At 47.5% G+C, this 243,793-nt stretch overlaps 2 protein-coding genes and 3 long non-coding RNA genes across 14 annotated transcripts; 2 read left to right on the top strand and 3 right to left on the bottom strand.

The window, feature by feature from the left end:
• Positions 1 to 3,723: 3,723 nt before the first annotated feature.
• Positions 3,724 to 6,776, bottom strand: LOC139060736 (uncharacterized). 2 transcript variants are annotated; one of them, XR_011514993.1, is made up of 4 exons: positions 6,068 to 6,776; positions 5,193 to 5,227; positions 4,169 to 4,243; positions 3,724 to 4,104 (listed from the first exon to the last, which is right to left on the bottom strand). It is a non-coding gene; the product is annotated as an uncharacterized lncRNA (long non-coding RNA). The 2 variants fall into 2 exon arrangements; XR_011514992.1 differs by having other exon boundaries at positions 5,193 to 6,766.
• A 334-nt stretch (positions 6,777 to 7,110) lies between these two features.
• Positions 7,111 to 161,535, top strand: LOC139060734 (leukotriene A-4 hydrolase). Of its 9 annotated transcripts, XR_011514990.1 has the most exons (18): positions 9,156 to 9,425; positions 9,482 to 9,633; positions 11,048 to 11,153; positions 11,217 to 11,285; positions 11,374 to 11,475; positions 11,574 to 11,626; positions 11,694 to 11,766; positions 34,741 to 34,881; positions 36,040 to 36,134; positions 70,193 to 70,304; positions 89,929 to 90,073; positions 109,823 to 109,926; positions 110,048 to 110,118; positions 118,469 to 118,616; positions 148,544 to 148,626; positions 155,506 to 155,610; positions 158,293 to 158,398; positions 158,543 to 160,164. XR_011514990.1 is itself a non-coding variant. In XM_070539776.1 (17 exons), the coding sequence occupies exons 2-17, from the start codon at positions 9,530 to 9,532 to the stop codon at positions 160,330 to 160,332; spliced, it is 1,629 nt and encodes a 542-aa protein (XP_070395877.1). In that variant the 5' UTR covers positions 7,111 to 7,299; positions 9,482 to 9,529; the 3' UTR covers positions 160,333 to 161,535. The 9 variants fall into 9 exon arrangements, 8 of the variants coding, with proteins under 8 accessions (XP_070395877.1, XP_070395881.1, XP_070395876.1 ...); XM_070539776.1 differs by lacking the exons at positions 9,156 to 9,425; positions 158,293 to 158,398; positions 158,543 to 160,164 and adding exons at positions 7,111 to 7,299; positions 160,215 to 161,535; XM_070539780.1 differs by lacking the exons at positions 9,156 to 9,425; positions 158,293 to 158,398; positions 158,543 to 160,164 and adding exons at positions 8,904 to 9,089; positions 160,215 to 161,535.
• LOC139060735 (uncharacterized) lies at positions 64,599 to 65,330 on the bottom strand. Its single transcript, XR_011514991.1, has 3 exons — positions 65,191 to 65,330; positions 64,890 to 65,060; positions 64,599 to 64,790 (listed from the first exon to the last, which is right to left on the bottom strand). It is a non-coding gene; the product is annotated as an uncharacterized lncRNA (long non-coding RNA).
• LOC139047143 (uncharacterized) lies at positions 91,096 to 101,721 on the bottom strand. The gene is made up of 3 exons (XM_070521106.1): positions 101,637 to 101,721; positions 93,761 to 94,499; positions 91,096 to 91,201 (listed from the first exon to the last, which is right to left on the bottom strand). The coding sequence occupies exons 1-3, from the start codon at positions 101,719 to 101,721 to the stop codon at positions 91,096 to 91,098; spliced, it is 930 nt and encodes a 309-aa protein (XP_070377207.1).
• Positions 161,536 to 207,607: 46,072 nt separating the features above from the next.
• LOC139060733 (uncharacterized) lies at positions 207,608 to 210,253 on the top strand. Its single transcript, XR_011514989.1, has 2 exons — positions 207,608 to 207,892; positions 210,081 to 210,253. It is a non-coding gene; the product is annotated as an uncharacterized lncRNA (long non-coding RNA).
• The last annotated feature ends 33,540 nt before the right edge of the window (positions 210,254 to 243,793 follow it).

Genomic DNA, 243,793 nt, shown 5'->3' with positions numbered 1-243,793 from the left:
TTGGCGTATCTTCTGGCGATGGCAGTGCGACGTCGAAGTCGCACACGGTCGCGATGTCGTCGGCCATTGGCTTCGTACGTCAACTGTGCTCGCTTGCGCGCATCCCAAAGGTTTAGCATATGTATGTCCGGCGCCGGAGCATCAGCTCTCACCTCAGTCTCAGTAGTGGCCTTGCGCAGGGCGCGTGACGCCCGCTCCCGTACGGATGAAGTCTTGGGTTGCTCCGCAAATGCTCTTCTGTAGGCATCCCATCTGATCGTGCGCACAGTGCGCCCGGCCGCACGCTTTCGTCCCACGTTCAAAGTAATCCACAGTGGATAGTAGTCGCTGCCCCAGGCGTCCGGATCGCATCGCCAGTCTTTCACGTAGGCTGGTGTGGATAACGTCAGGTCTGGGGTCGTGTTACGTTGTCCACTATGCAGGGCGGCGCGGGTGGGGTAGTCGGTGTCATTTGCGAGCACTAAGTCAGCTGACTCCGTGGCATCTGCGAGTGCCATTCCGCGGGGCGTGTGATAGTCATAGCCCCACTGCGGATGCTTGGCGTTGAAATCGCCGCCTATCAGGAAGTCGTCTGGGTAACGTCTCCGCAAAGCGTGAATCCACGTGAATGAACCGCGTGTACGGGAGCTAACTTCAGGGCGCATGTATACCGAAACCAGCACTGCATTTCGCTTTGCAATCTTGCAACGGACAGCCACCACCTCCTGTACGGCAGTCGAGTACTGAGAAGTGTCAATCTGCGTTTGCGGAATGTCTGTGCGGACAAAGACAGCCGCTTGTCCCCGTATTACAAATTCTTCGGCTGCACTGGCGATACCATTGTGCTGCGGGCTTCGGTGTCGTTTCCTGTTTCTATGCTCTATTGACGGTTGGTAATAACCATTGAACTGTCGTAGTGTCTGATCTGTGCCATTAGTTTCTTGAAGTAACAGCGCAAGGGGGCGTCCGACACAGTCAAACAAGAGGTTCAGTTCTGTCGCACAGGTGCCGAGCCCTCGGCAGTTCCACTGTAAAACGTGTGGAGTGGGACTGTCGAGGGCTGTACGCAGAGCCGGGTGGCTATTGACGCGAGGTGGGCGACCAGATAAAGTCACAATTGTTGCATGCGCCGACGCTACCCTATGCAGTGCGTCGTAGAAGCAGCAGCGGAAAAAAAAAAAAAAAAAGCAGCGCCCGGCGCTCACTCCGGCGGCACCCGCTCAAAGCAGACTACAAGCAGACGACACGGGTGTTTGCTTCAGCGGGCACGCCGTAACCGAACTGCGTAGGTGCGCGCACTCAAGAAAACTGCTTTGTTGTGTGCCCATCAAAAAAAGCAACACGTCTGGCAAACTTCCGCTAATCTTCCTCTTATCGCCAAGCAGCTAGGGCAACTAGTTTTCGCGAGTCTTATAAAAAAAAAAAGAAAAGGAACGGAAACACATGCACGGCGGCATCCTTCCTGCGTCATGGCAGCCCATGACGCAGAAGTAATGACGGTGACGCCTTTTCGAGGCTGGACTAGGTCTCTCCGGATCGGCGTCACCGATTCCTTCTGCTCCTGGCATTACGTCCCACGGCACACGGAGAGTTTGTTTTAGTTAAACTATAGGCTGCGGCGAGCTCGCAGCGTGGTCGGCGTGGTGTGTGAGAAGTGACGAGCCTTTTCGCACTCGCAACAGGGCAGAAAAAAGTGCGAATCGACGCAAAACTCGGCCTAGAAACGTGCTTCACCACAGCCAGGGTTCAATACGACCCAAGCTGGTACAACCCAGATGTCGTTTCCCGCGCCGCCACCAGGCGCCGCTACTATACCTCAAACTCCAGCGCAAGACGCCCATAGTTCCACTTCGTACGCGACCCGCTTCACTTGCGATTGACACCGTGCTAAAACTTCGCCGCCTAATTCTTGAACGGCGTACACATATTTGGCACTGCATAATTTCTTGCCTTTACGCGGCGTGCCACCCCTGAAAAATCTTAGCAGGCCGTGCTACAACACAACCGAAAGTGGCGGGTCCATATTGTAAACGTGCTTTCCGAAGCAGACGACCGAGCTTGGTACGACCCATTTTAGGACAGAGGGCGCTTTTTAGCACCTTTCTCGCAGCGCCCCTGGGCAATGCAAGCGCCCCATGGCGGAAGGCATAGAGTTACTATACTGACTCCAGAGGACAAGCTACCCATAGGGCCCATGCATAGAGTTTCTCACTACATTACCTAGAGGGAAATCTGGCGCTGCTGCGCTGTGGTATGCATGGGAACATAGAGTTACTATACTGACTCTAGAGGACAAGCTACCCATAGGGCCCATGCATTAAAATCGGGAACCTCAAGTGCGCCGCCATGTTGCTACGCGCCGAGGTTGCCAGCTCCTGAGACGCTTGCTAGACTTGGTGACAGTAGTCAGTTTTAATCCGGCAACAGTAGCAGCGTAGCAGCATGGCGTCTCGCTTGAAGTGTTGTGATGTGTGCGTGCAGCCGTGTGTTTGGGCTTCATAAGTCGGTTCTTTATTCTATGTTGCGGGATGGTGTGGGTGTGGTCCATGTTGGCCGTAGAGCTGGCAGTTATGCAACCGAGGGATGATCCTGTTCAAGCTTCTGGCGGTATGCGGTTTTCAGCGGTCACGCCTGTTGCAGGAGTGTCACTCGACGACGTTACGAGCTCGAAGCTGTGGTCAGATTCCTCGTTGGCGTTCCGTAATTATCTTCGCACGGGCGCGGTATGTTGCAAAAGCCGCTTTCGCGATCTATCGTCGTGACGATAGATCGGGTTTTTTATTATTATAAGTAATGATCCAGCTGTAGGGCACATGTAACCGACAAACGGAAGTCTCAGGAGAGCACCTGAGATGGTAGTAGAGCAGGCGGCGCAGGAACTCCAGGGCACCCGAGGGACAGTGGGGGGATCAAAGCTCGAAGCAGAACGGTACGTAGGTTGGGGCCGCCGAGGCAGGTGTGTGCCAGGGAGTGTTCGCACGGACAGCTCCCCTGGCACGCGCAGCTGTGCCTCGCAAGGTCGAGATACTTTAAAGGCACCTGCGCCCATGGTCTTTCTTTTGCCTCGGCGCAGTGAGCACGATTAACGAGAATAATGTGGAGGGCATCCGGTGCAGTCGCGAATGCATCATGACAAATGTAGCTCGCGTCGCCTGGCGTCTGTAGTAATATCAGAGTTGGTTGTATGAACTTTATGCATAATACGTTTTGTTACGGTACCTCAACGGAATGGGTCTAGAGGACGGTGTTTGTACATTTTTTCGTACCGCCCTAATCCTATACCCCCACTACAAACACACACATACCCCTTTTTTTTATGTATACATACAATTCCTTGCCATGACGGATCATAGGCTCCTTTATTTTTGAAAAATAGAGGCGGCTATGGACCGATTGACCAGTTCAAGTTGTCAACTTGTCAGTAACTGTCGTAGGAATCACTGTAATAAACATAATTCCACGATCGGATTGTTTACTTTCATTTTTTGTTGTAACACTGAGGACTACATATAACTTTATTTTGTATATGTGAGAGAAGTATGTGGATATCACGAGCTTAAGCCAATGTGCGATACACAGACAAAGCAGCTGCTACAACATGAACTGCATTGAGGGCCACACAACACATACGTAATTAAAGGTGCAAAATATAGGGGGAAGCTTCAAAATACGCTCTGTAGCACTGCAAAGTATAACATATATTGTATGTGTACAATAAATGTTCAAAAATACAATGCATCAATGTACCATTTGCCTTCAAGTTTATTATGAAGTTCAAGTTTACTGAAGTTTATTATGAGCATATGTACAACAGGGATCAACTAACACACCCGCAGTCGAGGTGGCTGTTCGAGGTGTGCTGGCTGCCTCAGTGTAAGAAAAAGAAATTGGGTAAATGTCGACACCAGTGCCACTGCTTCTTGCCTCTGACCTGCACGTGCCTCTGCGGCATCTTTGTGCACAAGTGTGCTGGCGTGGTGAGGCGTAGGAGTCATCCGAGAGAAAGAGTATTGTTTACATGGAGGAGTGGCTGTTCACATTGCCTGTCACTTTCCCTCAAAGTTTCCTTGGCGACTAGGGTGACACACCCGCAGTCAAGGTGGCTGTTCGAGGTGTGCTGGCTGCCTAAACGAAATAAAAAGAAATTAGATGAATGTCGATACCAGTGCTATTGCTTATTGCCTCTTACCTGCATTTGCCTCCACGGCCTCTTGGTTTGCGGAGTCTGTATGAGGGAGCTGCTGTGGCTAGGCGTAGGCATTGTCTAAGCAAAAAGAAAAGGCCATTTAAATGGGGAGTTATGGAAATAAATGCAGTTATGTCTGCTTCTTGCACTCTTCTTGCCTAAAAGTTTTCAAACATAGTGTCCAGAACACACCAGCACTTTGACTGCTTCTGCTTTTTACCTGCAGGTGTTGTTGCGAGATCCTTAGTATGGCTGCGTGCAGCATTGTAACACTTGGTGGAGGCATTTGAAGTGGTAGCCAAAAATATAAAGAATCATCCTTGTCTGCACGAATGCTTTCAATTTCTAAATGCAGTGGTAACTATCACTATTGGTGGAAGGCCCCCCCACATCTATGCAGCAAGTGCCATAGCTCAAAACTGAATTGTTCCTTTATGTTTCACAAGGCATCTGATATGTCCACATTAGATGTGATGTGTTTGTTTTTATTTATCCCAGTGTGGAGAGAGCATCATTAAATGGCTGAAGTACTATAGCGCCAAACAGACGACACAAGAAGAGACACGGACGAGCGCTTATGTCCGTGTCTCTTCTTCTTGTGTCGTCTGTTTGGCGCTATAGTACTTCAGTAATATGCACCAACTAGCCCAACAAAAAGTTCTGCTGAAATATCATTAAATGTTTTGTTTATTTTTGCGTGTCTTGTTTTTTGGTTTATTTCTGAATTTATCATGATGCTAAAGTGACTTATGTAATGGCAATCAGCTTTTGTTTTGCAGAAAAACAATGCATTTCCTGACCCATTGTTTGACATCCCCTCACTCGCATAATTTTGCAGAGTATTCTACCTATATTGACTTGCTTGACTTCCACTAAAGGGTCTTGCATTTTTAAATACGACTCTTTCCTTAAAATCATTCGACACTTCTCATAATTTCTGTACCTTGGGCTTCTGATACTCTGCATTCACTATTTTTGCTTGTTTCTGACTAGAAATGTCTTCTTTAATTTAGAGCTTAAATTTTACCTTTGGAACACACGGAAGGGCTTGCCATTGCATATCTGCATAAAAGGGAAACATGTTTCATTAAACATTTGCAAAATCCCATTGAAGATTGATGAATGCAGCTTGCAGTGTGATATGACTGAATGAGCCATAAAAGTAACTCATCTCACTTGGTAAATGAAAGCACATATTAGTGTGATGCACAAGATACGTTACACTAACGTGGTGGGTTCTCTTGCTTATAAAGCAAAATAATCGGTGCGCGAGAAAAAAATTATTTTTGCATAACCCTTGTACACACTGACTTAAGGAAAATGAGCTGGAGCTGTCCACATGATGTACTTATTTTACCTGCGAGTATGGTCAACAAAAATGTGTCCCAGCTGCTTAGTGGTATTCCGGATTATGTCAGTATTGCATATGTGCCTGTTGTCGAAAATAATTGAATTTTGAAAGTGCTCGCAGGGATCTGATGTGCATATCTGCAATTTATGGGTACATGTAAAAGACTCAGCATCAAGTGCAAGTGAACGGTCCCACAGGCCCGGAGTCGATCATGCAAATAGATTCGCTGCACAAATTTGTGACCAGAAAAGATATGCCACATGAAATGGCATGCAAGGAAGTGTTGAAAATATTGCACAGTTAATAAAACGCCTAAGCTATTAATATGTGGCTTGATGCACTCGTTATGCAAAACGGAGGTGAGGCGTGCAGACAGGAAACAAGAGTAGAGTATTTACAAGCAAACAACACGCGCGCCGCCCACTTCTCTACTCTTGTGTCCTGTCTGCACGCCTCACCTCTGTTTTGCATAATGAATCCTTACGAACTAGCTCAGCTTTCTGTCGTTCTAAGTCTCGATGCACTCTATTTCGTCCGCATTAGGCACTCGCCTCTTGATTACTTCGTGGCACAGAAATACTCGGTCATCAGGCTGTTTTTCTGCTGTGGCCTTTGTAGAAGCATGATTGTTCGAAGTGCAACAATTAAACAGATTCCTTGAGTTGCTTGTGGCTTCGCCAGTACAATTCCGGTGCGCTGGTCCGCCTGTCCAGCAATTTCCTACTGAAGGGAAACCTGCAAATAAAAACACCGCTCCACATGCAGAAAAATGCTCTACTGTGACGCTTCTCGAACGATTGTGATGTACCACAAGAGCTGCCTACTCGCGTGATATTCTCAACAAGGAGATAAATTCATTTACTTACATGTGAAGGTATATGCCAGACCACTTCGGGGCTTCGGTGGCACATAAGGCACGAGTGTGTCATAGCGTCCGATGTCGACGCGCGATCGCATGTCAAACGAAGCTACTACGCATCCAAAAAACAGATTCGAAACCAAAATTCGCGTCATCCTTTATTGCATGAATGCGTACATCGTGATTTACATAAGTCACGGACTTAGCGATCGCTTTCTGTAAACTTAATATTAACGTACCACCTTCATAAAGCCATCAGGTATGCGTTTTTAGGTGACAAAGCATAAGGTGACCTGTACTTGTTCTCAGCTCTTTCAATAGTAATTGCGCTGGCCACATTGACCAGTAGCAACAGGGCGGCGCCCTAGAGGTTCCCACTTTTCCGGCCCAGCTTTTCCTCTAGAGTTGTTCTACTAACTCTATGGCGGAAGGTACAGTTTCCCTTCTCTAAAAGTTGCTCTAGTGTTGACTCGGTGGTCGTGGCAACGCCTCCTATAATATACTAGGTAGTGACTACAGTGACGGGGCCCGGCACTTTAACATCTGCACTACAGTGACGGGGCCCGGTACTTTAACATCCACACTACGGTGACGGGGCCCGTCGCTTTAACAACAACACTACACCGACGGGGCCAAATGTCGGTATTGGGGGCGAGGTCGACTTACGGAGTCGCCATCTGTCGGAAGCGCCTCATATGCGTCGGCGTTAAATAAAGGTTAAACAAACATACTACGCGGCAGCCCTCCTGAACAATTTTGCAAGTACTCTCGAAATGGCAGTATTTTACCTTTAAAATAATCATGTTGGACAAACAGAAAGCACATAATGGTTTACAAACGCTATCTCTTTGCCTACTACGTACAGTAAGCTGGGACTGCGAGCGGTCGCCGCAATCGATTCCACCGAACCGGTTGGCGTGAAACGTAAGCAATCGCTGAGAAAACTATGTGAAATATGTTCTTATAGTGGGATGGCTGTCTGTGTAAATAAATGTAGCATAACAGAATGAAGCTGCAATGCAGCGATCGTACGGGTTCGCGGTGACAGACTTCGCGTCTGCATGCATGTCCTCGCGCAATGTTTCGCTTTCGCTCCGAGCACGTTTTCGCACCGTGCCGTGAGCTTTATGCCGCAGCATATGAGCATTTGACAGTACGCAAGCTACCATTGTTGCATGGACACTATCGGAGCTGTTCAAAATTAATTTCGTTATAGCTAGGGTCTTCGACGCCTACAGCGACTTGTGATGATTCAGTCTTAATTTTCTTTTTCTTTTCTTCTAAAGTCTTGGAAGCTTCAATATCATTATTTCTCAAATTTCATCGAACTACATGTTTATCGGTCTTCTAAGCGAGCAATTACCCGCTGCTTCTTTTTCTTAATTCAGTAGAATATTGATTGTCAGGTGCTCACAAGCAGGAACATGGGCCGTGACTTTTTAAATGTGTTTTTACCGTTCCCCTTCCATTAGAGTGAACTTTCTTTCTTTATTATAATCATCATACGTGTTACAGTGCATACGCAAAAGATTGTACATTCGTGGACAAGTACCCATTGCGGTCGTTCGATCCGTATGTGTGCAATCAATGTATTCGATTACTGCACGGAAGTTGATGACATCGTGAAGTTCACGTGGTGTTGTGGACAGTACTGGAATAAAATACCGCGGTCCGTAAAGTGCTTGGCATCCCCATAGGCGCCAGCACCGAGAAGCTCATGCAGCTGGGGGTCCACAACACTTTCGATGAGGTTGGGTCACAGAAGTTAGTCCGCTGGACTTTAACCCGTCAGGGAAAGGCGGTGCGTGCTCGACGCGTGGTCGCGGGAGGCCGTCACGGTCTCGCCGTTCCCGCGCAACGTGCACCCGCAACGCAATGTAGGCGCACGCCGGGCCCGGGCCGCACTTCTCGGATCCGTCGCCGACGAACCACGATCGGTCGCGTTCGTCGACGTCGCCCAATACGGTTCGTCCGACCGGTTCGCGGCGGCCGTGGTGGATCACAGGGGCAACCTAATGCCGCGTCCGTGCGGGGCAGGTGTCCGGATTGCGGAGATCCATTCTGCACTTTAGAACACATGCTCTGGCGGTGTCCCTCGTTACGGGACCACGGTCATCTCACCACGGAAGAAGAGTGGGAGGAGGCGGTCAGGCACGGCCTGCCCGTCCCAACGTCGGAACGGCTCGCGGCGGCCCCCTCCCTCATAAGGGGGTTTCGGAGTCGCTCCTCAGGACCTTAATAAAGTTCACTGCCTGCCGTGAAGTGCTCGAAGTTGTTTGCATAGAATGTTTGAAAGAAGTGCGGCCATTGACGTCGCTACAGTGCCGACGTAAAGTGCCGGTCCCGTCTGTGGTTAAGGAGACGGGCCCCGTCACTGTAGTGTGTATGTTAAAGTGCCGGGCCCCGTCACTGTAGTGCACGATTATGTTAAAGTACCGGGCCCCGTCACTGTAGTACAGATCTTAAAGTGCCGGGCCCCGTCACTGTAGTCACTACCAATATACTATGCCTGAAACGTGAGCCGCAAACGCGCTGCCCTTCCCTCGCCTGTACTCTCCTCCTTTTGGTACGGTGGCGAGCGCCTCTTGCGGCCAGCCCTTGTAAACACGCCGGTGGCGCGGCTACCGGGAGCCAGCCGGGAGCGACGTCGGCAGCCAAGTGGCTGGCGCGTCGTGAGCTTTCGGCGGCGGCGGCAGTGGTTGCCATGGGGACCGGTACGGTGGCGCGCGCCGTCCTGCGGCGCATGTTCGCAACACTCGGCAGAGAGCTGCCTATGGAAAAAAGAGCGACGTTCCAGGCATATAGCTATAGGAGGCGTTGGTCGTGGGCGCATCTATGGGCGCATGGGCGCATCGTGAGGGTCGCAAGCTCCGAAACTCAACATGGCCAACTTCGGAAAGACAACTAATGACCCACACTCGTATGCGAGGCCAGACCAGTGCTTAGTCACCCACATTCACCTAGAGATTGAGATAGATTTCCGGCGTAAAGTAATTGCCGGTTTTGTTGACATAACGTGTGAGAAACGATCGGATGAGTGCAGCGTTCTGGTGAGTGGATTAGCATACGGGTCGTACCTCAAGCATATAAACACGCTGTCACGCAGGTTTTGGACACACAAGACCTAATAGTGAAACGTGTGCAACAACGTCAAATGAGTAAGGAGCTCAATTTCACCCTGGCTGAAGCTGACCCCATCTTGGGCTCCAAACTAGAAATTCAACTGGGGCCAGATTTTGCTCGCGACAACAGTGCCAAGTGAGTAGCCAAGCAATGCTGCTGCTAGAATCTGATGTCAAGCATCAGTATTAGCAGCAATTGGTTATTTGACTTTTAAGCGAAGGAAAGTAGTAAAGTTGCTACTGACCGCATTGTGACTGTCCACATCAGCTGAGATTTGAACGGTAGTGAGAGATGTCAAGCCTAAATTTAAGAAAACTCGCGACGTTGCTTCATTTTCTCCGGAAGGAAGAGGACAGCGTAAGAAACGTGAGCAAATATAGCAAAGAAAGACGCAACGCCAACGCTTGTTTCCTTTTTTTCTTAATTTCTTTCATAACCTCAAATTTGCACTGACTATTGATACACAAGTTGATCTTTGAAATTGTCTGTGTAGAAGCCTTAATTTCTTGAACTGCAAATGTGTACCTGCTAATTGACTTGTCTGTGCCAATCGTCGGTGCCAAACGTCTTTGCGCACTGTGGGGGTATAAAATAAGGGAATGGGCTACTGATGCGTGAACACGAAGGACTGAGAATCTGCGAATCATTCGAGGAGTTCGACGGCATTAAGAAGGTCTGTATAATTGATGAACTTGCGAATACGTCAAACAAAACCTGTCATACTGAGGAATAAAATTTGCATGCAGTGTGATAAAAGGTGTTAAAATCAATAGATTTTGGTTTCGCTAGTACACGAATTTATCTAGATTTTGGCAGTGAATGGAAGAGCTTCGGGAAGGTGCTCTGGTTTCTGCAAGTTTTTTTTAGCTTACTTAGCATAAGTAAGCTTCCAAGGTTTATCCTGTTGTCTCAACTAGAAGTGTGTGAACAATGATTTTTGACACCAAATCCAATACAAATTGAATAGTGAGACTATAGTCCTTTTTCAAAGGTATAGCTCAGCTGCAACGCACACAGTGTGCCGCCAAATTTATTAGTGATCAGGCCAGTCATGTCATACATATGTGCTTTCTTAACCTGATGATGCACCATGAACTCTGCCTCACTTATGATTTCCTGCACATGAAGGGGATACTATACACAATGTTAGCTGTGCTTTCTCTACTCCTATTGATGTGCCTCATTCTGCAAATATTCGCTGGTTCTTCTGTGGGGCAATTCACTTTGTTACATGTGCATTTCATAGGTAAAGGATCTAAAAAAAAATGCTTGTACCATGCTATTTCCCGATCTTAAGGCCACGATAATTTTGTGTGTGTAAGGAATCACAGTGGTGTTCTGTTCCTTCTGCTGTTCTTTTTCTTTTTTTACCCAAGTCTTTTAGAAGTTTTTCAGCAACAGATTTCATTAAGATTTTATCAGGAGAGCAGAGTATCTACTGTCTTTTGGTAGGTAATGGTGCTTTATTTTGTTTTGCAAGCTTTCTTTTGACTGCTTTACCATATTGTTGGTGTGCTTTTACTCTTCTCAACTTGGGACAAATATGCAGAATTTGTGTGGAGTATGAAACCTCATCATCTTCAAGTGCCCTGCAGTGGCTGACGGCTCAACAGACTGCAGGGAAACTGTATCCATACCTGTACAGTCACTGTGAGGCATGTTAACACAGTGAAAGGAGACTTTCCAGAATGGCCCTCATATTATGTTCTTTATTGCAGCCTATTCACGCTAGATCAATGTTGCCTTGCCAGGATACACCAACTGTAAAGATGCCTTACAGTGCTTTGGTGAGTTTGCTGAAGTAGCTTAGAAGCATTTGTCGAAAGCTGACATTTGGTTTTCGTCATATTGTGTAACATTTTTGTTTTTTTAAAGGTTCGAGCACCAAAAGAACTGACAGTCCTGATGAGTGCAATTCGTCAGGGTTGTGATGAGTGTGGTGATGGTGCAACAAGGGTGACAAAGTTCGCACAAGAGGCATGTTTACAATCTTGCCCTGAATTGATTCTGGTCCATTACAGATGATTTCCAGCCCTTGAATGTACTTTGAAATCTTTGACCTTGCTTGTACACAGGTTCCAGTGCCATCCTATCTTATAGCCATCGCTGTTGGTGCTATTGAAAGCAGGTGAATGAAAGCCGTGTGCTTAAAAAAAAAAGGACAATCACCGAAAATTATTTCATTGCCTTTACAGAAAAATAGGCCCGAGGTGTGCTGTCTTGGCTGAGAAGGAGCAGCTAAACTTGGCCGTCATTGACTTCGCAGATGTGAGAATACAATATATCCTTGAACCCTTTTCGGTAATTTTCTCCGTGTTGCCCAAAAGAGGAACCAGGTGTGAAAGCTCTTCATGTAGCCTAATTGAATGAACTTCACTGTTGAAATGAAAATTAGTATTAAAAATGATGTTAATAGTGCGACCCATGGGTCGCATCAGATATTCATTCAAGTTGAGGCCAAGAGTGTGATTTAATCTCTAAACACTTTTTGGAGTGCCATTTGTCTTGCTTTACATACCTGATTTGTGCAATAACTTCTTCATTTTCAGGACCGTATTTTAATCCATCACTGCGTACAACCCACATACCCAGTTATAGTAGTTCGGGAAGAAAGAAAAACATCCGTGCATATGCGCTCGTGCAACTGCTTGGCTGGGCCGGCGGATCGCTCTCCTAGATTTTCCTCAAAAATCAGGTATTTTCGATTCGGTCATTCTAAATTTTAGCTGGGGGTTGTTTTTAAAGGTGTAGGGCATCCATTAGATGCGAAAACCTGGCGGAAAAGGGCTTTATTTTCATTTCTTGAGCGATTTACTTGAGACCAGCCGGCGGGCCCAATATGGCCATGGCTCATACCTCCTGAGCCGGCCATGCCCAACGCGCGAAGGGACCATAGGGTCTCGCCGTCCCCGACCGAGACTGCCAGCGCGGGTGCGTCGCCGAAATCGGATTTTTCCGAGGACGGTGACGACATCCTTGCGGCAGTGGCGTTACAGGTAGAGGCCACGGAGAAGACCGAGCCGGCGGCAGAGGGAGAAGACGAAGACCGGATGTCCTCGGTCTCGCAGGTGACCGCGGTGATGGCCCCCGAGCTCGCCGGGGACCTCGGCGGGCGGGCCCAGGCGCGGCTCTGCGAGATCGAGAACGAAATATACCTGTTCTGTTCCAACACGGCCAACAAGGTGCCTGTCGCCGCGAGGAACTTCATAACGACTCGGGTCTATATAATTGGTGATCCATAAAGGTGGTGATTCATAAAGGTGGTGAAAATGGTGAAACATAAAGAATGGGTGACCATGGAGAGGAGAGGGGAGCTTCAACACGCAAGGGTGGGGTTCCCTAGGAGATAACGTAACCAAATAGCAGAAAACCTGGCACACAGGTGTGGCTTCGCGGCAGCACGGTGCGCACTGTCGTGAAGCCGCACTCGGCGAAATTTGCATAGTACCTCGCAAACCCACTTACTGTTATTTTTCTTTTTCATTTTTGTTGTAGCTTATATGCACAGAAATACGGTATCATAAATGGTTCACACTAGAAACATGCCTCAAAATCAGAATTATTAATCACTACAAGATTTCAAATTTGTACATTTTAAGAAAATTCCGATTGAACGTATGCTGCAATATTTATTAATATGCATGAAGAGTGTTAGAGAGAACTGTTGCAACATAGATGCCTGGACATCTGCTCATGGTGCCAGCAAATAGTAATGTAACAGGTAGTAACATATTTATAGCAGGCCAGTTTCTCAAGTGGCCGGATATTTTCGCAATTAAATGTTATGTAGAGGATGGCGCTTCTGCAGTTGGAAGTATTTTTGAGAGTGGAGGTGTGAAGAACACATTTGTGTGTGCAATGAAACTCGCAGAAGAATTCATATTATTTATCTCTTGCTGCTACATCATATGGTTTAAGACGAACAATCGGCATCCTGGTGTAGCCTACTGGACTTGTACACCACTGTGTAGGTGAATTCTTTAAGACATAGTGCCCAGCGACCTAGATGACTTGTTGGATCCTTGAATGTCGAGAGCCAGCAGAGCGCGTGATGGTCGGTGGTAACAGTGAAAGGTCGACCGTATAAGTACGGGCGAAATTTGCTCACTGCCCATACGAGTGCGAGGCACTTGCGCTCTGTAATGGAGTAATTGTGTTCAGCGTGTGAAGGCAGGCGATATGTGTACGCAATAACTTTGTCATGCCCACGTTGACACTGAGCTAAAACGGGGCCATTTCCATAACCACTAGCATCTGTACGGACCTCTGTTGGGCCAGATGGGTCGAAGTGAGCAAGAATTGGTAGAGTTGTGAGCCGGTTGATAAGGCGTTGGAAGGCAGCAGCTTGGTCAGGACTGCATAAAAAGGGGGCGCTTTTCTTTAGAAGTTCAGTCAAAGGCTGAGCAATGTACGCAAAATTTCTGACAAATCAACGGAAATGAGAACATAAGCCTGCAAAGCTGCAGGCGTCTTTGGCACAGGTCGACACAGGAAAATCAAGAACAGCACGAACTTTTGCGGAATCGGGGTGGATGCCAGATGAGTTGACGAGATGACCGAGAATAGTAGTTTGGCGGCGACCAAAGTGGCACTTCGAAGAATTTAATTATAGCCCAGCAGCACGGAAGATGGAAAGAATAGATTAAAGGCGTTCCAGGTGTGTCGCGAAGGTCGGCGAGTGTTATGTACAGGGAATTACTTTATTCCGCACATAGAACACACACAAGAACGTAGCCTTGTCGGAGAGATGGCGACCACACTACAGCACTTGGCGCGAACACACTGTCCACGTCATTGTCCCACACCAGGCCTTGCCAGGGATGTGGCTCCACCCATCGGCACAGTGGGGAACGTTCACATGTAGTTCCGGACACTGCCACTGTGTGGCTGCACCCGTCCGCATCCGAGGACCGAAACCAGAACTAATCATGGACACAACAGCGAGAACACGATAACGTCATCGAGGTAACAAAGCCATATAGACCACTTAAAGCTGTGTAAGAGCGTGTCCATCAATATGCTCGAAGGTAGCTGGAGCGTTGCACAAGCTGAGTGGCATGACTCAAAACTGGTAAAGGCCATGTGGTATAACAAACACGGTCTTCTCACAGTCCAGGTCACCGATGGCAATCTGCCAGTAACCAGAGCGTAGGTCTATCGATGAAAAATATATCGCACCGTGTAGGCAATCCAATGCGTCGTCTATGCGTGGCACTGGATAGACATCCTTTTTTGTTATTTTCTTTAAATGGTGGTAATCTATGCAGAATCACCAGGTGTTGTCCTTCTTCTTTACCAATACAACAGGAGAAGCCCATGGGTTTGATGATGGTTGTATAATGCCCTTCGTAAGCATCTTATCAACCTTCTGTTGTAGCACTCGGGGTGTGACACACGATAGCGCCGTCTGTGAATAGTTTGTGCATCGCGGGTATATATGCGATGCGGAACTAGGGAGGTTTGTGCCAAAGGCCAACCGTCAAGGTAAAGAATGTCGGAATAATGTATGAGCAGATGACAAAGATCGTAGGCTTGTGTAGGGGTAAGGTCCAGGGCTACCATCTTGGTAATGTTGTTGTGCGCTAGGGGCGACATGGCAGAATGAGAATTGCAGGCGGCGGAAGAGTTGGAGGAAGACGGAAGAGGCGAGAGGGAAGAAAGGTCGCACTCGTGCGATGGCGACAGTGTGGTGAGAGAGATCCCTTTGGGGAATACCTGAGGTCAGAAGCTAAAATTTAGGAGCAGAAGATAAGTTTTGTTAGCCGATACGCCCACTACAGTGTGAAAAAACGATACACTGTGCGAAAGTAAGACACTGACACTGGGAGGGACAACATAGTCACCATCCGGTACACAGGTGTTGAGCACAGCAGTCATGCAGGTCAGCACCTGCGGAGATAGACGAACAAAGTCAGCACAACAGAGCTAGATCGGTACGGTGTTGATAAGGTCGGTAATATCAGGGAAATCAAGTTTGACTACACCAGCCGAGCAGTCAATTAAAGCTGAATGGGCCGATAAAAGAATCAAGGCCAAGGATCACGTCGTGGGGGCAGTGGTCAAGTACACGGAACAATACAGATTTGTGGCGACTGGCGACGCTGACATGAACAGCACACATTTCCAGCACAACAAGAGTTCCCCCATCAGCGACTCCTATGGCGTGGGACTTGGCAGGAGTGAGCACTTTCTTGAGCCACTTCGGGAGATCAGTGCTCATGACTGAGATATGTGTGCCAGTGTGGAGCAGGGCAGTGACAGGTAGGGCATCAACTTCCACAGCAATTAGGTTCTGATCTGTGGGCAAGGTAAGGAGAGGATTTGCAGGTCAAGAGTCCAATGCAGCGTCACCTCAGGGAGCTACATCCGTTAGTTTTCCGGGTATAAGTGTGCAGAAGGGTGAGGCGATGAAAAAGAAGGTGGCAGAGACAAGCGGGACCGACAATCGTATGGTGACTGCGGATGGCTCGAGTGTCTGAGGAATGCAGAGGGGCCGCAGTCATGGAATGTTGGGTCATTTGGAGCATGAAATGGCTGGCGCTGGTTGTCATTGTGGCGGTAGGAGAACGTGAAGCATCAAAATGAAGGCTTACGATAATGGCAATGGCAAGAAATGTGCCCCACGCCGCTGCAACGGAAGCATATGGGCTTGTCGTCTGGTGTTTGCCATTGGGCCGGATCTCGGTAGCGTCAAAACGTCGGGGGAGGTAATGAAGAGGGGCAGGGCTAACCGGCGGGCATGTGATGGAACACAAGGGCTGAATTCCTGCGTTGGCCAGTTCTTCACGGACAACTGTGTGGATGAGGGAGATCGTCACTTGCTTATCATTAGAAGGGTGCATGGAAGAAGATGGTGACGCAGCCTCGATTTCGCGCGGCACAATTCGGACAACACTATCTGTAAAGAACGATTGAAAAGCCAAATGAGCATCTTCGCACGACGATGTAGCGGCGGTGTTGCGAAGCTGCACGAACTGTCCGGCAATGTGGTGGCTCTTTGCGTCTTCGAAACGTTTGCACTCACAGATAATTTTGTCTACCATCGAGCAGTCTTTAAAAATGAGCAAGTTAAACGCATCATTGGCGATGCCTTTCAGAATGTGCCTCACTTTGTCAGCCTCTGGCATACTGGCATCGACGCGGCGACAAAGAGCTAGGACATCAAGGATGTACGCAACGTACGACTCGGTAGCTGTCTGAGCCCGACAGGATAGGTCTATCACAGTGATGCACTTGTGAGCTTGCCGAAGAGATCGCGAAGTTTTTGTTTGCATACGTCCCAGCTGGTCAATTCTTCGTGTGTGTCATACCAAGTGCGTGCTGGTCCCTGGAGTTAGAAGATTTGCAAGCATCACTGTAGGGCCCCATCGGTTGTGTGCAGCGACGCGTTCGTATATGCCAAGCCATTCTTCGATGTCAACTTTGTCGGTGTCATTACTAGAGAAGGTGCCAGGATCGCACAGATGGGTCAAGATGACTGACGGTTGTGGTGCAGTGGATGCTGACGGCCTGGGCACGCCAAGTGCTGACGCTGGGTTTAACCCAGTGGCCGGGTCGTCTGTCAGCATGGTTGGACGGCCGAGGACAAGTCCACTGCGGAGTTCCGTCTTGTGCAACACCCCACACCCCCACTAGAAATGAAACGGGCAGAGATATAAGCTTAAATGGGACCGTGTTCACTCTGCAGAAGATATGGTCGGTACAACCAGTATGGCCGAACATTACGTTAGCCCCCACTACGTCGTCTCTTTCGTCTTGTTGGTGATCGTCATCTTTGTCCCTCTCGTGGCTCTGTGACAATATGTTTTGGCGAAGAGACTGATTGACTTATAGGATGTAACATCCCAAAGCGACATTGATGATATGTGGAGTACTCTGAGTTAATTTTGACTACCTATAGTTCTTTAATAGACAGTTTTAGTTTAATGTTAGTGTAATAGAGGGGTTAAGAAAAATAGCATTACTGTTCTACAAATGAGCTTTGCGACAAGCGAGTGTCAGTATAGGGTGATAGCGTGGTTTATGTGCAGGTGCTATTCCATTGTGCTTTGAATTTTGCATACATAGTGCACCTAAGTGATTTTATCTATCTGCCAAGCTTTGTGTGTGAATCCGAAAAGTGTGTGAGGCAGCACAATGAAAGCCAGAAACACGTAGTATTTGTACTTACCATGTCTTTTGATCCGCGGTGAAATCAGACCAACCAGTACAAACTATCAACCATATGAGGCCTTCCGAACTCGGAGCCTACAGGCCGTCATGTCAATCTCCAGACTTCACGAACAGGTGACACTGCCATCTTGGAGGTTTCTCTCGTTAGGCCTAGACGCGTTCAAAATGAGTAGTAATCTTGAAAATTCCACAAGGTTATCCATAATACTCCATCATCGAAGCGGCCTGAGACTAAGCGAAAGCCATTTAGACAATCATTTGATACGAAGGAAGTGAATTTTGCAGAAGCCATGCCAAATTCAGTTTATAGGGGGCAGCTCGGACCGCTGACATTTTTTACGTAAACTACGTAAACCACACACGGACAGTAACATTAAATCTTCAAAATAGCGTGTTGTAGGATTCTACCAGGGCGTCACGTGGAGGCTAAGCAGACCTACACTGTTGTCCGAGCCTTCGCAAGAATTGCTTCTTTAGAGGATAGGGAAATGGAACAGGGGGTTAATGAAATAGGAGAGACAGACTTGCTTACATAACAAATGATACTCATACAGGCTGGAGCAAGCAGTGCAGTACATCGTTCTCGTAGTATGAGCTACATGTCAGAGCAGACTACATCTTTCAGGAAGAGCACCTCAGGACATGCCAGGACAGTTCACGGCACTAAAAGTGTCTGGTTGCAAAACAGTTGTCTTCCCTAGGTGACTAGGCTAGGGAATCTGATGGCTGTGTCTCAGCTGATTGTAATTGTCAAAGCGTTCACAAAATCCCACCTGTGACGTTGCACCGCTCTGCCGGACTTCACCTCCAATGTTGCGCAATCACCCCGCATACGAGGCAATCACGTGGCAATTTGAGAACCTGAAGCTGACGCACTTCCCACGGAAGTCCTCGACATTGGTCCTTTGCATAAGTTAGTGGGCTCCCCGTGACAGTCAGCTTGTCAGGGTCATGAGACTGACCTTTGCGGTGGTTACCTCTTCCATGGAGGGTGGCGGTTGTCGCAAAAAAAGTTCCTCTGTTTGCGTGTCACAGTCTATGTCAGGCATTGTCGCCGTCTGGGTGATGCTGGTTGGAAGTATTGTTAACTTCACAAAGCTGAAGCAATTCGTCTTGGGAAAGCAGGAGAGGTTCAAAGGTCGCTGCCCCCACTGGCCAATCATAACAACGTACGCTAAATGCGATGGGTTGTTTAGCGTTCTGTGCATGCGCATTTCGAACCCGCTGTTCCGCTAAGCCCGCTATTATGCTAAGCTATAACTGTCTAATGTGCACCTAAATCTAAGTACACAAACGCTATTGAGTTTTGTCCCAACAAAATGCAGCTGCCATGGCGACCTCATTCTCAGCAGCAGATTGTCTTAGCTCTTGAGCCACCATCATCATCATCAGCCTGGTTACGCCCACTGCAGGGCAAAGGCCTCTCCCATACTTTTCCAACTACCCCGGTCGTGTACTAATTGTGGCCATGTTGTCCCTGCAAATTTCTTAATCTCATCCGCCCACCTAACTTTCTGCCGCCCTCTGCTACGCTTCCCTTCCCTTGGAATCCATTCCGTAACTCTTAATGACCATCGGTTATCTTCCCGCCTCATTACATGTCCTGCCCATGCCCATTTATTTTTCTTGATTTCAACTAAGATATCATTAATTCGCGTTTGTTCCCTCACCTAATCAGCTCTTTTCTTATCCCTTAACGTTACACCTATCATTCTTCTTTCCATAGCTCGTTGCGTCGTTCTCAATTTAAGTAGAACCCTTTTCGTAAGCCTCCAGGTTTCTGCCCCATACGTGAGTACTGGTAAGACACAGCTATTATATACTTTTCTCTTGAGGGATAATGGCAACCTGCTGTTCATGATCTGAGAATGCCTGCCAAACGCACCCCAGCCCATTCTAATTCTTCTGATTATTTCAGTCTCATGATCTGGATCCGCAGTCACTTACCTGTCCTAAGTAGATGTATTCCCTTACTACTTCCAGTGCCCCACTACCTATCGTAAACTGCTGTTCTCTTCCGAGACTGTTATACATTACTTTAGTTTTCTGCAAATTAATTGTTAGACCTACCCTTCGGCTTTGCCTCTCCAGGTCAGTGAGCATGCATTGCAGCTGGTCCACTGAGTTACTAAGCAAGGCAATATCATCAGCGAATCGCAAGTTACTAAGGTATTCTCCATTAACTCTTCTGCCCAATTCTTCCCAATCCAAGTCTCTGAATACCTCCTGTAAATACGCTGTGAATAACATTGGAGAGATCGTATCTCCCTGCCTGACGCCTTTCTTTATTGGGATTTTGTTGGTTTCTTTATGGAGGACTACGGTGGCTGTGGAGCCGCTATAGATATCTTTCAGTATTTTTACATACGACTCGTCTACACCCTGATTCCGCAATGCCTCCATGACTGCTGAGGTTTCGACTGAATCAAATCCTTTCTCGTAATCAATGAAAGCTATATATAAAGGTTGGTTATATTCTGCACATTTTTGTATCACCTGATTGATAGTGTGAATATGGTCTATTGTTGAGTAGCCTTTACGGAATCCTGCCTGGTCCTTTGGTTGACGGAAGTCTAAGCTGTTCCTGATTCTATTTGCAATTACCTTAGTAAATACTTTGTAGGCAACAGACAGTAAGTTGATCGGTCTATAATTTTTCAAGTCTTTGTCTTCCCCTTTCTTATGGATTAGGATTATGTTAGCGTTTTTCCAAGATTCCGGTACGCTCGAAGTCATGAGGCATCGCGTACACAGGGTGGCCAGTTTCTCTAGAACAATCTGCCCACCATCCTTCAACAACTCTGCTGTGACCTGATCCTCCCCAGCTGCCCTCCCTCTTTGCATAGCTCCTAAGGCTTTCTTTACTTCTACCGGCGTTACCTGTGGGAGTTCGAATTCCTCTAGACTATTCTCTCTCACATTATCGTCGTGGGTGCTACTGGTACTGTACAAATCTCTATAGAACTGCACAGCCACTTGAACTATCTCATCCATATTAGTAATGATATTGCCGGCTTTGTCTCTCTTAACGCACACATCTGATTCTTGCCAATTCCTAGTTTCTTCTTCACTGTTTTTAGGCTTCCTCCGTTCCTGAGAGCATATTCAATTCTATCCATATTATACTTCCTTATGTCAGCTGTCTTACGCTTGTTGATTAACTTCAAAAGTTCTGCCAGTTCTATTCTAGCTGTAGGGTTAGAGGCTTTCATACATTGGCGTTGCTTGATCAGATCTTTCGTCTCCTGCGATAGTTTACTGGTATCCTGCCTAACGGAGTTACCACCAACTTCCATTGCACAGTCCTTGATGATGCCCACAAGATTGTCGTTCATTGCTTCAACACTAAGGTCCTCTTCCTGAGTTAAAGCGGAATACCTGTTCTGTAGCTTGATCTGGAATTCCTCTATTTTCCCTCTTACCGCTAACTCATTGATCGGCTTCTTACGTACCAGTTTCTTCCGTTCCCTCCTCAGGTCTAGGCTAATTCGTGTTCTTACCATCCTATGGTCACTGCAGCACACCTTGCCGAGCACGTCCACATCTTGTATGATGGCAGGGTTAGCGCAGAGTATGAAGTCTATTTCATTTCTAGTCTCGCCGTTCGGGCTCCTCCACGTCCACTTCGGCTATCCCGCTTGCGGAAGAAGGTATTCATTATCCGCATATTATTTTGTTCTGCAAACTTTACTAATAACTCTCCCCTGCTATTCCTAGTGCCTATGCCATATTCCCCCACTGCCTTGTCTCCAGCCCGCTTCTTGCCTACCTTGGCATTGAAGTCGCCCATCAGTATACTGTATTTTGTTTTGACTTTACCCATCGCCGATTCCACGTCTTCATAGAAGCTTTCGACTTCCTGGTCATCATGACTGGATGTAGAGGCATAGACCTGTACAATCTTCATTTCGTACCTCTTATTAAGTTTCACAACAAGACCTGCCACCCTCTCGTTAGTGCTATAGAATTCCTGTATGTTACCAGCTATATTCTTCTTAATCAGGAATCTGACTCCTAGTTCTCGCCTCTCCGCTAAACCCCGGTAGCACAGGACGTGCCCGCTTTTTAGCACTGTATATGCTTCTTTCGGCCTCCTAACTTCACTGAGCCCTATTATATCCTATTTACTGCCCTCTAATTTCTCCAATAGCACTGCTAGACTCGCCTCACTAGATAACGTTCTAGCTTTAAACGTTACCAGGTTCATGTTCCAATGGCGGCCTGTCCAGAGCCAGGGATTCTTAGCACCCTCTGCTGCGTCGCAGGTCCGACCGCCGCCGTGGTCAGTTACTTTGCAGCTGCTGGTGACATAGGGCCAGGGTTTGATTGTTGTGTTCATATAGGAGGCTGTGGCCAAGTACTGCACCAGGGTGGCCAATCCTGCTCTGGTGAGGGAGTGCGTTACCGGTTCCGGTCACCGGGATCAGGACCCACTCCAGGCCTGTTTATGCAATTTTATCAACATGCGGATTTTTATCAACACAAGGATTAGGCACCTGAATGGGCTAAATGTTCTTCCTGCACCATTTATGCAAAATAAAATTCAAATTTAATAGAAATTTTCTGCTGCTACAGGCCTAAATGTTCTTAACGTTGCAATCCCAGTCACTTGTGGTTATTTTATATGTCAGTTTCTTCCAAGATGTTACCAATATAGGCACCTGCAAGAAAAAATAATTTGTTTTCAACTTTCAGATAGAAATATTGATATATTTTTATTAAACATTAGTTTTAACATTCCACTATGTGGTCTTCTAACTTTTGTTTTGCCAAATCATTATGCAGATGCTAAGGTGCTAGATTTTCATATGGGTTTTCTTTTGGCTAAGTAGCCATCAAGCTAATTAGTGCTTCTTTTTTGCAGTGAAAGCTCTTATGGGTTATTTCAAAGCTCAATGTGCCTATGCAATCTAGCTGTGTCATGATATCGAAATGCATCTACCGCTGTTTGGTCATCTTATACCAGGGGACTTTCATTTTACTTCGAACAATTTAAAACAAAGCTCATTTGAGTCTGTTGAGGTTAATTACCTGAATTACCTGATCTATCATTACTGCATCTGTACATAAGGAAGCTCCAGAAACATTTCGGTGAATTTGTTGTCCTTGCTGCAACACTACACCACACGTTTCACTTCATTGCTTTATCAGAAACTTGGTTATCTGAAAACACATGTCAAACATATCCATTCTCGGCTATCACCTCCATGGAGCTCGCTTGTAGGTGAAGCTTATTGTAAGGTACTATAAGTAACGAAACTGTACATGGGGGTGTAACGCTTTACTTAAGAAACAATGTAATATACAGTTAGAAAAAACATAGTGTTTTGGTGCAAAGTGCTCGTTATTGAAATGCCACCAGATAAAGCAGCCAGACACTTCGTACCTCATAAAAATAAAATGCCCATTAGTAGGCCTCATCTACAGGTCACCACAAAACAACAAAAATGAGTTTCTATCCGAATTGATATCACATTCACACCATTGCCAGTTGACAACATTGACATCAATCGAACCAACAAATATAACTACAGAGGCCTACTAAGGAACTGTAGATTACAACAATTAATCAGATTATCAACACACATTACTAACTCAAGACAGACCACATTGGATCACATGATCACAAGCATATCAGACACCAAACTTTCAAGTGGAACATTAGCATCTGACATTACTGATAACCATCCTGTTTTTGCAGCCATCACATCCAGTAGCCAGTTATGTACTCAGCAGAAGCATATAACATACAAAGATGACATCATTTTTGATGCCCTAATGAAAGAAAATTGGCACTCATTATATTTGGCATATACAACTGACAATAAATATGAGCAGTTCATGTAACTATTAGATGTAAAAGACTAGGTGAATGTGTTTCGACGGTATTCAGGAGAAATGTAAAGCGAGAACCGTGTCTAACAACCGGCATTCTAAAGTCAATACATCACAAAGGTTACATGTATAGGAAACTAACGCGAAAACCATATGTCACTTTAGAAAACAAGTATAGGACGTACAAGGAAAAGCTTGAAAGCCTAATCACAGTTTCTAAGCGAAATTATTTTCATGCTAAAATTAAACAAGCGCATGGTCACTCAAAAGCTATATGGAAAGTGATGAGTACCGCCTTAAACATGTGCAACAGAAACAGTATATGTGGAATCTTGGTAGATGACGCGGTAGTAAGCGATCCTTCTGTTATTGCTGAAAGCTTCAACAGTTATTTCAGTACAATGACCAATAATTCAATTATTTATAAATAACTTGCATACATCATTATCAGACACAGTCACAACAACTAACCCTTCCAGTTCTCTCTTCCTTAAGTCTACTGACCTTTATTAGGTCAACAAAATATTCAACAAATAACAGGCGAACGGTCAACAAGTAAAAGGCGAAACTGTGTTAGTGATAGCGAAGTATAAGACAGTTACATGAAGGAAGGAATATTCTTACCATTTAAATCTGTGTAACAGCCGCACCTGTGTAGGGGCTGCACCCCCAACTTGACAGCCAATATTACGAAAAAAATGAATCCAACCGAGAAGCAATCACTTTCAGTGCAACGAAAACATTTCTTGATGGTACCTTTATGTATTATAATTTTAACAAGGTGTTATGTAGCTTTTTCAGTGATGTGTATTTCTGCGACTTTTACATGCAGAAAACACATATATCCCCCTATCGTGTTTTATTGAAACCACTTGTCGCATGGCTCATCAGAGAGATGCCAGTCTCATGGTGGTGCAGAGGGACTTAAGCTGTGAAAGTGAACTGTCTCCTACTATGAGGTCTTGTAAATACTCATATAGTAAAGCCGTCACTTCTGGCAACAATTCTTCAAGGTCACACGAAGTTTCTTGATGTGCAACTGTTATTAAAGCTTATATATACAGTAGAACCTCATTGGTACGTTCCCGTTATGTACGTTTTCCCGGCGCCTACATTCGCAATCGAGAACACAAAAAATTACCCAATAGAGTTAGGCTCAATTTTTACTGGTTCATACATTACTGGAAAACACGATTTTTGTGTACCAACGTTCAGTACATCGCCAAACTGAAATCGTATGATACGTTTTCTGGCCGCTAGATCCCATGTAAACAAGAAAATGCGCAAGGCGCGCACGATCGAGAACAGTATATAGCTGCTCGTCGTGGCAGCTTCACCGCAATACTCGCCCGCCCGTCTCACGTGAAAGTGCCGGCGCGCTCAATTTCTGATTACGGTACTAGCAAATCTCCTCCAGGGTCGTCGAAAGCGGTATTCACAGCTATCACTGCCAATCCTATTGCGATAAGCGTCTTCGCCTATCTGTTTCACAGCATGTGGTGCTATCGGAAGTGTAGCGCCCACTTTTAATAGGTGATAACCGAAACACGCCGCCGTTCCCTGCTGCACACTGCGATTGTGTAGGTTTTTTGGCCGCAAGATCCCATGAGAACAAGAAAAGGCGCGAGGCGAGCGCGATCGAGAACAGTATATAGCCGCCCGTCTTGTGAAAACGACGGCGTGCACAGTTTCTTATTCCAGTACAAGCAAGTCTCCGCCCGGGTCATCGCACGCCGCATTCGCTGCTACCGCCGCCAAACCTATTGCAACAGGCATCTTCACCTATCGTTACTATAGCGCATGGTGCATTGTGCCTGTAGTGGATCCGATTCCGCCGCCGCCGCCGTGAGCGTCTCCACAACGAGCGGATGTTTATGTTCGCGGCGCCGGCCTCCCCGGCGTGGAAGTCACGTACAATAAAGCTTCAGTTTCACCGGCGCTCGGCTGCTCGCCGGTCGCTCTCAAAGTTCGTTCTCTTCTCTCTGCGCGCGTCTGTCTATAGCGGATGCATTTCGCGCCCCTATAGCATGGTGACCCGGACGTAGCAAGCTCACGCAATGGAAGACGAAATGAACACTACAATACTCAGCAACGACGCCCCGGCTCTTCAGCCCCAGTCAACAGTGCCAGGCGACATCCCTGCCCCCAGCGCTGCCATGGACGCCATTTCCAATGCCCAGCTGCAGCTGCCGCCATTTTGGCCGAAGAATCCCGCCGTGTGGTTCACGCAAATAGAAGCCCTCTTCGATCTGCGGCGCATCACATCGCAACGTGTGATGTACCTGCATGTCGTCTCAGCACTTTCCTCCGAGGTAGCTGATGAGTTCGACGACGTCATGAGAGCCCCACATCCGGCCACGCCCTACGACCATTTCAAGGCCATAGTGCTCACACGCAAAACCGTGTCCGAGAGAAGCCGCTTGCAGCAACTCCTCAACGCGGAAGAACTCGGCGATCGCCGACCATCGCAGCTATTGCATCGGATGCGACAGCTACTCGGCGACCGTACTCAAGACTCCGAGAGTCCATTATTGCGCGAGCTGTTTCTGCAACGCTTGCCTCAGACACTTGTCGTGGTTTTGGCAGCTGCGGATGATATGCCTCTTGACAAACTGGCAGAACTCGCGGACCGCGTGAACGACTACTCCGGCAAAAGCTCCGCGGTGTCCTCGACAACTGTCACATCAGACCTCGAGGCCCGGCAATCTCGCCTCGAGGAGAAAATTGACAGGCTGATGGACACCATGGCAGCAATGCAGATGGACACGCCTTGTCGCTCTCCACTGGCTAGGGGTGGCTCACGTTCGCGTTCCCGTTCCCGCCCAAGACACGCTTCTGGCGGTTTCTGCTGGTACCACACCAGGTTCGGCGCCAGCGCTGCAAAATGCCGACAGCCTTGTCGCTGGCAGGGAAACATGGAAACGAGTCACTAATGGCGGCGCGTGACTCAACCGCTACGGGAAGCCGCCTATTCTACATCACAGACAGGATCGCAGGCCATCGCTTTCTTGTGGACACTGGTGCAGAGGTAAGCGTCATTCCTGCCTCTCGCCAGGACCGACACCGTTGTCCGAGGACTGCGCCTTTGCAAGCTGTAAATACATCCACAATCGCAACATATGGCCAACGCTCCCTCACCATTGACCTGGGCCTGCGTCGCATATTTCGGTGGATTTTCATCCTCGCCGATGTGCGCTTCGCCATACTAGGTGCGGACTTTCTTACCCATTTCGGTTTGAACGTGAATCTCCGCTCCCGTCAACTTGTGGACTGTACGACCAGCCTCTCCGTGCAAGGCATCCTCGCACCACTGTCCGCCTCTACGCAACCAGCTCCGCATTCGCCATCATCAGAATTTGCGTCTATCCTAAGTGAATTTCCTGAACTTACCAAACCTATCAATTTGGAACTTCCAGTGCGGCACACTGTGACGCACCACATCGTCACCACGGGTCCTCCAACGTCCTGCAAGCCACGACGTCTTGCTGGAGACCGCCTCGCCACTGCTCGCAGAGAATTTGATCACATGCTGCAGTTAGGCATAATCCGCCCATCGTCAAGCAGCTGGTCATCTGCGCTGCACATGGTGCCCAAGCGTGACCCCGGAGATTGGCGCCCTTGTGGAGACTATCGTGCATTGAATGCCCGCACCGCTCCCGACCGGTACCCACTCCCGCACATTCACGACTTTGCTACCACTCTTGCTGGAACAACCATATTTAGCAAGATTGACCTAGTCAAGGCATATCATCAAATTCCTGTGGAACCAGCGGACATACCGAAGACTGCCATCACAACACCTTTTGGCCTATTCGAGTATGTCCGCATGCCATTCGGGTTACGGAACGCAGGCCAAACTTTCCAACGCTTCATCAATGAAGTCATACGCGGTCTGCACTTCGTCATCGCCTATCTTGATGATCTGCTGGTGGCAAGTTCTTCACCAGAGCAGCACGCTGACCATCTGCGGTTGCTGTTTTCGCGACTGCAGGAACATGGCTTAACTATCAACACAGCCAAATGTGTCTTTGGTGTTGACAACGTCGAATTTCTTGGACACCTTGTCACACCTGAAGGAATCAAGCCATTGGACAGGAAGGTTCAAGCTCTGCGGGATTTTCCACGTCCCACGTCGCTTCGCAAGCTCCGCGAATTTCTCGGGCTTCTGAACTTCCATCGACGGTTCCTGCCGAATATAGCGCGCATCATTCTACCTCTGACCGACATGCTGAAGGCTCCAAAGGCACCATCTGCGATCTTGGAGTGGACATCCGAAGCAGACGCCGCCTTCCAAGAAGCGAAGAATGCCCTGGCACAAGCCACCCTCCTAGTGCATCCCCTAACTGACGCGCCCATGCGGCTCATCACCGACACCTCCTCCAGTGCCGTTGGTGCAGTTTTACAACAATTCCAGCAGAATCTGTGGTGTCCACTCGGTTTCTTTTCGCAGAAGATGAAGCTGGCTGAAACTCGATACAGCACTTTCCACCGCGAACTCCTGGCTGTTTACCTTGGCATTCGCCACTTTCGCCACCTTCTCGAAGGTAGCGTGTTCCACATACTGATGGATCATAAGCCACTGACATTCGCTTTCCGTGGAAACCACAGCACACACACGTCCCGGCAAATTCGGCACCTGCATTTTATTTCCGAATTCATGACCGACCTACGGTACATCGAAGGACCCGTTAATGCGGCTGCCGATGCCCTGTCACGTGTCGACGGGCTTTCCACTGCTGCTGTGGATTTCGACATCATCGCAGAGGCACAACATTCTGACAACGAGCTGCGTGACCTGCGTGCAGGGTCCACATCTCTCTCGTTTGCTGAGGTGCCACTGCCGTTCTCCTCCGGTACCATCGTCTGCGACATGTCAACAGGCCGTGCCCGTCTATTTGTGCCTTCTTCGCACCGTCGTCAAGTTTTTGGCAAGCTACACGACTCGAGCCATCCTGGTGTTCGCGCCACTCAGCGCCTCATCACCTCCCGTTATGTGTGGCCCGGCATCAACGCAGATGTCCGCCGCTGGGCTCGAGAATGTCAACACTGCCAGCGTGCAAAAACGACCCGCCACACCAAGTCACCACTTCAACCCTTCCGTCCGCCCGACTCGCGCTTTGACCACGTTCACATCGACATTGTCGGTCCGCTGCCTTCATCGCGTGGTAAACGATACATCCTCACCTGCGTTGACCGCTACACACGCTGGCCTGAAGCGTTTCCCGTACAAGATATTACGGTGCCAACCGTGGCGTCCGTTTTCGTGGCCGGTTGGATATCTCGTTTCGGCTGCCCCAGCGTAGTAACAACCGACCGCGGACGACAGTTTGAAAGTGAGCTCTTCGGAACGTTAACAAGCATTCTCGGTATCCGCCACATCCACACAACTGCATACCATCCGTCAGCAAATGGAATGGTGGAAAGGTTTCACCGCCAGTTGAAAGCCGCCCTCATCGCCCGCGACGCTCGAACTTCATGGGTCGACGACCTGCCGCTAGTTCTACTAGGTATTTGGTCGGCCATAAAAGAGGACCTCGGGTGTACTGCTGCCGAAATGGTCTACGGGACGACACTACGTCTACCCGGCGAATTCTTCGCACCACCTGCAGTCCCCAACCTCTCGCCTCCTGCCTACGTTGAGCAACTTCGGTCGCTCTTTGAGCGCTTGCAACCTACATCACCTCGACAGCGCTCCACTTACGACGTTTTCGTAAGCAAAGACCTAGCTGCCTCAACTCACGTTTTCGTGCGCCGCGAAGGCATCCGACCCGCCCTCACTGCACCGTACGACGGCCCGTTCGAAGTGCTGCAGCGCGGAGAAAAGACTTTTACTGTTTCTGTGAACGGCCGTGAAAACGTGATTTTAATTGACCGTGTGAAGCCCGCGTACATGGTAAACTTGTGCGTTTCTCTTGCACTCCCCACTCGTTCCCCGCCCTATTCTCCCCCATCCGTACCCTGCCCCGTGAGCAAGCACGTGTCCTGGCATGGCCTCCTTTATTTTCTCTGTGCCTGCCGGATCAAGGAGCGAACAAAGGGGGCGCGCCGTCAATACAGTTGCGCGGGGCCGCCACTCATCGCGGTGGGGGCGCCACTCACGTTGGGTTGCTGCGCATGCAGTTTCAGCGGCGGAGCGGTGGTCGCGCGCCGCTCGTGAGGCAGGTTGCGCATTTTTCTGTGCATTTCCTGAGCAATTTATCAGCGTTCGCGAATAATTCATGTTTCAAGCTGGCTGCTTCTTGTCAGGAACGTGTGCTCATCTTGTCAGGATCGTGAGCATCATTTTTGGTACCTAAGCACTGCAAGCACGTCAGACAGAAAAACCAAACTTTTTATTTCTAAGCAAAACAAGAAATAAAATTATTCCCAGCATGGAAAGGAAACAGAGTGAAGCATCAGCAGTTCACAACTTGACATATTTTCTCGACACTGGCTTCTGGGAGAAAGTTTTGTAGATGTCACTCTTGTCAGTGGCAGCAAAGGCATAGTTCACTAGTAGCGGCTTTATAAATCTTGAGCACACCAACTTAGCTACATCATGGTGGTGCTGGGTGTTGGGGCAATGAAGAAATCCAGACTTAGAAACAGCTGGTACAGCTGCATCTAAGAGCGTTTGCAGAGGTTTGTGAAGCATTGGGCATTTTTGAAGTGCTGTCTGGACAAATATCCGCAGGGTCTCTAGGACGTGGAGCAGGTTGTCTGAAGGGTATAACAATCCACCTCTGTCCTGGTGAAAAGTAAACATCTGAAGTGGCTGTTTAGTCAAAGGCTTGGTGACGATTGCACTGCAGCTGTCACATTCAATATGCTCTTTAACTACACGGGCAATATATCCGCCAACATAAACCGTTGCTGACACTTGCAGTGTTGCAAACTTTGCCACATTTGGCCGCCTGAGATCTTCCAGTACATTTACAGCTTGCTTTGGAAGCTCAGCTGAGCTCTTCGACACCTGTGGAGTTTCAAGTAAAACCCCCTTAGATGGTCCAGGCTCTTCAGCGCAAAGAACGTTACTGTCCTGCGACACAGTTGCGATGCCCGTCTTCAAAACTTTTTCTAGCCCCGAGATTGCAGAACGGACATCCAACTGGTCATTGCAACCGACCGACCGCCTGAGTGTCCCAAACAATGACTCGATGGGGTCACTGCTAAACTTCCTTGTTAACACAAAACCGAAATTTTCTCTCGTGAGAAGGAAGCGGACACAATGAACAGTGGAGTATGTCGTGAGCAGCAGCGCTTCATATGTTTCAGTCGTAAGGAATCCACGAGGAGATGATGTATTTCTCTTCAATTCCTCCATGTACAAGGGAAACGTAACTTCTAGCCACTCAAGGCGATCATCATCTGGGCTGTCGTAGTGCCGCACATCCGGAAAGCATTGCTGGACATGTTGCATGGTGTTACTTGTGTCATGCAAAATGAACCATCGATATATATTTCTCATAAAGGTTATTGTCGGTCCTGCACCAGCAAAAGCAGGATGGCAGCTATGGCCAGCTTGCTTCACGAGAACTTCGAGTGCTGAAGTAACATCTGAAGAGAATACTTCCACTGCCCTCTTAACATTCATTTTCTCAATATTGTTTGGATAGACATGTTTCCTGCTCAAATTCCTCACTGGCTTGACAATCCATGCTTTCTGCATTTCATACAGTTTCTTTAGGTGGGATGAAGACACCTCGCCAGCTTTGCCGAGGTCTCGTGACAGAAACTGGGACCGCACATTTTTCATTATGTGACAGTAGTCAAAGCTTAGGAAAAGTTCTCGGTCGGGATTGCATGGGTGGGGAATTCTGTAGGTCAAAAACCCACCGCACAGCTCTTTCATTGCACTTACGTTGACTTTATGGTTATCTGTCACCAAGCGTACTATACGGAACCCTATTTCTTCTACTTCTTTCATTACATAGAGAAGCAACTTTGACAGCTGACAGCCACTTAGCCCTTTCGTAAAAAAGTATGAAACGGGAATCTTATAAGTAGTGCTGAGCCCATTTATGATAAAGCATAGCAAGGAGTTTGCCAAAACAAGCTCACTGTCAGGTGCACTTGCTATGCCCATGTCGACTTGACCGACAAAGCAATCTCGCTGCTTATTATACTGAAGCTTCGGCTTTATCCGCATCTCATCTACTATTAGTGAGCAGGTTCTAGATTGGGGTGCATCCAGCTTTTCTAATTCAGCCTTCAGTCTTGCTTGCACTAGGTGGTTGAAACCTGTCTCGCCCGAGCTGCTCCCAAGGTAATTCAGAAGGGTGCTTCTGCTAGGTAGCTTGAATAGCATTTCCCTCCTTGTGTGCTCATAAGCTTTTGTTGACAGGTGGCGTAGTACGATGCAGTGGCGCACTACGTCTTCAGTCCAAGTTGGCTTTTTTCGGCGAAAGTTAACAATTTGATCCAATAAAAACACAGCTGAAATATGCTTCTCTTCAGCCTGCTGGCGAATGTACTGCAGATCACCAAAATTGCAATCATTTTTCATTTTTTCAAGCTCTGTTTTGTACTGGTCAACTGTATGTCGAAGCTTTTCAACCTGCTTTTTCAGATCCCTTTCTCTGCGTTTCCATCTTGTTCTTTCAGTTGCAAGTAGGCTAGATACTCCAACGTTTACTTGCGTTGCTTGATGTGAAAACTTTGCATCTGTGCTATTTGAAGCCTCCTGTAATTCCTTTTCGTTTTCAGGTCTTGCCTGTTCATCTCTTTCTGGATAAGCCGACGGGCTGGCCTCTTGACAGTTGTGCTCCGACATTTCTGCATCTGTGCCATCCTGCAACTTCTGCCGTTTTGTAGCCGGTTCAGGTTCCTTTTCTTTGGTTTTCGGAAACGCCCTCTTCTTGATGCTTTCTGTATCCCTTTCTTGAAACTGCCTTGGCTTCATGTATGAAGGGTATTCCGGAAACAAGGAGGGCACTACACCTTTCTTGAGACGGCGCCGCTTGCCCTCCGCAAAGTCGGTTTCCTTGAAGTGCCGGCTACATACTCTTGAATAATTCGAAGTAGTGTTCGGCACCCAGTTGTCCCTCCGTATGGCTCTCAACCACTGTTCCCGTAGCGCCATGTCTGCCGGAATCTCGTGGAAAGAGATGCCTGGAATCTTGCTTTTCCCATCTGAGCGGCAAAGCGGCACACAGCAGTATGCCATTAAATCCTGCAAGGCAATGGTCAGCGGTTTAACAAAGCGTTCGATATTACAGTCGCATGCTTAAAATTTTCAATGCAAACACACAAATTCGCCGAGCGTGCTCAGCGCAATAACAAAACTAAGATCTGTCAGTCTGAGAAAATGTGCCCACAAATATTCGAATTGTACACACAGTACGCCACAGACAGATATAGGACTTTATGCAGGCTACAAATAACACTATTGCTATCACAAAATTCTTGGCTCACCGGTGGAACGGGACAGGTGGATCAGCATGCGTTGAGCGTCGCCGATTTTCGGTCCCTAAAGCACGAAGCAGTGCCTAAGCAGTGCTGTCATAACAACGCAAACCAGGAAGCTTTAGTTTTTTGCACGTGCGAGCCAAAGAGATTGAATTGCCACTGTACAATGATCAAAATACTCGCATGCGACTGGCCGACAACGTGGTGCAGCCGCGGAAGACGAACGCACACGACCCCAACGTGACTAGCGCCACCACTCGGCATTCAGTAGCGTAACAAACCGAAGTGCGCCGACTGCCGCGGAGGGTGCGTTCGGCAGGCACAAAAAAAATAGAGGAGGCCATGGTCCTGGGCATCAACGCGACAGCAGCGACCATTGTATCTACGGGGGGGGGGGGGGGGGGGGAGCCCTGTAGTGGATCCGATTCCGCTGCCGCCGCCGTGAGCGTCTCCACAACGAGCGGATGTTTATGTTCGCGGCGCTGGCCTCCCCGGCGTGGAAGTCACGTACAATAAAGCTTCAGTTTCACCGGCGCTCGGCTGCTCGCCGGTCGCTCTCAAAGTTCGTTCTCTTCTCTCTGCGCGCGTCTGTCTATAGCGGACGCATTTCGCGCCCCTATAGTGCCGTTGGTTGCCTACTGCACACTTTTAGTAGGCGATAACCCAAACGCGCCGCCGTTTCCTGCTGTAGGCGGTGCGATGTGGGCATCACGTTTCGCTTCGGTGACAACTGGCATCGCCCACCAACTCGATTTCGTTTTGGTTCCCAATTGCCTTTCTATAACAACCTGCAATAAGTAAACAAAATGCGTCTTGGGCCTCTGAATCACTATTAGCTCGACACGCGTCGGCATCTCGTGCAGAAACGCTCTGCGCTACGCTTCGCATACGTAGATGTCAATAATAGTTGGGATGGATGGATGGATGAAAAACTTTATTAGGGTCCTTTAGGGCGCGCACTAGCGCGCAGCGGGCCGCTCCCACGTCGGGACAGAGAGGCCGAGTCTCTCCGCCGCGTCGCGGGCCCGTTGGACAGCCCATAACTGTTCTTCGAGGTTGGGGCTGTGTAGGACCGCATCCTAACGTGAAGAAGTGTTGTTTTTATCGCTGTGTAACGCGGGACATCGCCAGAGCATGTGAGGTAAACTCGCTAAATCATTGCAAAGTGCACATGCATTTGTTGTTTGAATTTCGGGGTACACCTTGTGAAGAAGTAGGGGGTTTGGGTAAACCCCCGTCTGTAGAAGCCTGAGTGTCAAAGCTTGAGGTCTATTGAGTTTGCAATGTGGGAGGGGGTAGATCCTCCGAGCCAAATAAAAATGCTTAGTAATTTCGGTGTAGGATGAAGGAGAGTCCCGATTGTCAGTACCCCCAGCGTCAGGCTGCCCGGTAGCTACGCGGTTGATGATCCCTCGCGCAGCTCCGTGTGCCGACTCGACTCGTTGAGGTTGGGCGGGGCACCCTCGATCTGTCCCATGTGGGCTGGAAACCATAATAATAGTTGGGGTTGAAATTTTTTTACTTCAGATCGTACGTTTTCCCGTAGTACATAATGAGGTTCAACTCTATATATATGTGTGTGTGTGTGTGTGTATATATATATATATATATATATATATATATGGGGGGGGGAAGCTAGTCGGGCCCCAGCTCCCCCCCTCAACTTGGATAAATGAAAAGTTACTACCTCTGACTGCCATCAAAGTCTGTGAAGTGCTTTGTAATAGCTTGTGGCAATCTGAAAACAGTATTAGTTACTAATTCTAAATTTGCCAATTACTGCCTAACAACCTTCAGGAACCTCTGCAGTTTCATGATATGCAGTAATACATTTTGTGTACATTGCAGACAGAACGGATGCTGTGCTCTGCCGAGTCATTGGTGGGTCCATACCTTTGGGGCGTCTATGACCTGCTGGTGCTGCCACCATCCTTTCCCTATGGTGGCATGGAGAACCCCTGCCTTACATTTGCTACACCTTCCCTTCTGGTCAGGATGAGTGCATTGCTACTTTTACCATCATCAGAATTGGCATATCTTTATTTGTCCTTGTGCAGCTGGTTTCTAAATGTAGCATAGTCCCTGATGTCCTTAAAAAAAGCCATCAACACAGGGCCTGTATATATAGAAAAACATTCTAGTCAGTTTTGAATTTTGAGCGTCTTAGCTCATAGTGCAAAATAAAGACAAAACACAATGCGCTACATCCGTTTTTTTTTTTTGAACGATGAACTACCTTTAGCACTTTCTTGTCCATGCCTATTCCAATCAATATCCCACTATCGATGGTTGCAAATTTACATTTTTCAGCTTCCTGAGTGCTCTCACACAGATAGCGCCATTTATTCGATTATTTATGAACTATTTAGGCAGCTTCGTTTTTCTGTCCATGGGCAAAAACTCAACCAATCACAGCAGGAGGCACGTGCAGCTGGTTTTCTTGCAGCCTCACTAGAGTGCGCTTGCCCCCACAGCAATGACGGTGCCAGCTGTGCGGGGCAAAGAAAAAAAAAACCATAAAGCTTGCCTTTGCACATAGTTTTCGCTGCAAGCATTTCCTGGTAAAGGTTACAATTGCATAAGCTGCAGTTGCCTCAAAGCAGCAACTTTAGCATACAAAGCAGGGAGTGACGTAACTACACTTTCATATGTAGAAGACGAACCTGCCTAGCAATTGATTTCATATAGCCACCGTTCTGATAACGCTATGGGAAGGCCATTCATGGTTGGGACTCCCAAAGAGCAGCATGAACATGGTGAGCAGCAACGGGAACAGCAACGTCAATATGCGCAATGGCGTTGTGCTCAGGCTAGGTAGGACACACCGGTTTCTGCCCAATGCAAGCCATGCACAGTTAGGATACCTGAAGAGCAGCACCAACACAATGAGTGACGAAAGGAACAGCAACATCATTATGCACAATGGCATCGTGCTCAGGCTCGGCAGCGCTCAGTTCAAGGCTACGTCATATTGGGTCACGTGATGCAGGTGATACCATAGTTTTGCTGGCTAGCCACTTTCACAACGCGTATTGGAGTCCCTTTCTTTCATTTTTTTTAATGCAAGCACGCAATTTGTATACAATTATGCCTAATGAAGCAGTAGTTCATGTGTTTGCATGAACACCTTATGGTTGTGTATTGCAGGCTGGAGACAAGTCCCTTGCTAATGTGGTTGCCCATGAAATAGCCCACAGTTGGACAGGCAATTTGGTCACTAACAAGACCTTCGAGCATTTCTGGTTAGTTACCGTATTATTTCAGCCTATATATTTTGTTTTCGGTGTATTACTTTTGATGCTTCTTATGAAAACCACGCAATTGTTTGATGAATACTGAAGTGCACATTATAGTAGATTTAGTTATGGTAAAACTGCATTTTTTCTTGCCTGAACTGCTACTGCATTTCCTTACACTCTTCAGAAAAAATTTATCTGAAGAGAAAAGGAGCCACTTACTTAAACATTATCATGGTTTACTGTGCCCGCCTAATGCTGGTTGCTCTGCACAATGTGTCCCCTCCTCATCATGCTTGACTTTACATCATATATTTCCTGTGCCGAGATTTATCTCCTAAATCTATGGTTCAAGCACATAACATACGCCAAGAAAAGACCAACATAGCATTAGCTATTGTGTTTTACATGCTTGAGCAAAAGTATACGAACCACAGGGTTGCCAAAGGAAGTGAGTATCTTCATATTGTCGTGACGTCAAAAACTCAGGACGAGGATGCGAGAAACAATACCAGCTCTGTATTCAGAGACTACAAGAGCTAACCCGCCAACTTAATCTTTTTTTCAAAAAAGAAGCGTGGCTGCTGCTCGTGTCCCTCAGATCGTCTTCTTCTGTTTCTTTGCTATCCTTTAGTCACGACATTAGCCTCTCTTCCTAGAAAGCATCATCCCGATGTATTATTGTCAAGACAACAGGATTGGGACACGCTTGCATTGCGGTGAATTCACTCGGACAAATAGGGCTTCATCCAGACCACATGCACAACCTCCGGTAGGTGCCGTCGATGCCTTGAGCAATGCGGACTATCTGGAGCAACCTCATAACTGACACCAGTGAGCTGCCGAAGAACATTATATGGCTCAAATTAGCGCTTTAACAGTTTCTCCAAAAGGCTGCGATGGCGAATTGGAGTCCAAAACCAAACTCCCTCTCCGGGCTCATAGGACACTGATCAGTCAGTGACTAAGGTTATAGCGTCTCCAGTCGTAATCCTGCTGCATATAAATACGTATCCCAGCAAGTTGTCGTGCTTCTTCAGCACGCTGAGTGAAGTCTTCAGCATCCGTTTCGATGTCACCGCGTTCTTGTGGCAGCATCGCATCTAACATAGGTTAACGATCATGTAGGAGACGGAAAGGTGTTGTTCGTGTTCTCTCTTGGTGAGCTGTGTGGTATGCGAAGGTGACGTATGGCAAGATTTCATCCCAGTTCTTGTGCTCCATCTACATGGAGAGCATATCCGCGAGCGTCTTATTCAGGCGTTCTGTCAGTCCATTGATTTGCAGATTGTACACCGTTGTTCGCCGGTGAGCTGTTCCACTAAGACTTAATACTGTGTCTGCTAGCTCGGCTGTAAATGCACTTCCCTTGTCAGTTGAGAGCTGCTGGAGAACTGCTGGAGCGCCGTGCCTGGGTACAACATTCTCTATAAAAAATCGGGCTGCTTCACTTGCCGTGCTATGCTCCATAGCCTTGGTTTCGACGTAGCGAATAAGGTAGTCTGTGGTTACGATAATCCATCTGTGACCCGCAGCTGAAGTTGTGAATGTGCCTAGAAGATCCATTCTGACTTGAGCAAATGGAGTTTCGGGCACTTCAACAGGCTGGAGGAAGCCTGCTGGTAAACTGCTGGCACTTTTGGCTGCTGGCATTCAAGGCACGTTCGAATGTATTGTTGAACAGTTGCCATGAGTCTTGACCATTAATATTTTTTTCTCACTCTACAGAGAGTTTGTGTGTAGCCCAGATGACCGGATGTTGCTTCATCATGGCATGCCTGTAATACTTCACTCCTGAGAGGTGTTGGGATGACGACTAAATAGGTGTTTCCATTCAGAGAGAAGTTTGCCTTATACATGACGTCGTTATGCAACCAAAATGATGGTAGTCCTCCTGCAAAAAGCCTTAGAACAACGGAAAGATGGCCCTCCAAGAAACTTATAATGGGTTGCAATTCTGGGTTGTCGCATTGCTGCTGTGTGATTATAGCTGTGTTGACAACTCCAACAAAGGCTGCATTGTCGTCATTTTCCACATTGTCATGTCACATTGTCATGGCAGATTCAAATGGGGCGCTAGAAAGGCAGTTGGCATCTGCATGCCGCTTTCCCGATTTATAGACAATAGCCATGTCGAATTTTTGAAGCTTAAGGCCCCAGCGTGCCAATCGTCCTGATGGATCCTATAAGTTAATCAGCCAACAAAGGCAGTGGTGGTCCCTGACAATATTAAAGGAGCGGCCGTACAAATATGGGCGAAATTTCATAATGGCCCACACCACCGTAAGGCACTCTTTTTCTGTGGTGGAATAATTGGCGTCCGTATGGGAAAGGGTTCTGCCTGCATAAGCTATTACTCGTTCAGTGCCATCTTGCCACTGCACGAGTACTGCTCCTAAGCCGACATTGCTGGCGACGGTGTGAACCGCTGTCGGGGTGCCTTCATCAAAATGTCCGAGGACTGGGGGCTTTTGGAGGCGTTGCTACAGCTCGTTGAACACTCATGGTCTGGCAGGTCACAGTGAAAAAAGGTTCGCTTGGCATTGCGAATTCCAATTAAGTAGGCAGCTTCAGCAGCGTAATGTTTCTCCCACGTAACTGAGCTTGCCTTAACTTTAGCATGTGTGATAAAAGCACTTCTTATTTTCTAGTCGTTTTAAGGATCTCAAACCATGGCTTTTGTCGATTAGATCGAATGGTTATCCTGGGAATAAATTGTTTCTTTAGTTCACGTAGCTTGTTTTTAAACAACAGCCAGTTATCATAAATCAAATGGTTATTAAATTCATCTGCAAAGGTAAAAAAGAATGCATTTAATTCAGTATTTGTACCCTCGTAGTTACCGTATTTACAGGATTGTAAGTCGACTCGAATGTAAGTCGACCCCCCCATATCGCTTGACCGGAAAAAAAAAATAATAAGAGAGCATACCCGAGGGCGCATTCGATAACGAAAATTTATTAGTAGCTGACATGGTCACTCGACTACTCGTCTTCACCAGTGCTGCCATCGTCATCGTTGCTGCGGTCCCACAGCGCGTCGTGGTCCAGCGAAATTTCAAATTTGGCAAACGACCGCACCAGGACATCTTGCAGAACAGCAGCCCACGCCAAATGCACCCAACCACACGCAGCCATCACGGAGGCTCTTTGGACAGGTCCGGTTGGTGTAATTTCGCAGTCTTCTGCCGCCAGCCACTCGTTGTACTCACGGCGGAGCAGAACCTTAAAATTAAGGCGAAGGTCCGGGCTTGTTTCATGACCATGTCGAACTTCAGTGGCAGGGACCGATCACACATTTCAGCGACGTACGCCGCAAGCTTAGCCTACAGCTCCGGAAAGCGTCCAGACTTCGGCACGTGGGAAATTTGTCACTTGCCGTCACAGGGTGAAAATTTCGCTTCGCTGCAGTCGCCGCTCTCGCACCACCCATTTAGAAACATCGAAATTGCGGCCCGCTGCGCAGTGATTTGTTTCTTCGGCGTAAAGGATGGCAGCCCCTTTGAATGCTGCTGTGAACGAGTGCCGAACGATTAGTGGGCCTGCAGCACTCATGACGACTGGGGAAGCATAGAAGTAGCACGTAGCCGGCAGTCAAGTGGAACGTGTCAAAAAGTTGGTCAAGCCAATTCCAATGCCTTTAAACAGAGAACGAGAAACCCGCGAGCGGCGTCTGCTCTTCCATGAACTACCGATACCCCCCGCAAGCGCCGCCGTTCTGAGGGTGCCGCCGTAAATGGGAACAGCGGCGCTTCCATCAACTATCGACACCCCCCCCCCCCCCCCCATGAGTGTTGCATGCACTGTAAGACTCTCAAAAATGTTGAAAAACCCTTCCGGAAAGCGAACAAACACGCGGGATAGAAAAAAGATATGGGTAGGGCCATAGAGCAAACATAAAATTGTAACTACGTTGTAGCTCTTGTTGTATCGCTTTTTTTTTTGGCGGGGCCATGTTTTGGTTTCGATCGTTAGTCGACCCCCCAACTGCAGACTTTCAAATTTTAAAAAAGGGGTCGACTTACAATCGTGTAAATACGGTACCTTTGTCATATAAACAAATTGTCTTCTCGTGCATGTTGCATGGTGGGGGAGCGAAAGTGAAGGCAGCATGAATAACGTTGTGATCACTAATCTCACGAAAATATGTAAGGGATGTTAAGCTTTCAGGACGACTGGTTAACGTAAGATCTAAAATATTGGCAGATGTCCCCGACACACGAGTTGGCTCCAATACTAGCTGTGTTAAATTGTATTTTAAACACACTTCTATAAAGTCGCTTGCTTCAGTTTGATTTGTTACAATTCATTCTACAATTCTTTGTAATACAGTCGCCGACCGTTTATTCGGACCTCACGGGGACTGTGGAAATGTCCGAATAAACAGGTGTCCGAAAAAGGAGATTAAGAAAAAAAAATGAAATCCTTTATTTCCACGCACTTATTCGGGCTCGGCAGTAGGCTTGAAGAAATGGTGAATGCGCCGTTGCACGCTGTTCCGTTTACGCGCAATCAGATAAGCCTGAATCTCGGAGAGGGTCGTATGGTCACTATAGGCGGCTGAAGGCATAGTCACTGCTTCTACACGATCCGCATGCGACGGCAGCTTAGCACATGGTGCGTCAACTTCCGACTTGGTCATCGTCCGGCGGTGCAGCAGAAACCTGACGAATGATCTCACCGTCGTCGAGTTCTGCGCATGTCAGTACAGCAGTGTCACCACCTGTGAAACTGTCAATGAGACGGTGTCCAGAATCGCAATGCAACCACTGCGCAAGTCTCGGCAGAACATTTTCCGCATCGGTAGGGAGCACATCGGAAGGCGACAAATCTTAGGCCTCCCGGCAGCCGCTTGCCAGCATTCCGCAGCACAGTCTGCGTGGGCACTGTCGGCGCCATTAAAGACTTGACGCGATGTTTCCGTATGCCGCGTTGAATCACCGAAACCTCGACACAGCACACAAAGCAAACACCGCCGTGCCGACACCAGTCACACAAACGAAAAAACGCGGCCTGCTGGCTTGCTGAGCTGAAACCGGAACTGCTGCAGAGCCACTCTATCGAACCAGGCAGAAACAATGATGATGAGCGGAGATTTCCAGTAGCGCCACTTCGTGGGGCAGCAAGGAAGCTCCGTTCAAAATAGAAAAATGGCGTTCAGCAAGTCGAACCGTGCACTGGTCAGAGTCGGTGCACGGTGCTCTCGATTGAGTTGGCTCAAGAAGAGTCCGAAAAATCAGACGAGAGGTTGCAAGGTGTCCGAACTTTCGGCAGTTGTTATACATTATGGTCAATGGGGAGAATGGCGGTGCCTCGAAGCTGACTGAATAATCGGGCATGTCCGAATTTTTGGAGTCTGAAAAATCGGTCGGCGACTGTAGACCCTCTATGACACTACCTTTTTCACTGCATGTGAGAGAATTTGGCGAAGAAATGGATGTCCCAATTCTGAAACATCGCCTAATGCCTCCAGCTAAGCTATTACTGCCCTGGGAATGGCAGATGATAGAATGTGACGTATCCTTTGTAGAGGGCACAAAGCACGCTTCTGAGCTCAAATAGCTATGCATTTCCACGAACTTCAATTGAAGTAAGTACTCTTGCTCCGAATTCTACACTGATGCATCATGCCAGCGTGTCTTACGCGGCTGTTGGTCCCTCTTTCTCTGAATCAGGTGTATTGAACCCCCATACAAGTATCTTTACTGCAGAAGCCTATGCAGTACTGTCTGCTGTTAAATACATAAATTAAAATTAAAGAAAGCAATAATATTCATGGACTCATTAAGGGGGGAGGAGGGGATCAGAACTAACTTTTTTGTTTCTTGACAGAAAGGGCTGAAATTTGGCACACACGCTGCACATTGCAATAAAGAGACAAATCTAAAATTTCATTAGGATATCTTAATTAGTTTTTGTTTTATAAGAATTTATAAGTTCCTTGCTTGTGGAAAGCCTGGCACAGTAACGAAACATGATAGGGAGCTGGGAATACTTTGCATGTTTGCCCAGATGTCTAATCTACATCAAGACAGTGTTAGATTTTTTTTTTAGTGCGCTAATAATTTTTTGCTCAACATAACATGCACATGACTGTGCTTCACTGCATGAAGCCATGTAGTAATTGTGAAATAATTAAATAATGGAAAGATAAAGAAACATTTCAAGACTGTCTTTAAGTAAAGCACAGCTTGTGGATCACAGCAAAACAAACTGGGCCAAAATCGGTCCAGCCATTGTTGTGCTACGCTTTCCACGAGCGAGGTGATTGACAAAAAAAATGCAATTGAGAAAACAGGCTGCAAAGTTTTAAAAGCACTGCAAATTTATTAAAAAGCACCAGGGCTGTAATATTTTGAATCATTGCTGTCAGGCATCTTCTTACACCTTTGCCTCATTGTTTGTTGGGCTTTGGATGCCTTCTTCAGGCGTTATTTATCCTTTTCTTGCGCCGTCTGGAGTAGTGCATGACCACCATTTTCATTGCCAGACCGAGCCTGGTATCGCAGTGTACACCCACAGAACGCTGTTGGCATCTTGGGCACAGAGTTTTAACGATCAAAGAGTTCATCCCGGAAACAGGCATAATAATGAACTCACAGTCACAAGGGGCCGAAATTTGTTCTTGGCATTGCTGCTTCCGCTCAGTCGCGGACACTGCGCGAAGGGAGTCGCGAATGCTGCATGCCTGCGCTTCTGCAGTCACCGCTGACACAAAACGCGGCTCGAGGCGCGTCTGAATCGTGCGACGATTCGTCTGGTGAGCCTTGAGTCACCTTACAGTATGTAGCAACGTTCTTAGACATACTTCAGTTTCACAGCTCCGCTCGGGAGATGGCCGAAGTGGTGGTCACGCGAACTAGCGGCGCTGCGATCGCGTCTTTCGTCAGTTTTTTGTTTCGTTTCTGATAGAAGTTGCTCCATTTCTGGTAGATTTCCGGTTTCTATTTTGAGAAGTTGTTATTTCACAGTTCTTAATTTTGAACCTCTTTGTGAAAATTTGTCATATCTGAGCTAGGTATTGTAAATACGTTTCTGGTAATGAACTTGAAACATGACTTCTGCTTTCACTTCTGGTTTCATGTTAGTTGCGCTGCGTCGTCTGCCGTTATCCTTCTCCGTTTTGTAGGTGTTGTATGATGTGTCGTGATTTGCTCTCTTGAAAAGCTTCTTGAAGAAGCGTTTCCGCATCTCATGACAGTAAGAAGTTCCCTATGCCGTGCTGTTTTGCCCCCGGCTGCACCAGCGGCCTAAGACATGATGCGGCTGGTCACCATTTTTTCGCACCGCCGCGAGACGCTGGAGAGTTTAAAAGTTGGGAACGCATGCTACACCGAAAAGACAAATGCCTCACAAACAAATCAAAAGTGTGTGAACTCCACTTTGAGGACGACGACATTTTGAAACACTACAAGCATGTTGTCGGTAACAAAGAAATATTGATTGCTCGCGGGAAATGGATGCTTGTTCCTGGCCCTCTTCTTCGGCTCTTTTCTGGGCTGCCTGAGCACATCTCAAAGCCAAAAATGTGAAGCGAAAGCGACGTCCACGAAAAGAACGAGCGCAAGTGCCGGCAAGTACATCGGGCGAAGCTTGTAGTGACAGCGCTTCAACTAACCTACTGTTTGGCTTGGAAGAAGGAACTTGAGAAATATGCGCTACACACTTGGTGCTCAACGAGCTCACGAACGTGACACTGCCTTCTGCGCTCTGGAAGTTCGAAATCGTTGAGGACGACGCAACACAGAAGCGATGCAGAATATTTTATATAGAGGCAACTGGTAGCCAGGCATCTGCGAGTAATGAAAACTGTTGAGCTTGAACAGGATGGTACTTGCTGCATAAACGGCTACAGCAAAATTCACAGGAAGCTATTTCGAGCTGCGACTAGCATTGCAAGTGTGGAAAGAATCCTGAGAGAAGCAGAGAGCTTGAACATGTGTGCGGGCGTGAAAGCAGGCCAGCGTGACACGGTGACATCAGATAATATGCACCACAAGCAGTGCAATGTACTTACAAAGCAACTAGTCTGCGCGCCTTGTCTCCGTCTACAGAGGAAACTTCGACTGAGCATTAAGGCTCCGAGCGCAACGCTCAAGCAATATATCAGAAGCTACGCATTGCGAAGAAGAGGCTGCCTAGGCCAGCTGCTGCGCATCAAAAGCAAAAGAATGAAATCTTGGCTCTGAAGAAGGCTTTCTGAAATGTCCGATAACAGAATCGAGGAAGCGTTGGCCGAACTTCCTTGCATTTATGACATTGTTTAAACAGTTGAAAGCAAAGTCTCCGTGTGGCGTGCGGTACAATGCGGACTGGCTTCTTAATTGTTTAATGCTGAGGATATTAGCGAGCCCTTGAGCATATAAGCTTCTATCTGACATAAATATGCTGCCCTTGCCCTCCATGAGCCGTGTCACGCAAATAATGAAAGGAATACCATGCAAGTATGGTTTCAATCCTCTCTGTATGGAAGCTATTAGAAAAAATTAAATTATGGGGTTTTACGTGCCAAAACCACTTTCTGATTATGAGGCACGCCGTAGTGGAGGACTCCGGAAATTTCCACCACCTGGGGTTCTTTAACGTGCACCTAAATCTCAGCACGCGGGCGAAGCTATTGGAAAACAGCTGGCAACAGAGCAGATGGGAAGAAATTCGGCACACTGATTTTGGATGAAATTAAGTTACACCAGGCGTACAATTTCAACAAGTCAACCTCCAAACTTGATGGTTTTGTGGACTACGATGGTATTTCAAATGAAGGAACTGACCAACTTGCAGATCATGCGCTCGTGCTGATGTTCGTACCACTTCTGGAGAGCTGGGTGCAACCGCGTGCCACCTATAGCTTTGCCACGAAAGGTGCTGCGCCTGGCAGGATTTTAGCAGAGCTGCATGGTGTTGCAAGAAATAATACAATTGCATAAACGTGGTGCTGTGGTACGTGATCGCCGTAGTCAGTGACGGAGCTGCGAACAATCGCTCGATGTGGCAGCAGATGGGAATCAGCGGCAGCGCGTAACCTCACCTTCTCACAAGATTCCACATAGTACATGCCTGCCTGAGCGCGCGTACCTTTATTTCCAGTGTGATGTGCCACATGCCCTGAAGTGTGTACGCAACCATTTGCTGAAGCACAAATATGGACAGGTGAGCTAGTAGGTTATTTCATATATAACCTGTGCTGATTGGCGTCGATAACTCGCTGACATAGCAGGTGCAAGCAGCCAGAAAGAGGGCAAAATTGCTTTGAGCAAAAGTAGCTCAAAATTACTTTGTTGTGCACAAAGGAAATAAAAAGTGTCACTGTGTTTGTTGTTTGTTTTGTTCGCCAAAAAGAAAATGAATTAAACCTTGGCATAAATATGTTCACAGTATTTAACTTCGTCCAATTGTCACTGCTTACAGATCACTTCCAACTCATTTGCACGTCCCATAATATCCGCGGACAACTATAAAAAATACATGTGTCAATTAAATTTATTAGGCGAAGAAGCGTTGATGGGGGTGGATCAATTCACCACAGCGTTATCTCAAGCGACTGCTGGGCGTGATGCGTTAATGTCCCTACGTCTGCACCGGCGCTCGCCGTCTTTAATGAATACACATATTAAGAATAAGCAGCCAAAAACAAAGCCCCCGCTGAAGGGAGCACCGTGGCGCTTTAATAGGGGAAAAAAATTGGTGTAAAAGCGGAATCGAAGTGCACGACCTCTCATTTGCGGTGTAGTTGCAGCTTCTAAAGACTAGCTAGACATGTCATTCAAAGGTCCTTGGCATAAAATACTGTTCAGGCAGCCAAAACACAGTCGTCGAAGAGCGAACGGCACAGGCCAGTTGGGGAAAACGACCCACCGCAGAGATGACATCGTAGGAGTAGACGATGCGCGCTGCGTGAGAGATATGTCACTGCAGCGCCGATAGTGCACAGACACCGTGAAGTCCCCGTTGCTTACGCCCGGCAGGTTTGTCACAAAACTTATACTGCGTATCTAAACTACATTTACCGACGGATAAGCACCTACAGGCCTGTTGGTGCAAACGACGCATCGCAGCAGGAGCAGACGACGCGCGGCGCATGACGAAAGACGCGACTGCAGCGCCGGTAGTTTCAGTGACACCCGTTTCGGCCACGTCGGTCAATGGGCTCGCATAGGGAGCTGCGAAACTGAAGTATGTCTAAGAATGTTGGTATGGAGCTCGTTGACGGTTGGGGCTCACTCGCAGGCTGCGTGTCCCTGTCGCACGATGCATCGGAAACGCACACCGGCTCTGCCGGCGATGGAGACCTTCGACCCGCGTCGCCTCCAACAACGCGGGCTCGCTTGCCGACTCGCGCGGCCGTACGCACAGGTGCGAGAGCCTCCGTTGGCACGTCTTCCGGTGGCTTGGTTATCAATGTCGATCTCACAGTGCGATTGTCGGCTTCGCTGCTGGAATCGCACGGTGCAAGATAACGCGGCACGTTATCCGCGTGTTCAGTCGGGTTCTCCGCTTCCCCCGCTGGCCGCCGTCTTGCTCTCACCGTAGGAGGCTTGCGCTTCTGTTTTCCGAAGGCATGCTTCATATGAAAGTTATTTTCGAACGAGCGACGATCCATCGCTGACCTGGGAGCTTTCATAAATCCGAATTCTGCGAGTGTCAAACGAAGAAAGACGCCGGCGTGGTTTTCAAAGCAGACAACTGCGGTCCGCCATGGTTGCCAGCTTCCCCGCTGCTGCAGCAGCAACCAATGGCGAGGCGCCTTTCAGTACGGCAACCAATCGGAGGCCCGCTTTCATCGCAGGGCCCGTGTGACCGCCTCTAGCAGACCCGCGCTTCTTTTGTGTTTGTGTGTTTGTTACAAGATGGCGACGACCGAAGAATTCAGAAACGGAATGGCGAAACTTCGAGCTTTCGAACGATACCAAGATGGCCGCGTTCAGTGGCGGGAAAGACGAGTTAGGGCTCCGCGAACTGCGATGATTTTACGCGATTTTAAGCCGTTTTCTCGCCCTACGCACTGATAAATTAATTTTTTTCAGCCACTTTTAGCGCGTTTTCAGTCAAACCATTTTGATACAATGTAGATTAGGCATTGCAGATACCGAAACGCGTCGTTGCCAAAAATCGATCTTTTTGGAGATTTTCGCGATCTGATCCCCGCGCCCCCCCTTAAGTGTTGTAAAAACACTGTCATTTTAAGAAAACATAAAAATCCTGTTTTCATTGAGCTTTACTCTTACTTGTGCAATAATTATTCATCTCGTAGACATGTGACAATATGCTGGGTTCCTGACCATAGATGCACCCAGGGTAATGTACTTGCAGACCAAATGGCCACATCAATCACATCGCAAGCTATCAATCCTACTGCTGCTATTCTTGCTGCAAATCTCAAGCCTTTTTTACGAACGAAACTGTGAAGCCACAGGTAACGCTTGCGGGACATTGAAGCTGTAATGAAGAAGAAGAACACAAGCACAAGGCCAGCCAGATCGTCTGTTCCGTGCCTGCAGTGCAACCAGTGGGCCAGCCGGATCACCAGTGCTTAGCACGAGCGTGAACCCTTCAGGCAACCAGCTGTTCCTGCTCTGCGTGACCTGCCTTCTCGATTACGAACAGACGCTACCAGCTGAACTGTTCAATACACCCCATTACAATTGGTGGAGGTGCTGGGTATTCAAGAACATCTACACCCTGGAACTCCGGTCTCGGACTCTGCCTTCCGTCATGCCTGACTCTCCCCAGCCGACGTCGCCACCACCCGCCGTAGCCTGCTCTGACGCTGTCCCGCAGCGCCATCCAGCGGTTTTCAGCGGTATGGATGAGCAGGACGTCAATGACTGATTGTCTACATACGAACAGGTGAGCTTGCACAATCGATGGGACGATACCGCCAAGTTAAATGCCGTCATCTTCTACCTTACCGGAGTGGCCCACCTGTGGTTTAAAAATCACGAAGCCGACTTTCAGTCCTGGTCCACGTTCAAGGCCAGTTTGGCTGAAGTTTTCTGTCGCCCCGCCGTCCACAAGTTGCACGCCGAGCAGCGGTTACGAGAGCGAGTGCAACAACCCGCTGAAACATTCACCTGTTATATCGAAGAGGTTCTCGACCTATGCAAACGTGTGGATGCTTCTATGCCCAAAAATGAGAAACTGAAGCACATTTTGAAGGGCATCGCCTATGACATTTTCCAAACGTTGATCGCCAAGAGTCCGCGCACCAAAGCAGAGCTCACAAACTTGTGCCAAAGCTACGACGAGTTGAGGAGGCAGCGCAATTTGACTAGGCGCCCCTCAGTGGCTGATGAGGCCCTCTTTTCCATGACAGCCTTCTCTGATCGCTCCCCCTTACTCACACAAATCCAAGCTTTCATGCGGGAGAAAGTTGCACGTCAGCTTTCTCTGCTGCCCTTTGCTGAGCTACCCCAACAGCAGCTGCTGCTGCAACAGTCTCCTACACAGCTCGCTCCTACACTCCGGTGGGGTATTGAAGATCAAGTTGCTGAGGCTCTATCAATGCAGCATCAGCGGTACCCTGTCGCCGCGCAGCCTCCTTGTCAACCACTCGTTGCGCTACATCTTCGGCCGCTACCACCCGTTCATCATCCCGTTCATCGACATGCTCCTGCTTTTACTAATCCTTGGCGCACGCAAGACAACAGGCCCATATGTTATGCCTGCAGTATTCTTGGCCATGTTGCACGACTCTGCCGCCGCCGCATGCTGCATTCTGGTGGGTTGGTGCAGTCGCCTCCCTACGCCGACGTGCAACCTTTTCACGACACTTATTTTAGTCGGCAGTCGAACAGTCCACCAGCCGAGCGCCCACTCCTTACAGGTCGTTCACCTTCCCTGCGTCGCCGCTCGTTGTCTCCCGTGCGTCGGCGCCCTTCACCCATGCAAGAGGAAAACTAAGCACCGCAGTTCAGGGGGCAGAAACTGCGTCGCCATTGATCTGTACAAATCCTCCATTGTCGTCTTCGAACGTTGTCGACCTTACTGTTGACGGCATCCCTACCATTGCGCTAATTGATACTGGAGCAGCCGTGCTTGTCCTAAACGAACGCCTCTCTCGCGCCTTGCGAAAAGTTACGACGCCACTTTCTGGATTTTCTGTTCGCACAGCAAGCGCCCAGCCAGTTGAGCCTTCAGCAGCATGCACAGCTAGAGTTGTTATTCAGGGTATTCTCTATATCGTAGAGTTTATGGTTCTGCAGCTCTGCTCTCACGACGTGATACTTGGGTGGCACTTTCTTTTGTGAAATAACGCCGTCATCAATTGTGCACGTGCTGAAGTAGAATTATCGCCTCTGTGTGACGTGCCCCACGTCGGCGCCCCTTCTCTTCCCGCTAAGCTAGTCCTTCGGGAAGACATCGCCATACCGCCGTACTCGTGTACCGTTGTTCCCGTCTTCTTTGGCGCTGTCTCTGAAGGCACTGTCCTCTTCACTCCTTCGGAACTCTTCATAACCTGCAAAGATGTCCCCCTCCCTTTCGCCACACTTGATATTTCAGCCGGTCTCAGCGCCATCGTTGTCTGCAATCCGCTTCCTACAGCCCTGACGGCTCTTTCCGGCGAAGCACTTGGCCATGTTCAGCCTCTTGATGACATGTTTATAACCGACGTGCCGGATGCTTCGTACTCAGAGCTCACTGACATCTGCGCACTTTGCAATTCTGCTCCGCCATCACCTGACTTATTCACACCTTTCATTGCCGATGACCTTACTTCTGAGCAGCGCTCCCAGCTTCTTCATCTGCTTGCCAAGTTCCGTTCTTCTTTTGATGTCGCTCAGCCTACTCTGGGTTGCATGTCAACCGTCAGCCACCACATCGACACTGGCTCTAACGCGCCATTGCGGCAGCGCCTGTACCGCGTATCCACCAAGGAGCGTCAGGTGATCAGTGAGCACGTAGACGACATGCTCAGCGCGGGGTCATTCGACCTTCCAATATCCCGTGGGCATCACCGGTGGTTCTCGTCACAAAAAGAGATGGTTCTATTCGATTCTGCGTTGATTATCGCCGTCTTAATAAGATAACGCGAAAAGACATTTACCCTCTACTGCACATTGACGACGCTCTGGACAACTTGCAAGGTGCTGAATTCTTCTCTTCGTTAAATTTACGCTCGGGCTACTGGCAGGTCCCGATTTTAGCAGTTGATTGCCCTAAAACTGCATTCATTACTCCAGATGGTTTATACGAATTTAATGTGATGCCATTTGGCCTATGCAATGCACCTGCTATGTTTGAACAAATGATGGACAATATCTTGCACGGTCTAAAGTGGACCACATGTTTATGCTACCTCGACGACATTGTTGTGTTCGCCCCTGATTTCACCACGCATCTTCTTCGCCTTTGGCAAGTGTTGACATGCTTGACCAACGCAGTCCTGCAACTGAACCTGAAAAAGTGCCAGTTCGCCACGTGCAAGCTCATGATACTAGGTCACGTCGTATCACAAGACGGCATTTGCCCAGACCCATCAAAACTTCGCGCTGTGGCAGAGTTTCCTAAGCCTAAGACACTTAAAGAACTCCGCGCCTTCATCAGCCTCTGTTCTTACTTCAGGCACTTTGTTCGTAATTTTGCCTCGATAATATCACCTCTGACACAACTCTTAAGTGGCGCCAACGACCTATCCTCCTGGTCTCCTGCATGCGACACCACGTTCGTGACCTTACGCCGTCTCCTGACGTCTCCGCTTATACTGCGACACTACGACCCCACCGCCCCAACTGAAGTGCATACCGATGCCAGTGGTATTGGCCTTGGCGCTGTCCTTGCGCAGCGCAAGCCTGGCTACTCTGAGTATGTCGTTGCTTACGCCAGTCGTGCACTCACCAAAGTGCAATGCAATTACAGCGTCACAGAAAAAGAATGCTTGGCCATCATTTGGGCACTCGAGAAGTTTCGCCCTATTTATATGGCAGGCCTTTCCATGTCATTACTGACCATCACGCCCTTTGTTGGTTATCCTCTTTAGAAGACCTGTGTATATGCCTTGCCTGCTGGGCTCTGCGCATTCAAGAATACGACATACACATCATCTACCGCTCCGCTGCCAGCCGACACGGCCTCCCTCTCCACCATTGAGGCGGTATCTTCGGTCGACATCGACAGCTGCGTATCAGAACAGCGCAAAGATCCTTGGGTGGCCTCTCTTCTGGATCTCCTTTCTGGTTCGCCTGCATCTCCCATCTCTCGCACCCTGTATCGCCAGGCTGCCCATTTTGCTGTCCGGGATAACATCTTGTATCGACGCAACTACCAGCCCGATGGTCGCAAGTGGCTCCTGGTTATCCCTAAGGCTGCGTTCCAACATCTGCGCGTCCTTCCATACTGACCCACAATGTGCACACGCAGGCGTTTTGAAGACGTATGAGCGGCAGCGTTACTACTGGCGAGGAATGTTTACTTTTGTCCAAACGTTTGTCCTCTTGTGCCCGTAATGCCAACGGCGCAAATCTCCACCTCATCCGGCCCACGGTTTATTACAGCTTCTTCCGTGCCCTACTCGTGCCTTCGACTGTGTGGGAATCGACCTGTACGAGCCGCTACCGCTGACATCCGCTGGCAAACGATGGATTATTGTCGCAGTTGATCACTTTACACGCTATGCTGAAACCGCTGCTCTACCTGCAGCAACCGCCAGTGACGTTGCATCCTTTCTGCTCCATCGTTTCATTCTTCGTCATGGCCCACCTCAGGAGCTGCTGAGTGATAGAGGCTGTGTGTTTTTGTCGCAGGTGGTTGAAGCTCAATGTCGCATAGTTCACCGGACCACCACGGCGTACCATCCTCAAACTAACTGGCTTACGGAGCGTTTCAATCGCACCCTAGGTGATATGCTCGCCATGTACGTTTCATCGGAGCATACAAACTGGGACCTCATCCTCCCATTTATCACGTACGCATATAATACGGCTACACAAAGTACTACAGGATTGTCTCCATACATTCTCCTCTACGGTCGCGATCCTTCCCATACCATCGATACGGTTTTGCCTTATACACCAGACACGTCAGTGTATGCTCCCATTTTAGCCGTCGCCCGATACACCAAGGAGTGCTGTCAATTAGCCCGAAAGTTCACCTCCGTCGATTAACAACGACAAAAAGCCAATCGTGATGGCGACGCTACGAATCCGAACTTCGCTCCCAGCACACTTGTCTTGTTGTCCGTGCCTTCTACCATGCCTGGACTTTTGACAAAACTTATCTCGCAGTATGATGGACCATACTGCATCGTCAAACGCACCTCTCCGGTCAACTATGTCATAGAGCCGCTTACACCGACATCCGACAAGCGCCGCCGTGGATGGGATGTTCACATTCACCGCCTGAAACAATTCTATGACCCGCTCGTCTCCGCGTCGTAAGTCGCCAGGATGGCTCCGCTTTTGCACCGGGTGTAATTGTAATGAAAAAGAAGAGCACAGGCCAGCCAAGGCCAGCCAGATCATCTGTTCCGTGCCTGCAGTGCAACCAGTGGGCCAGCCGGATCGCCAGTGCTTAGCATGAGCGTGAGCCATTCGGGCAACCAGCTGTTACTACTCTGCGTGACCTGCCTTCTCGATTACAAACAGGCGCTACCAACGGAACTGTGCAATACACCCCATTAGAAAACAAATAATAAGCCCCACTTGATTGAGCCAAATTTAGGTTTCTGGCCCTCCATAACAAAAATTTAAAGAACTGATGTATTTTGTTGACTCAGAATAGAACAGATATGGTATTCAGAATTTTCTATAGACTGGAAACGAACCTCCAACCTGTGGTCCATGTGTTGAGAGGCTCACCATCCTGCATGTCCTCGTGGAGTGTCGGAAAGCCGAAAGAGAGAGAGAGGTTAACATTTTGCTCTAGCATACCGCTATTGTGTCCCTCTCCATCCCACTATGTTTCGTGGTAAAGAACCCCTTTTTACCACCAAAGCCGTTCTAGGTTTCTTGAATGATGTGGTCTTGCAAGTTAATAGCCCAACATTTTCATAGTGCATCCTCTCTCCAGATGATGCAGCTGTGAAGTAGTCCTTGTATAGCGCACGCCTTCATGTCCTTGCGCTTCAAGGGCTCTGTTAAGGCAGTAGTGCTTTTTGTAATTTTTAGCCCGTGACCAATGTTAGTACATCATAATTCTTTTACACTGTATCTTTTGTGTCCTTGGCACGCTTCATAGTCATTGCCATAGTTTTATTACATGTAGCTCTTACGCACTTTACGGCGACCGTCTTTTAGGCCCCTTTGCAGCCCTGTCACATCCCTTGTTCGTAATTTATCGTTTCACTTTGAACTCATTGCCATTGGCCTGGCGCTGGTCATGCTTGGCCCTTGCGCCACAAAACACTATATTCATCATCATATCATTAAGCACGTGCTGGTGGGCAAGTTGGTTATACATGATTACAACAAAGGCGCCAAATGAAACAACGGACGAAGGAAGGAGACACTAGACAACCACGTAGATGCTATGTGGTTGTCTAGGGTCTTCTTCCTTCGTCTGTTGCTTTATTTGGTGCCTTCGTTGTAATCATATCATGCCATCCCTGGTCCGTATATTCTTGCTCATGGGTGGAAATAAAATCTTTAGTTCAATACAGTGAAATCTTGATATAATGTATATCATGGGACCACCAAAAATTATTCATTATTTTATAATATTGCTCTTTCGAAAGCACGCAACTAGGCGAGAAAAATGAATTCAACAAGAGGCATCAACTACATTTGCAAGCAGCACGTCCACAAATGCATGTACACCGGTGACTGACTCCACACGAAAGGAGTTGAGATATGCGTTTATGTGAAGATGTCATCTCTGCCTGGTGCATGCATAGCTCGTACAGACCTCAAGTATGTTAGTTCTACGCAAATGTGTGCCTGCCATAAGTCTGCGCACTGTACCAACAATCACCAACAGGGATATTGTGTGGCACAGTTTTGAGCCTGTTCAATCCACAGTAAGGTAAAATGCAATGCTGCAGGGTGACAGAAATCATGAGGCTGTGATTCTTGAGTGCATGCTCGTTGTCGCACATTATTCATGAACCATGCAACAGTGTTTCTTGTGGGGATGCGCGGCTCTCACGTGTCCCCTTATATGTTGTTTTCCCGCATCGCTCCTGTCTCCTGTAAACCGGCTTCACCGCATGGCTTTACGGCTGCGGTTGGTATGCTTGCAGGGTAGTACGAGAGGTGGCACGAGTGTGGCTCTGCTAATGCCACGTAATGGAGGGGTTACTTGGGCGCAAAAAGAAGGTTCTTCCTCTTTGGCTCCCGGTCGGCAAGGGGCGTGTACATTCTGCAGGTGCGCCGATCCATGCTTCTGCGAGACTGTTTCACGGTGCCTACACCAGAATGACGAACTCGATCTTTCGGACATGCCATCGTTCGCGTGACCGTACACGCAAACGACTAGGCATTGGTGTCCAGCATGGGGCGAACATATTCGCTCGCTATCTGGTCGCGGTGAGTCGGGCTTCCTCTATTTGTCGCGTGCCCATTGGCACGTTTTGCAGATAGCAATTCCGCTAGCAAGCATTAGTGTGCAAAAGGTGCAATAACTGCCCTTGGGATTGTTTGCACTACTTTGTTGTTGTTCCTTTGTCCCAAGAGCACGAGCGAGAACTTCACATTCTTCAGAGCGCAGCTAACATGCCTCGAGTCTTCGTGCCCACTACTCATATAAGCTTGCTGATGATGCTGGTCGCTGTCAATAAAGCATGCAATAGGCAGTAGACATGTACAGTCTCCGTATTTCAGATCTATGCGCATTGTGAACCATTGCCAATCGTACGGACGGTAGTGAAGGGATGTTGCCTGGTAATGAATTCCAGTCTTCAATTGTTGATGGAAGAAAACTGTGTTTAAACGAATCAGTGTGGCCAAAAAAGGTTCAGATATTTAGAGCATGGTGACTCCTCGTACATGAGAGTTTGGAAAAAGTCAAGTAGTTATTTAGAGAGAAGAGATGAGGAGAGTTTATTAACGTGTGGAGGAATTTTAGGCATTCATGTTTGTGACCATCTGCTGGAGGGTTGAGACCAACTAGGGGAAGAGAGTTAGACAGTGAAAATTTCTTGTCATATCTCCTACAAACAAAATGCACTGCCTTCTTTTTTTTTTGCACCGATTCTAGTTTTTTGTTGCCACCGTGTTTGTATGGGTTCCATACCGTGCAGCCATATTCGAGGATGGGGCGAATGAGGGTTTTGTATGTAAGAAGGTTTTTGAAGAGTAAGACGCAGCGTACGATGTAATTAACCTAGTTTTTCAAGGGCCTTGTTACAGGGCAAATCAATGTGTTTTGACCATGACAAATCATGTGTTAGTAGGGTACTTCAATATTTGAATTCGAAGACCCTATTTAAAGTAATATTGTTAAAGGTGTAAGCAAAGAAGGAAGGGGATGAGCATCGTGTAAAGAACATGGAGGCCGTTTTGGAAAAGTTGATATTAATTTGCTATGCTTTGGACCAGTTATAGAAGTCGGCAAAATAATTGTTAAGGACAATATGATCAGTAGGAGATTTAATTGTATGATATAAAACGCAATCATCTGCCAAAAGGCATATTTTAACTGAGGTGTGTAGGGGGAGATAAATAATATAAAGCAGGAATAAAAGCGGACCCAGTACTGAGCTTTGGGGAACCCCTGATGAAACAGGCATCAAGGGTGAGTTAGTAGAACGCTGGCACATACATTGGCATGAACTGCATTCCATCATCATCATCATGGCACGAACATGCATTCCCATCACTAGCCCGTTATTGGTGGTTACAAATTCGTATATTGGCGCTCTCTGAGCACTTCTGGACAGCTAGCGCCATTTAATAAATTAAAGAGGAACTATTTTATTAGCTTTGCTTTTGTTTCTTTTTTCCACCATGCAGGGATTTTTAAAGCACCTTCGTAGTCAAGGTGATGAGCCCTCATAGTTTCATAGATGGCATCAACGTCTTGTGCCCCTGCTCCATGGAAATGGCATATTTTGATGGATTCTGATACACCTGGGCTCAAATTTCCGGGTAATAGTAGCGGAACAGAGTTGGTAGGTGACTTTGATTCATCAGAGTTCAGTGCAAACTGTGAAAATGCGTCAAGCCACCCCGTAATGTTAACAGGCATCCGCCTGCAAGTTTCACTTTCTTCTCGGACCATTTCATTGCTGCCGCACATTGATCTAACGATATCCTCCATGTCCTAAAAGCTAATATTTGCATGGTGTCAATGTCATTTGGGTGGGATCATTTGCCGGCAGCCGCACAGAGAGTTTAGTTTTGTGCAGAATGACAGCAGGCAATGGACCTTGGCATTGCACGCCAGGGTGCCACGCAGCGTTTCATTAGAGCCATCGGTTTCTTCCTGTTCTTCACTGCTGAAATCTTCAGAGAGAGACACGCAACAGCACAAATAAATATGCGTGGATGCATATTTTCAAGAAATCTTCATACAGCGAGAGAGATGGGTTGTGGAGAGAAGCCACACAGGAAAAGATGCACAAGCTTATCAGACTTCTTGTATACATGGTAATCGTGCAAGTTCCACACTTGCATTGTTACTGGAACAAATGGAAGTTTCAGGGCTTCTGCCTACAGGAATGCCAAGAAATTGGTTCCAAGTGTTGCTTGCCTTCTCGAGTGTGTCTGATGCAGAGCAGACGACTGCCGCATCTCATGGCAAGCTGCATCGCATATCTTCCCTGCTTCAGCATATCGATTCATCCATGCTATTTTTTCAACTACATCGGAACCTCTCCGTCGATGAGAGAACGGCCTAATGGAAAAGTCGGTTCGAAATTCAACGTTACATGTGGAACAAAGTGATCAAATGGGGTTACAAATTATGTGTTTTGGTAGATTCAGGAACTAGGTACACTGTTCAGTCCAGCACATAAACGGGAAGACACGAAGCGCCTAGTGTGCGGGGTTTGGCACTCGATATTGTGACACGGCTGTGCGAAAACTGTGTTGATCAGGACTACATCATTTCTTTGGTCAATTTCTACACATCCACATCTTTGTTTGTGCATTTATTGGAGCGCAAGATGCTTCTGGCACAACACGGACAAATCGGTGTGGCCTTTTGAGTGAACTCAGACACCCAGTGGGAAAAGCATGCAAAAAGAGGTGATGTTTGCTGGCTGCGGGAGCAGGATGTTTTATACCTGCAGTGGAAAGACAGGCGGGTTGTGGACATGATGTCAACAGTGCACACAGCAAACAAATTCATGCTTGTAAAGCGAAGAAAGAAAGTAGGCAATAAGTGGACAGAAGTATCCGTGAGGAAGCCGGTGTGAACGAATGAATGCAGTGTGGGAATGCTAGGAATAGATAAATCTGATCAACTCATCGGATCCTACAATGTTCTATGAAGTCTGTGCGCTGGTGGAAGACCTTGTTTTTCCACAGTATAGATATAGCTTTAGAGAAGAGCTTTCTCTTTGACGAGCATAATCACCTTCATCCGAAAGTACCAGAATTGTCAAGAAGTTTATGCTTTGACCAGTTTGCATTCACACTGGAACTAATTGAGCAGCTGCTGGCATTTGATGAGTGACATCTTGCGGACCCCGAAGTTGCTCTTGTTGTTCTCTCTAGAAATGCACATCAGGGTCAACAGCACAAACAACAAAAAATTGTGATACAGAAACTGCAAACTGTTAAAAGGCGAGCAGAAAACAACGGTTTTCTGCAACACATGTGCAGAAAACCTCTGTCTCACTTGATCGATGAACTGCTTTGCAGGGTGGCATGATAGGCACTAGGACTAATGTTTTTCTATGTCTCTGAAGACATTTTGTACATACAGAGCTTATTATTTCAAATTTCTTAGAGCACAGCTCTTAAGTGGCCGTTCCTGCGGTGAGCGTCGGTGAGCGTCGGTGAGTGTCAGTCTTGGCATAACTGAGGGAGCAAGCACAACAGCGAAGGATGAAGGAGCAAATACTGAGTGACAGCTGAAAAAAGATGCGAGCCGTGAACGACTGACACGAGTGAGAGCAGCCTCTGCAGTGACGTGCACGTGGAAAACTGGTTTTATGCGGACCCATTGTGTGGAGCACACGCGCCCGTCTTCCCCCGGTCGTCACGGTCGCGTCGAGAGCCGGCATAGGCATGGGAGAGGTGCACTACGCCCTCTCCCGCCTCTCCCTCGCTTTCGTTGGGTGCCAGATGTGGGGTTCTCATCTGTGCTCTTGGGGCAAAGGAACGACAACACAGGGCAAACAACCACAAGGGCATTTATTGCACTTTTCATAGACTAATGCTAGACTATGGATAGCAGACTATTGTCTGCTATCCATAAAAACATGCCGATGGGCACGCGACAAATCGCAGAAGTCCGACTCATTGCGACCGAATAACGAGTGAATATGTTCGCTGCATACTGGACACCAACGCCTGGTCGTTCGTGCGTACGGTCACGCGAACAATGGCACATCTGAACGAGGCCTCGCGCTGATTGTCCGCGCCGCTTATTATTATGAGCGATGGCAATAAAGCTGGCATAATTTGTAGTCACAGCCTGTGAGTCGGTCTTTGGTGACTTGATGGCAAGTATGGTGCCGTCAATGACTACAGGTTATGAAGCTCGTAATATTTTTAATGCTGATGAGGCTGGTCTCTTTTACAATCTGCAGCCCCCAAAAGAAGCCTTTGCTTTAAGGGCAAATCTCGCCGAGGTGGCCAGAAAAGCAAGCAGCGAGTAACAGTTTTATTTTGCTGCAGTGCCGACTGCTTGGAAAAAATAAAGCTGACTGTGATCGGTGCCTGCATCAGAATCACTACTCCTTCAATTGGTCGGTCATATGCCTTTTACGTACAAGGCTAACAAGAAAGCCTCAATGATGTCAGCAACGTTCCTCGAGTTTTTGACATACAGTCGAAACCACTTATAACAATATTCAAGTGCCAGAAAAATTATATTGTTGTAACCAACAGATGTTATAACCGGGTTGCATGAAAAAAAAAAATCAATATGGCAGATGGTGTAGCAGTTCCAAGAAAACTATAAAATGGTGGGGATGCCAGCTCTCTCCCCCACCACCTTCCTCCATCTGGCTTCTGATTGTCTCAGCTTAACTGTTTAACAGGTAATCGCAAATAGAATCAGGAGCACCTTAGATTTCTGTCAAGCAAAGGACCAGGCAGGATTCCGTAAAGGCTACTCAACCATAGACCATATTCACACTATCAATCAGGTGATAGAGAAATGTGCAGAATATAACGAACCCTTATATATAGCTTTCATTGATTACGAGAAAGCGTTTGATTCTGTGGAAACCTCAGCAGTCATGGAGGCATTACGGAATCAGGGTGTAGACGAGCCGTATGTAAAAATACTGAAAGATATCTATAGCGGCTCCACAGCCACTGTAGTCCTCCATAAAGCAAGCAACAAAATCCCAATGAAGAAAGGCGTCAGGCAGGGAGATACGATTTCTCCAATGCTATTCACAGCATGTTTACAGGAGGTATTCAGAGACCTGGATTGGGAAGAATTGGGGCTAAAAGTTAATGGAGAATACCTTAGTAACTTGCGATTCGCTGATGATATTGCCTTGCTTAGTAACTCAGGGGACCAATTGCAATGCATGCTCACTGACCTGGAGAGGCAAAGCAGAAGAGCTGGTCTAAAAATTAATCTGCAGAAAATTAAAGTAATGTTTAACAGCCTCGGAAGAGAACAGCAATTTACAATAGGCAGCGAGGCACTGGAAGTCGTAAGGAAATACATCTACTTAGGGCAGGTAGTGACAGCGGATCCGGATCATGAGACGGAAATAATCAGAAGAATAAGAATGGGCGGCTGGGGTGCGTTTGGCAGGCATTCTCAGATCATGAACAGCAGGTTGCCATTATCCCTCAAGAGAAAAGTATATAATAGCTGTGTCTTACCAGTACTCGCCTACGGGGCAGAAACCTGGAGGCTTACGAAAAGGGTTCTATTCAAATTGAGGACGACGCAACGAGCCATGGAAAGAAGAATGATAGGTGTAACATTAAGGGATAAGAAAAGAGCAGATTGGGTGAGGGAACAAATGCGAGTTAATGACATCTAAGTTGAAATCAAGAAAAAGAAATGGGCATGGGCAGGACATGTAATGAGGAGGGAAGATAACCGATGGTCATTAAGGGTTACGGACTGGATCCCAAGGGAAGGGAAGCGTAGCAGGGGGCGGCAGAAAGTTAGGTGGGCGGATGAGATTAAGAAGTTTGCAGGGACGGCATGGCCACAATTAGTACATGACCGGGGTTGTTGGAGAAGTATGGGAGAGGCCTTTGTCCTGCAGTGGGCGTAACCAGGCTGATGATGATGATGATGAACTGTTTAACTTTGTTTCCTGCATGCTCCGATCGCATGTTAACAAATTGCGGCTGTCAGCATTCAAGAATGGCACTGCTATAACTGCAAAGAGGGGTCATAGAAGGCAAGTGACATACGAGCTCTGCCTAGGCATCGCCTTGGTAGAGCCAACAGGCACCTTTTAAAATATGCGGGACAGTTGCCGCGGCAGCAACTCGGCTTAAGAAATGCTGGGACGTGATCGCCACAAGCATCTTGCCACGTACTTCCCACTGGCTTGCACGAGAAAACCACTTGTCCGTCATCCTTGCTTGCTTTACACGAAGCTTGCCGACATCCTCCTCTAAAGGATCCAGGTGCTCCACGTAGTGAAGCGCAAGGTCCCTCGCGGAAACAAACCTATGAGGGACTGAATCACCTACTTCTTGCGGGGATAATGTTGAGGCAGCCTGCCCTACAGCATAAGCACTGCCGTCATGGCTGTCATTATCACTATTCGAAGCAAGCACGCTCGTGACGATCACCTCATCGGTTAGAAGCACTTCATTTCCAAATCTATAGCAGTGCACTTTCTTTTCACCGGCAATGTCGTCCATTGCCGATGATCAGCAGATGGATCAGCCATCTTCCGTTTAGGTGGCAAGTTGAATGAGGCTGAGAAACAATGTGGCCAGGAACGACTTCAATGCAACAAAGACAAGCACGAATAAAGAACCAACTCTGAGGGTGTAGCCATAGGGATGGCCCAGTGAGCGATCTGGAAGCAGCGCCAGCAGTGCAGTTGGTGCAGTCCATTTGTGTTTCAAAGGGTGGTGCAGCACAGAGCTATGGGTGCAGCCCATTTGTGTTCGGAGGGGTGGAAGGGCAACGGGAGAAATGCGCATGAGGCTGACGTGCATCTCTCATGGAGAGAAATGTGCAGCGGCAGTTGCAGTGGCGGGCGATTATGCAGCGACTCGCATTTCGCTTTTTCTTTTCAAGGATTTCGCATTCCATTACCTTTCGGCGGCACAAACACCCAGAAACCAGACTTCATTGTTATAACCGATAATACAGCAGGAGAACATTATAGTAAGCAGGTTATTTCGCCATAAAGAACGTACAAAAGTTGGTGCTGCAGCAGCTTTTCACTGTTATAACCGATATTATTATGCGAACGAAGGATTAAAAACTGGAGACTATTTACAAGGTATATTTACAAAGGATTACTGCAGCGCTGGCCAGTTCAGCCGACAGTTCGAGAGCCAGAGAGCATTCGTCGTCTTCGTCGGGGCGCTCGCTTGCATCGTCCACAAGAAACACGCAATATGCATGTATCATTATCCCCAGTTGCAGAAGCACTGCCCCGGTGCGTCTAAATATCGGTGATAACACAGGAGTAATGTGGTTTAAAGCGTGCGACATGCACAACGTCAGTGGAATTTGGGGCAGATGAGGCGCTGGTACTGACTGGGGCGATTTCGTACACAGCTAGAGTCGTGGCATGCAGCACTCGATATGGGCCTGTGTACCGAGACAGGAGATTTTCTGACAGGCCAACGTGATGAGTTGGGGACCACAGGAGTGCCAGAAATCCAGGCGAAAAGTGGACGTCTCTGTTTGGTGGTCGTACAAACGCCGTTGCTTCTCTAGGGAGGTCAGGAGGCGAGTGCGGGCAATTTCGCGTGCTTGGGCTGCCCTGGTGATAGTGTCAAGTGCATACTCAATGGTCTCTGCTGAGGCAGATGGAAGGGATGCGTCCAGTGGCAATGGGGGTTCTCGGCTGAACAGCAGAAAGAACGGGAAATAACCAGCAGTGTCGTGACGATGAATTATATGCAGAAGGGACATAGGCAGGGCAAGGTCCCAATCAGTATGGTCGGACGAGACATACTTTGCAAGCATGTCTGGTAGGGTGCGATTCAGACACTCAGTGAGACCATTAGTCTGTGGATGGTAAGACATTGTCAGCTTGTGCTTGGTGGAACAGGACTGCAGGATCTCGGCGATGACTTGAGAAAGAAATGTCCGACCACGGTCTGTGAGCAGTTGGTGTGGAGCACCATGCTGCAGGATCACATCCTGTAAAAGAAAATTGGTGACATCTCTGGTGCAGCTTGTTGGAAGCGCTCTGGTGATGACGTAACGCGTGACCTAATCTGTCGCCACAGCCACCGTTACTAGATAGGGTCAGTTTTAAAACTCCCCTATGTCCCCATGCATCGGTGGCGTCTCCATTCCTGCGCCTGTCGCCAGGTGGCGGAACCGTCTCATCCGGCTCCAGCTGACTGCCGCAACTGCTGTTCGCAGCCATGCGCAGCGGTTCGTTGGTATCGGGCTACTGACGCGCGCTTACCTTTTAGAGTCACAGAATTAAGCATTTTATTTCGCAGGCTGCAAGTCCTGGTTGTGCCGCTTGCCATAAATAGCATATTTATAATTCTGCATGCCATTGCAGCCTGGAAGACAAAAAAATAGGCAGAGATCCTTCCATACGCATAGCACGCGCCGCCCGATGCAGCTATACACTCATCATTTGTGCCTTGTTGAAGAAATATGTGGCTGGAATGCATTCATTGTTACTCAATGTCATGCTAGAAAAACACACGATGCTTTTTTTCGTATTCAAATTTTATTGATCTCAACTATCTTCCATTTAAGCGAGAATGCCTCTAAAGCAACTTTGTCTTCTTCCTTGCTGCCTTTACTTGCACACTCAGAAACTTTGCATAAAAATGCATGCGTGTAACTAGATAAAATTTTATAATTCGGGCGCAAAGCTCTTCTGAGTGCGTGGAGCAGCCTACTGTCGGAGTTGGAGGTTGTAGGGAGGAACTAGGCGTACAGGATTTATTTACATATTTTTACATTAAAACAAGATATACATTCGACAGTCTAGCATGACTCCCAAATGGAGCACGCATGACGAAACATACAGCATACGAGCACAAAGCTCCAAACACTCCGTCCTCCCTAGATCCCTAGGTGAGGGAAAATGGCAGTTCACCGCCAATTCGTAGCATCCAACGTCATCGAAGTTGACCTGCCTTTTTGGTGGAGGAGGGCTCACACACACATGGCTTCACTGCCCCCATCGAGGTGAGACGGTCTTTGCAGAACTGTGTCTTGCCCAAAGGAGGTGCCTTTTATTCCCTGAGCTGACCCCCGCAGCATGGCCGCCGTGGTTCTCCATTGTCTTGCGTCTTGAAAGACGCATGGGAGGGTGCCGCCAAATACATTCCCTCATTAACTCCCCCGCTCCCGAAAGACCAGGTCGGCGGTGGCGAGTTCAGTAACAAAGCCTGGTTCGTCGACCTCAAGTCGGCATTCCTGCGACGGAGAGTCGCTGACACGGCATATTGTCCTCCTTACACAGCAGACATTGTGACGCCAAGAGGCTGGAGAAGGACGGTCGGTTCCTAGAAAACGCCAACCCTGCTGCTGCAGCTGGCTGAGAAACTTTGCATGTCGGCACCTCGGCAGGCCATTCCTAACAGCGCACGGACAAGAGGTTTTTTCGAAAGTTCCTGCACCATACTCCAAAACAAGTCGCCAAACACTTTGTTGTCCTGTGTTTTCATTTCAATGACAGATTGAATGGCATTAAGCATATGTAAAAGGGCGCCAGATGGGTGCTTTAAAGCGCCAGGTACGAAAGACCTCATCTCTGTGAGGACAGCTGCTGGTGGGACGACTGGCAGCACTGATGGTTTCGAGGCAGTTCTCCCAGCTGGAAAACCTGCTGGCTTTCTTTACAACATAGCCTCCAAGATAGTAAAGAACCGCTTCAAATGGAGTGGCACGATTGTAGTCATGCTGGCTAGGATCCAACATTGAGGTCTCCTTGAAGTGAATTTTGTCAAGCATCTGTCCGAGTTTTTCCTCTCTGGCTTGTTTTCTTGAAAGAGCAGCTAGCTTCTTGCCGCTGAGCCTCTCTTCAACTCTCACCAACACCAGATCTGCATCACCAGAGCAGTTTCCTTTTGTTGCTATTTTTAAAGGAGTGTAGAGGCAAAGCAGCCTGAATATCTGGCTGAAGTGCGTAACCGTTGGGTGGTCCTCGTCTCTGCCAAAGCTCCGTACCACACCAAGAAAGCGCTATGGGTAAAAAGATAAAAAAAATGTTTACGTGTGCGGCGAAGGAAGTGACCTATAAGAATAAAAGCAACATATATGGATACTTACTTCCAAGGGATCCTGATTAAGGTTTGCAGTCAGGACGTATAGGACATCTTGTCATGCAGCAGGGAAATTATATCCAGAACAGACATGAGGGTCACGTGGAGAGACTCTGTTGTCATCCGAGAGGCAAAAAGCCTTGTGTTTTGCTGGAGGCCTTTTTTTTTTTTTCGTTTGCATTCAGCAATTCAAGGAAATCTTGAATGACCTACAACACCGCACAAAAGAGTTGCACACAATTGTGTAATATTCTTGCTGCCTTCAGTAAACAGCAATTGCTTGAATACACAAAAAAAGTTCATTTTACCTTGATCTGGCAAGAGTTCTTTATTCCCTCAACTGGAAATTTGGCATTCAGCACATCGAAGAGATCATTCATGCGCAAGGTGAATCTTTCTGTGGCCTCTGTGTTTTCAAAGCCTGGTGTACGTTGCTCCCTATAAAACTTTAATCCTATTCCAACACTTCTGCTGAACAGCTGAAAAAAAATATGCATGTTAAATACAGAAAGAAATGCAAAGAAGATGCACGTTCAAACTTGATTAACAGTTGCAAATGCTTAAAATATGCAAAGACAGCCAGAATGAACAAAAAGCACTGGAGCTTACGAATGCGCCTGCATTGCCAGCCGGACGTTCATTTATTCCAGCTTTCCAGGGTTCACATGTGAAGCTGTAAGTTTTGGGACGACTTTTAGGTGTGCTTTCTTCTCTGTGTCGAAGAGATGCTGAAAATCCTTGAAATTAATGCAGTCAGAGCCAGCCTGCAATAAAGAACGAGGTAACAGTTATATCATATTGAATCGGAAAGAAATTAAGATGCTTATTACCTTTGCATATGTGTGAGTGAAAAGATGATTTCGCACACATTTTATGATATGTGGTACATCACACATGAAGTGCAGGAAGCATCCATCTTCAAGTGAAGGATGTGGAACGTTGTTTGCTTGTTCACAGAGCTTCCCTGATATTCCTACATGTGTCCACATAGAATGATTGTTCCCCACACCATCACTGATCACAGCCAGAACCAATGCCCCACGACACTCGAGTTCAAGCACAGCTTCCAGAACGAGCTTGGCAAGCACGCTCCCAGGCGCAGTGCCCTTTGTGGCAAAATTTGCGATTGGCTGTACCCACTTTTGACACATCGGCACAAACATAATCACAAGAGCGTGGTCAGCTGGTACTATGTTCTCTTGGCCTGTTGAACTGCCGAAGTCCACAAATCCATCAAACTTGTAGGTGGATTTGTTGAAATCTAGTGATGGTCTCAGCTTAATTTCATCAGTTAAGAGTGTGCCATATTTTTCAACAGTAGGCTACCCTTTAAAGAATGTTTGTACTGTTTCCAGGGCTATTTGATTGTAGCCATACCCACATGGCACACCTGAAATAATCTGGTTTAAGCGGCTACTCATTGGAAGTGCAAGTAGCTTCATGCTGCGCAACAAATTGTATGCCTTAGGACTGGCAATGCGTAGCAAAAGGCAGTTCATGATCCACGCTCGTGTGCATCTTATCCCCTGCGGTCGTTTTGCTTCAACTTGCCTTAAAGAATTTTCAAAGGCCACTTGCTGCAGTGCAGGTAACGAGTTCAATGCTTTCGTTATCGCCTCTGAACACTCATTCTTCACCTGCTCCTTTAAGGTATTTATGTTCTTCACAAAGGAAGCTCTGGCCGCTGCTGCTCTCAGGGCTTTCTTATGAAGGTTCTTTATTTTCTTCCTGAACGCCAGGCGCTCTTTCTTCTGGAATGTTTCCTTAACTTTCCTCTTCTTTTGCATGTGGCATCTAGCACATATTGGCTGCACTGAAAGAGTCACGCTTTTGTGAAACACTCGCAACGACAGTACAGCCCTGGCAGACGCGCAGCTTGTTTACTGAATTCACCAGGGAGAATATGTCATTGACGTTGCGAATGCGCACGTTTTTAAACGCCTTCGCAGCGCACCTGTAAGCACTTGCCGTGGCCACATTATCTTCACCCAGAGCAACACACTTCTCAATCCACAGTAGCCTGTCTTCGGATTTGAGTGTGTAGAATGCGATGAATTTGTCGCCTCCGTCTTCAACGATCATTTTTTTCCACGACCCCGGAATTTGAACACGTTCCATGTCGTATAGGCTGCATTGTGTATCTTCAAAGCTTGAAAAACTGGCGTCCTGATCACCGCTGCACTGCAAGTCGCTGCACTGTTCAATTCTTCTGCTTGTGCTGCATCATACTTAGCACTTGTTAGCTGTAGGCTTTGTCATGTATGCAGGAAGATTAGGAAAAACTTTCGGAATAGCCTCCGTAACGAGGGTCCACTTACCACAAGGCATTTCCACTGTTTTCCCATCAATTACGTGCACGTCATTCTTGAGGACATCCTGGTTGTGGAAGTGGAGGTCGCATACTTTCGACTTTGCTGATAACTCCCTGGCAGCATGTGGGATGGCTCAATTCCATGCTTGCGCGGAAGGCGTCGTCGCTGGGTGCAGAAAAGTAATGTGGTGACCAGCTGCTTGTATCGTTCCGGTAGCCGCTCGTGCAGCCCGGCACGCAACACGTGGGCATAGTGACCGCTTGCTAATCGCAAACATCAAGCGACCAAGACCTGCCCACACGCATTCACCGCAGAAGTCGGAAAGGCCAGGACGATTCGCAACGTGCAGTTCCGTTGCAGTCGCGCCTGTCACGCCGGCGTGGCAGGTGGAGCCTGATTCGACGGCAGTGCCACTAAAGCGCTGGTGATGGAACCGGTGGTGGTTCCGAGCCACAGAGCGGAACACCTTGTTGAAGGCACCCGGCAGGGGGCTTCGATAGTGTTTTTCAGTGCTGTCATTTTTCACACGCCGCAACATACTTCCGGAGGGTGCGGGCAAGGCCTGGCCAAAAGAAGCGACAGCGACTCAGGTCGTAGGTGTGGGAGATGCCAAGGTGACCTGCCGTTGGTAAATAGTGAAGTTCTTGGAGAACAGCTGACCGGAGGTGTTTAGGAATGACGAGGAGTAGGGCAGGATCGTCGGGATGTACTTGTGGCTGTATAATACACCATCCCGAAGAACAAACAGGTGAAGGGACGAATCAGAAGGCGAAGATTTCAAGCCATCAATGATGGCATGCAAAATGGCATCACGGTGTTGCACGTCGGCAACATGTAGCCGCTGAGAGATGGAGAAAACGCAAGCGTCGGCATCGGTATCAGGGTCAGCGGGTGGTTCGTCCACTGGATAGCGTGATAAACAGTCTGCGTCTTGATGTAATCGGCCCGACTTGTACACTACTGCATAGGACTATTCTTGCAGCCACAGAGCCCAGTGACCAAGCCGGCTGGTAGGATGCTTGAGTGAGGAAAGCCAGCAGAGCGTGTGGCTGGTACGATGCTTGAGTGAGGAAAGCCAGCAGAGCGTGTAGTGGTCCGTGATTACAGAGAAGTGCATGCCGGATAACTACGGGCGGAATTTGGAAATTGCCGAGACGAGAACCAGGCATTCACAATCTGTAATCGAATAGTTGCGCTCTGCTGCTGTGAGGAGGCGGCTAGTGTAGGTGGTAACGCTATCTTGACCCTGTTGGCGCTGGGCTAAGACGGCTCCAGTAGCGTGACCACTGGCATTGGTATGCACCTCTGTAGTAGAGCACAGGTCAAAATGGGCCAGTATAGGTGGCGTGGGGAGAATGTAGCTGAGGTTGGCAAATGTGGCAGTTTGAGCGGGGCCCCACGTTAACGGCACGTCCTTCAAAAGATCGGTAAGTGTTTGGGCAATCGCTGCGAAGTTTTTAACGAAGCGTCAGAAGTAGGACCAGAGTCCTACAAAACTTCGGACGTCTTTGACAGACCGAGGTACAGGAAACGACATGACAGCATGAATATTCTTTGGGTCTGGTTGAATACCGGCCGGGTTGAATACTGGTTGAATACATGACCGGGGTAGTTGGAGAAGTATGGGAGAGGCCTTTGCCCTGCAGTGGGCGGAACTAGGCTGCTGCTGCTGCTGCTGATGATGATGATGACGATGATGAATACCGGAAGCGTCGACGAGGTGGCCTAGCACTGTAATCTGCCGATGACCGAAGTGACACTTTGATAATTTTAGTTGGAGCCCAGCCTTGCGGAAGACTTGAAGAACAGCTGATAAACGCTCAAGTTGTGTCTCAAATCTAGGCGAAAATACAACGTCGTCTAGGTAGCAGAGGCGTGTTGACCATTTGAACCCTTGGAGCAAAGAGTTCATCATACATTCGAACATTGCTGGGGCGTTGCATAGACCGAATGGCATGACTTTGAATTGGTATAGACCGTCAGCGGTGCCGACCTGTGCTGTTACTCACCTTGCCATGTGCCTCCTACCTCTGACATATCCGTCAATGACAGTTGTCCTGCTCGCTTGCCCTCACCTCAGCGCCATTGGGCCCTGTCGCCCCAGCCACGCTGCTATTCGTCGCCGACCAATTATGGACCCTCCTGGACAGAAAACTAGACCATGCAGCAATATATTGTTAAAATCAGTTTCCTAAGTGGGTTTGACTGTACTTGGACCGCAAGTACAGTCGACCAGGCATCTATGCAAGTCATCTATGCAAGACCGGGCATCTATACGCAAGTATGACCAGGCACCTCACGTGACATGCCCGATGACACTGACAGCAGTTGTGATTCCCGTGTGCTGCCTGCGAAAGAAAGGCTTCCCCCCGAACTTGTGGCCACTTGCTCAAACTTGTGGCCACATTTGCCGCGCATGCAAACTTCATGGGACATCAGAATTCCTGCAGGGTGAATTCGGGATCTCTCAGAGTGCTTTCTTTTGCTTAGGTCTTGTCTTCGCCAGCTTAGTATGAGCTATTCTCCAAACTGATAAGCCATAAATACATAAGAATGAAAGAGTGAAAAAACTGGCATTTATCAAGTGCAGGTAACACATTTTATTTATTTAATGATAAGCCCTACCAAGCCTGCACTGTGCTGTGACCAGAGCAGGGGCCATATTTTATGATGGCACATTTCACTTTGTGTCCTTTTGCTCCAATTTATTGGCTTGGTTGCTGGTGAATTGCCGTTGTCAACAGTATCGGTCAATCAATGTGATGACTAAAAAAAAAGCAAAGTGAGATTATTTGTATTTTGCAAAAACAGTCTCTGGTTATATTTTTGGAAGAAATTTAAAATGTAGTATTTTATGCAGTAATGATCTTCTTTAATTAACTACTCATTACGGTGCCTCCCTGGTTATGGCGTTCAGCTGCTGACCATGAGGTTTGATTACTGGCTGAGGTGGCTGCATACAGTTGAAACATGCTCATGTGCTGTGCTTTGGGTGCATGTTAAAGAACACCAGTCAGTCAAGATTAATCCGTAGCAGCCATCTATGTCATCATTTATAACCTGCAAATTGATTTGGAGCATTAAACCTCATAAGTTCATTTTTTCACGTGCATGCAGCTAATTGCCAAAAGTGCTGTATATTTTATGGTTTCTGCTCGTGAAGATCTAGCTGGTTGTAGCAATTTTTCCATTTTCTTTTATCCTAGTTACAGTTTGCATACTTCGCCACTTGTCTCTTTGCGATTGAACTCTTACATCCTATGTTTTAATCATCTGGCATTGACTGTTTGATTGCTTAGGTTGAATGAAGGCTTCACCGTATTCTTGGAACGAAAGATCATTGGCCGCCTGTTTGGAAATGAGATGAGAGAGTTTCAAGCTTTGGACGGCATTGAAGATCTACGCTACACTGTAAGCAACTGCATATTGCATAATATTAATTTTGCTATCCCAAAGATTGTACCTTAATTATGTGACTGTCAGCACTCTAAAGAATTAGATCAAGGTGCTAATTGGACCTAGTTAGTTAGACATTTTGAGGAAGGCAGCTCTGAAAAATAGGATGAAGAAAGGGCACAATCAAGATGACTGCTCATGTTGTCTGTGTCTTTTCCTGGGGACATTGTGCAGCACTGCCTTCCTTGAGCTACAGAGGAAATTTTTTCCTACAACTCGCACCTACAACATGGGTTTTAATGTTCGAGGAGGGACATGCACTGCGTGACTTTAAATATTAAAGCAAAATTTCTCTATGCCTAACTGTGTATGGCCCAATGTGTTTATGTGCACACACTGTTAGACGTTAATAAAGGAATTCTGGGTATATTGAATAATTGACTACACTGGAACGTCATTATTAAAATAACTACACTGAACAGCATTAGCTAAAATTACTTCATTGTATCAATTGTTGCCATCTACTGCACTATATGCCCAATTGTGTGCACAACTTTAAACATGCAAAGAAGGCTACAGCTACGCAGCCGCGCATTCAATGAAACTTTAATGAAGCATCAACAGAATCTCCGGCGCCTCCAGCACTAAACTTTTTCACACCTGATGTGACAGCCTTCACGATAGCCTCCGGTTCCGATTCCAGTGTGATGGTTTTTTGCTTTTGCTTTCCACTTAGCTTGTGGGAGGAAACGTGGTCAAAGGGAACATCTAGCACACTGCGATGCAAAAGTCCGCCGTGTTCAAGCAGCACGTGGCATACAAAGCTGTAGGCCGACTGTGCAGCTCAGGTGAATTGCTCGAGCTACTTCCGTGACTTCCGGATATAGTTTCACTTTTGCGAGATTTTGTGAAGCCGTTAAAGTATACAGTTGACAGAGCTTACACTGCTGGGCATAAACGCAGACACGTTGGGCATGTGAAAGTGAAACTATCTGATCCACCAATCTCTTGTGGCCCTACAGGATCTCCAGCTCCGCTGTGTGACAGTGCCGGCTTGGCTTGGCCGGCTCATGGCCTTCGAGGTTACCCCGATGCAATCTTGCAGGTCATGCCTAGTTGTGCCAGCCGGCACGGTGCACCGCAGAGAGAGAGAGAAACGAAGTCACTGGTTTATCGCATTCCACACGCAAGCAGCATCGTCGATATGTAACGCAGCACAGCTAGGCTAGCAAGGCGTAGCGTCTGAGATTGCGATCTTGGAGGGCACACCTGCGTGCCTTGCTTCACCAGCTGCATGCCGGGATGAGAGAAAGATGCGATAAGAAAGAAGATAAGACCAGTGTTGCTCAACGGTGTATCTGATGCAGGAAGTGCCACTCGGAACAAGTGCCAATCTCAGTGGGAAGCAATATGCTCGTGGCACGATGGTCGGTATTTTTATGGCACAGCTCTTAAGTGCTTGTGCCTGCTGCGAGCATTGGCTTTGACATTGTCCCTCATAACCGAGCGTACAAGCACAGCGAAGGATGAAAGCGAATGCGGAGCGCAGCAGGAGATGAAAGACAGCAATAGGAAAGAGAGCGTGAGGAGGAAAGTGCAAGAGGGGGGTGCAGCAGGACCATGAGGCGGAAAGTGGAGGAGAGTATGGCGAAAGTGCAAGGAAAAGATTGTAGCGCCACACAAGACGGCCTTTGCGGTGACGACCACTACGAGATGTCGCCAGAGTAGTGCGCCGCCGTCTGTTCACCAACGGCATATTGCGAGTGCGTTTAATGATAATGGAAACAAAGCGTTGCACGAGCAGAGGTTTGCCTGCGACAGCTGCTGTGAATCGCACCCACGTGTCACCCACGCACTACCTCTTGCGATCTCCCTATTAACGAAGCAGTCGTGCCACACTTTGCTCCACTTGCAACGTGCCGCACGAGACAGATTGTTCGTGTCGGCCAATATATCGCGAAATGAAAACACATATACAGCTGTGCTCAAATTTTGCATTAGGGAGTACCATAAAAACCCACATATAATGCGAACCCGCATATACAGTGCAGTCCACTTATAACGGTATCGAGAAAGACGAAAAATATGATCGTTATAACTGATAATCTCTATATCTGGACTGCAGTTATAAAAAAATTTAAATAAAAAACGCAGAACATACCTTTGCAGCTCTGAACTCGAATTCGCTACTTGCTCTAAAGAATAGATGATGTAGAAAGTAGGCTGTGAAAAACAAACTTTATTTTTAGCCCGAATGACCGTGTGAAGGGTTAGGCGCGCCGAAATAGTCAGAAATCTGCACTTGCTTTTGCGGCAGCTTCAGCTTCAGAACCGCGGTGTGCATGGATTCCAGCTGCTGCGCGAACACTGGCGGCAATCCTTCAGCATGCATAAAATCAATTAAGGAGCCGATCGACGACAGTGCACTTTACGTGGACATCGAGGTCGGGGTCAAGGAGCCGCTGTCAATCTCGTTGTCACTGACGCTCCTGCCGTCGCCACCGTTGCACAACTTTGCCGTCTGTCAAGACAGCACATCTTCGGTGATCGCCTCGTTGGTGACCTCATCGCAGAACGAGGCAGCACTGTCTGCAGTCACAAACTCCTCCATCGACGCACCACCTGTGTCACCAGTAGGAACGAGCTCCCAGAGCTCGGTTATGTCAGCGGCTTCCGCCGTGTTGGTCTCAGTGGGTTGGGACAGTTCGTCCTGACGCACAAAGCCCGCCTTTTTGAAGCTATTGTATATGGTTGACTGCTTTACTTCATACCACGCACCATAAACGAAGCGCATGGCTTTGAAAAGACTGATCTTCAGGTCGTGGGGGGGGGGAAGCGGGCCGTCTGCATGATCCGACGTGCCAGGAGCTGCGTGGTCAATGGCTAAAATTAGCCACTCCAGCATGCACCGCCGATACAAGACTTTAAAGTTGGCGATCACGCCGGCGTCCAACGGCTGTGGGACTGCCGTAGTATTCGGAGGCAGAAACATCAATTCGACATATGTTAGCTTCGACTGGATGCTGTGTGCGCTACAGTTGTCAAGTAGCAACACTACTTTTCTTTCTTGGCCTTCAATTATACTGTTGAACTCGAGCAGTCATACTTCGAACAGGTCGCAGGTCATCCACGCCTTCTTATTGCTGCGATAACTGACCGGGATGTGCTGATTCTTAAAGCACATTGGCTCTGTAGCCAATTTGCAGTGATCGAACGATCAAGAAAGGCTTGAGACGATGGCTCCCATCCATGCTAACGCACAGCAACACAGTCACCCTGAGTTTCGAGCGCTTCCCGCCGGGGCATTGATCTCCTTTAAGAGTGTGAGTCTTCGACGGCAGCATTAGAAAAAACAGAGCAGTTTTGTCGCAGTTATATATGTCCTTCTCCGCGTAGCGCTCCAGCATGCCGGGCAGCTTTGTCTGCAGCCACTGCTGCTTTGCCTGTGTGTCCAAAGACGCTGCTTCCCCTACCACGTTTTTGTAAATGATTCCATGCCGCTCTTTATTATTTATTAATTAATTTATTTATTTATTATTTATTTACATATACTGCCATCTTGCATAGTGTTGTGCCATTACCACCAGCCCGGATTCCGAATCTGCAAGATGCAGAATTTATCCTGCGAGCGCCCAAATTCTCCCTTGAGAAGTCAAGATGCTGAACCGTCAGGCAGCGGTATCCTGCGGAGAAGCATCGGCGGGCAACATGTTCAAACGTGTCACTGTGTGCCAGACAGCCCGGCGCCGCACCTCCTTTTGCCTGGAGGTCACCGCGCGCGCGAACTTTGAACCGGGTGACCAGCGCGGTCGCTGGTTGGACCTCTCGGACAACCGTCGAGTGCTGACTTTGTATTGGGCCGTTTGAGTGACAGTGGTTCTCGGGGAGTATAAAGCTGCGAGGCGGCCGCCTCGAAAACCGGATCCGCCAACCCACCGGGAGCAGAGTGCCGCTCTCGACTGGAGAGAGATGTCACGCGTTGCAGTCTCGCCGGACGTCGCCGTGCGGGGACAGTCGCGTTTGTTGTGAGCTCTCGGCCCCAGTGCCGACCTGTTCATGTCCTGTATAATGACCTGTATATAATGTATAAAGTCCCTTTTGTTATTCTCATCGACGCCTGGCTTGGAGTCTTCGCTACCAACGCTCTGTCACGAAACGGGTGACGAGCGCTACGGGACCACAAAGTCGTAATAGTGGTGCAGCGGTGCAAAGTCGTAACAGTGGTGGCAGCGGTGGGATTGACCGGCATCAGCTACCTCGGCGCGGTGAGTGCTTGAAGTTTACCTCAAACACCAGACTTTCTCTGACACAGGTTATAGTAGCTTAGGGAAGGATTTGGTGTTGCATTGTGTTAACCTTGTGTGTTTCAAGCCTAGTGAGTGTTTTGAAAACCAGGGGATGCTGAGGGGGTAAACAGGGCAGTGTGTGAAATACTTGCATATGTCTTACTAGTAGCATTATAGTAGCGTACGGCAGGTATATTCAAAAAGGGTAAACAGCAGGAGGACGGTGTCAACGATGGAGAAGTACAAGGTCAAGGAACTTCTCCAAATTTGTGAGGAGTTGGGCATTGAGTTGGGCTCAAGCAAAAGAAAGAATGCGATCCTTGAGGTCATGAGGACTGGGGACGTAACGGCTGAGGAAGCCGAAGAGGCTTGGGCGGATATCAATGAACGTCGGGAAAGGGAGGAAAGGAAAGAAAAGGAACGTCGCGAGGAGGAAAAGGAGGAGAGGAGAGAAAAGGAACGTCGCGAGGAGGAAAAAGGGGATAGGAGAGAGAGGGAACGTCGCGAGCACGAGCTTAAAATGATAGAGTTGGAGACCCGAAATAACTCGCCGGCGCCTAGTCTCTCTTCTAATGCTCCAAGAATACGCGATCAACTTCGACCCTTTGTCGTCGGAGAGGATATGGCCAAATACCTCGTGAAATTTGAGCACGTGTGCGAACGGAATAGCATTGAGCGATCCCTCTGGGCACAGAATCTGTTAGCCTTGCTTCCTGGGGAGGCATCAGACGTAATAACTTGCTTATCGAAAGAGGCGTTTGAGAGCTACAGTGATGTGAAGGAAGCGCTACTGCGGAAGTACAAATTGTCGCCCGAAGCTTTCCGGCAGAGGTTCCGGTATGCAAAAAAGGGCAAGGAGTCGAATGTTGACTTCGCGTTTCGTCTAAAAGCCGACCTGGTGGAATGGCTTACGAAGGGCGAAGGGCAAAGAGGTTTACGACGACCGCGACAAAATCGTCAAATGCATCGCGTTGGAGCAGTTCTACCATTGCATTGATGAGGATGTCAGGCTCTGGCTGCAAGATAGGCTAAAGGAGGTTAAGCTAAACAAGGCAGCAGAGTTAGCGGAAGAGTATTACACCCGCCGCAGCTTGCACAGCAAGGCAGTGCGCGTAGAAAAAGCAGATAGGAGAGATGGGTTTTCCGGGAAGTCCGACGAACGGAAGCAAATCACGCGTCGCGAGTTTCGGAAAGATGAGTCCCTTACCAAAGAAACTGTAAGGGAAGGACAGAATGCATCTCAGAATGCTAACGATGGTCCCAAGCAGCGAAACGATACGACGCATTCTTTTGAAAAACGGAAGCCGTTAACTTGCTACAATTGCAAAAAGCAAGGGCACATCGCAGCGAGCTGCCCAGAGAACATTGCTTTTGCAAGAATATGGGAAACTAACAAAAACATACGACTATTGGAGCCATATACGCGGGAAATTAAGGTAAACGGCAAGAAATGCCGAGCACTTCGGGACTCTGCAGCAACTATGGACGTTGTCCACCTGTCTTTCGTCTCCTCGAATGATTTTACGGGAGAGTGCGCTTGGATACGGCAAGTGGCCGAAAAGGAGAGTGTCTGTTTACCGATCGCAACGGTTATCATTGAAGGAGAGTTTGGGAAACTTAACACAGAGGCCGCTGTGTCTGCTGCCCTCCTGGAGCACTTTCCCTACCTCTTCTCAAATAGCTCGGAGCAGCTGCTGAAGGATCAGGGCAAATCATTCTTTGCCGACGTGGCATACATGGCCCTCACGCGATCCAAAGCGCGCCCGCTGTCGAGGGAACTTGACTTTGCGTCGGTGAGCGAACAGCGGTGCGGCACACGGACCGATCAAGATAACTTAAGTGGCGAGCAGGCACGGGAGAGGCAGAGCTCGGAGGCTGGCCTGGGCGAGCGTGTTCTGGAAGTGAGTGGGAGTGACGCGTGCAGTGCTAGCCGCGATATGGACGCGACGCCGCAATTACGAGACGTGGGCTCCACACTCGCTTCGGTTTCCGCCAGCTGGCAGGAGCAGGCTGCAGTTGAAAGAGAAACTCGGATTCGCGAGCAACAGGAAGATTGTTCACTAGCCGATCTGAGGAAGAGCGTCAAACGGGGAGTGAAAAAAAAGAGGGTTTCATTTGGCAAGGAATCTGGCTTATTGTACCGCCGCTACACGGATAAGCAGGGTCGCAAATATAAGCAGCTTCGGATTCCGCGAAAATATCGCCGGGAAAAATGAATGACCTCATTTGCTTCCTCAGTAGTATGTTTTCGGTCCAAGTGATTTCAAGGGGACCATTCCATTTGTAATTATTATTGCTGATTATTAATTGTTTCTGATATTTTGGTGTGTTCTTAATTTGAAAACTGGTTGTTTGAGCCTTGTGTACCAGATCGTACACCTGCCTCCTTGTTGCAGCGGGAGCAAAAAGGGGGATAGCAATTTAGTTAGGTTGATTTGGATTATGGCCTTGTCTGGTGTTTGACGGGAGACAGAGGGCACTCGTTCGTGTTAGGTGTTGCCTTTTGCCAGTCGGTTTTGCAAGCTGCAGAACGACCAACCGGGACCAGTGGCGAGAAGCAAGGGCTTTGGAACGACCCGAGCGGAGCTGGTCGAGGTGCCTTGGCGACAACGCGGTGAGCAGAGCTCCTGTCCTGGAGAGTCGGACCTGGGCACGTGAAGGTACCTGGCGTCCCGACACTGGACGTGAACTTGGACGAGCCTGACGAATGTGCGCGCCTGGCATCCGAGCCACGTGGAGGCAGCTCGTCTTCCCGGCGCCTTATCTGAGGGCGGGGATGCTGTTGTGCCATTACCACCAGCCCGGATTCCGAATCTGCACGATGCAGAATTTATCCTGCGAGCGCCCAAATTCTCCCTTGACAAGTCAAGATGCTGAACCGTCAGGCAGCGGTGTCCTGCGGAGAAGCATCGGCGGGCAACATGTTCAAACGTGTCACCGTGTGCCAGACAGCCCGGCGCCGCACCTCCTTTTGCCTGGAGGTCACCGCACGCGCGAACTTTGAACCGGGTGGCCAGCGCGGTCGCTGGTTGGACCTCTCGGACGACCGTCGAGTGCTGACTTTGTATTGGGCCGTTTGAGTGACAATGGTTCTCGGGGAGTATAAAGCTGCGAGGCGGCTGCCTCGAAAACCGGATCCGCAGACCCACCGGGAGCAGAGTGCCGCTCTCGACTGGAGAGAGATGTGTCACGCGTTGCAGTCTCGCCGGACGTCGCCGTGTGGGGACAGTCGCGTTTGTTATGAGCTCTCGGCCCCAGTGCCGACCCGTTCATGTCCTGTATAATGACCTGTATATAGTATATAAAGTCCCTTTTGTTATTCTCATCGACGCCTGGCTCGGAGTCTTCGCTACCAACGCTCTGTCACGAAACGGGTGACGAGCGCTACGGGACCACAAAGTCGTAATAGTGGTGCAGCGGTGCAAAGTCGTAACAATAGCAAGATACTGCAGGAGTGAGTGCATACATATGTCAATCAATTGAAGAACACATTTGAGTGGCAAAAAGAAAACAAAAAATAGAAAAAACAATATCAGCAATAGCTAGTTGATTAATGAACATGATTAGGTAATAGGTTGGCAAGTACATCACTTGGTAACTCGCGCAAGGACCCCTTAAGACCATTCCAAATCACAATTGTATGCGGAAAAAAGGAAAACCTAAAACAATCAATCGTTGCATTCAAAGGAACAATGTTAAGATGATTACTTCTTCTGGTGGGCTGAGAGGAAGGGTTAGTGAAAACAATAGGTGCATTGACATAAGTTTTCCCATGAGCAATTTTATGTAGCAGAACAACACGGTCACAAGTACGTCTATGGGCCAGAGGCTTTAGTAGTAGCTTACTCACATGTGATGTCGGTGAGGAATGGCGGTCATAACGATTATATATAAACCTTATGGCCTTTTTCTGAATAGACTCAAGCATGTCTATGTCTTTGGAATGATGTGGCGACCACACTACCGACGCATATTCAAGTAGAGGCCTTATTAGTGATTTGTATGCCGTTAATTTACATTCTTTAGTTGCATCTCGTAAGTTTCTTTTAAGAAAACCCAGTTTTCTCAACGCCTAGTTGGTTATACAGTTAATGTGAGCATGCCATTTTAGATCAAGGGAGAAAGTAACACCAAGGTATTTGAATGTGTGGACGCTTGCAAGCTTGTGCGCTTCATTAAAATATGTAAATTGTAATGGTTGTTTTTTATTTGAAAAAGTCATTGATACGGTTTTCTTAAAATTAAGTGACATTTCCCATGTTCTGCTCCATTCGCAAAAACAGGTGAAGACTTCATTCAGCTCCAACTGATCATGATTAGTACTTATAGTAGAATAAAGGACGCAGTCATCAGCATATAGTCTTATTTTGACAGAAGCGCCCACGGTTACTTCAACATAGACTCATCATTTACATAGACTACAAACAGCAAAGGACATGACAGACCCTGTGACAGACCCCTGTGGTACACCGGATGTAACATTGACACGAGATGAGTGAACATGGTTAAATGCAACAAACTGGGTTCTTGTACTTGGGTAGTCCTGTATCCAACCTAGTAATTTATAATCATGAATGATTGCCCTGAGTTTAATGAGAAGTTTTTTATGGCACACTGTGTCAAAAGTTTTACTGTAATCAATAAAAATGGCATCAAGTTGTCCTCTAAGGTTAAGTGTGGATGCAATATCATGGGAGAATTCTAGAAGTTGTGTTACCGTCGAGAATCTGGAACGGAAGCCATGTTGAGCATGCGAAAGAACATTATGTTCAGATAAGTACTCAATGATATATTTATGAATAATGTGTTCCAATAGTTTGCAAGATGTTGATATTAAAGAAAGAGGTCTGTAGTTAGGTATTTCCTGCTTATTACCGTCTTTCTGAATGGGAACAACCTTAGCACATTCCCAGAGTATTGGAACAGTGGATGATTCTACAGATTTCGAAAAAATTAGGGATAAGTACCGAGAGCTCCATTCAGAATATCGCCGTAAAAACATATCTGGTATATTATCTGGCCCAGTACTTTTCATAGTATCGATCTTGAGTATAAGATTTGTGGGGATGCGCAACTCTCGCGCGTCCACAGATATCTTGTTTTCCCCCATCTCCTGCAATCCTGCTTTGCCGTGTGGCCTGCGTGACGCCCGCGGCGGTCGATGTGGTTGAAGCGCAGCGCGAGAGATGGCGTGAGTGTTACGCTGCTAACACCGCCGACAGGCGGGGTTACTCGGGCGCCGAGAGACAAGGCGCTTCTCTCTTGTGTTCGAGATCGTCAAGCGGTGCGGACGTGCCGTGCCGCGCGTGCGCCGACCCATGCTTCTGCGAGACCGTCTCGCGTGGCCGCCTTGGAATGCGCCACCGTTCACGTGACAGTACGCGCGAACGACCAGGCGTTGGGATCCAGCATGGGGCGAACATATTCGCTCGCTATCCGGTCGCGGTGAGTCGAACTTCTAGATTTGGCGCGCGCCCATCGGCATGTTTTGTGAATAGCAACTCGGCTAGCAGCCATTGATCTATGAAAGGTGCAATAAATGTCTTTGTGACTGTTTGCACTACTGTGTTGTCGTTCCTTTGTCCCAAGAGTACGGGAGGAGGACCCCACAGATTATGCACACCAGCTGAAGCGATTACCCGACTAGGAAAAGGTGACGACGAAAGAGTAGTGCAAAACGTGGGGGTGCGTCCATCATCACAGGTGAACACCGATTTAAAGTAATTATTAAAGGCTTCAGTAATGCTAAGATTATCTAAGCATGGTTGATTAGCAATTATGAATGAAGGAGAGCTCTGACTTGGTGGACTGATGGTTCGCCAGAACTTTGATGGTTTGTTTTTAATGAAGTATGACAAGGTGCTATTAAAATAGAAACTTTTCGCATTTGACATAGCAGATCTTAAGTTGTTTTTAAGTGTGGTCAATACTGAAGCTTTCATTGGATTGTTTGCATAGGGTTGTTTGCACAGACGGCTGATGCGACGAATTAGGTGTATAATTTCACGTGTGTACCAAGGGTGCTTGGGATTGCGCTTTATACACTTAGTTGGAATGTAATCAGTTATACATTGATTGACAATTGAGCAAAAACGGTTCACTAACACGTTAACAGAGGAATGGTTCACGCAACTCGAGAACTCGTCAAAAGAGGATGCGAGTAACTCAGTTATGGAGTTGTCTGATGTGAAGGAAGCTTAGGCATAGTTGCTAAATTCAAATAAACAATGACCCTCTTATAGTCCGACAGGCCTTCAACGATATTACAGTCGTAACCATTTTGTCCAAGTTGCTCATTTATGAGAACAAGATCTAAAATTGAGCTTTCCCAAGTTGCGGAATTCACAATTTGCGTCAGATCGAAAGAAACAGACATGTTAATCAAGTAATCACAAATGGCTTTGTGACGGCCACTAGCAGATAGCGTTGGCCAATCTATGCCAGGGGTGTTGAAATCACCAGCAAGTAACATTTTACAACAGTTAAGTTTATGTTTGGTTATATAATTGGTAAGATCGGAAAGGACACTGAGATGCGTGTCAGGGGGTTGATAAACAGCTCCTACAGCCAAAGTGAATCCACAAAGCCTTATTTTGCACCATACTGATTCGCAGTTAGGAACGTCAGGCAATGCTGTAAACTCAATGTCTTGGTGTACAAAGAGTGCCACACCGCCACCACGCCAGTCACTTCTATCTTTCCTGAGGACACTGTAACCTGGTGGTAAAATTTCAGAATCTAAGATGTGTTCACCAAGCCACGTTTCAGTCACGCAAATCACAGAAGGATGATAAAATGCAACGAGGTGATGAAAGTCTTGAATTCTGTTAAGAAGACTGCGGGCATTAACGTTTACCAGCGAGAAATCAGCATCGGAATGCAGTCAAGTTTCGTGTACTGCAGAGGTTTGCTTTTTGGTTTTAATCATTGAATCACCTGATTCATTCAGCACGTAGCGTACATTGTCTATCAGCAAGGAATCGTATTGCAGACGAACCGTAGATGCATTTTTCCTTTGATTTACAGAAAGTCTCCAAAGAGCTTTGCGTATCTTTCGAACCCGTTCGGAGAAGTCCTCATTTATATATATATCTGTACCTTTAATCTTTCGGGCATTCTTTAATATTGCAATCTTTGATCTGTAGTCCAAAAATTTGAAGATAGCAGGACGTGGTTTATCACCTCTACGCACCCCATGCCTGTGCCAACGTTCAATGTCTGCACACTGAACACCAAGTTTATCAGATATCAAGTTTGTGAACGCATCAAGTAGTTCCCCGGAGGGCTCTGAATGGGGTTCAGGTAATCCATAGACAAGGTTATTTCTGCGGGACCTGTTTTCAAGATCGTCAGACCGACTTTCCAGCATCAGTACCACGTTTGTAAGATAGGTGACAGTTTTTTCAAGTTCCTGAACTCGCAGAATCACTTCCGTGACTGGCAGTACTGACGTCTCAAGCCTATTTAGCCTTTCTTCAATAGAAGCAAACTTGGCTGTCCAAGAAGATATTTCGAAACGAATTTTTTCCTGCCCTGCGAGCAATTGCAATAGCGTTTCTTGTAACTTATCGGGACCAGGATTGGTCTCGACGTCACCAGATAACATCAACAACATTCTACGGACAGAAAAAACAGAAAACGCTGTCATCAGTGGGCCAGGCAGCAGCACTACGCATCGATCACCGCTTCTATAACAAGGAAAATTGTACTTCGGGCATACCTGAAAGACAGTGCAGACAAGTTTGAACCATGTGCTCATCGTGCCGCTGCAAGACCCACCGAAGAGCATAGCGTCCGTCCTCAACTTTATAGCGCTGTATAAACGACCAGGTGACGCTGTGGTAGTACTCCATGCGCAGAAGGGCTCGCCAAAGGTCAAGCCACGCAGGTCCGGTGCTTCAGTCCAACGATGATGCGATGGTTGTATCACATCCTCCGATATGGTGGCCCCGAGTAACGTTTCGAAGGATGGGCCAAAGGGATCATGCGCAGAAGTAACACATTCCTGAAGACATCTGGATTTGGTGCAAGCGGCAATCTGAAAGACAGTGCAGACAAGTTTGAACCATGTGCTCATTGTGCCGCTGCAAGACCCACTCGCTGAAGCGCTGAATGCAGCCTCCCCCAGGCTTAAAATATGGGTGTCCCAGAAGAAAAGCGAAGTTTTTCGCTTTGGTGGCAAGTATTGGCCCACTAATAGGCACATTATGCGTGCAGGTTGTGATGAACCACTGGTAAAGCGCCTCTTCAACATCGGCGTGCAAAGGGTCTCTAACCCTTTTCCACTGATCGGCATGGCCGCTGATAGCTCCTGCCTTCACAATTGCAGTGCTCCTGGTTTTCAAGATGGTTGATATCGTCGACTGGGCGAGCTCATACTTCACGAGGGTGCTCACCTTGAAGCCACGTCGAGAGTCCTGAAAAATATCCATCTTCGTGCCAAGCGACACAGCTTTACGCTTTGTCGGCACCATCTTCGAACTGGTCCACCGGGTTAGTTTCACGCGGCTTTGGTGGTGTCAGCCTGCTATCGCTAGAGAGAGAGACTGAGTGCGGGATGGGCGCCACCGCACCGCTTTGCTTGTCGCTTTTTTTTTCTTTCTCTCTCTTTTGGAGCGACTGTGGCCGACGCGCATGAAGCAGCTAGCGCCATCTTGTGGCGCCCTGCGCCTACTCAGGTACTCCCCGGTGCACGGGCGGGGCAGGACACACTGTGCGGTAATGGCGGCAGATACGAACTTACGGAGGTAAACATCGCCTCGTCTCGACATTGTTCGCTTCAGGGAACTAAGCAACGCAAATGTTACGACTATTTGGCATGGAAAACGCCGTCCATACGGCAAAATTTTGATCGTTATATCCGATATGCGGTGGATAACCTATTGTTATAAATGATTTTTTTTCTTTATAGACCTAATGCATAAAATGACGCTCTCATGTCGACCCATCGTTATAACTGATATATCGTTATATGTGGTATCGTTATAAGTGGACTGCACTCTAGTATGAGGTGAAATTTTTGGTACACGAAGTGGAAAAAGTTTTATCCGCGTGTAGTACGAGTTAGGAAAACTCGAGGAAAACATTTATTTAAATTGCACTCCGCACTTCAATCACTGTCTTCCTCAGCTGCGCTCTCTTGGATAGTTCTTTGTCGGACATATTTTCCCAGAGGTACTCATCCTCTGTGCCATCGAGCGCGTTCGAGATGCCATACTTTTTGGATGCGCGACGCACAAGGTCCTCTGCTATGCTGGCCCATGCGTCCACAATCCACTTGCATAGCACGGCTGGCAAAGCCCGCTTCAGCCGCCTGTTCGGCGTCACTGCAGGCTCCCTGAGCACGTCCAATCTGCGTAACACCGCTTGACCACATCCTTGAACGGTTTGTTCATGCAAACATCTGAAGGCTGCACCTGAGATGTCATCCCACTCGGGATAACGACAAGTTCAATGCCAGATTCACGCAACAGCCTCTTCACTGAGTCGGCCAAACGGCAACGAAAAGCGTCCAGCACGAGGATGATTGGGAACAGTGCGCTGGGCCGCCTACACCAGATGCACTTTATCCAGTCAAGCACAAGATTCTCGTTCATCCAGCCTTTCTCATGGCATCTCACGGCCACATTTTTTGGCAGCTCCCTACCTTTAGGCACTGTCTTGCATTCGAAGAGGACATGGGGCGGAAGCTTGCGTCCGTCAGCTGTTCACGACAACATTATGGTAACCCGTCCAGATCAACCTGCCTTTGGTCAGCATTAGCTAGATGCACGGCTCGCTGTTGGCGTACAAACTATGTCAGGGCGAGTTTGATTTCCGGGAATGTCCTACTCTTCAGGCCGCGAAAGCTTTTTCGTGTTCTGCTGCAGACGAAAAGGGCTTCCTTCTGTCGACGCCATCCACGAACGCTTCCCTCGTTGATGCCAAACTGCCTCCTGGCCGCGCTGTTTCCGATGTCCTGTGTGGCTAAAATAACTTTTATCTTGAAAGCAGCCAAGTACTGTTTTCATGGTCCGGACATCTTGGTCCTTCAATGCGGAATAAAAAAGATGTTCTTCACGAAGCGTGGTTTGCACGGGTACTGCCAAGGTTAGCACTCAACAATAAAGAAACGATGCTGTAGTCACGAAGCTATAACGAAACCAAGCCATAGCCACACAGCACTAACGAAACCAAAACATCTAGCCCAAATTTCTGACTGAAGTTTTTGTTCGGATCCGCATATAGTAAGAGGTGAAAATTTGGGACGCTAATAGTAATAGGAAAAAAACGTCGTGTTATACGTGGGTTTTTACGCTATTGTAATTGTTAGCGCATTTTTTGTTTCGGAGACGAATCTAGTTCCTTATATCTATTGGCAGGACAATCTTACTTAGTTCAAATTATACTTAGTTGAACTTTTATATGTGTGGATTTCTATGGGGATTTGAAGGAGAATTGTATTTGGTTTGTTATATCCTGTTCTGTTACAACATGGTTCAAGTGAATTTGGAGTGGCAGAAATAGCCCCCTGAAAACCCAACGTAAGTCTACAGGTGATTGCATATGTATACATAACGAGTGCGTTTTCTTGGCATTTTTGATGCTTTAGTGCTGCATACCTGCCAAGTCTCCTGGATTTGCACCATTTCTTTCAGTTGTATAGTTGACAAAATCTCCCAGAGGTCTCTTTCTGTGCACATCCAGTGCTTTGTTAGGCGAACTTGGCAAAAGAAATCCAATTCAATCCAGTGCAGAAATTCATTGCACATAGCATTTTTAAGAAAGTACAGTCAAACCTCGATATATTGAACACAGATATATCGAATTATTGCGTATATCGAACACTTTCTATATCATGTGGAAAATCGCATGCATTTTTAATTTCTTATTTCGAACGGGGCCGGATGTAAAATGGATATATCTAACTCCGCCGCCCCACACCAAGTGCGCTCTGTTGACAGGAGGCGAGCTTTCCCGCAACACTCTTGAAGATGGCGGCGCGATGGGCGTTCCAGACAGCTGCGTACGACAGCTCCCACATCGGTTGCGCCGAGGGCGCCATTTGAACGTAGCGGCGTACACACGCGGCGGCTTGGAGCCAGCCACGGCCGGTCTCGAGGGGAGCGCGCGCTTCGCGCGCTCCCCAAGAGACTGGCTGTGAGCCAGCCTGGCCGCCTCAATCACGCACGCCCGTGCCCCCGCCGTGCGCGCGTGATCGAGGCGGCCGTGGAGCCAGTTGGAGCGCTTTGTCGGTGCTGAGCCACACAGCATGTGCATTGAGGACTTCGTTGGCGGTGACAACAGCACCGGAACGGTGGCGGAGTTAACAGACGTGAGATCGCGGCAGAAGTGACTGCTGAGCGGCCAAACGAAGACGCTGCCGAGGCTGATCCAGCAAGTGCTGATGTTGCCCCGCTCCCGACTGCAACTGAGGCTGTAGCTGCTTTGGCCGTTGTACGCCGCTACTGTGGCGCAATAGAAGGCACTGGACTGTCTCTTGTGGACCGTTTGGACTATTGGTTCATTGATTGATTTGTGCTAGATTTTGACGCGTTTTCTACGTGATTTTATATATCGAATTCTGGCTATATCGAACTATTTTGCGATCACCGCGCTGTTCGATATATCGAGGTTCGACTGTAGTAGGGAAACCCTGTACATGCCTATTTTGTGAACTGCAGTGCCGCTCCTTATGCTGACGGGGTTGTTGGGTGCCCTAGTGGGCACAGTCTGATTAAGCTAGCGAGTGAATGCCATGTTCTGCACCTAGCAACACTCGACTTTCCATCGTTCTCCTTGGCGTCAGCCTGCTCTGGCGTTGTATAGGCCTACTGTTAGCACATAATGGCTTTAAGCAAGGAGCACGAGTGCAAAAAGTATCTTCAAGTATTTTTAATGTAGTGCACAGCCGAAGTCACCCTGGGTATGCAGAGTGCGAGCGGCAATTTAACATAATGAAAAAGACGAGTACGACTACACAGTTCTGTTCATCCATGTATGATAAAATTCTGGGAAACATCCTGTTCACAAAATGTGAAAGAAATTGAACATGTTACAAAACAATCAAACATTACCTGAAGAATTTTGGACACACACCATGGTTGCTTAGTGGCTTTGGTGTTGCTAAGAACAAAAGTGCTCCCCTTGTTCCTTCCCGTCCTTCCTTTCTTGCGCCAAGCGATCAAAATGTTACGGGGTTAAAAACAGTCAGACATATATTTACAGGATATTTACAGTGATTGTAGCAGCTGACAAGGGGGTAGACAGCGCACGAAGCCCAGAGCGTCGTGTTCTTCCGACCAAGCTGAAAACATCTTCTTCGTCAGCGTGTCACAATATATATGGTCTACTCAGCAATATGAACCGACTAGACCAGCAACATGTACTTCTAGCTAAGCACAAGTTCGCAAGATCAAATCTCGGCCGAAGCGGCCGCATTTTGACGTGGGCAAAATGCAAAAATGCCTGTGTGCTGTCCATTGGGTGTACATTAAAGAACACCAGGTGGCAGAAATTAATGCGGACTTCCCCACTATAACATGCCTCACAATCACATGGCGGTGGTGAAACGTAAAACTTGAGAATTTAAATAAATGTTAAAGAATTTTTTAAGGCGCAATCAGCAACAATGAAATGCTTGCAAAAGTGAGACTTTAATGCTCACGTGGTCATTTGTAAATTTATAAGTAAAAAATGTAATGAAGTTGTCCTGTCAGTACTTTAAAATATATACATCGGGGGGGGGGAGGGGGCTGTAAATAACTGACCCCCCAAGGGTTAGAAGATCTCCCGGATTTAGTTTCTCCAAACCTGGCAGACGTGATGCTGCTTTGAATGACTATGACCATTTCTTGCACATGGAGGCTTTCTACAGAGGTACCATTACAGTTTAGATCTTAGAGGTGACCTTCAACTTTGCTGTGAATGCCTCCTTTATACATAAACAAGGTACATCAGGGGAGTGGAAGGAATAGGGTCTTGAATCTAGGATTCTGTGAATCTGTGATTGTGCAACATGGTTATTTGCCCTATTTGACGCATTATATACAGGGACTTTTTCTTAGATACGTAGATTTATTGGAGATTGATACGTATATATAGATATCTTGCTGTGAGGATTTGTGTATATGTGCAGCGAACTTTGTTCCAATGACACTTTTTTGCCCTTTATCAAGCTGTATCTTCGCATTTCTATATTCCATTGTATCTTCGCATTTCTAATGTACGAAGGTGAGTCAAATGAAAGTGAACCAACCCAACATGCACAATAATGGCTCGGTTCATTACCTGAGAGGCATGCACGTGGCACAGAGGCATGTCTCGTTTACAAAAATGACACGCAGGTGCGAGGATCAAGGTTCTTTATTGCTTTCATACACTGGGTTGAACATGGTTGCGTGACACAATGGACAGTCCAAAAGTTGAACAGTGGGATGTCGTGAGGTTTCTTACAGATGATGTTTCCCAAAAAGAAAAAGTCGCCGTATGGCTGCCATGTGCGTTGAACATTGCATTTCATTGTCCACTGTGAAGCGTTGGAGCAAACGGTTCAAAGAAGAACATGAAAGTTGCAAGGACGATCCACGACCGGGTCAAAGCCATCATGCAATCACTTCCAACCCAATTGCATATGCTGATTAGACAAGAACGGAAGATAGACATTGGTGAATTGACAGGGTATGTGAACATTAATCATGGTTCAGGTCACACCATAATTCATGAACATCTCAGTTATCAGCTATTGTGTGCTCAATGGATGCCCAAGATTTTGAACCATCGCCAAAAGACGGCAAGGTTCAACGCTGCCTTGATTCATCTAATCCGGTATCACGTATGTTGTGACTTGTGCGTTAGTGGACAGGCATTAATTCTGTTGGCTCCAACCTTCAAGGGTCCAGGCTACTTTCCATGACTTGTATGGGGCTTGGAATCATACCCCGCACCTCCACCAGAAATGTGACCAACAGTTACATCAGCCATTTCTAAGAAAAACTTATTTATTCTGGTTGAACCTGTGCCCATCAACTCAAGAGACTCAAACTCAACACTCAACAAAAAACAAAAATGGCCCTCAAGCTTCAATTCTTCAAACGTCGCCTTCTTCTTCGTCATCTGTCACGTGCCACCCATCCGATTCTCAAGCACGAGTCGCCGGTCTGTGAGCACGTGGTGTGGGCACATGTGGCGCAGCATTGCCTTGCAGTACCTTGCTTGACACTTGTAGTGTGGTGGTTCTTAGGACACATCTAAGATGTGGCAGGCGTCTTTTCATTCTCATTATGCTTTCAGCAATATTAAAGACATTAGAGATCTCTCAAAGAAAATCTAATTTGCTTTCTTTGAACTTGGCAGCTATGGTACTGCACTGGAAAGCCATCCACTAATACTAGAGCTACTCTAGTGCTACAGCACCTGTTCTTGTTCATTTAGTCATGTCAAGAAGCTTACAATGCACAAATTTTTCAAAATAAAATTTAAGATGACTATTACTCTGTGCAGAGAAAAGAGCGTGCGTAACTACATAAATGAAATTTTGTATCTGGTGGTGTTGTGGTTCAAGAAGCAGTAGTTTTTAATCATATAGTTTCGTTCTTGCTTACTACATTACAAAATAACATCTGGCTGCGGTATTTTGTTGTTAGTGTGCATTTGTCCTTGTCGGCTCAATTACTGTACTGAGAGGCAGTGTCTCATTATTTATTGTAGATTCTTTCGATAACTTGTTCTCCTGCGGAGATGAGTATTTGTGTTCGTGTTACGCAAAAGAGATTCAGCAATAATGAGTTACATTATGAGTCAAGTTTCAACCTTAATTGAGTACAGGTGCCTGGCCTGTCAATAAAAATCAGCGCTCACTTAAATTGTAGCTTTATTATAGAGAAGTAGAAATGTAAATGGCACGCATATTAAGATATACAGTAGAAGCAAATGATTAGTTATATTGCAACGGTTAGAGAAATTGAAAGTTCTAGGGGCACATAGGCAACATGCAGTAATTCTTGTGCTCATGGAACACCTTAGAGCTATCCACTGAAACCTTTAGTTCCATGGAAATCCCTGATATTTATGGAAAACATATTGGTGCTGTGCCATCAAGCTGCACAGCATTGCAGTGTATAATGCATTTCACTGTCAAGCTTGAGAGTAATGACTCGGTGAGAAGCGCACAAGATTATTTGAAATTTGTGTGCATTGAAATAACTTTGCTGATCACATATTTGGAGCCACTTCCTACTACTTATACATCACTCTGTTATGATAGTCATCACGTCAGAGTTGCCTCTGTAGTAGCCTAATCTGTGCAATGAATTATTTGTGCGAAGCCTTTCTTCCAGGACACTATATTTGTACTCTTTTGTTTCTTTGGACAGATTGAAACCCTCGGCGTAGACAATCCACTAACATGCCTGGTTCCCCGTCTTTCTGGTGTCCACCCTGATGAGGCTTTCTCCAGTGTTCCTTATGAAAAAGGGCATACTTTCTTGTACTACCTGGAGACACTGCTTGGAGGACCAGGTAGGAAAATGTTAATCTGAGACATTTTTACAGTGAAGCTTTATACCTCTATCCCCCAATGCATGTGTCATGACCGTGGGCAAAAACTCAACCAATCACTGCCAGAGGCGCGCAGTGCGTGCACTATTTCACTGCAGCATCACCAGATGGCGCTCACCTTTGTGCGCGGGAAAGAAAAAAAAACGAACCAGAAAGTTTGCCTTTGCACATAGCATTCGCCGCAAGCATTTCCCAGCAAAGATTACGCTTGCAAGCTATGCGCAGTTAGGACATTTGAAGAGCACCGTGAATACGATAACTGATGAAATGAACAGCAACGTCAATATTGACACGTGTACTTGTTTATCGTTCTCGGATGACCACTGTTTCACCAGCTAACAAAGGTTAAACCTTATTGCTCACTGTAGGACGCGCCTGCATGTATCGGAAGTTTCTCGAATGTTATTGATGGTTTCAGCTGTTTGTTGTCACTGAACGTTGTGTAATCTGATTGTATGTGCAGCACAAATTCTGTAGTACTTTATGGAAGACACGCGGCCACCAGCGATTATTCTGGAACCATTGATGACTCGTGTATAAAAGCTGACGCGCTTTCCCCGCAGGTCAGATTTCGACGATCACCGACTGTGTTCGCCACTATCGTTGTGCTTTGAGTGTAACCTTGGGCACAGGTTTGCCCAATAAAAAGTTACTTTCGTCATTCACTGTTTTGCAACTGTTTTCATAATCATCACAACAACATGACATCTGGTGGAGGTGATTTTGCGTTTATGTACCGAATGCCCCCATCAGCCTCACACACCAAAAACAACACCAGCGTCACCCCGGACCATCAAGCAAGCCACAGGCTATAAAATCTTCCCCCTGACCATGGGCTTCTAGAACACAACCTCAATTAAAAGCCATGCATGTGCATTATATGGGCACAGTTCTTCACTAATAAACCTTTGAATATTTCTTGAAGGGTGCGCCTTGTCTGGCAACATTCAAAAGATGTCGGCTATCCGACAGAACAACAACGCTCACCTGAGACCACCGGAAAGATGTGGCCGAAGCAACAACCACAATGGCAGCCCCAAGGAGCGACTGACCTTCGGCACATCATCGTTTGAAGACCCAGAAAACTGGCTGGAAATGTAGAAAGGGTCGCTACATTTAACAACTGAAACGACAACTAGCTGCGCCATGTTTTCTTCTCATTGGAAGATGTCGCCAGGACATGGTTCAAGAATCGAAAAACCACCTTAACAGCATGGGACCTATTTTTCCGTAACATCCTGCAGACCTTCACTAGCATTGTGTGCAAAGAGCAAGCGCAAGCCCTGCTGGAAACTCGAGGCCAACTGGCCAATGAGACGAGACCATCGCTATCTTCACGGAAGAGATGACCCATCTTTTCCAACACACTGGCCCGAAATGTGTGAGGAGAAAAAAATCTGCTTCCTGATGCAGCGTGTAAAACAAAAACTTTTCACTGGACTGATCTGCAACCCTCTGAAGACAGTAGCCGAGTTTTTGACAGAGGCAACAACAGTTGAGAAGACACTGGAAATGAGCACCCGCCTATACAACCGCCAAGTGCCTTCACCAAAGTGCGAAAGTCGAGCACTAGGCTCTGACAAGCTCTTACAGACCATTACAACCGTCGTACGTGAAGAACTGTGCAGGATGTCCCCTTCGACGCAGCCTAAAGTAGCATCCATTGCCGACATCGTCTGAGAGGAGATTCAGCAGTCACTTAGAGTCCTCGAATCGCCGAGTCCTCAGCCGGAAACGATGACCTACATCGCCGCAGCCGCCAGCTCGCCCAGCCCAGATTGCCCACCCAGCTATCCAAGGAGGACAGATGTATTGCTTGCTCCAGATCACCGCCCGCTCTGCTGCCACGGCGGAGAACATAATAAAATATAAAGACGCCAAATAAACGGACACACACAAGAGAAGAGAACGGGACAGGGCGTCATCCCGTTCTCGCCCTGTCCCGATCTCTTCTCTTGTGTGTGTCCGTTTATTTGGCATCTTCATATTTTATAATGAACAGCTACCAACTAGCCCAACGAGAAGTGCACTGCGGAGAAGCAGGCCGTGTCTATTGACGGTGCCCATACCACAATTGGGAATGCAAGGCTTTGCCATCAACGCGCCACGTCCACAGCTTGGCGAGCAGCCTTGTGATATCGCCAATTACCGTATTTACACAATTGTAAGTCGACTCGAATGTAAGTCGACCCCCCCATATCGCGTGACCGAAAAAAAAAAAAATAAGAGTGCATACCCGAGGGCGCATTTGATAACGAAAATGTATTAGTAGCTGACATGGTCACTGGACTACTCCTCTTCACTAGTGCTGCCATCGTCATCGTTGCTGCGGTCCCACAGCGCGTCGTGGTCCAGTGAAATTTCAAATTTGGCAAACATCTTGCAGAACAGCAGCCCACGCCAAATGCACCTAACCACACGCAGCCGTCAGGGAGGCTATCAAGGCAGAAAGCTGGGCTAGTTGGTGTATCATCATTATTCAAAAGACTAGCGCAAAATAGCAGGGACAAAGACAGAGAAGACGACAGGACGAGCGCTAAACATAAACTGGTTTTTTACTGCGAGAGAAGGTACATATATACATTTTCTTGGTGCATGCGCACACAGTGTTAAAATAGTACAATCTCATTCTAATCAAAATGTGGCAGACTGTTCTGTAAGTACATTTTTTTCTTTTTTGGACAAGGCAAGTGATGCCGTGCTGACACAGTTATCACCTTCCCTGTCTATGTGATATGCCTCACAAATCTCGCGCCCCCACCTTGTACCTCCCCTACCAAGCACACACGTGGCGTCAAACGCAGGCACGCACCCGCATCGCTTACATTGCATGGCCAAATGGCCGCCCCCCGCTAATGAATCTACTAGCGTTCGGTGCTCTCGTAGCCGTTCATTTAGGCAGCGTCCAGTCTGCCCCACGTAGCATCTACCGCACGAGAGAGGTATGCGGTATACGACCCCAACAATGCAGGGTACAACTTGCATTCATGTTTTTTGGCGCAGACCAGTTTATGCTTCTCGTTTACGGCTTTGCACATGCGCACCAGCTTTTTGGGGGCAGTGAACATCACGTCCACGCCGCACTTTTCACCAACTTTTCTCAGCCGGTGCGATAGCTGGTGCACGTACGGAATAGCTGTACGTTTCAGCTTCTTGCAGCTTTTTTCGGCTGCTACGATAGGACATCCACCTGCTCTGATTTCTTTCAGGAGGCATTCCGCCACAGCCGTCACGATCTCTTTCGGAAAACCGGCGTTCTGTAACCGGAGCACTTGCATCTGCAAACTAACCTCAATCTTATGGTGGCAGGACTTTTCGAGAGCACCACGCAGGCAATTTTTTGCAATGCCCCTCTTAACCAATTTTGAGTGAGCCGAATTATATGCTAGAATTTCCTTTTTTGTGCGAGGCTGATACGACCAGCAGATGTGCCCTGTGCCAAAGTGCAAACACAGCTCGAGGAATTGGAGACATCCGTTCATCGGCACTTCATGCGTGAACCTTAATTTGTCAGAACAATCACCGAAAATTTCTAAAACACTTTTTACAACCTGTGGTTTGTCGCTGTCATTTTCAACATTCACAAACACAATAAAATCATCAACATATCTAAAACACCTCACAACACGTTTATCCTGTTTTATGCACGCTGCCACGCGCTTGTCAAATTGGCCTAAAAAAATTTCACTAAGTATAGGAGCTATGCAGGAGCCTATGCAAATACCATCTTTTTGCACGAACAACTTGTCGTTGAAACAAATGTAGGTGGAAGAGAGGTAGCACTCAACTAATGCTACAAAGTCGTTTACGGAAACCCCGCTACTATTTTGGAACTGGACAGCCCCCCAGTTTTCAATCCGCTCTTTTACTGCGTCTAACAACTCTGGCTGGGGAATAGAATAAAAGAGCTCCTCAATATCAACTGAAAAGGCAAAATTGGCTTGTGAAGCACCATCTTGTTCACCCAAAAATTCAGTCACATCCTTTGAGTTGCTCACACGAAAAGGATCTTCTATGTCTATTTGGCTAAGATGCTTTTGTAGGTATTTTGATACCAGACCTTGCCAGGCTTCTTTCTCGGATACAGTTGCTCTGAGAGGAATGCCTTCCTTGTGGGTTTTTGCAGAAAAAAATACGTTCAGCCCCGGCATATTCGCAGCTTTTACAGACTTGTGTAGTCCTGTCAAATTTATCTGTTCACACAGTTTGAGTGCCTCTGCCTTTACTTTCCTGCCAGTTCTTTCCAAGGGAACAAAATTCTTTTCAATAGCCTGCTTAGCCTTTTCAAGATACATCGTTTTGGGCAACACGACGAAACCACCCTCCTTATCAGCAGTCAGCAAAGAGAGATTATTCTTCCTGAGGAAATGAATAGTTTTGCCCACCGCTAGCGTTGCCCCAAGTGAGCATGGTTTCCTACTTGTCAGGCAGTCGACACCTTCAGAAATACATCTAGCTTTCTCTTCTGCATCTGCACATTGCCCAACTTTCCTAACCATAGTAAGGAGCCCAAGCGGTGTCTCGTTAACCTCACTGCAAAATTTAGGCCCGCAGCTCAAAACCCTTTCAACATTATCTGGGAGACCACATTCCGCTAAACACAACACTTTTTTCTTATGAACATCTTGGGAATCCTCTTTTGCTTTTTTCCAAGCACACAAAGATGGTAGGCCAGAAGACCACAGAAACTCAGTAACATTTGCTGCCTCCCTAGCCCAAGTCCTCATCAAGGCGTCACAGGTTACCTGGCAACTTGTCCTAGTCGCGGCATGCACACGTAGGCACGATTGGAAATACCGGATGTGTCTCCAGAGTTCGGCACGGAAGATCTCTCGTACTTACAGAACAGTCTGCCACATTTTGATTAGAATGAGATTAAATATGAACATAGATCTTATCTATGGCACCAGAAAAATAGAAATAGTAAGCAGTATTAAAATTCTCGGGGTAACGTTTTCGCAAAATATGCTATGGGATATTCATGTAGATTCTGTTTGCACTAAACTGTCAAGTGTCGTTGGCATTTTATCCAGATGTAGGTCGATATTACCTTTCAGCGTAAAAAAGCTGATATATAATTCTCTTTTTTACTCACACCTGTCTTACTGCTTCTTAGTATGGGGATCTACCACAGTAACTAACTTAACAAAGGTGTACGTCCTACAAAAAAAGATAATTAGGCTTCTTTTTGATGTCCCCTACAATTCTCATACACAAGCTCTGTTCATTAAAGCAGATATAATGCCCGTCTGGAAATTGTTTAGCTATAGACTAATTGTTGCCTTTAAGTGCGAATTAAAAGAAAATCGAAATTTTTTTCAGAACCTAGCCAAGCTAGAAATAAAGCCTACATCCTATAATATACGTCAGTCTCAATACTGGAAGGTGGTCACTCCCCATGTTAACTATTCTATGGGTACACTATCGTATATTTTGCCTAAACTTCTTAATGATCTGAATAAATGTGGAATTGATTTAGGTCGCACTACAGTTCGCGAACTGCGCCACGTGATATCTCATGTTTTTGAACAAATGTAATATTTGATTTCCTTGTGATATATTAAACCGAGTCAATTTTGCGTTTGTCTTTTGTTAGATTCCTGTATGTTTCAGTATGCCCCTGTACTGCCTTGTAGAGGGGACCGTGGGCTCTAGTCAAGCTGTTCAGCAGCTTTTACCCACGGCCCCTCCATCGTTGTGATGGAAATAAAGCTTATTATTATTATTATTATTGTACTATTTTAACACTGTGTGCGCATGCACCAAGAAAATGTATATATGTACCTTCTCTCGCAGTAAAAAACCAGTTGATGTTTAGCGCTCATCCTGTCGTCTTCTCTGTCTTTGTCCCTGCTATTTTGCGCTAGTCTTTTGAATAATGACAGGGAGGCTCTTTTGACAGGTCTGGTTGGCGTAATTTCGCAGTCTTCTGCCGCCAGCCACTCGTTGTACTCACGGCGAAGCAGAACCTTAAAATTAAGGCGAAGGTCCGGGCTTGTTTCATGACCACGTCGCACTTCACTGGCAGGGACCGATCACGCATTTCAGCGGCGTACACGGCGAGCTTAGCATACAGCTCCGGAAAGCGTCCAGACTTCGGCACGTGGGAAATTTCTCACTTGCCGTCACAGGTGAAAATTTCACCTTCGCTGCAGTCGTCACTCTCGCACCACCCGTTTACAAACATCGAAATTGCGGCCCGCTGCGCAGTGATTTGTTTCTTCGGCGTAAAGGATGGCAGCCCTCTTGAACGCTGCTGTGAACGAGTCCCGAACGATTAGTGGGCCTGGAGCACTCATGACTACTGGGGAAGCATAGAAGTAGCACGCAGCCGGCAGTCAAGTGGAACGCGTCTTGCCTTTACACAGAAAAGAGAAACCCGCAAGCACTGTCTGCTCTTCCATGAACTACCGATGCTCCCCGCAAGCGCCGCCGTTCTGAGGGTGCCGCCGCAAATGGGAACAGCAGCACTTCCATCAACTATCAACACCCCCTCACCCATCATTGTTGCATGCACTGTAAAACTCTCAAAAATGTTGAAAAACCCATCCGAAAAGCGAACAAACACGCGGGATAGCGAAAAGATACGGGTAGGGCCATAGAGGAAACATAAAATTGTAACTACATTGTAGCTCCCGTTGGTATCATTTTTATTGGCGGCGCCATGTTTTGGTTTCGATTGTAAGTCGACCCCCCAACTTCAGACTTCCAAATTTAAAAAAAGGGGTCGACTTACAATCGTGTAAATACGGTACATTGCTGCAACATAGTGGAAACCCCCAAGTTCTTCGCTTTCGCCATCACAAGGACGCCACTGGTCGCCCCAGCACCTTCCGTAAGTAGGACCAGCCCTTGGACGGTCCATAAACTCGTATCCGGAAAACTAAAAGTAGCAACCGATGGAAGTGCGGCTGCTTGTATGCCAAAATATGGAAGATCGTCTGCCAACAATGTCGCTTCAAGAAACCTATATCGCAGCAATGTAGGAACGCTAGGCCAACATCCCAATGAAGCCTCAAAGGCAATGATACGCCAAGAAAAGAAGACTTGACAACGAGCTGTATCAGCTAGAGCACAATGCAAGACAAAAAACCACCGACCTCAGTGTGCTTCTCAATGACCACACCGTCACCCCTCTAGTAGACACAGGGGCCATCAGTGGACCTTTTGCCGCCAAGCTAAAGGAAGTCAAGATTACATGGGACAGCCCTCATATCCAGACAGCTGGAGGACACCTTATAAAGCCGTCTGGAAGCTGCACAGCAAAAGTTACAGTGCATGGCGAGACTTGCACTGCGACCTTCTTAATCCTTCAAGATTGCTCACACTATGTAATTCTTGGCATAGACTTTCTGAATAAACACAGCGCAGTCATTGACCTAAAGTCGAAGTCAATAACGCTGTCCGAAGACCAAGTGATACTGCCGGAGATGACTTCCAGTCAGCATGCCTTAAGAGTACTTGAAAACCAAGCCAGCATCCCGCCTTGCTCCAGCATTGTCATTTCCGTCGGCACCAAAACACTCGCAGACGTTGGAGGCATCATTGAGGGCGACCAACATCTACTACTCGGCCGTGAAATTAGCATCGCAAGAGGGTCACTCGTCTGCATAGAGGAAATGCGAAAGTGATGCTGACAAATTTCAGCCAGCAGTTCAAGCACATCAGCAAAGGCACAATGATCACATGCATTGAGGATATTGTGGAAACCAGCTATGCATTTATCCTCTCCGATTCTGTCAGATCTACCTTGGTTATCAAAGTTCAGGAACCACTCTTTGGCATAAATCCAAGCCTTCCCGTGAGTAAGCTACAACTGCTCGAAAGTCTTCGTCGACAATACAAAGACTGCTTTTCTACGTCATCGTGTATTCAACATACACCACTTGCAAGACAATGCATGATCACCGAAGAACCCGCTTGACCACTCTGCCAGAGCCCTTACATAGTTTCAACGGGAGAATGTGAAGCTATAAGGCAACAAGTCAATGAAGTGCTGCGCGACGACATCATCCAGTCGTTGAAAACTACATGGGCAGCTCCTGTAGTCTTGGTGAAGAAAAAGGACGGAACCCTGCGTTTTGGTGTCGATTATTGTCAGTTGAACAAGATCGCAAAGAAGGGTGTAAACCCCCTCCCACGCATAGACGGTGCATTGGTTTGGCTCTGTAGCGCTAAATGCTTGTTGTCGTCGATGGATCTCAGAACTTGCTACTGGCAAATATAAGTCGACAAGAGGGATCGTCAGAAGACCGCCTTCATCACGCCAGACAGCCTCTACGAGTTCAAGCTCAACCCATTTGGACTGTGCTCGGCACCTGCAGCATTCCAGCGCGTGACGGACACGGTATTAGCAGGGTTGAAGTAACAGACCTGTCTCGTCTACTGGGAGGATGTCGTCGTTTTCGCCAAGGATTTTGACAATCACCTAAGGCGGTTTGGAACAGTACTAGAAACCATCAAGTCATCAGGGCTCACTCTGAAGCTGGAAAAGCGCTGCATCGCTTATGATGAGCCTCTGTGCTTGGGCCACGTCATCAGCAAATTTGGAGTCCACCCTGATCAGCAGAAGATGTTTGCCATTGCTATATTTCCACTACCCACCAACAAGAAAGGAGTACGCAGGAGTGCCTATTACATGTCCTTCGTCAAGAACTTTCCCTGTATTGCCAAGCCATTAACCTTTCTCACGAAATCACATGAAACCAGACGTCAAGTTTAAGTAGGAAACGCTGTAAATTGAAGCATTCGAAGAGCTTAAATGACGCCTGCAGTCATCACTAGTACTCGCCCATTTGGATGAAAACACTGAAACTGAAATCTACACCAACGTAAGTAGCCTAGGCCTTGGCACTGTCCTAGTCCAGGGGGAAGACGAATGTCAAAGGGTCATTGCTTATGCAAGTCAGTTGCTGTCAAAACTGGAAATGAATTAATCTACGTTGGAAAAAGAATCCCTTGCCACCATTTGAGCTAACACGAAATTCTGTCCTTACCTTTACGGCAGGTCCTTCAAAGTCGTAAGCAGCCACCATGCCTTGTGTTGGCTGGCAAATTTAAAGGACCCTTCAAGAAGCCTTACAGCTTGGAGTCTCAGACTCCAGGAATTTGACATCTGGATGCAAGCACTGATGCCGACTGATTATCACATGCCCCCGTTGACCCACCACCGCAACACGAAGATGATGACGCCTTCTTAGGAACAATAAGCACAAAAGACTTCGCTGACAAAAAAAAAGAAATGAGGAAGAATGAGAAGGAGAACAGACCCAGGAGGGCACACGGAATGCTTTTCCCTCCATCGAGTTCAGTCATTCAGAAGCAAGGAAGCCCTGCTCACTCGCTGGCAGATCCTCGCTGTGCGAAACTGCAGACCATTTCACTTGAGAGGCCCCTTCCTGGTGTCTTGGGTTACCTTCTCAGGAGACAGCTGGATATCGGTTGGTGATTGATCTAGACACACTAGACTTGTGTCTGTTTCTTCTCCCTGCCAGGCAAACACTCCCTGGTCGGCTTCTCTTGCATCTAATGATTATCCAGTCGAAGTTCTCTTGCGCAGCAGACTGACCAACGTTACTGTGGCCCTGGTACCGTCCAATGAAGACTCAATATAAATGAAAAACCCAAAATTAATTTAGGAAGAGCTTCAAAAGGCAACACCTCGCTACCAACTGATAACAGAAGTACGGCAGTTTGGTCATGGTGGCATTCTCTGCTGTTTACCAGACCAGGCTTGTATCACTGGCCTTTTCTGACTGACTTTTCTAAATATATATGCATCACCACAGAGGAGGTCACAATATGTTTTCATTAATGAATCAGCCTCATATTTTAACTATCATTGTTATGCTCACGTTGCCCTCAAGTTGTTTTCTTACAAAAACTATTGGGCCCATTACATGTTCACCTATGTGTGGTGGTCTAACTAAATTCCTCTGGGTTCAATCCCTAAAATTGAATTTGATGATATTTTTCCAAACAATGCCAAACATTTGCCCTATCAATATCTGAATATTATTTTCGAAGACCACCTTGCACACGTGGATACAAAGACCGTTATAGCAACTGATGCTTCTGTCGGTGAAGAAAAGCCAGGTGTGGGAATTGTATCACCACATCTAAATTGGTCTTTTTTTATTCGGCTACCTCACTTCATGCCTATCTTTCAGGCTTTACGCAAATTACCATCATCTCTGTCATCAGCTGTAATGTTAACCGAATTCCTTTCTATCTGTTCTTCATTAACCACATCCAAATTGTCAGATTCATTTGAAACTGTCCATTCTGTTCCCCCAAGACACTTGCGTCTCATCTCGTTCGCTTAGTGTGGGTGCCAGGTCAAAAAGGTCTAGCCTGAAATGAATGTGCAGATGCCCTCGCAGTAGCATCCCACAATGGTCCTATAATGCCCATTTTACCTATGTCAGCTTTCATCACTGTGGCATAATTAAGATAATATATTACTACAGATAACTTCACGCAATCATCGTTGTTAACATCCGATTTCCAGCATCTCAATTTTCCTTGGTGCAACAAATGTTGCTCCACTAGAAAAAGTGAACTAATGATTACAAGAGTACGGTGCCGAGTCCCCCCACTGAACTTTTACCTCCACAGGTCTTGTCTGGCTGTATTACCTTTGTGTCCTCTATGCAATGAGAGTGAATCTCTGCAACACTTCCTTTTGATATGCTGCCGATTCATTATTAAACTGAAAATATTTTTAGAAGAACCCTCCCAAAAGCCTGGCTCAAATCTGACTCTTCCTGTTGTTCTTTCCTTTGGGGGTACCATACTACGTTACAGCCACAGGAACGTTTATGAAGCCCTCTGCATCTTTCGCAGTGAGACGAGAATAATTGCATGCTGGAACTATTCATAATACTTATTATGCTCATATAATTCTTTGTGTAATACTTAGATACTTGATTATTCATATCTGTAACAGTAGACACATTAAATCCCATTTGCGAGATACTTATTTCATTTCACCTTAATTTATTTTTGAAAAGATTGATAGCAGTTTTTTCACCGCCCAATTCATGGTCGATCCCCCAGAGTGGGTTGCGTGATTTCACCAGGGAACAAGAGCAAGGACTTTGCTGAACAACAACGAGCAGAGCCAGAGCTAAAAAGCCTTGTAGAGTATTTGGAAGGCAACACTAACGTTTTCCCTAGAGCATTTATGTGAGGGTTGTCTTTGTTGTCCCTGCAAAATGACGTCCTCGTAAAGAACTTCTCCCCAGTCCGCGCAAATTGCCTTCTCTTTGTGCCCGTAACATTGTGGCCAGAAATCCTGCATGCCCTGCATGATGATCAGACAGCTGGGCACCTCAAATTTTCCCGTACGCTGGCAAGGATACAAGAAAAGTACTACTGGCTGCATCTGACCGCCGACAAGGATTACTACAGCCAATCGAGCCTCCTTTCCGACCATTTCAGCAGATCGGGATGGATTTTTGGGGCCCTTTCCGATGTCAATATCTGGAAACAAGTGGATCATTGTGGGCATTGACTACCTTACCCGCTACTCCTAAATGAAAGCTCTGCTTGAAAGTAGTGCAGCTGAAGCCACCAAATTCTTCGTCGAGAACATCCTGCTGCGACATGGTGCCCCCCCACAAGTCTTCATCACCGACAGAGAAACGGCCTTCACTGTAGAACTCGACCAAACCATTTTGCAGTAGAGCCAGACAAGCCACAATTCACAAATTTAAATATGCAATGCAAAACATCCTATTTTCTGATCACGACATGTCTAACTAATGTATGGGGATGCGCGACTCTCCTGCGTCCCCTGCTATCTCGTTTTCCCGCATAGCTTCCGTCTCCTGTAATCCGGCTTCGCCGCGTGGCCTGGGGCCCGCGGCGGTCGGTGCGGTTGAAGCGCAGTACAAGAGGTGGCGCGAGTGTTGCGCTGCTAACGCCGCCTACCGGCGGGGTTACTTGGGCATGGAAAAGCAAGGTGCTTCCTCTTTGCCTGTGGGTCGGTGAACGCCGCGGACGTCCCGCGCATGCACCGATACATGCTTCTGCAAGATCGTCTCACGTGGCCTCCTTTGTATGCGCCACTGTTCGAGTGACTGTATGCATGAACAGCCAGGCGTTGGGATCCAGCATGGCGCGAACATATTCGCTCGCTATCCGGTCGCGGTGATTCAGACTTCCTACATTTGTTGCGCGCCCATCGGCATGTTTTGTGGATAGCAGCTCGGCTAGCAGGCATTGATCTATGAAAGGTGCAATAAATGCCTTGTGATTGTGTGCACTACTGTGTTGTCGTTCCTTTGCCCCAAGAGCACGGGGGTGAGAACCCCACATCGTGTAAGTACAGTATGCCTTACCTTACAGGCAAACCTTGTATTTGTTTTGCCCAAATAAAGAACTTGCACTTAAAGTGCCTACCACCCGCAGACGAATGGTCTTAGGAGCTGCTAAACAAGACCCTCACCAACATATTGGCAGTGTACATCGACGTCAAGCACAAGACAAGCATTCCCTCCTGTCGTATGTAACCTTCGCTTTCAACATGGCGGTGAAATAAACAATGTAGATCACGCTGTTCAAGCTGGTTTACGGCAGCAACCCTATGATGGATCTAAACGCCTTGTTGCCACACGTCACCAATGAAGAGAATCTCGACGTTGCCGCCTGTCTCCAGTGCATGGAAAAAGCATGACGGCTTGCCCGCCTGCGCATCAAGACATCATCAATCAGCAGAGGACCGACAGCCGGCACTGCAATCTCTGACGACGATACGTGGAGTACAAGCCCAGCTACCGTGTTTGGGTTTGGACCCCAATACACAGCGCTAAAGAGACGAAGATGAAAAAAAGAATTTATGCGACGCTACTTCGGACCCTACAAGATCATCCGACAAATTGGTGCACTGGACTATGAGGTCGTGCCAGACGGCATCACAGCAGCGCTGCTCACAACTTGAAATAGTCCATGTTGTGCGGCTTGAGCTGTTGTACCCCAGCGCTGACTATCTTTGGGACTCTGTTTCTTTGTAACGTCATTTTTTTTTCTAAGCATGCTTTTGTTTTTTCACTCTCCTGTTATGTTTGTAGCATCGGGATGGTGCTTCCTCTAAGAGGGGGGCATTGACATGTGTACTTGTCTATCTTTCTCGGGTGACCGCTTTTTCATCAGCTAACAAAGGTAAAACATTATCGCTCAGCACAGGGTGCACCTGCATCAATCGGATGTTTCTTGAATGTTTATTATTGATGGTTTTATTCGTTGTCTGTTGTCACCGAACATTGTGTAATCTGATTGTATGTGCAACGCGAATTGAGTAGCACTTTCTAGAAGACACGGCCGACCCAGTGATTATTCTGGAACCTTCGATGACTTATTTAAAAAAGCCGATAGCGGTTGCCCTGCAGATCAGATTTCGACAATCGCCGACTGTTTTCTGCTATCATGCTGCGAGTGTAACTTGCTTTTGTGGGCACAGGTTCACCCAATAAAATGTTACTTTCATCATTCACAGTTTTGTGACTGCTTTATTCATCGTCACTACTGCATGACAATATGCACAACAGTGTTGTGCTCAGGCTCAGCAGGACCCAGTTCAAGGCTACGTCACATTGGTCCATCGGATTAGCTTTGCTGGCCAACCACCTTCACAGTGTGGATTGGAACTCATTTTTCTAGAGATTTCAAAGCTGGAGCTAGTATTACATCCATAAAAGAAGCAATTATGTTGTCATCGTAATTGTGGAAACATAGTACTATTTTCTACTTCAACTAGATCAACATTTTTTACACTGCTATTTACTATTTACTATTTTTGTGCCCATTCTTATAGGTGTCACAGCATGATATTGCTACAGAACAATATGTGCGATCACAAAAAGGCGAGCAGTGTGAAGACGACGACGACGATTAGAAGCTAGCGCGGGCTGTTGCCTCTTGGCCAAGCGCAGCATATTTTCTTGTAAATATACTTGTACATAGCTTTTCGTCTGCGTCTTCCTACGTAACATATCTGGTGGAGGTGGATGTTCCCTGTACCTCGTCACGGAGCTTCGCAGTGGACGGTACGTCAAGCCTTCCTTCATGGCTCTCGGCGACGACAACCCGACTCCGCCGGCTCCGGAACCTGCGGCCACCTCGATGACCTACATCACTCTCCCCGCTCCCCGTGATCCTGGCGTATTCTCGGGCAACGATGGGGAAGACGTCGATGACTGGATCAGCCTGTATGAACACGTCAGCCGCAATAACCGGTGGGACCCTACTATTATGCTCGCCAACGTAGTCTTTTACCTCGGTGGCACACCTAGAGTTTGGTATCGCACACACGAAGATGAGCTCACCAGTTGGGATTCACTTAAGACAAAGCTTCGAGACTTGTTCGGCAACCCCTACGGTCACCAACTTGCCGCACAGAAGGCGCTTTCCGGCCGTGTGCAGACGTCAACAGAGCCCTATGTCACGTATATTCAGGACGCCTCGGCTCTGTGCCACGAAGTTGACACCCACATGACTTAGTCAGACAAGGTTGCCCACATCCTCAAAGGCATTGCCGATGACGCCTTCAACTTGCTCGTTTGCAACAATGTAGCGACGGTGGATGCTGTTATAAAAGAGTGCCGCCGCCTGGAACTCGCTAAAAGCCGACGTATTGACCAGCAGTTTGCCCGTCTGCCCAACACCTCAGTGACATCTTCCTGTGCCGACACTCCTCGTCACAACAACACTGCCGATGTTACCAGGATTGTCCGACGTGAGATCGAGGCCGCCTATCCGGCTGCCTTCGACTCCAGTCCCACCAACACATCTGCAGTCACGGTCTCACTGATCCAGGCAGTTGTCCGCCAAGAGTTCGAAAACATGGGTCTTCACACCATCTGCTCGGCCGATCGTCCTGATACCCACCCGGCTTCTTCGATTCCGCCCCGTCCTGCATCTTCTTACCCACTACGTTACCGCAACCCATCTGAATGGCGCACTGCTGACGACAAGCCCATTTGTTTCCACTGTCATCGAATTGGGCACATTTCTCGGCACTGTCGCAGTCGCTGGAGTTCCCCGACCCGGTCTACTTATACTGCCTACTGTCCCCCCCCCAGGTGGCCCTTCTCTTTCCTATGCCGCACGCTCCGATAACGCCGCCGCTGATTCTCCTGCACCGAACCGCTCCTATTCCCGTTTGCCTTCGCCCCAACGACGACAATCTCGCTCTCCCCAGCCCCGTCGTTCCTATTCGCTGACTCCCTTCAGACGCCGCTCCCAGCCGGAAAACTAGACGATGCAGCGCCTCGAGGTGACGCTGCATTGCTCCCTACGCCGCCAAATCCTCTACTGACGTTGCCCACTCATCTGAACCTTCTTGACGTACAAGTCGACGGTGTTTCTGTGTCTTCACTCATAGACATTACGGACATTTGTCCGTAATGAGCGCTGACCTTCGTAACCAGCTCAAGAAAATTATCACGCCCACCACGACGCCTGTTGTCCGTGTCGCCGATGGTGGAACAGCCCCCGTAATTGGTACGTGTACCACCCGCGCCTCCTTCGCCGATCGCTCAACAATTGTGCTATTCACAGTCATCGCCCACTGTCCCCACGACATCATCCTCGGCTTAGACTTCCTCTCCGCACATTCTGCTCTCATCGATTGTTCCGCCAGTACTCTCCGCCTTGACCTGCCTGTTCTGGATCCTGCTGAACCACACCCCAGTCGCCTCAGTTCCGTCGACTTCATTCGCTTGCCACCTTCGGCACTGACCTACGTTGACCTAGTGTCATCCCCACCAGTCCCCGACGGTCACTACATCGCGGCTCCCATGCAAAACGTCCTCCTTACACACGGGATCACAGTACCTCATACAGTTTTATCTATTACGGCGAATTGCGTCTGCCTGCCAGTGGTCAACTTTTGCTTGACGACACAAGTGCTGCCACGCGGGATGTCTCTGGCCCAGCTTTGCTGATTTGAGGATCACTCAGTAGCATCCATTGCAGTAGACGACACTTCATCCGATACTCCTCTACCATCGCAGTCGGCAAATTGTACCATCGCTGACTTACAGAAAATGACTGCGCCCGACTTGCAGTCCGAGCACGCTCGTGAACTCTACCGCGTTCTGTTTTCTTACCACGATATTTTTTACTTTAACGATCGTCCTTTGGCCCAAACTACAGATGTCAAACATCGCATTAATACCGGCGATGCCCCTCCTATTCATCGTCGCCCATATCGAGTGTCACCAGCTGAGCGTCAAGTTATTCACGCAGAAGTTCGCAAAATGCTTGCCAAGAACATTATTGAACCATCATATAGACCATGGGCGTCACCTGTTGTACTGGTCAAAAAGAAGGATGGCTTATGGCGCTTTTGCGTGGACTATCTGCACCTTAACAGGGTTACCAAAAAGGACGTGTATCCCCTACCTCGGATTGATGACGCCCTTGATTGCCTCCACGGTGCTCGCTATTTCTCCTCTATTGACCTTCGCTCTGGCTACTGGCAGATTGTCGTGGACAATCTCGACCGCTAGAAGACTGCTTTTGTTACACCCGACAGTCTTTATCAATTCAAAGTGATGCCGTTCGGTCTATGTAACGCCCCCTGCCACTTTTGAACGCATGATGGACTCCCTTCTTCACGGTTTCAAATGGTCCACGTGCCTGTGCTACTTGGACAACGTTATTGTATTCTCCCCAGCGTTCGCTACGCACCTCAAGCGCCTCACAGCAGTCCTGGACGTTTTTCGTCGAGCCGGTCTGCAACTCAACGCATCAAAGTGTCAATTCGGCCGTCGCCAGATTACCGTCCTTGGACATCTTGTGATGCGAGCGGAGTGCAACCGGACCCAGGCAAGATCCATGCTGTTGCGCACTTCCCTGTTCCGAAGTGTGTCAAGGATGTGCGCAGCTTCATCGGCCTTTGTTTGTACTTCCGCCGTTTCGTGAGAAATTTCGCCGCCATAGCACGACCACTAACCGAGCTTTTGAAGAAAGATGCCCTTTCCAGTGGGGGCGATAACGAGGCCTCTGCATTCTCACATCTAGTCGACATTTTCACAACGCCTCCCGTGCTGGCCCATTTCGATCCTTCTGCGCCTACCGAAGTCCGTACTGATGCCAGCGGTCACGGAATTGGCACAGTACTGGCACAATGCCAGCGTGGCCACGACCGTGTTATCGCTTATGCCAGCAGGCTCCTCTCACCCACGGAGCGCAACTATTCCATCACTGAGCATGAGTGTCTGGCCCTAGTTCGGGCGGTTGCGAAATTCCGCCCATACTTATATGGCCGACCCTTTTCCATTGTCACAGACCATCACGCGCTTTGCTGGTTATGCTCACTGAAAGATCCTACAGGAAGACTTGGTCGCTGGGCCTTACGCCTCCAAGAATATTCGTATACTGTCGCCTATAAATCTGGCCGACTACACAAGGACGCTGACTGCCTGTCTCGCTACCCGGTCGACGAGCCTGACAACGCCGACAGTAGTAGCGCCAACGACATTTTCTCTGTGTCTGCCTTCGCTAACATCGCCGATGAGCAGTACCGAGACCTATCGCTGCGAGCACTTATCGAGCGTCTGCGCTCTACACCTACCGACGCATCCGTTTGCCGATATGTACTCCAGGGCGGCTTCTGTACCAAAGGAACTTCCTCCCTGACGGATCTGATCTTCTTCTTGTCATGCCAAAACATCTATGACAGACTGTGCTCTTTGAGATGCACCACGCACTCACTGCAGGACATCTTGGGGTAACCCGCACGTACGACCGCATCCGCCGCCGCTTCTATTGGCCTGGTCTCGCGCGCTCCGTTCGACACGATGTTGCTGCCTGTGATCCCTGCCAGCGTCGGAAAACACCTCAGGTGCTACCTGCCGGTCATCTCCATCCGATCACCGTCCCTGTGGAACTGTTCTTTCGTGTTGGATTAGACCTGCTCGGTCCCTTTCCCACATCATCCTCTGGGAACAAATGGGTAGCCGTCGCGACTGATTACACCACCCGATACGCTATCACTCGGGCTCTCCCTACCAGTTGCACCACTGACGTCGCGGACTTTCTCTTGCGTGACATTATCTTGCTTCATGGCGCCCCGCGACAACTGCTCACTGACCGTGGTCGAAACTTCCTCTCGAAAGTTATCGCTGACATTGTGCGTTCCTGCTCCATTTGACACAAACTGACTGCCTCATACCATCCGCAAACCAGTGGCCTGACAGACCGGTTAAACCGTACTCTTACTGATACGCTGTCCAAGTACATTTCGAAAGACCACCACGACTGGGACATTGCCCTTCCTTACGTAACATTTGCGTACAATTCTTCCCGGCACGACACCGCCGGATTTTCTCCATTTTATCTACTGTATGGTCGCAAACCTACCTTGCCCCTAGACACGGCACTTCCTCCTGCTGCAATCTCAACGAGCGAGTATGCGAGCGACGCCATCGCCCTCGCCGACCATGCACACCAGCTTGCCCGTGCTCGACTGACGGCCTCACAAACCACTCAGCAGTGTGAGTACAACGCCCGCCATCGTGACGTACACTTTTCGCCTGGTGCGCTCGTGCTCCTGTGGTCGCCCTCTCGTCACGTCGGACTTTCAGAGAAGCTCCTTTCGCGATACACAGGGCCCTACCGCGTGCTGCGCCAGGTGACGCTTGTGACTTACGAAATTGCTCCTGTGCGTTCAACCTCGTTCTCTCCTCTGGCATCTAGTGATGTCGTGCATCTCAGTAGGCTCAAGGCCTACTACACTGCTTCCGAGTCCGATCTTTAGTCGCTCCGGGACGGCGCTTTTGCAGCCGGGGGTAGTGCTACGGAACAATATGTGCGATCACGAAAAGGCGAGCAGTGTGAAGACGACGACGACGATTAGAAGCTAGTGCGGGCTTTTGCCTCTTGGCCAAGCGCAGCGTATTTTCTTGTAAATATACTTGTGCATAGCTTTTCGTCTGCGTCTTCCTACGTAACAATATTTTCACAATCACAGTTTTGCCTCGTGAACAAAACTGAAACTGATTATTCAAGCCCTCTGTCTAGGCTTCCTACCGAAAAGTGCTGTATGTCTGAAAAACAACTTCAATGTGACGAAATTGGCAATCAAAATCATCAACCTCTGGTGACCGACTTAACAGGCATGTTGACAAGAGATTCCAGTTCTTGCTATTAATTTGACTAATAACATCTGTAAGCAAACCCATGCATGCTTACTAGCACCAGTTGCTCCATTCATCCTTCACTTGCTGAACCACGGACTCTTGATCCAGTAGTCTCACATCTCTAGCAAACCATTTGGCCGATGTGGTGTGCTGTCCTACTACTGTCTAAGTCTTTGGTATCACGTTAAAGTTGCCTTTTGCAGAGAGCAGGTGGTGCTGTTTTTTGCTCTCCCAAATGTGTGAGGTACCTTTACGTGGGCAACTCTCGGGATGAGCAAGAGTACGCTTATTCTTTCAATTCACTGTGTGTGACTGGTTGATTGCCGCATGTTTGCGGCCACTATTAGGCTGTCTTATTGACACTAATGTGATACTCTGGTTATTTATCTAAATTTATCTAATTTATCTAATTTATCTAATTTATCTAAAGTGTTCTTTATTTTCTAGCAAATGCGGTATTTTGGACTCCTGATTATTCAGACTTTTTGGTGGTGCCCATTAAGTACAATGTATTGGTTGGCAACTGTGAAGTTACGCTGCATTCTGGTTTCCTGCATTACAGAAGTGTTTGACAAGTTCCTGCTGGCCTACATTGAAAAATACAAATACCAATCTGTGGATACGTGGCAGTGGAAGGCTTACCTGTACGACTACTTCAAGGACAAGGTGCTTTGTCTCTCTGCCTGTGGTCTCCGATATAGTGAAGAAATGTTCTAGAAATTGAAAAGTTATAATGCTCATTAACTCTTGAATGGCAGTCTCGGGCATCATTTTATTTACTTTGCAGGCAGATATTCTCAACAGAGTAGAGTGGGAGGCCTGGTTGCACTCTCCAGGGATGCCACCTGTGATACCAAGGTGAGGATTGTCCTACTTTGACACGCATTGCAGGGTTGCTAGAATGAAGCCAAGGATAACTGCAAATTGTCTGTCCTGTTAGTTGAAATGAGTCTACAGTGTGGGATATCACACGCACTCTTGGGACAACATAGTAGTGCAAACAATCACAAGGGCATTTGTTGCACCTTTCATACACTAATGCCTGCTAGCCGAATTACTATCCAACATGCTGATGGGTACGCAGCAAATTGGGGAAGTCCGACTCAGTGCGACTGGATAGCGAGCAAACAGGTTCGCCCCATGCTGGACACCTAATGCATAATCATTCATGTGTACGGTCACACAAATGGTGGCACGTTCAAATGATCACGTTCCTCCATTCCGGTATCCCGCTCCTAAGCCTTTTCCGGGACAGTCGCATGCGCATGTGACTGTCACAGTACACATGCGAAACGACCACACTGCTTGCCGACCCCAAGCCCAAGAGGATGAGCCTATTCCATTTCGCGCCCAAGTGACCTTGCCGTTAGGTGGCTTTAGCAGCACAACACTTGGGCCATTTCTCATGCTAATCTGCAACGACACTGCCCGCTGCGCCTTACAATCGAATGTGAAACCAAACCACATTTGTGGCGTTGGCAACAACATGCTGTAAGACACAGCGTCATCGCTATCAGACATTAGCGACAGAGCATGCTTTTGTGAAGGTTGATTTTGTGCTCTGCTAGGATCTAGAGCGGTATTCTTTGCCAATAGCTTTCAGAGATACTATCACTTTCGCAAGATTTCACGCAACTTGGCACTAAATATGACAGCGTAATTGGCCGCCAGCAATTCTGGTGTTGTGCCAAGCTTGCTATCTGCACATAGTGCCTGCACACTGTGAGCTGCACAGTGCGACAAGTCCGATGCAGTCTCTCGCAAAAGTAATAGCAGTATCTAAAGTGATCACTCGGGAATGCCGCCCCCATGTGCTTGATATCTGTGGCCAATAAAGCACAAATGACGATGACGTGCCGCTTTCATTTGGTGGCATGTTACATTCAGGTACACTTTCATTAAGCCCGTGATAATTGGGTACATCTTAGAATAAAGTGTAAGTACAGTACATAGTGTCCTGATGATTGAAGCTTTTTGGAGAGAGAGGAAGAGTAAATCTTTTTATTGGGGCCCTCAGTCCAGGGCTAACAGGGAGCGATTACTTTTTGAAATGCACTGTTTAACACAACTTCATGATGTGAGCTTTACACTTCATACAGCTGCTTCGTACTATGGGACTTTACGTGAGTTTATTTACATATATGTATGTTTAGCTTTATGTATATAATTTGCGAGTCTGTCTGTTCCTCGCCTGCATAATTCTGTATAATTCTGTATTTTGCTGTCTTACTGAGTCCCTGTACAGGGACCCCCTCCCCCTGTATTTCCGTAGGCAGTGCTTGAGATGTTTACTAATAAAAGGTTTGTTTTAAGCAAAAAATATGCAATATTTCTTACGTGTTATTTAAAAGCACTCTTTTTCTCAAAATTTTGGCAGGAGACATGAAACAGCTTTCTGTCAGAAGACCCATGGGCTACTTCGGTATTGTGTAGCCTTAGATATGCAAACCACAAATTTCCAAGACTGAGCAACTTTGAAAACTACACTTGAGTTGGTTCCGACTACCGCAAGCTGCGAAGCATCTTTTTATGATATGAAGCACAGCTTGTAAATACACTACACCTGGGTGCATGCTTGCATGTGCCATGGCAGTAGACACAGGGAGTGCTGTCCCCACTGTGACATCAAGAGGACACCACGTCTTACCAACTGTTACTAACACCAATATCCCGGCGGTCCAAAGTTCCGCATCTACCAGTGTGGTCCGAAGTCCACACTGTCAGGTGTGAGTAAAAATGAAACATCATGCAGTTATTGCCTTATCTGCTGTGCAAACATGCAGAAATTATGCCGTATTTACTCGAATCTATGCCGACCCCAATTCTAAGCCAACCCCCTAAAGTCCGAAGCCAACAAAAAAAAATATATTACCTCGAACGTAGGCCGAATAAAAAAAGCGAGGACAGCGTTCACAAAATGCAAACAGCATTTATTGAATCTGAACGTGCAGAGCTCATTCAAAGTCATCATCGCTGCTAGACTCATCGCTGTGTTCCTTGTCACTGTCACCTTCAAACAATGCACCATCTTCGGTACCATCAAGCGCATTAGATATGCTGCACTTTTCAAAGGCGGGCACGATCAAAGTACCTGGGATGTCGTCCCCATGCTGCAGCTACCCAGCCCGCCGATGCACATTTGATGCGGCCCGTTGCCGTTAGCATGTTGTCTTCGTCAGTCAACCAGTCCGTGTAATATTTCCGCAGACGATCGTTGAAAGGTTTGTTGATGCAGACATCAAGTGGCTGCAACTGGCCCGTCATGCCGCCCGGTATGACAGCGAGGTCCGTGTTCGCTTGGGCGAGTGCAGCCTTCACATTGTCAGTCAAGCGCCCATGGTAAGAGTTGACAACAAGGAGCGAGTTCTTTGTCAAAAGGGCTCCTGGACGCCATCGCCACATAATCTTAACCCACTCTTCCACCATCGCACCCATCATCCACCTGTTCTCATTTGCCCGCACAATGACATTTCTTGGGAAGGTTTCTCGATAAGGCAGTGTCTTCCTTTTAAATATCATATAAGGAGGGAGTTTATGTCCATCAGCTGTGCAGCACAGCATCACAGTTGCGCGCTGCTTCTCATAGCCCACAGAGCGCACCTTCACCTCCTTGGCACCCTTTTCATTCACGGTGTACGTCACTGGCATATCAAAATACACAGTTGTCTGGTCAGTGTTGCCGATTTTCCCAAGGTTTTAGCCTGCCGCTTCTCTCTCACAGCACGTAGCCCTGAAAAGCTATCAGCTTTTCTTCGAAATCGCTTGGCAGCTTCTGGGTAATTGAAGTGCGGCGTCGGAGGCTGAAGCCGAAGCGCTTCATGAATTTCTGAAGCCAGCCCCGGCTGGCTTTGAAATCCTTTGGCATTAGGCTTCGCTCCCTCAAAAGTTCCCTAGCTTTCGCTTGGAGCACTTCTGTTGTCACTGGAAGGGCAGCAGTTCTCTGCAAATAAACAAAGGCAGCCAAAACTGTCTCCACGTCGTGGTGACGGCCTTTCTTTGGTCCGCTAAATGCCATCCTCATTGCGGCGCAAGCATAAAGCTGCTGTCGTTGTCCCCTCCAACGACAGACGTTTTTCTCGTCGATGCCGAAGTCCCGCCCGGCTTGAAGGTACAACGATGCCTCTGCGGCTATCAGAACTTTTCGCTTGAAAGCGGCACTGTAGTGGCATCTCCTACTTGGTGCCATCGCGACAACACCACGCCGCGCACTGATACAGCCGACATGACACAGGTCAAAATGGCAACCTCGCTTGTGTACGGTTGGCTACTGGCACGGCTAGTAGCAGCTGCAATACTGACTTTTCTAAATGGCGCTAGCTATGCACCATATTTAGCATTCTCAATGAAAAACTGGCGCATTTTTTAAAATCCTCAAATCTAAGCCGACCTGAGAGTTTGGAATATGATTATTTGAAAAAAACTATTGGCCTAGATTCGAATATGTACGGTAGTACAGCCGAACTCATTTTAATGATGCTAGACATAATAATCAATCAGTTATAACCACCGCATTTCACAGCATTTACCATTTCCTTACCCAGCCTGTAGAACTCACGCCATCCACGATACGCTGTCCACGTCGGGACGTGGTTGAGACGTGGCGATGTCACAAAAACAAAAGACATGAGCTGTTATTCCCAAAATTCCAAGGAATAACTTTGTAAAGAATGTAAGCCATGATATGTGTCACGTGGCAGGCCTGTGCGGTTGTGGTTCAGAATGATTATTCACCAAGCGACGCCCGTGGCGGTGACACCGGATTTTCTGCGACACGGGCCCTTTAACGCTATCATGTTAGTACATGACAGGTGTGTGACACAAAGGAAAGACCCGAGTGTCAACATTTACACCATGTCGCATGTGCACAATGCCCTCTGGGCACTGTAACTAGACATGACCCCCCCCCCACAAATGCAGCAGTGCAGGAGCTGCCGTGCTTGTCTCCGTGCTCACCTGCAACAGCAATGACAGTAGTGGGAGGAGGTGGAGAAAATGTTAGCAAGGGATGTGGGGTTCTCCTCCTGTGCTCTTGGGACAAAGGAATGACAACACAGTAGTGCAAACAATCACAAGGGCATTTATTGCACCTTTCATAGATCAATGCCTGCTAGCCGAGTTGCTATCCACAAAACATGCCGATGGGCGCGCGACAAATTTAGAAGTCCGATTCACCGCGACCGGAAGCGAGCGAATATGTTCGCCCCATGCTGGATCCCAACGCCTGGTCGTTCGCGTGTATAGTCACGCGAATCATGGCGCGTTCGAAGGCGGCCACGCGAGACGGTCTCGCCGAAGCATCGGTCGGCGCACGGCACGGCACGTCCGTCCCGCTTGCTTCCCGAACCCCAAAAGAGCAAGCGCCTTCCTTTCGGCGCCCAAGTAACCTCGCCTTTCGGCGGCGTTAGCAGCACAACACTCGCGCCATCTCTCGGACTGCGCTTCAACCACATCGACCGCAGGGGACGTCACGCAGGCCACGCGGCGAAGGGGGATTACAGGAGACGCGCTATGCGGGAAAAACATCAGGGGAGGCGCGAAAGTCGCGCATTCCCACAGGGAATAGAGATAGACAGAGGAAGCAGTTTTGTGAGCTACAATGCTACAACCCAGAATGCCACTGAAGTGTGCACTTAATGCCGAGGAGACAAAGGATTGCATAAAGCGTCAAGCAAGGTAACATTTCGCATCATGTCACGACTGTTGTACGCCATCAAAATGTCACCGACAAATAACGTCAATAAATGCAAACCACAGTTTTTCTTTTTCTTTTCTTTTTCTTTCCCTGGCTTGCACAGCGCCATAAGACAGGCCACAAGGCTCTCTGGCTCTGGCACGGCGGCAAAAGATGTTGATGTTGATATGGCTTCACCCTTCCAAGCGCCCTCTGCGTTTGCACTTGGAGGCTATTCCAGTCTCTGAGGCTCATTGTTCTGCCAGGCCAACGTACCGCCGTGATTTTACAACGAAAAGTGGAAACACTAGGTGTTAACCAATACAAACGCAGTAAGCTGGTACGTTTTAGATAGATAAAAAATGCATTATGTTCAAATGCTGTTGAGTCGAGGATTTGACTTTACAAGTTTTTAAACGAAACTACTCCTTAGGCGGGTACAATTTAACAAGGTTTCACTGTACAAAAGAAGGGTGCATGCGAAGTTCTGAAGCATGGAAGTGAGATTTAACTTTGTGGATAGATCAGTGCGCATCATCCCTTCCTCTAGCTGCAGTCCGATTGCGCCGAAGATTCGACCACTGCAATGGACTATTGCCGCTTGATTTCAGAAGCCACATGAAAAATTGCTCACTTTCAACCATGCTAGGGTAACCATGCTATCAAGTCACATCTCCAGCATGCTTCAGGGTGAAACCTTACTGTGTATAGTGGCTGTAGCCTCTAATCTCAAAGGCCACGACGGCAGCACACTTGTGCAGAGTTCTCTGTGTGCCACGTTGGTGGCTACACATGTAATCTCGGAAACTGCGGTGATGGAATTCTCATTTTAGCACAGCTTTTCGTGTGGCACCACATGCACTACATTATGTACACTGTTTGGATGATTTGGACCAATTTGAACCAACAGCTGCTCAAGCATTGCTGATGATACTCAAGCGGCCCGAGTCGGCTTGAACACGACGCGACGCACCACCGCCACGCAAAATTAGAGAGTCAGCGGTTATAGTTCATCGACACTTCATTTATGTTGTTGCTGATAACGGTTCACAAAGGTGTTCTGCTTTTCAAACGTCGCACTTTTTCAGTCAAAGTGACATAAAAAAATTAACTTCGCAGCTCCTGATGTGCATCTGGCCGATGCTGCAGCCATAATGGCAAGACTTAGCAAATTGCCAGCATGCTGCAGTAGTTTCCACTCCCTGCGAATAGAAAGCTTACACTATCGTATGCAGAATCCAATTGTATCCCACTGATAATAAAATAATAAAATAGACCACAAGCTCTTGAACAAAAAATAGCAGCAAATGCACATATACCTTCAAAATGGGAGGTGATTGGAACCAGGGGGTGCCGTTTCAAAGGGGCTAAGATGCTGCATTTCATTCTTTCGAGGATGTCTTTAATGGAAACTTGCTGTTAGATGCGGAAAAGTGCCGGAAGCAAAAGTCAAGGTTGTGGTCTCTATATCGCTGTGCTTCACTGGGAGTCGCCAAAACTACTGTGTGGATCCGAGGATCCAAGCCCTCAACGAGACCATCGGCTCAGTCGCAGTGCTCGATGTGGACTCTCATTCAGTCTCCACTAGGAGCTAGGCAGACTGCCGCAAGGAGAAAGCCCAGAGTGCAAGCAAGGGATTTATTATACGACTACCGTGGCATTGTCTAGCTGCTGCATCCTGTCCTTACCGTGCGCATGAGCCAGAGCTCCCGCAATTCGAGGGTGGCACAACAGTACAAAAGAATGCTGTAACATGGCACTATACAGGACATGGATGGCTCCCAACGACCGTGCTACCAGAGCACGCTCCTTCAGCTCGATATAGCCAAAGCTAGGCAAACCGGCGCAGTACAACCACTGACATGAAGTGAGCCATGTCTCTGACGTAGCCTCCAGAACCAGAGCAGTGAATAAATGTGCACCCACGTCTGGTCAAGAACCCTCAGTGTGGCTGGCAAGCAGAATGGCTGACTGGGTGAATCAGTGTTCAGATAGTTTCCTACAATAATTACTAAAGGAAACTTTGGCGTTGCAATCATTCAGCCATCATGGGAATGATGGGAAGTGCATGGATTTGTCTGATCTTCGTGCTTCTGGCTTCAGACATTTTTGTGACTTTATTGCGCTTTACCTGCCTTCATTATCCTAAATTTCATAGCAATCAATACTTTTCTAAGTGCACAAGACTGCAAACACACACAATCACTACTAATTGCAGTGGTTCAGCCTGTCTAGGTGACCAAATCAAAACGCACCAAGTGTTTCTATACGCCGACTTGTCCGCGAGAGATTAATGCGGACATTCTATGGTTCTTGTCGGTGCATGCATCTGTGGTGCAATGTTTTCGATGTCGGGCCTCCATGCCAAAGGTCCTGTGTTCGAATCCTGCCATCGGACAATTTTAATAATGTTTACTGAATTATCTGTCACACAGTACCTTGTTGAAAATGACGAATTTTACAAAGTCGCGGAGCCATTTAAAGCCAGAAGGATGAAGTTTAGGCAAATGCATGTACTTCCAATAATTCCCATGTTGGCTGAACTGCCTCAGTTGCAGCTCCCGTAGACACTAGCGCCAGAGTTCCCTCTAGTAGTTCTTGTGTGAAGCTATGGGAGTTCAATACGCACCATTCATGTCGCTGTCTGAGAGCTTCTCCTCACATCCCCACCACCGCTGTTGGCTTAAGCCACCAGGAGAGAGGAGATGAGTTACTGCCCAAACAGACCAACCGGGTGAGCCCCTGGTCTGCTTTGGTGCAGTTAACAGCAAATGTTTCATGGTCCTGCTGCTGTACAGTGCCCTCATAGAAAAGAGAGAGCGAAAGTGGCGGCCTACGTGCACAAAGTTCAAAAGTGACTTTGCCGCAATACGGCCTCTATGCCCAAAATGTGCTGTGCTATCGCATCGCAATGAAATAGATGAACGCAATTCCTGTAAGGCACTGAAAATCTTAGTTTCAGTCTAAAGTGCTGTCAAATCATAACTGCAGGCGGCAGTTACAATGTCGTTAATTTTTTCGCATTTTGAAGGGCAAATCCACATATAGCGAACTACCAATACAGTGACCCCATTTTGTGGAACTATTGAATTTGTTATAAACAGGTTCGACTGTATTGCACAAAACAAACAAGTCATTGTTACATTATTAAGGCCAGCTATCGACACTGACCTAGAATGTCCTGCTTAAAACAATGAACAGCACCTTATACTGCACTAGTGCTGTTGGAAAAAAGTAAGGTGTCTAACATGCTCATGGGGACTTTTGGGGAAGTGCCTTGTGCATATGTCGAGCAGCCCTGCTTAGTTGCCAGGGAATTCTCTGGTGTCGCTAGCCTACTTTATGATAAGGGTGCATGTAAGCTTGAGTTCAGCTTGTCTCTGGCTTGAAAATTGAATGAACAAGCTACTGCAGGGACTCATCCATCCTGGTGTGCTTGTCTTGTGTATTTGTTTACACTTGTGTCCTTATTTATTTCAGCTAATTGTTAAACAAACATTGGAGCAGCATGAACCATGAGTTTTTCTTTCCACACAGTTACAGCCGAGCACTAGTCATACCGTGCGAGCAACTGTGTGCCAAATGGGCCAATCCAGGAACCGACTCCAAAAGCTTCTCACCTGAAGATATTTCCTCCCTTCAGCCTGGCCAAAGGAGCTTGTTTCTGTCACTCCTGCTGAAGGAAGTAAGCAATACAACTATAAGAGCTACTGTTAATGATGCCTGCTACCTTAATGTTTTAGCAAACTGTAGTACCTTTTCTGGTGCAGGAAAGAGTGGGAGTAGAAAGACCATCTGTATGAAGAGTTAAGAAAAAAGGTGCTAGTTTGTTTTAATTATAGAGAGGGCACCACAAAAACAACACAGACTAAGAGGGAACACGTAAGAACTGATGATGTGTTCCTTCTTTGTCGAGTTTTTTAACACTGCCCTCCCTATACTTTAAAAATGAACCAACTAACCCAAAGTTTTATTGCAACACAGTGCTAATTTGCCTCAAGTTTACTTCTTTTGTATGCACTCTGAACAAAAATTTGTGAGAGCAAGCGAAATAAATATAGTGAAATGAAAGGTCATTTTATCTTTTGCATTCCATCCAGATGTGCGGACTTACAACAGCCATCACAATACCTCTGCTGGTAGAGTAGCAGTGGGAATACTGCCACTAAACGGTGATGCAAATGGGGTTTCTTTAGTGGAAATTGCTACATCAGTATCTGCAAATCTCAACATGAATTTTTACTATTCATAGTCCTATGTTTGTGCTCTATAAAACAGTTCTTTTTTATCCTCAAATTCATAAAAACTGTTACATCTGCCACGAAGTATTATAGCCGCTCTTACCAGTTTTTGCCTGTTGAGGCATCATTACTAGGGGTGTGTAAACCATAATTTCCGAAGCCGAATCGAAACTGAATCAAAGAGTGCCAGAAGTAAATCAAATGAAATACTTCTAGAATATTTCTCAAAAATTAAAGAGCCGTTCTCACAATTAATATAGAAGGATCTTCACATCCTAGTTCACTAGTTTGCAATAAGTGTATCTTGGGGATCAAATGGAAGTAGTATTTGCAACATGAAATGGACACTGTTTATTAATTGCACAAACAATACATTGTGTACAATACTGCAGCAAATAACATGAGTACGGTTAAACCCACTTATAATGTTACCTTTCTTGCAAATTCTGCATCTCTGCCAAAGCAGACTTAAACCACATCATGTGGGGGTGTCCTAAGCACCCCCTTTCCCCTTTCCTCAAGCAATTAATATCTAGTGAGGAGCAATGGGAGGCTGTCTTGCACAGCTCGAGGCCCGACCTTGAGGAGGCCATCCTGGAGTGGGCTGAGAGGATAGAGGAGGCCTACTTTAAGTAGTTCCTCTCCCACCCTCTATTCTGTTGCCCCCTTCTTTTTAATGAGAGATAAATAAAGTTTTTTATCCAACAATATATCTGATATAACAATGAGCAGCCAATGCACTGTCTCACCCATCACCTTGGCTTAGCCGCTATGGTGTTGCACTGCTAAGCACGAAGTTCTAGGATCAAATCCCGGCCATGGAGACCACATTTCGATGGGGGCTAAATGCAAAAATGCCTGTTTCCCGTGCATTGGGGGCGCGTTAAAGATTCCAAAATAATAAAAAATAATCAAGGGGTCAAGAATAATTTGGAGTCCCAATGACATCACCAAACACATTCACTGGGGACGACGTCTCTTTCTGCGCTGCGCCCGCACCCCAAACTAAAGAGGCCGCAGGCGCTAACGCTATGCCTGTTACAGACACATACCTACCCGAACCCCGCCACCTTACACATCTACCCGGACCTCTACGCCGACGATGCGTGCCCCTCTTGAGGGGTTACGGCAACACTCGCACACATGCTCTGGGAGTGCACAAACGCTCTGCCCAACTCTACCTCCAGAAAGTGGGAGAAAACCATACGAAGCCCACTCCTACAAGACCAGCAATGGGCCGTCCAGCAGGCTCTCGCAGCGGCTGCCAGGTACTCCCTGTCAGTCCCTGCATGGGAGTTGCCCACTGCGCGCTGATGTGCATCTTGTTAGACTTTTATTAACGTTTGTCCAATCAAATCCCTCATTATAGCATGCCTCATAATCATATTGTGCTTTTGGCATGTAATACTCCAGAATTCAATTCACTTCGATGCACTGCCAACTTTTGTATGTGTATTATGGCGAAATCACTTACTACAGTGCTCTTATGCTGCATTATCGGTTATGACAATATAATCTGGCTACTGGGTCCTATAACCTCCTATATGAACACGACAATCAAACCCCGGCCCTCAGTCCCCAGCAGCTGCGAAGCAACTGACCATAGCGGCGGTCAGAACTGCGATGCAGCAGAGGGTGCTAAGAATCACTGGCTCCGGACAGGCCGCCATTGGAATATGAACCTGGCATCGTTTAACGCTAGAACGTTATCTAGTGAGGCGAGTCTAGCAGTGCTATTGGAGGAATTAGAGGGCAGTAAATGGGATATAAAATTAGGCTCGGTGAAGTTAGGAGGCCAAAAGAAGCATATACAGTGTTAAAAAACGGGCACGTGCTGTGCTACCAGGGCTTAGCGGAGAGAAAAGAACTAGGAGTCGGATTCCTGATTAATAAGAATATAGCTGGTAACATACAGGAATTCTATAGCATTAACGAGAGGGTGGCAGGTCTTGTTGTGAAACTTAATAAGAGGTACAAAATGAAGATTGTACAGGTCTACGCCCCTACATCCAGTCATGATGACCATAAGTCGAAAGCTTCTATGAAGACGTGGAATCGGCGATGGGTAGAGTGAAAACTAAATACACTATACTAATGGGCGACTTTAATGCCAATGTAGGCAAGAAGCAGGCTGGAGACAAGGCAGTGGGGGAATATGGCATAGGCACTAGGAATAGCAGGGGAGAGTTATTAGTAAAGTTTGCGGAACAGAATAATATGAGGATAATGAATACCTTCTTCCGCAAGCGGGATAGCCAAAAGTGGACGTGGAGGAGCCCTGATGGCGAGACTAGAAATGAAATAGACTTCATACTCTGCGCTAACCCTGCCATCATACAAGATGTGGACGTGCTCGGCAAGGTGTGCTGCAGTGACCATAGGATGGTAAGAACACGAATTAGCCTAGACCTGAGGAGGGAACGGAAGAAACTGGTACGTAAGAAGCCGATCAATGAGTTAGCGGTAAGAGGGAAAATAGAGGAATTCCAGATCAAGCTACAGAACAGGTATTCCGCTTTAACTCAGGAAGAGGACCTTAGTGTTGAATCAATGAACGACAATCCTGTGGGCATCATTAAGGAGTGTGCAATGGAAGTCGGTGGTAACTCCATTAGGCAGGATTTGAGCAAACTATCGCAGGAGACGAAAAATCTGATCAAGAAACGCCAATGTGTGAAAGCCTCTAACCCTACAGCTAGAATAGAACTGGCAGAACTTTCCAAGTTAATCAACAAGCGTAAGACAGCAGACATAAGGAAGTATAATATGGATAGAATTGAACATGCTCTCAGGAATGGAGGAAGTTGAAAAGGAGTGAAGAAGAAGCTAGGAATTGGCAAGAATCAGATGTATGCGTTAAGGGGGGACGCGGGTCTTGAAATCGCGAAAAATGGTCAAAAATGGCAATTTTCAAAAATTGCGTTTTTGAAGTCTTTAATGTCCCAACTATGCCTCTACAAAATATTATGGCTCAATTCATACTCGAAGTATAAAAAAAACGGCAATTTATAAACGTCGGTGAGCCGAAATTGAACGCCAAGCGCGAAGATTTGCCTCATTTTCAAGCTGCCGTAGCTCCGCGCGACGCGAACCGATCGGCGCCATCTTGGTCTCGTTTGAAAGCTGGTTTCCCGCTCTCCATTCTGGCGCCCCTCGGCACGCTGTAGACCCTCGTGCAGCGGAGCGATCGGCACCCCAAGCACCCGTTCTCAAGAGCGAAATCGTCGCGAGACAGCCGCTGATTGGGTGAAGCGGGCGCCTCCCCGAGGCGCAGCCCTCTGATTGGCCGCGACGCATGCTTCGCCTGCCGCGGCCCCGCGGCCGCGTTGTTCGACTCCTTCGCGTCGTCTGCTTTCGCCGGCGCGCACGTCATTTTTTTCGCATTCCTCTTGTATTTTTCGTTCTGCCTTTTTCTTTATCGTTCTTGTAGATATATTGGCTATTGAGTCGCCTCTTTTAACCACGAATTTCTTGCTTTTGCGTGCCTGGTGTCTTTGTTCCGCGTGTCACGATGGCGCGAGACGCGCGCTTGAAAGCAAGCACGCGAAAAGCAGTCAGCAAAACGAGGCGCGCATGGAATAAGAGCGCTACATCGTCGAGAACTACAGCTTCGGTGATGCCGCAAGCTGCTGTGGCATAGAGATATGGCTGTGGCCTTGGTGGATGCGGCTGGAGTGAGCTCGCCAACAACAGCTTCGCCGGTGGACGCGGCTGGACAGTCCCGATCGGTGTCAACTTCGGTGTTACCGCAAGTCTCTGCAGTGCCGGTGGATGCGCCTGGACTAAGCCCGTCGAAAATGCTAACTTTTGAAACGCTGCAAGTCGCTTCGGATTCCGTGTCGACGGAAGCGGCCGAGCCGGCTTACCTAAGCCTAACGTCGACTTCGGCGTTTCCGAACGCCGCTTCGGTGCCGACGGACGCGGCTGAACCGAGCTCGCGTGCTCAACGCTTCGACGCGGTGTTTTGCGCGGAGTGCGCGGGGCGTGAAAAGTACGCAGACAACATTAAAACTTCATTGGCGAAGAAGTCCGCGACTTCCCGCAAGTTCGAGCTAATGAACGTCGGCGCAGCAAGTAAAGACGACTTTCTGAGCTTTTTTTTTTTTTTGCCAAGTACCAATGAAATACAGAGGTTTTCACAATCTTTACATGAACAGATTTCTTTGAGTTTGGTGTTATTGTGTTCAGTAATGACTGGGCTGCATGCTAAAGCATTAAATTTTTCCATGTGATAGGTAAACAAAAGTGGCAGAGTAAGCAAAACTTTGAATGCAATTTTCTCAGCTTTGCTTTTTCGATCAAATGCCTTTGCCTTACAGAACTTTTCATAATGTTTGCATCAACTGATTTTATTGAATTAGGTATCATTTTTTTCAGTAAAACCTCAACTACATCCTAAAGCTTTCCATTTTTCATTAAACCCATTAGACTAGCAATTAGGTCAAATGTAAGCTAATTACTCCCGCATTGTTTTTTTCTTCCTACTTTGTTATTCATTCATGACCTATATGATCACTTTTTAAAAATTTCTTTAGCTTTAGGATGTGCAGTGGGCCCTTGGAAATGACAGCCATTCTTTGAAACTAGTTTTTTTAATTAAGAAATTATCATAATGGCCCGTAAGAAAAGACCTATGTGGGATGAATTATTTTGCAATATCTTCATTTATAGATGAGATATATAAAATCTGAATATATATTTGGGATCAGCATTCAAAGATATATCTGCATGCCAATTTTCAGGAAGATATGCTACGAAATAAAAAAAAAGTTTTCAAGACCCTCATCCCCCCTTAAGAGACAAAGCCGGCAATATCATTACAAATATGGATGAGATAGTTAAGTCGCTGAGGAGTTCTATAGAGAACGCCGGAAGAAGTAAAGAAAGCCTTGGGAGATATGCAAAGGGGGAATGCAGCTGGGGAGGATCAGGTAACAGCAGATTTGTTGAAGGATGGTGGACAGATTGTTCTAGAGAAACTGGCCACCCCGTATACGCAATGCCTCAAGACCTCGAGCGTACCGGAATCTTGGAAGAACGCTAACATAATCCTAATCCATAAGAAAGGGGACGCCAAAGACTTGAAAAATTATAGACCGATCAGCTTACTGTCCGTTGCCTACAAACTATTTACTAAGGTAATCGCAAATAGAATGGGGAACGCCTTAGACTTCTGTCAACCAAAGGACCAGGCAGGATTTTGTAAAGGCTACTCAACAATAGACCATATTCACACTCTCAATCAAGTGATAGAGAAATGTGCAGAATATAACCAACCCTTATATATAGCTTTCATTGATTACGAGAAAGCGTTTAATTCAGTCGAAACCTCAGCAGTCGTGGAGGCATTACGGAATCAGGGTGTAGATGAGCCATGTGTAAAAAGACTGGAAGATATCTATTGCGGCTCCACAGCCACCGTAGTCCTCCATAAAGAAGGCAACAAAATCCCAATAAAGAAAGGCGTCAGGCAGGGAGATACGATCTCTCCAATGCTATTCACAGCGTGTTTACAGGAGGTATTCAGAGGCCTGCATTGGGAAGAATTGGGGATAAAAGTGAATGGAGAATACCTTAGTAACTTGCGATTTGTAGTATAGTGTCGCCCCCTGTCAGATCTATGTGTCATTGCACATGTATGTTTTGTAGTTGTTTAGCTAGATGGCGCACCCCCCTTCTGTCATGTGACGAACATTGGGCCAATCGGGAGGTGTCATCTGGCGTGTGAAGTCTTTTTAAGAATAAACGGCCGTGGCTCGGCCGAGTCTTCGTTCCGGTTTTCATCGGGAGCAGTTCGCTCCGAGTCCCCTTCACTGCGCCGGCGCTAGCCGCGTGTTTGCTGGTCGGGGCCTCCCGCTTGCCTGCCGCTGCCGACACAACATCTTTTGGCGACGAGGATGGGATTCCCGCTGCGGTTCCGACCGAAGCCCCGGGAAACGAACGAGCTTCGTAAGTGAAGCGTCCCTTCCGTGTCTGCACGGCCGGCAAACGCCGCCGACGCACTTGGCGTCGAGAGGCTTCCGAGCCTAGGCCTACTCGCCCCCTTGTTCTCCCGTGCCCCATTCCTGCTGCGAGCTCCGGCTTGTTTTCTGCGCTGTCTCCTGCACGCTACCAGGCATGGCTTTTACGGCGAACCTTCCCGTTTTTCTTGAAGTGCCCGGCCCACCGTCAATTCCCTGGTATCCCTGGAAACAAATTTTTCAGGCCCACCTCGAAGCGGCCGGCGGTGGCGACTGGACGGACGCACGACGAGCGTCCGCGCTCGTCAGCGCTCTCGGGCGTGAGGGACAACGGAAGTACTTTGCAGACGAGGAGCAGGAAGCAGCAAGGCCGTTAACCAGCGCAGCGTCAGCTTCAAGCAAAGCAGCAAGGCAGTCGACCGGCGCAGCGTCAACGTCAAGTGATGCGGTCCCGCCAGCGTCAGAGTTTCCGAGACTCTTGCAGCGGCTTGACCGGCTGTTCGCCGCGTCAACAAATGTCCTGGCGGAACGGCACGAATTCACCAGCCGAAAGCAGTTCGAGGGAGAAGGATTCCTGGAATTCGTGACCGCATTGAAGGAGAAGGCGGTACAGTGCAACTTCGGCACAAGCTATGACGAGCGCGTCCGAGACCAAATCATACATGGGGTAGCGAACGCCAGCGTTCGCGAAAAGTTATTGGCTCATGGCGAAACCCTGTCCCTGGACAAGGCAGAAGAAATTGGACGCTCGTTAGAAGCCTTGCATCGAGCGAACCGCGCGTTCGGCTCCGAAAATGTAAGAATCGAGGCAGCTCAATTTGGCGCTCCGTCGACGAGCCAAGATGGCCGACGTAGTCCGGGAGGCCATGAAGATGGCCGACTTCTTCCGAAAAGCCGCCAAGATGTCCGACTTCTTTCGAAAAGCCGCCAAGACGACGGACTTCTTCCGAGAAGCCGCCAAGACGACGGACTTCTTCCGAGAGGCCGCCAAGACGACGGACTTCTTCCGAGAGGCCGCCAAGACGATGGACTTCTTCCGAGAGGCCGCCAAGACGACGGACTTCTTCCGAGAGGCCGCCAAGAGGGCCGACATTTCGCACATGGCTCCTCCGGGAACCGTGGTGCATGCGATCGGTGTGGCAGCACGAAACATATTGCCACATACAGGAATTGTCCCGCAAGGAACCGGCGGTGCAACGCCTGCCACACGTTGGGCCATTTTGCATCAGTATGCCGAAAAACCCGTACTCTTCAGCACGTCTCTTCCGCAGAGACGCTGTCTTCAACTTCCGCAGGACAGCCGTCCGCGTCTGTCTTGACGGTGAGCACTTTGGAAGCTAAAAGGGATTTACAAGTTCCGGTCGTAGTTAACGGCGTCTCCATGCGACTGCCGGTGGATACGGGAGCGTCTGTCTCATTGATGACGGCCGAAGATTTTGGAAAGCACTTTGGTCGACAGCCCAGACTGTCACAAACAACAGTGGACTTGAAAAATTTTTCCAAGCAACGCATCGACATTCAAGGCCTGTTTCAAGCCACTGTCCAGTTTTTCCAAAGGTCATGCTCCGTCACGTTCCACGTAACGACTACAGGAACATCACTGCTGGGTTTAGACGCCATCCAACGCTTGGGCATACAGATCGACGGTACGTCGCTGACATGTCGTCTACCATCACTTCCTTCAGTACAGAGCCCCACAGGTGTGCCTCCGGGTTTTGATCACCTCTCCAGTGACGAGTTCGGTCTCGTCAACAACTTTGTGCACCGAATTCATCGGCAGCAAGATGCGAAACCAGTATCTTCAAAGTTGCGCCGACTACCCCTGGCTCTCCGTGACCAGGTCACAAATGAATTGCGATGTCTCGAGGACTGCGACGTCATCGAGCGCGTCGACGCTTCTGAGTGGGTGTCTTTACTCGTGGTGGTGCACAATAAGGATGGAACCATGCGGCTCTGTGTAGATTCACGGAAACAGGACAGTCTTGTGTCTCAAGCTCAAGAAAGGATCTTGCAGAAACAGTGGCAGACTAAACAGTACGTAGACAAACGTAGAGGTGCTCAGGCAACTCGTGTCAAGGTGGGAGACACCGTCAGAATTAGATTTAACAGGAAAGGAATTTTTAAGTACAGTAAACCTCGTAAAGTCAAGGCCCAGATAGGACCATCTACTTTTCTACTCAGTGATGGGAAGACGTGGCATGTGTCTAAGTTAACCCCAGTGATGAAGGATCCAACAGGTAGCACATTGTGTACAAGTGACAAAGATTTTTTGTACTCATATTCAAACTTGGATAGTCATTCCGATGACTCGTCTGTCGTGACAGCGTCTTCTCATAGTTATAAGCATCAGCTAAGTAGTTCGTCTGACTCTATCACTTCCGGGTCTGCACAGTCAGCAGTCGTCTCTGATTCCGTGGGGGAATCGGTAGCATCCCAGGACTTGTTGGAACGTCGAGAGGAGCTTCCTGGGCAACCCTCTCCAGCTTTGAGTGACAACCACATTCAGTTTTCCAACTAGGGGGAGGGAAATAATAGTGGGACGACTGGGTCTTTAAAGTCGACCGATACGCGTCGCAACCCCCAAAGTTCTTCTGAGGTACGCACGCGTCCTCATCGTGACAGAAAACGGCCTCCGTGGCTCGATGATTTTGTTTATGTAGTGTAGAGCACATTGCCGTCTTCGAAATGCCACGGCTAGGTGCCTCGCTGTGACATTTAGGACAGTCCACGTGTTTCATTAACACAGGTATAAAGTGCTCCTTGTTGCGGTGCAGTGAGTATTGTGCCGTGTTCCTTGTCAGACTTTGTTTGAGTCACTGCCTGTGTTTTGGTGCCCAAGACTGGTGCGCGTGTATGTGAACATGGGCGGGGACGGATTGAATTTGTTGTGGACTTAAGTGCGTGCTTTGTGTGCAACTGGTGCGCGTGTGTGAACGTGGGAGGGAATGAACTGAAATCGCCTTTGGATTTAAGTGCGCGTCTTGTGTGCGCGTTTCACTATGTTTACTTTGTTTCCAGGGGGGGGATGATGTAGTATACTGTCGCCCCCTGTCAGATCTATGTGTCATCGCACATGTATGTTTTGTAGTTGTTTAGCTAGATGGCGCACCCCCCTTCTGTCATGTGACGAACATTGGACCAATCGGGAGGTGTCATCTGGCGTGTGAAGTCTTTTTAAGAATAAACGGCCGTGGCTCGGCCGAGTCTTCGTTCCGGTTTTCATCGGGAGCAGTTTACTCCGAGTCTCCTTCACTGCGCCGGCGCTAGCCGCGCGTTCGCTGGTCGGGGCCCCCCGCTTGCCTGCCGCTGCCGACACAACACGATTCACTGATGATATTGCCTTGCTTAGTAACTCAGGGGACCAATTGCAATGCATGCTCACTGACCTGGAGAGGCAAAGCAGAAGAGTGGGTCTAAAAATTAATCTACAGAAAACTTAAGTAATGTTTAACAGTCTTGGAAGAAAACAGCAATTTACAATAGGCAGTAAGGCACTGGAAGTCATAAGGGAATACATCTACTTAGGGCAGGTAGTGACGGCGGATCCGGATCATGAGACGGAAATAATCAGAAGAATAAGAATGGGCTGGGGTGCGTTTGGCAGGCTTTCTCAGGTCATGAACAGCAGGTTCCCATTATCCCTCAAGAGAAAAGTACATAATAGCTTTGTCTTACCAGTACTCACCTACGGGGCAGAAACCTGGAGGCTTACGAAAAGGGTTCTACTCAAATTGAGGACGACGCAACGAGCTATGGAAAGAAGAATGATAGGTGTAACGTTAAGGGATAAGAAAAGAGCAGATCGGGTGAGGGAACAAACGCGAGTTAATGACATCTTAGTTGAAATCAAGAAAAAGAAATGGGCATGGGCAGGACATGTAATGAGGAGGGAAGATAACCGATGGTCATTAAGCATCATAAGCATCATTATGCTTATGGTGCTTAGCTGATGCTTGGACTGGATCCCAAGGGAAGGGAAGCGTAGCAGGGGGCGGCAGAAAGTTAGGTGGGCAAATGAGATTAAGAAGTTTGCAGAGACGGCATGGCCACTATTAGTACATGACCGGGGTTGTTGGAGAAGTATGGGAGAGGCCTTTGCCCTGCAGTGGGCGTAACCAAGTTGATGATGATGATGATGACTGGGTTGAGCTGAAAGGAACAGGACGCAAAATTCTTACAAAACAAGGACATGTGCAGCCACAGTTGTTGTCAATCTCACACCTTCATCACATCTGCCTTTGCACCACACACTCCAGATGGCAGGCCTTTGTCTCTTTCACATCGCCTTACACAGTGGTGGCCTCACACGCCCCTCACTCGTCTCTCTTCCACCCCTTAAATGTCGGCGCAGTTGGCTTGTGTATCAGAGGGGTGAAAGGCAGCCAGGAGAGGGGCATAAGGGTGCGTGGCTCAATGGCAGTGTGGCTAAGGTGAGGGGCACGCAAGTGAATGCCATGGTTCGTGTTTATTTTTCTCTAATGTGAAGCATTCTTTGTCTCAATCTTTGCGCTTTCTCTTAAATAGGTAGGTTCCTGTCTCACCTCGCTTTCATAGAAAGAAAATTGTGCATGACCGATAGTGGGATTGTACCTCTCCCGTCAAGCACAGCAGCCCGGTGCTGTAACTACTAAGTCACAATCGCACGTACACCTCTCTCGTTCCAAAGGCAGCCAGCTCTTTGAAACACTCAGCACCTGTGCCACGTGCCACTTTTTGATATTCTTTCGTTGGTACCATGTTAGACTGCACTATCTCCGGGGGCGGCTCACTTTCCCCCATTCTTTTCTCGTAATATACATGTAAACTGTGTGACATACTAAATTCATAATCGCCTATGTTAATCTCTTAACATTTCTTCGCTGGAGTACAGATGCCATTGTCGTTCTAACATACACTACATGACATAGTGGGTACATATGATTGTATAATGCGAAGCAGTGGCCAATGACATCACAATCCGTGTTTCTCTTGCTTACACTCGTCCACTACCCATGTAGAACCCAACAATCGTCATGTCATAAGCTCCCGTTGAACTAGCGATCAAATAATGCCAATATAGAAATAATGCCTTTGCTGCTATACAATTGTCTTCGATGTGGTCGTCATCGTGCTGCTGTCGTCACATACACGTACACTCCTGACCCCACGCACACAATTACTCAATTTACACAAACATCTATTCCCACAGTGTATAGTATCTGCACGGTTTTATTATTTTCCTGGATTTCATGTTCCTTTTTTTTTCAGCACACACACCCGATAGCCAGATTTATTGTTATAGCCAATAATGCGGCGCGGGAACATTGTAGTAAACGGTTTATTTTACAATAGAACACACACAAAAGTTGACCGTGGGGCATCTTCTCATTGTTAAATCCAAGTACAGTTGGCTTTCGTTTTTCGGCCCTAACGGGAATGACGGAAATGATCGCATTACACTGCAGTCAAATTAAACAAGATAAAGAAGAAGCGCACCGTCAATCCATTTAGCAGTATTTGCCTGATTTTCGCACGTCCCCAAATCACATGCACGCCCACTTTATATGTGTCCAAAGTAGAAAACTAACGTAGAAGTGACATTATCTTGCAGCCTTTTCATAGAACAGGGGAAGCGTTTCAGCTCTCCTCAACCAAAATGTCTGAGGCCCATGGTGATGAATTTGCCTTCACTGCAGCATTTGCTAGAAGTTGTATCAGCTCATTTTTAGCATCAACGCTTTCATGAGTGACGCAGGTTAATCTGCCGGCAAAGGGGCCACAAGCCGTATGTCTAGAACAGAGTCTGGGAAGTAGCACATTAGGTGGCACTGTAGTGTGCTCAAATCTGCCACTATTGTTTCTTTGTCGGCTCTGGGTATTGTCCCAGACGTTGCAGTGTCACTCAGAAACTTGAAGGGAGAATAATCATCTCTTCCCACTAAACTTAGCCAAATTTGAAGTTTCCTACGGAAGCCCCCTCACTTTGTAATCAAACGATACAATATTACTCCCAGCCCCTTGCATGCTATGCTGGAGTTTAAGAGATTGCTCTTCCATTCTTGGGCAGCGAACATAAAAATGAAACATGAGAAAGACTACAGGACAGACACTGGTCTAACAACTGAAAGTTTTTATTGGAAAATAAAGATTATATATATATAGACAGTGATTATGAAACTCATGTGGATGACGTGTAGAAAATCACATATTCACAAGCAATCAATAGCTGTCATCTCTTTGTTTGATAGGGAAAGTGATGGCTGATTTACACACGTGTTCTTGACAATGCTATATGCCTCAACAGCCTCACATTGATTGAGGTATCCTCAAAAGAAGGTGCACAGCCACAACCACAAATATGTGGCAAGATGCGATGACACCACTTACTTTAAGGAATTGGCATGTTTGCATAGCCTGATATTTACACATCGCCCAGTCTCTCTGATGTAGACGCTACCACACGTGCAAGGAATCCTGTACACCACTCCAGAGGAACAATCAGTGTACTTAATAACGTGCCTAACAGAGCAAGCATTATCACTTGCTTCTGCGCCATTCCTTGCATGTCTATCAATTGCAGTGCATAGGCCACTAACTTCTCGCCACCGAATAAGACAATGTCAACGCCTCAGTGCCCAGCAGCTTTCTTTAAGTAGTGCGAAATTGAGTGCACATGAGGAATTACAGCATCTCTTCTGCGCTCACTCTTTAACGCAACAGGCTGATGGCTTCATACACAGTTATAGCTTACTGAGGTAAGAAAAAATACAAATCACTATAATTCAAATTACAATTCAAAATACAATGCAATTCAAAAATACAATTCACTCGCCAGGTGGGAATAACATCTATACATATTGCAGCATCCAATATGCGGCGCGTAGAGGAAGACGAAGATCTCGCGCATTGCGGAAGAGAAGACGAGGTCCCTGCGTGATTGTTTTTCAGTTTGCCTGCAATTAAATTGTCCTGCCCTGTTTTATCAGTTCCTGCTGCTTGTGATTTGTGACACTGGAGGAGCTGCTGGGTAAATGTTTGGGACGCCTGTCAACAGCCCCACATCAAGCCCAGGACGCTTTCCACATGTCAAAACACCCGTTCACTGCGCCAGCCATCACCTACTAGGCCTAAGCCCAGAATTTGGTCCCCTACCAAGAAGTCTGCGTGCTACCACGAGTGCCCAAGCCATAGCAGACCGAGGCCTGGCACAGGTGACTGTTTTGGCTCCTCGATCTCCCATGAGCTTTCACGACAACGCCAATTAGGATGCAGAAGACTGGCTCGAGGAGTACGAGCACATAGCCAAGTGTAATGAGTGGCATACTGGACAGAAGCTATCCCTTGTGTATTTCTCTCTTGAAGACGGAGCCCGCACGTGGTTTGTAAATTGTGAGGGAATCTGGCCAAGCTGGGATGAGTTCCGATGCCAGTTCCTCCATACGTTTGGGAGCACAAAAAGGTGAGGCCATGCGCAGCGTCTCCTCGAATCACAGATTCAAAAGCCAAATGAAACTGTTGCCATGCTTGCTGAGGACATGGCTCGTCTTTGTCGTCGTGCAGACACCGATATGCTCGAGGCAAAAAGCACAACCACCTCATGCGCAGCATAAAAAATCAACAGCCATAGAGCGCACATTACACCTACTCAGCTACCAGAATGATCATCTGACCAGCACTGGACCAGCAAGCGCCGCAGCAATGACCGTCACAGATGAGGATTGCTTGCTCCGGCTGATATGCGAAATTGTTCAGGAAGAAATGAAAAAGCTCAGTGCCACGCCAAGTGAATGCACAGCTGTGTCGGTGCTTGAGTTGTGCGCCAAGAAATAAAGCAAATGTTTGCATTACCCAAGCCAAATTCCCAGATGTGGCAGCCCAGCTACACAGATGTTTTCCGTCGATCGCCACCTCCGATGCTGGCACCGCAGTCACATTCCCAGGCGTGGCAGCCCAGCTGCGCAGATGTTGTCCATCGACCGCCACCTCCGATGTTGGTGCCGCAGTATCACCAGCAGTCAGCAACGGCATCACCTTGGTACGCAACCATCACCGACGCGACCACCGCGTTGCAAAATTGACATTTGGCGCACCGCTGACTACAGGCCCTTGTGCTTCCACTCTGGGGAAGCGGTCCACATCTGCCGTCATTGCCCCTATCACGTCGAAGGGTACCAAGCATTTCCATCCACTGCTTCTCTTCATGTTTTTGACGGCAGCTGAGGGAACATCGACACGAATTCGACGAGCTGGCAAGCCGATTTTTCTGGTTACCGGTCGCGCTCCCCTTCTGCGGGACATCGTTTTCCACCTGCGAGACGCAGTTGCACTGAAGTGGCCCGAGGGCGATCTCCCAGCCCACGCCAGCGAAACTAAAGGCCGCTACCTCAGGGGGGACGATTGCCACACATCGAAGTGCCGAAAATCTCCGTTGCCCTCAAACGAGAAGCCGATATAGCCGCATGATTTGACGACAGACGAGATTTTTACCACCGATAATACTGTATCGATAAACTGATAGCCACGACATGACGGCGCTAGTAGACATTGGCGCAGACTTTTCGATCTTAACTAAAGAACTGGCAGACAGACATCGCAAAGAGAAAATCGAATGGTCAGGGCCACACATTAGAGTTGCTGGAGGCCAGCTACTGACACCGACTGGCAAGTGTACTGCAAGGGTCAACATAGGGGATTCGTCAGTCGTCGCAAATTTTGTTATTCTCCCCGACTGCTGCGAAGATGTAATCTTAGGTATGGACTTCTTACGCGAGTGCGCCGCCGTCATTAACATACCAGAAGGTATACTAGCCTTTTCTGGGGACGAAAGTGCACAACTACAATGCAAGTTTTTGCACATGATAGACAATGTCACTGTACCACCGTCACTTTGCCGTCTTGTTTCCATCAGGTGCGACACAGTATAATGGGGAAGGTATTGCTGAGCAGATAATTATGCTTTTGCTCACTCAAGGTGTTGCCACCCCCAGAAGTCTCGTCAAAGTAATGCGTGGGCAAACAGAACTACTGCTGACAAACTTCAGCAAGCAACGACGACACATTGCAAAAGGCACAGCAGTTGTTTACGTCAATGAGATCGCGGAATTCGGCGAATGCTTTGTATTACAAGGAGATCAAGATGCTTCGGCACCCTTACCTGTTCTTGACATGAGCGCAAGCTTATCACCAGCAGAAAGGCAGTGCCTTGGGGACCTACTTCAACAGTTTTGCAATTGCTTCTCGTCGACATCCTGAGTTGGTCAGAAGCCACTGACAAAACTCCGGATTATCATGAAGGAGTCAGTGAGACCAATCCGACAAAACTCGTACCGTGTAGTCCCAAAAGAATGCGAAGCGATTCGAGAGCAAGTGAAGAGCATGCTCGACAACGACGTTATCCAACCATCAAAGAGCCCGTGGGCATCGCCGGTAGTGATGGTAGTGAGGTAGTGATAGTCAAAAAGAAAGATGGCAGTCTACGTTTCTGTGTCGACTACCGTAAGCTGAACCGGGTGACAAAGAAAGACGTATATCCATTACCGCGTATCAACGATTCTCTCAACAGGCTGAGGCATGCCCACTACTTCTTGTGGACCTCAAAATTGGCTATTGGCAAATCGAGGTTGACGAGGGAGACAGAGAAAAGACTGCTTTTGTAATGCCTGATGGGCTTTACGATTACAAATTCAAGGTCCTGCCTTTCGGTTTATGCTCAGCTCCAGGAACTTTTCAGCAACTCATGGATATGGTTCTGTCAGGCCTGAAGTGGCAGACATGCCTAGTATACCTCGACGATGTCGTAGATTTTTCGGAAACATTCGAGGAACACCTGAAACGGCTGCTGGAGGCTTACAAACAATACTTTCCACTGGCTTAACACTGTAACCAGAAAAGTGTCACTTTGGTTTCGAGGAACTCCAGTTCTTAGGTCACGTTGTTAGTCATAGAGGCGTCCGTCCTGACCCCGACAAGGTCACAGCCGTCACAAAGTTTCTAATGCCAACGGACAAGAAGGCAGTGAGGCGTTTCCTAGGTATCTGCTCGTATTACCGAAGATTTATTGGCAATTTCTCACATATAGCTTCAAAGTTAACGCATCTTACAAGAAAAGACGTTGCCTCGTATGGGGCGAAGAAGAATGACTAGCATTTAATGATCGACAGCGCCTGCAAACACCTGCTGTACTGGCTCACTTTGACGAGGACGCCCTTACCATGATTCAACGGACGCTTGCAACGTAGGTCTAGGCGCTGTGCTCGTGCAGTGACAAGACTCGGCCGAGAGAGTCAATACATACGCAAGCAGGACGCTCTCACATGCCGAGTCTAATTACTCAACACAGAAAAGGAATGCCTCGCGATGGTATGGGCAGTTATGAAGTTTCGCCCATATCTCTATGGCCGTCCCTTCAATGTTGTCAGCGATCATCACTCACTTTGCTGGCTGACGAACTTGAAGGATCCGTCCGGTCGACTAGTGCGTTGGAGCCTAAGACTTCAAGAATTCGATATGATAGTGGTGTACAAGTCCCGACGAAAGCACTCCGACGCCGACTGCCTTTCAAGGTCACCTATTGAGCAGGAAGTCACAGAAGGTGACGAAGGCATGGCTTTTATACGTGTTCTAGACACTGCCACCATTGCTCATCGGCAGCGGGAAGACAGCGACCTGATTCCGCATATTGATTTTTTAGAAGGCCGGGTTACAAATGCGCCCAAAACATTTGCAAGAAGCTTGCCATCATTCTGCTTTCATAACGATGTTCTTTACAAGAACTCTGCAAGCGGAAGCAGCCGCCTACTTGTCCCAACGTCTCTCCGTCATGAGGTCTTGCAAACCTGCCACGATGAACCGACATCTGGCCACCTCGGATACACGCGAACACTGGCCCAAGTCAAAGAAATATTACTGGCCAAGGATTGCCACCTTTGTGAAACATTACGTGCGCATGTGCCTCGATTGTCATTGACGCAAACCACCACATACGAAACCTGCTGGGCTACTTCAACCAGTCCAAGTGCCCACAACCCCATTTGCCCAAATCAGGATGGACCTTCTCAGACCATTCCCGACTTCCAATACTGGCAATAAGTGGGTAATAGTTGCTACCGATTACCTGACATGGTATGCAAAAACCAAGGCCCTTCCAAGTGGCACCGCAGTTGAAGCAGCGTGATTCTTTATTGAAAACATGGTTCTGCGGTGTGCCAACGGTGATAATAATGGACAGAGGGACTGCCTTTACAGTTACAAACCTAAAGACAGTGCTTAGCCTCAGCGACACGGCTCATTCAAAGACCACTGCCAATCATCCGCAAATGAACAGCCTAACAGAACGCTTGAACAAGACTATCGCCAACACGCTGAGTATGTACGTAGACGTGGAACACAAAAATTAGGATGACATTCTACCATACATCATGTTCACTTACAACACTGCTCAACAGGAAACAACGCGAAAGAACCCATTTAGCCTGCTTCATGGCCATTAAGTGAGGCCGATACTCGGTGTGATGTTGCCACATGACTGCGGTCATACAGGCACGGACGCTGAAGCTTTCGCTCAACTGGCTGAAGAAGCGAGACAACTCGCCTGCATCAGGATCACCCAACAACAGGATCACCCAACAACAGGACTACAACACTCAATGCTACAATCTACGGCACCGATACATCACATATCAGCCAGGCGACAAAGTCTGGGTTTGGAGTCCCATCCGTCAGCAAGGGCTTTCAGAAAAGCTCGTCAGGCAGTACTTTGGTCTGTATAAGGTTGTACGGCGCTTCAGCGACCTGAACTACGAGGTTATCCCTGACAGTCCTGCCTTCTCTAGGGCAAGCCAGCGTCCACCAGTAGTCGTGCACATTGTGCGCTTGATGCCCTATTGTTTGGAATAACATGCCCACAGCTCGTCTGACACATCTATCTGCCACTAGGTGAGCATCAGGATGATGCTCTCTCTGGAGGGAGGCAAATACCACATCCAATATGCGGCACATAGAGAAAGACGAAGATCTTGTGCATTGCAGAAGAGAAGACGAGGTTTCTGCGCAACCATTTTTCAATTTGCCTGCAATTAAAGTGCCCTGCCCTGTTTTACCGGTTCCTGCTGCTTGTGAATCGTGATAATATGTTCCTTTTATGTTAGAAGGACCAATTCTGTACTTAGATGTCGCTGAAAGCTATATTGAAAGTTATTTTTTATATTGTGTTTGGCTTCAGATTTGCTAAAGCAGCTTGATATAACTTTCTTGAACGCTTTAGATAAAATAGGTAAAATAGAAATAGGTCTATAATTGTTTGTCTCCTGATTGTCTCCATTTTTATAAACAGCAGTTACCCGCACAAGCTGCATTTTATGCGGAAAGACACCTTGACTAAGACCAAAATTAAAAACATGTCTTAAACTGGTGAAAGTAGATCAGCAATATACTTAAGAGGATTAGTTTTAAAGCCATCGACATCTTTGGCATTACTGTTAAGACTAGCTATTCTTGTAAACACTTCAGCCTCGCTTGTTCGGTCGAAAAAAATTCTCTATTCCATCGAAGGTTTTCCGGATTGTTGTAAACGATTTCTTGTATGTTAATATTGACAAGATATTTATTAAATGCATCTGCAAGTGGTTTCCCAGCTAGTTCGGTACCATTTATAATCAGTTTGTGATTCGCATTTGGTGAGGCCTTATCCTAATCCACAAGAAAGAGGACGCCAAAGACTTGAAAAATTATAGACCGATCAGCTTACTGTCCGCTGCCTACAAACTATTTACTAAGGTAATCGCAAATAGAATCAGGAACACCTTAGAGTTCTGTCAAGCAAAGGACCAGGCAGGATTCCGTAAAGGCTACTCAACAATAGACCATATTCACACTATCAATCAGTTCATAGAGAAATGTGCGGAATATAACCAACCCTTATATATAGCTTTCATTGATTACGAGAAAGCGTTTGATTCTGTCGAAACCTCAGCAGTCATGGAGGCATTACGGAATCAGGGTGTAGATGAGCCATATGTAAAAATACTAAACGATATCTATAGCGGCTCCACAGCCACCGTAGTCCTCCATAAAGAAAGCAACAAAATCCCAATAAAGAAAGGCGTCAGGCAGGGAGATATGATCTCTCCAATGCTATTCACAGACTGTTTACAGGAGGTATTCAGAGACCTGGATTGGGAAGAATTGGGGACAAAAGTTGATGGAGAATACCTTAGTAAATTGCAATTCGCTGATGATATTGCCTTGCTTAGTAACTCAGGGAACCAATTGCAATACATGCTCACTGACCTGGAGAAGCAAAGCAAGAGAGTGGGTATAAAAATTAATCTGCAGAAAACTAAAGTAATGTTTAACAGTCTCGGAAGAGAACAGCAATTTACAATAGGTAGCGAGGCACTGGAAGTGGTAAAGGAATACGTCTACTTAGGGCAGGTAGTGACGGCGGATCCGGATCATGAGACGGAAATAATCAGAAGAATAAGAATGGGCTGGGGTGCGTTTGGCAGGCATTCTCTGATCATAAACAGCAGGTTGCCATTATCCCTCAAGAGAAAAGTGTATAACAGCTGTGTCTTACCAGTACTCACACAAGAAGCAGAAACCTGGAGGCTTACAAAAAGGGTTCTACATAAATTGAGGACGATGCAACGAGCTATGGAAAGAAGAATGATGAGTGTAACATTAAGGGATAAGAAAAGAGCAGATTGGGTGAGGGAACAAACGCGAGTTAATGACATCTTAGTTGAAATCAAGAAAAAGAAATGGGCATGGGCAGGACATGTAATGAGGAGGGAAGATAACCGATGATCATTAAGGGTTACGAACTGGCTTCCAATGGAAGGGAAGCGTAGCAGGGGGCGGCAGAAAGGAACGTGGGCAGATGAGATTAAGAAGTTTGCAGGGACAACATGGCCATGTGAAGAAGAAGACGCGCCTCGCGGCACAGCCGCATCGCCAACGCGCGGCTCGCGCTGCTGATTGCTGGCGTCCGTTTGGACAGTGCTTCGGGCTGCTTCGCCGTTCCCGGTTGCTGTGCCTTTGCATTAGGAGCCGCCAATAAACCTTCTCTCAATTGGTGGAGGTGCTGGGACTCAAACCCCGTCGCTTGAAACCCTGGAGCTGCGATCAAGAACGCTACCACCCGCCATGACCGACAGCTCCTCCCAAACGGCACCGACGCCACAGTCCGTCACCTGCACCGGCGTTCCACGACAACGGGACCCCAAGGTCTTCAGCGGTGCAGACGACGAAGACGTAGAAGACTGGTTTGCATCATATGAACGGGTGAGCGCACACAACAAGTGGGATGATCCAGCCAAGTTAACTCACGTCATCTTTTATCTGGCTGGTGTTGCCCAACTGTGGTTTCACAACCACGAAAGTGACGTGCCCACATGGTCAGTCTTCAAGACTACCTTTACGGAAGTGTTCGGCCGACCCGCTGTTCGCAAGCTGCGTGCCGAACAGCGCTTGCGCGCCCGAGCACAGCAGACGGCGGAAACGTTCACAAGCTACATAGAAGACGTCGTGGACCTTTGTAAACGAGTCAACGCCGCAATGCCCGAAGCTGAGCGAATTCGCCATGTCCTGAAAGGCATCGATGACGGCGCATTCCAGATGCTCCTAGCCAGGAATCCGCGCACTGTGTCTGAAGTTGTCAGCCTCTGCCAAAGTTACGATGAGTTAAGGAAGCAACGCGCTTCGACTCGGCGTCCTTTGGGTAGCGACGACTCGTTGGCGAGCCTTGACAACATGTACGACCCATCTTCATTCTTTCAGCGGGTAAAGGACTTTGTGCGTGAGGAAGTTGCCCGCCAACTTTCTTTAGTCCCCTTCACTCAGGAGCCCACGTCCCGTCTTCCAAACACGCTCCGCACCCTCATTTCCGAAGAGGTCGCCCAAGTTGTCCCTTCCGCACCACATCAGCCGCCTGCAGCCGTGAATCTCACCTCTACGCGGGCAGTGCAGCCTGTCGCCACGCCTCTCACCTATGCGCAGCCAGTCCTGCCTGTGGCCGCGCCTCTTACGTACGCCCAGGCAGTACGCAGGCCTCCACCGGCGTCTTTCACGACCCAGTCCCAACCGCTGCCACCGGAAGCCCATGCTACATCTTGGACCGCACCGCGCGCTAATCCTTGGCGGACACCTGACAATCGACCCATCTGTTATTCTTGCTGCACTCCCGGACACGTCGCCCGATATTGCCGCCGTCGTCCTCAAGCGTTCGGCGACGCCTCGCGGCCCTTCCAGTACGGCAGCCAGCCATTTCGCCAATACGCCGCTCCTTCCCCCCAACCGTGTGCTCGTGCTGACATCCCAGCATTTCCTTCGCGTCGCTCGCCATCCCCTCGCCGACGCTCGCTCTCCCCAATGCGTCGGCGACCCGCACCACCTGACCAGGAAAACTGAACGTCGCAGTTCAAGAGGCAAGAACTGCGCCCCATTCGAACTGTCAAAGTCCTCGCGCCTCTCCTGCTAACGTGGTCGAAATTTGTGTAGAAGGTGTTCCAGCATTCGCTCTTGTGGATACCGGCGCAGCCGTTTCTGTGATAGCCGCCAAACTGTGCCGTTCGCTGCGCAAGGTGACCACGCCGCTTTCTGGACTGTCGCTTCGTACGGCAAGCGCACAGCACGTCACTCCGCACGCAGCCTGTACTGTACGTGTGCTTATTCACGGCATTGTTTACATCGTCGAGTGTATTGTTCTTCCCACCTGCTCGCATGACGTCATCCTCGGATGGGACTTCTTATCCAGTCATAAAGCCGTGATCGACTGCGCACGCGCCGAAGTTGAATTTTCCCCTTGTGACGCACCCTTGGACGAAGATTGCGACCGCCCTCCTAAGCTTACCGTGCGCGAGGACACAGATATTCCACCTGGCTCCTTCGCCCTCGTACCCGTCTTTTGCGATGCCATCGCTGATGCAACGGTCCTCTTCACGCCGTCCGACGTCTTCATGAGCCGTAAATCTCTCCCACTACCCTTCGCGACGCTTGACATGGCTGGCGGCTGCAGCAATATATCCTTTTACAATCCCCTCTGTGCGCCTATTACGTTGCTCGTTGGTGAATGCCTTGGCTTCGTGGAACTCCTCGACTCTTCTTCTTTGGTTGACGTCCCTGGAGACTCTTTTGACGTCGACCCCGGCCAACCATCTTCGATGTCCGCGCTTGAGGAAACGTCCAGGGTTGCGTTCTCGCCTGCCATCGCCGATACCCTCACACCTGCCGAACGCGCCGACCTTCTTGATCTCCTGCACAAATTTAGAAGTTCATTCGACGTTTCACAACCTCACCTGGGCCGCACGTCGGAAGTGCAGCACTACATTGACACCGGTTCACATCCGCCGTTACGTCAACGACCATATCGCGTCTCTGCCGAAGAGCGTCGTGTCATTACCACCCAAGTCGACGATATGCTGCGCCGTGATGTTATTCAACCTTCGCACAGTCCCTGGGCATCTCCTGTCGTTCTCGTTCGCAAGAAGGACGGGTCTATTCGCTTTTGCGTCGACTACCGTCGGTTAAATAAGGTAACGCGCAAAGACGTATATCCTTTGCCGCGCATCGATGACGCCCTCGACAGTCTTCAGGGAGCAGAATTCTTCTCGTCCCTTGACTTGCGTTCAGGGTACTGGCAGGTCCCGATGGCTGCGGCCGATCGCCAGAAAACCGCATTCATTACGCCTGACGGTTTATATGAATTTAAGGTGATGCCTTTCGGGCTTTGTAACGCCCCTGCCACCTTTGAACGACTCATGGACAACACGCTGCGTGGCCTCAAGTGGTCTATATGTCTGTGTTACCTCGACGATGTCGTGGTTTTCTCGCCTGATTTTCCTACTCACCTGCTCCGCCTCAGACAAGTTTTGACCTGTCTAACGAACGCTGGCCTTCAACTCAACCTCAAGAAGTGCCGCTTCGCCGCGCGAGAGCTCACCATTTTAGGCCACGTTGTGTCCAAGCACGGCGTTCTACCCGATCCTGCAAAACTTCGAGCAGTCGCCGAGTTTCCGAAGCCTCAGACCATCAAAGAACTTCGAAGCTTCGTGGGCCTATGCTCATATTTCCGGCGCTTTGTTCGAAATTTCGCATCGATCATGGCGCCATTGACTCAGCTTCTACGCGGTGACGCCGCCCTCTCCTGCTGGTCCCCTGCATGTGACTCCGCCTTTGCTACGCTGCGTCGTCTTCTCATCTCCCCACCTATTCTTCGCCATTTCGACCCGTCAGCTGCAACTGAAGTACATACAGATGCCAGCGGGGTCGGTCTCGGCGCCGTACTCGCCCAACGAAAGGCGGGCTACCCCGAATATGTAGTCGCCTATGCGAGTCGCACACTGACGAAGCCTGAGGCCAATTACAGCGTGACCGAAAAAGAGTGCTTGGCTTTAGTATGGGCACTTGGCAAGTTCCGACCATATCTGTACGGGCGCCCATTCGACTTGGTCACAGATCACCATGCGCTTTGTTGGCTCGCCAACTTGAAAGATCCCACTGGCCGCCTAGCCCGTTGGGCACTACGCATCCAGGAGTACGACATTCGCGTCGTATACCGCAGTGGACGCACACACTCCGACGCAGACGCCTTGTCTCGTTCACCTTTACCTCCAGACTCGGCCTGCGCAACAACTTCCGCACATTACGTGTCATCTCTCGACATGGACTCCTTTGCAACCGCACAACGTCGTGACCCGTGGATCGCTTCTCTTTTCGACTATCTTTCTGGATCGTCGACCATCCCTGTATCCCGAACCCTCCGACGCCAAGCAGTTCATTTTGCCATTCATGACCAGCTGCTGCACCGACGCAATTACACTCCTGACGGTCGTCGGTGGCTTCTGGTGGTTCCCCGCAGCTTAAGGTCTGAAATATGTGCCGCTTTCCACAACGATCCGCAGTGTGGCCATGCCGGAGTCTTCAAGACATACGAACGAATTCGCCACCGCTACTACTGGCGCGGCATGTACAATTTTGTACACAAGTTTGTTCGGTGCTGTCTTGACTGTCAACGCCGCAAATCGCCGCCTTTACGCCCATCTGGTGCCTTGCAGCCGCTCCCGTGCCCTGCGACACCCTTCGATCGCGTCGGCATCGACCTATACGGCCCGCTACCTATGACACCAGACGGCAATCGGTGGATCGTAGTTGCTATTGATCATTTGACACGCTACGCCGAAACTGCTGCTTTACCAAGTGCTACAGCGCGGGATGTAGCCTCTTTCGTCCTACATCGCTTCGTGCTTCGACACGGCGCACCTCGGGAACTCCTCAGCGATCGAGGTCGCGCCTTCCTCTCCGAAGTCGTCGAAAGTTTGCTTTCGGAATGCCATATTATTCATCGGACAAGCACGGCATACCATCCACAGACTAACGGGCTCACCGAGCGATTTAACCGTACACTTGGTGATATGCTCTCTATGTACGTGGCATCTGATCATGGTAACTGGGACCGCATCCTTCCATTCATCACGTTCGCGTACAACACCGCGATCCAGGCCACTACGGGATTTTCACCTTTCTTCCTCCTGTATGGCCGCGAGCCTACGCATACCATCGACACGCTCCTTCCATACCGTCCTGACGCCTCCGAGTGTCTACCTGTTTCCGACGTCGCCCGACAAGCCGAAGAATGCCGCCAGCTAGCGCGCTCCTTTACGGCAGAGCAACAGCAGCGCCAGAAAGAAAACCGCATCGACACGCATCCAAATACGACCTACGCTCCAGGCGTTCTTGTGTGGTTGTCGGTCCCTTTCCAAACGCCGGGGCTTTCCTCGAAACTCGTCCCAAAATTCGAAGGGCCTTACCGAGTCTTGGAGCAAACATCCCCGGTGAATTTTCTCATTGAGCCCCTGTCACCACCTGAAGACTTGCGCCGGCGTGGACGTGACATTGTCCACGTCTCGCGTCTCAAGCCCTACCACGACCCTCTGCCTCCCGATTCTTAAGGCGCCAGGATGGCTCTTTTTGTCCGGGGGGAGATTGTGAAGAAGAAGACGCGCCTCGCGGCACAGCCGCATCGCCAACGCGCGGCTCGCGCTGCTGATTGCTGGCGTCCGTTTGGACAGTGCTTCGGGCTGCTTCGCCGTTCCCGGTTGCTGTGCCTTTGCATTAGGAGCCGCCAATAAACCTTCTCTCAGCCACAATTAGTACATGACCGGGGTTTTTGGAGAAGTATGGGAGAGGCCTTTGCCCTGTAGTGGGCGTAACCAGGCCGATGATGATTATGATGATTATGATGATTATGATGTTGATTCAGTAATGAAGCTAATCTCTTCCATGCAACATCTGTGCATCCTGTTTTAAAATCTACAAGATTTGCAAAATATTCACGTCGTGCTTTTACTAAGTCCTTGTTCAACCAATTTCGATAAACTTTAATATCTTTATATTTATTGTGATCTTTAGTTTTGATTAAGAGATTGTAAAGGTAGTATTTATGATTTATTCTTACACTGAGTTCAGCTGTGATCCAAGGTTTCCTTATCTTACTCTTTTGTTTAACACATACTTCAGGAAAACTGGTCGCATATATAGGCCGCAGTATAAGCTACATTGACATCGTCAGTTTCTAAGACGCTCTTCCAGGATACTTTTATTTTTTTCGAAATATTATAAGGTTCTGTTATGTAATATTTTGGACTGTCAATGTCTGTCTTGACAACTTACTGCGTACATATCCTTTAGTCCAAAGAAATATTGGTAAGTGGTCACTTGAGTCGAATGAAAATACCCCCAACCTAAGTTGGGGGTACAGCCGAACACGGATATATCGAACCCGCATATGTCGAATTATTGTCTGTATCGAACTCGTAAATTATCCCCTTGAAAATTCTGTGTTAAAGTATAGAAATTTGTACGTTTATATCGAACGATATTTTTACCCGCCATTGGATATATAGAACACCGCGCGATCTCGGCACTCGCTGCACCCGCGAGCTCCGCACCTCCCCCGAAAGGCTCGGAAAATGTGAGAGCGAGAGGGAGGCTCGGACTGTACTCCAGCTGCGCACGCTCTCCGACTTGCGGAACTGCTTTTTTTTCTCTCTCCCAATGTCTCATCCTTCCCCCGCGTAACCATAGTGATCGGCTTGGAAAAGGTAGCCAGGAACGAAAACACCGACGGCCTCCTCCTTTTGCCTTTTTTTTTTCTTGTTGCTTTTTCACGAGTTTTGCTCAGCCAACCACAGCTCGTGCCTTTCGTACGTCGCTGTCACCCTTGGAGGTGGCCATCGCGAGCGCTTTGTTGGCGGAGGCTGCGCACGTGAATTCTTGTGTTTTGTGCGCATTCTTCTGCTTCGTGTTCATTATTGTTTTGTGTGCGTCTCACGACACGTGTGACTGGATCGTGGTGGGCTGACGCGGAAGCAATGGCCGCAGCAAGCACAAGCATCATCAAGAAGCGGAAGAACCTGGACTTTGCGACAAAACTGAAATCCATTCAGCGTGTTGAGGCGGGCGAGAAAAGTGCGACGGTGGCAGACGACTTCGGGATTCCTCGGAGCACTCTAAGCACCTTGTTAAAAAACAAGGCGGACATAAAGTCGAAATTGGCGGAGCAACGAACGTTGGGAGCTTGTTGTGTGCGCACTCCTGCCCACGAGAAAGTTGAAAAGGCCCTCTATGCATGGGGTTTAGAGGTGCGGGCTAAGAACATTCCGGTGCATGGCCCAATGCTAATGGCTAAAGCTAAGTGGTTTGCCGCTGCACTCGGTGATGACAACTTCGCCGACAACACAGGGTGGCTACAGAGGTTTAAGAACCACCACAAGATAGTTGGCAAAACCATTTCTGGGGAAAGCGGAGCCGTAATCAGCCAGGATATCCAGCAGTGGATTTCGAAGGAATGGCTGGAAACTTGCGCGAAGTTTTCACCCGCGGAAATCTTCAACGCCGACGAGGCCATATTGTTTTGGCAGATGCTGCCCAGCAAGACGCTCGACGTCCGGGGCAGCACGTGTCACGGGCTGCCCCGGGCTGCCACATCTAAGTGCTCTGCATAAAGCGTGTAATTTATTATAAGGTTTTAAAAATGCACATCGCTGCCGATCGCAGCGCACTGCTCGGCGGAATTTTAAGCCGCCCCTACCCATATGACCGAAATCACCCATATGACGTCAGTGGGGCGAGCTATCCGATTGGCTGACCAGGGTGCGTGATCGATAATTTTTCCAACTTTATGGTAAACAAATGATCTTCGTAATAGTTGCAATGTTAGTTAATTTGTTTTTATAAAGAGAAAGTAGCAGAAAGAGAATGCACAAGAACAATTTTTCAGTACACTTAAGCACTTCCGGCACACAGCAAGTGTCGTCTTCTTGTGTTACAACGTACTCCATTTTGACGAGAGCTCCGCGGTCAGAGTTGGTCTCAGTCTTTTCGCGAGCACTATGATTCGACTTTGTTGCCTTGTGGACTGCAAACGTAGCGACTGGCAATATGTCAAGCTGCGACATCGTGTCCCTCTGCAGGGCAGCGTACGAGCGAACTGGCTGCTGCGCATCGTACTGCCGCTATCCGATCGGCGCCAGGATTCGCATGTTTGTGGCCGTCACTTTACACTGGAAGATTACTAACACACTTGCGTTTCGCGAGTCCCGTATTAGGGCAAACGTAAGCGCAAGGGGACAGGGTCTGGCCGTTTGACTGTGCCGTAACGGGATGAGCCGAGATGAGCAGAAGGGCAAAGGTGAATGGTCTGCACGGTGCAGCCACCTGGTGGCATAGAGCTCAACCATACACAGTAGCAGCAACGAAGCGTATTCTTTTTTGCTGCTGGTGCGTATTTTTTGCAGGAGTGTAATCATCAACACGTCGTTTTTATAGATGTTTAAAATATTTTACACTTGGTTAGAGCAACATTAGCGCTTTGTTTGGCTGGTTAAGCGCTGCGCCAACAAGTGTCTGGACCATGCAGACCGATCAGGCCGCTCACGTACGTCTGCGCCAAAGTTCCTTCATCAGCTTGAGTTTATGCCTCCAATAATTTGCCGATATGACCAGCTTGCCTGTGGCTAACGGAATACCAGACACGTTCGGCGCTACGACAGAATGCTCGCAACACACGCTGCTTCGATAGCTCTCGCTTGGGGTCGACAGCCAAGCGGCTAGCGGAGAGGTTTCTTGCGGGCGGGGGCGGGCTTCAAAACAACCGGAAGTGGACGATGTGACATCGCATCGTGACGCAGGACCAGTGAAGGCGGAGCTTGGCCCCGCTCGCTCGGCGAACGAGTTGAGGAGGAAAAGCATGGCTGTGGAGGAGGGTAACTTCTAATCGCTTGTAGCTCCATTAATACGTAACGCTTCACTTAAATTGTGGTGCGGATGTTCTACTTAAGCTGTACCCTACGCGTCTACAAAATTTGTCCGAACTGTTTCAGGGGCCCTTTAAAGGCTGTTTTTTCACATTTTATTTCAAAATGAGCGGGAGCCGACGGCAATGCACCGTTGCCTTCAAGAAAAAGGTGATTGAGTACGCGGAAGCACACGGCAACCTGGCGGAACAGCGCGAATTTGAAGTATCTGAAAAGAGCTGTCGGTACTGGCAGAGGCAGAAGCAGCGTATTACAACTTGCAGTAACCGAAAGAAAAGTTCATTTCATGGGCGGTCCGCAGCGGACCGCAGAACTGGAAGACAAAGTTGCGGAGTTTGTCCAGGAGCTGCGTGTAAGATTGCTGCCTGTGACTGCCGAATGCATCCGTGTGAGAGCGGTAGAGATCGCGCGCGCCTCTGGACTGGGCAGCGAGAAGCACTCGTCGTCCGACTCTAGTTCGGACAACTCTGATCAAAGGCGTTGCTCTGATTCGGAGTAGCGCTTGCACACTTCGTGCCCTTCTATGTACTGTACACCCGGCCAATTTTTAACAGTATCGCGCCACCATCGACCCACGTGTTTGTCAGCACCTTATCATCACGGCACGGAGCGGTGAAATAGCGAAAGTAAGTGTATGTGTACACATGCGCGTATCTCGTATGTTTCGCCGCTTAGCGCCATTAATAAGGTGCTGACAAGCCACGCGGGTCGATGGTGGCGCGATACTGTTAAAAACTTGGCCAGGTGCACATCCGAGCAGCATTTAAATAAATACTGTCACCATTGTGCAGCCGGCTGAGTCGCACTTGTTTCAAAGTAAGGGTGTCTTTCAGTACTTTTGCCATTGAAAAAGATTTTTTTCATTTTTAGAATTCTTTAGTTGGTGGATCGACCTATATTCTGGTCCAACCTATAGTCTGGTTTTTACAGTATATACTGTGGAGATTTGTGTTGAAGTTCTTCAGACTCAACGCATTGCAGCTTTTTGAAGGCTGATTCATTAATGTTGAACATTTGTTCGTGTACAAACCACAGAAAAATTTCATAAAATGCTCTTGCATTTGCTGGCCTTTTATTATACTGGTGTTGTACTAAAGTTGGAATGCAATCATTGTGCAGAGGCCACTGTCTGCTGACCAGATTCAGTTGCTGACAAAAACGTACAAGATGGAAGAAGCTGGCAATGCAGAAATCAAGTTCAGGTAATTGCTGGTTAAAAGAACTATTTACAGAACTTGTTCGGTACCCTTCATGTACTATCCTTGATATTCTTATACCAGTTCAACACTAGTTCAACACTAGTTCAAGCACTACCGAAGTGGTGACCAGCTAGCAGTCAGCCTGTTTTTTTTTTCCCCATCGTCATCGCTGCAGCCATGCTTAAGTGGCCTTCATTTGATGTTTTTCTGTGTCAGTATGACATCTGCGTTAAGTAGCATGCTGCAGCATTAACTAACATGCTGCAGTTTACCATGATAGAAAAGTAGATGTGTTCAGCAGCTATTTTCTTGTTGCCTATGACAATCTGAATGCTAATTGTGTATTTTACTCGCTGTGTGGTCACTTACTGGCTATTTTATTTATTTATTTATTTATTTATTTATTTATTTATTTATTTATTGCACATACCTACAGCGCCCGAGTTCGGCATTGTCGTAGGGGGGCTAATTACAAACATAAAGGTCAACTTCGCGAACAACGGCATCATGTCATCTGTGGTATTAAAAATACAATCATCGTAATTAGTAATGAAAGACAACACATCCAATACTAACAACATCCGATTATAAAATTTGTTACACAATGCATAAAACGGCACACTGGAAATATTGTCTAAAACAGATTCACGTCAAGTTCTCTATGGCAGATGAAAAATTGGGTGCAGACACTATCTCATCCAGGAGCAAATGCCACTCTGCAATTGTTCACGGAAAGAATGAAAACTTAAATACATTAATACGACTTTGGTAGGCCCTTATTTTCGAGGAATTGTCGCGTCTTTTAGACTGATAATAAGGTGGTTTTAAATATATGTTCTTATCGATTCCTGTGTTACCGTTGTTAATGTTGTGTAAAAGCTTTAACCTGATCATTTTTCTGCGTGTAGACAGCAACTGCCGCCCTAGATTTTCTCTGATTTGCGAACATCTAATTTTGTAGTCGTAGATGCCCGTGACGAATCTTGCAGCCCTTTTCTGAACACGCTGTAACTTATCTTCAAGAACTTTTGTGAAGGGGTCCCATGCTGCGCAAGCATATTCTAACACCGGCCTAATATTTGTAAGATACAAAGCTTCCTTCAATGGTTTTGGTCCATACTTGAAGTTTTTCTGGAAAAGGTGCAAAAGGCGGCATGCTTTAGCACTTGTTGTGTCAATGTGGGATGTCCAGTCTAATGCCGCTGTTAAAGTGACGCCAAGGTATTTGACTTCGTCAACGCATTGCACTAAAACATTATTTAGAGAGTATGAACTGGGCACCTACTTCTTTTTGTTCATAAATTTAACATGATAACACTTTGTTACGTTCAAATGCATTTTCCATTTAGCACACCAGGAACAAATTTTTTCGAGATCAAACTGCAACACACTCATATGTTTGGCACATGACGCAGGATGGTACACAACGCAATCATCTGCATACAATCTGATATTTGAAACACAGCCTTCACTTAAATCATTGATAAATATGAGGAACAGCAATGGCCCAAGGACCGACCCTTGAGGCACACCTGATAAAACATTAACCGTTCTCGACGTCGCACCGTTCAGAACCACTTTTTGCTGCCGTTTATACAGGTAATCTTTAATCCAACCGTAATGTGAATCGGGAAGGCCAAGAATTGATAGTTTCTGCAAAAGTAAGTAATGCGGGACTACATCAAACACCTTTCGAAAATCACTAAAAATAGCATCTCTCTCTGTACTATTGTTAAAGCCGAGTGCAACGTCATGTATGAATTCAGTAAGTTGAGTGGTACAGGATAATCCCATGCGAAATCCATGCTGGGTTGGGATAAAAAAATTATGGTCAGGATGATGCTTAATAAGACCAGAGTAAATAACATGTTCTAGTGTTTTACAACAAACAGATGTCAAAGACAGCAGTCTGTAATTGTTTGCCAAATCATGACGGCCACTTTTAAATATAGGAGTTACATTGGCCATTTTCCAGTCACTAGGTAATTTTTGAGAATTTATTGACTTGGTAAATAATTCAACCAAGATAGGAGCAATACTGTGAGAACAGCACTTCAAGACATGATTTGATATGCCATCCAGACCATGAGCAGACTGAGTATTAATGTGGTACAACAGAGCCTTAATTTCAGCCTCATTTAAAGCGATGTCATGCATTTTAGGTAATTGTTCGTGTAATTCAGGTATCGGAGTATGACGACATGCTGTGAAGACGGAGTGAAAATATTCGCTAAAGCAATCAGCTTTTTTTGTGTCATCAGTTAACATATCGCTTTCATGCCGGAGAGCCAGAATGCCAACATTGTCTTTTCTGTTACTTTTGACATGTCACCATAGCTCCTTAGGATTAGATCTTCTTTTATCAGCTAGCAACGACAGGTATGTTCGTTTTGCTGCCTTTAATTCTTGTTTCAAGTTTTTAGTTAGAGTTCTAAGCTTGTCATATAAGTTCTGACTTGGTGCTATCTTGAATGCCTTGTATACTCCGGCCTTCTTTCTTATTGACAGACGCATTTCTTTGTTAATCCAAGGTTTATCCATTCTACGTCTAGTTGATATCACTCTCGAGGGAATGTATTTAGTGACCAAAGACAGGATTTTGTCTCTGAACAGAGCCCATAATCTTTCTATGTTGTACTGACTACTGTATTCCAGCAATACTGGCAGGACTAAGTGTAACTCTTCGTCTATGGCATTATAATTCCCCTGTTCATACACAAAAATCTTTCTCGGGCAATTCTTGCACACTATTGTCGCATTTACGACCTCATGATCACTTATTCCTGGTGCTGCTGTTACTGCTTCAACTAAATCATCATTGTTGCTAAACAACAACTCCAACGTACTGTCCTTAGCTGAACCGTAACGAGTTGGGAAATTTACAAACTGAGCAAGTTCATTGTTATATGTTGAGAATGAAGGGAAAATCAGAAAATTGTTATATGTTAGTTCAATGAAGGCCAAGTGAAGTGCCGAGGCGCTCGTCGCTACAGGATAGCAGTCACGCCATACAACTTCAGGCATGTTAAAATCGCCCCCAAGTAGAATAGTTTCCGTTGATAAGACCGACAGTGATCGTGCAAGGCTGTGAAATGGTTCTATGCTTGTTGAAGATGGGGGCCTGTAAAACGATCCCACCACAAGGCTGTTACCACCAGAAACCAATATTCTGCACCAAATACATTCTGAAGAAACATCACAGTATAACGGTACACTTCTGATTCTGTCATGTACAAGAATGAACACACCTCTGGTGATTACGGTCTTTTCGATAAGCTATGTATTCAGATGGAAACGCTTCACAATCCGATATGCCAGGGTCGAGCCACGATTCTGGTCGGATGACAATATCTGGTTGTGAAATGCGCAGAAGGCTATAGAGAATATGTCTGTTCAATGTGGTGTTTGGCTTCTGAGCAGGAGGTGGGCATGATGCTTCCACTGAAAAATTTCAGGTCAGCAGCCTCTCCTTCTCCCTCTGTTTTCTCAGGGAAAATTTCTTTCCCGCCAAAAACAGACCACTGCATGAAAAAAGACCATACCTACATGTTGGCGTCCAATGTGTCTGGTTCTAGAAAAAATTGCGGCAGAATTCACTTCTCAGTGATTGTTGACGGTAATGGAGTATTACCATTGAATCATTATATAGCAACACAATGTATTACCACTGTCGTAACAAGTTGTGTATGAGGCATGTACAGAAGAGGGACTCCTCTTTCAAGCTTCCCTAAGGACATTCGGTGGCATCTAGCACCGCCACCGCCGTGAAGGCTGCACGTGGTTTTCAAAATGCATGGTGCACTGATGCATATGAATACTGAGAAACCTGTCATGCAGCAACTGGGCTTCTTTCTCACTTTTCTTTCTGGACACACTGTGCCATCTGTTGGCACTGCCTAGAAGGTCACACGTAGCCTCGAGACGAGAAATGTGTTGCGCCGGTGCCTGCAAACACTGAGAATTTGTTTCCTTGCTTGCCCCATATTCACTGTTGCCTACTCAGCACACCAAGTTGGCGAGAGGTTCATTGAAAGACGGCACATATCCAGTGCATTCATGGTGCGGCTCGCTAAAGCCTTGCGTGAAAGGTGTTCTTTGAAATGTGGCACATACTCGATGCATTTGTGGTACAGCCTGCTAATACGCCGGTTGCTGTCCTTGTTAAACCCTTGCGATGTGGGTTCGATTCCACTCAGCTATGGCTGTAAGATTTGGAGGACGATCTCGCCGGTGCCACCATTTGTAATGGTTGAAGGTCGTAAAGAGGAACTTGGGAGGAACTAGGCGTACAAGGTTTATTTACAGGATTTACATTTTAAACAAGAGATACATTCGACAGTCTAGTGTGGCTCCCAAATTGAGCACGCAAGACGAAGCATACAACATACGAGCACGAAGCTCCAAACACATTGCTTCTCGAGCACAAGCACACAGCTCACGAGCACACTGACGAGAACGAGGACACTCTAGCAGCCGACAACAGCTGCTTATTTGGTCCCTAGTTCCCTAGGTGAAAGAACCGTTCGACCAGTCATGGAAGTTGACCCGCCGGTTGTCCGTTATCTTGAGTCTTGAAAGGTGCGTCGGTTCCCCGAGCTGACCCCCACAGCGCAGCTGTTGGTTGCATATTGTCTTGTGCCTCTAAATTCTAGAGCTGCCTTTCTCCTGTAATCGCCACGAGTGTCAGCAGACTGTGACGAATCCTGGGGCCCCCGTACCGCAAAGCCCCCTGTTGTTAGGGAAAGCTCTTCTTGCTGCAGGGAGACCATCACGACCCGGCAAATCAACCAACAATACGTTGGGTGCCAAACGTGGCCCGCCCTGCTGTCGTCACCGATTCTCCGAACGAGACGCATGATGGATTAGCACTGTCGTCCTCCTCTACGTTTACCTCGACCTCTTCATACAACCACAACAGGTCAGCTCCTGTCAAACACAATAGGACCATTGTCGCTACTTTAAGCTTTGGCTCTGCTGTCACACAATACTTGCTGCGATACCCATGCAAATCAGAATACAAGTAAAAGATCCCAGCGAATCAAATCTACACACACAGAGAAATTGACGCCTGATAAATCTTACAGCCAAAACCAAACGCTTACTCACTGAAGCAGCACCATATCACCAGTCCTTCTCCGCCGTACCCAGTCAGTTGCAAGAGGTGGTCAATCCCAAGTCGCCTCCAACTTGATCAGGATGCCGGTCGGTCACCATGTGCCAAAGTCCGTGAGCTGCGGTTGCTGTCCACGAGTCGTAGGCCGATCTACGAGCTGTAGGCCGATCCCACCGCTGCCACCTCATGTAAGTAAGATCTTGATGAGGGCTAGTTGGTTCATACTTAGAACTGAGGAGAAACAGCGCGAAAAAGACTAGGACGCTTGTCAGCGCTTGTCTGTGGTATTTGTTTCCTTGTGTCCTCGTCTTTTTTGCGCTGTTTCACCTCAGATGTAAGATTTGGAGAATGATCCCACTGCTGCCACCAGTTAGGATTGGGGGCTCGATCCCATCGCTCATAATCAGTTGTCAAGATTGGAGTCGGGAATGAATTAGAAGGTAGCTGGCCCGTGCCGTCGTCCAACTTACCCACGCTGAAGACGTTGAAGGGAAGGACTGCTTCTCATCAAGAACGAGGAATATGGGTTTATTTACAGTATCTACATCAGGACGTTGCAGTTCATCAGTCTAGCATGACTGCGAGAGAAAGTACATCAGTCTAACATGACTGCGAGAGAAAGTGCACTGAGCGGCCGCACAACAGCGGTTTATAAACACTCGCTCCTCCCTCGATCACAAGGTGAGGGAAACGTTCGACCAGTCATCGTAAACAAGTCGCCTCTCTGCGTGAGGGATTACACACTCACACACACTTCTTAGCGCGAGGTTCACGGTCTTCAACCGACATCAAACAGGCTTCGTAGAACTCTGGGCTTACTTCAGGAAAGGCACCTTTTATTTCCCGAGCTGACCCCCGCAGCGCAGCCGGTTGCCCATTGTCTTGCGTCTTGAACGGCGCGTGGGAAGGGGCCTCGAACTACGTTCCCTCGGGAACTCCCCCGCTCGCGGCAGACCAGGTAGGCGGTGTCGTGTTCCGGCACAAAGCCTGCTTCGTCGAACTCATCTTGGCTCCAGCGATGGAGGGTCGAGGATGCGCGCATTGTTCTCCACACAGAATCGACTTAGTGACGCTGTGGCTAGAGGTTTGCGGTGGTGTTCCAGGAAACTCAACGCCGCTGTCGCAACTAGCTGGCAAAACTTGCACCTCAGCTGGGCCGTTCTTAACATGGCTGACTTGGTGGTGTGCCATGCTGCTAAAATTTGTCGTGCAATGAGTAGCAGCAGCGAAACGTCACAATGTCCTGCTTCCATGTGACCACCTTCTATGTCATAATCATGTCACAAAACACACACCTGCCTGGAAATTAAACCAAGGCTAGTTTGTAGAAAAGCTCCTATAGTAAGTTATTTAGGGCACTCTGAAACTTCAAAGTATATTTCTTTTAGAGTTTCAAAGTATAGACCCTTCATTTAATGCAAGAAATAAAAAGTCAAGAATGTTGTATCGGTATGTTTTTAAGTCAACGCATTGAATTTTTCTGTCAATTCCACGAGTCCCCTCAACATTGAATTAATGAAAGTCAGCCATAGCTTATGATACTTCTTACTTTGGGTAATTGTTTTCTGTGGCAGCTGCATGAATTCAGTAGTGTATAATGCAGGGAAAGAAATACAGTGGAGGTGTATCACCATATGGTTTGCCTCCATTAGGGAACATTGCAGCAATCTATAACTGTTCTCCACATGTAAGGGCACATTTAAACACACAGATATGCAGTCTTTTTTATCCGTCATGCATTCCCTAACTCATGGTGTGTTGCCCTGCAGGTGGCTGCGCCTAGGGTTGCGGGCCAAGTGGGACCCAGTTGTGCCACATGTCTGCCAATTTCTGCAAACATATGGACGAATGAAGTTTGTCTGTCCACTCTTCAGGTACTTGCATCTACTGTGCAGTCCACTTATAATGATACTACATACAGGGTGTCTACCAACCGGGAAAACCGGGAAAACCGGGAATTCTCAGGGATTTTGAGTAGTCTGGAAAAACTCAGGGAAAACTCAGGGAATTTGTGCTTCTATCAGGGAAAATTAGCTGTAATTTTTTAGAGGGTCAAAAGTCGCGGCAATGCTGGCTAGAGAAACAGACAGGACTCGTTACGAATCGTCGTCGGTTGGAGGAGTTGCCAGTGTACAGTCAACGACCGACTTTCCGGATTCCCGATAACTCGGACGGCTTCGCGGCACCACCACGTACCCCAAAGAGTAATGTGTCATTACGTCTGAAATTTCAGACGCAAGAACTCTACGCCGTCCGATTTTCTAAACGTTTTGCGTGATCGCAGGTCCGAGACGGCATTAATGAAAACCACCACCGTTGCTATTTTGATTACCTCGCCGCCCGGTGCTCTCGCACGCGGATCCGCTGGCAGCCGTAGCCACCACTGCGGCAACGCTAGGCCTAGCTGCTTCGACGTTCGCTGTTAAGCTTCTTGTCGTTCGGTGCCGTGTTTCTTCATTTCTTCGCTGACAGCAATAATTTTGTCTTCGAAGCTCGGAAAGCACAGCGCATTGCATAATGCTCTTTCCCGAAAGTCTGCTTCGCCTCATTACAGTCATGTAACGCGGTGAAGCGTAACAAGCGTAGGAAGGGGCAATTGTCGCGGGACACTGTATGTATTCCTTAATTTTACACGTGTGCACTCGACCTCACCTGTCACAGTAGGAGCACCGATATGCCTAATAAGTGCACTGACAGGCATTCAGAGCTTTTTCAGACGTACATGTGTCGATTTTAGCCCTTAAGGGCAGTAAAAGACATGCATTTATTTTTTCGGACTGCCTGATTTTTCGGAAGTTTTCGCGGCCCCTAGGGGGTCCGAAAAATTGGACGTTGACTGTAAATTGACCAAGAGTATTCTTCAAATGGTCCGTGGGGCGAACGCGCGGCGAAAGGAGGACGAGAACAGAAAGGATCGACGCACTGAGGAATGAACGGAGAATTAAGTATGCGACCGCTTCTTTGAAGGAGCCTGCGCTCAAAAAACAAATTGTTGGCTGATGCTGAGATGCAGGTGTCCCTCATCCAAACCAAAATAAACTCTTTAAAGCAGTGAAACACAACACTGAGGCGTCTTGCGCGAGCTGAGAGTATGTCAGGACAGTTGCTTCACACTGAGCATGCTATCAGTTGATAGAAATAGCTCATATTCGAAAATATTTGCTTCTGTATGTATCTCCTTTTTATTTATACTAGAGAATGTCCAACTCGATTTGAAAAATTTTTCGACGACATTTTATTTGCTGTGCATTTTAATAACCCCTCCCTTATGTTCTTTTTTTGAATAACATAAACACTACTCCTTAGTATTCAAATTGGATTAAGTCGGTTTTCTTCAAAAATTTTTTCATATGCTTACTAGAGAGTGACAGCATAGGGCGATAGGGTTTCAGCGAGACTTGACATAAAACATAGTTCTACATCACTCAGGGAATTTTGCAAAAGCACTCGGGGAAAACCTGGAAAACTCGGGGAATTTGGAAATGTCAACTTGGTAGACACCCTGTACATATAACGATATATTGGTTATAATGATGAATGGACTTCAGAGTATCAATTTATGTATTAGGGCTATGAGAAAAGGCCCATATATAACGATATGCTAATCACCGCATATCGGATATAACGATTGAAATTCTGCCTTTTGGGCGGTGTTTTCCATGCAAAATGATAGTGGAATTTGCTTTACAAAGTTCCCCTTAACCGAGACGGGTGAAAAGTTTGCCAACGCAAGTTCAAATCTGCCTCCATTACTGCGCAGAGTGTCCCGCCAGGGCGCCTATTCAGAGCATCTCAAGTTGATGCAGCATGCCACAAAATGGCACCAGCTGTTTTTGCATCCAGGTTGCCAGCAAGCGTCCAGAGAGAAAAAAAATTATGCAGATCCCACGTACTATGGGGATCTGTAAGCGAAGCTTCGCCTGCTATTTGCGTTCATTGACGTTATTCGGCGGTGATGTATTGACGCACATGACAGTCGTGAGGGGATGTGAAATGTTACCTTGCCTGCTCCGCCTGTATTTGGTGTTCTTGCTCCGCTCAATGCTTTATGCGAGCATTCGTCCCGTCGGCACTAAATGCACACTTGGGCGTCATTCTCGGTTGTAGCGTTGTAGCTCACAAAACTGCAACCTCTCTCTCTCTGTATTCCCTCACTAACATTCTGCCCTCCTCCTCCCTCTCCTGTCATTGCGGTTGAGCACAGAGACAAGCGCGGCAGCTCCTGCACAGCATTTGTGATGAATCACGCCTACCCAATGGCACAGAACTCCTCGGCACATGGTCAGCTGCCGAGCGCGGCCCGCATTTGGGAATTGACACTGGCCCCACGTTGGCCGAGGTTATGTCTAGCGACATTGGGCCGACCTGAATGGCCAACCTGGCCAACTGTTAGCCACAGTAAGACCATGCTTGGCCCGGTGGTAATTACCAAAATTTGGCAGGCTGCTCGTTTAATATGTATTGGTTTTTTATACTAGGTGTTCTTTAGCTGCACCAAAATTTTAAAAATTGCCTGTGGCAGATAGCACAATTCTAACCCTTGAGCTAAATTACAGGAACACGATCGTTCGAACACGTCATCATTCCCGGGACCGTACACACGAATGACCAGGCGTTGGTGTCCAGCATGGGGCGAACATATTCGCTCGTTATCCGGTTGCGGTGAGTCGGACTCCAGCAATTTGTCGCGCACCCATCAACGTGCTTTGTGGATAACAACTCAGCTAGCATGCATTGATTGATGAAAGGTGCATTAAATTCCCTTGTAATTATTTGCACTACTGTGTTGTCGCTCCTTTGTCCCAGAGCACGGGTGAGAGCCCCACAAGATGCGACACGGCGTGAATCTTCACAAGAGCTTCCCTGGTCGTCTTTCCTTTTTGCCAGACTTCTGTCATGTACTAACATGATAGCATGAAGGGCCCTGTGTCACAGAAAATTCGGTGTCGACACCACAGGCATCGCTTGGCGAATAATCATTCTGAACCACAACCGCACAAGCCCCCACATGGTGTATACCTTGTCTTACATTCTTTACAAAGTTATTCCTCGTAATTTTGAGAATGACTGGTCATAAACAAATGTCATGAAACAAAACACCGACAGCACATGCCTTTTATCTTTTTGTGACATGGCCACATCTCAACCACATCCCGACGTGGCCGGCCTTAGTGGCTCGCATCTCAACTACATCCCGACGTGGCCAACGTTAGCGTCATGCCGGACAGCAGCAGCAGCAGTCGGAAAACCGAAGGAAGAGGCAAAGAAACCTTCGCTTTAAAAAAAAAATAGCAAGAAGCGAATCGTGCCTGCGCTCTCTTTCTACAACCTCCCTATCTTCCTCAGGGAGCGCCGAAATTTGCCGCGGAAGCAGCGGTCGGTGCGCTGACAAAGTGCAAAGCTATGTCGCTTGGGACAAAGCTGCCAATATTGCAAGACTCGCGCAGTTGATGATATCGACGATTCTGAAAACTGCAAGCGCTACGATCATGAAGGCTAGAACCAGTGACTGTGCCGATGAATGGAAACAGTGGGCTTTGTGCACTAGGGGAAACCCCCATGTGTGAAAACACAGTGGCAGCCACTGACATTGCCAAAATTTGGGAGCACATTGCTCCTGGTGATAAAATAGGTGGTGCTCCGATGGAGAAGTTTCTGAGTGCAGGTAGCGCTGCATCGTTCTGCAAAGAATTTCTGACGCGACGATCATTGTCACGACAGACGGCGGCGTTGTGCGATGGAGGTGATGAGGTTGACAGCGGCCCGTCTTTGAAACCGACCCCAGTGTTCACGCAGAGTGCACTGTCGTCGATAGAGTCGCTCACTGATTTCATGCATGCTAAATTAAGCTGCCAGTGTTCACGCAGTCGGTGGACGCGATGCACACCGCAGTTGTTGGACCTGAAACTTCCGCAAAAGCAAGTGCAGATTTCTGACTATTTCAGCATGCCTAACACTTGACACGCTGTTTAGAGGTATAAATAAACATCTTGCTTTTCGCAGCCTTTCTACAATGTCAATTCTTTATCGTAAGTGGCACATTTGGTTTCGGAGCTACAAAGGTATGTTCGGCAGCGTTTCTTATTATTCTTTTTTACGGCAGTCCAGATATAGCAATGATCGGTTATAACGATCAGATTTTTTGTTCTTCTTGATATCATTATAAGTGGGCTGCACTGTATTTCCCGGTTGTATACTGATAAAAAGAATGTTTGTGCACAAGTCGAGAGGTGCCTCTTACAAAAATTTAGCCATTAATATTTTTGACGACTAATACCACAGGCCTAACAATGGTGCCACACTTTGTATCCTTGACCTCAGAACAAAAGTAATAGGCATGCACAGAAATATGTTGTAATCTCAGAACATTCGCCAAAGGTCTAGTATGTTCCTCAATTCAAGGACACAATTACATTGCTTTGTACACCTTTGCGTTCAGATGCTGCACTTATTTTGACTTGGTTTTGGTGTTTTGCAGAGACCTGCATTCTTGGGAGGAGAAGCGGCAGCTGACCAAAAAGCTTTTCACTGAGCTGAAACCACAAATGATGCATGTTGTCACGCTCAGGCTAAGCAAAGACCTTGGCTTGTCATGAAGCTGTCCATAATTTGTTCTGTGGAGGTGTGCCTTCTACTCCGTGTTTGGATTATAAAATGCAAGTCCCAGCAAACGTGAAGAAAGGGTTAACCGAGGGGCCCGATTTTTATTAATCATAACTTAAGCCAACAAACAGTGACACTAAGGACAATGCAGGGGAAATTACTTACTAATTGAATTGAAGAAATCATAAATTTATGGAAATGGAAGTGGATGAAAAAACAACTTGCCGCAGGTGGGAAACGTTCCCACATCTTCGCATTATGCGTGCGATGCTGTACCAATTGAGCTACTACGGCACCATTTTCCCATTCCCATCCACTTTCTTGTGTATTAGTAAGTGCAAGTAATTTCCCCCATGTTGTCCTTGGTGTCATTCTTTGTTGGCTTTTTATGATATAATTAATAAAAATCGGGCCCCTCGGGCCCGCTTTCTTCTCATTTATTATATAACAAGGGTCTCGAATCCGGCAGCATTGATGCCTTCAGGTAGCATGTGTTGGTTTGTTGACCAGTTGTGTTCACTCAAAAAGATCACATAATTGTGGCGGCTGCAGCAGAAAGGATGTTCTACATCTGCCTCCAAGTTTGGGAGTGGTGGCGCTGGCCAACACTTCCAGGGTTAGTTCTAGTAGTAAAACATAAATACCCAAGAAAGTGGAGGGACAAACGCTGTCTCAGTAGCTCAATTCGTAGAGCATCGCATGTGTAATGCGAAGACATGGGATCTTCCCACTATACAACGCCATACTAAAACGCCACAGATTGAACAGGCGACAATACCCACCTCCACACAAGACCCTCTCACGTGAAGACACCGTAACACAGCAACAATTACAAACCAATACATACCCCCATTTAAGCTGACTACATGCAATACACCCTACACTATACTCATACAAATGTCCCCTTTGTAACCACAATGCCTCCCTCTATCACACCAAATGGGCTTGCCCCAACGTGAAGGCAGCCCCGCCAACGCCCAACCCCACATCCGAGCAGTGGGACACCGTGCTGACTAGTTCGGACCCTCGTAACCAGCAGCAACTGGTGCGGGGCGGGCCTGGAAAACAGCAAAAGCCGCAGGAGCCCTGGACTAAGGGTGCCTCCTGCACAAGCAGAAAGACACCTGCTTGTCCTTTCTTTGTTTTTACTTATCCTTTCTTTGTTTTTAATAAATGTTTTTCCTTCTCCTTCCCCACATGTGGCAAGTTGTTATTTCATCCACTTTCATTTCCATTTATTTATCCTTTCTCTAATTCAATAAATAAGTACAAGTAATTTCCCCTCTATTGTCTTTGGTGTCATTGTTGGCTTCTTATGATGAGTCCCAGCAAAGTTACATGTGTGTACCCAAATACTACCCACACTGAACAATTGCAGCGCCAGACCTCCTTATTATATGAGTCATTCTAAGTTGTGGCTTGGCATTATGAGCGTGGCAGGTGTCATCAGAAGATGTAGTGCGATTGATATGCACCAGTACAGTGGCCCAGGTAATGGGAGCACACTGTGTTCAAGTTTATTATTAATGCAGTTAGCATGTTTGGGGAACTTCATGCACTTTGAGGAAACTTTTCCGCCAACTTGGGTCTCTTGTGGCATAGCCATCACTTGCACTGCATCTGAGTTTGCACAGTCTCACGCCCAGCTCGTAGGCACTGCATGCAAAGTTCCCTAAAGGCACAAAGACATTGTTGTCACATCTGTTAGCTCAAGTGACTACAGAACCAACACATGTCTCGTGCTCCAGCTCGCCCCAGCACACACTGTGCTGTTCCCCTTGCCACTTGCCCTGTACTTGCACAGCCGTCCCTCCTGGCGGTTGCCAAGCCCCAAGCTCATCACGGATATTCTAACTGCTGTAGATATCCTACAAATTCTTTTGTGTGCCAAGTCAACACGACTCCAGACAAGCAAAAGCTGCCTTCTTGTGCCTACATGATGCATCCATGTTCTTGCATCTGGCTAGAGTTCCGTGCCCTCAGTCCCAATTCGAGCGCACCATACTGCCATTTCCCATGTACTCTGTGCCAAACTGGGGGACGTCCACTGGAGGCTGTTTAGGACCTTACCTTAATTGGCTGCCTTCCTATGTATAACCGACTCATAACTGATTCTGTTGACTCTATATGGGACATTGTACATAGCTTTCACTACCATCCATTCTGCTTTTATTTCTGTTTTCCAACATTGTCTCATTCCCTTTCATTTTTCTCTTTGTTGTTTTATTTTTCCGGAAAGAAAACTAAAGGCAGAGGATTATGTAGCAGCATAATAATCATTTGCACTTGGCCCTAGAAGATGACCAAGTCTAAGCGAGGCTCAGACTTGATCATCTTGGTCAAAGCACAAATTTAAAAAGCTGTTTTGCTACACCCTTCTCTGCCAAACTGGTTGAAATTCTGGCCTTTTCATACTATGGGCTGAGAGGACTGAATACAAAGGTGTCGAAAGTGAGAGAAATATCATGTAACTCTTGCTTTTCAGGCGACATATTAAAAAAAAAAATTAGGCATATATCTAAAAGCATCTATGTTGAGTGTGTTTGTAAATTCCTTTCTCCATGAGTATGCATATCCTTGCTGTTCTTTGCGTCGTAGCCGCAATTTTTTTCTTTTTTGCTATGCCTCCCTTTATATGAGATTTTTACATTGAGCAGAGTGAGTGAATTCGTCTAGAATTGCTAAGTCAGCACCGACGCACGTGATGCTCTCTAGATATGTTAACCTTGCTTCCACTTGTTCTGAATGAGACTGTGACCTCTTCTATGACCAACTTTTGCTTGGTTCAGCCCTTAAAAGGCCCTTGAAACGGTTCGGACATATTTTGAAGTACAGCTAAAGTTAATCATTGATACCACAATTTGTGTCAAGCGTCTCGTATTAAGAGAGCTACGGATGATTACATGTTACCCTCCTCCATAGACATGCATTTTCTCCTCTACTCATTCACTGAGTGATCGGGGTTTAGCTCTGCCTTCACTGGCTCTGCGTCATGATGGCATGTTGCGTTGTCTACTTCTGGTTACATGTGCAGGAGCAACGCCTCCTAGAATATACAATGCCTGGAACGTGAGCCGCAAACGCGCTGCCCTTCCCTCGCGTGTACTCTCCTCCTTTTGGTACGGTGGCGAGCGCCTCTTGCGGCCAGCCCTTGTAAACACGCCGGTGGCACGGCAGGCCCCGTACACTCTCAAGTTCAACTAATGGCCACAGAGGGCGAAAAAATCGACCGCGCGCCGCTGCTAACAAAGCCGACCTAGTAGCATCACCTCGGGATTCGTTCGTTAGTTCCAACATTTCCCGGTAGAGGCGTCGTAATAAGCGCAATTTTATCTTACAAACTTTCTCTTACAATTACCGAAGCATTTTCTTTTACATAAAAACAGGGCAAAATTATCATTGCTAATTAGATATTGTACTTTTTGTTAGTAAGTTTATTGTTTCTTCGCCATTATGAACGCAAATAGCGTTCAGCATCATCGATCTTTCACGTGACCTCTGGCCTGGATTTAAAATTTTTACCGGTATTTCCGAGTGCACGGCGGCACGGATTCATTCGTTCGTACACTCAAGACTGGTTGCTTCTTTGTTTCTAAAACTAGTTTCTTGCGCTTCTATGTAACTTGGGGTGAAGTTACGTGTTTGCAAGCGGACATGTAAGCCCGGCAGTTGGGTTTCGGTCGTGAGCCATTCGGAACAGGTCTGCATCGAAACGGGAGCTGGATTTTGCTGCGGCTGACAACGGCAATAACGGTGAGTCGTTTAACACCGCTGCTTCAATCGTTATATAATATCTGTCTCATTACCTTCCAGGCGGGCACAAGTTAACGAACTAGATCCTGCATTACATATGGGCAGTGAGGATCTCAGTTGCTGTTTCCTAAATAAACCTTTACTTGCGAGGCTGTCGTTTGGTTTACACACACAACCAGGAAAGAAAGAGCGATATCGGAACGCGCGTCTCATTTTTCATGTTATTGTAGCCGTGGTTGTAGGTGACTGAGTAGCCTTATCAATATACAGATTAAACTTTTTTTCGAGTCGGCCGGCAACGTCTTTCGTCCACAAAACCGAATAATCCTTTGGTAAAATGAAGTGAAAGTACAGAATTTAATGTATTAAACAGTTGCAAGCATGATACCCATATTTCGTACTTGTTGGTTCCAAATGTTCCTGCTGTTCAGATTGGTTTACCGCAGGGCATTTATTTTTGCAGTAGTGAAGCGGTGCATCACGTTCGTGGAGAAAAATAATGCATCAGTTCTAATAGCTTCATGACTTTCATGCATTTGCTTGAGTAACTAGCAGTGTGATCACTTCTAGAGCATAAATGAACCCACAAATGTTCTCATTTGTGATCTTAATAGTACTTGCGCTGTTGACATGCATTGTAGTTAGGCAGACATCAATTTTATGGGCAATAGCAATATTTATTTAACATGCTGCTTAAGCACCCTAGAATAGACAGTGTACATTTGCATGTGTTCTGTAGTCGCAAATCATTACAACATATATGTCACACCTTTTTGCATTTCATATTGCAAAACTTTGCTTTTTCAATTTCTGATTCAGTCAAAATTTCTGTTCCAGACATGCAGTAATGAGGACGGCACCAGTATAAAGCAACACACTCCACGCACTAAACAGAAGCTGCTGCCTGCTACGACAAGGTCATTGTGTGGACATTGGCTACTACTACAAGGTAAACAACATATGGTTCAGAAATAAATATGTTTGATCTATGCTGTATTGGCTTGCCGTTTGCAGCAGATATGAATGTTTGTTCATATATATGGTTCAGTATAATTGGTTCGAACATATAAAACCCACATAAATTTGGCTAATCTGTGCTATATCTCACGTGTCACCGTTTTGCCCCAACAGAGTCTATGCCAAGCACATCTTGGTCATCACAGGAGCTCCTATCTGCACCAACAGGAAGGGGCTGGAGCCGAATTTGCAAGGCTTTTACACCAAGAACAAAGAAGCACATGCACAAGAATATGGATGAGATATCAAGTCTGCAAAGGACTGTGTTAAGACTGCAAAGAGCTTCAGCCACCATTCCACCAGCACGGACATTTGGCTGAGTCATCCAAGTAACTCAAAAAGGACTTTCTAGAAATTCTTCGTCTTCAGATGCACCTGCAACATCTGACCAAGCACGGACGACGTTGGCCGAAAGATTGAGTTTCATCAGTTCGTCCTTAATCAGCTTCCAAGCCATGTTAATTCCGTTTGTGCAAAGTGTAATTTTTCTTCTATAAATGCAAGCTTTCTCATTGCCCATTTTTGTTAGAGGTTATTCATCCTCATCCAAATATAAAGGTCAACCTTTATATTTGGATATTTCGCTGATACTTAATACCAGTCACTGTCTAGCAGCCTAACATATCTGTAGCAGTATCTTCTAGTGTATGTTGTCATGCGCAATTACTCTCCTGAAATAGCTGATGCAGCATCGGCATGCGTCTTGCATTAACCTATGCACATGTTCTATGCACCATTTTACTTTTCTTGGTGTTTTTAGCCTTCAATGCTTGCAGAGCAGAGTGGCTTCTCTCTTGAATGCAAGCTTTCTCATTTTCCATATTCCTAGTCTCGTTGATGATTGCTCCTCTTCCTTGATAGCCTGGGTCTTTGTGCAAGCTACAGTGAAGTGATTGATTGCAGAATCTGGTTTTGCTGCCACACTTGGTTGTGGTAACTGTGTTACAGATGTGGGGGCCTGGTCAGTTGCATTGGTAAGCAGTCCCTCGAGGTAAGCATTTGCTCCTGCAGTCCGCAAAGCGACATAGACTCCCAGTATACGCACACCGTAACTGGTGTGCCCCGTTCGTTCTGGCCTGCTGCAGCCATGGGCAAATTGTGCTTGTGGCCTACCTCGGCCATGATTTGCTCAAAACGGAGACCAGCATATGTGCTTACATGGTTCGAAGTGTATGAAGTTGATAGCCGTATGGGTGGAAAGGCCCGCAAGAATGGCTGCCGAAGGTGATGCCCACAAAAGCGACTTGTCCACATTGCGACAAAGTGGGACACAAAGTGTGAGCCACACATAGCGGCCCCCGAAAGAAAATAAATGTGCAGGTTGGAAAGGAGTTAACGCTAAAATGCCGGGTAGTCCATGTCGCTGTGTTGGTTGCGGCAGCAGATGCCTGCGTCACCTGATTGCTTCGCAATGGAAGTTGCTCATCTTCAACGGCAACTGTTGGTTCAAACAGGTGCAAGGCTCTGTCCAATCTGTTTGTACCGCAGGTTGTCGCTCGTTACCAGACCACCACATGTGACAAAGGCAAGCATTATGCCTGTAAGATGGTTCGTAGCCAATGTATAATGTATTGTCAACCTCAAGCGGTGACTGATTGCCATTTAATTTTGCTGTTATGTCACTTGGTTACGGTCGCAGTTTTATGTTTTTCGAATATTGCTGCCTGGTCGGTTGCACTGGGAAGCAGCCTCTCGAAGTAAGAATTTGATCCTGCAGTCTGCACAGCGACATAGACTCCCAATTTACGCACACCGTGATTCGTGCTCCCCGTTCACCCTTTCCTGCTGCAGCCATGGGCAAATTGTGCCTCTGGCCTTTCTCGGCCGCGATTAGGCATGAACGGAGACCAGCATAAGTGCTTACATGGTCGGACGTGTATGAAGTTGAGTGGAAAGGCCCGCAAAAGTGGCCGATGAAGGTGATGCCCACGAAAGCGACTTGTCCATATTGAGACAATGTGGGACACCAAGTGTGAGCCACACATTAGCGGCCTCCAAAAGAAAAGAAACATGCAGGCTGGAAAGGAGTCAATGCTAAAATGATGGGTAGTCCATGTCGCTGTGTAGGCTGCGGCAGCAGATGCCTGCGTCACCCGACTGCTTTGCACTGCAAGTTGCTCATCTTTAACAGCGACTGTCGCCGCAAACAGGTGGGACACTCTGTCCAATCTGTTTCTGCTGCTGGTTGTTGCTCGTTAGTAGACCACCACGTGCGACGAAGTCGGGCACTACGCCTGTAGGTAGGCAGCTCAATGTACCCTAAGAGACCCGTGTATGTGAATGCTCACTGTTGCCATATGGTTCGTCGCCAATGTATGATGTATTGTCTGAACCTCATGCGGTGACTGATTGCTGTTTAATTTTGCTGTTATGTCACTTGATTATGGTCGCAGTGTTATGTTTTTCGAATATTGCGGCCTGGTCGGTTGAACTGGGAAGCAGCCTCTCGAAGTAAGAATTTGATCCTGCAGTCTGCACAGCGACATAGACTCCCAATTTACGCACACCGTGATTCGTGCTCCCCATTCACCCTTTCCTGCTGCAGCCATGGGCAAATTGTGCCTCTGGCCTTTCTCGGCCGCGATTAGGCATGAACGGAGACCAGCATAAGTGCTTACATGGTCGGACCTGTATGAAGTTGGGTGGAAAGGCCCGCAAAAGTGGCTGATGAAGGTGATGCCCACGAAAGCGACTTGTCCATATTGAGACAATGTGGGACACCAAGTGTGAGCCACACATTAGCGGCCTCCAAAAGAAAGAAACATGCAGGCTGGAAAGGTGTCAATGCTAAAATTATGGGTAGTCCATGTCACTGTGTAGGCTGCGGCAGCAGATGCCTGCGTCACCCGACTGCTTTGCACTGCAAATTGCTCATCTTTAACAGCGACTGTCGCCGCAAACAGGTGGGACACTCTGTCCAATCTGTTTCTGCTGCTGGTTGTTGCTCGTTAGTAGACCACCACGTGCGACGAAGTCGGGCACTACGCCTGTAGGTAGGCAGCTCAATGTACCCTAAGAGACCCGTGTATGTGAATGCTCACTGTTGCCATATAGTTCGTCGCCAATGTATAACGTATTGTCTGAACCTCATGCGGTGACTGATTGCTGTTTAATTTTGCTGTTATGTCACTTGGTTATGGTCGCAGTGTTATGTTTTTAGAATATTGCGGCCTGGTCGGTTGCACTGGGAAGCAGTCTCTCGAAGTAAGCATTCGCTCCTGCAGCCTGCACAGCGACATAGACTCCAAATTTTCATGCACCGTGATTCGTGCTCCCCGTTCGCGCTTTCCTGCTGCAGCAATGGGCATATTGTGCCTCTGGCCTTTCTCGGCCGCGATTAGGCATGAACGGAGACCAGCATACGTGCTTACATAGTCCGATGCGTATGAAGTTGATAGCTACATGGGTGGAAAGGCCCGCAAAAGTAGCTGATGGAGGCGATGCCCACGAAAGCGACTTGTCCATGGCGAGACAATGTGAGACACCAAGTGTGAGCCACACATTAGCGGCCCCCGAAAGAAAAGAAACGTGCAGGTTGGAAAGGAGTGAACGGCTAAAATCTGGGGTAGCCCATGTCGCTGTGTAGGCTGCGGCAGCAGATGCCTGCGTCTCCCGATTGCTTCGCAATGCGATTTGGGCATTTTTAACGGCGACTGTCGCTGCAAATAAGTGGCACACTCTGTCCAATATGTTTCCGCTGCTGGTTCTTGCTCGTTAACCTGACCACCACGTGCGACGACGACGGTGAGCCGTTTACGAGCTCGCGTCAATGATTCCAGCGTATCTCGACATGCAAATTTTATTTCTGCTATTGCACGAGGATGTACACTGCTTGTCTTCTGCCAATAAAGTCGCGCGTTCTGTTCACTCACTTGTGGCTTGTTTGTATGGGCGTCAGTAGAGGCTCTTGGCAATTAGAACGCACCAGCTAAGCGGCAGCGAAGGCATTGAGGCATGCCGCATAGCCTGCAGGGCAAGCACGGCACGTACCAGCGTACGCGACCGGCAAAAAACGGCCATATTAAATTTTGCGCTAAAAAAAAAAAGTTTGCACTTCCGCTTCCGGATTGAGCAACGTCATCTGGCGTCCCCGAAAGTTAGTTCCATGCGCTGCCGCTGCTTATTTTCGAACCACTGCCAAAGGTACAGTTTCCCTTCTCTAAAGTTGTTCTTTATTCTATGGGCACGGCTACCGGGAGACGCTACCGGGAGCGACGTCGGCAGCCAAGCGGCTGGCGCGTCGTGAGCTTTCGGCGGCGGCGGCGGCAGTGGTTGCCATGGGGACCGGTACGGTGGCGCGCGCCGTACTGCGGCGCATGGTCGCAATACTCGGCAGAGAGCTCCCAATGGAAAAGAGAGCGACGTTCCAGGCATATAGTTATAGGAGGCGTTGGCAGGAGCGAGCACGCGAAGCCTCTCCAACCCCTCCGCCAGCTAGTTGGCAGTCGACCCCAAGTGAGAGTTATTGATGCAGCGTGCGTTACGAGCGTTCTGTCGCAGCGCCGAACGTGTCTGGTATTCTGTTAACCACAGGCGAGCTGGGAGCTTCGACAGGTAGATGGAGGCATAAATTCAAGCTGATGAAGAAACTTAAAAATAGAACTACGTGAGCGGCCTGATCAGTGTTGCCAGGTCATACAACGTGGCGTAGCCCAAAGCTAGAGAAACTGTAGCCCAAATGTAGCCAACACAAAAAAGAGCAAAACAAATTTGTAGCCAAATATAGCCGTTGTTATTTTCAGTTTTATCTGTATATACATTTTCGCATTAGACTACGGTAATCGCTTTTTGTACAACCCGTCGTAAAAAAAATGTCCGTGATGCCGTGACGGTCGACATGTACAACAGCTAAACTCTTGAAGGGGCAGCGCAATATGACGAAGACAGAAGGCAGGAACACACAGGACAGCGCTGATCTCAAAACTAACTTCATTCGAAGGCATACACAAACTTATGTACACAACCCATAGCCACATGCTCTCCCATCGATGGCGTCATTAACAGTGCGCAGGCAAAAAAACGCAAAACCCTGTAATCTAATGCTACACTATTATTGTGGGAAATATTATTACTATTATTGGAAATTATTGTGGTGTGTGCTCGGAGCAATGCCACGCGACATGTGAGTAGGCATTACCCGTTAGCGAGCGCCTATGCTCAGACAATCTAACGTTCAGGCAACAACCTGTTTGGCCAATATAGATGTGACCGCAGGAAAATGGAAGCTCGTAAGCAACTCCCACTCTACAGTGGACACACAGGGAAGTATGCTTAACAGTACAGCCTTTCCCAAAATGAGTGGAGGCCGCCTGGGCCTAGAAATCCGCGCATTGAAATCAGACCACGAGGGAGATTATTGAGGTCTACTATATCAGGAAAAAAAGGGTCGTGTTGTGTAAGCATGCCATCGTTAAATTTGAATTTTTAAGTCGTCTCATAGCGTAGCATTAGATTACAGGGTTTTGCGTTTTTTTTTTTTTTTTGCCTGTGCACTGATAATGACACCATCGATGGCAGAGCACGTGGCCATGGGTTGTGTACATAAGTTTGTGTATGCCTTCCAATGAAGTTAGTTGTGAGATCAGCTCTGTCTTGTGTGTTTCTGCCTCCTGTCTTCGTCATATTGCGCTGTCCCTACAAAAGTTCAGCCAGTACCAATTCGCCCAAATGTCGATCCTTCTACAACAGCTACATGATGCTTGCACACAGAACACTTTTTTTTTTGTTGGCCCCGGAAACTCAAGTTCCAGCGAATCGCTGCTGAGGGAGAACCTATCGAAATGAATGTCGAATGGAAGCACGAACAAAAAACTTGGAGGACAACTGGTCAGAGTGTTGTGGGACGATGATGCAAATGAACTGATCATGATTTATGGCGATAGAAACAGGCACGCTGTTCGGTATTGAAGTAGGGAGTATAATTTTAAATTTGCAAAGAATATCTCAAAGGCCAGTAAATGGCGAGGCCTGGCAATGAAATCTTGGTACTTCGAATGTAGTCTATGCGATTACTGTAAGTGGGCTGTTATTTAGTACAACATAATTATTGCTTAAAATTGCAGTTGCTATATTATTAGACAATTGCGCTTTATTCTATGCTTCAGAAATGAAAAGCGCACGCGTGGCTACGGTAACACGCTGAACTGCGTATCACGCGTAAAAATCGTCGTTTTGTTTTCAATCCGATTGGTTTCGCTTTGACTGTTTAAATACTAAAGCAGTTGGGCAGGAAACAATTTAAACACGTAGCTATTACCGCAAAAGTACTTAACACTTCGGAAAACATGAATCGCAGGAACGTCGAATTGTTAGACAAACTACTTTGTCACACTTACGGCCGCACTTGTCGTCTGCCTCCCACTAATGCCGGCGTATAATCACTATCGCGCTCACCTACCACCACTGCCAACAAGCTGCCAGTGAAAGACTATATCCTCACTGCAGATAAAAAAAATTCTGGTAAAAAGTATTCCACGGCGTTTTCGGCGTTACCACTTCATGATTACACACTCTGACTAGCAAACTTTCCATTACATTAAAAAGTAGGTAGCATGAAAATTGGCTCGCAGTTCTTTAATATTCACATTTAATAGTGGAATGTGATAGCATTCAAAGTTCCCTGACTGCTTCTCACGCTTCCCGGAAACTGCAGCGTATGCAACCATAATGTTTACCTGCAAACTCTGGAGGCAAACAATATGCATGAAGGCGAGCTTTCTGGTTCTTTTTTTTTCATTCCACTCACATGGCAGGCGCCGCCGCTGCTGCGGAGGCGAGTGCCATCTGGATGGTGTTGCATGAAATCGAGCGGGGCGCGTCGCTCCTACTTGACAGTAACCGCTTGTCCTCGTTTTTTTCCTGTGTCCCCTGTCCTGCTTCGCGCTGCACCACTCAGTCTCATGGAAAACCAACTAGCCCAAACCATCGCCCCCTACTAAGATGTTGAACAGCAGCTGGAAAAAAGGTTTGTGTTCGAGGTTCCGCGTAACAAACATGTTTTCTCGTATAATCAAATTACAATTCGACGCTACCATGTCTATAGAGTGAGTGTAAGTCGTAATTTACGAATTTTCTGACGCGTTTTACTTTGAGAAAATCAATTACTTCATGTAATGCATATGCGCCAGCCGAAGGCCCTACGTGGTTCGGGATCATTTTTCACACGGAAACGGCGTCGACGCCGGATTTTCTGCGACACGGGGTCCTTAACGGTTGTCGCATTAAAGTTCATTTCACACGCAAAGGAAAATGGCAGTAAAAAGCTTACCGTGGGAAACGCGGACTAGGTCGAAAACTGTGCCCAGCGCGATACTTCAACCAGACACCTTCGCCTTGGACACACTGGAGCGTGTCATTTACCCAGGCTTCCCTTCTTTCATGTCGGCGCCACGATGGCACAACCATATTGCTCTCTGTTTCTCAGCATAGCCATGTTAGTACAGTGCACTGATAAACACCCTCCACTCCCAGGCTCACCCCGATACCCGGTGATTGGGTGTCGGGGTAAGACGAAGATGAGACAACATTGCTGGAGTAAATGTTAGCACGGTGAAGCGCGGTGAAATATAAGTTCGTCAAGGATAAAATCATCGGCTCAAAGAATTATGCACTGAGGGGGAGTGGGAGGGGGGAGGGGGGGCATTTCGCGCACACGCGCACAGATGCGCTGCTGGCTCAGCCAGCTAAAACATAGCCTTCAAGTTTTGTTTCTACTCTATGAGAGTCACCTCTGGAGCGTGGATTAGGGTGCCACTCATAGCCCAAACAAAGCCAAGTCGCAGATTTTCAGTAGCCCAAATATAGCCACGTAGCCAACTCGCCAATGTCGACGCCAAAAATTTTTTGCTGTAGCCCAATTTGGCTATATATAGCCAAACCTGGCAACACTGGGTTTCGCGCGGGCTCCAAAACAACCGGAAGTGGACGATTTGACGTCGCATCGTGACGCAGGACCAGTGAAGGCGGAGCTTAGCCCCGCTCGCTCGGCGAACGAGTTGAGGAGGAAAAGCATGGCGGGGAGGAGAGTAACTTCTAATCGCTTTTAGCTCCATTAATACGTGACGCTTCACTTAAATTGTGGTGCGAATGTTCTACTTAAGCTGTACCCTACGCGTCTACAAAATTTATCCGAACCGTTTCAGGGGCCCTTTAAATTGTGGTGCGAATGTTCTACTTAAGCTGAACCCTACGCGTCTACAAAATTTGTCCGAACCGTTTCAGGGGCCCTTTAAACTTCGTAAAGTACTACCACGCTTTGAAGAATGCCGCCCCCTCCTCGAGCGCTCTGCCCGAAGCCGACGCCGCGTCGCTATTGGCCTAATGGCATCACGTGGCGCTTTGCGCCGGCTTCGTTTGTTTACAGTCACGCTTCAGTGCCATTTTTGCTCGAGAAGCGGCGCTTGGCGCCATTCCTTCCGTTCCTATTCTGTGTAGTTTTGATTTTGTGAACGCCCTGAAGGATGTTTTGTGGCAAGTGCGACATCGCTTCACGTGATTTTTTGTGACCATGACCTGCTGCGCGTTCGGATGCCAGCATAGTTTTAGCAAAGGCAAGAATCTGTTCGCGATACCGTCCGGTAAGCGCGACGGTTAAGACGAAAGACATGACTTCACCGAATCGGGAGGGAGAACTTCCGACCAGCTTCCTCCGCGCGACTATGCGAGGTAAGTTGCGAGTCTCTCAGAGTATAGTATGTGCCAGGCTTGCGTATTGTGCTGCGGGCAATAGCGTAGTAGATATTGCACAGTTCACTGTGCATGTTGTCATTTGTACGCACGCTTTAACACGATTTTTACGCAACGTCTGCTTTGTTTATGTAGGCACTACGTGGTCGTGTTAGTCGTATTTGGTGCGCTTAATCGTTTTGTACGCCAACCGGCTTGATTTCGCGGGCACGCGAGGTTGCGTGCGATAACATGATAACGAAATTTGTAAGATTCAGCGCAGTCCTTTTGACAAAATTTCAGTCTCGATCATGAAGGCGCCTCAGGAGAGCAACTCTCTGCCTTTTGTGGTTGCTTACTAGCCTTCTTTAGATAGAATAGCGTTATTTGCCTCATTTGTTCGTGTTCCTCGTTGGCGGTCGCCCGATGTATTTGCGATACAGAGGCACCGATGAAAAGCGTGCGTGCTTTCCCGAAACCGTGTCACACGGTGCGTTCGTCGCCGAGCGACAGCATCATAGGTAATTGGGACGTATGTGCTAATTCGCGTGAGCTTTAAAGAGTGCGAAGGTTCAGATGCGGCGGTGGAGCTCTCGCAAAGAAAACGTGCGGTCGCCCGCCCGTTGTCTGGCTGGTTTTCGTGCTTAGTCGTTTGCTCGTTCGTTCGCACGCTCGTTTAGTCGTTTGCTCGTTCGTATAGTTCGCGCGCTCGTATAGTCGTTCGCTTGCTCGTTCATTCCACTATTAGTTTCTACAGTCACTGTGCCTAATTGAGACGCGCTTGCTAAGCCTCTTAGGCTGGTGCGTTTATTTACGCAATGAGACAATAAATGGTGCACACGGACTTGTGACTGCAAAGGCAAATCTGTAATGCATCTATGCTGAAAATAAACTGTTAACTTGCAACTCGAATGCCGTTTCATATCATTTTGACATCTAGATGAAACATCATTTCACTTGCCGCAATTTTGGCCGCGTAATGGCGGCGGGATTCTTTGCGCGATCATGACTTCACTAATAAAGTCATGTCTCGCAAATGTTACTTCGGAGGGAGTGCAACCGTCCTCAATGCATGCACTTCAGTGCAACTCGGTTAGCGACAAGTACGTCGCTTAGTAAACGGACAAACCAACGCACGATGAAGTGTTATTCGTGATAAGTCATTAACCTGAAAAAAATTACTGAAGCCCTCAGTGGTCTTGTTCGAGGTTGAGTCAAGCATGTTATCGCGCTCCCGCTTCGCGCACGAATGCTAAAAACTTATTTTATTTTTTTGTGTACGCAGAGTCCCGACTCTATGATCGGCCGCGGTATTTCTGTCGACGTTGAGACACGAGAAACATAATAGCACCAGCGCGCACCTCTGAGCCTTTGCGCGCGCTTAGATTGGCAAGCACGCACGTTGGCGGGACTGTGGCTTGTAATACACTTTCGCGCCGTCAGAGCAGTGATCTCCGTCAGCCTTTGTACGTCATAGCTGATGCGCGCCGCGAATTCACATGGTAAGGGCGGCGTAGATTCTTTAGGCTGAGGGCTTGCTGGAAGTCAAGATGTTGTCATTCGATCGTAAACGTGTTATTTACAACTATTCGCAAACAAGATCTTGCGACACGCCCTTGACAAATGTTGCGTACATAATTGTAGGGCACACGATACGTTCGCAGTCGTCAACGCACAGCGTTAACACTCCTTCAGGTACATTTTAAAGAAACAGTTATAAAAAAATTAAACAAAAGCTGCCGTTACTGAATTTGTATAGCCATCCGACTAAAAATTCTACGCTGTACACGAAGTTACGCGGAGCTGGAAAGCCAACGTGAACGCCTAACGAGCACTGCCTTGTTATGCGTGCATTCACTCTGCGAAAGGTCGTCTCCTGCGCTCGAGAATCGAAGGCGGCGCCACGGTCGTGGAGGGAGCGTGAAAGAGAGGAGAAACGAGGAGGAGTGAAGGCGGAGGAGGAGAGTGTCACTACTTTACGAAGTTAAAGGGGTTTTAGGAAGCGCTGCCTTCCGTCGCTCGTGATACATCGGGTGGAGTGAGGACGGGGAAGCGGGGGGGGGCTTAAGATTCTGTGAATCTGTGATTGTGCAACATGTTTATTTGCCTTGTTTCACGCATTAAATGTATACCATGACGTTATTTTAGATACTTAAATTTATTGGAGACTTATACGCATATTTAATTATATTGGCACGTCTACTTGTTTGTCTTTATCGGGCGACACGTTTTACCGCCTAACAAATGTTATCGCAGGACAGCGCAGGACGCGCCTGCATGTATCGGAAGTTTCTGGAATGCTATCGATGCTTCTATCCACTGTCTCTGATCGAACCTTGTGTAATCCGATCGCATTGTGCGCGACGCGAATAATGTAAAACGTTGTGGAAGGCGCGCGGGTTCCAGCGATTACTCTGGAACATTCGACGACTGATGTATAAAAGCCGACGCGCTTGACGCGCTGGTCAGATTTTCGACGATCGCCGACCGTGTTCGCCGCTATCGTTGTGCTATAAGTGTAGCTTGTTTTTGTGGGCACAGGTTCGCCCAATAAAAGTTAGTTTTGTTTTTCACAGTATTGCTACTGTGTTCTTCAACGTCACCACCACGTGACAATATTGCGAGGTTTTGTGTATGCGTGCAGTGAACTTTGTTTCCAGTAACACTTTTTTTTTCCATTTATCAAGCTGTACCTTCGCATTTGTATTCCATTGTATGTTCGCGTTTCTAATGTACGAGGACGAGTCAAATGAAAGCAAGCCAACCAACCCCACGCAATATTAGTTCTGTTCATTATCTGCGAAGCACATGCGCGTAGCACACAGGCATCTCATGTACAAAAGTGACACGCAGGTGTGAGGATAAAGGTCCTTGAATGCTCTCATACACTGGGTTGAACATGGTTGCGTGACATAATGGACACTCCAAAAGTTGAACAGCGTGGTGTCGCGAGGTTTTTGACAGCTGAAGGTGTTTCCTAAAAAGCAATTAGTCGTCGACTTGCGTGTACGTTGAACATTGCATTTCATTGGCCACTGTGAAGCGTTGGAGCAAACGGTTCAAAGAAGGACGTGAAAGTTGCTAAGACGATCCAAGACCGGGTAAAAGCCACCGTGCAATCACCCCCAACACAATTGCAAAGGTTGATGAGTTGATTAGACAATAACGGAGGATAAGCATCGCGATCGATGAACTGGCAGAGCTTGTGAACATCCGTCACGGTTCGGTTCACCCCATAATTCATTAACATCTCGGTTATCGGCTCCTGTGTGCGCAGTGGATGCCCAAGATTTTGAACTGCCAGAAGACGGAGAAGTTTGGCGCTGCCTTGACTCATCTGATCCGATATCACAATGAGGGTGACGACTTCTTGTCTGCAATTGTGACCGGGAACGAATCATGGCGCCACTACTACGAGCCTGGAACGCGACGGCAAAGCTTCCAGTGGAAACACTCGAGTTCACCACCTCCAAACAAAGGAAATTTAAGGCCGTCATTTCCGCCGGAAAGGTGCTGTTGACTATTTTCTCGATCGTCAGGGGCCACCCCCGATAGAGTTTGCTAAACCTGGAGAGACTATTAATCGTTCCCGATATTGTGAAACGTCGGATCGGCTAGCTGGGTGTTGCAATAAGGAACAAACGACATGGAAAATTGACGAATGGGGTCATCTTGCTCCACGACAATGCCCGTGCCCACGTCGCCGATGCGGTTAATACAAAACTGGCAAAGTTCAAGCGGAAAACGCTGCAACATCCGCCATACAGAGACCTGTCGTCTTGCGACTTCCTCATTTTGGGGCAATTGAAAAAACAGCTCAAGGAAACCAGATTCGTGTCGGACGATGACGTGAAAGTCAGTTACTTTGGTTGTTGAAGGTTGTCTACGCACATGCTGGCCGTTCGGTTTTGCAGGAAAGCCCTTATGTAGTCGTATGCTCGTTGGCCAACACCTGTAGGGGTTGAAGGACGGACTTCGGGACGAAAACCAAACTTGGGAGGGTTTTATTTTACATTATTTACAAGGAGGTGAGAGACAAGTAACAGTCGTACAGTCGTTACGGGCCGGCAGCAACTCGGACGCTGCGGCCCGCGGCAAGAAGTTCGAGAGAGGTCAATCAGGGAATGCTCTGGTCTCTCTGGAATGCTTCTTTTAAACCCTTCGAGGACTCGAAGTCGCGTCATGTTTGGCCAATGGGAGAGTCCGCTCAGATGACGCCATTTTCAGCCAATGGTAGGCGCCCGTGCGATGGTGTCATACCCGGCGAAGAGAGTCGGCGCTTGGTCCTCCTCTCTTGATCACTTGATCCCCCTGCGATCTTGCCTCGCAGACTGGCAATGCGCTTCTTCCAAGGAGGAGAAGGGGAGGGGGGTGCTCATGCTCCATTGTCCTAGGACCCACCTGCTCCCGGTGCTACGGCCGCGCAGCAGTAGCAAATGTCTTCTTCAAAGGCGATGAAGAGGTACGCTTGGGCCTTCCCGGCACGTCCGGCTGTCACGGCGTATTACCGCCGTCTTGGTGTGGCACCCACTTTACTTCCAACAATGCCGTGCTATCCCCTCGCTTTCTGGAAGAGTCAAGCAGAGAATAGCTACCGGCGGCTTACTAACTTGTTTGCACGTGAACTTGTTTGCTCGGGCGCTCCTCTGGAATGTGCTTTCCTGCTTCTGCATTCCTCAATTAGCTGTGCTGCGATTCGATGTGGTCTGGGGAACTCGAAGTAGCCTCAGGAAACGGCGCCATATCTAACACGCCTAGATATAACATGGCTTTTAGCATGGCCTCGTGGGCAGGGGCGTAGACAGGGGTGGGGGGGGGGGGTGGGGGGGAGGAGTGCGCTTATGGGGCTTCAGCCCCCCTCCCGAAATTTTTCCGTACATGTGCATGCACCGCCGACCAAAGCAACCCCTGGCGCGGGAAATCATTCTGCATTTTGCCTAGAACGTGTTTTTCGCGCTCGCAAAGCCATTTCGCTGCGAAAATTGCGTACTCGGGCTGGATTTCACGGCAGCGCCCATGCACCGGGAGTCACATAAGCAGCGCCGTCCGAGCACAAAGTTTCAAGGACGTTTTGATGGCGAACGGGCTCGATCTACACTCTATCATGGAATCTACGGAGCGCGTGGATGTCAATTCTGAAACTTTATGTGTATAAAGTTCTCAAACTTTCGACGTGAAAGGTGCATTGACATTTCCAAACGTTTGCTTTAGATATTCAATTGTGGAACTTTGTAAGTTTAATGTTCCTATAAATATTTGACGCCAAAGGTGCATTAACTTTTCCAAAGTCGTACATCGGGCCATACAACGAGACTAGCCAAATCAACACACTATCAGACAAGTTGACAAAGCCCGCAGCGAGACCCGATGAGCCGAAGCGTTGTGGTGGTTCATTCGTGCCGTAATGTCACATAAAAAAATATGAAAAATTTTTTTTCACATGCGCCAAAGTATCCAGTGAAGACACTAAAGCCAGCCAATGTAACTACGGTCTTATTTATTTTTCTACTTTGACTTTTAATCGCGAGGACACATTGAGCCTCTTCAATTTTTTTGTTCTCGCTCCTACCCGGGGGCTGCGAGAGCCAACCAGAGCGCATGCGTTTTTCTCGTGTTGCCCCGACCACCGCGCGGCGCACTTCGGTGCGTGTTCGTATACGCGTTCGGTTTTCTCTGGCCGAATGCATTTTCGCCTGGCAGAGTTTTGGACGCTTTCTAGCTAGCAGACGAGAAAAATAAACAATGGTCGCTCGCCGCCATCACTGTGGGGACTCGACGGATTGCACCGCGTTCGCTTGAGCGCAACCTCTCCAGAAAGTCTTGTCTCGCCGGTGTAGGATACCAAGCAGTATGCGCATGGTTCTTGGTGGACCAAGCGTCTCGTGTTTTCTTCGATATTCCTATAATAGCTACATTAGTTGCCCAATGTAGGCATTCGATTGTGACCAACATACTTTCCATTGCGTTTTTTTTTTCATTACGGTTCCCCCGCCCCACAAAAGGAAAAAAAAAGAAAACGTTGCGGCGCAGCGAATTGTCTCATGGTGAAAGTTCTATTTTGTTACTTCTTTTGCGGGAAGTAATGGGCCATGGGACGCTTCAGCTGCCGGTTACTCTTATTGTATGGTTGCGATAGCAATTATGTGGAGACTCTAGGCGCATTCCTGCCATCGCCCTCATGTTCCGCATAAAGTCCAAGGGCGATAACATCGTGACCGCGCGCCGCATGCTGTATGGGCGAGTGAAATTGTGTGGACGGTGTGGGGGAATGCGTGAGCCGACGATGGTGGCTCTGTCACAGAACACCTATACAAACTTAGAGAAGGGAAACTGTACCTTCCACAGTGCAACGGAAATAGGCGTAGCGATGGCGTCGTGAACTAAAGTATACGACCACAGATGGCACTGTACAACAGGAAACGGAAACGGGGTTTTGCACAGTATGGCCGCAGGTATTCTGTGGCTTTAATGGGTTTCTGGCTGCTGCGCCTCGATCGTGCTCCCGCCAGTTTGGTTGCTGTGTGGCAAACGTAGCGCCTACATATATAAATATATGTAGCGCTGAGTCATATCGAGTTAAGGCACACTCTGAATTGACATTTAAGGGCATCCCGAGCGGTTTTTCGTTTATTACGCCGCCGCTACCCCGAGTTGTGCCGCCGCGCGCTCCAGCTGTTTCATCATCGTGTAGGGCTACTGACAGAATGCGGTTTCCAGGCGGCACGATGGCCTCGACTGGAATAAACGCACACGACACCAAAGATTGAGTAAGCCTGAAAATATTTTACTTGCATTTTACAAGTACAACAAAAAGCACACGTCTACGCATCCACACAAACGCGGTTACATAGTCAAGAACATAGTCAAGAAATGGCTCATTAACACGGAGGAAGGAAACTCAGAAGAAGCCCTGGCGTCACTCTTTGTGAAGCTAAAGTGAAGCCGGAAGGTGGCGTTGCTCATGGCGTTGCTCCGCCTATCGGGCCAGCTCTCCTCTAGCTCTTGTTTACATTTCTCGCGAAACCACGCCGCGCTGCGCGCAACCGTGCTGCTCGTACCTGCACGCTCCGCAGCAATACTAAACAATCGTTAGTACGTTATCATGATTCCGCCGAAGAGGGCAAAATATCCCGCGGATATTTTTTCGTCCGTTGCCATTACCATTGCCGTTGCCATCCTACGGAGCAACACGTGTGAGCGCACAGAACAATAACAAAGCCGCCATTGTGGCCCGAAAGGCGGGGCCACTACAGCAAACAAGTAAAAAAACAGCAAAACAAAGTGAACCTACTACGTCATTTCCTCCACACTTTTCTCCTAGCGCGCGGAGGGAGTAGGGCCTCTCCTCAGTTTCCTTCCTCCATGCTCATTAATAAGGGTAGCACAAACGCACAAGAAAGAAGACCTAAGCTACAAAACGTACGGTCGGCTGCTAAGTATAATAATTTCCCTGTCACCGCGTGTCACTTTTATACAGCATATTTACAGCACTACCAGGCCGGGTAGTTTGGCGGAAAGAACGCAACAGCTTACGGCCGTCAGCTGCCTCTTCTTTACGGGTGTCATAATTATCCTAATCTCCGCATCAACATCGTGCAAGTCCGCATACAGGTATCTGAATCTGAACCATATGTGCCAGCTTAATACATGTGTAGTGAAATTATGATAAATGTGTAGTGATTATCAAACATGTATTGCTTTTGCTAATGCGCATTACAGCTGACGGAACGACATACTGTAAGTGAAGCACAAGAGAACAAGGACAAAAGAAGGATACAACACTTGAAGAAGAAATGAAGAATTAGTAGGCGTACAGCAAACAAGCGATGACGGAGAACACACAACGATGCATCAGGTGTTCTGTGACATCGGTTTGCGTACTTACGGTGTTATGGAGATCAACGGCATAAAAACGTACCTTCAAGCGTACTCCCTCAACCTCCGCCGCATTCATTATGATAATCAACGCCTAAACAAAATGAGGCACTATTTTTTGCCAAGAGTAGACCTCTTTATAGCAAGTCTATGTAATGACTCGCAGACGAAATCAGCATGCTTTCCGAAAATGTTTTACCGCCGTAGTATTCGAACGTCAACGGCCAGGAAACACATCGATACCAACAGGCTGTCGGCTGTCGGTGGGTAATCAAGTACAAAAACCTTGACGCTATGACTAAAAAGCAGCTTCAACAATCACATTTAAAAAAAAATCAACTGCCTATTTGCCTGAGCTAAAGAAAAGCATCCCGAGACACCTCGAATGTTTATGTCAACGGTTTGCGCAAAGTAAAAAATTCAGCATGTTCAGCGCCCCTAGCAGAGAAAGCACAAATTAAAGTATGCGACGAAATTAAAGTAGCTCCACTTGCGCCCTTACGCTGAAACGCGCCTCGATTGAGTTTTCGCCCTCTGTGGCCATTTGTTGAACTTGAGAGTGTGCGGGGCCTGGCTCAGTCTTGTGTGCGCAAAGTAGAAAAGCGGGGAGCAAGCGCGCCGCCTTCCGTCGCGCTCGATACATCGGAGGGGGGGGGGGGAGTGGATGGAATTGGGGCGGGATCTAGGATTCTGTGAATCTGTGATTGCGCAACATGTTTATTTATCTTGTTTGACCCATTGTATACCGTGACTTTTTTTTTATACGTAGATTTATTGGAAACTTACACGTATGTTTAGATAGCTTGTTGCGAGGTTCTGTGTATACTTGCAGTGAACTTTGTTTCCAGTTGCAATTTTTTGCCCTTTATCAAGCTGTATCTTCGCATTTGTATATTCCATTGTATCTTCGCATTTCTAATGTACGAGGGTGAGTCAAATGAAAGTGAGCCTACCCGCCCAGCGCAATTATGGCCCTGTTCATTATCTCCAAGGCCTGCGCGTAGCACGCAGGCATCTCTCATTTACAAAAGTGGCACGCATGTGTGAAGATAAAGGTTCTTTAATGCGCTCATACATTGGGTTGAACATGGTTGCGTGACGTAATGGACGCTCCAGAAGTTGAGAAGCGTGGTGCCGTGGGGTTTTTGACAGCTGAAGGTGTCTCGCAAAAATAAATTAGTCACCGTATGGCTGCCGTGTACATTGAATATTGCATTTCATTGGCCACTGTGAAGCGTTAGAACAAACGGTTCACAGAAGGACGTGAAAGTTGCAAAGACGATCCCAGACCGGGCTAAAGCCATCGTGCAATCACCCCTAACAAAACTGCAAAGGTTGATGAGCTGATTACACAATAACGGATGATAAGCATCGATGAACTGGCAGAGCGTGTGAACATCAGTCACGGTTCGGTTCACCGTCGCCGTTCACGCCATAATTCATGAACGTCTCGGTTATCGGCTCTTGTGTGCGCAATGGATGCCCAAGATTTTGAACCACCGCCAGAATACGGAGAAATTCGGCGCTGCCTTTACTCATCTGATCCGGTATCAATAAGGGTGACGATTCCTTGTCTGCAATTGTGATCGGGGACGAACCATCGTGCCACTACTACGAGCCTGAAACACGACGGCAAAGCCTACAATGGAAACATCCGAATTCAACACCCCCAAAGAAAGCAAAGGTCATCATTTCCGCCGAACAGGTTTTGTTGACTTTTATTTTTCGATCGTGAGGGGCCATTACTGATATAATTTGCTAAATCTTGATAGACTATCAATTGTTACCGATATTGTGAAACGCCGGATCGGCTGCGTGTCGCAATGAAGAACAAACTACGTTAAAAATTGACGGATGGGGTCATCTTGTTCCACGACAATGCCCGTCCCCACGTCGCTGATGTGGTTAATATAAAACTGGCGAAGTTCAAGTTGGAAACGCTGCAATATCCGCCATACAGCACAGATCTGTCGCCTTGCGACTTCCACATTTTGGGACGACCGAAAAAATAGCTCCAGGGAACCAGATTTGTCTCGGACGATGACGTGAAAGTCAGTTGCAGACGTTTTGAAGCAGCTTGAGACGGGAATTACGCGACTCGTTAGTTAATGGGACAAATGTCTAAATGCTCATGGAGGCTACTTCTAAATGAAGTACCCCGTTTGTCATATATTCGCAATGGCTCACTTTCATTTGACTCGCCCTCGTATATTCTGCAGAACTCCTGCTTTTTATACATACGTGCTCTCTGCTACGACTATAATTTCGGTGCAATTAGTCACGATACACGACCGGTGACAGCTGCTCCTGCTCCCTGCATCTGCCGGGGGTGCGGCATCACCAATCCGGACAAAGAGCACGCGTGTGTGCCCAAGTGCGGCCTGTGCGGCGGCAAGCATCTCACCGCCGACCGGGCCTGTAAGGCAAAATTCAAGACGCCGTACGTGTTGCGGCGCCGGCGCTGGGAGCGACGCCGGGCCATCGACGACAGTAGCCAAGAAGATAGAGGTCCTTCAGGCCGTGCCCAACGCAGCACCTCTTCGCGGAGCCGTTCGAGAACGCCGTCCCGCAAGGGCAGCCACCAAAGCCGCCAACGATCGAGATCCCGTTCCCGGGATGGCCCGAACAGGGCCGACCAGGCGCCATCGGCTGGCTCCAAGGACGGCCGCCGCTGGGAGACGATGGGGAAAGGAGGCAGTCGTAGCTCGAGCGGAAGACGCCGGGGATCCCGTTCGAGGTCCCGGACCAGATCAAGAACCTGGGTCGAGTCCAGCCAACGAGGGATACTCGCCGAGAAAAAGGTGGGCTGGACCAACAGGTCTTCCGTCGCTCTAGGGGACTACAGAGAGTTCCCACCCCTCAACCCTACCCCACCTGCCCCCTCTAGCCAAAACGCCGCAACACGCCAAGGGTGCGGCGAATGTACAGAACTTAAAAGACTAATCGACAGGCAAAACGCCCAGATTCAGGAACAGAACGTGCAGATCAGAGCACTCATGAGTAAAATAGACGTACGCGCTAGCTAGCGGCAGCTCAGCGACTAAAATAACCAAAACGAGCACGACGCCCGAGGACGCCAACGAGAAACGCAAGGTGCCGCGGAGGGACCCCCTCTCGCCCCGCCAAGAGCGGAGAGGAGAGGCGCAGCCCATGCAACAAACATTGAATGTTCAAGAAGCGATGGACGCTGAAACCACAGCTGACTGCAAGACGGCAGCAGCGGCACCGCAGACGTCAAATCAACAACAGCAACCGCCGCAAGAGGGCAAACTGGCAGCGATACTCGCAGCCATCAATCAAATTAACGAGAATCTCGACAATATGAATGCCAGGTTAGAGGTTTTCGAGGGTCAAATAAAGATCCTGTCAGTCAAGCACGAACGACTGGCGGCGAAGACAGCGACGATAACCGTGAAGAACAAGTTCGCAGCACTAAGGAAAGAACGCGCCAATAAAGTCAAGGAATCGATCGCGTACAGGCGCGGTCGCATCAAAACGTCAAAGGAAGATGGCGCAGACGCCGAACAGTAAAAAGCAAATCCGCGGAGGGGAAACAACGATCATTTACCAATGGAATTGCAGGGGCATCCGCACCAAGGAAGCCGAGTTACAACTTCACATAGATGGGCTCGACCAGAAACCGGATATTATCGCGTTACAAGAGACACACGGCAGACCCAGACTCCCGGGTTATGTGACCTACACGGATCCGACGGAAGGCGGGACGGCGTTACTGGTGCGCACCAACATAGCAGCCACCCAGCACCTCACCGCGCAAAATGGCTGCGAACACACGCTGGTCGAGGTTCACACAAGGACTATTGGCAGTGCCGGAAACCTGTTTGTGATGAGCGCATACTGCAGGCCGTCACAAAGGCAGTACGACTTTGAAACAACAGTGAGCCAGGCGAAGTGGTTGGCGGGGAACAGGCCGCTCCTGGTCCTAGGCGACTTCAACGCCCCTCACACTACATGGGGTTACAAATACCAATCTAAACGAGGCAAGGCTCTAGCAAAGGCAATGGAGGACCAAGAAATGGCGCTCCTTAATGAACCGGGCATCGCCACCCGAAAGGGAAACAGCGTCAACAGGGACACCACCCCGGACCTGTCGTGGATGGCGGGCTCCCTAGAAGTGGCCTGGCGGAACGAAGACGTAGACCTGGGCTCCGACCACAGCATCATAAGTGTAACGATCAAGGGACCAAGGTACCGGGCAGCCCTCGGCAAAGCCCGGATCACCGACTGGGACCGAATGCGCAAGCACACGGACGAAGAAAACGAGACCTCCGGAGAAAACGCGGAGGAGGGCAGACATCAAACGTACGCAGAATGGGCGCGAGAACAAAAGATCGCGCTCGACAGATTTACTCAAGAAGTTGTGACAACGATGCAGACGCCCTTCGTCGACGCCAAACTAGCACACATGTGGGAGGCGCGGCACTCTCTCACGCGAAGATGGAAGCGTCAACGACGAAACAAGAAGCTCGTCAAACGCATCGCGCTCCTCAACAAACAGATCGCTGAATACGCAACCAAGCTGTGCCGAGAGAACTGGATGAGTACGTGCGACGGGCTGCAGGGAAAGCTGTCGGCGCGCAAGACCTGGTGCCTGCTCAGACACCTGATCGACCCGTTGAGCAGCAAGACCGCAACCAACCGCAACCTCACCAAAGTTCTGAACGCTTACGATGGCAACGGCCAAAGGCTCATTGAAGACCTCAAGGCGATCTACCTCAAGACGGAGAGAGGGCGATTTCCGTTACCGGAGGAGTACGGGGCCCGGAAAATCCGGCATTGGATGAACCGTTCACCATCACGGAGTTATTAACAGCCATATAGACGAGAGTAATAAGGCGAGCGCACCCGGAACGGACGCCATTACATACAAGCTGCTCAATAACATGAGTGATGCGGTGGCACGCGGGCTCCTGGGTCACATCAACAGAACCTGGGAAAGCTCGATGTTGCCCGCAGAATGGAAAGAGGCCGACGTACGGTTCATACCTAAACCCGGCAAACCTCTGACCATCGAGAACATGCGCCCCATCTCGCTCACGTGCTGTGTGTGCAAGGTCATGGAACGCATGGTTCTCAGAAGACTTCAAGCACACCTGGACGAGACAAATCAGATGCCGGCAACCATGTATGGATTCCGCCAGCACCTGAGCACCCAAGACGTCTTGATCCAATTACACGAACTGGTGATTAAAAGAGCAACGAGGCACGCGCCCCGGGGTATACTGGTTTTGGACCTCAAAGGGGCCTTCGACAACGTGTCCCACGCGAGCGTGCTCGAGCACCTGCGCAAGACGGGGTGTGGCCGCAAGACCTACGGCTATATCAAAGATTTCCTAACCAATAGAACAGCAACTATCCGGATAGGAAATGAGCGGTCACAGCCTGTGGAGCTCGGAGACTAGGGGTACCCCACAGGGGTCTGTCCTGTCGCCTCTGCTTTTCAACCTAGCACTCCTGCCCCTGCCCGAACTACTCAATCAGATCGAGGGCGTGGACCACGCGTTCTATGCCGACGATATAACGGTGTGGACGAACTGCGCGGGTTCCGATGCCTGGGCGGAGGAAGCCCTGCAGAGAGCGGCAACGACCGTCCACGAGTATGCCAGGACCTGTGGCCTGAGCTGCGCTCCACAGAAATCGGAGCTGCTCATGGTACAGCCCGGAAAACCAAAGAAAGAACCGCCGCCGAACATAATCATCACCATCGACGGCACAGAAATCAAACCAACGCAGCAGATCCGGATACTGGGCCTGCTGTTGCGCAGCGACGGCAAGGCGCACGCAGCCGTCAACAAAATCAAGACCACATCCGAGCAAGTCCTGAGCATGATCCGGAGAGTCACCAACCGGAACAGAGGAATCAAAGAAGAAGACGCACTGCGCCTGGTGCAGGCATTCGTCGTGTCACGCGTAACGTACTCCGCCCCGTACCTCCAGCTTGCGAAGGTGAACCGCGAAACGCTGAACACGACGATAAGGAAAGCAGTAAAACTCGCCATGGGCATCCCAGTCTACTCGTCAACGCAGAAGCTGCTGGAAATGGGTGCCCACAACACGGTGGAAGAGCTGGTGGAAGCACACCTATCCCACCAGAGGGTAAGGCTGAGCCGGACAGAGCACGGTCGGGCCGTCCTACGCAAGATAGGATGGCAAATTGAACAGCTACCGACAATGGAGCCGCTCCCCACAACGTGGAGAGACATTATTAAGACCAAGCCCCTCCCCCGGAACATGCAGCCGGGGAGGAACAACGAGAGACGCTCTGCGCGGGCCAAGGCACTGGCTCGACAGCTGGAAGAGGACCCCGAGCTCCTCTACGCGGACGCCTCACTTCCCAAGCACGGAACCAGAGCAACGGCGGTCGTCACCACCATCGATAAACTGGTCACAGGCGCGTCGATACGGACGACGAATACAGCCGAAGCAGAAGAAGTGGCCGTGGCCCTCGCACTCGCACAACCGGGAGTGAGGACCGTTGTCACAGACTCCCAGACCGCCTACGCAAGCTAGCGCAAGGGGAACATCTCTTCCGTGGCACTAGCGATCCTCAACAAATGCAAATCACCGGGGCGGGCCGTTGAGCTCGTGTGGGTCCCGGCTCATAAGCAAGTGGAAGGCAACGCACTCGCCGACCACTATGCCCGAGAACTGTCGATCCGGGCCGAGGAAGAGCCAGGGCTACCGCACCCCGTGACAAGCTACAAAGAAATCACGCAAATGTACAGAAGCGGCAGATGTAGGCTTCCCCGTCCGCATCCGCAACTCAACCGAATTCAGCAAACGATCGTGCGACGCACGCAAGCGGGGTCGCTAGCGCATCCCGTGCTCTTGCATAAGATATTCCCAACAGAGCATGACACTTCATGCCCTTTTTGCAGATGGTCAAAAGGCACTCTAGCACACATCCTTGCAGAGTGCACTAAGCTCAAGAACCCCCACCATCCCTCCCCCCCCTCCCCCCCCTCCCCGAGCGATGGAAGACCTTGTTGTCCAGCCCCGACCTACCGACCCAGCTCGCGCTGGCGGCTAGGGGCTAGGAACTGCTGGACACATATGGGACCTGAGAAGAAGGTTCCACCCCATCTGGTGCCAGCGCGCACCAACCATCACAAGGGCTCAGCACAAAAGTTGATTCTCTCTCCTGCGTAATACATTAGAACAAATGACGGCGTCACTGAGATTTTTATGCGAAGCATATTACTAGAGCTCAACCCAGCTCCTCAGGCGCGGCGGTGTCGCCTTCAATACCACGTGACACCGTGACGTCACGACAGAGGAGAAACGGGGCTCCACGGAGGAAGGAAACTAAGGAGAGGCCCTGACGTCACTCTTTGTGAAGCAAAAGTGAAGCCGGAAGTTCGTGTTGCTCATCGCGATGCTCCGCCTTTTGTGCCACCCTCCTCTCTTGTTTACATCTTTCGCGAAACCACGCCGCGCTGCGCGTGGTTTCGCGCACGCTCGCGCAACATCCGGCAGAGCACGGTGCAGGTAACACAGCGCAACAAGACACGGTGACTAACGCAAACCCGCCCACACAGCGCCTTTGCCACGGCACGAAACCTACCAGAGCAACACGTGTGAGCGCTCAAAATCAGAACAACGCCGCCATTGTGGCCCAAAAGGCGTGGCCATACAACAAAAAAAATTAAAAAGCAGCAAAGAAATTAGAACCTACTACGTCATTTCCGCCACACTTTTCTCCTAGCGCGCGGAGGGGGTAGGGCCTCTCCTTTTTAGTTGCCTTCCTCCGTGCGGGGCTCCAACTCGCGCCGTCGCCTTCAAGGCTGACCACGTGACACCGTGACGTCACGACAGAGGAGAAACGGGGCTCCAACTCGCGCCGTCGCTCGCGGCGTCGCGGCGGTATATAAGCAGCTGCGCTTGCCTCTGCTAGACACTCACGAGGTGAGATGCCTCCTGGAGACAGAGCTGCTCGTTGGAATGAGAAGCGAAGGTTGCGGCGTGCTACAGAGTGTTTCTAGGTGGCTTTGCTACGGCGCAGCGACTACGCGCCCCGCGTCGGACGCGGTGAGCGTCGAGCAACGCAGCGTTCGGCGCGACAACGAAATGTGCGCCTGAGCAAGCGCCGCACGCCTGAGCCGACGCCGACGACACCGGCTTTTCTGCGACACGAGCTCCTTAACGCTGTCGCGTTAAAATAAAGGCTAGTATGCTTCGCATCCTGGGCTTAACCTTAGCTAAGCCACAGCCAGTTTTTTTCACTGGCCGTTGCATATGTACAAGAATGTAAACAAGGATCTTGAATGACAAAGTTTCGTTAACATATTTATCCTAAACTTTTCATTTCACGGCCTTTACATTTTTCATATCAGCGGCATGCACTGCTTTGCTGGTTTCGAACTGATGCAGTTCTAAAGTTCGTGTGATATTTTCTTTACTTAATAAATAGACAAAAACATGGAAGCATTGACATCAGTTACGTTGGGCAAAATTTTTGGCACATACGAGTATAATATTTTATGAAAAAAATACATATTTTACTGGTATTGACGGTGCGTAGCGTTCAAGAATTCGTTTTCAGCATCTTTGGCAATGGAAATGCGGTTATTATTCATGTATTTGATCCCTAGGCAAATTGTTTAAGAGGAAGCTTTAGCTTGGGCCCAACTCCGACGCGGCCTATTCAGATATATGTAAAAATCTGAAACGCTTTTCTGAGATAACTCCTGAATCACTTTTAATAAAATTTGTTGCATTTGAGAGAGTAAGTTAAATTCTAGCGTCTGTTGGAAGCGGAATTTCGATTTAGGGCCGGAACATACGGGCCAATTTTGAGTCCATAACTAGGACTTGTTCTGGGCTATATTCCTTGGTACACGCCGCTTGGTCCTCGAGGACCTCTGCTGTCCAGGTTCGCGCATCCACCGGCCCAGTTTCTTGGTTTGTTTCCCGTTGTTTTCTAAATTTATCCAAGTTGATTAACTTATGCCTTATTCTCGTATGAGACGCTTGGGGACTTGAGATTTGAAGTTCGATAATATAGCGGTCACTGCTTAAAGTGTGTGCTGTTCTATTCCATTCCAAATTGTTGATGCGTCTGCCCATCGTGAGGTCCGGACTTGTGTTCATCATTCCTGTTGTATCTTGTCTGGTGGGGCAATTGAAATCATTATACACCGTGAGCTGAGACTGTTGAGTTTGTTTCATAAGAACGTTCCCTTTGCCGGAAGTTTTCTGGTATCCTTGGTCGATGTGTGCGCAGTTAAAGTCTCCGGTCTCTATGATTGGTGTTTTATTTGCCGCTGTGGTTATTTGAGTTATTAGGTTAGCGCAGCGCCTTGCTGGCATACTCGGTGGATTATAGATATTGGTGATAAGCAAGGAATCCTGTTGAATGTCGACTAGGATTACTTCAAGGTCTACGTTTTGGACTTTGTGTGGGAATGTAAGTTATGTATGTCTTATGAATCGCTTGATAAAGGTGAACACAACTGGAGCACTATCATTTGGTGACTGATAAGCAGTATATCCTGGGAGCGAAACACTAATTTTAGGGTCCTGTAGCAGAAATAGGTATGGCGGGTGTTCCTCATTTAGTATGAGTTGGATCAGCGCTTCTCGTTTTCGACGTATGCTGCGACAGTTCCAATGCAGAGTTTTAAAAGGGGAGGAGTAATCTTCGATTTAGGTGGATCACCAGCCATTTTGCTGGCCAGAAGTTTTGGAAGTGGAAGGGGTGTGGGTGATTTGGGGTAGGGGTGCCGCTTGCATTTGGTTGGTTGCCTCCGCCACCATTAGGCTCATTTGTGTGCTGAACTGGGTACAAAAGGTATCTAGTTTGTTCTCTAAAATTTTGAAGCGTTCGTCAATGAGGCAGTCTATACTAGTTTAGAGTGTTGGAAATCGAGCCTCGAGTGTTTGTAGGCGATTTTCTAGGAATTGCTGGCTTTGATCGCGCATCTGTTGTTGAAAGTCTGCTAGTTTCGCTCTAAATTTTGCGTCAAGTTAGGCTTCAAACTGAGCCTCCATCTCAGCTGTCTTGTCTGATGGTTCATTCTCAATTGTTTCGTCTGACAACGGAGGAACTTATTTTCTTTTTTGTAGGCGGGATCCATGGAGGTTGAGATTTCTGCGGGACATGAACTCTGAGTGTCTAGGGGTAAACGGTGACCCAGAAGTGGGTACGATGGCTAGATGATGAGTGAGTGGTTGGATTGGGTGATGGCCTGAAGCTTCTTACCTCCTCTCGAAGGCGGGCCAACGCCTCGTCCCGGGGGTCTGATTTGCGGGCGATTCGTTCTGCCCATGTGAGTTCCTCGGGGGCCTTCGTGGAGACTGACGGATTCCACTTTGGGAAATCTTCGCGATGTAGCTGCCGTCTTCCCGTTGTGCTCTTGTTAACTGAAGGCTTCGTTGTTTGTTGTGGCGGTGTTGATTTGCACCATCCTGTTCCTGTAAGGTGCTCGCCGCCTCACAGGATGCATCGGGGCACGCACTGACGTCTTCTGTCTTCGCCGTGATCTTCGCCGCATCTTGGACATCTCGGTATTTTCTCTTGTGGGCACACGTCATGTCTGTGTCCTGGGGCGCGACAGTTCGTGCAGGCCTCTGGTCGCACCCTATATGGCGTGCACAGCTGCACTCCTCCGCAGTAAATAATTCTACGGGGAATGGGCCCCTGGGCAAAGGTTATAAGGATGGAATTAGACTTACCCATGCGTCTTGCTATTAGGATGCCTGCTTCTGGATCTCTCGCTTGTAGATCTTGTAGAAGCTCTTCTTCCGTTTCATCCCAAAAAGCATTAGAAATCACGCCTCGTACTGTGTCCGCCGCAGGCACTATGTACGCTGCAACCCCGTACACTTTTGCGTTTAGGGTAATGCTGCTGATTTTAACCAGGTTAAGGGCTATTTCCTGTGCTGGCCACTGTCCACGCGTTGTTCGTTGGGTGCACGCGTAGTTGCACTTCTGCTCCTATTGGTATCTTCGCCGCTTCGCAGAGGCAGCGGAGCAGCAGCTGCGGCTGTATCTTGGTATAAGAAGAGGCCTCCCTGCGAGCGGAAAACTACCTTTATCGCATGCTGCGGCAAGGGAGCCATTTGGCGACTTCTGCGCGTGACTTGCTGCTTTGCACGCATCTGCGCCGGGTCCGGGCGGTACATAGGACACCACGTCGACGCGGGGAGCGTTTCGGTGCGTTCCTGACATGCGTTCTGTTTTCTGCGTACCCCGTTCATATCCTCCCTTGGGGATTTTGACTGGGTCTTGCCTTCATGGGTTCCGATGATAGTGGTCCAGTCTGCTGGGTTATAGTTCTCTTCCCGGAGGGTAGTTCCTTCGAGTTGTACTTCCGTCATTCTGGGCTCCGGTGTTTTGTCGTGCTATAGGTCTCGCGCCTGGCTTGGCGCGCGCCCTGTACTGCGTGTCGGTCTTCTCTGGCTGATAAGTCGGATTTTCTCGACGACAGGGTCACCAAACTTGCAGAGTGGCATCCACGCACCTTCCGGTAGCTGTACAGCAAGATTGATGAAACTAGGTGATGATTTACTAAACTGTCAGCATCGGTTTTACGGAGCTGACGTGGCATGCGTCTGCTCCCGCCGGCCGTTGACGTGTTCCCAACTTATGCAGGGCGCTTAATTAAAGCGCACCGCACGGTTCAGTACGGAAGCGGTTGACCGTCAAAGCACGGTCACTGCAAGTATACACAAAACCTCGCAACAAGATATCTAAACATACGTATAAGTCTCCAATAAATCTACGTATCAAAAAAAAAAAAGTCACGGTATATAATGGGTCAAACAAGACAAATTTCAGCACGGCCTCCTCCTTATAAAATTCGTCAAGGGATCAAATACATGAATAATAACTGCACTGACATCATGAAGGATGCTGCAAACGAATTCTTGAACGCTACGCACTGTCAAGACAAACAAAATATGTCTTTTTTCAAATTTTTGGCACATACGAGTGTATTCTTTTGTGCCCGAAATAACCGATATCAATGCTTCCGTGTTTTTTTGTCTATTTAATAGGTAAAGAAAATATCACACGAACTTTAGAACTACATCAGTTCGAAACCAGCAAAGCAGTGCATGCCGCTGAACGTTGGGGACAAATATTTTAATTAAAGTTTGTCAGTCAAGAACCTTGTTTACATTGTTGTACATACACAACGGCCAGAAAAAAAGTTTAATGACGCTGTCTTTTGTTCCAATGTATTGCTCAGGAGCAGCTGTCACCGGTCGTGTATTGTGAGCAATTGCACCGAAATTATAGTCTCATCTGCGCAAGCTCTGGAATGGTATCACCACTTGTCAGTCGGGTACATGTGCCGGTCTACGTGAGAGATAGCTGTTAAGGCACTTAATGTTTTCCTTATCTAAAGTAATCAAAGGCTGACTCACGCATGCACTTCCACCATTATAGATATGCCATGCCTCTACCATAAGACGCGTATCTTTATTCTTGTGCCCGTACAATATCGCGCATTCATCTAACTCTGGCGTGCAGTTACAGTCTTGGCAATGTAGGAAAAGATAAGAAGGCTATCAACCGGTTAACGACCTTTTATGTTCTATTAGCCTCTGATTGACACATAGCCCCATTTGCCTATATGTAAAACTGGCCACAGCTAAAGGGAACTTTATAAACCACACCCATACGACAATCCGTAAAATTGTTGTTCTCATTGTGCTTCACAGGACAAATATCTGTTCTTTTTTTGCCTTTTACCTGCTCCTTTTTCCTCTGCACGGCAGCGCATATCTTACCTAGCTTATTGGGAGCAGTGAAAGCAACATTAACACCATCATCATCATCATCAGCCTGGTTACGCCCACTGCAGGGCAAAGGCCTCTCCCATATTTCTCCAACCACACCGGTCATGTACTAATTGTGGCCATGCCGTCCCTGCAAACTTCTTAATCTCATCCGCCCACCTAACTTTCTGCCGTCCCCTGCTACGCTTCCCTTCCCTTGGAATCCAGTCCGTAACCCTTAATGACCATCGGTTATCTTCCCTCCTCATTACATGTCCTGCCCATGCCCATTTCTTTTTCTTGATTTCAACTAAGATGTCATTAACTCGCGTTTGTTCCCTCACCCAATCTGCTCTTTTCTTATCCCTTAACGTTACACCTATCATTCTTCTTTCCATAGCTCGTTGCGTCGTCCTCAATTTGAGTAGAACCCTTTTCGTAAGCCTCCAGGTTTCTGCCCCGTAGGTGAGTACTGGTAAGCACTATAGCACGAAAAGGAACTTCTTGCTTATGGGTCTTTGCCGAGGAAAACAGTTCTAAGGTGAGGGATTTTGCTTGACATTAAAGACAACCCTGTCAACATTATGTCTTCCTCTTAGCTGTCACCAGTTCTACGTAAGGCAAACGGGACGGTGTATCAATCAGAGGCTAGTTGAACATAAAAGGTCGTTAACCGGTGGATCGCCTTCTAATGTTTCCCTACATTGCCAAGATAGTAACTGCACTCTAGAGTTAGATGAATGCGCGATATTGTAGCAGCATAAGAATGAAGATACGTGTCTTATGGTAGAGGCGTGGCATATCTATAATGGTGGAAATGCGTGCGTGAGTCAGCCTTCGATTACTTAACATAAGGAAGAGATTCAGTGCCTTAACAGTTATCTCTCACGTAGACCGGCACATGTGCCCGACTGAGACGTGGTGATACCATTCCTGAGCTTGCTCAGGTCAGTTTTGTGTCTTCTTTCTTTTTCCGCCTCAGTGCTCCCTTCAGTTTCGGGTAAGCTCCTTTGCGTTTTACAACCACGCGCTGCGTTTGGAGTTTACACTCTGGTCAGCGATAATTTCCATCCTCGACCGGCCACTTGGTAGATTTTGCCGAAATTTTCTGACGTCTCTTATACATTGCGCTCGACAACCATTTCAGCAATAGCTGTGATATTGGTCAGATGTAGCATAGATTCTGGGTCTGCATCTCGTTATATGTTAGTGAAACGTCATGGCGTATGTTGTAGTACATGGCCATTTTACAAGTTTTACTTTCCTCGCACAACCTAGAAGTTGAAGTTATACGTATTTCATTTCGCACTTCACTGCGAGGGCATGCTTCTTCATTGTATGCTCTGGAGAAAGGCTGCTATTGTGACCGGTAATTTTGATAAGTTTGCTTTTCTGAAAAAAAAAGGAATTATAATCCCCGCCGCCTCTCCGCGCAAGACAGAAACGTTGACATCTTGTTCATTTACCATTAAAAGTTCGTTAACTTATTAGTTACTATATTGTCTTTGGCGACTTTGGGCTGCCTGCCTCAGTGCTTTAATTTGAATGCATGGTCACACTAACAGCTTTGACAGATTTTGGGTTGTGATTCTGCGAGGAATTTGCCACGGGGGCTAAGTATATATGGTGTTCTTCTGCTAAGGTCACTGGGTTGAAACCCTGCCACCGCATTCCGATTGAGGCGGAACGCGGACAGGCTCGTGTTCCGTGCTTTTGGTGAGCGTTAAATAAGCTCGACAGTTCTAAATTTATCCGGAACATCCCACACCTGTACGATAACTGTCAGTGACGTTTTTCTATGAATTCTTTTCCTGCATAAAATTTATTTTTTATCAGCAAGCCCGTTTGACATGTTCACATCAGCTGACGATGTCTAATCAAGAGAGGTGTGCTTTGATTTCGGTAATAAATTTCTTTGATGACCGTGTTTTCATTATCCATCACTTGATTCATTGAATAACTTGTCAGTACAGAGATAAGCTCTGAAACGCTTAACTCTTTTAAATGATAGTGATCTTTTACTATGTATTGATTGAAACTTGCTTTTTTTATGTTTTTTTGTTTACGTATCACGTCTAGGTAGTGTTTTTAGGTTAACAACTGGCTTGACTTGGCCTGGCGATGCTTTTTCCAACTTTATGTGACTATGTTTTGTCCATTTAGACTTACCAATTATGATTCACTTTTTTATTCTTGAACTTGCGTTGTTTGTTTTCTATTGTTTTGTGTCTAATCACGGGATCTGCAGGAAGTTTCATTTTGACCCTGCATTTTCTGTGTCTCGTATTTTCTATGCGTGTTGATTAAATTTTGGGGCTCTTCGTGCCGAAGTCATATGAAAAAAAATTCCCAGTTGTCCTTAACTATTGCCTTAGAGACGCGAAGGCCAAAGCCTTGTAAAGCCTACTCTAGTTCACTTTAATCCACCTTAATCCTCCTAATTACACTATAATCCACCATATTCCACCCTAATCCTCTTTAATAGACCTTAATTTACCTTCAACCACCTTAATGCAATCATTAATCAATCATTAATTAATATATGCGCTGTAGTCAAGCTTGCAATGGAATACCAACTAGCCCGTACCCAAACCTTGCTTCAGTCATTAATCATCTCTTATACACGGCTGGACATGCTTTGGTTCGCTTCTAACCTTCATTTTCTGTACGTCACAACGCAACCTTGAAACAAATTTAAGACTTTCGCCTTAAAATATGAGGCACGCCTTTGTGAGGGACTCCGGATATCGGCCGCTTGTGGTTCTTTAACAAGCAACGGATACACGATACGTGGGAATTTTTGCTTGCATTTCGCTCGCATCGATATGCGGCCGCCGGGGCCAAGATTTGATGCCGCGCTCTCGGGTTTAGTAGCGCAATGACGAAGCCATTACGCCACCATGACGGGTATAAATAGAAAAAGAAAATAGTCAAACGCTTTCGTAAAAGCTTACATTGCTGGAATGCTCAAATATCACATCATGCTGTTATCGTTCAATCATTTACCGATCTATTTTCTGTGGAGATAGGACATACCGTCTATTCTACGTTTTTGACAAGATCAGTGGCGCTGGCTTCCTTGTCGACACGGGATCCCAGGTTAGCATCATACCGGCCTCTTGTACAGATTGCCGTCGCAAAGAACAGACCTGCCCGCTCAAACGATAAACTCCGCCTCCAAACATACGGCCAACAGTCTCTTACACTTAACCTTGGATTGCGCCGTAGGTTTCGCTGGATTTTCATTCTTATTGATGCCTCGCAAGCTGTTATCGGCGCTGACTTTCTCAGTTTTTTCAACCTTACGGTGGTCATGCTAGCTCATCGCCTCATCGATGTCAGCACGTGCCTCTCCATCAACGGCGTACTCTGCACCGACTCGCCGATGGGGCTTCGAGCTTTCGCACCCGCGTCTCCGTATGCAAAATCCTCGCTTTTTCCCAATCTTATGAAGCCGTATACCAGCAAGTTACCAGTGAAGCACTCGATCATTCACCACATCGTGATCACTGGACACCCCTCTTTATTCGGCCCCGCTGACTGTCTGGAGAACGCCTCGCCATCGCTTGAACTCGGCTTGAACTCGGTATTGTGTGACCTTCATCATGCCAGTGTGCATCACCACTCTACTCCGCTTTCTGAACTCCGTGTGTGTGTGTGTGTATGTGTTGGTATATATATATATATATATATATATATATATATATATATATATATATATATATATATATGAACGAGAAGAAAAGGGCTTAACCGAACGGCCGGATTTTTATTAATCATATAAGAAGCCAACAAACGACGACACCAACAACATGGATAAAATTACTTGTACTTACTAACTTAAATAAAGAAATTATAAATAATGGAACTCAAAGTAGATTAAAAAACAACTTGCTGCAGGTGGGGAACGATCCCACGTCTTCGTATTACGCTTGCGATGCTCTAACGAGTTGAGCTACCGTGGCGCCGTCTTCCCATCCACTTTCTTGGGTATTTAGGCATTGCTACTAGAACTAACTCTGGGAGTGTTAGCCAGCCCACGATGCGGCCAGGGAGTTAGAACTCCCGGTCCCAACGTGGGAGTAGCCCGCTCTGTGGGACCTTGCGCCCCGTAGCTCGCAGGACCTTTCATTAAAGTTATTCCACCCATCCATCCATGAGTCTCGCAACGAGCTCTGCCCGCTTCTCAGGTCGACGAGGGGTCGCGTACAGCGGGTTTTCTGACAGCCGGGGTCTGCGGGGTCAATGAGTCTCGCCCCTTCTCGTGCCGTGGTGTCGCGTCGGGGGCTTTAGGTGCCACCGAAGCGACAGGGAAATGCGCATAAGGTTTCAGAGGCGCACAAGGGCCTTCCCTGTATCTTGTTCACCATGTCTATCACGATCCCAGTACGGGCCAGAAAGCCTCGGCCTGCTATCACGGGCGGGAACGGACAGACCAGGGAGGTACACGAACCTGTGACGGCGTACGCGCTCCTCCCAGCACACAACCAATCTAGCCGAGCCACACGAGGTAGCGGCACCGCTCGCGAAATGAAAGGCGGTATTGCAGGCTCGCAGCCGGACTGAGTGCCGGCGTAAGTAAGCCAAAGCTTCCTCCCCGAACAGGGGCTGTGGCGAGGCTGTGGCTGTGGCGCCGCTGTCCAGTAGCGCTGCACACGTTGGACCAGCGATCGTGAACGCGAGGAAGGGGGCTGGCGGTGGTTTAACAATTCGGACCCTACACGCCATCGGGGTGTTGGATACGGACCCTTTTTTCTGTAATTACTCAAGTTCCCCTACTACGCCTAATCGCCGTCGCATTCTAATTATGGTGCGCAGGGGTGCGTTGTAATGTTTGGAGTCGGGTATGAAATAAATGGTAGCTGGCCCATGCCGTCGTCCAACTTATCCACGCTGAGCGCGTTGTTGAAGGGAAGGACTGCTTTTCATCGAGAACGAGGAATATGGGTTTATTTACAGTATCTACATAAGGACGTTGCAGGTCATCAGTCTAGCATGACTGCGAGAGAAAGCACACTCAGCAGCCGCACAACAGTTGCCTATAAACACTCTGTCCTCCCTAGATCCCTAGGTGAGGGAAAAACGGCAGTTCACCGCCAATTCGTAGCGTCCAACGTCATTGTAGTCGACCCGCCTTTTAGGGAAAGGGTTACACGCACTTCCACACAGGTTTTACTGACCACGCCGAGGTGAGTGGGTTCTTAGAGACACAGGGTTTGGCCCGGGCAGGCGCCTCTTCATCCCAGTGTTGACCCCGCAGACAATGGCCACCGCGTCCGTCCATGACATCTAAGCCCCGTGAGACGGCCGCGCAAAATATCTTCCAGGGGCTACCCAGCTTCAAACAGCGGATACGGCGAATCCACGAACAATGCTTGGTCCGCCGACCGCGTTTAGTCATAGCGGCGCCGAGGGGGTGTTCACGCGGCACATCGTCATCCCTACGAAACGAGTCACCGCGGCAGGTGGTGAAGGCTTCCATGGTCTCTTCAGGGAAGCTCGCCACGCTCGCAGCTGCAGCTGCCTGAGAAAACTTTGCATGTCGGCACCTCTGCAGGCCGTTCCTAACAGCCCCTCCATGGCCCGGAAAATCTCCACTGTCTAGCACTGACAACCGCTGGGCATGAAGAGAGAGAGAAAATGATAAAAGAAAGGTAGGGAGGTTAACCAGGACTGAGCCCGGTTGGCTACCCTACACTGGGGAAAGGGAAAGGGGGACGGAAAGATGAAAAGAAGAGAAAGTCCACTGGAGATATCAGTCGGTCACTCAGTCCGAATCACAGGCGCTCACTCATTCCGGTCGCTTTCAAATATCGCAGCAGCGCTTTTGTGGCCTTTTGTAGCTGCGATATGCGAGGCCATGGTCCCAAGATCTTCTTCAAGGTGAACGGCTTCCCATCTAGCTGATTGAGAGCTGTGCAGAGGTCTTGCCTTTCGTTTTCATAAGATGGGCAGTAGCACAGTAGGTGTTCTATGGTTTCCTCGACACCGCAGGCATTGCACTCGGCGCTATCAGCCATTCCAATCAGAAATGCATAAGCATTTGTGAATGCGACTCCCAAACGTAAGGGGCACAGCACTGTTTCCTCATTTCGCGGAAGACCTGGTAACAGCCGCAGTTGCATAGAGGGATCGAGGGAATGCAAGCGATGGTGAGTGAATTCAGATGTGTGCCACTTCTCCAATGTCAAAGAGTGCGCTAGCTTGCCTAAGTGTAGGGCTGCGTCGGTCCGCGATAAAGGTATTGAAACAAGGGTTGCTCCTTCGTGTGCTTTTCTAGCAGCTTCGTCAGCGAGGTCGTTGCCGGAGATACCGCAATGACCAGGCAGCCACTGAAACACGACGTCGTGTCCTTTCACGATCATGAGATGGTGCATTTCTCGTATCTCCGACACGAGTTGTTCACATGACCCGCGACGAAGAGATGCCAGAAGACATTGTAAGGCCGCCTTGGAATCGCAGAATATAGCCCACCGATTAGCCGGTTGGTTATTAATATAATCAACGGCACCTCGGAGGGCAACAAGCTCCGAACCAGTTGATGTTGTCAAATGAGAAATATTGTATTGGATGCTTAGTGATCGTGATGGTATAACCACTGCGCCGGTGGAGCTGGTCTGAGTGGAAGAGCCATCCGTATATATGTGTATGCGATCAAAGTAGAAAGTGTGCAAACAATCCATAGCTGCTTGCTTCAAGGCCAAGGTAGGCAGGTCGGTCTTCTTTCTTATTCCTGGAACCGTAAGACGCACTTGAGGTTGTTTTAAACACCACAAAGCTGAGGTTGAACGTGCAGAGGGTGTGAAACCTGATGGTAAGGAGGCACGATGGATGCTGACCTTGTTGGAGAAGGATGCCTGTGGTCGTCGTTCCGGCAGGCGCGCAAGAGAGCTTGACTGCATCCGTGAAACATGACAAACATGGGCTCTAAGCGTTTCGGTACTAATATAAGTCGTGATCGGATGGTCTTGAGCCATTACAATGGTTCCAGCTGTTGAGGCGCTGCGCGGAAGGCCTAGGCAAACACGTAGTGCCTGCGCCTGCACGCTCTGAAGTTCTCGAAGATTTGACTTGCATGTTTTAGCAAGCACGGGAGAACTGTAGCGTAGGAATCCGATGAACAGTGCTCGATATAACTGTAGCATGGAGCCCACTGACGATCCCCATGTTTTGCCGGCGATGAACTTGAAGACATGAACAATAGATGTGAGCTTCTTCTTTAAGTGGGCAACATGAGGGCTCCAAGTGAGGTCTCGGTCTACAATGACGCCCCAAAACCGGTGATTTCTCTTGTAGGAGATAGGCTGACCATTGATGCATACCGGATAAGGAGTCATCGCTTTTCGCGTAAAAGCGACTAACGCACATTTTTCTGTTGAGATGGTAAGGCCTTGTGCGCGAAGGTAGTCAGATGCCCGTGTTGCTGCTTTCTGTAGCCGTGCGCGAACCTGCAGGCGAGTGACCGCTGATGTCCAGATGCAGATGTCGTCGGCGTAGATTGAAACACTCAGTTTCCGGTAGGGATTCGGCCAGCCCAAGAAGCGCGAGGTTGAAAAGAATAGGGCTTAGAACACCACCTTGGGGAACGCCTCGGCATGTGTAGTGGTCGGTAGTCGGACCATCTTCCGTTCATACGAACAAGGACCTTTGTGTCAAGTAGTTACTGACCCATCGATATACTCGTCCTCCTAGTTGAATTGTCAAAAGTGCGTCTAGAATGGTTTGATGGAAAACGTTGTCGTAAGCGCCTTTCACGTCAAGAAAGAGTGCTACTGATAATCGCTTCCGATATTTTTGTTGTTCCACAGATGTTACTAGATCGATGACATTGTCAATCGATGAACGACCCCGTCGAAATCCCGCCATAGAGTCTGGGTAAATCTTGTGGTGTTCAAGGTACCATTCGAGACGCATGAGGATCATACGTTCCATGAGCTTCCCGACGCAGCTGGCAAGAGCTATAGGCCGATAGGATGCCAGTTCGAGCGGTGACTTTCCTGCTTTTAGAAGCGGTACCAGGCGGCTGCGTTTCCATTCCTGTGGGATGACACCATCTTGCCATGAACTATTAAAAATGCTGAGGAGTTCTCTTCGTGCTTCTCTGCCTAGGTGGCGCAAAGCAGTATATGTTATGCCATCGGGCCCTGGTGAAGACGAACACTTACAGAGCGCCATAGCAGCTTCTGGGCATGAAGAGAACGGCTGGTGGCAAGGGGGTGTTGCCTTGGCTTGCAGCGACCACTTGTGCAATGATGTCACCATCCCAAAACATCCAACAAGGACCGGCAACTGCAATACGAACCCCACAACATGGCTCTGCGCCGAGATGACGTATCTTGGATCTCACTTCAGACCCGCTAGGCTACAAAGAAAACGTAAGTGCAGAAACAAAATTTACTCAAAGGATATAGCGCAAAAAAAAATGACATGGACGTAAGAGCCGTCCCTTCCCATAAGTACAGAAAGCATCACCGCAAAAAGTTCGTCGAGTGTGTCCACCGGGTGGTTTACAAACCTCCAGCTTTCATGTGGGAAGCAATATATCGGAAAAACTGGGCGTTGCCTCAGTGATCGGCTCCGCGAACACAGCAACAATGTAAAAATGGCTCCGGTGGTTTCTTGGCGATTTATTGTCGCGATCATGGCTGCAGACCTCTTGAGGACCAATGCACGATTGTTTCCTATGGCAGCACGCAGCTCATCCATGAAATACCTGAAGCGCAGATGATCGCGAAATTGGGTGATAAGTGTGTTAGCTTCCCTTCTCTGGCTCACACAGAAAAAAGAACTAAGTTTCTTGGAGGCGGCATCACATGACTCGTAACTATGTTACATGAATGCGCAGTTCATTTTCATGTAAGCGCATGCGTTGTCTACACTACTTCACATGTATAAAATCGATTCAGTGGTACAATAAACTTAGTTCAAAGTTCGCTCTTGCTGTGTCGTCCTCTCTTACGTCCGTGTCATTTTTTTTTTTGTTGCGCAATATCATTTGAGTAATGGATTACCAACTTGCCCGGAATGCTGCTCTCATTAAACACAAATTCTGCATTTCGCTACACCAATTTTCGAAGCAATTTCGTGCTGACAAATTCAGCAATCATGGATGGAGTCCTGTTAAATGAGAGGGGATCTTCTTGGCTTAACAAAATTAACAATAACAACCCTAAAATTTAGGCCGGACCCTTAAACACAGAATTCAAATTAGCTTGCTCAAACCATCCGCATTACTATGCAACTTTCCCTTCTTATATCTAACGGAGAAGTTGTACTCTTGGAGAGTGAGGCTCCATCGGAGCAAGCGGCCATTTTTGTGTGACATTTGACTGAGCCACGTCAGAGGACAGTGGTTCGTCTCGAAAATGAACCTCGCTCCGTACAAGTAACACGACAACTTCTGGGCTGCCCAAACCAAACAAGTGCATTCCTTCTCTGAAGCGCTGTAGGCTTCCTATCTTACAGTATGTTACGGCTGGCATAGAGGATATGATGTTCCTCATTATCGTCGCCGACCTGACTAAGTACCACGTCCATACCTCTGTCGCTTGCGTCGCACTGAACAATGAATTCTTTTGTGTAGTCTGGCGCACGAAGCACAGGACGAGAAACCAATAGCGTTTTAAAATTTGGAAAGCGTTCTCTTTGTCCTTATCCCAGTGCACGCTATTCGGTGCTCCCTTTCGGAGGGCGTCCGTTAAAGGACTTGCTATTTGCGAGTAATTCGGAATGTACCGTTTATAGTACCCCACGCGTCCCAAAAATGAACGAATGTTTGTCTTCGTGCGCGGCTGTGAAAATTCTCCGATCGCATAGCTGTTTTCAGCTCGGCCGCCCGTCTCGTGCCCTGACCGACAACACGGCCCAGATAAGTAACCTGCGAGCAGCCAAACCTACACTTTTCCGCTTTCATCGTTAAGCCAGCTTCCCTCAACCGTGAGAACACCTGTTTGAGGTGCGATACGTGCTGTTCCGAGCTGTTCGAAAAAATTGCTACACCATCAAGATATGGCAAGGCGAGCTCCTGCAAGTCTTTCAAGACAATATCCATTAACTTAGAGAAGCTAAACGGCGTGTTCTTCAGTCCGAAGCTGAGTGCGACACGGCGAAAAGTGCCTACAGGTGAGATAAATGCGGCATAGCGGCTGGCACTTTCTGAAAGGGGAACTTGCCAGTATCCCCGCAAGAGATCTATAGTTGAAATGTATTTAGCAGCGCTAACTCTTTCAATTCGTTCCTCAATGTTGGGTATCGGGTACAGCTGATCCCTAGTGATGGCATTTAACTTAAACAAGGGAATTGCGCTAAAAAAAGACACGGACGAGTACGGACATGGACGGGCGCAAACTCGCGACTGATTTTATTCAGAAAGAACACAAATATATATACCTAGATCCTTATTGCCTAATCATTGCTTATAAGTATGTACGACCGACTCGCCCAACAACGTGCTCTCCTGCATTTAACTTCCTGTAGTCAACACGTGGTCGAGGGTCCTTGTTAGGGGTTTCTACGAGTATTAGCGGTGACGTGTAGTCACTCTCAGCGGGCTCAATAACTCCCAACTTTAGCATGCGCTATATCTGTGCCTCCATAATTTCTCTCTGTCGTGGAGACACCCTGTAAGGCTTCGATCTTACGGGTTCGGTTAAAGTCAGCTCTATTCCATGCGTTATTCGCTCGGTTTTACCTGGCCCATCGCTGAATCTGTCGAGATATTCCCCTAACAGCCCTCTTAGCTCATCTAGCTGCTCGAGTCAAAGAGAGTGCGAGCTTACCAAATGTTTTACCACTTCTTCTATGCTGATTTCAGAGTTGGAAGTCGCCTTATACTCATTAAGCTCGGTACTAGTGTTATCCTGCTCCGTGATGGTACAGTTAACGACTCCGCTTCGCTGTACCTATGGCTTCATCAAATTGCTGTGGTATATCCTCACCTCCTTCCTACAACCGGGCATTTTCAGAGCATAGTTAGTATCTGGAAGTTTGTGCAATACTTGAACGGGCCGGTCCCATTGAACTTCAAGCTTGTTGTTTCTAGAAGGTTTGAGGATTATTACCTGGCCTCCGGCGTTAAACGTACGAAGCCTCGCATTCTTGTCGTAATAGAATTTGCCGTTCTTTTGAGCTACTCCCATGTTCTTTTCGACTAGTTCTTTGGTTGCACTTTGCCGTTCCAGCACACTTAGCACGTATTCTACTACTGTTGGACTCTCCTGTTTCCTCCCTCATCTCTCTTCACATTCTCAGTGGAGAACGGAGTGTCCTCCCATACACTAGTTCTGCTGGCGAGAACCCTGTAGCCCCATGAGGAACCGTTCGCAAAGTAAAGTGGCCGGAAGACAATTCTCCCAGTCCTCCTTGCGTTCGTAACAGAGCGCCCTCAAAACTCTCTTAAGCACTGAATGCCACCTCTCTACATTATTTGATTGAGGGTGATAGACGGAAATGTGTATCAACGTTACCCCGCACTTTTGCAATAATGTGGAAGTCAATGCGCTCGTGAATACTGAGCCTTGATCCCCCTGAATTTCGGCTGGAAACCCGACTCGTGCGATTACTGTCAAAAGCGCGTCTACTACTTCGGTTGAGCTGTGTTCTTTCAGAGGGATTATCATTATCATAAGCTTGGCCCCTACAATCATCAATTGAGATGCCATTGGTCGTCAATAGCGACATCACGGTAACGAAAAGATACAAGCCGGTATGCGATTCAATTGGAAAAAATCCAAGAAAGCGTTCGTACACTTTCCCATTTAAATAGTATCGTAAAACAACTGACAGCAGACCAACGTGAGTAAGGTCTGGAGTCGAATCAACAATTAAAGAGAAGTATTTTGTGCGTTTCACTTCGTCAACGAGACGTTCCTTGACAGCCTTTGCCATATGCTCGATAAATTCATTACAAATGGTTTTTTGACAGATACGATGGGTGACCTTTTCCGTTGTTCTCGTAGCGTTTGATGTGCTCCTCTAGAAAGGGATCAAACTTGGCAATGGCCTCAAGCACTCCCATATAATTGCCATTTCTCGGTGAACCAAGAATCTCCTCACTGCCCTTAAACGCAGATGCTAATTGTTCACGGCCACTTCGTCATTCGACGCGACCGCAAGTGTCCAACGGTGGCCGTGTCTGGTCGAGAGTGGTGCGTCCACCGGGAGCTCCTCAGCGGGCGGGCTTATGCAAGCTTAAAGGGACACTAAAGTTTAATATTAAGTCAACGTGGACTGTTGAAATACCATCCCGGAAACCTCGAAACGCATGTTTCGTGCGAAGAAGAGACCTGTTTTAAGAGAAAATGCGTTCTGAAGCGTCCGCGTACCTCTAGCGCCCTCCGATCGAGGAGTGTTGACGTCATGGTCTCATAGTGACGTTGCGCCGTCGGTGAGTAAAACGGCTCCCGCAGACGGCGCTACGGCTTTTCTGCACAAAACGCAAACGCGCGGCCAGAAACAGAGCCAAGACAGAGCCGACAGCAGCGCGAAAGCGGAACTAAAGGGAAAGCGCACGACGATAAGCTGGTTCTTTATTTTATGATGCCAACTTCGAAGCTCGTTGCAATGGATGACCTTGACAACGACACATTGGCTCACGATGCTGGGCTCGAGTTCAGCGATTTAAGCACTGATTTGCTTGCACTGCAGTAAGCAAAGCACCGCAAGGCAACGCTCGGCCGGTGCTGACAGGCCGGCGGCTCGTGCGCGAGAATCGGACGATTGGCACGTGACAGGAGGCGACAAAGAGGAGAATGACGTTCGAAGAAGCGTAGCTCGAGGAACGTTTTGTTGTTGCTGTTGTGTATTCAGTCGGGTTTTGTTGACGGGCACAGGTTCACCCAGAATAAATTAGTTTTCCTAGAAACGGCTGTTGTAACTGTATACAATATTAATTAAAAGAAGAAGAAAAATAAGGAAAGAAACACCGATGTATTAGAAATATGCAGCAATCAAACAGCGCTCAATGTCACCATCAAACATCTACTTCTACGTATTCGCGCCATAATCAACTTTTCCCGCAAAAGCCGACGGAGCTGGCGTGGTCAACGAGTTCAAAAACAGGCGTAAAACCAGGTACACGGCGCGCGTGCGACTAGCGAAGCGGCAGATCTCGTGGCTCAAGCTAACCAATAAGACAACGCCTGCACACGGCACTCAAGAGCCAAGCCGGTGATTTGGCGCGCACCCAGTGCTTGCAGAAGCGGCGGAGATGCCGGGGTTGACGGACGTACCTCACTCTCTCCCCCTTTGTGTGACTACGGCCTTGAGGAGGGAAAAATTTGCCGCGGAATGGTTGCGCCATTTGGTCGTGAAGCGGTTGGACATTTCGACAAGCTGCTTCCTGTTCTTCGGCAGCTTACATATCGATGTGCTCCAAAACTCGTGTTCCTTGTGGTGTTCGTCGACGAAACTTTGAAGGGTATGTTGTGAGGAGTTGAGACGGCTGCCCAGGAAACGAAGGAAGTTTGAGAACCTTGAGAACGCACAGCAAGGCTTCTAAATGTGAGTACATATGAAACTAATATGTTCACTGCTCTATTCATTGTCTCTTCGAGTTATAAAGAGCATAATTTTAAGCACTTAAATAAAAAAGAAGCTGTTGCCCTTTTGTCATCTCTCCGAACTCGCGCCCAATTGTTCGTGCTTCATCTAAACAAGAGGCGGGTATTGTAGCGGTTTTCGTAATTGTGCACGACCTCAGCGAACATAAAGAGTAAGACCTTGTTGAGTTGATCAGCTGATGCTTGACGCCGGGCCCATTACCCTCGCGAGCTCGAGCGCGAAACTGGAGACGGACCGGAATCATCCGCCTCGCCGCCATTTTTGCCGGTTTCGTGGGGAGGAAGGGTGCCGTATTGTTTCGGAGCAGCTGTTTCGCGCTGTTCCTCTGCTGCAGGCTTCCCGACTTTCTAAAATATTTATTATTGCGAAAGCAATAGACAGTTTTAGTTGCACATACGTAGAGGCTTTGCGTACGTAGAGCTTCTACGTGTAAGCAGTGCGCATGCATAGAACGTAGCGGCCGCGCGCTGGTCTCACGGACGTACGTGCGATTCAATTCTTTGCGTGCGTTTGTTGCCCACGTAGACAACTTCGCGCGGGAGTTTCGCGAGATCACGAACAAGCGATAGCGGGCCGTGCACGCGAAGACCACTTGCATCGAAACACGGCGACAGGATTGAATTGGCCACCGCCGTGTTCACATTTCCCGGTAGATGGAGCTACGTGGTCCCTCTTGGTGCGCGTCGCGTACGTGTAGCTAAAAGCGTTTCAGATAGCGTGCACGTAAGGTTCGTAGGCTCTTCACGTTTGCGTACGTGAAGTCTCTACATACGTGTAACCAGAGTCCTTCCATGTTTGTCTGGTCACGAAACTCCGCCGTCACGCTATGGGAGAGGTTCATATGCTGCCCAAAGGTGCCGCGACGCGGCGCCACTGTGCCACAGAGGGCATCGTTAGCGTACCAAAACGCGTGCGCAGCGCGAGGCGAGCTGAGTGAACGGGTGCGTTCTGTGCATGTGCTGCGCTGTTTTTCGAGTGCTGGTCTCTTTAGTTGAAGTGGCGGGGTGGGACAACGATGCCGAACACGTGTTGCAAGTAACAGCTGAAGAAGTAGAATGGTGGTATCTCTAACAAGCCAGTTTAAAAAAATTGCTGTATTTGTGATGTGGCTACTTGTGTTCGTTCGAGAGTTGTTTAGCCATGTGTTATGAAATGCTCATGCTTTACACTTTCTTGTTTATAGAAACAATCGATGATGCATTCTGTATTTATTGCCATTCGTTTGCTGCTGTTTGTTTCCTGCCCCCAATGCATATCTATCACGTTTGATGTTATTTCTTTATGCTTAATGTGTCAGTGTCATGCTTTTAACAAACTTTTTGCATTGTGAATGCTGGACCATTCGTGACCGGACGCCTCTGTGCTGTCTGTATTTCGCTCCGCTTATTTTACATGATGAATAAATGATCGTCCTTGTATGTTGTTTTTGCACCAACACGTTTTATTTCTTTTCTTAATCGAATTATAAAGTTTTCTTTTCATTTTTCGACCATGGTAAGAATATCAGGACCGGTGATTGCAGCATTTTAACATATTGTAAATAGTTGCGCATTAGAAATCAAAGTACCTATTCTCGTCGTTTGTGCGTCGAAACCACGAGCAGCGTGAATAAGTGCTAGGCTTACTGACGCTTCTAAACGACTGCTTGCTAAAGCGATTGCCTAATTACAGTACAGCTAGTTTCAACTGTGCAGGTCCTAACACCTCACGTTCGCCTTAATCCGTTGGTAAAAGCCGCACCGAAGACATTTAGTAGCGAAGTTTGTCTTGCATTAATCCTACCTAAATCTCATTCAGAAATGGCATCGCTTTGCAGAGAAATCTTAAGCGCACGGAGCAGCTCAATTTCTTTTTCTTTGTCATTAAGTATTCTACAGTAGCAGCCCTTTGCAATAACAATTTCATTCTTTGCATCTCCTTATAAGATACTGCCCACAGTCAGAGTCCTTCTCTGCCACAGTTTAACAGAAAGTGAACAGCTGTGCTCGGCGAACAATCTGGCGCTATGCGCAGCGGAGAGTTGGCGCTTACTTACGGGTAAGCGGGGGTGCAACAGCCCATATGTCTGCATCTGGTGATAAGTGGGACCACTGGCGCTTAGTTGCCTATGCACGGTGTTTCATTTCAGGCAAATATTAAAAAGCGGAGCCCACCGAAGTGTTGAGGCGAACGGCGATGATGAAGAAATCTGGACCGAGACCGCCCGGCCGTGTGCAGCGGACGCATTTCGACGGGGGCGAAATGCAAAACACCCGTTTATTTAAATTTAGGTGCATATTAAAGGATCCCAGGAGGTCAGAATTCATCCTGAGTCCCCCACTACGGCGTGCCTCATAATCGTGTAGTGGTTTTGGCTCTTAAAATGCCAGATTTCTTTTTTTTTTGTCTGAGACCGCCGCAAGCTCCATGTTATGAGCGGCTTCTTTTTCTTCTCGAGCGCTCATGTCATGGCAGAAGACGCGCTCAGGCAGTAATTTAAGCATATTCAATGTTAAAAATAGTTGCGTGAAACTAAAGCGACGGTTGAAGAAGTTGAGAAAGCTAGAATACCGAGGCTGCCCCACACACAACCACAGCGGAAGCGGCGTTCGCATGCCCTCTCATAGAGTTACTGTATATGCTACCGTAGGTAGCATATACAGTACCTGTGGTAGCACATACACTAACTCTACCCTCTCATGCACGGTTGCGCCTCTAGCGGCGGGCGCTGGCTCTATATGAAACTGAGGCGGCAGTTTCGTGACCAGAAAAAAAAATGGAAGGACTCTGGTGTAACTAAAGCTGTCTAATAAATGGAAGGACTCTGCTAATACTACGCCAGGTCTAACCGCTCGTCGCGCATGCTGTGGCCACGCCGTGGCTCCCCCAGAGCCGGCGCGGCGCTTAGCAGCTGGTGTGATGTCAGCTCTCTCCGTTGCTATGACGACGTGTGACGTCGGCTTGCTTCCCTCGTGGCGTGTGCAGTGGCCCCCGAGCATGCTTCGCGCCTAATAGACGAGCGCACGCCAAGTTTCGCCCGAGACGCCAGCGCTCGTTTCTCCCCTGGCGGCACGGTTTCCAATCCCCCGGGGGTTTGCTTCCGCCGGTTCCCTTCGCTCGCGCTGAGCCAGAGGAGGCCAGGCTGAGCGCGCGCTGCACGCGAGAAGGCTTTCTCGCGCGCGCTGCACGCGAGAAGGTGTAGGTTTCCGTCGCCGCTTCCCTTCGCGGTCGCGCCCGCGTTCAGTTCGCGCTGCGCGCGAAACGTCTCTTGTTTGCGACGGCGCCTCTTCGGATGACCGGAAATTATTATTGTGTTGTTAACTGTCACGACAGCAATGTAAACATGAAAAGGTTGATGCCACCAGTGAAATTATACCGATTCACAAGAAAATGGTACGAAAGAAGCAGACGACAGACATGGATTACTGCGGTGCGCCGAGCGAAGTAAACATCTGGCAAACGAAGCGAGATCGTTTATTGATCACTCCTGAGTGTATGACGGTTTCTATATGTAACCCACGTGAAATTAATAATTACTCGGTACATAATCCTTTTATTCATATAAAAACTTTAAGTTAAACGAGCGCTTGTCCTGTCTTCTTTCTCGTGTTTCGTTTGTGTGTGCGCTGTCTAAGAATGGAAACCACGTCTGTTGTATGCGCTAGCAGTGGCCGAAGTTCACGCGTGCCGAGAAATTGAATATGTGCATGATGCATTGAACATGACCGGAGTTCATTCCCGCTTCACCACCGCACCGATCGATCGGGTTACTGGACGATACACACCCGCGTCTTGGTCGCGCCGGCATTGCTGAAGCAGGAATGATTAATAATACTTTCAACTTCCGTCTCTTGAGTACTGTTAAAAAATGACCAAGCTGTCTACATTGCTGCCTCTATTCCATATTGTAGGGGACGTACTAGTTAAAGTTGTGTGCGCATGTCGTACTTGTGCTATGCAGCGATATATCTTGTTTATTTCCGCACAGTGTCGATAGAAGTCCGTTGTCGCCATCAGAGACAACACGGATTTGTAGCAAACATAATGTGAGAAACTGCAAAAATGACTTTAGCTCGTAGGTGCCGTATGTATGTGCCGCATCGTATGTGCTGACGATTTTTCCGGCGGCACATACGATGTCGTTTCCAATTACCTGCTCTGCGTCCCTTACATGGTTAAGCAGACGCTGCCGTTTCGCCGCATTGCAGCCATAAAAATAATTGTCAAGCGTACCGATCTTCTTAAAGGCAAATATAGCGTGTGCAGTTTGTTTCACACTAAGGGGTAAACTCGGAACGTATTGCGTCGCGATGCGGCAAGCAATGGAGTCGTGCGGCGGCAGCAGCTCGAGCAGGCGCACACGCTTGAGGGGCAGTGCCGTGATCTGCGTCGTCTGCTACGGCGGCGCGCGCTGGCCGCATTTTCGGGAAGCGTGGTACTGTCAGGGGCAATGCACCGATTTCATCGGTACTGCGGGAACTGAGCTCATATTCTTTACTAAACGTTGTGCGTCGCCACACTCTGATCCTTCATTGGCGATAATGGAGTTCCACAAACTTCTTTTGACAACATGGTTCATTTGTTCTTTCGAAAGGCCGGAGTACTGAGCGTGTGCACGTATATTTCTTCACTGTGTGTGCTACCGTAATGAGCAGCGACAAAACGCACCAAGATGTGCGCGCAACGTGCTCAGTCTTTGTTTGACTCGAAAGGAAAACAAAGCACTAAACAATGGGAGTCGAACACGGTGAAACAAACGGACACGATTAAATGAACGTTGTAGGTTCAGACAATGAGCTGGAAGTGATTTTTCTCGATAATCTTTCGCTACACCAGACAGACCCTGCCCGCCGGTGGGGAATTGGACACGTCACGCTCGGAACTTCAGTTAGTATCTCGTCATGTCCCCAGCGGCAGCGATGACAGCGCTCATCCTGGAAGGCAGTGAAGTGTAGAATGACTTGATCAGGGATGTGTTCATTCGCTGCACGTCTCAGTCACTGACGATGGTGGATCGAAGCCTATCCTCGGGCGACTGATAGAGGGGATGTTGCGCCAGCGATACTTTCAACGAGCCCCAGACATTTTAAATGATGTTGGCGCCCGGGGATTGAGGCGGCCGCTCCAAGAGAGTGACTGCGCGCTCTTCTAGCAGTTCTTGCACAGCACGAGCAGTGTGGATCGGCGTCCTATCGCGTTAGAATAGTTAGTCGCCTTCCAGAAACGGGCCGTCAAGAATGTATGGAATCAGTACGTCGTCTATGACTGCCATGCAGCGATGAACTTACATTCGAGGCGTATCAGTGGGCGTCGCGCAACGCTTAGCAAAGAATACCGGCTCCTTTCACGCAGTAACGATGTGATCAGCGCCCTGCACCTGACAGTAGAACGTTTCTCGACAATGCGGCCAGCGTGCGTCGCCGTAGCAGACGACGCCGTTCAAGATCCCGCCCCTCGAGCATCTGCGCGAGCTGCTGCCGCCGCTTGACTCAAGCGCTCGCCGCATCGCGATGCAATGCGCTTCGAGTTTTCCCCTAAATGTGAGAGAGACTGTACACCGCCCTTCGAAAGAAATGTCCACGCGCACACACCGCGCGCGGCGCGAAACGTGCCCAAACACGCGCAGTGCAGGAGGCAATCAAGGCGGCGCGAACGAGAGATGGGAGAGGGGCACCACCGGCTAATAGAATTTTGCTCCGCATGCGGCGCTCTCAACGCCGGCGCAGCAGCGCCGCTCTCGGTGCCGTTCTTGTCTATAGGTGATCTCGCCGTTGATATGACCACAACCTCGCCTTGCGCACGCTCGGTGGCGGCTTCACTGGGATATATAGCGGTGCGCTACGCGTTGGTTGATCAATCTCGCCATGGAAATTCCCGACGAAGAGTCTATATCTGAATCTAGTTGCTCTACTGCTTCGAAATGGTTTAATTATAAGGCGAAAGCTAAGCAAGCTAGGAGGAATGAGAGAAAGGTTACAACGCGCCCAGGAAACTGTTTTCGCAATTCAACCAGGTTTACCCAGAGCTAAACCACAGCCAATTTTTTTCTCCTTGTTAATATATGACGGCTATGGATGTCTGTGAAATGGCCTGTTATTTATTTTGGTTACTTGATGTACGCCCTACGTGCAGGCAATACCGGAAGGGTGAGCTCGTTTGCGTTTTGCAACCACGTGCTGCGTTTTGCGTTTATACTGTGGTCAGCGATAATTTGCATACCCAGCCTGTCACTCGTTAGATTTTTCAGAAATTTTCTGGCGTCTCTTGTACATTGCACTCGACGAATATTTCAGCAATAGCTACGATATTGTTCACATGTAGCTTTGATTCTGGGTCTGAATCTCTCATTGTATGTTAGTGAAATTTGCTGGCGTGTTTTGTAGTACATGGCCATTTTACAAGTTTTACTTTCCGCATTCTACGTAGAAGTTGAAGCCATACGTACTTATTTCATTTTCAACTGCAATGCTTGCGCATATATTTCTTTATTATAGGCTCGAAAGAGCTTGCGACGGATTAATGTGGTGTATGCTAGTTTCTTAACGTGCATTGGGGCTTCTTTTAACTTATGTTTAAGAAGCCCGAGAGTATGGTTAGTGGAGGCAAGGGTGAGTGAGTGAAGAAACTTTGTTATGAATGCCTACAGAACGGTTAGCCTTCCCCTGTTAGGGAGGCGTCACCGTGACGCGGCCATGACTACCATAGCCATGACGTCTTTGCGGCGTGTGGTGCCTGTACTTCGGCCGCGGCCGCGCTACTTCCTTTGGTCGACCGCGCCTGCTCCTCTTTTGGGGTGGCAGCCTCCCTCCGGTTTCGCTCGGTCGTTGCCTTTCGAGGGCTGCCGAGATCTGCTGGACGGACTGGGCTTGGACATCCTGGTCATAGCACCTCGTTGCGGCCTCGAACCGCGGTGGTATCGTTGTTATCGTTGCAGCTTCGTGCGGATTTTTAGCACAGTCCCAAAGGTAAAAAAAGAAAACTATACAGATCCCACGCACTGTGTGAATCGATGAAAGCAAAGCTTTCCGTGCCGGATTCTTTGATTTGTGATGTTGACGGCTAAAGCTTAATTTCTTCAATGTTTAGGCTAACACGAGAGTGGTGAGTTGATGTTAAACGTTACCTTGCCTGCGCCACTGCTATTTTTCTGCGTAGTACACAGAACACACAGGGAGGGGTGTTTGCTTGAGGCGTAGTTGTGCGCCATATTTTATAACTTCTGAGAGGGTAAAGCGTTGCCATTTTTCTCACATGGCACATTGCATTGTGGCAGAAGTATTAAAATCGAATTGGATTATGGGGCTGGACTTTCCAAAACCACACTCGGATTATGAGGCAAGCCGTAGTGGCAGACTCCGGATTAATTTTGACACCGTGATGTTCTTTAATATATGTCCCAAAATCTAAGTGCACGTGAGTTATCTATTTCGCCCCCGTCGAAATACGGCTGCTGCGATTGGGACCACATCCGGCCTCGACCTCTAGCATTGCAATAGCCGCGCAGCTACCGCGGTGGGCTCAGAACTGTTGATTTGACGGTCGACCGCTCCGTAGTGTTGCCCAGACCCTGCAGTGGGCTTTAATTAATGCGGCTGTGCTTCAAAACGCCCTGCGTAATTTGTCCGCTTGACATATCTGCATGGCGTTTGTTTTTCAGAAATAGCAGCAGCGCACTGCATCGTATCTTGAACTTAAGCGTATCCTGTTTCCCCGCAACTGCTGTCGTGTAAAAGTGGTGCTTCCCAGTGTGTCTATCAATCGGGAAAACCGGGAATTCTCAGGGATTTTGAGTAGTCTGGAAAAACTCATGGACAACTCATGGAATTTGTGCCGCTATCAGGGAAAATTAGCTGCAATTTTATTGAAAGGGTCGAAAGTAATGCTGGCTAGAGTAACAGTCAGGAATCGTAATGAATCGTCTTTGATGTCCTGTCGTCGGCTGGAGAGCTGCCAGTGTACAGTCAACGACCGACTTTCCGTATTCCCGACAATTTGGACGGCTTCGCGGCACCACCACGTACCCCACAGAGTCAATGTATATCAGAACGTTTGATATTTTTGACGCAAGAACTCTTCGCCGTCCGATTTTCCGGACGTTCTGCCGTGACCGCAGGTCCGAAACGGCATTAATCAAAGCCACCACCTCTGCCATTTTTATTACCTTGCCGCCTCGAACCGGCGCTCTCGCACGCAGATGCGCTGGCAGCCGTAACCACCACTGCGGCGACGTTCTCTATGCAGCTTCTTGCTGTTGGGTGCCGTGTTTTTTATTGAAATAATTCGCTGCTGTCAGCAATGGGACGGACTCCGCCTTTGCGGCCCTCGCGATTGGCTTAGAAGCTTGGAAAGCACGGTGCGTTGTATAGTGCCGGTCCCCGAAAGTCAGCTTCGCCTCTCTACTGAAATGTTACTTGGTGAAGCATACGCAAAAGTATTGCAGTGAAGCATAACAAGCGTGGGAAGGGGCTGTTGCCACGGGACACAGTATGTAGGCCTTAATTACACACGCGTGCACCCGGTATGTCCTGTCACAGTACGAGCACTGATATGCCTAATACGTGTATTGTCAGGATTGTGGGCTCAATCCCACCGTTCGTAACTCGTTGTCAAGATTGGAGTCGGGCATTTATTTATTTATTTCATAATACCTCACAGGCTCCAGAAGGAGTATTGCGTGAGGGGGGCGGTACAGATAACAAATGCGGAGCAAAAACATAGCTTTTGTTACATAAGTATGAACAAAAAGAGAATCAAATAATAAACAAAGAACGCGAAGTAAACAAAGATAAAAAGCAAGGAAGGTAAACGAACAGGTGTTAGCTTTTCAGTATACAGTAAAGCAAACAACCTTAGAACAAATGCTTACATAAATAAATAACAATGAAGTTAAAAGTAACAAAACTGAACAGATACTAGTTTTTAGCTAAGTACTAGCCAAATATGCAGTGATTTTTAGTCTGAAGGTTAATGGGTCATTAATGTCAGCGAGGTTATCAGGAAGACCATTCCACAGTGCAATCGCACGTGGCAAAGCTGAGCAGTTGAATACATTGGTGTGACGGAAGATGCGTTGGAAACTGAGATGATTATGCAGGCGTCTAGATGTGCGGGAGGGACGAACGAGTGGTAAAGTAGATGGGCGTACATTATGCATGATTTTGTGCAGAAGACAAAGTAATGCTATATTCCTGCGCGATTCCAAAGATGAAAGCGACAACGACAGCTTGATGTTAGTTACGCTCGAAAATGGGCTATAATCTCTGGTAATGAAACGTGCAGCACGGTTTTGGATCGACTCGAGAAGATGGATTAGATATGCCTGATGAGGTCACCATATAGAAGCTGCGAATTCGAGCTGCGGTTGCACTAATGTTTGGTAGGCTATCTTTCTTGTGAGGGAGGGAGCGCTGCGAAGGTTACGTTTTAAATACCCGAGAGTGCGCGATGCTTTAGCCGTTATTTTCTCAATGTGGGATGACCATGAAAGGCTAGGTGTCAGAATAATTCCAAGGTACTTGTATGAAGACGTGCGAGCGACGATACTATTGTCAAGTGAGTAACTGAAAATGGAGTAGGACTTTTTGCGAGTAAATGTCATCAGTATGCATTTGTTAGTGTTTAGGGTCATTTGCCAATCCAGACACCAGTTAGTGACACATTGAAGGTCACGTTGAAGAGCAATATGATCAGCGGGGGAGCGGATTTGATGGTAGATAACGCAGTCATCTGCGAATAGTCGAACACTGGATGTAATGTTTAATGGCAAGTCATTGATGAAAATCAGGAAGAGTAAGGGTCCAAGGACACTTCCCTGAGGTACGCCTGATGTTACGTTACTGAAAGGGGAAGAGTACTGGTCAATGACAGTGGACTGCTTTCGAAAAGACAAAAAGTTTCTTATCCAAGAAATTGTTAGGTCGTCAAGGTTTAAGCATGAGAGTTTAGAAATGAGGCGACAGTGAGCCACGCGATCAAATGCTTTAGAGAAGTCGATGAATATTGAGTCAGTCTGAGCATTGTCGTCCATATTTTGAAAAAGATCCGTAGTGAATTCAATTAGTTGTGTCTCACATGAAAGGCCTTTTCTGAATCCATGCTGATGTTTAAAAAAGAAGTTATTACATTCTAAGTGATGAACGACATTAGTAAAAATGATGTGTTCGAGTAACTTGCAGGGAACGCTGGTTAGTGATATTGGACGGTAATTACTCACATTGCTCTTGTCACCTGACTTGAAAATGGGTATGATTTTGCCAACTTTCCAATCATTCGGCAGCTCCCCTGTTGACAGTGACTGCTGAAATATGTAGCTAAGGATTGTACTGGAAGGGACTACTGTATTCTTTAGGATTTTCGTGTTGATGCCATCAAATCCTCGATAATTGACTCGATAATACTCGATAATTTGAGATTGTTAATCAAAGTAGCGATTCCAGCGGCTGTTACGGTAATAGGAGTCATATATTAATAATCAGAGTCTGCCATCTTTGGCATATTGGAAAGGTCTTCCTTTGTGAACGTGGAAAGAAAGTAGTTGTTAAATACAGATGCGCAGCGCTCTCCCGGTATGGGAAGACCAGTGCTATCCACGAGAGTGGGAGTGTCAGTGCTGTTTGAAGGAGATATTGTTTTCCAGAATTTCTTAGGATTATTTTTTATCATTGACTGAAGGTCATCGGAAAAGAATTTATGCTTTGCACGACGAAGGGAACTGCAGTAGGCTTTTTCGCAGGCTTTATGTTTATTCCACGAAACTAACGTGTTGACGCTTTTGGCTGCCCTGTATAAACGTTTCTTTTTGTTTTTTAACGCATTCAAAGTTTTATTAAACCATGGTTTGGAGCAGTTGGTGCGAAATGAGATCTGAGGTATGTATTTATTTGCTAAACCTAGTAGTTGTACCTTAAACAGGCACCAATTTTTGTTGATTGATCGTTGAGAAAATGTTGCGATAAATCTAGATGAAAAGCTTTGTAAATCTCGGTTAATGGCATTATAGTCTGCTGTTTTATAGTCAAATATTCGTTTTGTTGTTAGATTACGTGTGCATGAAGGTGTGCGAACTGTAAATTCTAATAATGAGTGGTTACTGAACCCATCAGTGATTGAAATGGTGCTAACTCTATTAGGTGCTGTTGTTAGAACAAGGTCTAAGACGTTAGTAATGCGCGTTGGTTGGAGGACTAGTTGCTCAAATGAAAAATCAAGGATGAGCTGGACAAAGTCATTAGATGCACGCGAATTGCCTCTTAAGTTAGGCCAATCTATGTCTGGGAAATTAAAATCGCCAAGAATGAATATATCAGCTTTAGGGAATTTAGAATGAACAGCGGTAAGGCTCTCACGCAAGTTAGAAACAAAGTTATCAGTGCTGTCAAGAGGCCTGTAACACACTCCGTAAAGTGACTTTGATAGTGTCGATGTGACACAAACCCACACTATCTCAATAGCGGAGGGTATCGGTACTATAAACGAAGTGATGTGCTTCTTTATTGCCAGCAAGACACCACCTCCCCTTTGATTATGTCTGTCTCGGCGATAAATGACATAGTCCTCCGTATCGGAAAAAAACTTCGCTGTCATTCACGCCGCCACAGAGCCAAGTTTCCGTTAGTGCCAAAATATCACAGTTACTATTTTCCAAGTACGATACGATTTCGGTGCATTTAGAAATTATACTACGAATGTTAGTAAATGATAAAGCTAGGTACGAAGGCTCGGTGTGTGTATGTTGCGCAGCAGAGGGGTTGTCAGACGCGCATGTTATCGGGTTAAGTTCTAGCTATCGCGAAATTGGTACTACGGTATCGGAAAGTGAGTCATACTTGTAAGAAGTGTTATCTACTCGCAGTTTGTCGAGGGTTAACTTCAACGGTACGCCCTTGGTTTTCGTGAAAGGCAATGAGCTTGCGTCGGGCGATGCGTGTTTGGAGCGAAAAATCTTCGCGAACAGCGAATTCCGTGCCTTTGAATTTGTAGCCATTTTCTGTTATGCTTTGTTTATCTTTAAAAAACATAAATTTAGCAATTATTGGCCTGTTCTTCTCTCTGTTGAACTGGCCAAGGCGGTGTGCGCGTTCTATTTTGGTGGGTTATATGGTGATGCCAAGGTGTTCACTGCACAAGTTGATAACTTTAGATTCGGATGATGGCCATGATTCGTTTCGATCATCAGGGATGCCAAAGAAGAGTAAATTACACCGCCGAAGTCTGTTTTCGGCATCCTCGCAATGCATCTCTATTGTTTTAAGCTGCCTCGAGATAGCATGGCATTCTTCAGGAGACTCGGATGATGACCTATTGCCCAAACTTTTAATTGATTTGAGATCACCCTCAACAGTCTGAAGCCTAATGGATAACTGTTTCAGTTGACCATCGACAGATGCCTGCCAACTTTTAAGGGCTCGCAGGTCATTTCGAATTTCATCTTGACCAGTTTCGATACGTCGCAACGCTTCCAAAATGGTAGCTAGGTCAACAGGACCAGGATTTGATTCGACGTCTCCAGAAAGAAGTAAGCGTACCCGACATATGAACAAGCACAACAAGTTCTTACAGCGTTTGATAGCAAGTGGCAGCTCGCTGGGGCACGACACCACAAAAAGACAGCGATTGCTGCTCTTCAGGCAAGAACAACCATTCAGGTAACTAACCTGGAACAGAAGCATCGGTGAATGCTCCATGTCTAAAACGATGTCGTGCCCCAGCCGGGCGGCGCCGAATGACTGCTTATAAGCTGCGTATCCTGTGCTGATAGTGCCGGCATGTCGTCTTGATATTCCTCGTTGCCAGCAGCAGGCCGGAATGAATCCCAACTTTGGCGATGTCGGGCATTCCACAGAGCGGTTAGTTGCTGGCGTGCTGACTGCTTCCTGAGTAGTACATGATGCGGTAGACAGCGGCAGGGCCAGCAGAAGTAGGTGCACCTGGAACAGAAGCATCGGTGAATGCTCCATGTCTAAAACGATGTCGTGCCCCCTGAATTAGAAGGTAGCTGATATGCCGTCGTCCAACTTATCCACGCTGAGGACGTTGTTGAAGGGAAGGACTGCTTCTCGTCGAGAACGAGGAATGTGGGTTTATTTACAGTATCTACATCAGTCTAGCATGACTGCGAGAGAAAGTACATCAGTCTAACATGACTGCGAGAGAAAAGTGCATCAATCTAACATGACTGCTTGAGAAACTCCTCGAGCATCCGTACAACAGCGGTTTATGAGCACTCGGTCCCCCCTCGATTCCAAGGTGACGGAAACGTTCGTCCAGCTATCGTAAACATGCCGCCTCTCCGTGGGACGGCTTATACAGACACGCACACACACACACAGGTTCACGGTCCAGAACCGACGTCACACGGACTTCGCAGAACTCTGAGCTGACCCCTGCAGCGTGGCCGACTTGTCTTGCGTCTCGAACGGCGCGTGGGAAGAGGCATCAGTAGGCCTTCCCGCGGGCACTCCCCCGCTTGCGGCCCACCAGGTGGGCGGTGGCGGGCTCAGTAACAATAGTTGATTCGCCGACCGCGTTTAGTCAAAATGGCGACGAGGCTAGAGCGTAATGGTGGCGTTCCAAGCAAAGGTTGCCGTCGCTGTCGCAACTGGCTAGCAAAACTTGCACCTGAGCAGGCCGTTCCTAACAGTATCGACAGGCCTTCAAGGTGTTTTCGAATGTGCCTGTGGCGGTTTGAGCCCTTATGGCCAGCAAATGACATGCATTTATTTTTTCTAACTGGCCGATTTTTCGGATGTTTTCGAGCCCCCTAGGGAGTTAGAAAAATCGCACGTGGACTGTGCAACGTGTCAAGAAGATGCTTCAAATGGTCTGTGGGACGAAGGAGTGGCGGAAGGAGGACAAGAACAGAAAGGACCTACGCATTGAGAAATGAACGGGAAAGGAAGCATGCGTGCTGCTGCCGTTTTGAAGGAGCTTGAGCTCAAAAAACAAACTGTTGGCTGATGCCGAGATGCAGGTGTCCCTCATCCAAACCAAAATAAACTCTTTAAAGCAGTGAAACACAACACTAAGGCGTCGTGTGCAGCCTGAGAGTATGTCATGACAGTTGAGGTTGGCTTACGAGCTGTTGAGGGAGAATGTCAATTGTGACAAAGTTCGGGCCTCATACCACTGAGCTTGCTATCAGTTGATAGAAATAGCTCATATTCGAAAATATTTGCTTCTGTATGCATCTCCTTTTTATTCGTATTTGAGAGTGTCCGACTCGATTTGAAATTTTTTTTAGAAGACACTTTATTTGCTGTGCATTTTACTAGCCCCTCCCTTCGATTCTCTTCTTGAATAACATAAACACTACTCCTTAGTATTCAAATTGGCATAAGTTCTTTTTAAAAATTTTCTTCTTATGCTTACTAGAGAGTGACAGCATCGGGCGATATGGTTTCAGCCTGTCTTGACATAAAACAGTTCTGAATCACTCAGGGAATTTTGCAAAGGCACTCAGGGAAAATCTGGAATACTCAGGGAACTTGGGAATGCCAACTTGGTAGACACCCTGTTTCCTTGCCTTCACACATCACCTCCCCCCTCTTTTATATTGGAACTGCCTCTTCTCCCTCTCCTCCTCTCTACAGTTCTATCCGTGTCCCATCCGGCCATGCACGTTAGTAGAAAGGGAAGCGCTATAGTTTCTGCAGTGCTTCTGCGGGGAGTCACGGATAATTACAGCTGTCAAGCAGCTAAAGTGACGACGGCCATGGAGCTCGAGAGGGCATTGTGCACATTCAACCTGTTGGGGGGAAAACGAGTTTCTCCCATCGCCTTTTCTCTCTTACTTGCGCTGTCATCCATATACACCCTCTGAACTCATAGTCGCTCATAGCACTTCCGGGCGACGAGCGATGTATTATAGATTTCCATAACTGAGCAATCGAGCGAAAAGAATGTCCGACCTGTTCGCGCGATGGCTCGTTTTGTCACTCAGAGCCGTTGCTCTGATGGTGTTTGGGCTTGATACCAAAGTACTTGTAAGTTGTGGCGAGTTCTACACAGCGTTGTTATCGAGGGAGTAGGTGGTCTATTAGTGAAAGACATGAGTTTAGTTTTGGAAATATTTAATGGCATTAACAAATTGGAACACCATGCACATATCACTTCTAGGCCAGTTTTTACTAAGTGGCTATGAGTGTTACTTGTTGCACATTGATACAATATACAATCATCTGCAAATAGTCTGATTTTGTACCTCATGTACCTGGGTAAATCATTAATATAGATTGGAGAGAGTAAAGGTCCAAGTACGCTGCCTTGTGGTACTCCAGACGTAACATCAGCATAAGATGAGGTAGAATTGTTAACTGATGTAAACTTAATTCTAGATGAGAGCAGATTGATGATCCATGCAATTATATTAGAGTGAATGTTAAGTTGTAAAAATTCAAGTAACAACCTAGTGTCTGCAATGCGATCAAAATGCCTTAGAAAAATATAAAACTATTGCATCAACTTGAAACCCAGCGTGTATGTCGTTAATAAATCCGGGAAGTAGGGTGTCGCATGAGTAGCCCTCGCAACAACTGTGCTGATGCTTGAAAATAATGTTATGCTCTTCAAGGAAGTTGATGACTTGACTGTGTATGATATGTTCAAGTAATTTACGAGTAGTGCTGGTTAAGGAGATTGGACAATAATTAAGTAAGTGGAAAAACACAATCGCCTCATTTGAAAATTGGTATTATTACGGCGAAGCGGTATACCTCTACCGTCCAATGAAATGTTCGTGTTGGCGTGGTAAGCAAAAAACTCCCCATACATGGGCCGATCCCGGAGATAGTGCAATGCTGGGCCGACCCGCAGCGGAGGTTAAGCAGGCGTTATCCAAGCACATTCTCCCGCGAACTGGCCTTCCTCCACGTACGACGGGTGCACCACATCCATTGTGGCTTTTGAGTCGTGAAGTACCCGACACGGTTTGCCGTTTATCATGAGGTCTCGAATGTACAGTTCTAGCAATTTCAGATTTTCCTCGTTGCTACTTAGTGACATCAACACTAGTTTGGGATTTTTGCACCCCATGGAGATATGCCCCGTTTCTTAGCAGTTGTAGCAAACTACTTGTTTCTTTGCCTCGAAAGCTTTATTCTTTTGCCTTTCTGCCCTCTGGTCGGGTGACTCCTCGTTTCCCTTGCTGTTCTTGTCACTATTTTTCACCGAATCTGACCTTTCCTTTGATTTGTACTGACTCAACTTTGACCATCGCTCTGGCTTGTCGGGACTGTATTTATTCATCTCCTTAGGAGCTTCTTCGTCTTCTAACGCACGGCGAGTTACATACCCCTTAGCGAGATCGGCCGCTCTCGTGAGTGTCCACACCTGGCTTATCCTGAACCCCATACTTGATGTTTTCGGGTGGCTGGCGGAAGAACTGTTCTAATGCAACGTGCTGCATTGTCTTTTCTGTGTCGCGGAGTGCACTCTCTTCTCTGAGCCATTCTTTCAGGTTTACCTCCAAAAGTGTATGCGAAATCTGAGTATGACTCACTTTTGGTGTTCTCGAGTTCCCTGAATTTTCGCCTGAATGCTAATCTATACTTTTTAAGCAGACTCGCTTTGAATTTATCAGAGTCCTCTGCTTCTTTCCCCATGCGGGCAATGATATCAGCTACCTCACGTGGCAGCAACTTAAGCAAGCGTTGCGGCCGCGTGCTTCTTGCAAATTTTGCCTTCTCACCTGCGCGCTCAAACTGCGCTAGAAAAAGACCTATCTCCCCTACTACTGTGTCGGATGCCATCAAGTCTCATTCTGCGCTCGCTTTCTCGTGCCTCTGTGCTAGGTCTTTCAGTATTTTCAGCCTTCAGAAAATCAATATCTAGGCGCCTCATTTCGATTGTGTCGCGTGCAGCACGGTCGCACTCTTCTTTAGCCTCAAATGCTGCCCGCTCGAGCTCTTTTTCTTCTAGGCGCTTACGCTCTTCCTCCTTACGTGTAGTGCTCTATATGCATTCCTTCAGTTTATCGTCTGCCCCGATTTCTTTGATCGCCTCAATGATCTCTGGCTTTCTCTTCGATTCGGCAGTTTGGAGGCTCAACTCTCTGGCCAAGTTAAACAACTCCAGCTTGTTTAGTGTGTTCAAGTTCACGGCTGGCTTTAGTGCTGCTAAATCTTCACCCTATAACAACCTCAATGTACTCAAAGCTTCCGTCAATGGTTAAAGAAAAATCACTGCTTTGTACTTCCCCCCAAAATATGTAAAGCCAAAAGTGATATCTCGGTGAAAAGCCATGCACTCACCATATGCAGTCATGAATCCTGACACCTTCCTTCGCAAGCTGTCGCCAGGACAAAGAGGAAACAGTCTCTTAGATGTCATCCAGTGTTGGGCAGATGAGCAAGATTGCGAAACAGTTGAATTTATTCCTGGCAAGCCAACTGCCTCTGTCCGGAGAAATTTGGGCAATGCTCACACGGAATGAACTACCTTAGCGTTTCACACATGCATTTGGTTTTTGCCGCTTGTGCACTGCATTGTGTACGAACCACGCACTGGTGCGTTTATGCTAACAATGAGGCGACAGGCAGATGCACATACAGGACTAACAGAAATACTCTGAAATATTGAGGTAAAAAAGATCTTGTGTCTAATGTAAGGCTTTTGCACAGAAGTTTTGTAGAGAAGAATAACATGTTTCATAAAGCCATGGCTTTGCTGCGGTAGCAATTTCACCAACATAGAATATGGCCATGACGTAAAAAAAAAAGACAGTAAAAAGTTCCTGCACACAAATTCTGCACAAACCACATTGATGGACTCTAGGAAGAGCACAACTTTGCAAGTGATTTGACGATGCAGATGACAGACAGAATCGTTCCAATGCCATGAAAAAAATCCAGCACTTGCACTGTACCAAGTTAAAAAAAAATGGAGTAGTTGCCTCTAGTTCACGAAACATGCCTTGGCGTTGCACAGCAGATTCCTAAAGTTCCACCAGACACACACACACACAACCAAGCAGCCTCCGATGCCTGTACAGTCTCCAGGTCATAGCAGCAGCGGTTTACGATGGAATGGCCTCCACTTATTCTGCATGAAAATAAAAGTGCACAATGATAAAAAAACGGGAGATTTAGCAAAACACGCGTACAAGCTTGCTTTGTCGATAATGATCAAGCCATTGCACAACCAACGTCCTTTTCATTTGAGTGGCGACCTGAAGGGGCCAGTAATGCTGTAGACAGCTAGTTTTAGCTTTAAAAGGGCACTTTTGCAATCAAATCATATCCAAAAATGTGGTGACGCTTGGGAAATGTGCATGCACAGTACTATAGCGCATCATCAAGGTCTCCCAATCCTTTCTTATCTAGTGTGTGTCCCTACATTCACTTTACTCAGGTACGGCTGTGCTGTGAAGATCGTTACCGATGGGGGAGCTTCCTGTTTATACAGCAGAAGCGATACTCATATCTATAGAGATCAAACTTCAAGGGTCCCAGAAAACTGGAAGAATGCAAACATACTAATCCACAAAAAGGGATACGTTAAAGAATCGAAAAACTATAGGTCCATTAGCTTACTCCCAGTATTATATAAAATATTCACCAAGATAACTCGCAATAAAATAAGAGCAACACTAAACTTTTCCCAACCAAGGGAACAGGCTGGCTTCAGGAAGGGATACTCTACAATGGATAATATCCATGCCATCGATCAGGTAATTGAGAAATCCGCAGAGTATGATCAACTTCTCTATATGGCTTTCATAGATTACGAAAAGGCATTTGATTCAGTAGAGATAACAGCAGTCATAGAGGTATTACGTAATCAAGGAGTACTGAACGCTTATGTAAATATATTGGAAACTCTATAGGCGCCTTTATTCTCCACAAGAATAGCAGGGAGATACCTATAAAGAAAGAGGCCAGACAAGGAGACGCAATCTCTCCAATGCTGTTCACTGCGTCCTTGGAAGAAGTATCCAAGCTATTAATTTGGGAAGGTTCAGGAGTAAGGATCGGCTGTGAGTATCTCAGCAACCTTTGGTTTGCAGATGATATTTTGTTCAGCAACACTGGAGTTGAGTTAGAACAAATGATTGTGGACCTGAACAGAGAGAGTAAGAATTGGTCTGAAGATTAATATGTACAAAACAAAGATACTCATGAATAGCCGGACAAGGGAACAAGAGTTCAGGATCGTCAGTCAGCCTCTGGAGTATGTGAAGGAGTACATTTACCTTGGACAATTAATCACAGGGAACCCTGATCGTGAGAACGTAATTCACAGAATAAAAATGGGTTGGAGCACATGCGGCAGACATTGTCATCTCCTGACTGGAAACTTACCATTATCATTGATAAGGAAGGTGTACAATCAGTGCATTTTATCTACTGCTGACATATGGGGTGGAAACTTGCAGACTGACAAGGAAGCTTGAGAACAAGTTAAAGACTGCGCAAAGAGCAATGTAACGAAGAATTCTAGGCATAACGTTACGAGACAGAAAGAGGTCACCTAGGCTGCGATCTTGTACGCGTTCCAAACTCGAACGGAGGCGGTCCGTTCTTTCCGTCGCGAAATTGGCGGTCCGTTCCGTTGCGTTCGTCCGATAGCAGACAACACGGAATGATCGACAGCAGATATCACTTCACAATTGACGTCATGGCGTTCGACACCGTTCAAACTGACCAAGCGTGTGCGGCTCGGTGGAACGGACCGCCTCCGTTCTATTTTGGAACGCGTACAAGATCGCACCCCTAATGTGCAGGTTAGATAACCGGCGGACCATTAGGGTTACAGGATGGGTGCCAAAAGAAGGGAAGCACAGTTGAGGACGGCAGAAGAGGGGTGGGTGATGAAATTGAAAAATTCACGGGCGCTAGTTAATTGGTTGGTGCAGGACAGGCGCAATTGGAGATAGCAGGGAGAGGCCTTCATTCTGGAGTCGACATAAATACCTAGGCTGCTGCTCCTGATGATGAACATTATAGTTCATTGTATCAAATGTTTTAGTAGTCTTAAAAGGCTGAGCTCACATGTACCCGAGATCAAGTGAATAATAATATAATCAGTTGATGTTAGCAAAGCCAAGTTAGGTGAACTTCCTGAACTTATACTGAAGTGACTAGGTTTCAGCAAGCTAAATTTAAGGTAGTTGTTAATACGGTAAAGCAATAACTTTTCTACCACTTCACTAATTGAAGATAAAATACATATAGGATGATAGCTAGAGACCAGCGTTGTCACCCTCTTACTGAAGAGGAACTACCTTAGCTTTTTTAGACATCTAAGGAATGTTGTAGCGAAGTGATGCAGTTGTTACTTTTCTGATGCATCAGCTCACCAGGGAGACAACAATGAGAGGGGATGAGTTCAGGCAGGGGCAAGGCCAGATCCGCAGGTACGAAGATAAGTGCCATTTGAATAACTAGGTTTATTAACTTAACATTTAGATTTATGCTCTACACATATCAAATACAAAACGATGACACACCGATCGTCGACGGCATGCCTGACCGGCAGGTGGTGATGTCCCACCTGTGTGCTGCTGTCTCCTTGCTCTCTCCAAAACTTCTCGGACCATTCCTTAAACGAGTTTCCGCAGCATTCAAGGGACCCACGGGTCGGCGGGAGGTGCAGGCTTCTCCACCAATGGCCTATTTCGACCCATCGGGCTGGCCGACAGGATCCCATAAGGGCCAGAGTTTAAGAGTCCAAAAATGGTGGTGAAAATACTCCGCATAAAAAATAAATTTGCCCAAATGTAATCAATTTTTCACGTCCCATACAGCCGAGCGTGAGAAGAGGGTGCAACACGTGCATGAAGTGACCGTCAGGTACGGCAGCGTTGGCTGGGCGGGAGAACATGCCCGAGGCACTGTTGTGGTTATTTCCGCACAAAGGCTTCCCCCGCATCGAGGAACCCATATTGGTGGAAAGAAATGGGCCTGTGCTATACTATTTTCGCAACAATATACTGGTTTTTAACATAAGGTTAATTACAAGCACTGCTCATGCACACGGTACAGATGGTAAAGAATCCCTTGACCTGATTTTAAAACAAGGCAAAGACCCCACATTAGCAACAAGTTACTGCCTAATTGCCCTCACAATTTGTATTTGCAAACTTTTTGAAAAAAATGTTAAACCGTCACCTTTTACACTTTTTCCAGTCAAACAATTCTTTATCCATATCAGTGCAGTTTTAGAGAAGGACGGTGTACAACGGACGATCTCATGGGCATTGAAGCAAACATTCGTGACACCTTCGTACATAAATAATCCTTCTTTGTGTTTCTTGATATGTAAAAGGCGCGCGATACAACTTAGCGTTACAAAATGCTGCGCGACCTGTTGGTGGTGGGCATCTGCGGCATTATGTTAAACATTATAGAAAGCTACCTATACAACCGTACGTTCTGGCTGAAAATAGGTATGCACTCTTGTGTGCATCCATACAGAAAATTGGGGTACCTCAGGGAGGTGGGTTCAGTTGCACGCTCGTTGTCGTTAATATGAATTCGCTTTGTGCGTCATTACTACCAGCTATTTTTTGTTCCATCTAGGTAGAAGACATACAGATAGGTTTCAAATCCTGCAACTTTACAGTCTGTTAGAGACAAGTACAACAGTGCTTGAACAGAGTTTCTAAGTGGCCAGACAAAAATAAGTTTAGAGTGAACCCCCCCCAAAAGTTCTTGTGCTCTTTTCACCAGGAAGAAAGTTCTTGCTGCGGATCCCAATATGGAAATGCATGGGCAACAAATACCTGCGAACAAAGAGCAGAAGTTTTTAGGCATCATACTTGACTCTAAACTTACTTTCATTCTACACATAAGATATATCAAAGCGAAATGCATAAAAACAACGAACTTACTGACAATTTTATCTTCACACATCCTGGGGCAGCGAGAGGAAATGGTTAACGAATGTTAACGAACTCATCTGTTGCCGCTTGAAGTACCAGCGCGCGCGTCATGCTGCCTTAACAATAGCCATAGTTTCATGCGCATATTTGGCAATACACTGTTATTTAACGCATCAGCACTGCCATGTGTGATAACTGTATGGAACAGTCTTCCTGATAACATAGCATGCTTAAATTGTGGCGCTTTTCGCGAAGAATTGCAAAGCCTCCTGTAGGAACATTGTATAAGGATGTTATTGACCTGCTTTCCTTCCCTGTTTTTCACACTTGAATTTTTGTATTTTTTGTGTGTATGAGGATATTACTGTTCTTACGCTGTCTAAAGCTTAGCCTAGACAAACATTTATTGAACGTTGCTTTACTTATCTTGTGAATGCCTGTATTGATATTTATATTGTTTACTCCTGTTGAAACACTTTGTGTCCCCCCTTACCCAATGCCCTTAAATGGGCCTGTGAGGTATTTTAAATAAATAAATTAATTAAATTTTATGTTCAATGAAGGATGTGAAACATTTAAGTATAATTTTCTCTAATCTTTTTGAAACAACTGCCAAAAAGAAGTAGGACGGTAATCGGAAGGTTCGTTTCTGTCACCTTTCTTGTATATTACGGCGACTCTTGCATAATGCATTTTACGTGGAAAGCTTCCTGTTGCAAGACATGTATTAAAAATATCAACTAGCGCACTATAATTAATGTCAATAATATATGTAACTCATGTTATTTGTATGCCTGATGCATCAATAGACTTGCTGTTATTTGGTTTCATAAAAGACGAAACTACTTCACTTTCATTAACACAGCCTAAGAAAATGGCCTGCTCATTAGGAAATGTTATTGCCGGTATGTTGCTATTCATAGATAAGAGGGTGAAAGAGACAAAATTATCATTAAATGTATCAGAGTTCTAGACCTTTGAACTAAGCCCCATCCTTTAATAATTTAGTAAGTGGAGGTATATGACCAATTGCTGATTTAAATTTTTTCCAGTGTTCTTCAGATCTTCCTGCAGAAGAGCTGGATAGGTGAGTATAGTAATTTTTCTCTGCTATGTCACTATCCTTATTCACGGGGTTTCTAAATGCTGTACAAGTTTTCAGTCCGTCGGTGCATCTTACTTGAAGAAATGCTCTCTAAATCTAGTCACTCTTTCTTATGTTGTTGAGCAGTTCATAATTCATTGACAGATTTGTATGTTTCCTGCACTTACTAGAGTTTTCTTAAGGAAGACAATTCTCATAATCCACTTAACTTTGCACAGAAACTGCTCATAAGCTGCGTCAGGGTCATTTTCATTTACAACATTGCACCAGTCCCAGAATTGTGACAGTGTGGCAGGATTTATGTCTCGCTACAAGTAAGATTAGTCCTGCTTCTTTAAAATGTTGACCTGGGACAGTGAAAATGGGCGAGTGATCACTTATAGCAAAATTAATGACACCTGCCTTTATGCAACACTTATCATACTTGGTTATGAAATGTTTCAATATGGTACCTGTCTTTTTTGTTACCCTTGTCGGTACATTATTACATTGTGACATGAGTGAGTGTTTAATAGTGTCTCAGAATCAAGCTTCATAGCAGCAGTAGCACATAGATTAAAGGGGCTCTGAAGCACTCGTCGAGCTTGGTGAAATAACATACTCCGTTGGTAGCATATGCTGCTGTGAACGACGTATCAGCCAAGTTTGACTGTCGTATGTGGTGCGTGGAGCTTGCAAGCAGACCACAAAGTCGCCTTTCTCTCGAACACTCTCTTTTCAACAGAAACCTGCCTCTTTACTCTCTTAAGGAGGCAGGCTTACACTTTATTTCATAATAAAGCAGATTCCCATATGCGACTGCTATTGGTTGTTGTGGTCGGCTACGTAGCGTAGATACAGCGACCACCACAGGCTTCATTTACGAGTCCACTGGCTAAAAGCACTGTGGCTTCCTGAGGACAACCACATTTTGCTTATGTTTACTGCGTCATATATATAGGCACCAAAATTGAAAGTCGTGGTGTCTACGTTAACATCAAAAATAAACTTGAGCTTTATGCAAAGGTGACAATTGTGTGCACGCCCCACCGTACCGTAGCCTTCACAGTGCAAGGCATTGAAAAAGCAGAGGTGGGACTCCTGCGCCAATGGTGCCGTTTTGATACAAACGCAAATTCCTGTGCCAAACACGGAAAAAGCGCCCTCGCACGCCGTGCGAGGGCGCTTCGCGCACAGTTTATAATTTTCGTGCTCTTTACAATGGACTTTTCCATGCTCCTGCTAAGTGGCCGGTGCCCCTGGGTCCACCCTTAGCTGTTGTCACCGCTGTCGGAATGGCCAGGGCAGCTGTATTTACAGTGTACTAGAATATGCTTTAGTGGGTCAAATGTCGTAATTTTTCTTCTGTGCTGAGCATCTGGTGCTTTTTTTCCGAGCTTTGGCATGGCCCGAGTCTTTGCCTGTACGACACCGAAATGATGTTGATGTGGCTTCACTCACAAACAGACAATGCCATTGAAGGCCGTTGTATTGATCTGTGAGGTTTGTTCTTACAAGCTGCCCGATGGGGCAAACTGCTGTGGTTGTGCAATGAAAAGTGGAAACACTGCGTGTTAACCGATACATACGTAATAAGCTGGTACGGTTTATGCAGATACAAAATGCATTATGTTCAATGGCCACTGAGTCGGGGATTTCACTTTACTACTTTTAAAACGAAACTACTGTTTAAAAAGGTACGGTTTAACAAGGTTCTAAGAATTTAAGGTTTTAAGAATTTAAAAGAATTTAAGATGGTGTTGCACTCTAATGATTTTATGAGTGCACTCCAAACACTTACCAAGATAACAACTGGTGCCTTATCATGCCTGACTGGTGCCTTATCATGCCTAAGCTGGGACCTTAGTTAGGGGTGGGTTATCTTTTGGGCGTAGGGAATTTCTCGGGATTCTACGGTAGAGAAAATTTGGCATTCTAGATTTACTAAATTTATAAATAAATACAATTTGCTCACCAGATGTAAATTTGGATTCCAGAAAAACAAATCTACTGAACTGGTGCTGTTAAAAAAAAAGGATATATTCTGTCACACATTGAAAACAACTTTTGTGATGGGAATATTCCTTGACTTTTCAAAAGATTTTGATCTTGTTAATGATGAGTTACTTGTAGAGAAGCTATGGTACTTCAGAATATGAAGCCAGGCTGCAAAACTATTAAAATATTAACTTGTCAACATACATAATCATACTCGGAAATAAAACCAATGAATTCTGGTGCCCCACAAGGCAGTATATTAGGACAACTACTTTTCAACATTTATGTTAATGACATTGTAAACATTAACCCAAATGCCAGATTCATAATATATGCAGATGGTACAAGCATTTTCTTATCTGGACATAACATTCATGAACTCATACATCATGTTGGTGCAATATGACGATGACTTCATATGACGAATGACATAACATTCATGAACTCATGTTGGTGCAATATGACGATGACTTCGCTGGGAAGATCATCATCATCATCATCAGCCTGGTTACGCCCACTGCAGGGCAAAGGCCTCTCCCATATTTCTCCAACAACCCCGGTCATGTACTAATTGTGGCCATGCCGTCCCTGCAAACTTCTTAATCTCATCCGCCCACCTAACTTTCTGCCGTCCCCTGCTACGCTTCCCTTCCCTTGGAATCCATTCCGTAACCCTTAATGACCATCGGTTATCTTCCCTCCTCATTACATGTCCTGCCCATGCCCATTTCTTTTTCTTGATTTCAACTAAGATGTCATTAACTCGCGTTTGTTCCCTCACCCAATCTGCTCTTTTCTTATCCCTTAACGTTACACCTATCATTCTTCTTTCCATAGCTCGTTGCGTCGTCCTCAATTTGAGTAGAACCCTTTTCGTAAGCCTCCAGGTTTCTGCCCCGTAGGTGAGTACTGGTAAGACACAGCTATTATACACTTTTCTCTTGAGGGATAATGGCAACCTGCTGTTCATGATCTGAGAATGCCTGCCAAATGCACCCCAGCCCATTCTTATTCTTCTGATTATTTCTGTCTCATGATCCGGATCCGCAGTCACTACCTGCCCTAAGTAGATGTATTCCCTTACGACTTCCAGTGCCTCGCTGCCTATTGTAAACTGCTGTTCTCTTCCGAAACTGTTAAACATTACTTTAGTTTTCTGCAGATTAATTTTTAGACCCACTCTTCTACTTTGCCTCTCCAGGTCAGTGAGCACGCATTGCAGTTGGTCCCCTGAGTTACTAATGGCGTTTTTCACTGGTCGATCTGGAGCAGCCGCCTGAATCCTCGAGCGAGCGCTCGGCTTTCACCAATCCGAGTCTGCCAGTGGAGCGCACGAACGCTCCGCGGGAGATCACACAGGAAGTCTGCGTGCAGGTGACACAAACCGGTTCCGCAAACTATGCCCAACACAATGTTGTGCGTACCGACCGGGTACCGATTTTGCTTGAAGACGGAAGTGACGCCATGTGACGCATTCTATTTCCGCCCGAATCCGCGCCTCGGCAGCGGAGCAAGTGAGAGCGATCCGGCGCGGAGCGAGTTGATCCGAAACGACCAGTGGAACGCGCGAACCCGCTCCAGATCGTCCAGTGAAATTCGGATTCGTTGCCGCGGAGCAAAAAATCCTGCTCCGAATCGACCAGGCAATATCATCAGCGAATCGCAAGTTGCTAAGGTATTCTCCATAACTTTTATCCCCATTTCTTCCCAATCCAGGTCTCTGAATACCTCCTGTAAACACGCTGTGAATAGCATTGGAGAGATCGTATCTCCCTGCCTGACGCCTTTCTTTATTTGGATTTTGTTGCTTTCTTTATGGAGGACTATGGTGGCTGTGGAGCCGCTATAGATGTTTTTCAGTATTTTTACATATGGCTCGTCTACACCCTGATTCTGTAATGCCTCCATGACTGCTGAGGTTTCGACAGAATCAAATGCTTTCTCGTAATCAATGAAAGCTATATATAAGGGTTGGTTATATTCCGCGCATTTCTCTATTACCTGATTGATAGTGTGAATATGATTATTGTTGAGTAGCCTTTACGGAATCCTGCCTGGTCCTTTGCTTGACAGAAGTCTAAGGTGTTCCTGATTCTATTTGCTATTACCTTAGTAAATAGTTTGTAGGCAACGGACAGTAAGCTGATTGGTCTATAATTTTTCAAGTCTTTGGCGTCCCCTGGATTAGGATTATGTTAGCGTTTTTCCATGATTCCGGTACGCTCGACGTTATGAGGCATTGCGTATACAGGGTGGCCAGTTTCTCTAGAACAATCTGCCCACCATCCTTCAACAAATCTGCTGTTACCTGATCCTCCCCAGCTGCCTTCCCCCTTTGCATATCTCCCAAGGCTTTCTTTACTTCTTCCGGCGTTACCTGTGGGATTTCGAATTCCTCTAGACTACTTTCTCTTCCATTATCGTCGTGGTTGGCACTGGTACTGTACAAATCTCTATAGAACTCCTCAGCCACTTGTACTATCTCATCCGTATTAGTAATGATATTGCCGGCTTTGTCTCTTAATGCATACATCTGATTCTTGCCAATTCCTAGTTTCTTCTTCACTGTTTTTAGGCTTCCTCCGTTCCTGAGAGCATGTTCAATTCTATCCATATTATACTTCCTTATGTCAGCTGTCTTACGCTTGTTGATTAGCTTCGAAAGTTCTGCCAGTTCTATTCTAGCTGTAGGGTTAGAGGCGTTTCTTGATCAGATCTTTCGTCTCCTGCGATAGTTTACTGGTATCCTGCCTAACGGAGTTACCACCGACTTCCATTGCACACTCCTTAATGATGTCCACAAGATTGTCGTTCATTGCTGCAACACTAAGGTCCTCTTCCTGAGTTAAAGCCGAATACCTGTTCTGTAGCTTGATCTGGAATTCCTCTATTTTCCCTCTTACCGCTAACTCATTGATCGGCTTCTTATGTACCAGTTTCTTCCGTTCCCTTCTCAGGTCTAGGCTAATTCGAGTTCTTACCATCCTGTGGTCACTGCAGCGCACCTTGCCGAGCACGTCCCCATCTTTTATGATGCCAGGGTTAGCGCAGAGTATGAAGTCTATTTCATTTCTAGTCTCACCGTTCGGGCCCCTCCACGTCCACTTTCGGCTATCCCGTTTGCGGAAGAAGGTATTCATTATCCTCATATTATTTTGTTCCGCAAACTCTACCAATAACTCCCCCCTGATATTCCTAGTGCCTATGCCATATTCCCGCACTGCCTTGTCTCCAGCCTCCTTTTTGCCTACCTTGGCATTAAAGTCACCCATTAGTATAGTGTATTTAGTTTTCACTCTACCCATCGCCGATTCCACGTCTTCATAGAAGCTTTCGACTTCCTGGTCATCATGACTGGATGTAGGGGCGTAGACCTGTACAATCCTCATTTTGTACCTCTTATTAAGTTTCACAACAAGACCTGCCACCCTCTCGTTAATGCTATAGAATTCCTGTATGTTACCAGCTATATGCTTATTAATCAGGAATCCGACGCCTAGTTCCCTTCTCTCTGCTAAGCCCCGGTAGCACAGGACGTGCCCGCTTTTTAGCACTGTATATGCTTCTTTTGGCCTCCTAACTTCGCTGAGCCCTATTATATCCTATTTACTGCCCTCTAATTCCTCCAATAGCACTGCTAGACTCGCCTCACTAGATAACGTTCTAGCGTTAAACGTTGCCAGGTTCATATTCCAATGGCGGCCTGTCCGGAGCCAGTGATTCTTAGCACCCTCTGCAGCGTCGCAGGTCTGACCGCCGCCGTGGTCAGTTGAGCTGCTGGGGACTGAGGGCCGGGGTTTGATTGTGTTGTTCATATAGGAGGTTGTGGCCAAGTACTGCACCAGGGTGGCCAATCCTGCTCTGGTGAGGGAGTGCGTTACCGGTTCTGGTCACCGGGATCAGGCCACACTCCAGGCCTGTTTATGCAATTTTATCAACACGCGGATTTTTTTTTTTTAATCCGGTGGAAAATTGCCGGCACCGGGATTCGAACCACGGACCTCTTGCACGCGAGGCGGGTGTTCTACCTCTACGCCACCGCTGCCCGCTGGGAAAATAGTGACAATCTAATCATATGCATGTTAATGAAAAAAAAAACACGAGCAGTAATCTTCCAGCTGAAATATAAACCAGTTTGTCCACACAATAGCATCATATTTAACTCCAAACAAATAGAGACAATTGATCAGTTTAAATGTCTCGGTGTTAGCTAGATTTGACGTCATTGTTGATGTGTGCACTAACAACGTACTTAACAGCATAGTATGTCAGCGTGTGCATGGACACGTACCGGCAGCTCGCTCAGGGGATCCTTGAAAGGAATCCCATGCTGTAACTAGCTTTTTCTGCCATTCTTCCTCAGAGGTAGAATCGGCACTGCCCATGAGAAGTTAAGACACTCGAACCCACAACATTTGGTGGCAGTCGTACCCACTTGAAGATATGGGCAAACCAGCCATAACTGCAAGCTGGATTCCGATTGCCATTGTTAACTTGAGCTGTACCCGCAACCTTTGGTGGCACCTCAATTTCATGTCCGAGTTCACCGTGCACATACAATACATTGAAAGCCCGGTCAACGCAGCTGCAGATGCCTTCTGTATCGACGCAATATCCACGGCAACACTTGACATCGAAGAAATTGCTACGGCGCAGCACTTAGACGTCGTGCTTCGGGACCTCCGGTCCTCTGCAACGTCATTAGTGCTTCCAGACGTCCCCTTTCCATTTCCTTCAGTCACTACCACTTGCAACATGTCAAGGAGTCGAACACTGCCATTCATTCCATTCCGACTCCTTCATCAAGTGTTTGATAACCTACACCATGCAAGTCATCTCCTAGTTCGTGCCACCCAGCATGCCACCTGAGTGTACTCTGATATGTGCCGCTGGGCACGCGAATGCCTTCACTGTCAGCGCTCCAAGAGGACGCAACACACGAAGTTGCCAATGCACTCCTTTCGTCTCTGTGATGCCCATTTCTATCACTTTGACATATACATTGTTGGCCCGCTCTAGCCACCATCCAAGGCATTCGCTACACTCACTTGTGTAGACCTTATGTAGACCTATGTTTGTCAATGGCTGGATTTCGTGCTGTGGATGCCGCAGCATTACGACCAATTGCGGCCTGCTGTTGAACATAGAGAAAGAAATGCAACAAGAGTGGATACTTTCACAGAGTCCAGCGGCTGAATCGAGTAATACACCAAGACACTGGCATTAATACCCGAGCCACACTTCCTGTTTCATTTTTGGGTGTACATGTTTTGGCATGCAGAAGGGTTGAAATCTGGGCCAGTTGGTACATACTTGAATGGTGTTGTGTCGTGAACTTCTTCTCTTGTCCTTTGTGTTTTTGACTGGTTTTTTCGTTCATGTTTTGGCAGAATTATGTCTGGTGATATTGAAACAAATCCAGGCCCTGAGCATGATGACGTTTTGATGAAGGTCTTAGCAACAGTTCAGCAGTATATATCCGGACAAGATGAAATTAAGGATGACCTGCTCGCAATAAAGAACTGGCAGGCATCTGTAGATGTCGAGTTGAGGCAGCTCTCTGCAAGAATCCGTGCAATTGAAGTTGACTCTGCGGAGATTAAAAATGCCCATAGCACTTTGGAATTCAGCTCATCTATTTTGGCTTGTAATTTACCGGACAAACTAAGGATACCACATTCCCGCTGTGAAGATGCGGAAAACCGAATGCGACGATCAAATTGGATTTTCTTCGGTATTTCTGACGATGCTTCAGAGTCGTGGTGTACAGCCAAGGAAAAAGTTATAGCACTCTGCACGAATCATCTTGGTATCAATCTGCAATCTTCACTAATTGAACGCGCCCACCTCCTCGGCCAGTATCATGAAGATAAACGTAGGCCTATCATAGCTAAATTTACCTCCTTTAAAGACGGGCAACGTGTTTTCGAACAGGGCTATAAATTCAAGGACACTGGCTTTGCCGTGCGTGAGGATTTTCCCCTTCAAACACGCATTGCCAGAAAAAATCTTCTCGACTATGCTAAATCTAAAAAGATGCCATTCAAGCTTAACGTTGAAAAGTTGAGGATTGATAAACAGGTATACACGTATGATTCTGCTTCAAACACTGTGATACAGTCTTCCAGATAGCTCAATCGCGCCCCAGCAACACATCCACAGGATATTAGTATGCGAGCTTCAAATGCTTGTAGTTGACCATCGGAGCTTAAAGTATCTTTCACTAATATTCGTAGCATTCTCCCCAAGCGCACTGAACTATGCTCTCATTTAGAAAGCAATAGTAGTGACATCTTATTATTAACAGAAACGTGGCTTAACTCAGATGTTGCTGATCACGAAGTTTTATTTGACACTGAGGATTACATCATTCACCGGGATGATCGGACCAATAGAAGGGGTGATGGCGTCCTAGTCGCCATAAAAAAACATCGTACATTTTCATGTTAATGTTTCCTCCCCACTGGAAATCTTGTGGGTTTGTATTCCTTCACAGGCGCACAAGTGCCTACTTGGGTTATGTTACAAAGCACGAGATCATACGAGCTCGTTCATTTCAGACTTGACCGATAACCTTAGTGCAATGAAACAGAAATTCCAAACAGCTCATATCTCCTTTTGGGTGACTTCAACTATCCTGACATCGACTGGAAAAACCTAACATCTTGTTCTACCGACTCTAATGAATTCATAGAGTTTAGTCTAGATTTTTCATTTGTCCAGATAATAAATCAACCTGTCCGCGGTGATAACATCTTGGACTTGATTTTTACGACTGCTCCCGAGTTTATCAGCCAAGTGTCTTTTTGTGAAGGATTTAGTGACCATCTGCTTCTCGAATTTACAATTACTACATCTTTTTATCAGCATATCACATGGCCCAAACAAATCTTAGATTATAAAAAAGGAGACTACGATGCCATTAATTTCGGTTAAGAAAACTTTTGCCGCACATATATTCCTACTTTTCCTGGCAGATCGGTCAACGAAAACTGGACTTTATTTAAAGAAAAATTAACTGACCTTGTTCTCGTACATACTGCGAATTTCCTTCCGGGTTAAAATATCAAAGCCTTGGTTTCACAGGTCTTTGCGCACGTTAAAAAACAAAAAGAAATGTTTATTTAGGAAAGCTAAACAATTAAGAACCCCACAATCACGGCTTAACCATAAAGCAGCTGATCAAAAATACTGTCAAGCTGTACGCAAAGCTAAACACACGTTCTATTTACGTGATCTTCATTCTGTTATCAAGAATAATCCATCAAAATTCTGGAAGACCATATCACCGAAAAACAGGGATGCTAATATATTACTTCAAGACGACATTGGGGCACCCATAAGTAAACAAGAGTGTCCATTTGTTTTTAACCCTTTCTTTAGATCTGTCTTTACTCATGAAGACCATTCCAGTATCCCACAGCTAACCGATGTCCTCTATCAGCACATGGAACCTATAAACCTAACTGCTACTGGTATTGCATCTTTAATCAATAACCTAAAGTTATCAACTTGCTGTGGCATTCACGGCATAAATTCTAAAATACTTAAGAACACCGTAAATCATTCCAGCGTTAGCTTCTGTAACCTATTCAAGCAATCATTGTCTACCGGGGAAATACCTGATGATTGGAAAATCGCTAAAGTTATTCCCATTTTTAAAGCTGGTGATAGAAATCATGTCAGTAACTATCGCCCGATATCTCTAACCTGTATCGCATGCAAACTTCTTGAGCACATCGTTGCATCAGGCATCGCACATTACCTTGAATGCAATAGCTTCTTTTTCCCAAACCAGCACGGATTTAGGAAGGGATATTCATGTGACATGCAGTTAATAGAATTCACCAGTGAACTTTTTTTCTAACATGGATGAAGGTTTCCAGACTGACTGCATTTTTTTGGACTACTCCAAGGCATTTGATCATGTTCCACACTCCCGCTTAATAGCTAAACTATCGTCATTGCACTTACATTCTTCAACGATCTCATGGTTGCGTAATTTCCTGTCATTTCGTAAGCAGTTCACTGTCGTCGACAGATATGAATCCGATTTAACTGATGTCTCCTCCGGTGTTCCCCAGGGCAGCGTCTTGGGTCCATTACTGTTTTTAATCTACATCAATGAACTGCCGTCTAACATTACTTCAACCATTAGACTTTTCGCAGACGACTGCATAATATATCTGAAAATTAGCTCACCCTCTGAACACCTTGAACTTCAGAACGACTTAGATCAAATCACTAACTGGTGCACATCGTGGCAAACGATGCTGAATCCTGACAAATGCAGAACTGTGACTTTTACCCGCAAAAAGACGCCTTCAGCCTTCCCATACTCACTAAATTCTAACCCTTGTGCGCATGTGACTTCATACAAGTACCTTGGCGTATATCTCACTGTCAATCTTTGCTGGAAGACTTGCAGTAATAAAATGACCGCCAAAGCATTGCGTACTCTTGGCTATCTGAAGCGTAATCTTCGAGATGCCCCTTTAACCACTCGAAAACTAGCCTAGCAGACTTTTGTTCGTCCTCAACTTGAATTCGCCTCGCCCATATGGTCACCGCATCAGGCCTATCTAATGCAATCACTTGAATGAATTCAGAACCGCGTAGTACGTTTTATAACCAGAATATATGACCGACAGACTAGTGTTACTAACCTGAAGTTCTCGCTATCACTCCCAACACTAGAGCTGCGAAGGAAGGTCGCTTTGCTCTGTCTCTTCCACAAAATAATTCATAGTCAGCATCCTACTACCCTTCCCCTTACCGAACCACATCGTACATCCCGTCGTCTTTGTAATAGCCACAGCTTTAGGCACACTTTTGGCCGAACCACGGCTTTTAATTCATCAGCGCTTCCACGTGCCATAAGCTACTGGAATGATCTTCCTGTTCGCATCGTTGCATTACATGACACTGCAGCCTTCAAAGACCAAGTACTGCTCTGGTTTTCCTAACTGTTTTATTCACTGCCTTGTACTTCGTTAGTCACCCTTTTAGCCGCCATTTCAATGTTCCTTCATAGATTGCATATACTGTGCAATATTTTTCCGGCCTTATATTTGTAACTTTATACTTCTCATTAGTTCTTTGTGTCCTGTGAAACTGTTACCCATTGTATTATGATGCATGAGCTGCTTTTTTGTATCCTTCATTTTCAGTACATGCCCCCCTCACACAATACTCCTGTTTAGAGCCTGTGAGTATTTTGAATAAATAAATAAATAAGTATCGCACTTCTACATTAGAACGGGAGTTGAGGAGACGGTGCTTTTACATACTAGCGAAGTGGACAAGATATGTGTGGGGATGAGTGTGGGAAGTACCCTCTATATTGCAGACCTTCCGAATTTACATGAATGTGACTGAGTGAATGTAAGAAAGGTGAATATACGGGGGTGGTGTATAGTAGTTTTGCAGTAAAGATGTTAGATGAACTATGAGGGCTTGAAAATGTGTGCAGTTTCATGTCCCTGGGGAACTAGAACATTCACTGAGTTGATATTGACACATGTGCTCGTTTATTTTTTGGGGGTGACCGCTTTTCACTGTCTAAGTGCTGGAGGTGCCTGCATGTATCAGAAGTTTCTCGAATGTTACTGATGGTTGTGTCTGCTGTCTGTGTCACTGTAGTTTGTGTAACCTGATTGAATATACGACGAAAATTGTGTAGACCATTCAGGAAGACACGCGAGCACCAGAAATTATTCAGAACCTTTGATGACTTGTGTATAAAAGCTGACGCGCTTGACCGGCAGAGCAGATTTTTTACGATCGCCAACTGTGTTCACCGCTATCATTGTGCTTTGAGTGTAGCCTGTTTTTCTAGGCACAGGTTCACCCAGTAAAGAGTTAGTTTCGCTGTTTACAGTTTTGCTACGACAGAGCGCACCGGGGTCAGAACTGCAGGGGACAACTTTGTAGGTCATGTCACTGAGGCAGTGTGTAACCTTGTAGGGACCAAAATACTAGCGGATCAACTTGTCCGAGAGTCCACGGCGACGAATGGCCGTCCAGACCCACACGCAGGTGCCGGTATTGTAATGGACGTCGCGTTGACCCTGGTTGTATCGAAGGGTGTTGGTATGCTGTTGACTCCGGATACGATGTCGAGCAAGCTGGCATGCCTCTTCGGCTCCTTGCACGAACTCTTCCACATGTTCGCCGGTCGGGTTATTATCAGCCAGAGGTAGCATGGCGTCAAGTGTTGACGTGACGCCCGTATAAAAGTTCGAACGCGTAAACTGTGTAGTCTCCTGTACAGCAGTGGTATACACAAAAGTCACATAGGCTAAAATCTCGTCTCACGTTTTGTGCTCTACGTCGACATACATGGAGAGCATATCAGCCAGCGTTCTGTTCAGACGTTCCGTTAATCCATTGGTTTGAGGGTGATACGCAGTGCTCTTACGGTGAGAGCTATGCATCAGCTGGAGAATGTCCTGCATAGGTTCAGCTGTAAATGCTGTACCGCGGTCGGTGACGAGAACAGACGGTGCACCATGTTGTAGGATGATGTGGCGTACAAAGAACTTGACCACTTCATACGAATTTGCTTGCAGAATAGCTTCGGTTTCGGCATACCGGGTTAAATATTTGGTAGCGACGACTATCCATCTGTTGCGCGAAGAAGTTACTGGGAATGGCCCAAGTACATCCATTCCTATTTGTTGGAACGGTGCTTGAGGAGGGTCCACAGTGTGGAGAAAGCCAGCCGGTTTAACTGGTGGTTTCTTGCGGCGTTGATAATCGCGGCAGGTCTTCACGTACCGTTGCACAGAAGAATAAAGCCGGGGCCAGTAATACTTTTGTCGTATCTTTGCTAATGTCTTGGCGAATCCCAGGTGTCCCGCGCATGGCTCATCATGGCAGGCTTGCAAAATGTATTGGCGCAGTGCCGACAGCACGACAAGGAGGTACGTATTGGGACTGCTTCTGCAGTTTTTCCTGTAAC

Source organism: Dermacentor albipictus, chromosome 6 (genome assembly GCF_038994185.2).
Source record: "Dermacentor albipictus isolate Rhodes 1998 colony chromosome 6, USDA_Dalb.pri_finalv2, whole genome shotgun sequence".
Taxonomy (NCBI): Eukaryota; Metazoa; Arthropoda; class Arachnida; order Ixodida; family Ixodidae; genus Dermacentor; species Dermacentor albipictus.
Note: the sequence above shows the minus strand (reverse complement) of the source record. Positions and strands in the feature narration are given on the sequence as shown.

Coding starts and splice junctions, on each gene's coding strand:
- LOC139047143 (XM_070521106.1), bottom strand. CDS start 101,721: ATGTCGCAGCAGGATGTTCTCGACGAAGAATTTGGTGGCTTCAGCTGC. Junction 94,500..101,636: donor CTTTCATTTAGGAGTAGCGG/GTAAGGTAGTCA, acceptor GGGCAACGCTAG/CGGTGGGCAAAACTATTCAT. Junction 91,202..93,760: donor TTTGACAAGCGCGTGGCAGC/GTGCATAAAACA, acceptor CTACATTTCCAG/CCAGTTTTCTGGGTCTTCAA.
- LOC139060734 (XM_070539773.1), top strand. CDS start 9,258: ATGGCCAACTTCGGAAAGACAACTAATGACCCACACTCGTATGCGAGG. Junction 11,767..34,740: donor CCGTCATTGACTTCGCAGAT/GTGAGAATACAA, acceptor TGTACATTGCAG/ACAGAACGGATGCTGTGCTC. Junction 148,627..155,505: donor AATGCAGAAATCAAGTTCAG/GTAATTGCTGGT, acceptor GTTGCCCTGCAG/GTGGCTGCGCCTAGGGTTGC.